This window comes from Ictalurus punctatus, chromosome 17, assembly GCF_001660625.3.
Source record: "Ictalurus punctatus breed USDA103 chromosome 17, Coco_2.0, whole genome shotgun sequence".
In the NCBI taxonomy this organism is placed as follows: Eukaryota; Metazoa; Chordata; class Actinopteri; order Siluriformes; family Ictaluridae; genus Ictalurus; species Ictalurus punctatus.
Window position 1 is genome coordinate 7,481,304 of NC_030432.2, and position 219,948 is coordinate 7,701,251.

At 38.8% G+C, this 219,948-nt stretch overlaps 2 protein-coding genes across 6 annotated transcripts; both read left to right on the forward strand.

Annotated features, from left to right (window-relative positions):
- Nucleotides 1-41,532: 41,532 nt before the first annotated feature.
- Nucleotides 41,533-154,189, forward strand: ncam1b (neural cell adhesion molecule 1b). 4 transcript variants are annotated; one of them, XM_017490150.3, is made up of 21 exons: nt 41,533-41,802; nt 94,388-94,462; nt 95,830-96,039; nt 96,572-96,715; nt 97,056-97,193; nt 98,953-99,070; nt 99,623-99,792; nt 99,882-100,024; nt 100,173-100,196; nt 105,357-105,386; nt 109,400-109,550; nt 117,693-117,880; nt 118,093-118,189; nt 118,409-118,579; nt 121,555-121,680; nt 136,889-137,013; nt 138,648-138,828; nt 144,796-144,991; nt 150,737-150,853; nt 152,041-152,580; nt 152,696-154,189. In XM_017490150.3, exons 1-21 carry the CDS (start codon nt 41,727-41,729, stop codon nt 152,817-152,819), a joined length of 3,144 nt encoding a protein of 1,047 aa, XP_017345639.1. In that variant the 5' UTR covers nt 41,533-41,726; the 3' UTR covers nt 152,820-154,189. The 4 variants fall into 4 exon arrangements, with proteins under 4 accessions (XP_017345639.1, XP_017345641.1, XP_017345643.1 ...); XM_017490152.3 differs by lacking the exon at nt 100,173-100,196; XM_017490154.3 differs by lacking the exons at nt 100,173-100,196; nt 105,357-105,386.
- Nucleotides 154,190-158,479: 4,290 nt separating this feature from the next.
- On the forward strand, nt 158,480-203,018 carry zbtb16b (zinc finger and BTB domain containing 16b). 2 transcript variants are annotated; one of them, XM_017491637.3, is made up of 7 exons: nt 158,480-158,599; nt 159,854-161,122; nt 173,725-173,822; nt 181,061-181,147; nt 197,570-197,740; nt 200,002-200,169; nt 201,232-203,018. In XM_017491637.3, exons 2-7 carry the CDS (start codon nt 159,912-159,914, stop codon nt 201,459-201,461), a joined length of 1,965 nt encoding a protein of 654 aa, XP_017347126.1. In that variant the 5' UTR covers nt 158,480-158,599; nt 159,854-159,911; the 3' UTR covers nt 201,462-203,018. The 2 variants fall into 2 exon arrangements, with proteins under 2 accessions (XP_017347126.1, XP_047017295.1); XM_047161339.2 differs by having other exon boundaries at nt 158,486-158,599; nt 159,859-161,122.
- The last annotated feature ends 16,930 nt before the right edge of the window (nt 203,019-219,948 follow it).

Consider the following 219,948-nt stretch of genomic DNA (forward strand, 5'->3'; position numbering starts at 1 on the left):
TTTTCACAGCACCTGAACCATTCGGACACTTATTAAATCAGCTGCGTGCCTACTTACTGAGATATATGCAGTCTGTCAAGATGGACACACTGTGTCAAATATTTTGCATCAGTTCAAGTTAATGGTGGGAAAAGAATATGAATAAAAAGTAAATATTACACTTCAAAGTAACTCACATGCAGAGTAAAACATTAGTGACTTGACTAAACATTCTAGTTACTTAAGTGATAGGTTTAATTTAACAATTGAAATTTAAATAAATGAAAGCTAGGGTTAGGGTTAGTGTAATATGTGTGTTTAACATATAAAACATAGTGAATATCACTGATGTTTACCTAAGACTATGCTAAAATGAACTGTTTGCATGGCATGGGTTTTGTTCCACATGGAATCATACCATGGGCAAAATTCAGATGAAATGTAACATGAAATGGCAATGTATCCTTACAGTCCTGAATTTACCATCCATATACAGGTGCATCTAAAAACAATTAGAATATCTTGGTGGAGTTAATTTTTTTCCGTAATTTAATTTTAAAAAGTGGAACTTTCCTATATTCTCGATTCATTACACATTAAGTAAAATATTTCAAGCTTCTTTTTTTTTAATCTCGATGGTTACAGTTTACAGCTCAAGGAAATCAAAAATCCAGTATCTCAAAATATTAAAATAAAGAATTTATAATACAGAAATGTTGACTTTCTGAAAAGTAATTTAATTTACTTGGTCAAGGCTCCTTTTGCACAAATTACTGCATCAGTACGGCGTGGCATTTAGGCGATCAGCCTGTGGCACTGCTGAGGTGTTCTGGAAGCCCAGGTTGCTTTGATAGCAGCCTTCAGCTCATCTGTATTGTTTAGTCTGGTGTCTCTCATTTTCCTATTGACAATACATGTCAATACAACAGTCAGGCAAGTTGGCAAGCACAGTAATACCAGGGTCAGTAAACCAGTTACTAGTAGTTTTGGCACTGTGGGTTCCTTTCCTGCTGGAAGAGGAAATCAGCATCTCCATAAAGCTCGTCAGCAGATGGAAGCATGAAGTGCTCTAAAATTTCCTGGTAGACGCTGCATTGACTCTCGAATTGAGAAAACACAATGGACCAACACCAGCAGATGACATGGCACCCCAAATCGTCACTGACTGTGGAAACTTCACACCGGACTTCAAGCAACTTGGATTCCTTGCCTCTCCACTCTTCCTCCAGACTTTGGGACCTTGATTTGGAAATGAAATGCAAATTTTCTGGTATTTTACTCGAAACCATTGCACTGTTCTAATTGACTACTCATCTATCCATCCGTCCATCCATCTTCTCTACTGCTTAATCCTTTTCAGGGTCACAGGGAAACCTGGAGCCTATCCCAGGGAGCATCGGGCACAAGGCGGTGTACACACTGGACAGGGTGCCAATCCATCGCAGGGCAAACTACTCATTTACATCACAATCCTGTAAGATAATTCAATTGTATTTGGCTGTAAAATAAATACTGTACATTTACAGCAGTTTTTACAGGCAAAATTGGTATACAGGTGCATCTCAAAAAATTAGAATATCATGGAATCGTTCATTTTTTTCCCATAATTTAATTCAAACGGTGAACTTTCATATATTATAGATTCATTACACATAAACTGAAATATTTCAAAGCGTTTTTGTTTAATCTTGATGATTATGGCTCACAGCTCATGGAAATCAAAAATCCAGTATCACAAATTATTAGAATAAAGAATTTATAATACAGAAATGTCGACTTGAGAAGAGCTCTAATCAGCAAATTAACTCAAAACATCTGGTTTTCAAAGGTTTCCTGAACCTTTAATCTCTCAGTCTGGTTCAGTACACACAACCACAATCAATTTTCATATGAAAGCAAATTGCAATGCATAGTGTGATATCTAGTGTTTTTGAGTTTAACTTTATCTGCTAGTAAAAACTTTGGTTTAGTAAAACACTGAAATTCATCTTTTAGTGCAAGTTAATTCAGTTGTAAGGATGGTTGAATCACTGATAGTTGTGTTAGTTGTGATCACTCTGTGGTTAAGGTCATGTATTCAAATCCCAGCACTGCCAAGCTGTCATGTTTGGGTCCTTTAAAAAGTAAAGCATCAGCCAAATATGCAAATGAATATGCAATATGCATATGCAAATGGTTGTGTGTTATTTTATACTATGTAAGATATTACAGTACATTATTGGCAACTGTGCTGAAGGTAAATTACAGTAAAGGTGTTTCTGTGTAAATTTAATACAATACAAAATGGCAAATGTCATTATTAACATTTCTTATATAGACATAAGATACATCAGATACACTGACATAAGATATTTCCAGTTTTTATTTTTCTTTAAATGGAAGTGGAAAATGAACTACAATGAACTACATGGCACCGTTCATTTAAGTATTTATTATGATAGTTAAAATGTGATTTACAGTGCATGCATTTCTGCTATGTAATACAGCATTTAACACTTTATTTGCCTGAAATGAAAGACAACACCATGTTAGATGTACCTAAACATAAATATATTATTTTGCAGTACATAACATTTTTTCATTGATGCATTTGATTTTATATAACTTTTTTGCTATTCATTGTGGGTTCTTTAGAGAACCCCTGCAGGCTTTTCTTTAAAAATTTATTAATCAGTGTTGAGCATTAAGCTTATGAGTGTGTTAAAGCTATCCCTGTGATCCATGCATATGAATCTGAAAACCGACAGTGCAAAAATCAACAAAATACATACTGACACTGCAACATTTCAACTCCATGTTAGTAAAATGGATAACGTGAAATGCTTATTTCAATACCCAGATACCAGTATTCTTATTAAACTGTGTCACATCACTGCCAACCTCACTTGACAACACAAACTCCATTCCACAATATTCCCAGCCAACTAAAACACTATAAAGCCTGATTTATCACATGACTTAAATCCCTGTTCACAGTCCACTAATTACTAATACACACCTGTACCCAATCATGCTAATCCCTTCAAATAATACAGACAGTCTCCAGTTCTGTGCAAAGTTTTTCCTGTGTTCTGACAGTTTAACATTCTAGTTTTGACTCGGGTTTATAGATGTATAATTTGAGATTACTGTAGAATCTCAAAATCTAGACTAGTGTTTAGTTCGCAGATCTCCCAACCCTGCCTGCTTTTCATTCTCAGTTTGCTTCACCCTTTGATTGTCTGCTTTGATCTTTTTAATAAACCTGCATTTGCACTCAAACCCTGGGAGATCTCCTGACTGTGCTGATTCTGTGGCAAAATGTATTTTATTTTATTTTTTAAAGTGTTCTTACTTACATCAAACTTACATCAGAAACATAGCTCTAAAAATGTTTCACAGACTGAGTGTCTTTGACACTTAGCACTTAGATTGGATGACAGCTGGAATGTTGTAAAAGTGAAAAAGCAATCGGGTCATGATGCATTTCAAATCCATATTGGCACCAAATCAGCAGTAGAGAGAATATGTAATGTAGTATGGCATTGGCTCTAATTTACATCTCAAATTTGCTGTCTTTCATGCATGGTGATGTATGTAATAATAAAATGTGAAATTCAGCATGGTGGCATAGCAGGTAGTGTTGCTGCCTCACAGCACCAGGGTCTATGGTTCAATCCTTACTGTTTGTGTGGAGTTTCACACGTTCTCGCCTTATCAGCATGGGTTTCCTCTGGGTTCTCCAGTTTCCTTCCACCTTCCAAACACTTGCCAGTTAGGTCGACCAGCTACATCAAATTGTCCCTACGTGTGCATGTGTGATGGACTGGCAGCCCATCCAGGACGTTTTTACACCTCACACTCAGTGTTCCTGGGATAGACTCCTGATCCACCACAATCCTGGCTAGGATAAAGTGGTTACTGAAGATGAATGAATGCAATAAAGTTCCTTATTAGAAAATGCATATAAGTTAAATACACATCGTCTACAAGAGATTCATGTAATAATATGCTTGCAGAATGACAGAATACATTGTATATTAGCATCTTTCTTTTTTTTTTTTTTTTTTGCAAAAGGTGAGTTGGAAGCACTGAAAAGCATTTGAGCTTGTGTATTGAGAATTTAGAGGATGACCACCTTTTCATCCAGATGAAAGCCACTTGAGTGCCTTTAAATAGGAGCTGAGGTAAATAATTCCCTTTGATATCCATGTCTCAGTGGCTCTTTGTTATGGATTTTACTTCATAGCATTTTGGATGCTGTCCAAAGTTTTACAATTTCCTTATTCCAAAGCACTGATTTTCTTTTAAAGTGAAACATGACCCTGAGGAGCAGTAGCTCTTTAGGATTCTGATAGTGAAATTGATACGGTTCCAATCACTGTTGAAGTGCGACAGTAGCATGCATCAACACTATAAACATTAAAGAGTACAGTTTTGAATCCCTTTATTTCCAAAAAAAAAAAGGCAAATATTACAACCCAGCAGGTTGCAATATAATTGAAAAAAGACATGTAACTGAGTTGATACATTTTAAAGTGATGCCACAGAAGAAAACATGTTTGGTTTCCATAAAAAAAACAAAAAAACAAAAACAAAAAAAAAACATCTCCATCTGCTCCAATCATGAACTCCACTTACCAGAATTCCATGCCATCACTGACTACTTTCACACCAAACCCCATTTTGCAGAATCTACAGCCACTGAATGAACTACAAACTCTGCCACATGACCAGTAGCTCCCTTAAAATAACCAAATTTTCATTAAAAAAAAAAAAGATAAGATAAGATAAGATAAGATAAGATAAGATAAGATAAGATAAGATCAACTTTATTGATCCCACATTGGGGAAATTCCCTCATTACAGCAGCTCAATTACACAAAAAACAGATAGGAAAGAATACACCATAAATAGGAATATAATTGAAAAAAATGTCTAAGAAAATATATACAATAGGAATAGAAAATTAAGAATAAAACTAGTAAAAAAAATTTTTTACTAAACATTGCAAAAAAAAAACAAAAAAACATTGCAAAGTCTCTCTCCTAGCATTGCTCTAGTGATTCCAAGCTTGGATCATTTCTCTGATTTGACATTTGTTTGTTTGATTACTTTTTTATTCTTGATTCTCGATTAGCTCAGTTTCTAGGACAATTTCCTGACATTTTTTGCATGACTGACTGGATTTGCCCTTTCAGTTAGTCTGTTGACGGTGTTTTAATAAAATCTTGCATTTGCATCTGAAACTGTGCAAGATTTGTGGCAAATACCTTTTGGCTCTTTAATTATTATAATTAATGTTTTGAATTGGTGCAATAGAGAGCTAAAATACATTTTCAGACCATAAATGTCAGAATCATTTGAAAGGAAATCTACCCCAAATCATTTGTTTGGGGTAGAAAATGGTTGTTCTGTTCAATGTGGCACCAACAAAAATGGCTAAAGGATAATGAAACTAAAGCAGGGGGAACCAGTGGTGTGTTCAGTCTTTGTGCAGGCTTTCATTCCTGGCTTTCCATTTTTCCTGTGTGCAGGCTTTCATTCCAACCAATCAGGACCTAAAGTTTCTTTAAAGAAGCAAAAACAGTTCTTCTATGGTATTGGTTTAAGGTTTGGTAAAATTATTGTTGTTGTTTTTCCAAGAGTGTACCCATAAGGAAATAGTATATATATATATATATATATATATATATATATATATATATATATATATATATATATATATATATATATATAAAATTATTTTATCAATATTATGATATTTGTTTTTATACAAAAGCTCTGAAAACAAGAAATTGATATCAATAAGTGACATTTCGGACATAATATGGCCAAATGTTCTGTTTAGATTTGGTCTGCTAGTGGAAATAGATCCCAAAGAAGCCACACTTACTTTATAGCATGTCGCCTAGCTGGCTACCTAGGTCACATTAATGTGTACATTCCTGTTAAAGGTGCTTCCAGTAAAAATTGGCATCTCATCCGATGAGCTTTCATATTTTAAACCAACAGTTATATTTCTGAAAAGTATTGTTTGTCATGACCACTGATGATGTTGCTAACACTACTGTAGTAACCGTTTTGAACTAGCAAGTGAAATTTTACTTGGCAAACACACACAAGCGAAGTGAAACATCCCAGAGTAGTTAAAGTAAATATAAGCACTCTTGGAAAGCAGCTCAACCAATCAGATTAGTAGACTGTAACTAACTGTTGTTAAATTGTCAATATATACCTAAATATAGATAAAGTGTATTGTAATGTAATCATTATATATATATATATATATATATATATATATATATATATATATATATATATATATATATATATATATATTTTTTTTTTTTTTTTTTTTGCATTGATACATGTGTCTTTGGATCATCCCTTTTTTGCCATTCATTGCTGGTTTTTCGCAGAGCTCCTGCAACTTTTGCTTTAAAAGTGTATTAACAAATGTTAAGCATAATGCTCATTGACTGCATGTGTCAAAGCTATCCCCATGATCCATACACAAGTATATGTATATGAATCTATAAAACAAAACAAAAAATCTATACTGACGTTGCAATATGTCTGCATTGAGTTTATTCATTTGGCAAGACATGTTTATTAAAATCACCCTACAAGTGAGGCAGAATTCAAACCAGTCCACCAGTATATATGAGGAGTTGAGGTGTTGAGGATATAGGACATGACTAAATGGCCCAAAATCTGTGGCAGAGCCAAAGTATCTGTGCCTCTTTATGTAAACGAGTCTCAAAATTTCAAATTCATAAGAATTCACAAAAGATCAGTTGTACAAAGATTCAAATTCTTAGCTTTATTCCAGGTGCAACATGTGATAGTGGTCCAACAAGGGTGCAAGATGCAAGTGTGGGTGCCCTGCGTTACATTTATGTAGGGTAATGCATGAATTGCCATCAGAATACGTAGCTGGTGCCAAAACACAGGCAGACAGCAACAAACTAGGATATTCTATATTCAGAGTCACTGAGAATGTCAACACCAAAAGTACAAACAAATCAGAACTTGGAAAATAAAGCTTGGCTTTAATGACACAAAATGCAAAATAAGAATATACAATCAGACAAAAAAAAAGGAGTAGGGTGTAAATAGTCAAACTAATTAGTGGCTAAACACAAAACAGGTGCAAACATTTGGGAAACAAACCAATGACAGGACCAGGGTAGAGACAGAACCAAAACAAAAGCACATGGCAAAACAAGCAAAAACAGATGGATGACAAAAAACAAGTGCAGACAGAGTTGCCATACTGGGAACCTCAGAAGGGGCAATTCGTGACACCAGGAATATGGTTTGGCTTGAATCTTAAGATATCCAGAAAACAATTATCATTAATTATGACTACTGACTGAATTTTAACCTCAGTCTCATAGCCATGGTTGTTTCTCCTTTCTTCGTGAAAGGTCATTTTCATAGAGGATTTAATGTCTACAAAATGAATCAACAACTTAACAAAATTTTAACTGGTGTAGCTTTAGTTCTTTTGTGATTGAGGAAGGGAAACATAAGCACATGGTGGACAACTGCTGTTCATGTTTTCTTCAGCAGAGGATGTCAACCCTTAAATGAGATTCTGCATTTCTAGCTGACCTTGGTATCTTTTCTTTTTCTGGTAAATACCAGCTGGCATAGTGCACATGCCTTCCATCTGTTATACACTTATTCTGTTGTAAAGGTTTGACTATGAAGGAAGATCAAAACTTCATAAACTTGCTAATCGGTCCATTTGTGAATTAGCTACACTAGGTAGCTTCATTGCATTAAGGTGTGTTATTTAGTTTTACGTGGGTTGTGCTTTGGCACTTCTCTGCAAGTATGAATCTGATGGTTTGAGGTATTTGTGTGCATTGTATATTTTCTTGGAGTAGAGGTGAGTTTCATAGCTCTCATAGCTAGCAGAAAATAAGTGCAATTTACCACATTGACCATCGCAAAACAACAACAACAAAAGAAACTCAATTCCTAGCTACAATGTTAGCTAGCTACCTTTTAAGCCACTGAAATGTCTTACCTGTTCAGCAGGGGAAAAAAAGCCTATCTGCGTCAGTCTTCAATCTCTTCAGATCTCAGAATTTTCACCACCTCTCAAAAGACATGCCAATATTGATTTTCATTTTAGCACATGTTTTGTCGCTTTCCCTTTTTGACTGCAGGCTCTGTGCAGTTCGAGGCTTATTGGTTTTCACACCAGGTGATTCCGCAGATGTCCCCCACACTCACAATATAGTAGCTCTTCTTCTTTCTGTTCATGGATGTGATGTAACCATGCAAGGGCGTGGTGATGTCCAATGCCACGCGAATGAATGCGTCAAACTGTTTCCCACGAAATCCGACCCGATAGCTCAAATTATAAATCATTATTATAAGCTTACCGTTTCGAATCGGGGTATTTTATGTACTTGATAATTCTTAATACCTTAATAATTGATTTTTGTTCATTTTTTAACCAAAAAAAGTTTGATACTGCAGCTTTAAATGACAGTATTTCAATCATGAAGAACTACATTTTATATATATATATATATATATATATATATATATATATATATATATATATATATATATATATAAAGAGGTTGCACACATGAATCCCTTTGACACACATTAACATGGGAAAAACCGAAGAACACAAAAGAGACAGGTGGACACAAAGGGATATATATATATATATATATATATATATATATATATATATATATATATATATATATATATATATATATATATATATAAAGATAAAGATAAAGGAATGAATAATATGTAATAATAAAATATTTTACCAGGAGTTGGACCCATGAGCGCACACACCCACATTGGGAGGAAGATGGTGTAAGAGAAACAAAAAAACCCAAAGGGCACAGATATGGAATTGCAACCTTAAGTTAGGTTGTAGTGATTGTCAAGTTTTGAAATCAACTGTTTCGACACTTTCATAACAACAGTGCAACAAGAAGCAAGATTCCATATTTATTGGTTCCGTTCCACCACACGAGATCCACACCGATGAGAATTCTCACAAGTGATCTGACACCTGGAGCCGAAGCTCCCATATTTATGCAGTTTTCTACACCCAAACTAACAGAGCTTTCCCATAACACCAATATGTTTAGAAAGAGCTTTCCCACAATACCAGTATGTTTTAGAAAGAGCCTTCCCAGAACACTATTAGGTTTTCGAAAGATCCTTCCCATAATACCAATAGGTACAAGACTCAACATTTCGGAGAGACCTCTGTTTTGTGTCTGGTGGTCCAGGGCTCTTATGAAGATTGATGGCATTGTGAATTTTGCCAAATACCAGGGTACTGCAACTCAAAACTTGATTTTTTCTGCCTGGAATTTCAACCTTGCTCATATCTAGAGCTTTCAACAAGATGATGAATGAAACAAAATTTGTGTTTTGCAATGACCATATCAGTCTCTGGATTTGAACCCTACAGAGAACCTTTGGTCTGAATTGAAGAAGTATATCCACCTGCACAAACCTATTAATATAAAGGAGAATCCCTCTAGATGTGGTTCCAACCTCGTTAGAGATTAGTTCCGTTTGGTTCTATTATTTCATGTTTCAAATGTTTCATTTGTGTGAGAAATTTGTGTGTGTGTGTGTGCACAAAGGTATGTATACTGTATATACTGAAACATTCTTGTTTATTCCTCTTCTGAACTGAGCATGTAAAGCACATCTGCCAAGTCCTACAGGAATTAATGGCCAATCGCTTCTACTTACACCTTCTGCCTTGCCTACTGTGATTGTTGGTATTTTGAGCATAGACTTGGTTGGTATTTCTAGCATAGCAATGACTGATATTTGGAATGTGGGCATATTGTGCTTATACAGAATGCTATTAACGCTTCTGCATATGGATTCTCACACTGCGTCTGAGTTTCCACCCTTACATTAGCCAAAGCGTATTACATTTAAGGAGTGGAACAGGCTGAAATGTAAATGCTCACACTGTACACATTTGCTCCTAAAGTAAGCTATCAACATGCATAGTGTTTGTGTGTGAAAAGAAGCCAAGCAGAGAAATGAAAATTGACAAGAAGCTAATGACAAAAGGAAACATGCATTATAAAAGGGTAGTGAATATAAATGAACCCCTCTTACTAAAACTGTATTCAAGTGGTATCACGAATCACATTGTGAAATGGATGAGGATGAGCTGTAGCAACAAGTACCCAGAGGCTCTTTATTCAAGCATTTCCAAATATCGATATTTCAGGCAAAATCAAAAACATAAGAATTCTAAGGACACAGTGTACAATGAAATCAACATCAGCATAATAAGCTAAATCAGAGTACATAGAGCTGACAATAATTATAGGAATGTTCAGACCAGCACTAGAGGAGAAGCTGAGAAAATGTAAGTAAACAAGAGGGTTCTTTGTCACCAGTATGACATGATCTTTGTGCAGTAATGGCTGATTGTTTTCATTCTTCTGAATGAGGCAGATTGATTTGTGTGTGATAGCAAAGGGGAACTCAGTCAGTGAAGGATGAATTGAAAGTCAACAACTCCACCAGTCTTTGATCGCTGTGGTTCCAGCTGCTGATCATAGATTATAAAGAAATAGAAACAGAAAACATCCACTGCAACCCTGACCAGGATAAACTAGTTACTGAAGATAAATGAATGAATGAATTAAATTTTAGCTCTAATGAAGGCTGTGCATGCCTAATTTTATAGATAACCATATGTATTCTAATCTCATTCTGCACACTAGGAATACAGCCATGAAATGAATTGTATTATAGACCCTTGAGGCATTTGTTCAATTAGGTTAATGAATTTTGAGTGATCGCTAGTATTAGACACCACTTTATAAAATGTTGACCTGTTGTTTTCCTTCAGAATTATAAACTGCTGCATTTACGGCAACATGCATTTGGAAGCCAGCCAAGATAAACATCAGTATAATTGTGTTATTAACTTTGAGCTATATGGAGGACTGCACACCAACTTAATTTTCTGACTGGCTCTTTAAGTCATAATAAACCTAAATCTTCTTTAGTGTGGTGGCTCACAGGCTGTCGGGAAACCTGCAAGGAAACCATTTGATTGATACATCAATCCAGAAAGCAGAGATATCAGGCTTCTGAAGTTGTTTGGAACACGCTAGCACCATCTGGCATCAGATACAGGTTGCCAAGAAGGAGGTAACTGACCTTCATGTGGTGTTCCTGGACCTCGCCAGTGCTTTTGGCTCAGTACCTCATAACCTCCTCTGGACAACTTTCAATTTCTTCAGTGTCCCAGTAGCCCTCACAAGCCTCGTCAAGGTTTACTTCCAGGACATCCCGCTATGCTTGATTAGACTACTACTTTGGACTATACCACAGCATGGCAACATCTGGAAGTGGGAATCATGGTGTCACGATCTCCCCTTCACGGAGAGACAGAGGGCGCGCACATGCATGAGCTACGTGCACAAGTGCTCAGCGAGCACATGCTCTTTGGATGTTGATAACTGTGACATTATTTACTGTGGATATGTGCATTTGTTTTGTTTCTGTTCTGTCTCCTCCCTGTTTTGTCATTGGTTGTTGTTCGAGGGTGTGGCTTCATTGTTTTCAGCTGCCAGCACTTAACACTGATTATGTTCAGGATATATACCGCTCGCTTCCCATTACATCTCGCGGAGTATTAGATAGAGTTCTATAGATTATATAGGTTAACGTTAGATTAGTTCACTTTGTCCACGCTGGTGTTTTCCACTCCCAGTTCCCAGTCTTAGTTTCTTGTTTCATGTTCCGTGTCCCATGTGTCCTTGCTTCTCGTTTCCTCATTGTGATTTCCGCTTTGCCCAGTTTTTGCCTGTTTGCTGATCGCCTGACCCTTTGCCTGTCTTGACTACGTTTTTGGATTACGATTTGGATTTGTCTGCCTTTGTCTCCTTTAATAAAACTGTTTAACGGTACTTGCACCCATATCCTACTCCCTTATGTCTCGCGACGTGACACATGGTCGGTTGTACCATCTCCCTGCTGGCCTTCACCATGGCAATGGAAGTGATCATTAAAGCATCTCAATGGGTGGTGGGCAATGTAATGATTCCAACGGTCTCTAAGAAGCCTGTGAAGAGCCTAGGTTGGTGGTACAGCACATCCCTCAAAGACACAGAGCAAGTAGATCAGCTCAGGAAGGATGTCATCAGTGGCCTGAAGAGCATCAACAGAACCACACTCCCTGGCAAGGGAATATGAAGCTCCAATCTCGAAAGTGGAAAATCAGGAGAAACTGATCAGCTCATACTTAAGGAAGTGGCTTGGGCTTCCTAGATGCCTCAGCAGCTTAGGGCTCTATGGCAAAGGCGTCCTAGAGCTACCTATTTCCAGTCTCTTAGAGGAGTACAAATGTGCCAAAATAAGACTGGAGATGATGCTAACAAAGTCGAGTGATCCGTTTGAAGACAAAGCTGCCCACATCCTGGATACTTGGAGGAAATGGACTCCAGCAGAAGCATCTGAGCAGGCAAAGGCAGCACTCAAGAGATATCATGGGCTGAGTGCAGCAAAGGAGGGGTGGTCTTGGCCTCGGGACCAGCACACCAACCTGGAACAAAGCAACTTGGTCTCAGAGACACAGGCTCGTGGTTCAGGAGATAGGTCAGTAGGGGGAGGCAGCAAGGTCCATAAAGACCATCGCTCAGGCAAGGCAAGAGCAATGGATGAGATGGGAGGGAGTGGAGAAGAGAAAAATCTCCTGGAAATATCTGTGGCAAATGGAGACATTCAGAATGAGCTTCATCATCAAGGCATAATGTCCTGGCATCTATGGAGAACACCACACATGCTCCTTCTGTTCGAGTCCAGCAACACTAAAGCACATCCTGGTGGGCTGCAAGACCAGCCTCACTCAAGGCCGATACACCTGGCAACACAACCAGGTGCTACAATGTCTTTCAGCAGTGCTGGACAATCAGCAGATGAGTGTCAATGCCCTTCCTCCCCCTTCATCCCACTGGCCATCAATAGCATTTGTCCAGTGAGGGTCAAGTCAGACCTGCATCATTAAGACCAGACACCATGTGATTGGAAGATGGTGGCAGACTTAGGCCAGAGGCTCTGCTTCCCAACTGAGATCACTTCAGCCAACCTCAGACCAGACCTTGTGCTATGGTTGGCCTCACTCCATCTCATGTACATCATCGAGTTTACAGTACCCTGGGAAGATGAGTGGACGAAGCCTACGAGCACAAGAAACTGAGGTACACTGAGCTGACAGACGATGTGCAACATCGGGGCTGGAAAGTAAAAGGTCTGGCCGGTTGAACTATGCTGCAGAGGGTTTGTGGCTACATCACTGTCAAGACTACTCTGAGAGTTGGGAGTATGAGGGAAGGGCCACTGGCAAGCAGTCAAAGACCTCTCCAGAACTGCAGAAAAGGGTAGTCATTGCATTTGGATGAAGAGAAAGGACTCCACCTGGGCCCTCAAATGAGTAGATGGCATTGAGGGAGTGAGCTTGAAATGCTGGGATTCACTGCTGAACCCTCTGGAGGTGCCATGGGCTTATCAGCGAAAAAGGAAAGAGTGATGGCAGAAGCTGCCATAAATTTGTAACATTAATATGTAAATACTCACTGTGGGAAGAAAAATCAGGGTGACTGTACTGTAGATAGATAGATAGATAGATAGATAGATAGATAGATAGATAGATAGATAGATAAACCCATGTCTACTAGCACAGCAGATGACCATCAATTTTGGTAAATGCAGCACTTAAAGAAAAATATTTAAAGGGCATTAAATGTAAATCAGTATTCATTACTCCCAATATCTCAAAATAAACAACACAATTATTTTGTTTTATATACACATTTTGGAGCTATTGACTGTGTTTTTTTTTTGTTTGTTTTTTTCAGGACTAATTTCTACCAGTGGACCATTTTATACTTATAAAGGAACAAAAACAAACATTGTATGTAGCTACTAATAGAGGTGGTTTTTCCTTTGCATGTCAAGTAGATTTACTGCTATTAGAATAACTATTGAGAATTATAATAGTTAACTATCAGTTAATAAACTGACCATTTATAAAATTGTATATACTAACCATAGCTTAAAGGAAGGTGAGAGGAGAATCACTCTTTACAAATGTGGTGAGCAGAAAAGTGTCTCAGAATGCCCAATACATCGAAGCTTGAGGCTGATGAGCTGTAACAGCAGAAAACCACACCAGGTTCTGCCGCTGTCAGCCAAAAAATACCAGGCAATGTTTTTATTTCTAAATTCAGATTTTTTTTTCTATCTTGTCCACTGTAGCCTCAGATTCCTCTTTTAGGCTGACAGAACTGGAACCCCATCTGGTCTGGTTATGGTATGACTGTAATACCAAAGGATGTTTTATATATATATATATATATATATATATATATATATATATATATATATATATATATATATATATATATATATATATAACCTATATCATATTGAAGATAAAAGCAAGAGGAATATTAACACAACTGTGGTCTCTTCTGCATTCTTGAGAGCACTGAGAACAGTTTGAAGAACAAACAGAAAAAACCGAAGATACTGGAATTATTTCAAATTCAAATAACAGGCAAGACTGAGTTACCGTCTGTACTGCATTTTAAAAGATTATTACAAAATTAGTGATACAGAACTAAGAGAAATTATTTGTTGGCTAAGTAACTTGTAGTTAAACTAGTAGCAGTCAGTGAGTGACAGTTAAAAAGTGACCATTGGAAAAACCAAACAAAACAAAGGAAGACATAGCAGGAGAGCCCCTCCCCCACAAGGTATTAAGAGTGCAAAGGACAAGAAAACCTACAGTATAAATACAGCCTGCTAAAGAAAAATCCAGAGACTTTAATGGCAGACCTTTCACAAAAAGGAAACAAGTCAATCATCACAAATCTGCTCCTCTACACAGAAGACTGTAATGCTTGGCACATGGTTATCTGTAAATATTACAAACATTAGAAAATACGGCATCTGTAATGGTAGACAAATTCTAATTCATGATGAAGACAACACGAACAAGGCATTTCTAACTGTAAATAGCTACCATAATGGAACTATAATGTTCCAGGGGACTGAAGCATGCCTCAGCTCTATCCAGACAAACTTTAACAGCCTCAAAGCATTTGCAGAGGCTGAAAAACAAACACAAGGAGCGAACAGTGACACTGTAAAAGGCAGTGAAGCACAGAACTCAGAGGAAGGGCTGGAGAGGGTAGAGATTTGCCTTAGTAACTGTGACTCACAGCTGGAGCAGTCTGTCACTCAAATCAGAGGTGGAGCTGATAGAAATCAGGGAATTAATGTTCTCACATGGAACATCCAGTAAGCACTTACAACACCTGGAGAACAAACTCAATTACCTCACACGTCAAAGAGGAGCTGCTCCTCAAAGAGGGAGAAGTACAAAGCCTGAGAGAAGAGACAGAGAGCCTCACACACCTGCAAGCAGCAGCCTAGCTCATCCAACACCCAGACCCCAGCAGCCAACACTCTGACACCTAAGTCCAATGCTCCAACAACATCACCACCACTGACAACACAGGCAGAGGCCCCCCGAGTGCCACCAAGAGCAAGAAAATATGCCCCAAAATGCAGAATTAGTCATCTTAATTGATTCAAATGGTAGGTTCATCAATGAAAAACAGCTCTTTCCTAACCATTAAAATTGTGCTGCTCAAAAACAGATTCATCAAATCATCATTCATGTGGGGACAAATGACCTGAGGGCACAACAAGTGCGAGTGGCAGAATCAGTGACACAGGTGGCCATTAAAGCGATACAAACATTCCCAAATTCAACAATAGTTATCTTCACCATCCTACCGTAAGAAATTACAGACTGCCTCTAAACAGATTCCAGTCCAAGGTAGTTGCTGGAAAAAGCTCATGCCTGAAAAAGGCTGAATTATCAAAGGGACAATTTATCTCAATCTCAGCAATATGTGTATACCACCCAATGTGACATTCACTCAGTTATAGCATGGGAGCGGCAGTGGGACAATATGTGTATACCACCTAAAGTGACATTCACTCAGTTATAGCATAGGAGTGGCAGTGGGACAATATGTGTATACCACCTAAAGTGACATTCACTCAGTTATAGCATGGGAGCGGCAGTGGGACAATATGTGTATACCACCAAAGTGACATTCACTCAGTTATAGCATGGGAGTGGCAGTGGGACAATATGTGTATACCACCTAAAGTGACATTCACTCAGTTATAGCATGGGAGCGGCAGTGGGACAATATGTGTATACCACCAAAGTGACATTCACTCAGTTATAGCATGGGAGTGGCAGTGGGACATCAAGAACCACCCCTGAGCATCACTGAACGTGACCGTAATTATCATTCAGAAAGACATCTGTCTAGAGAATCCTATCACCTCACCGTTTGGGGGTCACACCTGTAACGACATCAGTACTGTGAGAACGGAAAGTGATCATATGAAATGCTATCCTTAATTTACATTTAGAGTGAAACTTCATTTACATTATGAACAGAAAAACTGGTTTGAAATACAGAATAAAATGTCTGTGCTGATATTGTTTGCGGTTCACTTTGACTCCGATGAACCCAAAGTGATTTATGCACTTTGTCACTGCATGCTGCAATAAATTAAGTTATTCTTCTTTGAGATCTTTGACATTGGTCAAACCATTCTTACATTCATACCCAGAACAGACTTCCATCCTCCCAACATACCGTACAAAGAATGAACACAGACTCATGTGGATGTGCTGGAATTCCAAACGTACACCTGGCACATCATCCCACACTGGATCTTCACCACCTCCATGACCATGTCCACCTCTGTAAAGACAGTGTTCATGTGTTTGATAAAACTCTTAAAAATGTTTTAAAGATGTCGCCCTGGGCTGAACCCCTGGCAGCCCCCCAAAGAGTTTCAGTGTAACTGCCTCTCAGCCAGTGAGAAGCTTTCTCCCAACACCACTACAAAGTATCTTCTCTCCACACTCAGCTGAGCTCTACACCACAGCCCCCAACCAAAGGCCTGCATCCTATCGTCATGTAACTGTGCCCCCACACCCCCCACCATGCACTCCAAGTCCCTTTCCCTTGGTAACAACAGCAGCAAAATCACAGAAGACTCAGAGCAGCTTCAGCAAGGAGGAACAGCACCTCAACAGAGCCGGAGCCTGGTCCACACTCACATCCCCTCCAGCCTGAGAAGCAGGAGCAGCCTAGTTATGCTGCAGCAATGAAAGGACCAATCCACACAAACCTGGGAGAGATCAAGGACCTGCTCAGACTTATTTGCACACGGCTGGACCAGTGATTGTGAGTAAGAGATAAAAGAGATACAAACAGTGTTTAAAAAAAGTTTATGTATATATAGTTAGAGTTGGGTTTGTATTACTCTAGAGGGCTGTTAAGATTGTTGAATTTGTTAAACTTCTTGAGCAAATGAAATCATTATCCATCACAATGTGGAACATTGAAGGTATCAATTCATCCAGCTTTGGATGCAAAATCCAAACCATAGAATTAAAATAAATAAACAAATAAAAAATCACATATCTTGTAATATTACAAGAGACATGGCACAGAACCGATGAAGTCATTCTTTGTCCTTCAGGTTACCATGAAATAACTACATCCTCCAGAAAACGTAAAAGAATCACACATGGGAGAGATTCCAGGGGCATCATAATCTGGCGCAAACTAGAAATTGATAAATACATCCATACAATTAAAAAAAGAATCCCACATTTCACTCAAAATCAAAAAACACCTTAGCCAATCAACAAAATATGTTTTCATATGTGCTATTTATATTCCTCCCTCTGAATCTCCATACTATAATGAAGACATCTTTGAGACTCTCCATAGTCAAATTAGCCACTTCCAGGCCTAGGGAAGTATGTTGATTTGTGGGGATCTAAATGCTAGAACAGGACCTCTGCCTGACTACACCACTCATAATAGGAATAAATACATCTTTGGACAGAGCTTCCCAGAAAACATAGTAAACATTCCAAGGAATAACTCTGATGACCAAGTGAACAAAACAGGGAAGCTTCTGATTGAGCTCTGTCAAAGCCTTGGTCTGTATCTTGTCAATGGTAGGGTGAGAGGAGACTCTCTTGGAAGGTCCACCTATAGTTAATTTCATGGTTGTTCAACAGTTGATTACATGATTACAGACTTAGATCCATTCTCTTTCAGAACATTCACAGTCAAACCACTAACACCCCTATCAGATCACAGCCAAATTACTGTGTATCTCAAAAGGACAGAAAATACTAATATACATTCACAGGCTAGTAAGCTGTATAAAATCAGAGAAAATTACAGATGGGCCGCTATATTCTCTGCTGTAGAGAATATAAATTACATATTTGATTACATAAATTGCATAATTTGGCAAAATTATCTAACCTCGAAACCTCTAAAAATTTCATAAGACCAAATAAGAGAATGAAAATTGGTTTGATTTAGAATGTCAATTCTAACAGTTTCTGGGACAGTTGGAGTTTGTTGAGTTGATAAAAAGCAGTTGAGTTGAGTTGAGTTTATAAAAACAACATGAACAAATAGTCATACAAAATGGAGTCACTTTGAACAAATTTATATCAAAATAAAAATGAACCCGGAACAAACCCAAATATATGAAAAAAATGACCAATTTGGAACATACAATTGGTAAATATCAAAAACCATTAGACTACCACATTACAGAAAAAGAACTGATTGATAAAATAAGGCCCTGCTAACCAATAAATCAGATGGCATCCTCAATGAAATGTTCAAAAATACAGATCACAAATTAAGATTGGCCTTACTAAAACTGTTCAACTTCATTCTGAATGTTGGTCATTTCTCGGACACCTGGAACAGAGGACTCATAACGCCCATATTCAAAAGTGGAGACAAATTAGAGCCAAACAATTACAGAGGCAACTGTATAAGTAGTGATCTGGGGAAGTTGTTTTGCAGCATCATCAACACAAGACTCATACATATCCTTACCAAGCAATGTCTTAGGCAAAAGTCAGATTGAATTCTTATCAAATTATATAATATCAGACCATATCTTTACACAGCATACCCTGATTGACAAATATATCAACCAAAACAAAAACCAAAATATTTGCTTGCTTTATAGATTTCCAGAAGAACTTCAATTTGGCACCAAGGCCTACTGTCTAAACTTACAGAAACTGGTATAGGGGCAAAACATACAACATCATAAAAACAATGTACTCAAACAATAAATGTGCACTCAAAATTGAAAATAAACAAACTGAATTCTTCACTCAAGAGTGGGGTGTAAGGCAGGGCTGCCCACTATCACCAACCCTCTTCAATATATGTATTAATGAATTTACAAAACTACTAGAACAATCAGCAGCTCCTGGCCTCACACTATATGATGCCACTATAAAGTTTATCCTCTATACAGATGATCTGATCCTGCTCTCGCCAAAAGAGAAGGGTCTACAGCAGAACAGAAGTTCTGTCAGACCTGGGACTTGACTATAATCCCAACTAAAACAAAAGTTGTAACATTTCAGAAAAGACTGAGATGCCAATGAAAGTCAATGAAAGAGATGCAAATTCACCCTTGGTATGACCAAAATCAATCATGCAACAAACTATACATACCTCGTGTCACAATTTCCCCTCGCGCTAACATGGGAGCATGCAGCACGCTCCGAAACTCGAGTGCACACCTCCAGGTTCTTCAGTGACATTGACTTTGTTTACTTTTGGCACATGTGTTTTGTTACGGTTTATGTCCAGTCTCTGCCCATGTATTGTCATTGGTTGTTTCCCTTACCTAGCATCATTGTACTCTGCTATTTTATGTTTCACCCTTGATTTCATTTAGTATTTAAACCCCTCGTGTCTCATTGTTTGTGGCGAAGTATTATGTGAATGCATTCACTGTACCAAGCCGTTGTTCTCTGTTCACCTGTCTAGTTTCTCATTTTGTGTTTTGCCTTGCCTGGTTTATGCCCATTTGCCATTCACCTGATCCGTTGCCTGTTCTGACCTCGCCTGTTTTTCACGATTTGGATTTGTCTGCTTATCTCATCTGTAATAAAGCTCTTATCTGCACTTGCATCTGTCTCAATATCCAATACGTGACACCTCTTGCTGAAATTCATTGCAAATGGAAACCTCAACTTGGCTGTGAATGAAATGAAAGAGAAAGCAAAAAGGGCTTTCTATGCCATTAAAAAAATCTATCCAATTTCAAATGCAAATTAGAATCTGGTTCAAAGGATTCCAGGCAGAGTTTTGTAAAAGCATTCTCAGGGTACAGAGGAACACACCTAACAATCCATGCAGGGCAGAATTAGGCTATTACCCTCTATTAATCCACATTGAGAAAAGAGCCATCAAATTTTGAAAATACCTAAAATTGAGTGACCCCCAACTCTTATCATTTTAAAGCCCTATATAACCATGAAATGGGCAAAAAAGCCTCCTCATTCAGCTGGTCTTGAGGCTTCACAAACAGAGGTGGCCGAGAAGTGCAAAACAAATTTGTTTGTGCACGTGTTGATATATTTTGTCTGTACTGTGGTTTAAAATATGGCGTTCTGCCATGGAGTGATATGTACGTTGAACAAATCTACATCGTGCCCTCTGAGCTGTCCCCTGTGGGTTAAATTCTTTCAGCAACCGCATAAAATCATCACGTTTTACACACAACTTGTGTTTCTGCTGAAGCGCTAGCCACATTGTCCATTAGCCGAACAACTGTCCTGGTCCATGCAGCTCCGCTTTTATAGCATTCCTTACTTCATTTAATGGGGAATAGCTTTTTCTTCTAAATAGACCTGTGTCCTTTAGCTGTGTTTTTAGAGCGTGCAAGCAAATTTTTATGTCATGGTATGTTAACAGCATATCTGTCACGATCTCGCCTGCAGTTGGCGCTGCAGTGGCGACGTGCATGGAGAGCCAGAGGAGCGCGTGTGCACGAACCAGAGTTCAGACTGCGATACCTGTTTGTTAAGTTCTAGTTGTAAATAAAGACATTCATCTGCAATTGCTTTCGCATCGAGTCCGTTTCGTAACAATATCCCAATCACAGCAATACGAATGTCCTTCCTCAAAGTAGTGCTGAACAAATTCCATTTTCTTCTTTCTTTCCAATGTAAACTTTTATTTTCTAAGATTTAAAGTTTTGCTATGGACAAAAATGGTTTAAAGTAAACACAGAAGTCCACTAATGTACAAGAAACAAAGTTGTTTACAATTTCAATTTGTCGTTGTGTTTTCTGCCTTGTTATTTTGTTTTTAGATTTGCCATTGTGTTTATAATTTTTGTTTTGTTTTTGGATTTATATTGTTTTCGGATTTGTTATTTTGTTTTCATATTTGTGATTTGTTTAGCACTTCTCAGCCACTTTAGACAAATCTGACTAACACAATTAACACAACTAACAATAATCAGCCTCAGGACACCGACACCCTCATCCAAAGAATCCGAGCACAACCAAATGATTAATGCACAAAAAGAAAAGTATCTATCTTATTGGGTTGAGACAACACAAAAACAAAATAAACTACAATGTTATTTGGTCCTAAACAGAGATTATACAACAGCAGAATACCTGAGCACGTTCAGAGACAACAGACTGAGGAACAATATGACAAGGTACAGACTGAGCAGTCACAACCTGGCTTTAGAGAGAGGCAGGTACAGACAGAGATGGATGCCCAGAGAGAGCAGGTTGTGCCTGTACTGTAGCCAAGAAGTAATAAAGACAGAGCTACACTTCTTAACCTCCTGTCCTAACTATGACCAAATTTGAAAACAATTCTATCCTAAATTTGAAATTATTTGTCCTGACTACACAAAGCTGGAGAATGACAAGCAGCTTCAGTTTGCTTGGAGCAGCTTAATAAAGTTGAGAAATGTGTAAAGGACATTAGACATTGAATGCTTACTAACTTCCTTTTACTTAATTCTGACAGAAGTACTTGCGCTAGGACCATGTGCAGCAAGAAGTAAGCTTTCTGATTACATAGTTACTCTGGATGGTCTTTCCATTTCATCATGTGCAGCAGTAAAAGACCTTGCTGTGATTATTGACTCCAGTCTTTCATTTGAAGTTCATGTAGATAATATTTCTAGTATAACCTTCTTTCATCTCAGAAATATTGCTAAGATAAGAAATATAATGTCACTACATGATGCAGAAATATTAGTTCATGCTTTCGTCACCTCTAGGCTGTATTATTGTAATGCCTTACTGTCTGGATATTCCAGTAGAAGCATAAACAAACTCCAGCTAGTCCAGAATGCAGCTGCAAGAGTCCTTACTAGAACCAGAAAGTATGACATCACATCACCCTGATCTTATCAACACTGCATTGGCTCCCAGTGAAATTTCGTACTGATTATAAAATACTACTATTGACCTATAAAGCACTGAATGGTCTCACGCTACAGTACCTGAGTGAACTTTTGGCCTTCTATGATCCGCCACGCCTACTTGGATCAAAAGGTGCAGGCTAAAAGGTTGGTACCTCGAATAGTTAAGGCTACAGCAGGGGAAAGACCTTCTCTTATAAAGCCCCACAGTTATGGAACAGCCCTCCAATTCGTTTTCGGGACTCAGACACAGTCTCAGTGTTTAAGTCCATGCTGAAAACATATTTGTTTACTCAAGCTTACCCTGAATAGACTTTCTTTCATGCAAAGTACACAGTCTTATCCATTACGGGGTAGTAACCTCTCTCCTTCTGTCGAGCCACACATGATTTTATGGAGATGCCAGTGATCCTGACCCTTTCTACTCTCTGGACCTGCCTGATCCAGCCGGATGCCCTACCTCTGGATGGAGCTCTCATCAACTGGAGGCTATATTCTACCACTGCATATTACAGCTGCAGTGCAGCCTGGAGATTGCTGAGGATGGTACCACTTGAAGTACCTTGAGAATGGTTTTGGACCTCAATTTCACATGGACATTCTCACGGTGGTTGCTGGGACTACAGTTGCTGCTATGGCCTTGGGACTGCAATTCACACATGCAGTTTTGCACTCAGGTCTCCTTTAGTGAACAGTGGACTAGTTCAACAAACAGACTTCATGTTAAAACCATAATTAACTTTCTTTTACTTTCACACTATCCATTGCTACCCAGATGAGGATGGGTTCCCTTCTGAGTCTGGTTCCTCTCAATGTTTCTTCCTCACATCATCTTAGGGAGTTTTTCCTTGCCACCGGCTTGCTCAATAAATTCACACATTTAAAATCTGTATCCTGTGTTTATATATTTCTGTAAAGCTGCTTTGAGACAATTTCCATTGTTAAAAGTGCGATACAAATAAAATTGAATTGAATTGAATTGTACTGAATTGAGAAGTAAGAGACTAGCGGCATGGTTCATCGATGAATGCCACAAAAAGAGGGAAGAGTCAATCAAACAGTGATGCGCTCATGAACTCACGTGCACTTTTTGACTGTACTTTTTTGTTTTGACTTCACTTGTTCATCTTATATTTGTTCTCTGTTCAGATTTTATTCTTTGCCAATATCAATGCTTTGGCAATACATTGTATGCTTTGTCATGTCAATAAAGCTCATTTGAATATGAATTGAAAAATTGAGAGAGAGAGAGAGAGAGAGAGAGAGAGAGAGAGAGAGAGAGAGAGAGATTAAATTAAGTGTGTGTATTGTTGTGCACACTGATGGCCACTTCTTGTGGTTTCTTCTGTATTTTAACACACTGGTCATAAAGCTATTGATACAGTTCCTAGACAATACAACAATTTATAAGTCTAAGAGGAATCAACAGGTCAAAATACTGAGAATGTGAAAGGTTTAGATTGAGGAACAATTGCTGTGCTTTCTCGTAGGAGTGATTTTTACATTTTCAGGTAGACTATGTTCGCTGCTATTAGAATCACTCACAATTAAACTGATGTCATGTGAGTGATTGTACTTCTTCTGTTTATGTAAGTGCATTTGTAATAGCATAGGTATGGCAAACTGTAATTATTAGTTATCACGTAGTGTCCATTTGCAAATTAAAGAGGTGTACAATATTTCTAATAGCTCATGGTCAGTGGCCCATTTTTAATCTAATGTCTCAACACATAATAGTTATGGGAATATTTACTGATTTCATAGAACTGTTGAATTAATTGCAACATTTCATACATGCAGGGGAAAAGTCTTTTTATGCTACACAATGTAGTTAATGCTATAGCGATCTATGTGCATTTGAATATGGATAAGCCACTGTACTGCAGTGTGGAACTTGAGGATAAGCGCCCCTGTCCCTACCTCAGTAAAATATTTCAATATGTTGGTGTAAGCAAAGACTTAAAATGAGGCATTTTCCCCCCCTTAACAGCATGAAAAAGCATACCGAGGTAAGTTTACCGTGTCACGAATCGTGACGGAGCAGAGATAGGACAGATGCAAGTGCAGGATGAACAGTTGTTTATTTGAAAGACAGACAGGCAGGCAAATCCAAAACGTGATCCAAAACGTAATCCATAAACATGCAAGAGGTCAGGCGATTGGCAAACAGGCATACACGGGGCAAGGCAGAAATCTAGGTCATGTTCACGGAAAACAGGGTCGATAAACAAAACAAGAAACGAACTATGACGAGGGACTGGAAGCGGATAATCCAGCGCGAACTAACTCTAAACATGGACTATGACTATGACTCGCGCTAAACTAACTCTAAACATTTAATCTCCCGCGTTGTGTGCTGGGAGGCGCGCGGTATATATGCGGACATGATCAGCGTCTAAACCGCTAGCAGCTAAGAGCAATTCAGACCCACGTGAAATCCCAGCCAATGACAGAACAGGGAGGAGACAGAAACAAACAAAACACACGTGTCCAGATGTCGTTACAGTCAACAACGGAAAAGCAGATGCTCGCGCATTCGCGCTTAGAGCACGCTGCTTCAAGGGGGAATCGTGACATACTGTTTTTTTTAACCAGTTTCGACTAGCATCAGTTCCAGTAGCTAACATTGGCTAGGCAGTGAGTCAAATTCAACTAATTGTAAGAATTGCAAACAAAATAAAAACAGAGTTTTAGACAGTTTTAGTTGCATCAGGAGAAATGTAATAAAAGTACTGTTCAGGTGAAAACACGACATTCACTTATTAACTATAAACTTTTTTAATACTCGAGTAAAAGTATCAACTTCTTGATTACATTTTGGCTGGACACATCCTCTTTTAATTGAGTGAGATTTTAACACCTGGTCTATACTTTCACTTAACTAGAATTTATCTTTGTCCACCACTGCTTGTTACAGTGAGGGAAAAAAGTATTTGATCCCCTGCTGATTTTGTACGTTTGCCCACTGACAAAGAAATGATCAGTCTATAATTTTAATGGTAGATTTATTTGAACAGTGAGAGACAGAATAACAAGAAAATCCAGAAAAACGCATGTCAAAAATGTTATAAATTGATTTGCATTTTAATGAGGGAAATAAGTATTTGACCCCCTCTCAATCAGAAATATTTCTGGCTCCCAGGTGTCTTTTATACAGGTAACGAGCTGAGATTAGGAGCACACTCTTAAAGGGAGTGCTCCTAATCTCAACTTGTTAACGGTATAAAAGACACCTGTCCACAGAAGCAATCAATCAATCCGATTCCAAACTCTCCACCATGGCCAAGACCAAAGAGCTCTCCAAGGATGTCAAGGACAAGATTGTAGACCTACACAAGTCTGGAATGGGCTACAAGACCATTGCCAAGCAGCTTGGTGAGAAGGTGACAACAGTTGGTGCGATTATTCGCAAATGGAAGAAACACAAAAGAACTGTCAATCTCCCTCGGCCTGGGGCTCCATGCAAGATCTCACCTCGTGGAGTTGATCATGAGAACAGTGAGGAATCAGCCCAGAACTACACGGGAGGATCTTGTCAATGATCTCAAGGCAGCTGGGACCATAGTCACCAAGAAAACAATTGGTAACACACTACGCCGTGAAGGACTGAAATCCTGCAGCATCCGCAAGGTCCCCCTGCTCAAGAAAGCACATATACATGCCCGTCTGAAGTTTGCCAATGAACATCTGAATGATTCAGAGGACAACTGGATGAAAGTGTTGGGGTCAGATGAGACCAAAATGGAGCTCTTTGGAATTAACTCAACTCGCCGTGTTTGGAGGAGGAATGCTGCCTATGACCCCAAGAACACCATCCCCACCGTCAAACATGGAGGTGGAAACATTATGCTTTGAGGGTGTTTTTCTGCTAAGGGGACAGGACAACTTCACCACATCAAAGGGACGATGGACGGGGCCATGTACCGTCAAATCTTGGGTGAGAACCTCCTTCCCTCAGCCAGGGCATTGTAAATGGGTCGTGGATGGGTATTCCAGCATGACAATGACCCAAAACACACGGCCAAGGCAACAAAGGAGTGGCTCAAGAAGAAGCACATTAAGGTCCTGGAGTGGCCTAGCCAGTCTCCAGACCTTAATCCCATAGAAAATCTATGGAGGGAGCTGAAGGTTCGAGTTGCCAAATGTCAGCCTTGAAACCTTAATGACTTGGAGAAGATCTGCAAAGAGGAGTGGGACAAAATCCCTCCTGAGATGTGTGCAAACCTGGTGGCCAACTACAAGAAACGTCTGACCTCTGTGATTGCCAACAAGGGTTTTGCCATCAAGTACTAAGTCATGTTTTGCAGAGGGGTCAAATACATATTTCCCTCATTAAAATGCAAATCAATTTATAACATTTTTGACATGCGTTTTTCTGGATTTTTTTTGTTGTTGTTGTTATTCTGTCTCTCACTGTTCAAATAAATCTACCATTAAAATTATAGACTGATCATTTCTTTGTCAGTGGGCAAACGTACAAAATCAGCAGGGGATCAAATACTTTTTTCCCCTCACTGTATACTGACTTACTGTATCTATGAACTCTCTCAGCTTTTACTCATAAGAAAACATCACAGGATAATCTCTAACAAATTCTTTCATACAGTTGTTACACAATTATTACTATTACACAATCTAAACAGGACAATCTCCCCATCAATGAGAAATGCTCATTATGTTTGAAGATTGCCTTAATTTAGCTTTGCAAAGAGTCTAAAGAGGTTATAAATGAATCCAGCACAAAGTTTTGACCTGAATGAAGGCTATAATGTTTAGAATGTTTTGCATTTATGCCTCAAGAATAGCTAGAACATTCAACATAATATTATCCTTTGGTTGTAATTGCCTTCACAGGAAAGACTTTCAGTACCAATTCATGTCTCATCTTTTATACAGTTTTCGTGCCTTTTTATGATTTTGCTGTCGGTACTAGACTCAATTTAACTCCTTAGTGCTAATCAGTCTATTATGATACTGTCATATATCAAGGAAACGCTGGACTTCAGTTTCCATCAGCCACTGCACCGCACTACGTCACATAACCACCTGCACCTGATTCACGTTTGTTAATGAGCACACTTGTGTATATATAGCCATTGTCTGCACTGTTTCCCGGTCTTTCGTTTGTCTTAGATTTCCATGTTCCATGTTACCATGTTTCTTGATCTTGTTAGTTTATGTTTAGTTTTGTCACAGTATTATGCCAAGTTGTCTCAATGTCTTTGTTTTGTTGTTTGTTTAATAAACTATTTTGAAAATCTGCAATTGCTTCCGAACTCCAACCTTGAAACGTGACCGAATCAGTATGTTTATTAGATTAGAAAATGCTTATCTTCCATATCATATAGACCCAGTGACATTTCTTACAGGCACTGCATTTATTGACATTGTGATCACTATATGATTAATAATTATTACAGAGACACTCTGGCACTGGCACAGAGCACAGAATCTTAAGCGCTGAGTTACTGCTTCCCCCAAACTATGGCAAATGAGTCTAACACTGCTTTGACTAAAATTGCATAATGTGTAAAATCACCCAAATTTCGTGCACTCAGCAAATTCGAACTTTGGACAAATAAAGCTCATAAAGTATTAGTACTGGGAATATCTGAGTATTCCCCTAGATGTTTTCTTACTAGTGATTAGTGTTATTATTAACACCTTATGTGCTAATGTTAACCTTATTACTGATTTAAAATACTATAAACCTTTGAGTGATGTTATTGCTTATGCGATCTCCATGATGACATGGATACTGTTCATAGAAAACGAGCTGACCTAGGAAACTAAAAGATTGAATTTAACTCGACTAATTTTGTGCCGTTTTGCTCATGATGTCTTACTTGGTTTGACATGATAATGTTTGCAAAGGGGTGTTGATAGACAGAACACTCCTGTAACATTTTTTTAAAACATAACATTTCTGCCCTCTACAGAAGAGAAGACCAAATTGCAGATGACCTGGCACATTACACTACCCCTCAAACTATAATTATTCATATACAGTACATACTGTAGAGCAGTGTGCAAAAATCAAATGGGTATTCATTGCTTATTGTTAATTTGTTGGCCAACAATAATTGATAGAGAAATGCACAGTGCATTCATTTTTAGTCAAGCCATTCAGTACTTATTTATGATTTTAACAGATTTCCTGTTTTTGATGTTACAAATACATTTTCCCAACATTATTGTTCATTTTTGTTATTGTTCATAAAACACTCAAAGATCTTCAACAGTAAAAACAGTATGCAATCTGTAAATATTCTAGCTGTTATACTGAACTTGGATCTAGATTCTTGCCACTACAATTGCTGTATTGTATAGTATTGTTGATTCTGTAGTGTTGCTTGGAAGTGTTTGTCTATGCTAATTAGTTCTCTCAAGTGGTTAATCAGAGTAATTTCGGTCACCCTTAAGGTGCGAATTGTGGCAGGGCTTACTAAGATATATTGAAGGTTAGAAGCATAGATATAGATCATTTAGATGAAGTGTCACGTTTAGTAGCGTTTATTTCTTCTTGTTCAGTTAAGTGTTACCAGTTCCCTCTCAGCCCCTATTCACTAACATCATTCCTGACTAGACATGTTCCTAAAACCTATCTCTGTTGTCACCTCTCTCAGACCTACAAGCTCTCATCCACAAACCAGAGACCGAACTACCAGTAACCTCATCTACCCTCCTCTGCTGTCTCAGTCTTAAATAGCAGTGGTAGGTTGGCTCTGGAATTGCCCGTCTTCTGTAAAGAAAGTTGATTTCATCTCAGCTTTAGCTTCCCATTACTCTCTTGACTTTCTGGCATTAATTGAGACCTGGATATCTCCACAGAACTCAGCTACACCGGCTGCTCTATCCTCTGCCTATGCTTTCTCTCACACTCCACAAGAAACTGGTGGGGGTGGTGGTACAGGTCTGCTGTTTTCTCAGAGATGGTGTTTCACGCCTCTCTCTCTGTGTCATCTCAACATCTCATCCTTCGAATTCCATGCAGTTGCAATTACCTCCCCGATCAACCTTCTTATCATTGTCATCTACCGCCCTCCTGGTCCCCTATGAGACGTTCTTGAAGAAATGGACATGCTCCTCAGTCTTTTCCCTACCGACAGCACCCCTCCTACACTCCTTGGAGACTTCAACCTTCCTTCTGATAAGCTCAAGTAATCTTGCCATTTCCCTCTTCTGAATTCCTTCTTCTTGACATTCAACAACTGCCCACCAACTCACAAGGGAGGAAATGTCCTGGATCTGGTCTTCTGTCGCCCCTCTCCAGCTACAGACATTAATGCTACCCCATTCCACACCTCTGATCATCACTTGGTATCCTTCACCCTCACCCTCCCTATCCTGCCTAAAACCAGCTATCAATACTTCTCTACTACCTGCTAAAACCTCAATTTTATCTCTCCTTACTCCATAGCTTCCTGTACCCCATCATCCCTTCCAGACCCCAACTCCTTTTCCTCCCTACCATTGCAGTTAGCCACAGACACTTTCCTGTCCTCACTTTCCTCATCCATTGACCTCGTCTGCCCTCCATCCTCTAAACCTAGGAAGATTTCTCACCTTGGTCCTTAGCTGTCAGATGTGCTATGCAGCAATCGGAGAGAACTAAGAACAGCAGAGAGAAAGTGGACGAAGTCACAACTCGACACAAATCTTGCCTCTTACCACGCTTTCCTGTCCAAATTCGCATCTGAACTGACTTCTGCTAAGACTGCCTTCTACAAGGAAAAGCTGGAAATTTGTGCACAAGACCCTCGCAAGCTGCAAAACATCTTTTATTCACTACTCAACCCACCAGCTCCTCCTGCTCCATCCTCCCCGACTGCTGAAGACTTTGCCACCTTTTATGATGAGAAGATTGAAAAAAATCTGCCAGATTTTCACTTCTACCCCAACTCCCACACCACCCACTGAGGATTCCCCTTCTCCTTCACTGGCACATTTTTCTAAGCTAGTAACAGAAGAGGTCCTGCAGGTCATCTTGTCCTGCAGTCCTATCACCTGCCCACTAGATCCAATCCCTTCCACAATGCTCCAGACCATCTCACAAGACCTCTGCCCTTTCATCATGAGTATCATCAATGGCTCCATATCATCTTGTCATGTACGAACCACATTCAAGAGAGCAAGGGTTATTCTGATCCTGAAGAAACCCACTCTGGATCCCTCTGACATCTGCAACTAGTGACTGGTATCACTTCTCTCTTTTCTTTCTAAAATCCTTGAATGCACTGTCTACAATCAACTGTCTCTCTAACTCTCACATAGCAACCTCCAAGATCCTAACCAGCCTGACTTCAAAGCGGCAGATTCCACTGAAACTGCCCTTTTGGCTGTCACTCTGAAGCTACATGCTGCTAAATCAGCCAAACTGTCATCAGTCCTCAGCCTCCTTGACCTTTCAGCAAGACTCTCTTGTCCACCTTCTTGAGTCTCGGAATTCATGGTGCAGCATGGCAATGGTTTTCTTCCTATCTGGAAGGTTGCTCATACCAGGTGATGTGGAGGGGATCCACATGTACTCCTGCAGGCTCTCCACTGGTGTCCCACAAGGCTCAGTACTTGGTTCTCTTCTGTTCTCACTTTATACTCGATATCTTGGTGAGGACATATCATCATATCCTCACATGGGTTCTCATACCACTGTTATGTGTATGACACTCAACTCATCCTCCCCTTCCCTCCATCAGATCCTCTTATTTATGCTCAGATCTTAGTATGTCTGGCAAACATGTCATCATGGATGGCAGTTCATCGGCTGAAACTTGACTCCAGCAACTGGGGCGTCTGTGGCTCAGGTGGTAGAGCAGGTTGTCCACTAATTGTAGGGTTGGCGGTTCGATTCCTGGCCTGCATGACTCTATATGCCGAAGTGTACTTGGACAAGACGCTAACCCCGATGGCAAGTTAGCTCCTTGCATGGCAGCTCTGCTACCACTGGTGTGTGAGTGTGTGTGTGTGAATGGGTGAATGAGACACAGTATAAAGCGCTTTGGATAAATGTGCTATAAAAGTGTACTGTTTACCATTTAGCAACTACTGTTCATCCCAGGTGATTCATCACCATGTCATGATCTTGTGATCTCCCTGGACAGCTCTCTGATCCCACCTTTGGTTATTGCACGCAACCTTGGGGTAACCATAGACAATCAACTGTCCTTTTCCTCTCACTTTGCTAATCCGACACGCACATGTCGATTTCTCCTTTACAACATCAGAAGGATTTATCCATTTCTATCCATACAGGCCACTCAGGTTCTGGCTCTTCCTCTTGTCATTTCAAGACTGGATTACTGCGACCTCTGCAACTGATCCAGAATGCAGCTGCTCGACTTGCTTTCAACCTTCCTAAGTTCTCCCACACCACCCCATTGCCGAACTACCTCCACTGGCTTCCTGTAGCTGCCAGCATCAGATTTAAAACTGAGATACTTGCCTACAAAGCCAAAAATGGACCAGCACCCATTTACCTCAAATCACTTATCACACCCCGCACTGCACCATGCTCCCTCTAAACCTCTAGCTGTGCTAGACTGGTGCCACCATCTCTCAGGGTACAAGGAAGGCATGCATAAAGACTCTTCTTTGTTCTGGCACTAGGGGTGGGATGAACTTCCCCTAGATGTCCGAACAGTTGAGTCACTGGCGGTCTTCAAATGACATCGAAAGACCTACCTCTTCCTAAAGTACTTAAACTAGCACTTTTCACTAAAAAAATCTGTATTTTCTTACTATATTACCTCCCAACAGAGTTTTAAGACTGATGGTGTTCTTAACCTGTGACCTAGTGAACCAGTATCTGGACGCATTTATTGATAGATACTTAAGCACTTCTATAAGTCGCACTTGATAAGGACGTCTGCCATATGCCATAAATGTAAATGAACTTAAATATTGTCCTGCATAAATAAATATTGTATGGCTGTTTAACTGAAAGTAGAATTTACTTACTGTACATGGCCATTTGATTGAAAATAAAATTGTAGTCTCTGAATTTTGCACAGTTTTATAGACTATACTTGTTCATCAAATTTAAGAGTTATTCATTGACAAGGTAAATTACAAAGCATAAGTGGTTTACAAAAAAACAAACAAAAAAAAAAACAAAGCAGAATCCTTTTACAGAGTATGGTTTGCCAGTCTTGGTCCTCGAGTACCCCTGCACTAAAAAAGGCTGTTTCAGTGTTTTCCCAGCTCCTACACACGTGACTGAGGGGGGGGGGAAAGCACTTTCATATGTGTGATAAAGCAAGAGGAACATTACAGTGCATAGAACTCAGGGCTGATGCTGGTCAGGATGGACAAGGATATAATTTCTGATCCGATCCAATGTATTCAATGCTATGAATATGTGATATTGGCTTACTGACACATCTTGCATTAAACATAGGACACAACTTGTCTTAACCCTGATGTTGATATTTCACATAAACATGGCTGATGGAGGCTGCAGACAGCAGATAGTTATTAAGATCAGAATTGGTTATTAAGATTCAGTGGGTATTGTATCAGTATCAGATATTAGCGTGTACTCAGCACCATTATATAGTATCTTTTTGAAATATGGAAAAATGGAATGGAGTCCTACTGGCCAACAACAGATACTGGGTTGAAGTGATGAGACCTTGCCATTAGGTGGCAGCAAACACTTGCAAATAAAACAGTGAACCCAAGTCTTGCTTTTCTGTCATTGCTTTTTGCTAATTTTACCAGATGCTGGGTAATATATTAAAAAGTTAGAAATTAACCCAGCAAAATCAGCCAGCAGACTCAACCCAGCATTTGGGTAAAAAAAATAAATAAATAAATAAATAAATAAATAAAATGCTAAATGATGTATGGGAAAGATTCTTTTGCAGAGGGAAAACAATCACAGCAATGATAGAAGGTGAAATAATGTGCAGGCAGACATTGTTATGTGCAGAAAAGCTAAATCTTCATTGTATTGCTCCTACATTGATCAATCTCTTCAGTGAAAAAGCAGGAAAGTGATTGTAATTCCTTCTTACGGTGAATTTCTCTTAAATGAGTGTGTTGCAATTGTGGAATACTGAAGTGCAACAATCTCAACAAACAGGCCTAAGCCATAGTTAGGTGTGTGGTTACAATCAAAGAAGAGTCTTAAAGTGTTATTTTCCAGGAGGCTGTCCATGTTAAGGAATGTTCTTTATACAACGCCAATTCCAAAAAAGTTGTGACAGTATGGAGAATGCAAACAAACCAACAAACAAAAAGAGTCATTTGAAAATTCAATTAATTGAAAACATATTATTAACACATTATTTGATGTTTTACTTTGTGAATTTAATTTCTTTTTGAAAATATACACTCATTTCAAATCTGATGATCGCAACATACATCAAAAACACCAGTTGGTTAAGGAATTTTCCCCCATTCATCCATTATGTCAAAATTCTGGTGAAATTCCCCCACTGGCCCTTCTCTATAATGACCCCTTAATAATCCCCATCTCTGAATTGGCTACATCACTATCCTATCCTCTCCACTAATAGCTGGTGTGTGGTAGGCGTTCTGGTGGACTAAGGCTGCCATTGCAGCATCCAGGTGGATGCTACACACTAGTTGTAGTTGGGGATTGTCCTGACCCCCGATACTATGTAAAGCGCTTTGAGTGTCTAGAAAAGCGATATATAAATGTAACTGTATCTATTTTGCATTTCTTCAGCTACACAACTGTACAGGGCTATTGTTGCGTTATTTTGCACCTCATAATGTGCCACACATTCTCAATCGGAGACAGGTCAGGACTGCAGGCAGGCCATGCTAGCACCCACACTCTCTGCTTACACAACCATGCGCTTGTAATCTATTCAAAATGTGGTTTGGCATTGGCCTGCTCTGGATGGCAGCATATGTTACTCCAAAATGTTTACATATCTTTCTGCATTAATGGTACCCTCACAGATGTGCAAGTTACCCATGCCATGGGCACTGAAACACCCCCATACCATGACAGACGCTGGTTTTTGGATCTGACGCTGATAATAGCTTAGATGGTCCTTTTCCTCTTTGGCCCGGAGAACACGACAGCTGTTTTGTCCAAAAACTATTTGAAATGTTGACTCGTCAGACCACAAAACACGATTCCACTGTGCTACTGTCCATCTCAGATGAGACTGAGCCCAGAGAAGTTGGCGGTGCTTCTGGACAGTGTTGATGTATGGCTTCTGCTTTGCATAGTAAAGCCTTAACTTACACCTGTGCATGCAGCTGTGAATGGTGTTGACTGACTTAGATTTACCAAAGTATTCCCAAGCCCATGTCAGGATATCCATTACAGACCGTTGACGGTTTTTAAGACAGTGACGTCGGAGGTCACAGCTTCAATAAGAATATAGTTATGAATTTAAAATACAAAATATCTTTCATTTGTTTAACACTTTTCTTGGTTACTGTATAATGCCATGTGTGTTATCTGATACAAAAGAATAGAAAATAGAAAATAGTACAATTAAGAAAGCCCTTCTATGAGCAGGTGTGTCCAAACCTTTGATTAGTAATGTGAATTGTGTATCGGGTGTTGGTTTTTATATCTTGGTGCAGACCAAATGGCTCCATGAAGATAGGAATATCTGACAGTTTTGACCAAAAGCCTTGACATCTGTTTGGGTTCCCTGAGAAGGGAAAAAGATGTTCCGTGAGCTTCACATGCGACCGGTAACTGAAGTCTGTGTAAAATCACGCCTATTTATAGGCCTGCCATGGTCAGGTGATGTGGCATATCGCACGCCATCAGCTTCTCTTTGTCTGAAGCGCAGTCACAATATATATATAATATAATATAATATAATATAATATATATGTATAAGCCAATGTGTTAAAGCTACACAATGTCTTGTTCCCTTTTCTGGAAACAGGGTTACATGCGTAACCCAGACATTCCCTTTCAAAGGGAACTCAATGTTGTGTCAGCTTCACGCTGTGGGAACGAGTATACCCACTCCATCATACTGAGGGTATGGCCTGTCACAGAGGTTACATAAATAGGGGCGTGGCTAGCCAAAATGCCGGATATGTAGACCCTAATTGTAGAAGGAGCCAACCCTGCTGAGAAATGTTCCCGTAAGAACTCCAGGACTGTAGCTATTGTGCAGTTTATTGGGTTTCACTGGTGTTCCTCACACGATGATAAAAAAGTTGCCACTTGAATGTATACAATTTTCTCATGGATGGTGCACAACATTTAACATGGTCTCTACAACCTTGGTTAGTGGCCGGAACCTATGAGCTGGTGCCCCTCGGGGGCCAGACTCACAGTTTAAATAGTTCTGGGCATCGCTGCGTGACACTGATTATTCTCAGGGATTTCGTAATTGGATGAAACTCCTGACTTCCAGCCACCATTTAACGGTCTCATGTGCAATGGGCCCAACTGTATGATGTTGGCTGCTGCTGCCATAAGCCCCAACAATCCTCAAACTGAGTCTGTCGGACAATAAGTTTGAGTGTCAACATCCCAAACCTGTATGTCCAAAGAGTACGGTTCAAATGACGCAGATCTAAAATTGGCCACATTCCCGTCTTTTCTATGGACCAGGAAATAATGACTGTAAAACCTCCCTCCCTCAGAAAAAGAGGTACATGTTCTATGGCCCCTTTGTCCAAGAGAGATCTACTTCCTGGGCTAATATCGGCTCTGCATTGTGCTGACTACTGTGGTGAGCACGCCTCTGAAAAGGGGGGTGGTCGAGCTATGGACTGGACCCGGAACCCTTTTCTATGAAGGACAGAACCCCTGGAGACACATTTGGCAGTAGTTTACATGCTCTGAGATGGTCTCAGTGACGTTAACTTTATACATTTTGTTGGTGGGAAAACCAGATTTTCAGATTTTTGTTCCTCTGTGACAGCTCGCTGACCAGAGAAAACTGAAAAATTGGGATGAAATTGACTAGGGTAGCCCTACAGTAATACTGGGGGTTAACTGCCCTAGCAACCTCTCATCCCCTGATACCTCTCTCCGCCCACCTCACAATTCAGTAGGTCTTCCTGGTAGGTCTGCAACACTGCCATTGTATGTCGAGACCCACTGCCCCTTGGTAGGCTTCACCAACCAACACTGAGGTGGTCTTACATGGCCTGGACGGCAAAGCTGGCCCCCCTGAATTATATATATATATATATATATATATATATATATATATATATATAAACTCAGCTTTCCCAAGAAGCATGACACTTCATGGCGCACTTCCGGGAAAAGGGTAGTTTTCTGCAGTGTCTGCACTGGCTCACCCCTGGCTCACTGGTTTTCTGCACTGGCTCACCCCTTCTCACTGGCTCCTTCTAAATATACATATATATATACAGGACAAACTTTGTTATAGATTTTTTATTTTATGACTTCTACATTATCAAGTCGGTATAAAAAACATTTTAGATTCCCAAGAATTAGTTTTATAGCACAAAATTAAATATTATCAAAAAATGTTTACCATTAAAGAAAGCAGCGTATTGCATGAGACACTTTTCAGACAAAAAAACACAATGAAGGCTGCTGGGTTTTGCTGCAAAAATAAGAAGTCTCCAGAAGAACTGTTGCTGGTTCTGCCAGATGCTCAGTAAAATTGATCAGCTAATTTCCTTATAAAACTGCACAAATTGTACCGGAGACTACTAATTTTATTTTTAAGTCACACCAAATATTGACTTTGTTTCATTTACTACTGTCTACTGCTCTTTACGGTGTGTGTATATATATATATATATATATATATATATATATATATATATATATATATATATATATATATATATATATATAAAGTACAATCACTCCCATAAAAATGATGCACTGGCTTCCCCCTCTGGCTCCTTGTAGTGGGTTGACTTTCCGTACCGGAAGGAGAAGTCACTTCACGAGCTCCAAACCCAGAAATGGAGAGCCGGATCTGGAGGAACGAGAGATAGAGCAACGCTTGTCTCTGGTACCCCCTCCAGATCCATACAGGACCCCCAGGAGCTAACCCGACCGGCTGCCTTGACAGCGGCCGGCCGGGAGCCGCGCCACAGCAAGCTCCACTCCCACAGAAAAAATTTGTCCCTCCTCCTCTGTAATAAGGGAGCAGGGAGTAACACACTTTCTGATTTCTCTAAAGCTCATTCTGCACAGGATAGCGACAGAAGAGTGTATATATATATATATATATATATATATATATATATATATATATATATATATATATATATTCTTTTGAAAATAGAGAGCAGTGAAGAGTTATATGCATGTTCACACAGACAACCAACATGTGGCTTGTGCTGAAGACAAAAGAGCTGATGACGTGGCTTATAGGCGCTGTTTTATAGTCACGTGACACGCGATATGCCACGTCACCTGACGATGGTAAGTGTGATTTTACACAGACTTCAAATACTGGTCATGCGCAAGGGCGCTTCTCACAGAGTGAAGCTCACGCAACGTTGAGTTCTCTTTGAAAGGCAACATCTTTTTCTCTTTCCAATAATTGCATATCAATGGCTCAAGTCTCTCATGTTGTGGACTCATTACCACCTCGGGTGTGCATTATTTCTCCAATATTTAAATGGCCTGTCATGAATTATTCCTTCATTATTTCTGGAAAATCAAAACTGTCTGTCATTTTGTTTATTGTTAGCTCTGTGTGAGGTATTGGACTGTAGACTACCTTTTTTGTGAGTTCAGTTAACTTTTTGAAGTAATATGAAACTGTAATGTGGTCAAGACCTGCTTGGAACTACTTTACAAAATAATTGCCCACCTTAGAACGTCCGTCAGCCAATCAGAATCAAGAATTAAACAGCGCTGTGATATAAAGTGCAACCTTAAGCTATATCAAAGCCAGCATTGGATGCTTGAGGATGTGTCTTTGACATAAGGTTAATGCTGGACTATAGAACAAAATAAGGGCTCAAAATGTACAGTACATTCAAATCAACAAAGAAATGGGAACAGTTGTGTTAATAGAAAATCTATTTTGCAGTAGCCATCTCACTGCCTGGATTTGAATCTTATTGAGAACCAGCGGTCAGAATCATAGAGAGCAAGAGCAGTCTGCGTGAACAAAGCTAAGAGTATAAAGGAGCACTTCAACCAGGGGATGCTTGAGTACAATATCAAGCTGCATGAATGTTCAAGATTCCTTTACAAGTGCTTTTTAACCTTGGTAGGCTTTGGTATATGGAGGCAAGATGCCATAAGCCAGATATACTATTTGTGATCATTCAAAATTCAGTTTTTTGGTCTTATATGAGAACTTGACTGCAGTAGTTGGATTTGTTTGTCTGAGACAATAGCATGCACATTTTCTGACAAATGCTCACAACATACAAACAAGCTAAAGCTGTGGCTCAGATTGTATATGTACTATTCTAGACAGTTGAGTATTTACATTATGGTTGGCTATGTTAGAGTTTTATTCTTTTTTTTTTTTTTTTTAGAAAACCGTAGCGTTCAAAACTTCAGTCCCTATTTTCTCCCTGATTTCCACTCATCAACCATCTCTCCCCTATCATTCAACAGTATTCAACTTTTTTGAACTGCCACTCATGTTTTGTCAAAGGACAGTATAACACACTCAGAGGAAAGAGCTATCTACCCTCTTCTGCATACATGTGCTCACAGATGCGCATGATTGGACAGTGTTGCTGTGATTGATAGACAAGAGAGCGTATGCCATTTTCTTCAAAATCATGCCACTTGGGAACCAGAAATTCTCTGGTGGCGCATCGGGTTGTGTTGCTGCTTCACCACTCCAGAATTTAACCGACTGCCACCAAAGGCAATCGAGCAAAACTGGGTGTGACATTAAAAGCTAAATTACATTAAGCATTATTTCAATGTTAAATGTGTTCCCTCAGGGTTTATCCACTCCTGATATAATTTTGCTCTTTATTCTTAGTGTCAGAACTAAATAAATTAGGCTGAAGTAAGCATACTGTTTACTTAAACAACTACAATTGTCAATAGGAAACATGTACATCCTTTATTAGCACTGTTTTTTCTGTCTTCCTTACCAGTTCAGAAAAAAAAAACTGATAGAGGTCCAGCTGCTGTGAAGGCAGAAGTTCTGTGAATACAGATCAAGGAGAATAATCAAGTAAGCTTTCAAGACTTGGCAAAGGGTTTTGTCAGTTTCACGGTGTACCCACTGTAACTTCCAATAACATTATCACATCTATTTCAATAACTTGCTCATGAAAGAAGGGTGTGGCTAGGACAGACTTCCTTTACGGAACACACTTCTAAATGCGTGATCTAATCCTGTTTATGTTCAACAAGCCACTGCAACATTGCACAAGCTATTTTGTGATGGCAACAAGTTTAACAAGAGATTTTGAGGAACAAATGTACATGGATAACTGCGTTAGAGAATTGTATTGTGTATGATTAGACATAATCCTGTATTTGTCTGGTCTATTGAAGCTGTTGTCAGACTTGTTACTTATTTGACAAACAGTAAATAAGATTAGATCACACATTCTGCAGTACAGTATGTTTTTGTCTAAATCGGAAGTGCTCATGATTTGAAAAGTCAGCCTTCAACTTAGTTGGAATTCTATAGATAGACAATTTTAATTAAAGTGTTGTCATTGCCACCCATAGCATATTCAAAATATCAAAAATGTAAATTGAACACTGCTTACTTGAACTGTATGTGCATGTTTTCTTTAGACAAGTAAAAATATACTGTTTTTACCCAACTGTAGAACAGCATCTAGTTTCAGCAGGTAGTGCTGCTGCCTCACAGCTTCCATATCCATATGGGTTTCTTAAAGGTTCTCTGGTTTCCTTCTACCTCCAAAACCATAATATTGTCTGGTTAGTCTATACTGTGCCTTGGTGTGAATGTGTGTGGGCATGATGTTCTATGTTGGATCGTCGTCCCATTCAGGGTGTATTCCTGCCTCCGACCCAGTGTTCCTGGGATAGGCTCATGACCCTGACCAGGAAAGAAAGCTCCAGAAGCTAAAGTTCCAGAAGATGAATGAATGTATTAAATCAAGAATTGTGCACAAATAAAATAGAGAAACTTTTACGTAAACATGATTTCTTGACTTAGATTTAGTAACCAGTAGCCACATGATAATAATTTGCATATCATACATTGTGCACAAGAAGAAGCAAAAAAGAAGAAAACATTTAATAGCCCTTTCAGGGTATTATACAGTTTGATGCATGTTTTTTTTTAATATTTTTTTTTTATCTGAGATGGAGGCTATTACATTTTGCTGTGAATGAGTTTCAGATTTTCAAAGAAACAGGTAAATATACAGAAATCTTTATAACGTTTCCACATAAAAACAAAACAAAACAAAAAACAACCCAGGTTGTGCTTGGCATATTTTGAGACTTTGGCTCTGAGGGTAACATTGTTCTTTATTAGTCAGGCCACATGGAGGTTTTCTAAGGCCAGGGCCCTCTCAGGGTTCAGCTGAAGACAAAAGAGTGTATCAGTTCATTCATCCATGAGTGACATCATTATTTAGAGACTGAGAGATGAGATGAAAACAAAATCCTTCAACACAACCATTTCACTGTCTATTTCTTTGTCTACTGTAACCCTGCTAAAGTAACAGCTTAGACCAGCCGGAATTCGATTCTGGCCCAAACTGGTTTAGCTGGTCAGCCAACATGGCGGTGCTGGTTAACTAGCAGAACCTTGCTGGTGAAGCTCATCTTACATGGGTGTTTTCCCAAGCAGGTTACTTGAAGATGCTCCGTTTAGAAACACATTGACGATTAAAAACAACAACAACAACAACAACAACAACATTCTGACAAGCTGATATTAAATTCCTAAAATCATCCAATTGGCATTAAAAAAAATCCGTGTAGTAGCAGCCTACTGAATTCTAAACACAGAGCTCGAACATCCATCTTCCTCTGAAAACCGAGTCACACGACGCTAAGTCTGTTTTGGGATGGATACTCTTTCCCAAGCTTCCCGGCATAACCACAGTGCTTAGACATGAAGTGCACTATGTAGTGTCTAGCAGCCATTATTCCTTTCTGTATATAATGCAGTAGTGTAGGGAACAGGGAGGTGTTTTGGGATGGAGCCCCTCTAAGGAGGGGGATAGGGGGGGGGGGGGGGGGGGGGTGTTCGCGCACAGTTTCCCAAGCTTCCCAACGGATGAATGATTGGGCGGATGGACTGTGTGTATGTGTGTGTGTGTGTGTTGTGTGTGTGTGTGTGCGCGCGCGCGCGCTGTACGAAAGCAGCCTGTATGCAAGCGCGCCTACTTCTGCCTCGTTGACACACGGGCGTGCTATTTTAAAGTGCAACACTGACAAAACCGTTGCTATTTAGCAAAAATTTAATTCAGCAAACAGTAACTCCAAGTCCACGTTGAATTCACACGGACTATTTAGTTATAGCTGCATGAGGGAAAACCGAGTGATGGCAATGTTTCTGACCAAGGAGATAATCTTGATCTTTCTTTTCCTGGGCAGTGCAGGTAAGATTCGCTTTAAAAGCATTGCGCATTTCTCCTCTTCACTTTGTGCCGAGAAAAGATGGTGTGCAGCAATATATTCTTTTTGCGTTTGGTTAAAAATAAATAAATAAAGAAATAAAAATGATCTAACCTAGCTTGATGGATGGAGAGTCAAGTGGAAGGTGCACGAGCGGACCTGTTTGAACGGTGCGTTTATTTATCACACACAGGCTGCATTCAAATCGCACTGGCTAGTTCATCTAGCTAGCTAGGTCGCTTAATCTGATGCTGGAGGGTTAAACCGATTTCGTTGAAAAAACCCCATAAAGTCCTCATCGGTCTGACTTTTTAACATTTTATTATATTTATATATGGGCGACATAAGGTAGACATTATCTTAGTAGTTACCACCATAAATGTTTTCAGACAGATCTGACAATAACAGCCTCTTTATTTTAACTCTCCTTTTCTTGGAATAGTCATCTTAAAATTGTGCTTTTTAAAACTGGGTCGCAGCTTTAATAAATACTCTTACATATAGCCAGTTTCAGAATTATTAGTCAGTATATAAAAATATATATGTATCATTAAAAAAAAAATAAAATAAAATAAATGTATTTAAGATATCTTGAATTGAGCCTGCCAGAAGAGCATCTCCATTTTTTTAAACGGTATATCTGACAGGTTATTTAACCGCATGTGTGTGTGTATGAGAGAGAGAGAGAGATAGAGTGTATACTGTATGTGTTTAGATAGCTGGTTACTTAACCGTGAGTGTGTTTGTGTTTAAATTGCTAACTGGCTAACGCTTCTCGGATGTCGCGTGCACGAGATGGTTTAGGTGACAGTTTAGCTCATGTCCACTCGCGGCACGCGCGGTCAGTAGCCAATCACAGGTCGGGGAATTTGGGCGGGAACTGACCACTGCTAATCACGTAGCTACGTGGGGTTTCTAAAACACGACTCTATGTTGCATGATGTTAATAATAGAAACGTAGTCGTGACCATGTTGGGGATTTCCATTATTTTCTGACGCTACTAGTTCTGTGTTGGAAACACGTCTGTGGAAAATTGTGAGAAAAGAAGCTCTGGTTTTGTTTTGTTCTTAAGAGCCAACGATAAAACTAGACTGTTATCCCTTGCTTGAAATTTCCTCCTATGAAACCTCATGGTAACTGTGCTAGCAATGCCCCATGACATCATTGTGACAAACAACCATGAACTCCTCACATGAATACTGATATCACACCAACCTAAAAGTTACCACCAGGATGAATTCTTCCTTTAAGCATTATTAAGTTATAAACATGCAGTAGTTCATTATAGCAAACAGATTTACTCTGAACATTGTTGGACCATCAAACTGTTATCAATCTTGACGTAAGGATTCTTTAAGCTTATTGCTTTACAGTGCATGAATATATGCTGTGAATTTGTATATGATTGGGTTTTTTTTTTTCGCCAGCAAGCAAAAGTATTATACTGGTAGCGTGAGCATTTTACTGAACACCGTGTCTTCCTGTTAAGAAGATTTTACCTTTACAGCACTTTTGGGAACAGATAGGCAGATGTGTTCTGCTTGTTATATTGCACAGACTCTGTTATACCTGACTCCACATCCAGGAAGGCATACCATTTACACAGAGAATGACATTTGAATAGATCTGTATCTTAGTAACGAAGCTGTTTTATGACAGTAAAAGGAACTAACAATTATTTTCATAATCGGTTAATCGGCCAATTATTTTTTTGATTAATCGGGTAAAAAAAAAAAATCCCAATTTCGATACCATTTTTTCATTCATTAAAATTAAAATCCACAAACTGAGTGTTACAAATATAAACGTAAGACTAAAACGACATTGACACAACTGTTTGTCCAATTGCTACGCTTTGTAAAGTTTGCAGGTTACAGTCTTCTACACTATATTTAATATAGTTTTTTTTATAGCTTTTTCCCGCTGTCACTTAACGATTACACGACTCAGTCTGATGGTGACTGTGGTCATGTTGGGCATAACAGGTAACGGTGACTTTGGGTATTCTGCTAAAGGTAGTGGCGTCGCATTATGTGCGTTTGACATCATGTGCCATCATCTGGGAAACGGCTTATGCTTCCGGTTAGTAAAAAAACGCTCGTGTTCCATTTGAGACGATTATTACCCTTCTAAAATTCATACACCCGATGTCAGAGTGCATAGTACGTCATTTGGGACAAGACTTTAATATATACTCTCTCTGATGCGTGTTTTCGGAAGAGACGTAACGCAATGAGTAAACATGCCCCATGCCGTGAGCAGACCAACTAATCGATAATGAGATTAGATGAAAACGATTTAATCGATAAGTTGTTGCAGCTCTAAAACGAACTGTCATTTGAGTGTGAATAATGAATCAGCTTCAGCTGATCTTTAGCTTCATCAGATGCAAGCTCCCACCCACTAGTCCCTAATTTATGTTGTATGCATACAACATATGAGACATCATGCACTGTCCATCTAATTTACATGAATCTCCCCCTTGCGCCCCCCAATTTAAGCACCATTTATAATAGTGATCCAGTAAGCTACAGCTATTAAAGATCTGACAAAAGAAGTAAATGAAGAGGAGGAAAATGTGTTTCAGTGAAGCTGAGTTAAGAGGTGCTTATGTCCAGTGTTGGTAAAAATATAATTCAAGGTAAACACAACATAAAAACTTGAAATAAAATAATAGAGGAAAGGCTATTTGTTAACATTTTTCCTCCTTGTTCACAAAGGAACAAAGAGGGAAACATGTTTAACAATATTGCAATGTGTTTTGGGATTGGCAATCTTTTACTTTTACAGAAGTGAATGATATAGGTACTGATATTTATGGCAGTGTGGTCTGTTTTTGGGTGATTTTGGAGTGACATGTAAAGAACACTCTCCACTACCATCATCATTAAAACACCAATTGAGGGAATCTCTTTTGGAAGAATGGTGCTCCATTGTACAGTCCTAGAGACTTGTAGAATTGACACCACACTGCATGTAAGCTGTTCGGTGGCGTGTGGTGGTGCAACTTCTTACAAAGACAGTTTGTGTTGTTTTTTTCCATCTATATAATGCCCTACATAGGGTAGAGAATACAATATTTCATTGCATGCGTGGTGCATTAGTCATAGTTTTTTAATTATCTCTGCACTGTTTGAAAAGTGCCTAAGCTGATTGACATTGAGCCAAAGTTGATTGACATTAAGCTAGCCATTTAACCTTATCTAGCTAGCTAAACACTGTAGTGAGCAAAACTCACAGTGGGGTTTAGCAGACTGAAAAGGCTTGATTCTGTGATAAGTGAACCATTTTTTGTGTGGATTTGGATATCTTTTCCTGCTGGAAGATCCAAACACAACCCAGTTTTCGCTTCCTGCCTATAACCGATATTCACATATATAACACAATAATGAACCAAGAAACTGAGTTGTATTCATTGTTGTTAATAAATAGCATTAGATAAATGTGGTTTGTTCTAAAACACTTAAACACTGTTGGTTTATTGACGTGATTACCACTGATATCGATTTAGTGGACCCTTAATGTCATCTCTACCCAACTGATATACAGTATCTGCGGTGGTTTGGGAAAACATGTCAAATGTATCTGCGGCTGAATTCTGTCCAAAATTCTGCCTTTTGGCTAAAATCAGGTATTTCTGTATATATCATACTTTGACACCTTAAATTTAAGAAATTGTAAATATATTTCACCAAAATGATGTATATGATTTTTATACGACTTTGTAAGCCAGTTTAATAAACGTGGTAGTAAAAATCACAATCAGTCTATATAAAGATGTTCAAAACCTTGATAGCTAAGTGAGATTTCCTTACACAGTGAATGTCACACGTTGAACAAGTTCTTGGATAGCTTCTAGATAGGACTCCATGTTTGTTTTGGAACGGCAACTTTTCACAAGGCAAATCCTGATGGTTAGAATAAAGGTCCTACCCACCCAAATGTGGTGTTTCACTTGGAAATAGATCACTTTATGGAAGAAAAATTAGTTAGAATTTCCATTTCACTTTATCTTTTAGAAGTACTGTCTTCTGTAACAAATGGGAGGTGTAGACGACAGGGTCTTTATCTAGAATAATTCAGGAATCATCACCATTGTTACAGAGATCAAATAGGCAAGATCAATTATATCTGTAGTCAAAGGCATATCTATAATCAAAAGACTCCCAGAGAAAGACTCTGTGGTACTGATAAGGACGTATATGTTGTTCTAAGAACAAGAGTCACATGAAAATTATTTATTTTCCCGATGTCAGTGATTTTCCTGTAGTACAAGGAATGTGAGTGAGCCTTTCTGTGAACAAACAACATACTGTGCTTGTCCTAATCATTAAAGTCCCCTTGAAACTATCTCCAATGAAGTTTTGTGTCTTTTAGTATGAATATTTTCTCCATAAGGCTATCTATAAGCTAGTGTGCTCCAAACAATTAAACAATTCGCATTTAGAAGATATACACATTCAAAATTTACAGACTCTCTCTACCACCAATATGGATCAGCAGTTTTGATTACATCATTCTGCACTTCAGCTTCTCATCAGATTTTCTGTCCAATCAAATGCTCTCTAGAATATGAAGTTTCCCGCCCCCCAACATTATAAAAATCCATGGTACTAACCGTCAAAGTACGGCTTAGCCCAGTCTGTGAGTTAAGCAAAACACTGTTGTCTATTTAAAAAGTGGGAGGAGCCATTCAATATGTTCGGCCCTGACTTCCTGTTTCTGTGTAAATTACGGGTGTGTCTCAGTCAGCTCCCTAATTCAGTAGTCAGGGCACTGATCAGACAGTCTGCCATTTTAATGGCTGTCTCAATCGCAAAATCCTTCTAGTGTACTGGAACGTTGGCTCCCTAAAAAAATCCCACAGTGCACCACACAAGCCAGGGAGCATTGATGGTCATTATGTTTACTTGCTGGAAATTACATCATGTTTTCTGAAGCCTCTCAGCTCGATAAAAATGGCAGATGAACTCTGAGCCATCTTCTGCCTACAAATGTAAGTAACATGTTATAGTTGTTGTAGCTCTCTAGAGCTGCAACAACTAATCGATAAAATCGAGAATAATCAATTATTAAAATCGTTGTCAACTAATCTCATTATCAATTAGTTGGTCTGCACGCAGCACGGGGTGCGTTTACTCACTGTGTTACTTCTGTTCCTAAAACACGCTTTGAAGAGTAAATACTAAAGTTGTGTAATAAATGACGTACTATACACTTACACTACACACTATATACTCTACCGTCTAGTGTATAAATTTTAGAAAGGAAATAACATCTCAAAAGGAACACAAACATTTTTTTTTACTAATCGGAAGTATAAGCCGCTTCCCAGTCGATGGCACATGACGCTAGCTTTAACAGATACCCAGAGTCACCGACAATGACTTTCTTCAGTTTACTGTTTGTGAACTTTACCTTTTATAAAAAGTAATGCATAAATACAATTATATAATATAAACTTATATATAATATAAACTAATTTATACGTATTTATGCATTATTTTTAAGGATGCACAAAAAGCACAGAATTAAACTACGGTCCTAAATGAATAATATATATTCTGGTGTGTGTGTGTGTGTGTGTGTGTGTGTGTGTGTGTGTGTTGGGTTCTTTTCAGTCTTATATAATTGGACAAATAGTTGTGTAAAGTTTTAGTCTGAAGTTTATATTGCAACACTCAGTTTGAGGATTTTATTTTAAATATAGGGGAAAAAAATGGTACTGAAAGTTTGCCCTGCCCATCCAATTTATCGATTCATTGAAAATATAATCGGCCAACTAATTGATTATGAATTAGTTGCAGCCCTATAGCTCTCAAATGATTACTTACGCTTTTTACGCATATCTATATGCGGTTCGTTTAATGATTTTTAAAAAAAAATCCACTATATAGCTTGTGATTAAGCTAACACATCTATATGACATATAAAAAGTAAAAAAAAATTACATTTTTAATTTTTGGTAACGTTCTACAATGCAAGTACTGGAAATTGAGTTATCAGTGTCCCAATGTGTAGTGAGCCAGGGTCCTTACCTGTACCCAAACTCATGTACACGATACGATTCATGTATACTCCCTATGATTCACGATGCAGGGAACTGATCGAGACACACCAACTGTCAACACATCAAATAATGCTGCATGTTTCAAGGCACTTCATGACGACTTTAAATCAGTGGTAGAATTCACAGATTCACTCTATGATGACTGTTTTATTAGGAATCATGTATCTAATTCTTATCGTTATCACATGTAATTTACACAAGGAACACATTGTCAAGGTTTTGATAAAATCAATTAAATGAATAAAGTCACTTATGTTAACAAGACGGACAAATTTTGTCTCGCTGTAGACATGATTACATCATAACACGATTTTGTCACCCTGTCGACATCATAAGCATAGGACGAGCAGCAGAGCTCAGTGGTCATCCGCCATGAAATTGAGCAGGGAAGCAGTGAAGCTATAGGTTTCACCCTCAAACAGGGTGGCACTTAAATTTTCTTTGAGCTACCATAATCACTCTCTAAGATACACACAGTGTCAATTTATAATCTCACTCTGAATAACTGCACGTGAAGTGCACCGAAGGATCAGATCAGAGAAAAGGCTTTCTCATCCTTATTCTTGTGTTTAGCAAGCGCACTAGCATTATCTGACTAGCCTGCTATCTTGGCACCATGTTCTGATCTTGCACAATGACCACAATTAAAAAACTGTTGCATCAGGTGATTGGGTTAGCGTTTCACAAACACATTGTTTCTGGAAATAATTTGGAAAATTTGACATTTCACATGTCTCTGATTTATCACGTCACACATTATTAGCACATCGTCTTATAAGCTTATTGCGCATAACATTTTTCTCCATACTGTGCAGCCCTAGTAATGATATGAAAAAATGAGACACATGTAATGCAGCATGATATATTCATATAAATTATAACTAAAAGCTACAGCCTGCTGGAACATTGCCTAAATCATAATGCACTTTAAATTCTGAGCGCACATTAATAATTAGTTCATGGATAGATTTTGCTTTTATATGTATGGATGGATCACATCCATCTTCTCTATTTTTGAATAATTCATTTGACATCAGTAGTTTCAAACCTGAAAATATCTGTGTTGTGAACACCAGAAAATCTTCAACAGCAGTAATAGGTTACTAACTACATTTATTAACTGGTTTACTGAAAAAGCGATGGAACATGGGAGTGTGATTTTAATGGATATGGATGCACTTCACAGTGTACTTAGACACAAGTGAAAACAATAGACAGCACATAAAAAGTGTGAAACAAGCTATGTATCTCACCTCCTTAACTATGTCTGGTAGCCTGGGAAATGGTGAGGTTTTGATGTTTTCTACTCTATATAGCTGTGAAAACTACAGACTTAAATGTGTTTTCTCTTTCTCTTTTGCATGTGTCTCAGCCACAAATTCTAACGTTTTTAAAATCTGGTTAGCGCCAAAAGTGAGAAGTGAGGAAAATGCATTTAAATATTCGACTAGTGGTGTGGTGTGGTGCAGGAGCATCTGGGAGATTTTGAGAGTCAATATCAGATTACAAACTGAATTGATTATGCTAATGCCATTTCACTATATGGCACAGGGAAGGTATGTGAAACCTGACATGACACTATTGTTGGTTTTTTTTTTTTTTTTTCTCGTCCGTGATTCTCCGTGGACTGAGTCACAAATCAGAAGATGTTTAGAGGTTGCACTTTAGTTGAAAATTTAGTTTAATTGAGGATTTTAATTAAAAGACTTTTGTCTTTTTTTAAGTGATTAGTACAAATGAAACATGCTCAATATGACCAAAGGTTAAAAAGGTCAGTTTTGATTTCAGGCTGTCTTTAAGAACGCATTGAGCATGCTCAGATTGTGGGCACAGTAGCTGGAACAACTGCAGTGTGATCTTGCCCAGCGTAGGGACGCATTAATCAAGGTTAGTAGACAGCAATAGCAGCCACGGCTGACTCTGTGCAGGTTGCCAGCGAGGCTTCCCAGCACCACTCTCCTCCATAGCTGCTCGTTCCAGTAAATATTATTAGTGTCCTAGTGTATGGAGGTGGTATCTCCTACTGTGCTTACTGTATCTCACTCACCTGGACGAACCTTGCTGAAAAATTTAAGATCCAAACACAGGAATAAAGTGAATGAATGGGATACCTCTATTCTGAAGGCAAACAGATATGAAATAACGATCAAAGGGTTTACAGCTCTTCTTATGTCTGTCCACATAACAGCTTTCACATTACCAATTTTTCATGCAAATCGTGTTCTGTTTAAGACTAAACTGCCAGTATGAAAGCCCCCTTAGAGAAGACTTTTGTTCTTCAAAAGGTTCCAGATTTGGTGGAAATGTGCAAATAGAGGAGTAGCAAGTCTGTCTTCGTCCTATAGCCTTCTACTGAACCAGCATCAGTGACTGTTCCTGCTGGACAACATAGAAAGTGCTACGAAAGTGCATGTTGCCATGTCACACATCTTAGCTCCTGTTCCTGACTTATTCATAATGTCAAACTATCGCATCACCTCCAGCCTGGGTTCTACCAAACCTGACGTGAAAGTAGAAGGTTTGTGGAGGCCAATTTAATGAAATGGAGCCTGGTAATTAGCTAGCATCTCCTATATAGTATGATCCTTATGAATACAATTTTCTAACAATATTGCATCAGTTTACCTGTTTGTTTCCATATCACATGCAAGTTTTGCTGCGAGCAGATGATTTGCAAATTGTTATCGGAGGTAGTCTGAGCCCAGCTCTGACACGTGAATCCACAGAGTGCGTAGGAACACGAATTTTCCTGGCTTGACTGACTGTCCAGTTCAGCCCAGCCAAGCCTTGGCTGATACCATGATGATGCTGGGAATTCAGTTTTTTTTTCTTATATTCAACTAAGCACTGACAGTGTTGTTGGAGGAGTTTTTGTGCCTTGGACCGTCTTCTATGAGAAGTAAAAAAATATATGTGCTGACAGTAACAGTGAAAGCGCAGGATAGCCGTTGTTGTGCTGTCCCTATCTAAAACAGTAGCCTAAATTTATCACTGCCAAAGACTATTTATTGTCATTTATCAGCACACAAGTGTACAGAAGAACAAAATGTTATTTAGTGAAGCTCGGTGCTACAGTGTAAGAGATAGAAGAAGTATTGATATACAGATATTTTAATGCAATATATAGATATATAAAGATATATAAAATAAAATATAATACTTTATAAAATATAAAATAAATATAGAAAAACAAAATGGAATAGAGTTTCTCATTTCTGAGCTGGGTGGGTGGGGTCCTTCATGATACTCTTGATTCTTCTGACATATTTTTGTGTAAATGGCCTCCATGCTGGGAAGGCTTGTGTTGGTGATGTGCTGGGCAGTTTGCACTATCCAATGAGCTTGTATCTGCTACGTTGCTGCTGCCGTAGCACAGCGTGATGGGGCATGTCAGGATGATCTTCACTGCGCATCTGATGGAGGAGGAGTGGACTACTACACTCTCTAAATAAAATGCATAAACCTCAGTCAGCTGTCCCTACACGGTGATGATGACACTGTCCAGAATTCTCATGTTGAAACGTCGTACCTACTTGATGTAGAAAGCAGATTTTTTTTGTTTGTTTCTGTTTTGGATATGCAGGTTTTTCTCATGACACTAGCCTTTGTGATATGAATAGAGGGAACTGAGTGAGCTTAAATCCAGGCTTGTTTAATTATTTTTTTTCTGTGTACCCAAGGTATTGTTCCTGAATTTCCACACCTTGACGTTCTATAATATAGAACTCAGCGTCTCTACATCCTAAATTCAAGTTCAGTATTTTAAAATAAAGTGGACATATGAGTATAGTAATATATTATCAATAACAACATGTTCTCACGTTCTATCTTAACCAGTCCTGGAGTGGTGTGCCTTCTTGTTAGATTTTTTATTTTACTTGGTTTTTGTTTGCCATTGCTGTGCAACGACCACTGGGGCCATTAATCACATCAGTGAAAGTGATTTTAGATGCTACAAACCTGCAGTGGATGAAAAGCTGCATCATATATTTTTAGGATATAACCTAAATCGAATTAATTATTTGGATTGAACAGATAACATTCATATGAATATGAATATACAGTTGCAATCAAAATTCTTCAACCCCCATTGCAATTCAGGTTTATTGTCAAAATTGACAGACTTTCAGCTGTTTGCAATGAACAAATCAAACAAAAGCAATTGAAATAGTTCAACACATTGAATGCTTCAAGTGGTTTCCCCAAATTCAACTGAAAATGCAACTTACAATGATTTCTCCAGTTTCAAAATTATTCAACCCCCTGAATAGAATCTCTCACAACAGCACAAATATAATCAAGGGCTTTATTAGTTGCACCAGGTGTGCTTGAGCTGTAACAAATGAAATACCTGAACTGGCTAGGGGTTTGTTGAGTGCACACTACCTGGACGGGGCAGAAAAAGGAAGCTATCAACGGCTGCAACTAGATTTCTGTGAAAGCAGGTTGTGAAAAACCCTCTAGTGACAGCAAAAGACCTACAGCAAGACTTGGTGGCAACATGCACTGAGGTTTCAGTGAGCACAGTAATGCAAGAAAAGTCGACCCAAAATCATATAAATAAGCCACAGAAGTTTTGGGATTCTGTTCTGTGGAGCGATGAAACAAAACTGGGACTTTTTGGCACGATGGATCAGTTTTGTTTTGTTTTTTGGCAAAAGACGATAGCCTTGCTGAAGGGCCCAGCAGTGACTGCTTGGCAATAATGGGAATTGAACCCCTGACCTTCTGAGCCACCACTGCCTGCAGATTATGAGTTATAGGGATGCTCAGATCGATCGGATGCCGATCGGTATCGGCCGATAATCACATTCTATATCTTGATCGATAGTCCATAAATTTAGCCAATCTCACGAAACATGTGAGGACGTAAAACGCAAGATAACGTTAAACTTTAGCACTGCAGTCAAGTCATCACCAGTGTGGAATTATTATGAGGTCTCAAGAAACAATGAAATATTTGCCATTTGCAGTGTATTTAAAAATTTTCTTAATTTTTTCGTTGTAAAATTAATATTTGTTGTGCTTATTTATTTGATTCTCAATTAAAACAACAATCCACAACAATACTGTAAATAATATAACCAAGGCAACATCTGTGGTATTACTTTATCTGAAAAAAAAAAGAGTTAAACGTGACGGTCAAAAGAAAGCTTACATATCACTTATAAAAGACGGCATAATCTTTCCATCTAATAACTGACATTATAGATTTGGATAGGACAAAAAATCTCAGAGATACTCTGCTAATAATTGTATTATCCTAACACCTGTGTAAAATTATCCAGCCTGTATAGGGGTTTAGCTGCTTTTTCATTTTTAAAAAGCTTAAATAAACGTGCCATATCGTGTAAAAGCCCCTTGCAAACACAGGTTTCAAAAATTGTTATACTGTGCTATTATTATTATATATTATGTATTATTTCACAAAACTCAACCTTAACGTAAAGAACTCGTCGAAAGTGCCAGAGGAGAGCTTTCACCATGGTTTTACAAAAGTTTTTGTTACACAAATTGTGAGTCAGGAGTGTTGCGTGCTGTATTGTGTGCACGTTTCTAGTGGTATACAAAAAGCGGCAGAATAAGGTCAATTTGTGACTTTACTGCTACTTCCAACTGAACTGATGAATTACTGTTCTTATACTTAACTATCTTCAGTCACATAGCGGCAACTAGCTTCTTATTTACCCGTGAAGCTCAGCAAGTTGTGATTAACTTCTCATTTATACTATCATGAGATTTTGTCATCCAAATGTGGTTAATAGCACAGAAATACAGTTTGCCCACCTGTTCATAGTATTAGAGGTAGATCCTCAGTTGTAGTGCCACCACAATTTTCATTCCATTCATGTCGAAGTAGCCATTATAACACAAATTACTATGCTAAAAATGTATATTTAAAATGTTAAAAATACTGCTAGATGCAGTTTCACTTATAGTCAGATGAAAAGCTGATTGAGCAGGAAAGAACTCACTTTATTTCCTCCGGTTGGGGTAAAGGAGGTGCTGCCGTAGGCAGATGGTTAATTCTGATTGGTATTGGCTGCAAAATAAGAAATTCTGAAAATCTCTCAACTGAAAAAAGCAACAAGGTTTTCTTTTCGCAATTGATGGTAAATTAACCACAGAAGGCACAGCTAATAGAAATAGGTTGACAAGAGCTTTAACATTGCTCCAATCGCCTTGTTGCTCCCTGCCCTCGAATCCGCTCTGACTGTTCAGAGCTAATAATCTCAAGGGGTTTGGGGTTCGAGAGAGCAGTCAAATCCACACTGATGCAGGGATCTCCATTAATGTATATAGAGGGCACTTATGCGAACCGTTCATGCAAATGAGGACGGCAAGGCTGTAAGCGCATAACATGGGATGGTGAATTAACTCTGTCTTTCATAGCTGTTTTACATCTATTAATCTGTTGTTTCTATGCTAATAATTTGATTTTGATGTGCATGTACCCATTTGTAAATACTGGCAACTAAATCAAATTTGAATAAGTCATGTTGATTTATGTGGTTTTGTTCAGATATTTTTTTGATAAGGGTAATTTTATTTTATAGAATAAATTTATTCCAATGAAGCATTAGATTTCTTTCATATTTTCACCGTGAAAATACACTAATTCACAAGGGTGCCAATAATTCTGGAGTTAACCATGCAGAAATGTGTTAATAACTATTTATTAAGATACTTAACATGTTAGCATGTGTAATATATTATTTTATTAGTTTTTGTACTGATTTAGTTTCACCGGGTCAGTCCATATAACATCACAATGAAAATGGAAGATGTCCAGCTCTGTCCTCTTTTCCTCTTGATTCTCTGCACTCTTTTATTCTGTCTTTCATAGGGTGTAAAGTCCAGTATGACTCAGTGACCTCCACTGTCTGAAAGGCGTCACGCTTGCTTGGCCAACAGAAGCCGGATGTGTCATGAGTCCCACTGTGTTATCTTTGTACTTGCTCGGATGTTACATACGGAGAATGAGGCAAATCGCTACTGACCGCCAGGCCATTTCAGACATTTCAAATGATGTGTTCATTAGACAAGTAGTCATTAACTTTATCAGCGCGAAAGAAAAAAAAGTATTGATGGCAATTTTTCATAACATCATCCATTTAAGAAAGACACATCACCCTTTTAGCTAAATTAGTGGTTTGAGATGACAGCATGACATAAATGTTTAAATAATGTGATTCACTGAACCACATAGGATGATTAAATCCTGTTCAGACAGGGTAAGCTGTGCAGGCGCAATAAAACTTTAGTAGCAGGGTTTATTCTGTTTAAAATAGTAACATTTTAATATAAACTAAGATGCAATGAGGGATGTTTATTTATTCAGTATTGTGCCAGTGGCCATTGGGTTCAAGGGTAATGCCATTATAAGCTAATCTAACTGAAAAATATTCATAGGACAGGTGCTGGTAATCACTTAGTGTTGGTTTAAAATAAAATGCAGGGATGGACAAATCACCAGGCCGGAAAGAGGAGATTTTGTGTCCGGGCTCTTATTTATAATTTTTTATAATTATTATTTAATATTATTTTTTTCTGATGGACAAGTACAGTCAGTAGGCTAGCAGTAACTAGCATTTTTCCCCTTCACCTGTTCAACACCCAGAGAAAGAAACCCTCCTGACTTTTGACTCCCACGAAACAAAACTTTTATTTGGTGTGTATTATGAAACGCTTCACGTTGGTACAATGCACATCGATGTTGTAGCTATAGCTCACATTACTCACTCTGAATCCCACTGCCTGCTGCACTACACACGTCGGCTTTTACTCGTCGGATTAATTAGCACAGGTGACACGAACATGTGGAAATACTGAACAACTAGTCAAAATGAAACTCTGTAAAGCTATCATAGAAGTAAACACAAGCCTCGAAATTGCAACCATTTTGGGTGCATTTGGGATCAAAAGTTAATCTGTGTGACCTCAAAATATATTTGGGAGCATTTGTGCGAGTGAAAATAATTGTTATGGTGTGACCGGTTTTCATTTTTCTACTAAACGTTCGCTGAGTATGTACCTGCTGTGAGCCGATACAGTGACTGGTCCACCATTCTATCCAATGTTACACAACCAATTAAACTTCATCTTTATCATTCTTAACTTTAATGCAGATTTTAGATTGGTTAATATTAACCGTCAATCACTCCCAGGACTTGAATTTCAGCACGTGATTTTGGGGATTGTGCCTAATTTAAACCATTTCCGCAAAGTTTAAAATGTATTGTATTCGCTATCAAATTATTAAATTAATCCACAGACACACACAAATAAAATCAACAAGTCAAACACTCTGTCTTTCTTTTATAATTTAATTCCACAATCAGTGGTTGCACTGCCCTCCTGTCTCTCCCTGTATTATGATCCTGAGTGCAGCATAGGCCTGCTTCATATTGTCAATGCCGTGGGATGCGCACTAGCATTTAAAGTCGGAATTCATAATCAGCTGTTTGTGAAGAAAGTCTCAGCTTCCAAATTATGTATTTGTTAATCACGGAATTCGAACATTAAATGTTTTGATGCTCTTTATGGTGCATGAGTGTGCTAGAGCGCTTGCTGGCTCAAAGCGGCAGTAAGAAGCGCGATTAAATGGATCATCTCCTTGTCTTAAATACATGTTTTATTGAAAGATAAACATGAATGAACATCGAAGAAAAAAAAAGAAATGGAAAAAATGTGACTGAAATTGAACTGAACTGAAACACATGAAAGATACAAATGAAAGACATTAATATGTAGTTTAAACAGAGTTCTTAATGTCCATTTGGAGGAGAGAATGTAAAATTTTGTGTGAAGTTTTGACAAATCAAAGAAATAAAAATACACAGGTCATACATAAACATCCTGTAGAAATTAATAGTTGTGGTGATCCTTAATTTTCCTTTTTGCTGGTGCTCCTAATATTTTTATGTTGGCAGCACCAGTGCTACCAAGTGAAAAAGTTCATTTCAAATCTTTGCATCAAATTAGACTGGTCTTTAAAGTGCATCAACTCAAAGAAGCAAAATATAAATAAAATTGTACCCAAAATATAGGATAAGTAAAAATAAATATGCCATGAACCAAATGAAAATATGCAACAAATATAACAATATGCAACAAAATGAAAACTATTCAGGCCTCTGCAGAAAAAGAAATATAATGAGTCTTTATAGGTCACATACATTACAGCACAGTGAAATTTGAACAGCATGTTAGGAGGCTGGGGTCAGGGTGCAGGGTCAATCTGACCCTGGAGCAGAGAGGGTTAAGAGTTAAGGGCCTTGCTCAAGGACCCAACAGTGGCAGCTTGGCATTTCTGTGGCTTGAACCCCCAACCTTCCGATCAGCAACCCAGAGCCTTAACCGTCAAGCCACCACTGCCCCCATAACATAGCGTTTACAGGTTTTTGGCAAGAAACACCAGCCTGTCCACATTTTCTGGCTTGAGACACGAGCGAAGGGAGGTCACTACATTTCCCCCAGTGCTAAAAACCTCTCTGAAGTGTAATTTGTGGCTGGAATGCACAAGTAATTTTTTGCTAGTTTCGATAGTTGTGGATAGAGTCTCTGGTTTTCCCTCCACCAGTACGGCGGGTCCTCCTCAACGGCTATAGCTTGTTGTTTGTGGTGGGGTGGGGGTCTTAGTGAGGTTCCCTCAGTGGTCTTGAAGAAGTTCCCCAAGGTCTTCTTTTCCTTTGAAATGGGTGCATCCTCAGCAGTCTCAACATGGGGATCAGTTGGGCCCATCTCCTTGAAAAGAGTATGATAAATCTAAAGATATCAATATAAACATATTTAACATCCATTTCCAGAATGTAGATTACAGCACATTATATAATTTAATTTTGTAGCACATTTTAATCTACTTAATTTATTTCATTTATAATAAATTCTGTGTCTGACTGTATGTAATCACAATAATCACTTACTACAATCATGCCAGGTGCATCCTAGCCATCTCAGAAGTAAGTCTGGCTTGGATTGGTGCAACATTTTCCTTACTGACATATCTGATCTTGAAACGCGGGTCAAGAGAAGAGGCCATGTCAAGCAGTTCTTGTGTCAGAGGGTCCTTGTATTTTTCTTCCAGTTAGCTCAGGATTTTTGTCTTGATTTCGCATGTTAGGTCTGTATCATCATCCTTCACTTTCAGGATAGAGGAGCCGAAAAGGTGGAGGACTGGTTTACAAAGGACACATTGACATATTTTTCACTGGAAAATAAACTCAGCCAGAGGGCAGAGGGATTTGTTGATGGCCTCCAGGACATCAGTGTCCTGCCATGTGGGGATGAGGTGTCGGGCCTTTCTGTCAGTGGCCAAGACATGAGCATTGGCCCTCTGCTGATCCAGGACTCTTTCTATCATGGCCTGCCTCGATCCCCACTTTGTGGGACACTCGGTCTTCAGAGCATGCTCTAGAAGCTTCAGCTCCCTTTGTGCCTATGCTAGCTCCTTTTTATGCTTCCAGCTGTGGGAGAAACTGCTCACCAGCTTTATGCAGAGGCTTACTACACGGTCAATCCGAGGATCTCTCATTGCGTTCTCTAAAAAAATAAAAAATAAAATCAAAATGAGAGATTCATATGTCAAATTAAAGCAGAGAATAAAACCTTTTCTGTTTCTAAATATACATGATAAACAATCCCAATAATGTTATTGTTATATTACTAGTATATTACAAAGTCTTCATACACATATTAACACCATCTGCACAGATTACATACAATTACTCATCAGAGATTACACAATATTTAAATGAATTACAATGACACTTTTTGTTCCTTTTTAAAAAATATCCTGCTACTAGGGATGTCACGATACCAAAAATCTAGTAGTCGGTACCGATACCACCAAAAGTACATGATACTCGATACCAAATTCGATTCCACGGTGTAGTATAAAAATAAAATAATAAAAAAAATAAAATAAAAAATCGCATGAATGGCGATGCATGGTGGCCCATTAGGAGGTAGTTTATAACACTGCAATACTTTAGTGTCGTTATCAAATAGCTAGCTATCGCAAACTTTACATGGAGCATAACATTAGCTGGTTTCATGGCCACAATGCCAGCTGCCACAAACAAACATAATATAGGGACCGTCTTTCAGGTGTTTCCTTGCTTTGTTTGAAATGAACGATAGCATCGGTTGCACACCGGCTTCAGAGCATCGATTATATGTTTGTTGTCATCCTCCATTTCACTCCTACCACCGTTCCTCTCAACAAGTCGGGGCAGAGCTAAAATTGTCGCCATCTACTCTTGTTTTTCCCATGTGCTTGTAGGTTGTCTTCTTCTTCTTCACCACTTGTGGACCGACTAAAACACTTGCGTGTATTTGCTGCCCACATCAGTTCCGGAAGAATTGCAACCTCGGTAGCCTCATTACCAACGGTAATAAAGCTACTGCAGAATAACAAGTACCATCACATTTTAAGAATGTTGGTACCGACTTGGTACCGAAGTACCGGTTCTCGCGACATCCCTACCTGCTACTCACTTATTGCTAGGTGGAGCCTGTGGCCAAAGCACTGAATCCTCATCCATTTATTCAGAGAAGCTGCCTTCACAACATTTGATCCGTTGTCTGTTGTAATGTAGACAAGTCTCCCCTCCTGAAAGCTCCTGAAGAGGCCATCGCTTTTCTCAGTCCCTGGGCAATTGACCCTCCTGTGTGGTCTTGTGGGAAAAACTTTGCAAGTTGGATGGATACGGTGATGCGCTGTACAGCATCGCCATTATGGATGTCCGAGTTGACGCTGGCAAAGGACGGGGATTCAGTGAGCTAACGTTAGCGACGTTATTCTTCTTGCCCTTCATACATTCATCATCAGTTTGTGATGTTTTTTCAGGTGGTTGAACAAGTTAGTTGTGTTGCTGCCCGGGGCAGAAACAATTCTATGATTTGTTCTTGCTTAATATCACTTGCCCTAAATCCAAATTACTTCCAAACAACAGATGACGATCCGTTCAGAGGGACTAGCGCTTCGCCTTCTGTTCCAGACATTTGATTTTCGGTTTGTCTGTCTGCTCTCTGTTGAACACTCTTCTACTCTGGACTGCAGCCGCAACATCCGGGAAATTTTTGCACATGCTGTAGCTGGAGATTTCGTGTGCAGCTCACCCAATGGTGATTGGCTGTAAGTGTAGGAAGCGTGTAATTTGATCTGCAGGGGTTTTCTATGAGCGAAGGACGAACTTTAAACGTCAGTATCGCAGTCGATCATGTTCATATAATCGTGGGCAGTCAAAATCGTAATCACGATCGATATTCGATTAATTGTGCAGCACTAATGTGAAGTCAGCTTTTCAAACTTCTACTTTTAATGCAGCATCACAGGGCAGTGTATCACACTCGGAGGAAAGTGCTGTCTGCCCTTTTCCGCATACAGGAGCTCCCACAATTGGTTGGTGTCACACTCATTACCAGGTGAACAGAGAGTATGCCATCCCTTCCACCTCTCTAGGACTTCCTGCCAGTCGCGAGCTGCAGTTGCTGCCTTTTTGTTGAGGATACAAACACAATGTACTACCTCAGACACTTTTTTAGAAAAGGATAATGATTGGGCTGAGTTGCCCAATGTTTTTGAATGACCTGAATCTAATTGAAATTCTGTGGGGTGACCAGAAGTAGGCTGTGCACAGGAGATGCCCTTACAATTTGATGGATCTAGAATGTTTTTGCAAGAAAGAGTGGGAAAATATTACCAAGTCATGATGTGCTATGCTGATAGACTCTTATCAAAAAGACTAAGTGGTGTAATGAAATCAAAAAGGTGCTTCAACAAAGTATTAGTTTAGGGGTGTGCACACTGTCATGATATGGACAGGCGGAGATGGATGCATGTGCAGATGAAAAGTTTAATAAAGAACAAAACGAAAGACAAAGCAATACATAACGTGAGAGCATAACTTGACAACCGAGTACAAACAAAGCCAGACCAAGAGGGCGGTGCAAACACTGACTACACACACACACACACACACACACACACACACACACACACACACACACACACACACAGGTGCTCATTAACAGGAATAGGAATCAGGTGCAGGTGGTCATGTGACAGTGATGCAGAGGTGCAGTGGCTGCTGGGAACTGAAGTCCAGAGTTCCTTCCGGCAATTCATGACAGACCAAGATGTCCTCAGCAGAGCAGGATGGTGGAGTGACGTCCTTTGCCAAGCAGGAAGGTGGAGTGACATCATCTGCCAAGCAGGAAGGTGGAGCAATGTCCAGAGAGAAGCCTAGCGTAGTGATGTCCAAGGCGGAGAAGGGAGGCAAAGCTGAGCTCTCGACCAAACGGGAGGAGGAGCAACGTCCTGAGTCGAGCAGGGAGGCTGAGCGACATTCTCCGTTGACTCGGCAGCCTGAGCGAGATCCACAGTAGAGGAGGAAGGGTAGGGAAAGATCTTGTTCCTGACTTCTAGCCATTCTTCTGTGGCCCTGATCCAATCCTCCTTTCCCTCTGGTCTCGACCTCAGGGACTCCAGGATTCTCTCTTGGGTGGAAAAAAACCCTGCAACATTCATTGTATGGTCTGGCACGTGGAGATTTAAAGTTTAATAAAGAACAAAAGACAAAGCAATACATATGAGGCAGGAGAGCCTAATGTGACACCAGAGGACAAACAAAGCCAGATCAAGAGTGCAGTGCAAACTGTAACTATACACACACACACACACACACACAGGCAGATGCTCATTAACAGGAATAGGAATCAGGTGCAGGTGGTCATGTGACAGTGATGAAGAGGTGCAGTGGCTGCTGGGAACTGAAGTCCAGAGTTCCTTCTGGCAATTCATGACACACACTTATGCAACTAGGTTATTGTAAGTTGGTATGGGCCATATGGACTTAAAACCATATCACAATATTTTCTGGTATTTATTGTGATAACAATATCAATGACAATATAAATATAGTACCATGCACCACTGTTTTGAGCTACAAGTGACAGCTGCATGCAGTCTTGAGAGCCTCGGAAACACAAACATTGATTTAAAACAGAGGTTCTCAACCTTTTGTAACTAAAGCCTCCCCTATCATGTGGCATGCTCCCCTATTGGAGGAGACCAGGTATAATGATTATTCTATATAAAATCTATTTATATATAATTTAATCTATAATATGTTTTTGATTAATTGATAGATAGATTTTTTTGCGTTTGTGTGTTTGTACTTTTTTTAATTACTTTTCATAACTTTTAGGACTTTTAAAAAACTATATAACGGACAGGTATGGAACATGAATTATCAAAAATGATTCTGAACACTATAACTACTTTGAACAAGAGAACTAGGCTGTAATAATGTGGACTATTTTACTATGTAAAAAATGTTGCATGTCATTCGTCTTGCATTCTAAAAATATTCGCATACGAATTATGTAAATTGGGATGAAGGGTTCGTCTGGTTAGACATGACATTGTTAATCAATCAGTGGGACACCTGCGCTTGTTTATTTTTACATTGACATCTGTGTCAGCTGCCGTGCGATCACCGGGATGTGCTGCTCCGGCTCTCAGACCCTCACTGAACAGAGTAGACGCAGAGAGAGGTATGAGTGCAGCAGGAAAGCAAGACCTCATGCTTGCAGGACAGTACTGACTTGCGAAATTTGGAAAGTTGCTAAGGTTTGTCCAAAAAGTTGCTACATTGTTGCTAAGTGCTTCTTTTTTTTTTTGCAAAAAAAAAAAAGTTGCTAAAGGGGCCTGAAAGTCGAATATGATTAGAGTATAGTTTCTGGTGGAGTTTCACATGCCCCCCCCCCCCCCGACAGCTAGATAAAAGATACAACTCCGCCTCTCCCCTGCAAAAAGAAAATACAGAGGGAGAGAGAATGCAGACTTGTCCATTTATGCACATTCTATTTGAAAAGTGATAAAATACACAGAGTGCCCTGTCTGTGTTTTTTTCTTGGAACCAATTTGCCCCCTTCTGATCTCTCTGCGCCCCCTGTGTTCAGAACCACTGATCTAAAAGTAAAATGATTTTCTGTAACCAAACCAGATCCAGATGGTAGCGGTAGCTCCATGTTTAACGATAAACTCCTCAGCTTCCTGTCCGTCTTCCAACATATTTGTTTCCGCTTTGCACGTGAGCGTTGCACACCATCACACACAGAAATACGTCATCAACTAGGCCTTATCGTTATTATCGCAGGAAGACTAAGTCTCATTGTGAGGAGAATTTCTACCGGTATATTGCAATCAATAAGATATCACCCATCACTAATTGTACGTTTTTTTATTTACCCTTTTTTCACTAAAAAAGTTTTTGTTTGTATACTTTGCAATTTCACTTTAAAGGTGTGAAAAGATCTGACATGATTTATCATAGTTTGATTACTTCACAAAAACCTGCCATTTTAACAAGGGTAATCAGACTCTTTAAATACACTGTACTGTAGCTCTCTATGCTATAGAAAGCTACCAAATTCTAGTCTATAGCTACCGAATCATGGGAGTGGGCTGCACATTAAAACTTTAACTTGCTAAGAAATGATCTGTGACCCTGGTATGTAATAATATTGATAACATCCTTAATAGCGAATACCATTATGGTAAAAAGTTCTGACACTAATACTGAAATTCTTTCTGACTTTGTACACTTTGCCATCACTGATTTATCATTTGCTACTGGAAAGACTAGATATTGCACAGGATATGTTGTGAGTTAGGGAAAAAGCCAGTCAAATTCTGGACAAGGCTGCCAGTAGATATAGCTAACTTAAAGTGCACTTTTAGATAGTAAATGCATAAATTTGAATGTGCATTCTTTTCAGATTTGATTAAAAATTCATTGTATTGTTTCAAGCCTGAACAAGAAACTGAATAATTTGGAGTGATTGTACTACAGTTCCCTAATAATGAGAGTCCCATCAGAGCCCTGTCATCACAAAGTCTCCATTCCACTACACCATTCATTGAGTACAGTGTTGAAGAGAGATATTATAGACTAATTATATGTAATTAAAAAATCTCAACTGAAACACAATTTATGAAAAAGACAAAAGTGAATACCTTCATTATGATTATTAACCAGCCACTGAAATAACAGTGACAAGATTGCTATTAATTATGTATCTAACTGTCGATCTAATGGCATGATTGTAATTATCAGGTTTTTTTTTTTCATGTTATGTTTACGTAACTGTGAAACAGCACTGTATTATTTCACATTCAGTCAAGAAAGTTGCTACGTCATGCTGTAGTAAGTGCAAAGAGCACAGTTTGCATTTCTCTATACGCCCGGCTGCCCTCAGGATGCTGCTCTTTAAATATTCGGTGACGGAACAGGGTCACTTTGCCGCTTTTTTCATCCTCCCCAACATGATTGCGTGTGACTGCCTAGCACATCTACTGCCTCACTCATATTAATGGAGGAATGGGAGAGGTTATTCTTTATTACTCTGCTAGCTATTGGACAGGTTTTAATGATATGGCAAATTGTTATGACTAATGCTGTGTCTTTGAGAAGCTTAAAGCTCACCTTCATAGACTGGGGTTTTATGTCTTCGAACATTTTATATAAATACCAGCATGTCTATGTATTCAAGTATCATAAAGGGAGTGACTATACTGATGAATGATTCCCAAATCCAAGAACCCCAAGTAATGTTTTTTCAGTGAAGTATCTGTACAAACACTCAAACAGTTTTAGTATTACGGTGTACATACATATACAAGTTGGTTAATGTTTTTTAAACACACCCTCTAGAATAAAAATTTCATTGAACTATATCTGTAGCAGGTAATCCTGCCGCCTTATAGCTCCTGGGTTTGTCCTGAGTTTGTATTACTGTGTGGAGTTTCTGTGTTCCTGTGTCCTTGTGGGTTTCCTGCACATTCTCCACTTTCCTCCCACCTCTCCAAAATATGTAGGTAGGTAGGTTGGATCAGAGAAATTGCCTCTAGGTGTGAATAAAATGCGTACAGAAAGTGAGTGAGTGATTGAGTGAGTGTATCTGCAACCCGAGTATTTGTAGATATAATATTTGGTTCTCTATGATGTGCAAGTGGATTGCAGTCCATTAATAGTTGGCTTAGGAAAGTAGGCACCTAGTGCCATCCCAGTGCCAAATATAGAACCTGATTCATTTATTATTTAGTCATTTTGACCATGTTTGACCAGGTTTCAACTGTTTGCATCTCTTCAAATGTGTTTTATCTTTTAATTTGTCTAGTTGTATACAACTTTTTTCATCTAGTTTTGTACGAGTGTTAAATTATGTGTGACAGCCTGCAAATATCCTTCACATGGTAAAATTGTAATATTTTCCCCAATATATAGTTCTGAAAATTACAGGCTTAACTGAAATATGATTCTCTTTTGCATGTACCATAATCACAAGTTCTAGCATTTTAAAATCTACTAAAAGTATAAAAGGGATAAAATCACATTTAAAGATTCCATTTAAACTCAAGTATTTTGACATCCTGTATCTGATTACTAGGGCTGTAGTCCAGTCTGAGGACTTTTTCTGTATTTACTTGGACCTATCTTGGAATTATTAGCATTTTTACTTGGACTTGTCTTAGTCTTGGGCATTAGCCTCATAAGACCATAAATGTGGTCTTGGTCTTGACTGAGAGTTTGCAAAAATAATGTTTGTGTTGTCTTTCCCTTTTGCATGCAAAGTTTCACAAGAGGTAATTCGTTATTCTACAAAACCCAGCCCAATCTATGCAAACTATGTGAATGAAGTCTTAGCTTCAGAAAAGGTATTTATGGTATTCACTCTCACTTTCTTAGTCTTTGATCTTGACTTGTTCCCTTAAGACTTGATCTTTACTCGATCACGGCGAGTCCTGGTCTCTAACGTATGTTGACTTGACAGTGGAGGTGTTGACTAAAGCCCTACTAATTATAAACTGAATTGATCTGTTTCTATAAGCATGTAGCTTTACTACAACTTGATCGAAGTATGATATTCAGGTTATGTCCACATTAATCTGGATAAATTTGAAAACGCATCATTTTCTCTACGCTTTGGCATTCTGTCCAGCGTTTTTGTCCAGCAAAAATGGAACATTTTGAAAACGCTCTCCCAAGTAGATAAATTTGAAAACTGTTTTTGCGTTGTAGTGCGGACCAAGAAAATGTTGATATTAAAAAACGATGACGTATTTTAGTCATGTGATGCTATCATGTGACCCATTCAATTCCAAACAAACAAGATGGTGGATGTGGTTGTACTGCAGTTGTTGTGCCTGCTATCCAGCTTGATTAATGTCATTTTGTACTACCTTCAGATTGCATTTTTAAATAAAAATACTTAACTTTTAAAGTTGCTTTCAGGACTTAAAATGTGATTATTTTTTTTTAAATAAATGCACAATTGTTCCATTATGTGGGCTATTAGTAACATTTGACAGAAATTTGCTCTTCTTATACTGTGTGCCGTGGCAAATAAAATCTTGTATTTTGAGATTTGTGTTGGATAGAAAGCATCTTTTTAGATGTCAAGTGCCTGTTCCAAACAGCACACGATTACTTTCTTGCCTGGCTACATGGTAAATTGACTGGAAAATGAATAGCTGTGTTTACAGCATGAGCCAAACAAAAGACGTCCTCCCATCTATAATGTCATAGCCTAAATAGATGCTATTTTAACACTTTCAAATATTATAGCAGCAGAAATTATGAACTGACAGTTGCTTTTCTTTCCTTTAGTTTTATGAAATTATCACTACAAAATAATTTTGCCGTTCTGGCTTTCTGTGATGTGAAAGAACCTCAAAACTCATGTCTTTTCCAACTGATCAACTTGCCAGTGGTTTATGATTAGGAAAACGGAAGGACACCAACGCTGCCAAAAGAAAAGTTTATGCCAACACTTGTCTCCAAGCATGGCGCTGCATTCAGTCATGATTGCCACTTAATAATAATAAAAATGTTAGCGCTGTAGACACATTAATGAAACTTATGCTTCATTGCCAGCATGCAGAAAAGACATTGAGGACAGTGAAATCAAACATGGTCGGGCCTTGTAAGAGGCTTTATCAATGTTGGGACTTGCTTTCAGTTAAATGAATTCTAATGTGTGGACATTGGACAGTGCATTTAGCCTGGTAATCATATAGATTAGGTTTGGGAGACAGGCAGCTCAATGGTTATTCCACAAATATAATGGGTATGGTGTCCTTTCAGTTAAAATGGGCCTGTGATTATATATGAAAGGGTGGGATGGCTTTCCTCTCTCTACCTTTTGAATGAGCAGCCAAATTTTGGCAGGACTATTAATAATTAGCTGCCTCTAGCTGGCGTGCTGAGGAGAAGTGTCTCTCCACCATCTGCTGTCCTGTCAGATATGACACAAGCCTCTCTTGGAAGCTTTTCCCTGAACAGTCAATATTTTGCCAGCTTTGCTGCATTCTGCTATACGCTGATGTTCAAGACTAAAGTTCTACTGGAAGTATTTCAGGAAACAAAAAATTTTGACAATGTGTATTCAAACATGAGTTTTCTGCAAGTTCAGACCATGAGGTTCTTTCAGATCTGATGTCACCAGAGGCAATTTGTAACTGTATTTTACTGAGATTTGGTTCAGGCCATGATAACTTATGCACAGACAAAGACCAATTTCCTTCTTCTGAACACTGCAGATGTCGAAGAGGTACCGGGTTTCATGTAGCCTTGCTCTCAAGTGTCAGAGATGGCCATGGCCTTCTTCCAGTTCTTACATGGCCTTGCTTTCTGTGGTGTTAGTAGGTGAATTAGGGTGGGAAGGTAGCTGTGAGCAGGTCGATAGCACAGTTATAAGTTTTGAGGTAGGATACAGTGATTTACAGAAGATCTTCTTGAACTCAGCATAGCATTCACGGATCATAATTTCTAGCATAGTGGGTTATTTAGGGCTCCAAAAGAGATCTTCATGTGGGCAGCAGTGGCCCATTGAATGCCTTCATGCTGAGCAGTAAGGTGAGGTGGGATTCTTTTGTTTTAGTTGGACTTGATCTCTTGAGAAGTATAGTGAGCACTGTAGTACGGGCCCTTCACATTTGGAAGGATCTTTACCATACTTGTCAGGCTGGTTTATGTGAAGCCTGTTTGGTGACATGATATTACTGGAATTTTATTGTTTATTGTAGCTGGTTGGCACAGCTTTCTGGTGTTGCTTAAATTGCTGTTCATCTTTAGTAGAGAGGGCGTGGCAGAATTTTCTGAAACCTGCTACATCCATCTTTTATTTATTTATTTTCCTATTTTCTTCCTAATTTGATCTTGGTCAATTCCCACCCACCAGCCAGCTCTCCCTTATCATACAACGTCTACCTACCAGGGAGGGTAAAGGCTAACACATGCTTTCTCCGAGAGACATGGAGCCAGCTGCATCTTTTCAAACTGCTGTTCAGGTTGTGTCAAAGGGCAGCATAACACAGTCAGAGGAAAGGGCATGTATGCCCTCTTCCACATACATGAGCTCACAGATGCCCACGCATTGTCATGTGATCTTCAATGTCATCATAAACACAAAAATCTTAAAGGGACCACCAGATTAAAGCAACTGCTCTAACTGGAAAGTATCTAACATCAGGAAAGTTAACTGAATTAGTCATTTAATGTGGGCAGTGTTAACAGGCTGAGATAAATTCATTACTGTTAGCTTGGCCAGCTGAGGCATGATGGAGATCACAAAGTACTAAGTCCCGAAGACTTTTCCATCCCTTCAAATGCGGTATGTGTCTAATTTTTAACCATAACAGTTTTACATGCCTTTTGAGCTAATTAAACCGCTTAAAGCTCCACAGACGCAACAAGAGTCCACGTTGAAGTGAAGAGCCTTCACCTTTTTATTTGTGAAAAGCTCGAGCCTATTAGCTGGCTACCATTCCGACATTTCTCCCATCCTCTCTGCCTCCAGTTTTGTTTTGTTTTCCTCCATAGTCACACCAGGGACTAATGGTTCAAATAGATAGGGCAGAGGACCTGCACTGCTATCCATTGTGTCTCCATTTAGCCCTGAGGATTCACGATGAGAGATGTCCTCTACCTCATCAGAGCCCTGTATACTGCTGCCACTGCAAACCTTTTGTCACTATCCATCTTTATTGTGAGTGTTCTGAAGGCCCGCCCCCCCTTCCTCCCCTGCCTTTCCCTGCCCCACCCACTCCCCCTCCCTTCTTCGCACAGCCATCCATGCCCATTTAAGTTATCTTTTTCAAAAACATTGAGAGGTAGACTGAAAGAAGGAGGTTTCATGAGCCTTTAACTATTTATTCGGGTATTGTTAAAGCGCCCCTTTTATGCTTTTTCAGACATTACCTTTCATGCAGTGTGTTATATAGCTGTTTGTGAATGTAAAAAGTCTGCAAAATTTCAAACATCAAAGTGCACAACAAATGGCGTTATTGACTACCAAAAGAAAGAACAGCCGAAACGAGTCATCAGTATTTCCAGACTTACTTCCTGTACAAACCTATATAAGTTTCTAGCAAAACACCCCGCCTCTGGTCTTCATTGGCTGCTCACGATCAACGTGTACTTTGACCCACCCTCAAACACTCAGTTGTAGTTGTGTCCTGAAAGAGTTAGGTTCAAGTCTAGAAGACGTTGTTTATTGCACTGTAAATGCAAAACCATTTTGCATGGACTCCCAAAGGATGAGGATGTAAAGTGTCAGTGGTCACAATAAATTTTTTAAACGATTGATGAAACAGTTCCAAATGCAAAGTTTTGTATTGTATATGTGTACAGCCAGTGCACAGCTGTTAGCCTGTTTGCTTTTAGCCTCTGCAATTAACTCACGTTATTGTCAAACTACATACAAACTTACCACTGAGAAATGTCCTGTTTTTGTCGTCCTGTTCTTGTGGTGGTTCGGGTTGATTTTCCGATGTATCACTATCGGATTCAAGCTCAAATTGACAAGGTAAAACTGACGACCTGTAAGTGGTAGGCCAATGACAACAGACTGGGACATCTGACCGATCAGAGCAGAGTAAGGAGGAGGAAAGGAGGAGTTCAGAGTGAACGGATCCTTGAGCAAGTCATTTGTGTCACTGAGAAAAAGAGGTGATGCTGTGATGTAAATTATGAGAAAAGTAAAGTGTTTTTTGACCTTGGATGTATGTAAACCTATTGTATGAGACCTCTAAAACAAAATTAGGCACTTGTATATAGCATAATACGGGCGCTTTAAACAAGTCCTGTTTAACCAAGGTTTAATTCTTAAAAAGAGCCGATGCGCTGTCTTCCGCAATTTTTTTTCTGAGCTTGTCCTCACCAGTCCCGTTGCATTATGGGATTTTTTGACTTGTGTAATGTCCATCCGTTGCATACTGCAAAATCTCGTTGGAAGCAGTAAGCCATCAGGGTATATCTCTCCTACTGAGAATTCGGCGATACCGCCCCTCTGCATACTGCTTTTTGCCTGTTGTAGGATACTATGTGATTTTGGAGGCGGCCTAAGAGTTTGGCTTATTTAAAGGGAGTAGTGTGACTGCAAACAGGTGAGTTCCATTAGTAATCAAATGACTTTTAGCAAGGATAAGTGCTTGACTGGAGGTTGTGTGATTAGGTTGTGGGTTAAGGACCATGGTAGTGGTACACCGCAAATTGCAGTTGTTGGTTGCAAATTGGTTGCAGACATGGTGGTGACGAAGGAGCAATAAATCCTGCAGGATGTGTGACAAAGAATGCTGCTAAGGTGTGCTGGTGGAACACTGCTCAATTTAAAACTTGTGCTAACTACATGGAACATGTCAGGGTAGACTGCATTTCATGCTTTATGCATTCCTCACCGACTAATTAAAGAAGTCATGGATGAATGAAGTGCTGAACAGGCAGATGGGGAAAAACAGATGTTATTCTGGTTGCTGTGGTATGTAAAGGCGGCCAGTCTGAAAAGAAGTCGGATAATGGAATTAGCCTTAATGACAGTGATGTCATTACTGTATGCCTTTAATCAATAACTAACTATAATTTGAATTAATCAATGAAGAGGAGCTACAAAATCCAATAAAAATCATCTAGAATACTCTTCCAGCAAATCTCCCCATCAGACCAGTGTTTCTGCTAAAAACTATCTGCCAGTATTAAGCACAGCATGCAGGCGTGTGTGTGTGTGTGTGTGTATATATATATATATATATATATATATATATATATATAAAATATACACACTCACACATCGTGACAGGATGACTCAGTCTTTTTTCATGAAGGTAAACATGTTGTCTCATCAAGTTTTTATTAATTTATTTATGTCTTACTAAGATATCTTTCTGCAGATCTTTCTATTACTCCACCCTTGGGGACTGCAGGTGTCTGTGGCCTGTCCAGTATTTCACCATGTGGGTGGAGATGCAGTTCTTACTCATCGTGTTAGGGAAACATTGGCATGCTGTCCACCTTCGTATATGATGCAGCTTTATGAAAATAGTAATCACTGATGGATCTGCCAGATTAGATTTCTCTTTCAGATGTCTTATATCACTCCCGATGACCTTTATCTTGGCGCCTAGTATGATTTAACTCATATGAAATGCGTTTTCTAAAGGTCCTACAAACAGAAGAACTATTTCACAAATAGACTCACAAGTTATTTTGTCACTCTATTGACCATATTAGAGCTTATGAGCATATACACTCACTGTCCACTTTATTAGGAATTTACACCTGCGCATTCATACAGTTAATCTAATCAGCCAATCATGTGGTTCCAGCGAAGTGCAAAAGAATCATGCAGGTACAGGGCAAGAACTTCAGTTAATGTTCACATCAAACATTAAAAAGGAATAAAAGTGTGATCTTTGTGACTTTGATTGTGGCGTGGTTGTTGGTACCAGAAGAATAAACTCTAGAGACTTTTTTGTGTGAAATTTCAAGGAGATCGGCAATTGATGAAATACTCAAACCAGCTTATGGTACCAACATCCATGCCACAGTTAAAATCACAGAGATCACAACTGTTCTTCATTGTGGTGTTTCTCTTGACAACAAGATGCAACAGATAAGTGATCATTTTCTAAAACAATAGATATTACAATAAATTTTTGTGGATCCCAAACCTATCCCGGTAGCACGGGGCATGAGGTGGGAATACACCTTGGCTGGAATGCCAGTCCATCACAGGGCATCAAGCACACAGATATTTACACACTCATTCACACATAGGGACAATATTGTAGTGCCAGTCTGCTACCAGCATGTTTTTGGGAGGTGGGGAGAAACCCCCGGAAGCCTATGCGACCTTGGTGAGAACACCACAAAGACGAACCTAACACCCAAACACTACCCGTTGCACCACTGTGACATCATCTAGTAAGTAATAAACTTAAAAAAATAGAAACTTGCAATTCTTTCTATATATTTAATTAGCGCAAATTACATTAATTATTTGTAATTATAACATTCCTACCTTATTCAGTATGCCCTTGGACAAAGCCTGCCATTCCTTTAAAAATATGCACACAGTTAATCAGCAGCCTAATCATTTATTCCAATGTAGACTAATTTATTATGCAACTAAGGACCCAAAATGAACATGCTCATCACCCTGACTGAGAACAGTCAAACACTTCAGGCTCTGATTACACATGGAATCCTGAGGGGATGCTCCAGCAGTTCCAGCTGTTCCAGATGAGCTAGTTTCAGAGACGAACTCATGTCCACAGTAGCTGGTTTAACTTTAGCAGTTTGATAAACAATGTTTAAACCATATCAGCATATTATGACTAATCACGTTTCAGCCACATAACAAAATAAAACATATTTTATACAACATGTTACCATCACAGGGCAGCTGAACACACACAGAGGAAAGCGCTAACTGCCCTCTTTCACATATATGGGTTTAGAAATGTCCATGATTGGTTAGTGTTGGTCAGACAGGGGAGAGTGTGATACCATTCCTCCCACTCAGAGAGCACGGCTAATTTTGGTCTAATCTTCGGACTCCCATGACTTTAGCATCATCGGGATTCAAACTCGCAATCTACCAATGATGGGTGAATGTTTTTCTGTTGCACCAGTTGGGAGTCTGAAACAAACATATTTTTTGAGTTTTGAAATTTCTGTTAGCACAAAGTAATTTCTACATCCCATGTCTGCACTGAATATAACAATTAAACTGTGTGGAACAAATTGGATAAAAGGAAGTATAAAGTCACAGGCCTTTTGGGCTTTGTGGTTTTAATATGTCTATTAATGCCTAAGTAGCGGCTCAGTTAAACCTAATCCTCTCCCTGTCATGCATCTCTATGGATTTGCATCAGCAGTTTATCTACAGTTGATCTTTTTGCCTTCTCATGTGCTCTCTCAGTGTTCACTCCCTCTCTTCACACAGTTGAATGACTGCACTCAGAACTGGCATTCATGTGTTAAAGCTTTTGGTTATCTGCCGAAAGCTTAAAATGTATTTGCTTTTATCTTTTCTTTTTTATTTGATAAGAGCTTCATTTTCCACTGGTGCCAAGAAATTGCTTTTTGTTGTTCGTTTTTGCTTTGTTTGATTTTATGTTCCCTTCAATGGCCCACGGTCTTAATTTCAGCAGACACTGAATTTCACCTATCTATTTATTTTAACCTCGAGTGTGGCCCATAACACAGAAATATTCAGAGTTTTCAGAATGCAAATGCTGTGACATAAAAATTACATGGCCAAAGGTTAGCACTTCATACAGAATAAATAAGTAAAATGTGTCTCAGAGGTATATAGTAAGTAGGAAAGAATAGAAAAGAAGTGAGAACTGAGTTAGTTGAAAGAGGTGGTAGTGACATGTTCAAATAAGGCACTAATGATTGTCTCTTTGACCACAGCAAGTGGGGAACATCCTGTGGCAAGTAGTTTGAATTGTAGTGCAAATAAAATCTGATGGGGAAAAAACAGGCTGTTTATAAAAGTATTCTCCATCTTGATTCATTAATCTAGGCCTTAGAAAAAAATGACAAAAAGTTACACAAGTGTATGTGGTCTTTGCACTTTGCACATTCATTTTCCCACTTTATTTCTCACTCTCCTGCATGCTCACTTATTAACAGAACACCTACACACACATGGCACAGACCAATATGAGTAAAGCACAACGTTATGACTATGCTGATATTAACCAAAGAAAAGTATTATTAAAGTAAACAATCTGTCAAATGTTTGTTTTTTATTTTATATTTTCATTTTTATTTTTATTTTAATCTTTGTGGCCCAGCAGGTAGCATTGCCACCTCAGTTACAGGATCTTCAGTTCAAGCCTCAACTTGGGTTAGTGTCTGTTTGGAATTTCCTCTGAGGTCTATGGTTTCCTCCCACCTCCTAAAAATGTACAGATTGGTTATGCTAAATTAAACCAAGGTGTGAATGAGAGAGAGAGTGAGAGTGTGTGTGTTTGTGTGTGTGTGTGTGTGGTGCCCTGTGATGGACTGGTGTCCCATCCACGGTGTATTCCCTAATTGTATATGAATAGGAGATGCACATTTTTTTTAATAAAAAAGATTGCCAGAAAGGTTTGCATCTGATTAAGACTAGAGCTGTGCGTCAGTATAGGGAACATGTGGGATGCAACAAAAAAGTCAAGTGAGCAGGAGGTTTTTACTTTCATGCAGGTGCGATCGAGCAGTCGGATATGAAGCTTGCGGGATAAACAAAGATGCGGTGGGATGCATTTACAGCATCCTTAGTAACTGTCTGGTCAGAATTTAAATTAGGCTGCTGGTTTGTTCATATTTTTGGAACTTAATGCATTGCACAATATCACAGGCAAGTACAAACAACAATAATAACTGCATGAGCAGGATTAACAAAACAGTCCCTTGCACTTATGAACTAAAATGTAGAACTGTCAGAGCCAGAATCCACAAACCATGTGAATAGTGTTGTCAATTTTACTAGTGTCCCCCCCCCCCCCAGCGTTTTCCAGCATTTCTGGGGCCATAGTGGTTGAGTTCCATCCATACATACATTTTCTGTGCTGCTTATACTTATACAGGGTCACGGGGAAGCCTATCCCAGGGAACTCGGGGCACGAAACGGGGGTCACCCTGGATGGGGGGCCAGCCCATTGCAGGGCACAATCGTACACACATTCACACACCCATTCACACACTATGGACAATTTGGAAATGCCAGTCAGTCTACAACACATGTATTTGAACTGGCAGAGGAAACCGGAGTACATAGAGGAAACCCCCAAAGCTCAGGTAGAACATATAAACTCTGCGCACACAAGGTGAAGGTGAAACCTCGGAGGTGCGAGACAAACATGATAATCACTAAGCCACCGTGCCTCGATGATTGAATTCCTGTTTAATTAAAAACAAAGAAACAGGCACACAAAAACATTCTGGTTTAGGCCATATCCCCATTCAGGTTGAAATCTGAGTACAGATACAGATATTTGGACTCTAAACAGTATGTGGCATACATGCCCTAATACACTATATGGCCAAAAGTTTGTGGACACCTGACCATAACCTTTATATGCGTTATATTAACACCCCGTTTCATTTTTATCAACCCTTTGCTGTTATAATAACCTTCACTCTTCTGAGAATGCTTTTCTTAGATTTTGGCGTGTGGCTGTGGGGATTTGCCCATTCAGCTACAAGAGCACTAGTGAGGTCAGCCACTGATGTCGGGTGAGGAGGTCTGGTATGCAGTCAGTGTTCCAGTTCATTCCAAAGATGTTCAGTGGGGTTGAGGTCAAGGCTTTGTGCAGGCCAGTCAAGTTCTTCCACTCCAACCTTGGCAAACCATGTTTTTATGGACCTCACCTTGTGCACAGGGGGAGTGTCATGCTGAAACATGTTTGTTCCAGTAATGGGAAATTGTAATTCTAAAGCATAAAAAGGCATTCGGTACAATTGTGTGTGGCAACAGATAGGGTTAGACCCACATATGGGTGTGATGGTCAAGTGGTCACAAACTTTTGGCCATACAGGTGTACATAGATATATACATATAAGCTCACTGCATGTATTTCTTGATCAGCATTATGTGGTAAACCCTTAAGGAACCTATTATTATTATTATTATTATTATTATTATTATTAGTGACAAATGTATGGAAATTTGGGAGCTGAAACCATATATTTCAAATTTCTGGTTTTAAAATGGTTTCGAGCATGGTTTTGATTGATAACTTTATTCTCAGGGATGTTTGAGAGAATAGTTTCCTCACTGAGGAGAATAGCACTATTATATCCAGGATGAGTCATAAAAGGACACAGATCTAATAGACAAGGAGGATTGCTATAAAAGATGTTAGGACAGAAAGGTGATATCCTGTAGATGGAATGCTTTCACTAATGCTTCCTGAGAGTTTCTTCAGCACATCAAAGTTTCATTGTTCATACACATCTTTAGGCTTCCTAGAAGTGGTCTCATATTGTCAATTATCAGCAGTGGTACCTAATTCTTTAGTTCTTTGCAACAAGGAGAAATCTTTTGAGAGTAGTACTTATTAACATTGTTGCATGAATGATGGATTTGGTTTTTACATTTTTGTTAGAGCACAGTCAAGGGGACACAATTAATTCCTTATTGTCTCCAGAGCGACTTTTATCTCAGTTGGCGAGACTAAGGAGACTGACTTTTATTCAGTTTAATTGAAAGAAAAGCAATGTTGCTTAATAAATGACTTCCAGTTATATAAAACATAAAACAAATGGCAGTTAGTTATATTTTGTGGGTCTATAGTTAGTATAGTATTGTAACATTATTTTGTTCATACACATGCATAATATATGTTGAAGCCTTCTCTGGGGATTATAACAGCATCAAGCCTATTTGTATAATCTCTAACAAGTTTGGAGACAGTAGTAGAGGGATCTTGGTAATGGTCCATGCAGAATATTTCAAGCTTTTTATGTTTGGGCGTGTACACTGTCAAATTCACACCACAGGTTTTCAGTAGGTTCAGAAATGCTTTCCCAGTGCGAAGAATTGATTTTATGTACCATTTCTGTTTTGATTTGGGTGCCTGTTTGTCAAGTCTTAACCTCCTGGCAGAGGCAACCAGGTTTTATGCTGGTATTTAGCAGAATTCATCAGAATTACTGGATCACCAGCAGCAAAGCAGCTTTAAAGCCACAATGATCCACCACCATATTTTACAATGTGTACACATGCTTCTTCTTGTATGATGATGTGCATGGCCAATTATATCTGGTTCTGGTCTCATTTGACACAAGTCCCTGAAGACTGAGATCATTTCAGAATAATTAGATGTTTTTTTTTTTAAGGGCAATTTTGTTCTAAATTGGGTTTTGGGGCCTTTGTGGTAGCACAGTCGGTAGTTTTGCCATTTAACCGCTCCAGGGGCCCCAGTTTGATCCTGAGCTCAGGTTACTGTCGGTGTTTGAGTTTCTGGGTATGTTCTACATGTGTCCATGTGGGTTTCCTCCAGTTTCCTCCCGCCTCTGAAAATCATGCAGGTAGGCATAGATTATGCTAAAATTCTCCTGTGATTGAATGTGTGTGTACATTGTGCTATGCAATGGACTGGTGTCCCATCCTGACTTGCACACAGTGGTCCTGGGATACTGTAGGTTCTGAATCTACAGCAACGCTAAGCAAGATAAAGTGCTTACTGAAGATGCATGAATGAATGATTTCTAAGGGTACCAGCAGCTTAGTCACAAAAAAAAAATACTATAATTATAAGAAAGTACTATGATCTTATGATTTTGGTAGCATCTTCTACTTTATGAGTGTATAATTTCGATTATTGTCTAATGTTTATAATGTAAACATATTAATATTTAATGTTTGTACAATCTTTATATAGTGATTTCTGTCTGTTTTTTTTTTTTTTTTTTAAATTTTTTTGAAGGGTGTGAGTAATTCTGGAGTTGACTGTACATGCACTTCACTTAACTAATGTGCTTATGCTGGTATAAATTTTATTATAAAAATGCAACCTGAGCTCCATTAAATAGAGTGTTGAGTGCAGATGAAGCCTAACTAGTGAAAAATGTGGGATTGTGTTTTCTTATTGAATCTTTCTAAGTGCTTCATTCTATCTGCCCGTGCTGTTCTCTGCTACCTGCTCCTTAAATAGTCTCATTAGAGTGAGGAAAGTGAATTACTGTCTGAACACTTCAGGTCAGAGAGCTTTTTCTAAGCAATGTGAAGTGCAGGCAGATGTTGATGGGTTCTCTGTGTAAATTGCCTGTATATGGTCAGTGCTCTGCAGCTTACTGAGGAGCTGAGTATTCTGAGCATTATATTAGGGAAACATATCTGGAGTCGTATCTGCTCAGTGTGGTTTTATTTTGTCAGCGGTGGAAAAATCAGTAGCTCAGGCATCCAGGACAAGCAGATTTAGTGTCTGAGATGTTTAGGTTTTAATTTGTAGTTGAAAGAAAATAAACTCTACTTTGTATTGACTTTTGCAAAATGAAACTTTTCGTTTGTTGTTTATATTTATTTTTAATGTGCTTCACGTTGGTGTGATACACCTCAATGCTATAACTATAGCACCCACTTCTGAATCCCAAAAGCGGTTGTGCTACACACATCAGTCAATATGTGATCTGAATGATTTATCTAGGTGGGTTAATTAGCATGCACGGTTGATAGGCAATCTTTTCAGAATCAGGAACATGCAGGTTTGTGGAGACACTGACAAAACCTTAGCAAACTAAAGTGCAGCGCAAAGCTGTTATATAACTCTCCTGCCTACTACATGCAGTCACCTGTTGGTTAAACATATTGAGATAAAATTAAAACCATAGCCAGATTCAAGCCAGATCTTTTACTTGCTATGTGAGGACCAGGCTTGTTCCCAGTTGATTTTGCCTTGCTTGCTTGATTTACCAATCCATCCATCCATCTTCCATACCACTTATCCTACAAAGGGTTGCGGGGGAGCCTGGAACTCATCCCAGGGAACGGGGTACAAGGCGGGGGACACCCTGGACGGGGTGCCAATCCATTGCAGGGCACAATCGCACACACATTCACACACTACAGACAATTTGGAAATGCCAATCAGCCTACAAAGTATGTCTTTGAACTGGGGGAGTACGCAGAGGAAATCCCTGGAGCACGGGGAGAACATGCAAACTCCACGCACACAGGGTGGACATGGGATTCAACCCCCCAACTCTGGAGTTGCGAGGCAAACATGCTAAGCTACAGTGCCCCCCTTGATTTACCAATAAAAAAAAAAATTAATAGAAAAATTATTAGCTGTGGAGTCAGGAGCTGCTTTCTGGCAGTGGCAATTGAGATCTCAGCAGTGATTCCACATTAATGCACAGTTAAAAAAAACCCAACATAACATTTCCTGTATAATCCTTTTATAAATATCTAATGTCCACATGGCTGACAGTTGCAGTGTTGATGTGCTGCGCAAAGTGTTTGAATGTGTAAAAAAATAAAAATAAAAGCAATTATTTACTCACCTTCAAAATTATCATTACCCATTAACGTTATTTGTAAAGTGATAGATTTGAAACTTCATTGTAGGCCTGTTTTAAAAAATGTTTTAGATCAACATCAGCCAAAAATGAATATTAATTTTTTCTTTTGGGTTGTAACCCTAATAAATGTAGTTAATTCAGGTGAACTATATTGCACATGTCTAATATTAGCTAACTCAGTTTCATAATTTACCATTTCGGTTAATATGAGAGTTCAAAACACTGCACAGATCATTCAAGATTAATGTCAATTGGCTCATCTAATGGTTATATTGGCTAGATAAAGTGTTAACTTGGGTAAATTAAGTGATAGATTAGCATACTCCATTGTTAAATTGCAAAGGTTGGCAGGTTAGGCACTGTAATATCATGTAGGGGTGATTAAGAGACAGAACGCCACATCTCATAGTCTAAATGTTCACCATCAACTTGCTGGCTTTCTGCTGATGTTGCAAACACAATGTGCTACATTAGAAACTTTTTCAGGAGAGGATAAAGACTATTGCTACTCACTTCCCTACTTACTTGCAAGTCATATACTTCTTTGTTTCCCCCGAGTCGATATTAATCAAATTAGATGTGTTATGACATGAGAAATCAAATTTTCCTTGATCTTTTGACATACAGTGGGGGAAATAAATATTGGACACATCAACATTTCTTTCAGTAAATATATTTCCAATGAGGCTATTCACATGAAATTTTCACAGACATCAGTATTAACTAAAGAAATCTGGAAAAATAAAGAATTCACAACATTAAAGTCCATAAATCAAAGAAATTATTATTATGTGTAATAAATTGGAATGATACAGGAAAAAAGTATTGAATACACTATGAAAAAGCAGTTCTCCAAGGCAAGGTAAGACAAGGAACCAGCTGAATTTCATAAGTAATTATACCCCCTATCTCTGCAAATTAATATCAGCTGGGTTAGTAAATTGATGGTCTATAAAAAGGCTTTTTGTTACCAAGGTGTCACAGAAGAAACATCTCATGATGGTTAAAAGCAATGAGCTCTCCCAAGACCTTAGAAACCTTTTTGTTGCAAAACATATTGATGGAATTGGATACAGACGTATTTCAAATCTTCTGAATCCTCCAGTAAGCACCATTGAGGCCATTATCCGCAAGCCTCCATCATCAACCAGCCACGCACAGGAGCTCCTCGCAAAATTTCTGATCAGGGAGTCAGAAGAATAGTCAGAACAGTAGCCCAAGAGCCAAGGACCATTCGGAAAGAGCTCCAGAAACACATGGAGGCAGCAGGTGTCATTGTCACAGAGAAAACAATAGGCAATGCACTACACTGCTCACGCTCACCCTGCAACACTCCATTACTAAAAAAAAAGGCATGTCGAAGCTCATTTAAAGTTTGCTACAACTCATTTGGACAAGCCTATGAAACATGGTGAGAATGTAGTCTGGTCAGATGAGAGCAAAATGGAACTTTTTGGCTGTCATACTACACACCTTGTTTGGATAAGAAATGGCACTGCACATCACCCTTAAAAACACTATACCAACAGTGAAGTTTGGAGGTGGAAGTATCATGGTGTGGGGCGGTTCTTCATCTCATGATACTGGCAGACTTTGAAGGAACAATGAATGAAGCCCTTTACCGGGAGATTCTTGAGAAGAATCTGCTGCCATCCACCAGGATAATGAGGATGAGACGCAGGTTGACCTTCCAGCAGGACGATGATCCAAAGCATACAGCAAAGGAAACTCTCAATTGGTTTCAGAGAAAAAAATCAAGCTGTTAGAATGACCCAGTCAGTCACCTGACTTGAATCCAATTGAACAACATTTAAAGACAACATGTTTAGAAGAATGGGCCAAAATCACACCTGAATACTGCAGCCCATTAATTTCTTCATACAGGAAGCCTCTTGAAGCTGTCATTACAAACAAAGGCGCTTCTCCACTAAGTATTAAATACATTTCAGTTAGCATGTTCAATACTTTTTTCCTGTGTCATTCCACTTTCTTAAACATAACTTTATTTATGGACTTTAATGTTGTGAATTCTTTATATAATATTGATGTCTGGTGAAAATTTGACGTAAATAGCCTCATTGGAACTGTATTTACTGAAAAAAAATGTTGACGTGTCCAATACTTAATTTCCCCACTGTATAAGAGGTCATTTTACCATTAAAACATCCTTCAGGTTTCATAGCATAATATGTCCTCAATACAAAAAGAGCATTTATTTAACCAAGCTCCAAAAACAGCTTGTTTGAATGTGGCAGGATTTGTGACATCACAAGGGCAAATACATTTGTATATGACTGCCCCTGTAGCAAGACATTGACACCTACTTTTACATCAGCAGACCATTGGCCCCACCCACTGGAACTCAGTCGCTGAAAACAGTTCCACAGGTGGCAGGGGGTGTTGATAATTAATTCATAGGCAATGATGTTAGCCAATCATAGCAGTGGGCGGTTACATAGAAGTTTTAAAGGTAAAGGACACAACAAACGGTCATTTCAGTCAGAGGGTCAGGGACAGGGTGTGAAAAGGTAATAAATTACTAAATTGTGCAAAAAAATTTACTAATATTTTAATTACACCTCAGGGAAGATAATAATAATTTAAAAAAAACCCATCATGACCCCTTTGACTAGTTCATCATATGTTATTACATTACTTGAGCTGCTACTTTTTATGGGAAAATTGGACTGGGCAGCACATTCCAACTTTTATTTGCTTGGTGGCATAGCTAAGGAATTTATCATTTTTTCACCCCTGCTGTGATGTTATACTATTTGGCCATGTGACATTCACAACCATATATGCTTTTTAAACATACCATTCCAGATTTAGTTCCTCCTTTGCGGTTATAATAACCTCCACTCTTATCTACTGGTTTTACCACAAGACATGGAGCGTGGCTGTTGGGATTCCTTTCAGCCACAAGAGCATTTGTGAGGTCGGGCACTGATGTCAGAAAAGAAGGCTTGGGACACAGTCGCTGTTCCAATTCCTCTTTCTTTCTTTCTTTCTCTCTTACTTTCTTTCTTTCTGTCTGGTTAAATATTCATGCTGAGCTCAATTCATTAAGCGTAATTGAGCATATCTACATAGGAGTGTTCTTGTTGTCTGGATGTCACACTCAGGTCCTTTTCGTAAACTCGCTGCTCCCATCTGCGGTGGGCTCTTCTAGCCTTATTTCCTATTCACACACACTTTTACGAGCGGAGAGGAACCAAGGGAAAAGGGAGGGAGGTTTCCATGGCAACGGGCAGCAGAACCCGTCACTGTGGTCTGCGGCACGTGATCTGCAAACAAATGCGAGCCTGAGTTAAAAACTGCTGGCAGATTAACCACGCACATCAGTCTCATACACAGCTGGCCTGCTCAGTTATATAACCGCATGCTGTTAGATTTACTCTGTGTGAAATGTGGAGGATGAGTAGTTAAGTGTGGTATATAGTTATAGCTGTAGGAAGAAAAGAGAGAACTATAGTTAAACAGGAAGTTTTGGGTTTGTGTTAGTACTCAAGAGTGCAGTAAACTAGGGCTGCAACTAATGATTATTTTGATAATTGATTAAGCTGCCAATTATTTCTTCCATTAATCGATTAGTTGAATTAAAAGGCCAGTTTTTATTTTTTTGTATTTTTTCGTTAAAAAAAAAAAATCATTCTGCCCAATGTTGTCCTTCAAACATTGTGCAAATTGAAGGATATGAAAAAAGTATTAAATGTATCTATGTGGGCTATGCCATACATTGTGCAAAGGATGTTTTAAAATATTAACATTATATTTTGATAATCAAAAACAATTGATTGTTCAAAAGCTTTAAAGCAGATGTTAAATCACTATATTAAAAATGCTTAAAAAAAAAAAAGCACAAACTAAGTGATAACTGGTAAGAGGTCGAATGTTCTGCAGTAACACACACATTCACTCATCTGAACACAGTAACGTTACTTTATTCTGTAAATATATGACACTTCTCGCATTTAGATACAATTACATGTTATAACTTCATTACAGTTACTGCTCTCATAAAAAAACACATTTACTTTTGTTTCTGCATGTCCAAAGTATCCATAGTGTATGAATGGGTGTGTGAATGTGTATGTGAGTGTGCCCTGTGATGGATTGGCACCCTGTCCAGGGTGTACCCCACCTTGTGCCCGATGCTCCCTTGGATAGGGTCTAGGTTTCCCGTGACCCTGAAAAGGATAAAGAGGTATCGAAGAAGGATGGATGGACTTTTGTTTCTAAATATCGCTAAATACAGCATCAAACAACATATTTCATCAAAATGAATATTTTACTCAGAGTTATTCCGCTTCCTTTCTGTTGCGCTGTTTGATTGAGGCGCATGCGTGGACTCGCGCTCATTCAGTGGAGTTTAATGGACACTCACTCGCTGTCAGAACGAGTCTTTATGTAAAATGGAAATACTGGTGTGAATTTCTAACATTTACAGATGAGGATATAAAGGTATAAATGTCATTTCTGCGCTGAAGAAAACATGTCTGGAACACATTAAACAGCACACCCATCTGTCGCAGCATCCGACACGACAAGCCACGTTAATACACTCACGAGTTTGTTTGAAGCACTTAATATAAAACATTCTCATGTTTTGGACAACCTGGATCGTGCACTTTTCCCGCAGCAGCAGCTCACTTGGTGATCTCCGCTGTTTTCCAGATGTGTTTTATTCATAGAAATGCGTTTCTCACCATTGTGAAGTGACGTCACTGATGGGGGTTATCTACAGTGATATCACATACCCAACTAATTGATAATGAAATTCACTGTTGATTATTTTAATTATTGATTATTATTGATTTTGTCGATTAGTTGTTGCAGCCCTACAAAAACACTAGTCTCGAAGCACACACTACTATTCCAATCATGTTAAAAGATAAAAAGGTTGAGTTTACACTATATGCACAAAAAGCTTCAGAAAAAGCTTTAGTCAGCAAAAGCTCAGCAGAGCTGGTTTAATTATCTTTTTGAGAAACAGACCATACTCTCCCCAGGCTTCTGTTAAGCTGCTCATTATATCCTTTATGCAGTGGCACCACTTCTGGAGCAGTGAAGTCTGTAAACACACACAGACACACACAGATAATCAGCTTAGGCAAGACCAGGAGCTAGCATAATGTGACAGGTGTCTTACAGATTCAGCAACAACAAAAAAAAACCCAACCTGGATTCGATAGCTGGAGCGGATGGAAGACACCTGATGTCAAATTTCATTCAAACACAATGCTGTCAAACCTCTATTAATCTTGTACATTAACACTCTTAACCGCAGAGACAATAGCACTAAAAAATAATGACATGAGGAGCAACAATAGTACAGAACTTGTCTCAGGAAAGAAAGCTACTTAATTATTAGAAGTGTTCAAACTGTCAGTGTGGTTGTACAGTGATCACATACGTGAGGCTATGTGAATTTTCTGAACAGGTATGTTTCCTTCCTAAATACTGTCTATAGCTGTAAGATATAGTTCTTGTGGTTTCTTACAGATGTAGCAGTGTGCATTAACAAAGCTTTTGGCTAATAATGTTAAAAATTAATTCATAACAAAATACAGAAGATTTAATAGCTGACCAACTTTGCTTGCAAATCAATCTAAGATTAAAAAGCTTGCTGTCTGAGCTCATTATAGGTTGAGCAAAAGATTAGACCTTATTTGCATTGCAAAATGAACATATAACGACAGGGAGCAGCGACATTGTCTGAGAGAAACATAATGAAATTATGAGGATAATGCAGCCGAGACCATGTTGTCCTCTGTATGAACTATTGACCTTTTCCCATATTCCAGATGCAGGCTAAAATGAGTCAGCATGTACCATTTGTTCATGTGAAGTATAATTGGAGGGCTGTTGCCCTGTTATTTTGAGTAGGTTTTGAAAAATGTCACTATGCAATAGCCTGGAAGCTGGAAGGAAAACAAAACAGCAACAGAGCAAGCTCTGTTTGCAAAATCTGCCCCCTATGCACTGCTTTGGAAGCTTGATGACCTTTGACCCCCCAATGGGGGAGTGCTGGACACGTCATCCTGAGCATTAACATACACTGCACACCATTGAGACTGCAACACTCAATTTCATGTTGCCAAGCAACAGGCACATCGTAGCGGGAATGCGGCAAATTGAGTTTTAAGCAAGCCTTTGCTTTCACAGGAAGGTAACATACCTTCATGATTGTGAGGAACATCTTGTTGTCAAGGAGGAAACGTGGCTAATTGCTCGACTTAACCTGCTTAACGTGCTCACATGTTTGTTCATAGGAATAAATCTCATATTTATCCCTCTTCCACATAGAATGGAATGAATGTTTACATTTCAGAAAACATAATCCAAGTTACTGAGTGTTGAGATCTTAGCACTTTTTTTTAGTTATTACAATTTTGTTTGCATTTGAATAATAGTGCTTATTTGTCTTATTTGTGTTCATATATAGATCACTGGGAATGATAGATGTTGTTTTTCAGTCCATTGATCAGAAACATGGGCTCTGTGTTTCCTATTGAACTTCCTTGACACACTTTAAGGACCTTGATCTTTTCACTACTTCACAATGGATTTCCTATTGACCTAAGCTACATTTTTTTCATTTAAAATAGTACAGTTGTAATGATAGAACAGAATGATCGTAATCTAACATTTCACTGGTGATATTGAGCCAAGCAAATTTTATACTGGTAAAATAGTTTGTAGTACTGTTTCACTTTTAACATATTTAATTTTAGCGTAAATTATTTTGGCAGCATGATTTGTACGAATGAGTCTTTGCAAGCTCCATGGGCTGAATAATGATAATTTCCTTTCAAAAGGAACTCAATGTTGCGTGTGGGAAACGCCCTTGCGCATGACCGGTATCTGAAGTCTGTGTGAAATCAGGCCTATTTATATTGCTGCTGTGGTCAGGTGATGTTGCATTTTGTGTGTCGCGTGATTATAAAACGGCACCTGTAGACCACGTCATCAGCCTTATTATCTTCAGCAAAAGAGTGCATGTCAGTTATTTGTGCAAATGTTAATAAAAATGTTACAAAACGGCATTCAATCAGTTCCTTCCCCATCGTGTCAGGTTTGCCTGCATCCACGAGTGGAGCACAAGCCAGCACTAATGCAAGGGAGGCACAGAAGGCGAGTGTGGTGGCCCACCTCCCCCCACAAAAGCCAGGGGGACTGGGCGGCCACAGTCGCAGCCTGCTAGTAAGCCCGATCTAAGAATGATCACTAATGCAAAGCAGGCAAAGAAGGAGTGGTCCTGCGGATGTGATGGGCCACGGAGGGGAGGTATCAGGGACATGATACCCTAACCGATATCGTCCCAAGTTTTCAGTCCCCTCTGGTCAGCAAGCTGTCACAGGGCAATGAAAATCTGATGTTTTCCCTCCGATAGAATGTGGAAAAGTTTACGGCACTAAAAGACAGTCTGGCAGCGTGGAAACTACTACCACGTGTGTCTTCATGGGTTTTGTCCACCATAGAAAAGGATTACTGGGTCCAGTTCAGAGCTTGACTCCCCAGTTCAGCGGTAAGCTCACCACAGTAGTCAGCGCAGAGCCCGACGTTAGCGCAGGAAGTAAGATCCCTCTTGGACAAAGGGGCCATAGAACATGTACCCCTTTCTATGAGGGAGGGAGGTTTTTACAGCCCTTATATCCTGGTCAGCAAAAAAAGATGGGAGTATGTGGCCAATTTAAGATCTGCGTCATCTGAACCGTACTCTTCAGACATACAGGTTCAAGATGTTGATGCTCAAATGTGGGCCATATTCCTAGCACTGAAATTCTTTCTTCCTCTGTTGAGAGGTCACCATGTGTTAGTTGTGCCAGACAATACAGCGGTGGTGTCATATCAACCACCAGGAAGGCTTAAATTTGCACCCCCTATTCAGGCAACTACTTCTTCTCTGGGTGGAGGGACAGTTTTTGTCAGTGAACCAGAATGTGAGAGCCAACCCTCTCTGACTCCAAGGAGCCAGAGGCGGGAGCCAGTGCACCAAAAACAGAGAGCAGCTCTCAATCATATAAACAGATACTTGAAGTGATCATTTGGGCTGTTGAAAAGTTCACTTTAGGCTGGCCCAAGGAAGAGGAAGGGGTTCGTAGCAGGCTGGCCTAGCGTTTTCTCCCCAGTGAAATTAAAACTCCCTCATGCCACACAGAAAACTCCACTTTTATCCAGAAGTGCATGATGAAGTGCATGACGCGCTTCTGGGGAAAACCATATACCAGCCATATTTATAACCCCGCAACGGCCGATTATTTGGCCATCATGGGGAGTGAACAGTACAGGTATTTGGCTATGCCAAAGGTGGAGGACATGCTTGCGAGCTACCTCTCTCCATCGACAGCAGGGAATTTAAGGGGGCCAGCTTTGTTATTCAAGCCATGTAAGGCTACCTCGCACTGGTTGGCAAAGCCTGTGCTGTGGCAGGTCTCGCTTGTGGGTCACTGCATACAATGGCAGTGTTACAGGCCTACCAAGCAGATCTGTTGAATGAGCTTGACAGCGGGGAGGAAATTGGGCCTGAGGCAGTGGCGGAGCTTCGCCATGCCATGGATTTGTCTCTTCGGGCGACCAAGCCAACGGCTTGTCATATCGTGCCGTTCTCACAGCGGAGAGGCACCTATAGGACAACACACTGCCTGCTGTGGTTCGACCTCACTCCTCCAGTACCAGTGGGGCTGGACGCCATGGTACACACGTGGCCAAGGTCACGTCTGTACACCTTTCCCCCGATCACTCTACTCCCACAAGTTCTAACGGGAGTTCGCCAAGACCATCTACATCTCCTGCTAATGGCACCTCATTGGCCAGCTCGAATATGGTTCTCTGAGATAATATCCATGCTAGACGGCTCTCCAGTAGTACATTCTCAGGGATCTACTGTCTCGAGCCAGAGGGTTGATTTATCTCCCTCGGCCGGAACTATGGAAACTGTGGGTTTGGCCCCTGAGGGGCACCAGCTCATAGATTCCGGTCTCTCAATCGAGGTTGTAGAGACCATGTTGAACGCTAGAGCACCATCCACAAGAAAATTGTATGCTCTCAAGTGGTGACTTTTTGTCTCGTGGTATGAGGATCATCAGTAACCCTAGCTACAGTCCTGGAGTCCAGTCTAGCTACAGTCCTGGAGTTCTTACAGGAACGTTTCTCAGCAGGGTTCAGCAGCTACAATTGGTAATGTACACTATAGCCTGCGTTATGTGGATTGATCATTTTAGACTCTCAAATATTACTGCTTTTACCACATTAGACACATGAACTTTATCAATTAAACAATGTAAGTGAGCTAGTGCTAAAAGTAGTTCCATTTGTCCTGTTGTCTTTCTTTCTTTCTTTTTTTCATTCTGAGGTTAAAATTTTAACATTATTTATGTATCTTTCAACTCAAAAGTCTTCGCTGTTACTTTTCTAATCTTTAAATCTGATCTATTATGTCTTATGGACCCAAATGGAAATATGGTTTTATGTTTCCAGTAGAGCTGCAACAAGTAATCAATAAAATCTATAATAATCGATTATGAAAATCGCTGTCATCGAATGTTATTATCAATTAGTTGGTCTGCGCACGGCACGGGGTACATTTACTCATTGCATTACTTTTGTTCCAAAAACACGCATTGGAGTGTAAATATAAAAGTTGTGTCCCAAATGACATACTATACACTTACACTATGCACGATGTACTCTACCATCTAGTATATCAATATTAGAAGAGGTAGTGTCATCTCAAATGGAACACTAACAGTTTTTACTAACTGGAAGAATAAGCTGTTTTCCAGTCCATGGCACATGACCTATAACCATCAGATGGAGGTGTAATCATCAAGTGACAGTGGAGAAAAGGAAGGGGAGCATTTTATATTAAATTCCGCGAAGAAGATCAGAATTTACTAAGCGGAGCTTGTGTTGCATGGACACACGACAGCAGTGATGCACGAGCACAAACTTATGTTTATATCCAAAATGCTACATGGTCTGCAAGATGTTGTGGAAATTGGTGCAAGTTGATTAAAAGGTTTAGTTTAATTCAAGTTTATTGCCATTATATGCTATTTGCGTGATACATTGATCTATTAGTAACGAGGCTGAGTTGCTCCTCACGCGGTGATAAACAGTATAGTGCAAGTAAGATCTGTAATGTTAAATTAAAATGTTACGATCAAAGTAAACATAAGCAAAACAATATGACTAAAGGCAGTTAGTAACAGAAACCATAAGGTGCAGTGACAGTGATATTTTATTATTAATTTAGGACTGTAGATTCATTATCAGTGCTTTTTTGTGCATGGGGCATTCATGTGTAATCAAAAACATTATCAGCCAATTAATCAATTATGAAAATATTCGTTAGTTGCAGCCCTAGTTTCCAGTATATTTCTAAATAGAGGATATTGTAATATATGCATTCAGTATGTTAAGATTTTTAATGGTTTATCTGACCTATGTTGAAGACTCAGAAGCAGCAGTAAACAATCAACAAATGGCATGGCATCGGCCAATTATGGGAGATTTCAAATAAAACTGAAATTCCTTCAGTATGTATTATAAAGTATTAATCATCAAGGAAATACAATGAGTATGTACTGATTAATTCCCAGAAGTCCTTCAGTCACCTGTGGTGACAGTCTGATGAGTTGATTCTGTATTCTGCAGTCTCCCAAGCCTATTTCGACGAGGACATAATTGGGATTAATATACATAATTAATGTTTTTAGTATTATGGAATTTTGCATGATTTTGGCTCAAGGGAGGTCTGGCAAACTAGATTGTTTCTACAATATGTGTTAGCAATTCAGTTTTCTTTTTAATATGTTTGCAGTAAACTCCAGAGACACTTTCCTTAAAAGAAACTTTTTTTTTAACCTTTTATTTCCATGAGCACAAGTGAACCAGAAATGGTCTTTGGTTTATATCCTGGTGTTTAAAACACAACATTTAACAGTTTTGTTTTCTAATAAATATAACTCATGTTACACACTGACAGCATTTGCTGAATAACAAGGACACAGTGCTGATGATGCAAAGTACTACTCATCTCCACAGGTCTGAACTGCATATTGGGGAGGCTGAGTATGTCTGGATGAGATAAATGAGGCCAGGCTTTGCTCAAATTGCAACAGCATCCTTGTGATAAGAGTGAAACAATTAAAATATCTAAAACTGGTATATCTTTCTGCTTATATGACTGCTTTTGAATTCTCAAATCTGATTGGACAGAAAGCCCACATTTCTATAACTGCAGCTCTGACAGGAGTGCCAGCAAATCACAGCTTTATATTAATGTGTTCGTTCTAAAATATTCTTTCGATAGAGATAACTTGTAAGGCAGTTTCTCCATAATTTAACAATAAAGAGATTTCCCCCCCACAGACATTCTACAGCATTAATTGTAATTATAAATGGATAAAAATGATGACATTCTATAATAAATTTGAAATTCTAATTGTTGGAAAATTTCTGTGGTATAAGAGGAATAAAATACTTCTGAAAATGTTGTTATTAGAAAATAGTCATCTCTGGGGTGGTAACTTAATCCTATAGCAGCATGGTCCCATCATGTTTTATTCCTTCTGTATACTGTATATAAATGACAGCTCGATTATCTATAATACCAATTTGGTCTTGTTTAGTTACTGAGAGTCAATGACTGTTGTCACTTAAATCGAAAAATCTGTTTTATATTCAAAAGTTATTTAAGCCCATATGTTTGTAGCTATTCAAAAGCTTTTACCCTTACTACTCAGACTGAGTGAATGTTGTTGATATTAGTAAATAATAGATGCAATATAAAGTGAGTAAATTAGGCAGTGCGTGATTGGGTGAGTGAGTCAGTCTGTGAGTCAGTCAGTAATTCATTTTGTCAGTAAGTGAGTGATTCAATGAATTGGTGAGTCACCAAATCAGAGTGAATTGAGTGGGTGAGACAGTGAGTGAGGTGAGTGGGTGAGTGAATGAGTAAGTGAATGAGTGAGACAGTGAGTGGGTGAGGCACCGAGTCGGAGAGTAAATTGAGTGGGTGAGTCAGTGAGTGGGTGACCCAGTATATCAATAAGTGAGTGATTGAGTAGGTGAGTGGATGGGTCACTGAATCACTGAGTGAGTTGAGAGGGTGAGTCACCGAACTAGTGAGTAAATGAGACAGTGAGTGGGTAAGTGAGCGAGTTGGCAAAAACTTTAGGCCCACCCCTTAGCAATCAAAACACATTACAATTCTGGTGAATGGAAAACTTGAATGTTGACTTTGATGAACCAACTCATTATAGACCTTCCAGTTTCATTGCTAACGAAAGCAGTTGCATGACAGCGAACACCTTTTAAAATAATAATAATAATTATAATTTATACACATACACACACACACACACACACACATATATATATATATATATATATGTGTGTGTGTGTGTGTGTGTGTATATATATATATATATATATATATATATATATATATATATATATATATATATATATAAATTCATACCCTCAGCAATAATAAGTTCCATAAAAAATATATATATATTGACAATTATCTACATGTCATGTTGTGGCATTTACAACAAAATTGAACAGAGATATGTTTAGTTTATGAGGGTCTGACTTCTCAGTCACTCAAAGTCAGGGCTGTAGACCAGTGCTGTCATTTCCATATTCTCTATCCAATAAAATGTCCAGATTTAAATGAAGAAGGCTCACAGAAATAATTAATGACAATCTAATATGATAGTGTTTTTCCAAAAGCCTTCGTATATTCATTTGTACAGGCAGTACTATGTGTCTGACTAATAACTGTTGTGTCAAGGCACAATAAATGGCTTTTCCATAAAAACAGCACATTAGCAGAAGTATTGACCGAATGTGCTGATTTAATTGTAGTTGGCCCAGCCTCCCCTTCATATGCTTTATTAAATTACTCTCAAAGTCTAAAAGCCACTGAGCACCCACCTGGGCACAGATCATGTTCCCCCACTGTTCCCCTTTACTTATTTCACAAATGTCTCTTTGGGTCAAACCAAGAAATGAAAAATGTTACACTGTCTGCACAGGTCTGAGCCAGGCCTGACCGGATTTTATTTAGCTTTGATTGAAATATTGATCTGAATTTGCTCTTGCCTGGCTTTATATTTCTCGGCAGTGTGTCTTTCACTGGATAGCCTGCAGGCTTCTACTATAAGTCAGTGCATATCATTCATCATTTTAAAATGAATTCTGCTTTTTTCCCCCCTTGTTTTCAGATTTATTTAGCCAATTTAGATTTTTTTTAATGAAGTAGTCATATATTTTGAACTTTTGTAAATGCAGCATGGTGGTAAAGCGGGTAGTGTTGCTGCCGCCAAAGCCCCCAGTTCAATCTAGATCTGGGGCTACTGTTTGTTCAGAGTTTTGCATGTTTTCCCTGTGTGTGGGTTTCATCTGGGTTTTAAAGCTTCCTCCCACCTCCTGAAAACATCCCAGTAGGTGAATTGGCTATGCTAAATTGCCCCTAGGTATGATTGAGTGTGGGAATGTGTGTGCGTGCATTGTGCCCTGTAATGGACAATCTAGGGCGTCTCCCCACCTCATCCAAAATGTTCCCAGAATAGACTCCAAATCAACCTTGACCTGGATAAAGTGCTTACTGAAGATGAATGAATGCAATAATATTCCATAAATGTTGTAAAAATGTGTTAATTGTGCTTTGACAAACAGTATTCAGTGTGATTTTTTTTGTGATTGGTTTGACATTTTCATTGATGCTTCTCACAAGTTTTCTAGAATAACAAAAAAAGCTACATTTGTGCAACATTATTTGTGGCTTAATTTAAAAGAAACAAAACATAGTTATGCAGCTTTCATTATTCAGAACTCTTGACTGGGAAAAGTGATTAAAGATTTATGACACAGTGACTTGATTATATCAACAAACGCTTGTCATGTTTGCTGATGTGTCTGCATGACCGACTTCATTCATCTGACCGATGAATGCAATCAGGTCTAATTAGACAATTGTGTGGTGGTCTGTGAAAAAAAACCAACATGGCTGATGTCTCTGTTTCTGAATTCTGGAAAACAGCCAAAATTTTTGGAAAAATCAGGTTTTGACCAAATGTTTTTCTGGCAATAATACAGTCTCAAGTATATTTTACCAAAATGATATGGAAATGTTTTTATTAATCTACTTTCTAACATTGGGCTTCATTTGTCAATCTTTCTGATTATTTCTTACTTAAGCTGTGTTAATGTTTGCATAAGTCAAACTGAGCCAAAAATTTCGGCTTGATTTACAAAAGTTTCAGAAAATACAAATTTTCTTTGTATTCATGTGTGTATGTTGTTGAATGCCAATCACCAGTAAACAATTGGATTTGACACCCAACTGGGTTTCACAAAAGTTTTATTAAATCTGTGTAACACACGTATATAAGCAATTAAAACTTCATAGAGTAATCCACATATAAAGGTGCAGTAACTCATTGTGTTTTATATGATTTGAAGCCGATTAGTTGAGGTTTACATTAGTTAGCCTTCTTATGCATAAATTTACACACACTCAGGAGCACGAGTAGGAATTGAATAAATCTGTTTGTATCCAGCTTGATTAAAGGCCCATTTCCTTGGTTGTCTGCCTGCAAAGGTTTTGTTTGGTAAAAAGCCAGTTTAACAAATGCAGTCAGTATGCTTAACCTCTGATTTGTGTAGTTTTTGTATAGAAAAATAAACATATGCCTAATTAATTCAGTTTGTAATCAGATGCACCATCACATCATCCTCAAAACAGAGAAGAGTGCTTACACATTCTGTACAGATGACAGACAATTTTTTAAAATGTTTTAATTGCCCAATAAAGACTTTAATTACAAGAAATGTATTCTGTTTAACAAATGATGGTGTAAACTCATTATTTTTTTCGTAAATAGAGTAGGTTTTAATCGTAGAATTGGTTGGAATTGGAATGAAATCTTGAAATGTAATTTTCTCCATTTTCAATTTTGGAGGTAAATGCTGGAACTTTACTTCTGATTGAAATACATACAGAAACATGTTTCAGTTCAGGAAAGTTGACCACTTGAAAGGTTTTCCCAGACCACCACACAGTTATGTAAAAATCACAACTTATGTAGAATCTGTTCTTCTTTCTACAGCCTCTCTACAAGTGAGCATTATGCCTGCACAAGGAGAAGTAAGCGTCGGAGAGTCCAAGTTTTTCTTGTGTGAAGGTACGTTTGCACATTTTTCCCCTGACAAGACATTAGTTTTTTCTCTCTCTCTAAAAGCACTATTATATATAATATAAGATTTCTCAAGGGCGCGTGGTGGCTTAGTGGTAAGCACGTTCGCCTCACACCTCCAGGGTTGGGGGTTCGATTTCCGCCATATGCGGAGTTTGCATGTTCTCCCCATGCTGCGGGGGTTTCCTCCGGGTACTCTGGTTTCCAGTCCAAAGACATGGCATGTCCAAAAGTGTCCATAGTGTATGAATGGGTGTGTGAATGTGCATGTGATTGTGCCCTGTGATGGATTGGCACCCCGTTTAGGCTACCTGGGATAGGCTCCACGTTCCCCGTTGCCCTGTAGATTAAGCAGTATAGAAAATGTATGGATGGAAGATTTCTTGATGTACAGTTTGTATATTAAGTAGCTGATGTTGCTGGAGGACATCTCTAGTAGGTGTGATCAGTTTAAACAGGATAAGTTATAAATAACAGAGATGTGAGTGTCTTCACAATGTACACAGTGTCATGCTAAAAACTCCATGTGCATTATATACAATATACAACTTACTACAAACTGATAGTGTTGGCGGTCATGATAAACACATGATAGTGTTGGCGGATATGATCAAATGACCATAACATGTCTGTAGGCCTGTGCTAGGAACTCAATTACTTACCTAAAACCCCAGGATGTGTCACTTCAAGTCAAGTAAAGTTCATTTAAACTTGGTCAGTACTTTCGTTTTGGTTGTTTTATCTTAGTTTTGGCGGGAGATGATAGAAAAGCGTGCACAGTTCCTTGAGTGTCTTTATAGTGAAGTAAAACCTAATTTCTGAAAGAATATAATCTTTACCGACATCTCAATTCAAATGGGATATACAGAGTATATTACCTAGGGTTATTTTTCCTAGTCAATTTATAGCTGGTAAAATATGGTGAATTTGAATCCAAAGATTCTCCGGTAATAATTACATTGTCCCACATCTCCATGTAAAACTATTTAGATTTTGGCTTAGAACTTTGTGCTGCACGTTGTCTCTCAGTGGTTTGCTACAGTCCATGTCTTGAGTTTCGAAATGTGTCTGGTAATTGCTCTCGTTAACTGAACCATTATCAAAACGTTTGTCTTCTGGTTCAGTGATTTGGTGCTGTTGAAACTACCAATTTAAAATATTATTTGCCACCAGGCGTGATTTACTCCCATTTCATGCTTTTCTGACATATGGACAGTCTGGCAACATTTGTTTTAGAGGAACGATGTTTATCACAGTTCATTGAGTTTAATATAGGATATATGCATATGTTAATATATGCATGTGTTGTGTTAATTGTGTTGGGTTTTAACATCATGCCTTTTGCTGTGGTGCAGTTGTCGGTGCAGTGAAGAGAATCGACTGGTTCTCACCGAGCGGCGAGAAGATTGAATCCAGTAGGCAGGACATCACAGTGATCCGCAATGACGAGACATCCTCTACGCTCACTATCTACAATGCTATCATTGACAATGCCGGCACGTACAAGTGTGTAGCCACCAGCGGAGACCAGCAGGCTGAGGCCACAGTGAACGTGAAAATATACCGTACGGCCACTTCAGCTCTCCTAGATCCAAGATTTAAGCCTTTCTCTCTACTCACTCTGTCTTCAAGGACCCTTTTGTAAAATTTATTATATGATCTTCACTATAAATCATCCTAATCCCTAGTTATAAACAATATCAACAATATTAATAGAAATAGACACACAAATACGCTTAACTGGGTTGGGATCCTCCTGATAGCAGATGTGTGTGTACAGGTGGGAATTCAAATATGGGATAAATGCTAGGAAAATTACTTTTTCACTTCTTATTTATATAGTCCATAGATTTTCATCATTTAATCTTTTCGAATATTATCTCTATAATGCAAAAGTAGCCATACTGTAAAAGTAGTGTTCTTCCCTGTAAAACTAAAACTAAATTGTCCATACAGTGCATGATTAAATTTGATGATATAGCCCAGTATTCACATTGGTGAGGTACAAATCTTGTTTTTTATTTGAAAACATTTTTATCTGAACATTTATTTAAAGCTGTTAGTGTCATATAATTGTGTGTATTTGTGCTCCTGCAGAAAAGATTACCTTCAAAAATGTTACATCACCCCAGGAGTTTACTGAGGGGGACGACGCCATCATCGTATGTGATGTGATTAGCTCCCCACCACCCACTATCATGTGGAAACACAAAAGGGCAAAAATCCAGTTTGACAAAGATGGTATGACCTGCTTTTTGTTATTTCCAATAACTGCAATAATTTCTTTTGATTTTTAATGTCACATTTAATGCCTTACATGCTATTTTTTTCTCCAGTCCTCCAAGTCTTTAATGCTATTGTTTGTACTATTATTTCGCTGTTTTATTCTAAACCAGAAAAGATAACTAAGCCGATAATGAATTATTGACAGAGACCGTAATTCATTGCATGACTGGTATTCTCTTAAGATAAGCTGTTACTACAATTAAGTTTAATTACCTGAAAATCAAATAGGAGTATTTTGACTCAGTGTTTGGTTGGTCCATGTTTTTTTTTGTGTGTGTAAAATCTGCTTTTTCAGTTCGGTTCAAGAATTTGGACAATAACCACCTGCAGATCAGAGGGATCAGAAAGGCAGATGAAGGAGTGTACACCTGTGAGGCCCGCATTATGGCTCGAGGAGAGATTGATTTCCGTGATATCAGAGTTGTAGTAAACGGTGAGCTCTCAGTGCTTTTATTTGCACTTTAAAAGGTTTGCGGTTTTGTGCTAAATTGCTGTTTGTCACATCCCAGTGCCACGCTGTTCAACCCAGACTCTCATTATAATGATTTGGTCTGAATGGAGGAATTTACTGCTGAGTCTTCAATATAAAAAAAAAGTCTACAATAAACGTTGACCTCACATAACAGAACACACAGACAAAGCAAAGCAAATACAAAAAAGAGGAGAGATTTCTGTTTAGCAATAAGTGCTGTGTGCTCCATATATTATATGTTTACAGAGGATGTTTTGTTTCAGTTTGATATTCTATTTCATAAAGATGCAGAAGGAAGTCGGGCTCTTCTTTTTTTCACATTATATCTCAACAGTGAAAGACTATTACTCTAACTTCCATTTCCAGTTGAACTCTTCAGCACTAAAAATACACAATAATATTTATGGGCCGCATTAGAATGGAAGCATTTTGTAAGTGCAGCATTTTAAGAGGTGTCACTGAACACACATCACACAAGAAGACATTTATAGTGCAAGCTTAAAGCATACAGTATATCTACACACCCTATGCCCTGCAGATTTCCATTGTAGCTCTGTGAAGAGAGTCACGATTGCTGTAAATTGCTCTACAAATTCTTAAAATGAAGCTCTGTTTCTTAAGTAGAAACGTCTGAGCTGGGGTTTTTCGAAAACTTCTATACCACTGCCACTTGCATTTAAGCCTGAAAAAAATGAGGGCTAGAAAATACAGACTGCTAAAGAAGTGTCGTTTTCTACTGTCAAATGTAATATAAGCAAATATAAAAGTAAGAGACAATTTAAAAATGTAAAAATAAAAATGATACAACAGACAAATATGATATGTGATATATTTACAGAGGCGGATGCACTTGTGGATTCAAAGTTTAAAAAGCATTCAAACCAAACACAAAAGACACTAAGCAAACGTGAGCAAGAAAACTAAACATAAACTAATACATAGGACAAGCGAGAGCATAACATGACAACCAGGGACAAGCAAAGCCAGACCCCAAGTGTGCTACAAACCCTGAATAAATACGCACAGGTGCTTGTTAACTGGGATGAGAGTCAGGTGTGGGTGATCATGTGACTGTGATGCAGCGGTGCAGAGGCTGCTGGGCAATGAAGTCCATGGTTCCTTCCGGCAATTCATAACGATATAAATGACAAGAAAGTATACTGGCAATATACAGTATTGCTGCAAAAATAGCCCTAGTTATAATTATCATGTTAATCACTGCAAACATTGTTTATAATTATATGCGTTAAATATTCAGTCCTCCTGATAATCAGTGTCTCTGATTAAAATGCTGTCCTATCCCTATGTGGGCAATTTGTTTTTGTTGACTATTATTTTACATGGTCACATTTTCATATTTACTTATTTAATAATAGGTTATATTTTTATATATGCTTCTGATTGTATTCTGTAGTGTTTTTTTTTTTTTTTGGGGGGGGGGGGGGGGGGTTACGTCAAATTTTCAGACAGTGCTGGACCTCTGGCTCAAGCCAAAATTGTGCAAGAAAAAGTCCAAGGTCCAAGAATCATGAGTAATAGAGACATGGGTGTGTTTTAAAGTGTGTAATTTGTATGCAACCTCCACATATTGACTAAACATGTAGTTATGTCTGATGTCTGCAAGCGCAACTCAACTTTGAATACAGCTCTGAAAGAACATAATAATAAGTGGATTATCACTATATTCTGCGTTTATCATTTTTTTCCCCATTTCCCTCAGTTGTTCCCACTATCAGAGTGCGACAAGCTGAGGTGAACGCCACCGCAGACATAAGCCACTCTGCCATGCTGGCCTGTGATGCAGACGGCTTCCCTGAACCTACAATCACATGGATGCGGTAAGCTCATCTTCACTATCTCCCAGAATCCTCCTGATGAAAGAGGGCTATTCATAAATCCCCCATCCAGCTTCCAGCCACTTCTCGCCATGGCGGGCGTGTGTTCTGATTAAGAGATCAAAGGCAAGCCGAGAAATCCTCTGAATAAAAGTAAAGAACATTTGTGCACAACATGGTAGGGGACAAGCAGGGGCACATCATTAGTAGTTTTGAAGCATGCTTATTCTCTTGGCAGCTTTCGTCTCCTGAGTGGAGCTCCCTGGGGAGGTTGCAAGGGAAGTGTAAAAATCTGGTCCACAGTTTTCTGATGGGGGTTGTATTGTGTTTATTGCTTATTTGATGATGCGTGGTGGGTGTGTTTCTATTGCCAAGAAAGTGCCGCCCAATCTCAAAGCCCTTGTTTCCTCCTTTCCACCATATTGGGGGGGAATTTCAAGTGACTTAACGACTAGGAAACAAATGTTTATTTATTTATTTTTTTAAATAAAAATTCTTTAGGTATTTTCAGCTGTTTTTTCTTTTGGCTACATATTGAGATATTATATTCAATAGCTCTCTCCGGCGTGAGGTTCTTCTGGAGAGCGGGGATAAGTACAGCTTCAATGAAGATGGCTCAGAGATCACAATAATGGATGTGAAGAAGCTAGATGAAGGAGATTACACCTGCATTGCCAGAAACAAAGCTGGGATGAGTGAAGAAGAAGTCGGACTCAGAGTTTTTGGTAACTATTTGCGCTCCTCAGGGTTAGTCAAGGCCAGGTAGTTTATCTTCAATAAAAGTGATTCTAACCCTAAAATTGCATGTTGTTAGTGAAACCCAAAATCACATACTTGGAAAACCAAACCACTACGGAGATGGAGGAGCAGATCAGGTTGACGTGTGAAGCCACAGGAGACCCGACACCCAGCATCACGTGGAGCTTCGGTACGCACGTATTTGCCGAGGGAGAACAGGTATTCACGCTTTCTTCTGCTGATCTTTGATGAATTCCCAGTAAGACCCAGATCTAGTGTAGTCATCTCTAACTTAAAATGCACGCTGGATACTGAGGTTGGAGCTGCCTTTGGCTGTTTTACACATAAGATTTGTTTCTGTCTACAGGAGCATCTAAAGAGGATTTATCAGGTATGAGATCAGAGCAGCAGGTACAGTAACTCGAATCTCTAGAAAGCCGACCGAAATCATCCGAGCTGTTTTATTAATCCCAGTTTTTATCCAGAGCACTGATAACTATCAGTCAAGGCGTCTGCTAAAGTTAGTGCATGCTGCTGAAATTCATTTTTCTTGCACAGTCCTAAAGCCACGATCTTATCAGGGATTATGGACGGAAAATTAAAAAGATATCTATGTAAAGGTCTTGTCATAGCAGCAGCCTCCACAATAGAACAGTGCTGATTGAAACTGCTGTTGAACTTGGACTCGGTTTTAAATCTGAAGCGACTCACTTGCATGGCACTTGAAGTCTTTTTCCACCATCATCACAGGGTCAATATGAGTTACCAAGTGCTTTTTTTTCCATTTCCCACCCCGTCGTCATTCCCATCATGCAGTTATGTGTTTGTAGGATGTCATTTAGACAAGTGGCTGAATGTGCACCATTTTTATCAGCCTGTTTGGACACACAGGGCACATTGTGCTCATAGGGAAAAGAAAAATAATTAGCAGTGGTTTATTTATTTATTTGTTTATCTATTTGCTGGTTAGATTTTACTTATTTTTTTTGGCCACAAATGTGTCTGGTTTTGCAATAAAAAAGCTAACTGCAAAAGGCAAGTGGCCATCTCGCTGCTAATTATTTTGCTGAACGTGTCACTCCTCTGTGGTCTCTAAAGCTCGCCATCCAATCTACGCACAACACCTACACAGTTGGTTAAAGTGGTGCTGCTCACTGAAGCACTCATCATCAGCCGGGTTGGTAGAAAATTAAGCATTATTCTCTCAGCATGATTTCAATGGCTCAGCTCATGTCAAACCCTGTGCACAGTAACACAGCTTCCTTCCCAAGTTTCTCATAAGTAATATGACGTGCATATGAAATGGATTTTTATAATGGTGTTTTAAAACTGTCTGAAAGCTCTGCATGATGCATGTGATTGCCCGTTCACTTAGCTTTTAAAATAAATAAATAAATAAATCACATGCCTGGGTACACTTTTGCACAAAAATGACCTATCAGATGTGTCTGTTTTTTTCTTTCGTCCACCTTTTTAAAATGCATATTCTTCTCTCCCTCTAGGAGCTAGCTCGTATCTCATCAGCTGTATTTGTGCTATTTGGTGCAATAAATGAGATGGTTTATAACTATGTCGTATTTCTCCAGCCCTAGCCCAGTTAACAAGGGTGCCTGACAAATGAGAAGGCTGTAAAGGCAGTAGGGATGAAGAATTCTGGGGCAATAAAGCCTTGAGTATATGCATCAAGAGGCAGAGGAAACTGGGTTTCTGTGTGTGAACAAGAGCTAATACATGAGCCACTTTCTCCTTGGGCATTTTTTTTCCTCCTATCTCTGCTGTGCTCCTCTGAGTCAACTTTTCCATGACTCACCTGTAAAACAGATTAGTGCCCGAAGTCAGACACATGGCATTAAATATTAAATCTAGCCAGAGATGGAGATAGCTCTGAAAAGATAGAGACATGTCTAAATTATACTTTTGAAAAGAGCAAGACACCCAGAAATGATATTTCCAAGGTGCTGTAGTTCCTATGGGCTTTTATTTTTTTGCCAACAATTATCTTCTTGGGTAAGTGGCTCACACAGTGAAGGTTCAGATGATTCTTGTTCGCTGTTGTGAATCACTCGGTCTGTCTGTTTACACAAGTGATGTAACACTCAGAACAATCCAGAAGGGAGAAGGGATCCTCTTACTCTCTCTCTGTCTCTCGGTCTGTCTGATGAAATAAACTTATTGATCCAGTTCTTCCTCTGCTTCTGACATCCACTCTGCTGTGTGCAATATTCCCTGCACCTCAGAAGCAACCCCCACATCACTGGCAATGCATGACTGCATCTCTCCCCTCATACAAGATGAGTGATGATGGTATCCACATCTGCATGCAAGCTTCCTGAACATTCTTGATTTCTTCCTCACCTTGTTAAATATCACATAGATTTTCTTCCTTGCTGTGCTCGTGTATTGATTTCATATTTCATGCTTGTTTACAGATGTCTTTGTGATGCCCAGACGGTGCTGTCTGTTCCTCTAATTAATTCAGATTTTCTGTAAATTATTGAACAACTCCTACCCATATCCCAGCCAAATTTGCCAAATACCCTCGTAAGGAGTGCGCTGGGGTCATATGTACACACATGGATCCTCTAACATGCTGTAATATGTCATTTTACATTTTACATGACAAAGGCCTCATGCGGGGACTGAAATGCATGTTTATTCATTCATCAGCTTTAACTGCTTTATCCTGCTCAGGGTTGTGGTGGATACGTTGCCTATCCCAGGAAGGCAGAAATACACACTAGATGGGATTCCACACACTTTGAAACAAATAGTCAATACTAAGGGCAAACCATTTTGTGCAAGTATAAACAAAAACTATAAACAAGTCATAAACGTCAAACAGGATAGAAACCTCAAAATGATATGCCTCGAAAATAGAAAATGCACAACAAAACAAATGAAAAACAAATGGGCAGAAACAGGAGTCAATGTTTGTGACAGAACTCTAAGAAATCAGGTGAATTAAATGGGATTTATGTAAAGAAAATCCAGTGGAAAACCAGCACTAACACCTAAACAGAAGAAAACAAGGCTAGAGTGGGCTAAAGAGAATAATCGTGAAGTGTGGATGATTAGATGAAAGTGATATTCTGTGATGACTCACGAATTTGCACTCGCCAAGGAGATGATGTGGGAATTGTTGTCTGGTGCCGTTCTAATGAAACATGTAAAGGTGACTGCCTGAAGAAAACAATCCCATTTCCCCACTAATTTATGATATGGGGTTGCATGTCAGGTAAAGGACTAGGAGAGACCTCAACAGTCAGTCCGCAGGTATACACTGAAATTTTGGACACTTTTCGTATTCCATTGATAGAAAATAGGTTTGGTAATGATAAAGTCATTTTTCAGGATGATGATGCATCTTGCCACAGAAGTGTTTACTTGCCAAAGAGTGTTAAAGCTTTTCTTCAGGAAAAGCGTATCAAGTCAATGACATGGCCAGCAAACAGTCCGGATCTCAATCACATTGAAAATTTATGGTGGAAATTTAAAAAATTGGTCCATGAAAAGGTTCCATCCTGCAAAGCTGAAACTGCTAATCGAGAAAGTTTCTAACTAGCTTGATGGAGAATATAGTTTTTCATTAGTGAAGTCCATGTCAGATGCATCAAATGTTCGGCAACTGAAATTAGCAAAAAAAAAAAAAAAATTTTACAGCAAATTTTACCGAGCAATGATGTTTTTGATGATGCGATCAAATAGCAACCAGCATAGAGTGAGAGGTACGCATGCTTTATGCATGCAGCAAACACGTCGGCAGTATGGAAGCATTTTGTGGAAGTGGAAGTGTCCAAGAAAGACGCAAAAATGGCTGTTTGCAGACTGTCTAGAGGGGGTGCATCTGCAATAACTTATAGCACTACAAGTTTCATTTAGCGTTTAAAATCAAGACAGCATGCAGAGTACGAGAAAGACAGCAGTGAAAAGGGAAGTTCCTCCTCCCAGTCCCAGCACACCCAGTCCATCTGTGGCTGACTTAAGTAGGCTTACGTCTAGGACAATTATTCATTTGTTATGGGTTCATCCAATTTTTTGCACTCTTTTCTATGCACTTTTTAATGCACCTTTTTGTTGTAGGTGTACAAAGTACATTACATTCTTTCAGCAGTCAATAATAGGCCTAATATAGGCTGTTCAAGAAGAGGGGCTCAAAGATGGCCAAATAAAAAGATTTTTTATTGTACTAATTTATTTAGAAATTTATTTTGTCTGCTGGAATGTTAAAAAAATTTCAGTGTTAAGTATTTTTAATTTGATGTTTTGTAATTGATTTTTTCTTTGAAAAGTAAGACAAAATAATAAAAAAGCACATTTTGAGTATTTAATGTATGCAGTGAAATAATTGGCAAAATAAATGGGGAAAAATGCGAAAAACCATGTTCGGTATTCGGTGCATCCCTAAAAAAATGTTTTGTGAAAAAAGAGGCTGGTGAGTTTTATGTTATCATGTAAAATGTCCTCTTCTAATGTTACAGCACACATAACAATTTGTCATTTTTTAATGAATAAAAATGTTACCATTGGCAAATTACCACGGTATAAGAGAAATACAACAATTTGGTGTAAGAAAATTACACATTTTGGAGTGGTGATGCAATACATTATCATACGTCATTGATTATTGTTCTATAACATGCCTGGAACACATAATTAAAATGTGTGTAGCATAAACGTACCCACCCTACTGGTTTACCTTCTGTTTCCATGTCAACTTTAAAAAAATATCTGTAGGCCTTAGCTTTAGTATATATCCTGTCTGCAGTACCTTCAGACTTATATTGGAGATCTTTTTAGGTCTATTCAGAGGCTCAGTTAACGGCTGTGAATGGTTTACCCGATAAACAGCGCTAGATACTATATGTGGCCGTCAGCTCTCTTGGGATGTAGTTTGCAACATGAAAGCCACACGAGTACCAGCCTCAGATTTCCATTATCATAACAAGTTTTCTTTTTTTGTTGAGCATGTCATCATTTTTGTGAACATTATTTAGATTGCGTAGATCTTCATCTACACACATGAAACCCAGACTATTTGCAATGGCAGTAATTGGAATGCAGCACTGCTTGAGTATCAATTTTCATTACACTTGCTAGCAACCTTGGCTGTTCATCACATTCCCATGCTTTTAACCCATATTATAATATTAGCATGCCTTTGTTTCTTTGTATTTGTATCTGAAGTGAAAAAAATACATTGACAAAAATAAGAAAAGCAGTGAAAAATTTTGCCGTTTTTTTTTTTAATCGAACTTTTCAACCTCAAGAACACTTGACCTTTTCTGTAGACTGTTAATTGTTCATGCGCTTTGCTCCAAATATTAATAAGGCAAAGTAGAGCAGAAAAGCACGAAATGATACAGTATAATTTGCCTTGCCTAATATTTTCCTTTCTTTTTTGGCACCCTTTTTCTTTTTTTATCATGAGCACATCTTGCTGGACTAATTTAGTGGTCTGTTTTTTTCCTGGGTTGCATGCTGTAACGATGACTGAGGATCCATTTTAAAAGCCTGTTTTTGTTGTCATTTTGTCTGTCTCTGTTCTCTGCAGGCATCTTGGACTCGACCTGAACAACACAAGGTATAGCTTCTATACCCTCAACTCCACATATAAACTAGGCACGGGTTCTGTATAAGACATTTCTATTTACTTTTTTCCTTTTTTTAAATTTTTTTTTAGATATTTGGAACAGATTGAGTTTACTTGGTTTTATACTGGATGCTGTTTGTAAGAAATAAATTGATTGTGAAAGTGTGTGCTATTGTTTTCTATGTGAATGTGATAAAGCAACACGCAAAAAAACTTTCAGTTTCGTACAAGTATACCTCTTTACTTGACTTATTTCTTCAAAAATTTGACAAGTGCCGTTTTATCTGAATATTTTATGCTTTTTTTGTGGTTCCCCTTGCAAAATACTTCATTTTATAGAACATTTCTTCCAGCAAAGCAAGGAAATTGTGGAACAACCAACAGCATGTGCAATGGCTAATGGCTGGTCTGCATTATTAACAAGGCTTCTCGGCTAAAAACTATGACCATGAAACATTAATATGCCACTGTTCTCACATTGCAAATGAATAACTAGAGCTTTATGTCTGAGAAGAATGGGAGATACAGCTGACTGAGTACAGTGGCTAGACTCCCTTGCTGCCTTGTGTGGTCCAGCAACATTCTAGACCATTGGCTTGAGGGTCAGCGGTCACGGCCCGGCCACTCCGGGAACAGTAAGCAGACTGGGCAGTGCTCAGCTTTCTCATTAGGGAGTAGATTGAATTATGTTGCATATAGCAGATGGGTAAGCTGCTGATCTCTGGCTAAAAAGAGACTGTGTATTATGTAAGTGCGACTCTAGAGACAGCAGTGAAATAATGAAAGTCCCAGACACACCTCTTCGACTGGAATTGTTCACAAATAGAGTTGTCACAGTCGACCGTTGCAGCATACAGCCCAGTAATAGAGAGAGAAAGCTGGCTTAGATGCATATATAATGTGAAATATCAATGTACTACTTGAGGAGCTACAATGATTTTAGAACTTTCAACACTTTACAGCCTGAGATTTCTGTTCATTTGTTTGTGCTTGCTGAATGCCTGTATGAGAGACTGTGTCATCTTGTAGAAAACATATTCACCTAGTGCACTTCTGTTTCTGCCCTGTGAATAACTGCACCAAATCTCTTCTCTATCCCATTTTATCCTCTCCAATTTAGAACTCTTTCTGATTTCTGCCTTATTTGTAATTGTTATACTACAGGAGTGTCCAAACCTTTTGACCAGATTAGACTGCATCAAAAAGGGCCCGTCACCAAAATATCATTTTAGAGTGCTAATATAGTGAATTGAATTTTAGGGGGATAACTGCAGCAGGTTATCACCTGACAGCTGTAGTGACACACAAGTTGATGTTCAAAAATGTGCCCTTTTTTTTTTTTCGAGACAAATAACATTGACCAGTGACTCTTTCAAGAATTCACGAAAGGTTTTCCATGTTTAGTGGTTGGAAGCATCGTCATTTATTAGCTCTAGCAATGTTCTGATAAAAAGTTGCTTCTGCCTGGATAGCTTCTAGCTGTTAGGTTTTCTGCCCTTTCATCCTCTGAATATTTTTTTTTGCATTGCCCATAATGTGTTTCACAATCTCTCATGATAATGAGATTTGATAATGATAATTACCACAACAATCTCTTGTGATATGAGACATATGCATTTGCTATGGCTCTCGAAGAAAAAGTATGCTTGTTTGGAGCTCCTTTGAAATCGCTCCTTCTAACTGTTAACTTTGCGCTTTTTGTATGTAGCCATGACTAAATATGGTTCATTAAATTAATTTGAAGGTGTAGTTGGAGAAAAAAAGGCTCTAGCTTTGTTAATTTAGCTGTGTTAACACAGTCTGCTGCCACTGTCAGGTAAAAAGAAAAATTGCATCGTGTTGGCTGTTGGGTCACCTATCATGTGTTCTAAGAGAGAAGGATTAGGCCAGTTAACATCTCTCCACGGGCCGCATTTGGCACTGGGGACAGACTTTGGACACCCCGTTATACTAATATACTAAGTATGCTTGTTACGGTGTCATGGTTTTATGGTTAGCCATGGTGTATGATTTATCTCACTGTCAATAAAGTACAAATTAAATACAGATTAAAATACATTTGTGTGTATATTACCATCTACCTTTTTTGTTTGTTTGTTTGTGGGGTTTTTTTTACCCAATACTTTCTAACTCCAGTGGTTGTGTAACTTCCCAAAGATTTTGCAACCCTCTCTCTGGACTAAATCGTACCACATCATCCTTTGTTTCTAGCTGCAGGGGACGTGGACTGCACCGAAAACCCTTCTGCTATTGTTATAAACATGTTACATTGCTGCTTCTGCTGCCACTCCTATCATGTTTATAGCTTTATCATACAAAACAGCTATCAAATGCCCAGAGGAGCATGGCAGTGCTGACCACAACTACACAAAACAACCACCTATTCTGGCTAAGCACACTTTTTTAATTTTTTATATTTTGGTTCAGCCTTTCCTCACAGCCACTCTCTCTTTCAGCTTGTAATGTGATAATAAAGACTGACAATATAAGAGATTATTAATAATACTTAATAATAATAATAATAATAATAATAATAATGATAATAATAATAATACTTATTATTATTATTATTATTATTATTATTATTATTATTATTAAGTAACCATTCTCAGAAACACTTCCTAATAAAGAACTATTATGAGAACTAGTTTTTTTTTCTCTTTTGATTTTTGTTATATACAAGGATCTGCAAAAAAAACTTTTTACAAAGGCTTCAAAATAATGTTTCCCCTTTTAATTTTCACCATCAGCTTGTATGTTTGCGAATGATTAATTAATACTGTGAAACTGTGATATTTTTATGCTAGGTTATTAAGATTTGAAACTGCAACTCCCCTAGTCATAACGCCTGCACAATTTTTGGAGGCTGGTTTTACTTTCCAAGTGTGTTAGAGTCAGGAATTTAAATGGTGACTATATCTCATTGAGATTCATGAAAAAAATCTCCATTATAAAAGAAATCACAAGTGTGGGATGTTTGGTTGTGTGTGTACGCATGTCGTGACGCACCACAGCGAGCCCTAAGTGGATTGGGTCTGCTGAATTCGCACAACTCTAAAACGGTTCCCTAAGTTACAGACTGCATTATTGATGGATCCTGCTTGCACCCCTCAACTACTTTTATTTATATCTGCTTCTTGCACCCTGTCACTGCTTATGTCTTTTCAGGGTGCCTTACCTTGACACTTAGGGCTTTTCAAGCAATAACAAAGCAACTCTGGTTTCTGTCATACAAAAGAATCCTTGTAAAGCACAGAAGTTTGTTGTTCAGCTGCTGACAAGCGACTGTGAAAACTCACCGGTCACATTAATAGGAACACCTGTACCTGAACACTCACTGGCCACATTAATAGGAACACCTGTACCCCTGCTCATTCATGCACTTATCAGCCAATCATGTGTCATCTGCACAGTGCAAAAAATCATGCAGCTTCACACATCAGAAAGGGTGATTTTGACTCTGGCATGTTGTTGGTGTCAGATGGGTTGGCTTGAGTTTATTTAGACAAAATCACTGATGTCTTGGGATTTCATGCACAACAGTATCTAGAGTTTACAGAGAAAGGTGTGAAAAACAATAGTTTTGATCATGTAAATACTAGGTTGATGAGCAAAGTCAGAGGAAAATTGCTAGTCTTGTTTGAGCCGACAGGAAGTCTAACTTAAACAAGCACTCTTTACAACCACAGTGAGCAGAAAAGCATCAGAAGTCACAACACGTTGAATGTAGAGACGAATTGACTAGCAGAAGCCCACATCAGATTCCAATGCTGCCAGCCAAAAATAGGAATCTGAGGTAAAACTGGGCATAGCTGACCAAAACTGGGCAGTTGAAGATTGGAGAAATGCATTTTGCTCATTGGCTGATTGGACAATTGCATTAGTAAGCGGATATACAGGTTTTCTGATTAAAGTGGCCAGTGAGTGTACACGGAATATGGTTGTGTTAGTTTGAAAGTACATAGAGTGAATTTGACCCTGTGCTTGTCTATGTGTCTCTGTAGAGTGAAGACGGGAGTGTGGTGGTGCGCAGTGACGCCCGTGTCTCTTCTCTGACACTAAAGTACGTACAGTACACCGACGCTGGACAGTATCTCTGCACGGCTAGCAACGCTGTAGGCCAGACCTCCCAGTCCACGTTCCTTGAAGTGCGCTGTAAGATCTCATTTCCTTAATATTTTTATTTCCACACTGCTGTGTCACTTCAGTGATGTCCTACTGTGCGGTTTAAGGGTCTGTAAGAGCTGTTTGTTCTCTGCTCTATCTGATGAGGCCAAAATCCTCCTCACACACCACCACCACCAGTATACAAGCATTCGCAGCAGCATTTTATTGCACAATAACATTTTACCACTCAGCATTTCTTATGTAAATACTGTAGACATGGATATGGTGTAGTATAAATGTGACGTGCTTCAATCTTATGCAGTTTGGATTGTTATAGGGTTCTCAAATTTTTGTAGTCCATTAACTGTGAAATACCCGCCTCAGTATTTATGTCACGAACATTATTTAAATGTGTATAATATATAAGCTATTTATCGGAGCCATAGAGCTTTCTAATCCTGAACCTTCCACCGACAAAACACATAAAGTTCAAGTTGACATTATTTATTGGCTGACTTGTTTTGGAGTTATTGAGGTTTGGATTAAAACCAATTCATTTCAACGGCCTAGCCAAATAAACGAATAACTATAAGACTTTAATTATGAATATAACTTTAATAAGTGTGGGCTGTGATTTCCACAGCTGCAACTAAATTAAAATATCACAGACCCCCTGGCTATGCTTCAGAGACCCCACTTTAAGAACCATGGTCTTGATTATCTTGAGCTGCTTGTATTTTTCTCTGTGTCTGTAATGGATAGGCTAAAACAAAAAAGGTTAACTTTTTCACCGTTTCATTCTCTGACTGATTTTATTTTATTTTTGAGATTTTAAATCTATAATATGTTATGGCAGGCAATTAACTTTTTAATATTACTTCAGTATTGCTCCACAAAAAATACTCTAATGAGACTATTTAAATGCATTCATCATGCAGAGAAAGGAAACTACAGTGCTAGAAGAACTCAACACTAACACCAATGCCACTATTTAGGCTAATATTCAAATTGAGTCTAGGTGCAAATATTCTCACAATGTAATTAAATATTACAATTCCATTTTCCAATATTTGACAACAGCCACAAATAGATATATCTAACAATAAATAAGGCTCTCATATACATTTCTTTATATGGACCTAATCAGGGACACTTACAAGTGAAAATATGAATATAAAAGCTCTTGGAGGCATCAGGACAAGTATTTTTAAAGCATCTTGACATGTTTCAAAAGTAAAGCTCACAAAAATTTGGTTGGAAAGGTAAAAGTCAAATGTCTGGGCATTTTCTGATTTACCACATTCTGTGAATTTCACTGTAAGTTGTACGGTTTGTCTTTTCATGAACACATTTCTGTCACATTTGTTTTATATGTTGCTGCCAAGAATTTTCTAAAAATATCTGCACAGGAGACATTTTAATACTTACATTGTCAAAACATTAAGACTGCATTAACTAAAAAAGTGGTTATAATTCATTGTGCTATAATCTACTATTCATAACCTATAATATTCACTTATCTACCACTTTAATAGGAACACCTGTACACCTGCTCATTCATGCAATAATTAGCCATTCAATGGCAATACATCAATACAGCACAATATATAAAATCCTGCAGATACAGGTCAGAATGGGAGGAAATGTAATCTCAGTGAGTCTGACTGCTGTCATGGGTAAACTGTATATTTTATAAAGTGTCATTTTATCCATTACATGATGTTTAGTACTGTAATCCAGATTACACTCTGTGGTTTATTTTTAGCACCAAAACAAGTTTTCAAACATATTTTTTAAACTAGCATTTAAAAAGGCCTTTGAAAAAGTACCAAACATATTATGTTTTTGGACAGAAACTGTCAGTCTTTATGTAGAATGCTTTTATGCTAGCTACCTTATGGGGGTCATTTCTATAATCCCAGGGTCCTATGTTTCCCAGTTCAATATTCTGTTAACACACATTAAGTAAACTTTTCCAAAGCTTTTATATAGTCAGGACTGATTTTCCCAGGGCCCTATTAACTTTATTACTGTTTAACACCAAAGACACATTTAAAGGAATAACAACATACATTAGTTTAAAATCCATTCTTCATCCACATTTTTAAACTTGTTATATGAAAGTTATAAACTTGAAAAATGAACTAAGTTGCACACGCTGAACCCTCATTTATGCTGACCTAAAAATAGCTGTTAGTCTACATTCATACAGTTCAACTCCGTGCATGAACACTAGTGAAATGTATACACTAAACTGAAGAAATGCCACACTGTATCCTATCCTATAAAACACAGTAAACGGTCATAAAAAGAACAAAATGTTAAACATGAACATGTCTCAGCTCTCACTTATGCTGAAGCCTGACTACAGTTTTAAATCACCATGTGTTCATTATGCGCCATACAAACCCGAGGAACATACATATGCTTCCACCTTATGCTAACTACTTCACAACATTTATCCAGTCATAAAGAATTAGCTAACTAACTCTATGACTTGTCAATTTAGCTACATAGTTAACTAGCCAATAATTGAACATTTATTGAACTTACTACAATAAAAATGTTCAAAGATATTTACAATGTTATCTAGCTACGGTAAATTTTCTGTTACAAAACACTGTGTTTGCTAGCTAGTTATTGCTGAAATTTACTGAACCACTTAAAATATTGTTAGTGAGTCATTTATTTAAATACCATATAAACATTTTATTTATGAAGTTTAGAGCGTTGGGAGTTCAATTCCCGCCATGGCCCTGTGTATGTGGAGTTTTCATGTTCACCCCGTTCTGCAGGGGTTTCCTCATGGTTCTCCAGTCACAAAACATGCATGGTAAGCTGATTGGCATGTCCAAATGAATGGATGTGTGAATGTATATGTGATTGTGCCCTGCTATGGATTGGCACCCTGTCCAGGGTGTACCCTCTGGTATAGGCTCCAGGTTGCCCTGTAGGATAAGCGGTATAGAAAATGGATGGATTTATGAAGTTTATTACTTTGAATATATTTCTACTATCAGAGACAAATTCTTGCCTGTGAGACTAACACAGTTTAGTGTTGATAACGTTAACGTGTGTGATATGACACACTGTATGCACTGGCAGTAGGTGTGTAATGCATGGTGAATACCGCATTTAACACCTTCACTTTAAAGATTTTAACACCAGGATTTCAACAGTTTTTAATTTGCTATTGTGAATAGTTTATTTTTGTCACTGGCTAATTTGACCCAGATGTCATTTAGTACATTTACCCAAACTATGCTGTGTTTATTGGCTTGTGCTACATGTTATTTTACTTAAAGTGCACTTCCCGTATAGCACATCACTAATCATCACACACTATAAGCCCCTGTATTGTTTTGCATGTTGCTTCATGATCCCTAACAGGGTTCCATAGTTTGAGTATTTTGCTTGCATTTGTGAGGAAAGATGAGTAGAATTTTGGCTTAGGAGCACATGTGAGAGATTTTGACCTGTGGAGCTTACCACACTGTATTAAAATGATAAGTTTTTGATAAACAAACGCCTCTATTGTAAAAAAATATTTTCACATGGCAGATGGCTCGCCGCTCTGCATATATCTCTCTGCTTAATGGATAAAAGGTCTGAATTCTTGAATAAACTCTAAGTACAGCTAGGGCTTTATACATATTTATAAATGTATGACTATGAGTTATAGGTATTAACTTACAGCTGTATGCATTACCTCAGCAAAATATAAACATAGCTGGGAATTAAGCAATTTGGACATGCGAGTAGACAGGTTTATAAATCAGTTAATCCTGCAATTTAGCTTGCTAGTTAGAACATTTTATTGACTTTTTTAATCTTTTGCAGATTTTGCATGTATACAGAAGTAAGAGCATGTTAGGTAATGGTTCTAGTGGTTGTTAATAACTATTGGAATAAATTAATCACAATTTCAAGTATGCATGCAGTAGTTTTTTTGCTGATGGGCCAGATCCAATCGTGTTTCCGTGCCTGCCAGAAAATGAATAGGCAAAGGACTCCCATGTGAAAATCCCTTAACATAGGAGCATATTTCAAGTGGCACCTTTACAACTTCAGTCAGCTGTCAGCTCTACTTATACTACTGGGGAAGCGTACTATCACCTTATATTTAAACAATGTGCCGACCAAAAATGCCATTCTAACCAAACAATACAGCTAACAGCCAAACTCATGTGAACTTTTCAGGGTTCCTGTGGATCATTAAAAAGTCAGAAATTAAAAGTCTGAAATTTGAGTTTCATGAATTTAAGGCCAGTAAAATGTCTTGAATATGTGTATTTTTCTGCTAGGCATAAATTTTTTGATGATTTTTAGATAATCAAAAAATATAGCTGTTTAGACTGAGTTGCAACTCGATGTTGTTACGTAGTCTTGTTTACGTACAAGACATTTTGCGTGCTTCACCAGAGGTGAGTGAGGAAGGGTTTGTCGCTTAGCTTAGAGTTTGCAAGCGAATTTGCCATAATGAAGAAGTACAAGTTCAACTCTCAGTGGCTCGAAGATGAGTGGTTTCGGAGATAGTTTGCATCAAGTGCAATTCATGCCGCAAGACTTGAATCTCATAGTAAATCTGAGAAGCACCAGCGCAACGCTGCTAGTCAGCATAGCGTACTGGCAGTGGATTCCTATTTTCCCACTAGTCACAGCTTTTTTCATCAGGTAAACACTAAGGCAAACACAACTGCAAAACAGACTTTTTCGCTTGTTAGATTTGCACCCTCATTAAAACTGAAAGCTGTAGTGCTGTGGGTTCTTCACATTATAAATCAAATGATGCGATCCATGCAGTCTTAAAGGAATGTTCCCAGATTCTGAGTATGCAGTCATTTACTTGCGCTGTAGACAAAACGACATATATAGCCAAATTTGGTATCGTTCCATTTATTCAGAGAGCTTGTGTCTGAAGTAAACAAGAACTGGCTTGTTGTTATGTTCGACGAAAGCATGAGTAAGACAACCAAAAGAAAACAACTAGACCTCCAATTGAGATACTGGACCACTGATGAATCTGACACTTACGTTAACTCACGCGGCATTGAGATGGCGTGAGCTTATTCTTTTTGTGCGTACAGTATTAATTTTTATTTCTTCAGGTCTTAAAAAGGTCATAAAAAGCCTTAAATTTGACTTTTTTAAAAAAGTGCAGCAACCCTGCTTTTGTTTAGGGTGAAACCTCATATACTGCATAAAGTGGTTCCAAATTTTTAGCCAGACATATTTTGCATTATTGTAAGAGCAGGACTTCATGAAAATGTTAATTAACAGATTAATACTTTTCCTACAGAAAAATCCAGCTTGGTACGTGCTAGTAGACAGAAATGATTTACAGTTGCAATCAAAATTATTCAACCCCCATTGCAAATCAGGTTTACTGTCAAAATTTACAGACTTTCAGCTGTTTGCAATGAACAAATCAAACAAAAGCAATTGAAATAATTCAACACAACAAATGCTTCAAGTGGTTTCACCAAATTCAACTGAAAATACAACTTATAATGACATTTGAAATGTCATTGGAAATCTCAAACATTTATTAATCACTTCAGTTAATAGATAATGAAGCTGAGAAATAACAGCTGGCCAAGTCACCAACTTGACCAGCTCCATCTTTGTTTTGGCAGCAGGCAGCTGGTCAGATCGATCAAAAAAAAGATTTGCAGCTAGTGTTTAATGACTTTTCCGCCTGTCAATAACGAATAATCAGTTCTGCGCTCTTGTTTTTCAGATTCGGATATGCTTACACATGTTTTACATATCTTACACACATATTTTATCCCACTGTATATGGATGTAGTAAAAATAAAAGCTATCATTATCTTATATATTGACAAATTTCATCTGCTTAAACCTGTGGTATTGAGTCATACTCCAGGTTGATGACTTTGGATAAATAGATAAGCTGATCAAAGAGCAAATCAAAATATGGCAAGGATAAAAATCTGCTGCTTTTGTAGAATCTGATTAAAGAGATTTCATGCATGAATGCTTAATGTAAACCTTATTCATATTTAAAATGAGATATAATCTTGTCTGAATTATAATGCAACAAGCCTCAGCTTGTTTGTCATGCTGTGTAAACTGTTATTATTCGAAGCGTTAATTTAACAAGATTTCAAAATGAACAATACAAGCAGCACCACTGATACCCCTTAAAGAGTGTTGCAACACGTGTGCGAACATATGTTGATTCCCCCATTGTGCATATTGTTATTTTTGTATTTTATGCTAATAAGTGCACATGCTGCACAAATAATTGCCAGCATTTGTTTGCAGATTTTTCTTGACATCCTATTGTGCATTAATGCCGTGCAACTGATATGATTGCAGGACTGAGACACAGTGACAGTTTTATGGGACAGAGCGAGGAACGGCAGCATGTCATATTTGCAAATAACATGTAGCTTGATCTGTGCCTGTGATATCCTGCCAGCCTCTGCATACTCCTCAAGAGGATAAGGAGGTGGAGGTGGAGGAGGAGAGAGGCTTTAAGAGCTATTCAAGTGTGATCTGCTTTTATGTATACGAATGGCCAGATGTGTTCAGCCGCATGATCTCCCTGCTCTCCCGCCTACCATTCACTTTAGGCTGCCCTGATAGTCATCTGCTATTTACTTCATGAAGGTTTCACTGACATTTTCTTTTGATTTCAGTACCAGAATGAGCTTTTATTGCCAAGTATGTTTACACACAATTTGTCTTGGTGACAGGAGCTTCCTGTGCAGAAAAAAATGGAATATCACACACTATATATAAATATAAAGCATTAAAAAATTTTATATAATGCAGTACAATACAGTATTAAAGACAAAGCAAAAATAGACAGGATTATGTATATACAGATATGGTATTTACAGATGTACAGTGTGCAATTGGAAGTATAGAATGTGCTATCTATGTTATATACAGTTTGTGTAATGAAAGTGGAATGAATGTACAGAGGTATATAATGTAATAATTATTTAAAAGGATTAAATTATGAAATGCACAATGAAGAGACCCTGTTGGCAGTTTTAATTGTTCAGGTGGGAGATTGCCTGAGGCAGTTTCTGCCCTGCTGCTCAATGCTCTGTAGCGCCGACCAGAGGGCAGTAGTTCACAGAGAAATTGGGCTGGGTGAGAGTGGTCCAAAGTGATGTTCTTAGCCCTTTTTCTCACTCTTTAGGGGTAAAGTTCTTAGTCTGGAGGTGTAAAGTTCTTCATAGCAATGTTATTCATAGCGATAACATTGTATGCTTTATTTCAAAATGACGTATGTCTTATCTTAGCAACATCATCAACTTGTATGTGTAGCAGTTTAGGAAAACTTTCTGTGAATTCTGCCAAAAAAAAGGTAGTTTTGGGTTTAGGCCAAAATCAACATTTTCTGCCTGTAACATACCGTATTTTGACACCTCAACTTTAAGAAGCCATAAAAATATTTCACGAAAATGATTTCTGCATAGATCATGTCGGATAAGGAGACAGTCTGCCAAAACATGTCTGAAACCTTGCTAGACAGGTGTGATTTCCTCACACAGTAAATGTCAGGCTTTGATCAAGTTGTTGGATCGCTATATGTTGTGGCAAAACAGACAGACATAAGCTTAATCAGTTCAGTTTGTGATCAGATACTAGCTGTGAAAATATCTGAGTTGGAATGTAATTTTTAAATGTGACTTTCTGTTTTTTCCTTTTACTTCTAGATGTAACCAGACTAGAATTTTACTTGTGGTTGAGATACATGCAAAAAAAAGAAGAAAAAAAAGAAGAAGCATATTTCAGTCCAGGAAAATGTGTAGTTTTTAAAACTATGTGTAATAGCCACAGATTTATTGTGGAATCATATTGTAGGTGGGATTTGGGATGGGATTTATTACTTTCATTACTTGGAATCTCTTCACTTGTCTTCCTGATGGCAAGTGTTTTTTTTTCTTATTTACTAAGGCTAGTAAACATGATGTTTAACAATCACTTCTTACGCTTTTAGTATTGTTAAATTTTTTTTTCAAATATTTTAAACAGGTTATCTGAATGTGATAAATAACAACATGAGGGCTAAGTTTCTAAGCACTCACGAAGCATCCATATCTCAAAGGATTTGCCATGGTTCTTTTACCATCAGTTTGATGTAAATGGATCCTTTCTCCAGCTTCGTTATTTTCACTGTCTTTTCTTTTTCACTGACTTTTCTGCCAGACGCACCAAAGATCCTGGGCTCAGTAGCAGTCTACACGTGGGAGGGGAATCCTGCCAACATCAGCTGCGAGATCCTGGCTCACCCGAGTGATGTGTCTATCATATGGCTGCGAGATGGACTCCAGCTACCCAACGCCAACTCCACCAACGTCAAAATCTATACAACCCCCACTGCCAGCTACCTGCAGGTAAAAGGGCCATCACTACTTCAGCAAGCTGTTTCCTCTGCACATAAACATTTAATAAATGCACTAATCAGTGGATGTATTGTGTTTTCTCTGAGATGGTGTTGCAGATTAATTATTGAACAGAGAAAGCACATAGTGAGGGGTAAATATAGGTAATGGAACGGCTGATTAGGATCCCTAAGGTTAATGCATGCACTCTTATTTCACCACAGGTTAACCCGGACTCCCAGAATGACTTTGGCAGCTATAACTGCACCGCTTCTAATGAGATCGGGACCGAGTCCAAAGAGTTCATCCTGATTCAGGCTGGTCCGTCTGTTCTCTGTGACATGACCTTTACGTACAACTTCTGTGTTTTCCCCAGGGGGTCTTTAAGTAGTTACAAATTGTTCCATCATCTGTTTCAATCAATACTTTTGTTCTGGCATCTCTCAGCAAGTGTTGTATCTTTTGAGTAATAAGTAATAGACAGAAGAATATTAGGATGTTCTTGAATGTAGGCAGTTGTTATTTGCTTTTGGCTTGTAGATGTTCCCTCGGCTCCGACCATCACTCAGGTGAATCCCTACTCAAGCACGGCTGAGGTACTGTTTGATGAACCTGAAGCTTCTGGAGGAGTTCCCGTGCTCAAGTACCATGCCGAGTGGAGGGTAGGGAACAAAAACAAATGGGTCCAGCGCATCTATGAAGTCCGAGAGGGTATGTGCAGTGCTCAGCATATTTACACTACTTTCTACCAGCAGCATCATCAGCAGTAAAAACTGTGGAGCCAGTATGGCTTGCAATAACTAGTCTGACTTAGGACTTGTAATTGCTCTTTGATGCATTCCTCAGCTGGGATTGTGTGTTACCTGGAGAAGATCTGTGCCACACAAATAAGAGCTACGAGTATTTAGTAAAAACACTTATTACCACAGCCCTGACAATAGTTCCAACTGCAATTTAAATCACAGGTTTAATTTCATTGTATGCGTTTTTTCTAATAAATTTCCATATTAACAACTCATTTACTGGGATTTAGTATGGGTCTGGTGGATGCTTCCGATAATTGTAAATGGATTTTAAAAAATGTATTGTTAGTTAACAAAGAAAAACATGTAATCATTGATATGTTGAAGCTTTCAGAAACATTTAATTATTTAATTAATTTAAGGTAGGAACTGTGGGTGTCAGTGCTTTCTTGCGGACATATATAGTAATGGCATCTTATCCTAAACACTTTCAGCCACAGGAGAGTCTTCGGGAGGGAGGTCATCCAGTGCCGATAAAGTCAGTAAACACTGCCAATTTGTTCCACCGTTTGAAAAAATACCACCAAGTTGAATACAAAGGGAGTCTAAAAGTACATTCAAGTGTTTTTAGCCAGCCATCAAGAAGTGGAGTTTCTTTTAAACAACAGTCAATTTTTGCGACCATTACCCTGTACAGAAAAAAAAAGGCACCAGGAGATAACAAAAGATGTAATCTGTTTCATGGCTAAATATATGATGCCACTTAGTACAGTGGAGAAAGAAGGGTTCAAAAACCTCATGAAACCACTTGACTCAAGTATCAACTACCAGGCAGAAAATATTTCAGACATACTGCACTTCTACTTCTTTATGAGGAATGTTGAGCAAAGTTGGAAGTTGAGTTAAATTGTTTAATTTATTGTGCTAGGTTTTCTACCTATTTAAATGTTTCTGATGTTTGTGTCCAAAGAATACATGACACAGGTCACAGCTCTGTAATTTACTTTATTTTTTAGCTTTTGTTGAAGAGAATTGTGTTACAGGTCAGTCTTCCATTACTTTACTTTTATGGCATTTGGCAGATGCCCTTATCCAGAGGGGCTTACATTTATCTCATTTATACAACTGAGCAGTTGAGGCTTAAGGGGCTGGGGCTTGAACTCCTGATGTTCTGATCCATAACCCAGAGCCTTTAACCACTGAACCACCACTACATTACTGAGGGAGAGCAATCAAAATGTAGATCTGCATAGGTCTACATATTAATAAATTAATAAATTGCAATCATTGCCCAAGCACTTTTAATATAAATTTTCATCTGGCTGTGTCACCTCGCCCTGTCATTGATTATTTTCCTATAACTTCACACATCATGCTTTATTCTTATGTAAATTTTTGAATAGGACAAAATAAAGCTCTACACTGGGGAACTATTGGTGGCTCATGGCAACTAAAACGATTTGACTTCCTACTGTTACTATAATAATAGTATAGAAATTGTACTGCCTACCCCTCATAATACAGACAATGTTTAAATCGTTATTTTTCTCTTTCTGAACAGAGAAGCTACAACTGAGTACTGATAATCTGCAAAGCTTTGATTTCCTCATTTTCTTTATTGGCTAACAATCCATGAGTTGTTATACTCCATCCTAGACCTGCAGCTATCCATTATTTAAGTTATTCTGTCAATCATTCTGGCGATCTTAATGAGAACAACTTACAGAATGCTTACTTTAAAACGCTCAGATTTTTAAAATGCTGAATGACCAACACCCTATCAATCAATATCTATATTCTGACACACCAGATCCATGAAAGTGTTTTAATTTACTTTATATATATATATATATATATATATATATATACAATTTATGAATTACATAAAAGTAGAGGCACTTCTGCCCACTAAATCAGATGAAAATCTAATTTATGCTTTATTGGTGCTACTGGTGTGTATTATTGGTCTCCAAACTAGAAAGCAGTTTATAGCATTACCATCGATTTATCATTTGTCCAGATTGTCTCAAACATTTTTCTAGTGCATCTCATATTGGTGACGTGAAGCTGTGCTGTTATGGTTGAATAGCTCAGTTTTCCAATGTGTGCAGGCAACTAGATTCTTCTTCACTGTTGGCCTAATATTAGATTGATCCTAAACCCTGTTTTCTTTCTTTTTCTCCTTTTTTTTATAAACCTGTCTGTGACCAACACTTTGGTAGGCAGCAGTGCAGGCTGGTGATAAAATAAAGTAGGGAAGCACAGGTGTCTATTATTGAAGTATATACTGTACTGTATCTGTGTGCTTCGTTTTGTCTGTTTCATCTGTTGGTCTGGCCTCCTGTTTAATACTCAGTCTCTCCTTATATGTAAGAGTATCAAAAGCCTTCTCCAACACTAGTTCAGTTCACTGAAGAGGTCATGACAGGTAGATATTTATAAATAAACAAAAAAAAAAATCATACAAATACATAAAATTTATTTACAATATCTACTGATTACAATGATAAAATAACAAGCTATTCTAGGATTTGGTTACTGATCAACTGCTGCAGTTCCAAGTACTGTGACACTGACTAGCATGGATATGTTTAATTTTGAGATGTCAGTCATGTGCATTACAGTTTCAGTGATTGGCAGTTGGTTACAAGGTTCAGCCCCTTTGAGAGGACTCCCTATCCTCATATGGGGAAGCTGTTCGAGAATCTCGACAAAGGCGCTCACAGCATGGTAGATAGAATATGATAAATGCTATACGATGTTTCTAAGAAGAGGATTATTGATTGTTGAGGCTGTATTTGTATTCTAATATCTCTGTTTCAAGCAGGTATAGTAGTATGTGCTGTAACTGTTATACTTTGTGAGGTAACTCTTATCTCAATGCTCAATTACTTCATCTGTGCTTGATGTTTTGTTAACTCAAAATCCAATTTGAACCTGCAGGGCTGAGTGCGGTCACAATCACGGGCTTAAAACCAGACACGAAGTATGAAGTCAAGATGTCTGCTATCAACGGCAAGGGAGAAGGCGAGAGCAGCTCTATAGTTGCCTTCAAGACAGAACCTGTTCGTGAGTAGTGCTGCTTTCCATGCGATTTCCTGCTTTCCATTAAGCTCAATATGTTCCATCAACACTTTAAAATGGACGCTGGCAGCGTGAAGCAGCAAGTCAATGTTGAGTCTTAGTGGGACTGCTTTCAGAGCAGCAAGTTTCTCACACTAATTAGAATACTCGAGCATGAGATCTATACTACTAGACTGTGCTTTAGATGTAGAAGTGCCTGACATAATGATATGAACCAGTTCTTTATTGTTCATGTGAGAAATTTGTCTAGCAGCATGGTTCAGGATCAGATATATCAGAAAATGAAGATTGGGGCAAACACCAAAACCAATTACTTAACAATACAAAGATTAAGTACAATAGATAGTACATCTTTAGTAGATAGTTATCTTTAATACGCTCGGAGTCTTGGTGGATCTGTACCTTATCCCAGGAAGACTAGGCGTAGGGCAGAAACATTGGAACCTTGAAGCAGGGTCCATACACACACATTCACACATTTACATTTAAATCAATTTAGCATCGCTAGTCCATCTACTACATTTGGGGAGGTGGGAGGAGCCCGAAAATTCATAGAAAACCCACACAGAGGAAAATATGAACATCCTCACAAACTGGGACCTAAAGTACAGTGCACACAGTTATGAAACAATAAAAACAATAAAAATCTTCATGTAATAGATTATGTGTATTGCTTACACTTTTTCTTGCCTTGTTATAGCTCTACCGTTAGAAAGTCTGGCTTGTTGTTCACTAACAATTGACCTTAATAACAATTTATTAATATTTTAGTAAGGTTGAATGTAAATGAAAACAAAAACAAACAAAAAAGTTAGGGGAAACTCTGATTTTCATTGTATTTATGTACATATGTTAATGAATGAATTACCCATTAATTACCAGGCATGTACACGGCACAACTGATTTACATTGGTTGATTCCCCCAAATCTCCATGAAAGGCAAAGCTCACAGTACTGAAATGACAAGTAAATGCCAAAAAGACTTTCTCAGAGGAAGAAGTGGAAGTTTTTTTGAGTCAAATCTATGCCAATATATATACCTTAACAGCACCATAGTACAATAACAGCCAAAATCTGGACCCAAATTACAGAAAATGTTAATTAGATAACATTAATAAATAAAATTAAAATGGGGAAAAATATCTACTGTACCCAGGTGATCATTGACAGCACGATCAAACAGGGAAACTGCTATACACACACACACACACATACACACACACACACATATATATATATAAATATATAAATATATATATATATATATATATATATATATATATATATATATATATATATATATATATATTTATTTATTTAATTTTTTAATTTTTTTTTTAATTATTGCTATTCAAAGCATCTCAGTGTCTGTAGCCCACTAATGCACCTTCTCTTATGCCGTGTTGGAAAATCAGGGTGGTGTGGGTAGCTGATAAAGGGACGCAGCAGAATAGTGATTATAGTTACGTCACACCAAGTGATTTTTATTGTCATTCCACTATATAACCTGTACACACTGGATGGAAATGTTTCCCCAGGAACATGCTGTAACACCTCACAGTGGCACAATGCACAAGACTACATGAAGTGCAAATACACAACAGTGTAAGAACAAGGCACTTTATACTGTAAGACACACTGCAGCTTGGGACATACCAGATCAGTCACTTATGGCTCACTTAGTGTTTGCTCTAAAGTCTTGCACAGCATTACTGGAAAGTACAAATATGCAATGTGCAAACTCCACACACAAAGGGTGAAAGCAGTATTTGAGCCCCCAACCCCAGAGGTGTGAGACAAATGTGCCAACCCCTAAGCCACCATGATCCCAAAAGTGTAATCCATTCTTTACGCTTAAAACCGTGTACTTGCGTTAAAATAGCGTATTGGTTCTTTTACAGATTGCAGCTGTATTTGTATCAAAACTCAAGTCTGTATGAATTATTATTTCTAAATATTTAAAGTTCTCAGTATAACTTGATAAATTTAAGTCACTTCTGTGCAGCTTTTGCTGCTTCCAGTGCATCTGCAAAAAGTATAGCAGTCATGGATAATCATTTTTCGACACATCTAAATGTCTGCATTGGATATCAGGGCTGAATGAATTCACAGATGAATAATACATAGATGTTCATGCAAGTGCGAATGTGCAGCTGTTCTCCACACGAGTTTCGCACATTTTGCTGATGAACCCATCACAACAAAAGATCATGATGTCTCATTTTTGAAAAATAGTCGGGTGATATGTTGTTGGTAATGTCGGCCGATGGAGTCATGTGCCCTGAAGGTTATGGCCTGCTTCCGCCCCCTGGTGGCTGTGTGTGTGGCATGTGTTTTATGATAAACGGCTTCTGCATACTGTCCCTGTATCTAAAGGTAAAGTGTTGGTGATACTTGAAAGGTACATGGTCACTAAATGCATTTTATGTTTTTAAGCTTTTTATTCCTTTCATCATTTTTTAATCATCCATTTTATTTGTTCCTCATCCTCTTTCCTTTCTCATTGGGATCATTCAGGTTACTCTTACACAAGTAAGTGACTCATAGACCTGTGAATCTGAAACTGTTTTTTGTTAAAGTGACTGCATTGATGTATTCAAATAAAATGTTCTGTATCTTCCTGTTAAACTTGCCCTCCGCTGCAGTAGGTTATTATTATTTTTTGTTCGTCTTGTTTAGATTTATGTTTACACCACCGGCTTCTCAGAGTCAACTGTTCCTACATTAACTGAGTTTATGAAATGTCTCATGTTTATACTCTCAGTTGTTGTTGTTTTTTTTTCTTCTTTCATTTTTTCCCCTGACAAGACAGGTTTGTTTAATCATCATATAAAGTTTAAAAAAAGTATATATATATATATATATATATATATATATATATATATATATATATATATATATATATATATATATATAATGCAACAAATACATTAATTACTGAAAAATAAACAATCATATATGGGTGTTATGGACGTTTATAAAAATGAGAGGTGAATCAGCATTAACGAATAAATGAATCAATGGTCTTAACATTTTTTACACTCAGGTTACAGAAAGCTGCTCTATGGGTAACATTACAGAGCAAAAATTGTTTTCTGTACATAAGTATCATACTGTGTATGAATTATTCAACGTGTAGGTCTTTGAATATTTCTCAGGCAGCTCAGTTCCCCTGTTGTGACAAGCTAATCATATGTGCAGAAACTCATGCATGTGGCTTCCCTGTGCTAAGCATTGTGTGAATATGTGCTAAGTACAACATGGAGTTTCCTCTGTTCTTTGCATTAATCTTATATAACAGTGACTCAAATTATTCACTTAATTCAGGGGTATTCAAAAAAAATTCTAGAGATCCAGGTAAATCAAATTCCTTTAACGGCAACAGCTGTTACCTTTTAATATGTAACCATTAATAAATAGTTTATGGCTGCATATTAGACAATTCAAAGTGGTTATGTTTTGTTTTGTATTGGCACTTAATGTTACCACTTTTGACTAGTGCTATTGACTCGAGTGAATGAACGAGCCACATGGAGAATAAACCCAAATATCTTTGTCCATTCATCTTTCAACTCTATTTGCCTTGTTTTTTAAAGAAGCTATGTTGTCAGATCAGAGAGGGTAAATAGAATGAAAAAACTATCAAAGTTTGTGAAGATTCTCCCATTGCTGACTTTAATGTCTCTTGTAGAAACAGCTTCCTTCAGCTAAACAAAGAACAAAAATGCTCGTGATTGGATAAGCCACAATTGATAATCTTCTATAGAAGCTGCCCTGGTTCAAAGATACAAAACTGCAGCCAGTTTTTTTTTTTCATACATGCATTGCCTCCAGTATAGTCATTTTTCAATTATTCAGTTTGGTCTGCTGAAATATTTTGCTGGGTCTGTAGTTGGATTCAGTCCAGCAGTTGAACAACCCAGACTTATTTAATTAATCTCTAAGACCTTCTAATATTTTGTCTTTTACTCAGTAATATTTCATCTTGGTTCAAGCAGAGGAAGCTCTCCTTGCTTTCAGTGTTTTGATTGATATACCCTTAGAATTCCTTTTTTTATGTGATTCATGTCTTTGTGTAATTGTGTTAACTGGCTCTAACACCTTGAACTGTGTTTCCTGTCCATAATCACATCATCTGTTTGTTTTGTTTTTTTCCATGTGACTTCTTCCAATTTCCTTTCAACCAATCATGTGCGTGCGTACGGTCTGCCTTTTGTCATGTGGCTTGCATGGTGCCACGGATGTCGTCCACTCTGATGAACAGAAGGTAAATGCTCTACTCTCGCTCTGCAGCTCTCACAAGTAGGATTAGTCAAGGCGGATCATTGAATTCGCCCCAGCCATGCCCTCCCCCTCCCCCAGTTCCTCACAGCCAAACTAAAACTCCTCAATCAACTTCAGAAAATTCATCCAGCCCCCAGTTTTTTTTGACACACTTCCCTTGAGCGACCACTGTCTTCTGACTGCTTTGAATATTATCTGAGGAGAATATGGGGGCTGAGATAAAAAGATTTAACGTTGTCTTTCCAACCATAAAAAACTACTTCAAAAGCTCTGGAGCTGAAAACAATTTCCCAGAGGCAGTGTTGGGTAGATGACCTAGGAACATCCGCTTTCCTTTTTACTGCTGCTATAAACATTTTGGCAGCCGGAGTGATGATACATATTGGTATCTATTCATTCTGCGCTGCTTTGCAGGCCTGCAGAATATATTTTTTGTTAATCGTTATTTAAATTTTGGTCTTTACACTACTGATATCTCACAAGGCTTCAACATGCAAATGGGCCCTCTAGCAAATCAATAATACAGTACATTCTGTTGTGGCTTGCCGTGTAAAGAAAAGGCCAGTATGTTTCAATATTTTGCAAGACACCTCATTTCAAACTTAGCTCATCTCAAGTATATAATGTCACATTTTACCCATATGTTGCAGTTCTCCTACTTTATGGCCTTGATTTACTAAAGGTTTACATGTATAACTTGATTAATAGCATGTGCAAATTAATAACTATTGGGACAAAATACTATGGACGATTTTGTCTGTCACATTAATAAAATATCACATCTAGTCTGTTTTGCACATCTGCCTTAATGAATATGCAATTTGAGGCATTTCTTCATATACAGGTGCATCTGAAAAAAATTGAATATTGCGGAAAAGTTCATTTTTTTCCGTAATTTAATTTAAAAAGTGGAACTTTCATATATTCTAGATTCATTACACATAAAGTGAAATATTTAAACCTTTTTTGTTTTAATCTTAATGAGTATGGCTTATAGCTCATGGAAATCAAAAATCCAGTATCTAAAAATATTAGAATAAAGTATTTATGATACAGAAATGTCAATCTTCTGAAAAGTATGTTAATTTATGCACTCAATACTCGGTCAGGGTTCCTTTTGCACAAATTACTGTATCAATGCAGCGTGGCTTGGAGGCAATCAGCCTGTGGCACTGCTGAGGTTTTATGGAAGCCCAGGTTACTTTGATAGCATCCTTCAGCTCGTCTGTATTGTTGGGTCTGGTGTCTCTCATTTTCCTTTTGACAATACACATGTCAATACAAATCAGGCGATTTGGCTGGCTAGTCAAGCACAGTAATACCATGGTCAGCAAACCAGTTACTAGTAGTTTTGGCTGGAAAAGGAAATCAGCATCTCCATAAAGCTTGTCAGCAGATGGAAGCATGAAGTGCTCTAAAATCTCCGGGTAGACGGCTGCATTGACTCTTGACTTGAGAAAACACAGTGGACCAACACCAGCAGATGACATGGCACCCCAAATCATCACTGACTGTGGAAACTTCACACTGGACTTCAAGAAACTTGGATTCTGTGCCTCTCCTCTCTTCCTCCAGACTCTGGGACCTTGATTTCCAAATGAAATGCAAAATTTACTTTCATCTTCTTGTGGTTGTACTGAACCAGACTGTGAGCTTAAAGGCTCAGGAAATTATAATTACTAATGATCTGATTAGAGCTTTTCTCAGGTCGACATTTCTGTATTATAAATTATTTATTCAAATATTTTGAGATACTGGATTTTTGATTTCCATGGGCTTTAAGCCATAATCATCAAGATTAGAACAAAAAAAAGGCTTGAAATATTTCACTTTATGTGTAATGAATCTAGAATATATGAAAGTTCAAATTTTTTATTAAATTGCAGAAAAAAATGTACTTGTATTATTCAAATTTTTTGTAACCTGTAACTGCTAAATACCCGCTGGTGCCAATACAAATTTTGCACCCACAGTGTGATTTACTAAACCTGAACGTCACTTCATGAATGATGAAATGTGCAAATAAAATATTTAACTATTAGAATTCATCAAAATAATGTAGAATATAACTTAAAGTGTCATGAAACACTGAACTACATTTTCTGAGATTTTAACAGAGGTGTCTGTATGGCACATCATAAAAGACAACCTTAGCATCTGTTAATTTTAATTGTAGGAGAAAACTGGTTAATTTTGAGCTTTTTTCCACTATTTTCGTCTTCTGGGTTTAAAATCTCCTCCTGTCACACGTCACTATACTATAGTACTTCGATGACGTGTCATTGTCTCATAATTATTCATGAGCCTGCGTATTCTTATCCTATGAGAAGATGCTGTCTCTTAATTATTCATGACAGCACGTGGTGCTTTCCTACAGATGTAGTAGATGAGAGAGGCATTCAAATGGGTCGCATGTGTTTGTTTCAGTGGTGTAAGAGTTTGAGTGTGTTTATTTGGGAGAGCTATGAGAATTGGAGAAAGGTGGACTTCAGACTTGCTCATGAAAGCAGTTTGTGTCTACACAATGATGCTGTACTAAGTTCCGAGGTCTTTTCCATCCCTTCAAATCAAGTATGTGTCTAATTATAACCATGACTGTTTTACTTGCCTTTTGAGCTAATTAAACCAATTAAAGCTCCGCAGGCCGTCGCTTGCAAAACTATGCAACGAGAGTCCGCATGGAAGGGAAGAGCTTCACCTTTTAATCGTGAAAAGCTTGTGCCTATTAGCTAACTACCATTCTGACACTCCTCCCATCCACGCTGCCTCCAGCTCGAGGAAAACAATATAAAAAAATATAAAAACTGTACATAAAATATATATAATATAATATCATATATATAATATTAAAGCTCTTTGGGCCATCGTGTACAAAACTATACAACGAGAGTCCATTTTGATGGGAAGAACCTTCGCCTTTTTATTCGTGAAAAGCTCGAGCCTATTAGCCAGCTACCATTCTGACATTTCTCCCAGCCACGGTGCCTCCGGTTTTGTTTTATGTTTTCCTCCATAATCACGCCAGGGGCTAATGGTTTAAATAGATAGGACAGAGGACCTGCACTGCTATCTATTGTGTCTCCATTTAGCCCTGGGGATTCACGAGGAGAGAAGTCCGCTGCCTCATCTGCAAACTTTGTCACTATCCATCTTTTTTTTGTGTGTTCTGAAGGCTCGCCCCCTCTTCCTCTCCTGCCTTTCCCTGCCACGCCCACACCCAATCCTTTCTTTGCACAGCCATCCACACCCATTTAAGCTGCATTTTTCAAAAACATTGCGAGGTAGACTTGAGCTGAAAGAGGGAAGTTTCATGACCCTTTAAGATCATGTTTTTGTTACAGTTGTCAAGAAATGCACTGGAATCGTTCTTGAAAAGTAGGAATTATCAAAATCAAAACAGTCAAAACTTTCTTAAATTATAACTGGTTTCAGTTTAGATATTCCTTTGCATCTATGATACCATCAGCATTTAAATAGATCATTTGAAAAGGTTTTCATTCACATGGACTTTATTAACATATTACATACGCTCGTCTAGATTTATTTTGTTAGGCTTGTACTGGCACATCTCACAACTTTAAGTTAGCATTATGGTTGAATATTAGTTTCAGATTTACTTTTCTGGCCATCTCTTAGAGGTTAGAACTTGCCAGCACTATAAATAAAAATCAGTCCCTCCAGGATTTTGCGATCGCAGAAATGAGGAGCTTCAATTTTTCAAACCACAGCAGATTTTCCGCAGATTTGGGCCAAGACGTATCATGTGACGTCATCACAGTGTGCATTCAACCAAAACCCTCTTCAATTCAACTGTGTCGAACATGAGTACAGCTAAAAGGTCTCATTTACCAACAAATATTACTGTGAAAGACCATGCAAAACAATTTTGTGCAATTGTAATTTCGCCAATTCAAGTATTTTTCTGCAAAAAAAAAGCCCAAAAAACTCCAGTTGCATCGAAAAATTTTGAAAAAAAGCCACAGCAAAATCAAGCATTTTTGGCTGCAACAATCACAAATATACTTCACGAAATTATGTACAGACTGAACAATAGCACATTCAAATACCTCATATGATTCCTGCCTATACTTTGGACGTGACATCATTCATGGAGTTTTTCTTTGTAAATCTCCTGCAGCATGTCTACTATCTGCATGAGTCATTTATTAGGTTGCACATGCATTAACACTAATTAACACTAGATATTTAATCTTATTAAATCAGGGCCTGTATACACAATTAGAGTTGAAAGACAAAGGTATTTCATTAAAGCGTAATTTAACATTAAATGTTTGGCTACAATGGTTCATTTACTGTACGTCCTAGCTATAGAATTAATTGTTCATTTCACCATTAATTTCGTTTGATGTTATTAGCTGTGATAAATGTTCATTATGAGCCTCCCAGCCTGTTTCTTCATTGGTTATTGTTTTTGCCCATACAGTAGTGTATGTCTTTAAATTTTAAGTAGAGAGAAATTACAAATGTGGCACAGATTGTGATTTGACTGTTATATATTTTGAGTGCATTAACCCACAAAATGAGCTTTAATGAAGGACCCAACAGTTACTGTACATTTGTGACACAGATGGGTAGGATTGTGATGTCTTTTTCGTCTCAAAGTCTTGAAAGAACAGCTAAGTCTTGTATAAACACATAATTAATTTTCAGAAGTCTTTCATTTGCACAGCGAAACCCCAAGTGTTAAATTAACAGCCACAGAATTTAACTAATGGATGCAGTGTTTATGTAAGTGTGACGGCGAGCATGCAGCCTACGCACACAAAAGCCGTTATGCTCCTTGCACGACTGCCACTCGGGTGCTGAACGGACAGCGCCGCTTCAGCAACTCGAGTGTTTTGGACAGCTTGGAAGCACATGGCTGCAAGGAGGGGCAGCAGAAACACACACGGCTGGCGGCCAATGAGTGGAGTGCCAGCTACTCACCATCCAGCAGACGTTGGGAGGATATAAAAGGGCAGCACAGAGAGGTGAGACACGTCTCTGTGCATATTTGTACTGACTCTTCTGTCCGTCTGCATTCCAGACGCTGATGGAGAAGACACCAGCGCCAAAGAAGACACCCTCTGGCCCTGCTGCACCCTTGGCCGTTACCCAGCGCCACACTCCCTCGGTCCCGCCTCAATCCAGCTAAACCCAGATCCATGCTCCCCATGCCGGAAAGACAGCACTCACTTCACCTTCACCCAAAGCCATCACGGCCGCACCATTCCACGTCCCTTACGTATTAAAAATGAAACATCACTCTTTTTGCACCTTATCTGCCTCCTGCGTGTCTTTGTTCATCCCACAGCAGCCTTGAGTAGCCAGTAGCCACAGTGGTGGAGAATGCTGGCATGAACACAGCACAAAACCCCAGTGCAGAACTGATGGCCATGGAACCCGCTCAGGTCATCGGCATGGGTCCTATGCTGTAGCATCTGCTAGACACCAACATCCAGCAGCGGCCGCTGGCCCAGAGTCTGAGGATCGCCACAAAGGAGCTCCTCCAACTAAAACAATCCCGAACCTCTGCCACCATCCCTCTCCCAGACCCCTGCCGAGAAGCCTAGCGCCTGCTCAGCAGTAAGGATGATGCCAAGGCCTTCCTGGAGACCTTCAAGCTTGTCGCCCTCCAAGAAGAGTAGGAAGAGCACACCCGGGCCGACATCCTTGCACCATTTCTCTCCAGGGAGTCGCAACTGGCCTATTACTCTCTCTCTCCAGCCATGGCCGCGGATTATGTGGCCCTTAAGGGCAAAATCCTAGTCCGCTGTGGCCTGCCCCCCACCAACGCAGCGGCTGAGTTCCACAAATGGTCCTACCACCCCGGAGTCGCCCTGCAGGCCCAGATGGACTCCGTGCTGTGCACCTCCATGGAACCGGAACCCTCCCTGTCTCCTGTGTCTGATCTGGTTGGTTCGACACACAACCTCCAAGGTAATGGACCGGTTCCTATGAGCTCTGCCGACCGAAGAGCATAAGGCCATTGGGATGTGAGCCGCCGCCTCCCCCCGAGAGTTGCTGGAGGCGCTGGAGTGTGCCTAGCCACCCTGGAGATCAGCCAGGGAGAATGAAGGGAGGTTCCCCCAGGGCCGCGCCGTGGTACACCACCCTGTAGAATGGATGTGGAGCACCAAAGAGAGAGGAGACAACTGGACAGCCACCCTAGCTATGGAACATCCCGGGACGAGTCCATGCCCACCGAGCCGGATCTGCCCATGATCCAGCGGCCCTTCAAACCCTGGATAACTGGGTGTGCGCTGCATGTGCTCAAGCCCCTGGATGCGCCCACCATCACCATCAGGGTGAATGGCAAGCCAGCCTCCGCCTTCCATGATTCTGAGAGCACTGTGATCCTGGCACGGCCCACCGTCCTAGGCTGAGCCCTCCAGGGGACCGGAACCCTGCCTGTCTCCTGTGTCCATTGGGATACCCAAGAAGTTCCCGCGGCTGAAGTCAGGGTCTCGGCCCCCGCCGAGGATTGGCCCTTCCTCGTCGAGCTTATCCCAGAGCTCCTTGTCCCACTGTTCCTCAGTCAAGACTGGCTATGGTTCCCCACAGCCACCCTCCAGCTGCTCCTCAGTTGAGACTGGCTGGGATTCCCCACAGCCACCTTCCCTCTGGCCACCAGGAGCCAACGTCATCGGAAGCCACCAGCTCCACAACTGTTGGTCCGGCGGACTGCTGGGTGTGGCCCGGGAGGCCTGGTAGGAGCAGCCTCCCCCCTTCCACTCCCTGGTGGAATATGTGCAAGACATGCAAGAATGGATTAACCAAGTGACATCGATTGTACGAGAGCATATGGAGGCCACCCAAAGAGACAAAAAAAGGGCCTACAACCGACCTGCACAGCCCAGGGAGTTCCAGCTGGGTGACCAGGTCCTCCTCTTGCTCCCAAATGCTTCCTGCAAGTTCCTAGCATGCTGGCAGGGCCTGTACACAGTCCTCGAGAAGGTGGGCCCAGTCAACTACCGACTGCAACCGCTTGGTAAGCGTGCAGACACCCAGTTATATCATGTCAATCTCCTAAAAAAAGTAGGTTGGACCTGCCCCCGTGGTGTCTGCCTCTGCCACACTCCCCACAGATTTCCACAAGCATATCTTGGTCCGCTGCAGCGAGGACCTCACTCCCACACAGTGCCAAGAGCTGACAGAGCTGGTGGACCAGTTTGCAGACATCTTTGCACCCTCCCCAGGACACCATGACATTAGGACCCCACCAGGAGTAGTGGTGACGCAGCAGCTCTATAGCGTTCCAGAGGTGCGCTGTCAGGCTATAGAGGAGGAGATCAGCCAGATGCTTCATGACGGCATCATTCGGGAGTCCGCCAGCCCCTGGTCCAGGCCCATTGTTGTAGTTCTGAAGCCCGACGGAAGTAGCCGGCTCTGTAATGACTTCCGGAAGCTGAACCAGGTCTCCGACTTTGAGCTACCCCCTCCCCTGAGTGGACAATCTGGTGGAGAGGCTGGGGAGAGCCTGGTTCATCGCCACCCTTGATCTGACCAAAGGATATTGGCAGGTGGCCTTGGCACCCAAGGCTATATCCAAGACCGCCAGTGGTCACTGGAAGTACTGGGTTCTCCCTTTTGGTCTCCATGGAGCTCCAGCAATGTTCCAGCGATTGATGGACATTGTCCTAAGACCACACCGGCCATCCGCAGCCGCATACCTGGATGATGTCGTCATCCACTCTTCCACCTGGTCGGACCATCTCTACCATCTGGGAGAAGTCTTGGGGATCCTCCAAAATGTGAGGCTGATGGCTAACCAAGGAAATGTCATCTGGAGCTGACCGAGGAACAATGCCTGGGATATCACATTGGCTGGGGCCTGCTAAAACCTCAGAAAAACAAGATGGAGGCAGTGAAGGAATACCTGCGGCCCACGTCGAAGAAACAGGTGCGTGCCTTTCTGGAATTGGCAGGGTACTACAGGAGATTTGTGCCTAACATCTCCCCTCTAGCCTCCCCTTCTCAGACCTCACAAAAAAGGACAACCGGAATGAGTGCAGTGGACCGGGGAAATAGAGTGGGCATGCCAAACCCTCTAGCAGGCCCTCACCAGCTCCCCCATCCTGTGGAACCCAGACTTCAAACGGCCCTTCACGGTCCACACAGATGCCTCCAAGACAGGGCTAGGAGCCATACTGTCTCAGACCTTTGATGGGGAAGAGCACCCGGTCCTATAGTGAGCCGAAAGCTGAAACCTGCTGAGACGAAGTATGCAGCCATGGAGAGAGAAGCCCTGGCGTTAAAATGAGCCATAGAAGAGCTACAATATTATCTGGCAGGTCTGCATTTCACCCTTGTGACCAACCACACTCCTTTCAACGGATGGCCAGCGCAAAGGACACCAATGCCAGATTAACCAGGTGGTTTTTGTCATTGCAGAACTTCTCTTTTCAGGTGCAGCACCAAGCAGGGGCCCACCATGGGAACACGGATGGCCTCTCCCACCAATACACCTTACGGGCCCAGCTTCCACTGGCAGTAGGCTCCGAGCTGGGGGGTGGGGACGGTACTGTGACGGCGAGCACCCTGGGCACACAAAAACCTACCGACGTGCTCCTCTCACGAATGCCGCTTCGGTTTCTGAACGGACAGCGCTGCTTCAGCACCTAGAGTGTTTTGGACAGTTTAGATGCACATGGCTGTAAGGCGAGGCGGCAGAAACACACATGGCTGGTGGCCAATGACTGGAGCAGCACCATCCAGCAGACATCGGGAGGATATAAAAGGGCTACGGAAGCACAGAGAAGTGAGGCACTCCCTGGCCTAGCTGCACCCTCAACCACTACCCACTGCCAACGCCACTCTCCGTAGTTCCCGCGGGTACACACCGGGAAGACAGCGCCTCTCTTCACTTACACCCAAAGCCATCATGCTCACACCATTCCCCTTTCCTCAGGTATTAAAAATAAAACATCACTCTTTTTGCACCTAATCTGCCTCCTGCATGTCTTTGTTCATCACGCTGCAGCCTTGAGTAGCCACAGTAAGTCCAGCTGGAGACGTATAAATAGTGCAGGCATTCATTCACACTGCGAGTGATAATGCTGTAATAATTAATTTTGCACTACATGTATTTGCTCAACACCAGGGATTCTCTGGTAAACAGGAAATTCTTCCAAAGGTACATAAGGCATCAGAAAAGCTTCACCTGGAGCAGAATGATTTAACTGTGCTAAGTGAGATGTTCTGTTCTGTTTTTTTGTTTGGGGTTTTTTTTTTTTTTTTTTTTTTTTTACAAGTGTAGCTAATGACTGTGCTAATGTGACTTAAAGGCCTTCATTTTTCAATGCTGTCTGTTCACGCATAGTCTTTACACATGAAGCCCCCGCTAATGTTGTTGAATGTCATTTTATAATGTCCAACCAATGTAGGGAATCAAATTAGCATCCATGGCTCATTAATCTATAATGGATTATGAATGATGGTCCGTGAAGGAGAGGTTACGCTGCTTTTTCACCATTACACACAACGCAACATTTCTCCTTGACATCTACAGGAGTCTAGCTGAAACAAGTGGTTACGTGGAAGTCTTTTTTCAGTGCTTACTTTTAACTGGTCAATATATTTAGCTTAAAATAATTACACATTTGTACTTGTATATTCTATTTCTTTGTATTCACTTGTTCTTTACAGGATGTATAATACAGTGTATGTGGTGGTTTGGGAAAACCTGTTGTATGTTGGTATTAATGAATTCTCACAAACAGCAAAAAAAAAAAAAAATTGGGCTTGAGCAGAATGTAGTGAAACAGACATTAACCTAATCTATTCAGTTTGTAATCACATACTGTCTGTCAACATATCTGAGTCAGAACGTAATCTTTAAATGCAATTTTTCACTTTTGGGTGTAACCAGAATTGGTTTACTTGTCCTTGAGATACATGCAAAAGAGAAGCAAATTTAACTTCAAGAAAGTTTTGATTTTACTGACCTATATACAGTGGGCTTCAAAAGTCTGAGAACACATTGGAAATCTGGGATTTTCTTTTTTAATTTAAAATAGGAAATAAACCAGCGGTTTTAGAATTCTGAAATATTTAAAATAAAGAAAGTAATGGTTCAATATTTTTTATATTTAATATTCAAGTTCCTGCACTATTTCTAGGACCCCATTTAAATGTAAGCAAATGTGTGATATTGACCATGTTAACTACTTTGTACAAAAGGTCAGGTTTTTCTCATGATTAATCTCTTCTATTGAAGCATGTGTTCACATGACACTTCAATTGATTTTATCTAAAATGGATCGTAAAGTTTTGCACAATCTTGTAGAGTCATGAAAGGGTTGAGTGCACACTGTCCTTAAAGCGAAAAGGGGGCATACCAAATACTAAGAAACTAATATTTAAATCATCTAAATATTTCAAAGATTCTACTTTTCACTCAAGTTGTAGTCAGTAATATAATTTGTAATGAAAATTGCTGTATTAAGACTTCTGGGCCCCACTGTATATAATAGAAAATGTAAAAAAAAATCCTTGTGTGAAGGGTTATCCCCAGGCTGCCACATATAAACTAAAGTTCTCTGGATGCTTGTAAATAGTAATCAATTTATTATTTGTATTTCTTACAGCAGTGCTCTCAGCCAAGTGCACTTTATAGCTTAGCTTGTATTGAGCACAATAAAAGTTAATACACTGAAGTACACATTAGTGATTCAGAAATAAAAGTCATCTCCAAATAATCAACAGAAACATAAAGCTTAGAAAATAATATCAATGTCAATCATTTAGTACACTACTTTTTTCTGAAATACACAATAACGTACATAAAAGAGCAATTACAAAAATAAGGTCTTCTCACATATGGAAAGACTCAAGACAGAAATATGTATGCTCCTTGAAAAACCTGGTAGTGTGTGTGCTCACTACTATTATTGGTGTGTGTTTCCAGGGGAGCCCAGTCCCCCTAAACTGGAGGGAGCCATACAGTCAAAAGGCAATGTACTTAAAGTCAAGTGGATCAAGCAGGATGACGGAGGCTCGCCCATCACACACTACCTCATCCGGTACAAAGCTGTAAGTATTCAGTTAAGAATATGATGCTTATCGGATAGACTGAGCTGAGAAGCTAGTGAGAGACTGCACGGAACCCATTTTTCTAAATATACATTTTAAATGTAGAGGTGTAAAATGGATTAGATTACTTTTACGTTTTGCTAGTTGGACAGTCAGAACATTGTTGCCACAAATCTCCAATTAATTCTTTACCCAGTTAAAGCTTAATAATACAATGATCACAAAATGTTACATGTGCAGAGTGCACAAAGTAATGACCTATGATGCTGATAAAGGCTGTCCCAAATGTTGATTATTTTCCAATAACAGTGCATCCTGAATTTTTGTCCTATACCACAGCAATTTGCCAGTGATTCCAATTTTTACTAATAGAAGGCCGACACCTCATACTTTTTTTTTTATATGTTTGTAGCTATGTTTAATGTTGTTGAACATCCACTTAACAATTTAGTTCCCTCGACATTCACTCAACAGTTTCTCCATTTTTCTTTCTCTCGAAATTAGTGAAACAACAATTGCAGGTTGTCATAGTACTGAGAAACCACAAAGTCCTCTGTCTTGAAAACGTTCCCCATGTCAGAAAACTTTGTTACAGCTTGACTCTTTTCAAAAATGCTAAATGAACATCTCATCACAGAAAACTTATCTAACACATATTAACAATTAAATGCATTTTTAAATCTGTTTATGTAGAGCATCCTCCATACATCCCCCTGTGTAACTTGTTAATATAGAAAGGCTGGTGTCTAGAAACCTTAATAATTAAGGTTACATTAAGGATTCTAATATAAACCTTGTAGTTGAAACTACCGTCCAAACTGTGCTGTTATAGAAAATTAATCAAAACTTCTGACCAATCAGAATTTTCAGCATTGCATAAAAATTTATGAAAGTTTAGATATTAACGAAAATCTGATATGCACTAATATATACAATTGAGGTCATAAGTTCACCATTCACCTTGCAGGATATTCAAAATGTTAATAAATTAAAAAGGGGTGTGGGGGGTCATAACAATTGCATTTTGTTGTTTATTTAGTATTGCCCTGAATAAGCTATGTCACATAACAGATGTTAACATATAGTCCACAAGACACAGTAAAAACTGAATTTACCCAAATGAACCAGTTCAAAAGTTTACATATTCTTGATTCTTAAATTGTTGGAAAAGGGTCAAATGCTGGAAAAGCAAAGAATGTGCAGGACCTGGAGGATTTTTCTGAAGAAACAAGGAACTTATGAACAACTATCACAAAACATAAAAACATTTGTTGATCATCCAGGTGAGACTATACAGTAATAACAATCAATAGTATATAAACTTTTGAACTGGTTAGTTCATTCAACATAGATTTAGTTATTGTGCCTTGTGGACTATATGTAGATATCTGTTATTTGAAATAGCTTATTCAAGGCAGAGTTAAATTAAAAAAAAAATGCAATTTTTATTATCCTTTAAAAAAAATTTTTTTTTTACCATTTGCAAGGCATATGTAAATTTATGTCCTCAACTGTATAATATTAACATGCCAAGTTTCAAGCAAACAGCTTTGATGTGGTTCAAGCCAATGTTAGGAAATTATCTGAAAGACCTTTGGGTCTGTAAGTTCCCTCACTGATTGTGCTTAATATAGAGAGAGGACTTGGCCTGGAAAGACGAGGTCCGTGTCCCGAGCACAAGTGGACACATCCTCCTAAGCGGCCTGGACTGGAACACTGAGTATGACGTGACGGTGGTGGCCGAGAACCAGCAGGGCAAGTCACAACCTGGCTTGTTGAACTTTCGCACGTCCTCTGAGCCCTCCACCACTCCAGGTGAGTTCCTCCACCTCTTGCACCCCAATTCCTCCCCTACATCCATCAGTCCATCCATCCCTTGCTCTGACGCATACTGACGCACAACATTAACAGCTGACTCAGAACGGTTATAGCACCAAGTATGAATGCAGTGAGAAATCGCCTTTTTTTCCTCACTCACCCTTTGGCCACTTACACTATGATGCATGCTGAGTCATGGCAAGCAACTGTTCATCTGTTAGTTCGGTGTTTAGACATTACTTATACTTTTAATAAAGCAGTGAACGTCTGCAGAGAGAATATATTCTAAGGAGAGAAAATAATATTTTCTCTATCTTTTGAGAGTTCTTCAAACTCAAGAGGGGAATCAAGCTATTGTAGGAGTCTCACAGTGGTGTCCTTACATTACTGACCTTGCTCATGATGTCCAGAAGATCTGGCACTATTATAGCTGTCTGAGTCACTGTCCCTGTTGCACCATTTGGCCACTCTTTCATTTCTCACCAGCCACATTAGGGAAGTAGATCAATGAATCCCTGCCCCGCTTTGAGAGAAGGTCATTACTGACAGTCATTTTTGTGTCAAATCTGAGCTTCAAAGCACCATAAAGTGAGTAGTGTTCAGTGAGTTCAGCCTGGTCAGATGAGCAGAGGTCACAGTTGGACTCGCTTGACTCATTTCAACCTAATGAGCATCTGGTGCAGCATAGTCCTGAGAGCTTTTCTTATTAACACTCTAGGATAGCTCTGTAGATATAGGAAACTTGGATTCACGCATTTTGTGGCCCGGCAGGAAGAAAGTGGATGGGATCCAAAGCCTGTTTGTTTCGTTCTTACACCCCTCATGATTTTGCTGCTGCTTCTTGAACAGCATGCCAATAAGGGATTCTCACAGCCAAATATCTGTAGGTACCTCCACAGGGGTGTCTATGGAAATGAGATTTCTGAAGCTTAACTGAAACTGTTGTCTGGTCCCATTGGTAGTATATTTCTTGGAAGGTTTGTCATTAAAAGAAGTTTAGAATAAGATTGAGAGTGCTTATGTAACGTATTAAGACATTTTCATTTAACACCAGATCACACTATTTACTATTATCCTCCTGCGCTACTGTACCGTATATGTGTGTGGCAGCCTGGGAAAACCCTTAACATCATGAGCATTATTTTATACTATATTAAAGTTAAGAATACTATAGATTTTCCTGAACAGATGCGTTTCCTTCTAACATTTCTCTCTCACAGTTCTTTAAATTCTAGTTATCCCAAAAGTGAAAAGGGAGAAAAGAACATATCAGACTAGAGTAGATTAAAGTAGATTAGATTTTTCCCCTTGCTGCTGAAACCTCTGACTTGCTAATAAGAGATTTAAAGCTATATCTGTACAGCTGCATGCATATATATATATATATATATATATATATATATATATATATATATATATATATATATATATATAATTTAACACGTAATACATAAAATATTAAAATAATAAATATGACCATGAGATGTCATATATCATGTTTTTCTTTTTACTCACCTTTATTCACAGACTTCAACTGTTTTTGCATCCACATTTGTTAAATTGGTTTCTTATTTACCTAATGTAATCTTCACAGAAAACGCATGTTTAGAATATTTTTAAAATGTCCATGTCATTATGGTGAAATACACTATATGGCCAAAAGTCTGTGGACACCTGACCATCACACCCATTTGTGATTCTTCCTCAAATTGTTGCCACAAAGGTGGAAGCACACACTTGTATAGGATGTCTTTGTATGCTGTAGCATTACAATTCCCCTTCACTGGAACTAATAGGCCCAAACATGTTCCAGCATGACAATGCCCCTATGCACAAAGTGAGTTCCATGAAGACATGGTTTGCCAAGTTTGGATTGAAAGAACTTGAGTGGCCTGCACAGAGCCCTGACCTCAACCCAACTGAACACCTTTTGAATTAACTGAAACACCGACTGCACCCCAGGCCTCCTCACCCAACATAAGTGCCCGATTTCACTAATGCTCTTGTGGCTGTATGAACACAAATCCCCACAGCCATGCTCCAAAATCTAGTCGAAAGCCTTCCCAGAAGAGTGGAAGTTATTATAACAGTAAATCTGGAATAGGATGTTCAAAAGTACATGAGTGTTATGGTTAGGTATCCATAAATACTGTATGTAAAAGGAAGAAAAACACAAGGTTACATATGTAATCATGTTCCATGAACTCCATAGAGAATGGCAGCCATTACTGATGCCATTTTATAGTGTCATATGAAAAGTCACCATGTAACTTTATGTTAAAGGTCTCGAGATGTGCAACACAAGAAGGTATCCAGTCCACTGGCAGATATGAGGGGTGAAGTAGAAACCAATTTGGCCTAAACCTGATTTTGGCCAATTTTAGCTGTTTTTATTTAGAATTTAGCCATAGCAACATTCAGTGGTTTTTTTCCAGACCACCAAACTTAAATACTTAAAGCAAAGGCTTCGCAACCACATTATCATGAACCTCTAGCCATTTCATATATTTCTGTTACTTACCTTATTTTAACTAGCAATCCTGGTCTATATTAACTGGTTACAGATTATCTCTAAAAAGTGACCATAGCCTGAGCACCTTATTATATTTTTAATGCATTATTACCTATATACTGTACATTTCATACATGAACCAATAATTCAGTCCAGTAATAAGAGGCACAAAGGGGCAAATAAAAAGCTGAGTCTTCATTTCTGCCTGTAGTGTAAGCCCTGTTTCACACAGGAAGCAGAAGAGAACAAACACACATTGGATTTATTCAAATCAAATATAATATATCACATTGTATTAAACAAAAAAACAAACCCATCCCCACAGACCCTGATAACCTATTGAAGACTTGGGTTTAAAACATAGAAATGTTATGAACATAATATTGATATGAATTCCATAAAACAGCATGTCTATTAAACATCTTTGATTTTATATATTACAGATTACTATTAATATGAATAATGATGCAAATAATTAATTCAAGATGAAAATGTAATTCAGAAATGCTATTGGCTTTAAACTATTGCAATCGTTTAATTGAACAAATATGAATAATTTTACACATTTTCAATTATAAAATAGGTGATGGGTGTGTATTGTGTGTCCTGGGTGAAACATGCAGTAACATGCATTACATTGTCATTTTTTAATTTAAAATCACAAATTAATATTTAGGTAAATTTAATCTTAAATCCATGTAATTATTCTGCTTCTGAGTTCTGTTTTATGAGCAACACTTCATTTAGAACTTTGGTGGAACAGGGCCCAGGTGCCGCAGTCATCCGTCATGTCCAGCCCTCTGCTTCCTCTCTAGAGCTTTATTCGTCACTTGCAGGCCTGGTTGAGTTCAGCACTGCTGAGTTCAGTGTTTTTTTTCCCCTTCTAATCCAGATTTAGCTTATAAAGGTCTTGATTCTCATATTTTCTGCCTTTGCCATTTGCCTTTCTCCCTTTTTTTGTGTTATGCCTAGTCTTGCATAGTGTGTTTTTTCTGTACTCACCCAGAATCAGGTCAGATTGGTTTTATGAAGGACTTGAATTTATTCTTTGTTTTGCTTTGTTTTTACATTTTTCCTCTTTCCTTTTCCTCACTTTTTCTCTTACCCTGCTTCACTGGGCGTTTAGGCTTTGTGATTTCCATTTTCTTTAAGATATAATTAGTTTTATGAATGATTTTGCCTGTTTTTTAGATGATGATTTGAATAACTTATTCAAAATCTAGGTCTGTACGTGATGAACACTGCTCTAAAGCAATGCAGCCTGATATCAGAGCATTAACCACTTTATTCACCACCCTCCCATGCATCAGCTTTAAACTTGGATGCTTTTTTTTCATCCTGCTTTCCTCCCAAACATCAGTTCAAATTTTGGTTAATTCCCAAGCTTTATTTCTGTGGTTTTGACTGTTATTTCTCTTGTTTCTTCTCTCTTTTCCCTCCCATTTCCCTCTTCCTTTCTCTGTTTGTCGTGTGTCATTGTGCCTGGTCTTGGATATGGATGGATCATCACATTCCCACACATGCAATATATTTTTCTACAATATCCTCGTACCTTTTCTGTTTTTTTTTTCTCCTGTGCAATCTCAATGTATATACATTTCTGTATTTCTGACACGTTGTTTGTGTGTGTGTGTGTGTGTGTGTGTTCGTGTTCTTCAGTCACACTCGGCAGCTCCTCAGTGATGTGCACCTTCTTGCCGATGGTGCTCTCGCTGTTCCTGCTGTCATTGCTTTGATATTATTATGCGTGAGAGGTGTTTTTGTGTTCAGAGCATCCTGGCTGGATCTTTTGCTAATGATTTGATCTTTTTGCTGATACAACTGAGCCTGAAGTGTGGATTAACACAATTAACAAAACAGACAGCTCAGTTTCCCTTGATCGTATCTATATTATAGAGCACAGTTTTTCTTTTTCAGCCAAGTGCACTGTACAGGAAAGAGGGGATGGAAAGCACTACACTAGGTTTACATGCGACACGTTTGGTTCTGCTATTTGTACATATTTAACTAATTTTCTAACTGCTGAAATACTGTATAAAATTGTACATTATATGATCTTTAAGGAAAGACTTTGTAACGTCATTGAAAGATTTTCTGAGATCTGCAACTCAGACTGTTATTCTGTGAATCTATGGGAATAACGGCATAAACATCGGCATGTACCCTCTATTCATGTGCATATTTGGATTTATTAAATACTTTTTTAAATATAAATCAGTTTCCTACTTTATCATTTCATAATCAGTTAGTATCATCTATATAATTTCAGTACAACAGCTTGTTCACTTTTACAGACTTGTTGCAGTTTTTTAAAAAAAATTTTCAAACCTGCAAATGTATTTATGACAGCTGACATCATCGTCATATTATTTGTTGCTGATGTTTGCTGGTGAGTACAATGTTTTGTGCTACTAAATGAAATAGAATTCTACACCTTAAATCAATATATGTGCAATATATGTGACAGATTTAAATTTTTCTAATTAAACTATAATATGGCCTGTCTGCTGCTTCTCTCCTCCAAAATCCTTTTTTCTTAACATGATTGCAAATGTTTTTGTAAAGAAAGGGGCCTAGAATTTAGAGTGTCTTTATGTGAATAAACATATATCAAAACATTAGAAAAATAGAAGGTAGAAGTTTCCATATGGATTCCAAAGGAATTCTGTTTTTCGGACCTGTGGGTAATGTTTCTAGAAAAGCAAAATTAGAGATAAAGAACAGATGAACTGATATTGACATTTGTTTTTATGTAGGAAGTAAACTAACACAGCCATCTGCCTTAATGCAGAATTAGAATTAACTTTCATGAGTGTTCGAAATTCAGCAACGATGAGTCAGAAGACAGTAGACTGGTTTGATCTTCAGATTCTTGTTTGTTTATTCGTGTGGTTGGAGAATTTTCAGAGCAGCTTGTTCACCAACAGATGTATAACTTCAGAAAGGCTATACCAGCTCAGTTGTCCAATTGAAAGAGCCAGCTGAGTCAGGAAATGTTATTACCTCTGACTTTGGTGTGTTTTCTCAGTGACACACTGTAGCAAAATGTAATGAATAAGAAATACAGCATCTTCTGAGACAACCTATGCATAAACCTGTCATAGGTACTATGAAATATAATACATAATTAAAAATAAAACATTAGCAAATGGTTAAAGAATCAGAGGCAAATAATTAAAGGAAATATTTATTTTGTGAGCCTTACCTCTTTGTCAAAAAGTGTAATTTCCTAGTGTGTTTGAATCTGGTTTGAATAGGTTGCTCATGAGATAAATTCTACAAGTTTTTTTTTTTTAATTCATGGCTTCCTAGTAATTGCTTTTTTTCTTTTGCTAAATCTTGAGCCAGTCTTCTTAGCTCTCTCTCTCTCTCTCTCTCTCTCTCTCTCTCTCTCTCTCTCTCTCTCTCTCTCTCTCAATCTATATATCTTTATATCTCCTGTCACTCCTCAGACTACGTGGAGGATGGCCCAGGCCTAAGTACAGGGCTGATTGTTGGGATCCTCATCCTGGTGTGTGTGGTCCTGTTGTTGGCCGTGGACGCCACCTGCTGCTTCGTCAACAAGTGTGGCTTGCTAATGTGTCTCTGTGCCAAATCCGGGACCAGTCCAAAGGGCAAGGATGTAGAGGCAGGAAAGGCTGCATTTGTGTAAGTAGATGGAGTATTTATTAATTTTTTTCTTCACTTGTAACTGTGTTTATTTTTAACTGAAAATGATAAAATACAAAGGGCAGAGCCGCGTTTGTGCCAAAAGTATCATGCAAAATGGTAAAAATTTTAAGCAAAAAATCCACTTTATTAGGAACACATGCACTTTCATGTAGTTATTTAATCAGTCAATCATGTTGCAGCATTGTGATGCATACAGTCATGTAGATATAGGACAAGAGCTTCAGTTAATGTTCACTTCAAACATCAGAATGAGGGAAAAATATGATCTCAGTGGCTTTGACCATTGCATAGTTGTTGGTGCCACACTGGGTTGAGTATTTCAGAAGTGGCTGATTTCCTCTAGTGATTTATACCCTTGAGTTTACACACAATAGTGTGAAAAACTAAAAACACCCAGTTCTGTTGATGAGAGAGGTCAGAAGAGAATTGCCATATTGGTTTGAGTTGACAGGAAGGCAATTGTAACTCAATTAACAACTTTTTACAACTTATGTTGAGCAGAACAGGATCTCAGAACGCACAACACGCCGAACCTTTAGAAGGATATGCCACAACAACAGAAGTCTACAACGACTTCCACTTCTGTCAGCCAAGAACATGAATCTAAGGCTATAGTGGGGACAGGCTCAGCAAAATTGTCCAGTTTTGGTGAATGTTGCCTAATACACTGAGATCACATTTTTTTTCCATTCTGATGTCAGATGTGAGTGTTAACAGAAGCTGTTGACCTGTATTTTAAGCATTCTGCTGCTGCCACATGATTGGTTGACTGGTTAATTGCAGGCATAGAGGTTTTCCTAATAAAATGGATGGTAAGTCTTGCAACCACTGTCGTGGAAATTAGACAACACTGGCAGACTCGTCCTCTGAGGTGAAAAAGGTTTATTACAGAAAGATGGTTAATACAGGATAGAAGAAGCAGGATAGAATGATGAGAGCGCTCTGAGGCACTTGTGCTGAACAATTCCTATGTATATATGAAACGCAGAGTGTGATACACTTCTGTGTACCGATAAGAAGCAGTTTGAGGCAGTCCAAACAGGCTTTGTTTCAGGGTCAAATTACTCTTTAGAGTAAGAAAGTAATTAGTAACAGAGAAAGAAAGAGGCTGTTAAAGATACAGTTTTTAAAATTTGAAAGTGTTTCTAGATTGAATACTCATATGACGAGTATGTTTCCTTAGGAAAAAAATCCTACAATTCTCAGTGTTTACATGGAAAGGATCTGGCCTGTTTTTTATTGCAGATTTGCCATTGGGACCTTCGGGAATTTCTGGTGGGCCACTCTAATCCCTTTTCTCTCACAGGCACTTTCTGACATTTTGTATACACAAACACCATGTAGCAGGCCACTATTAGGAACACTCAGAGACCCTGCTTTTTGTTTGTGCTAGCATTGCAGAGTTTTTGTTGTTTTGTCTCTCAGAAAAAATTGTCGTCTACTTAAATGGAAGCAGCTGGTGAGAGCTAGTGAAATTAGTTCTGATGTGATGGTCATTTGATTCTACAGTGAACAATCAACAACAAAAAATGTTAATAAAATAAACAATATTTTTAATAAACAAAAACAAGCTTAATATTAGCTTGTTAGTGGCATTATTTTATACCACTTCACTTCAGTAGCTTCAATCTCTGGCACACATATTAGTACCCCAAGCACAAACTTCTAGCTTTATAAAATGGCAGCCCCAGTGGTACCTGATGCAATCTGACTAAGCCCTGCATTAAAACCATTTAGCTGCAGAAAATTACCTATCAGTCAAGCCAGCATTTTATTAAAGACCATTATTAAGTATACCGCACAGCAGTCTTTTAAAAAATAATTAAAGCACTGTTAACTCTTATGAATTACTATTTGGGTAAAATTTAAAAGGCTTGTCAATGTTAAATTGTAACGCAGACTTAGAGCACAGAAAATGACACCCGTTGGCTACAGAGACATAGAGACAGCTGAGGGGAAAAACAGAAGAGAGGAGATATGAGACATTGACAGGCTGTGAAACGAAGAAAGAACATGCATTCAATTTCAACAATTTCACACCCCCTGTCTTTTTTTCGTTTCCCATTACCACCCCAAAGAGAAAGCAAATGATTTCCATCTTCACACAACACTTTGTTTATGACTACGTTTTTCATATGTGGTTTTATATGTTGGCAGTCCTATGCTATAATATTAGCAGATGCACTTTCATTTATCTTATTTCAGACAAATGTCATGGCCACTACAAAACAAATTTGTAGGTTGATTTTAGGTCCCACTCTGCTGCTGGCTAAATTACAGTTCAGCTTGGGAGGTTTGTAATCACATCATTATATTCTATATATAATGTTACTCAACTAACAGTTAACTAAACATTAGAGTTTAGTTAATCTTAGTTAGCTAGGAGGCTACAGCATTAGTGCAGTGACTACTATTAAAATTGGCATCAGTGATTTTTTTAAAGTCTGCCAATTCTGCCATATACAGTGAGGGAAAAAAGTATTTGATCCCCTGCTGATTTTGTACGTTTGCCCACTGACAAAGAAATGATCAGTCTATAATTTTAATGGTAGTTGTATTTGAACAGTGAGAGACAGAATAACAACAAAAAAATCCAGAAAAACGCATGTCAAAAATGTTATAAATTGATTTGCATTTTAATGAGGGAAATAAGTATTTGACCCCCTCTGCAAAACATGACTTAGTACTTGGTTTAAAAACCCTTGTTGGCAATCACAGAGGTCAGACGTTTCTTGTAGTTGGCCACCAGGTTTGCACACATCTCAGGAGGGATTTTGTCCCACTCCTCTATGCAGATCTTCTCCAAATCATTAAGGTTTCAAGGCTGAAGTTTGGCAACTCGAACCTTCAGCTCTCTCCACTGATTTTCTATGGGATTAAGGTCTGGAGACTGGCTAGGCCACTCCAGGACCTTAATGTGCTTCTTCTTGAGCCACTCCTTTGTTGCCTTGGCCGTGTGTTTTGGGTCATTGTCATGCTGGAATATCCATCCACGACCCATTTTCAATGCCCTGTCTGAGGGAAGGAGGTTTTCACCCAAGATTTGACGGTACATGGCCCCGTCCATCGTCCCTTTGATGCGGTGAAGTTGTCCTGTCCCCTTAGCAGAAAAAAACCCCCAAAGCATAATGTTTCCACCTCCATGTTTGATGGTGAGGATGGTGTTCCAGGGGTCATAGGCAGCATTCATCCTCCTCCAAACACGGCGAGTGGAGTTGATGCCAAAGAGCTCCATTTTGGTCTCATCTGACCACAACACTTTCACCCAGTTGTCCTCTGAATCATTCAGATGTTCAGTGGCAAACTTCAGACGGGCATGTATATGTGCTTTCTTGAGCAGCGGACCTTGCGCGTGCTGCAGGATTTCAGTCCTTCACAGCGTAGTGTGTTACCAATTGTTTTCTTGGTGACTATGGTCCCAGCTGCCTTGAGATCATTGACAAGATCCTACCGCGTAGTTCTGGGCTGATTCCTCACTGTTCTCATGATCACTGCAACTCCACGAGGTGAGATCTTGCATGGAGCCCCAGGCCGAGGGAGATTGACATTTCTTTTGTGCTTCTTCCATTTGCGAATAATCGCACCAACTGTTGTCACCTTCTCACCAAGCTGCTTGGCAATGGTCTTGTAGCCCATTCCAGACTTGTGTAGGTCTACAATCTTGTCCTTGACATCCTTGGAGAGCTCTTTGCTCTTGGCCATGGTGGAGAGTTTGGAATTTGATTGATTGATTGCTTCTGTGGACAGGTGTCTTTTATACAGGTAACAAACTGATATTAGGAGCACTCCCTTTAAGAGTGTGCTCCTAATCTCAGCTCGTTACCTGTATAAAAGACACCTGGGAGCCAGAAATCTTTCTGATTGAGAGGGGGTCAAATACTTTTTTCCCTCATTAAACTGCAAATTAATTTATAAAATTTTTGACGTGCGTTTTTCTGGATTTTTTTGTTGTTATTCTGTCTCTCACTGTTCAAATACAACTACCATTAAAATTATAGACTGATCATTTCTTTGTCAGTGGGCAAACGTACAAAATCAGCAGGGGATCAAATACTTTTTTCCCTCACTGTGTATATATATATATATATATATATATATATATATATATATATATATATATATATATATATATATTCTTTTTTCTTTCTTTTTTTTTGCCACAGGAAAGGTGGAAATATCTCAGTCTAGTGTGAATCATGTTATACATGCAACAGTACTTGCCTTCTCCAGACCGCACACTGTCTGACAGACCTGAATCTGGCCGCATCAAGTTGTCTTCTCAACATGTTTAAATTAGTTACCTTTATACCACAGCACCATTTGTTGATTGTTTCTCATTGGTCAGAAGGTATTAATTAATTTCTTACAACAGCTGCTCAGAAAGCAGTGCCTGCTGTAATTCATGTTCACAGGTTTATATTAATGCACTCTTTCGACTATGTTATCATTCCTATTATAACAACTTATTCACAGAGACTTGAATAGCGGACAATGTACATAACATAAGTCTATTAATAAACATATTAAAACATGCTGTTATTTATCAAAGTGTAATTGTTTATGTTGTTCAACTGTTGCTCATGTAATGGTCAGAGGTAAAGCTGTAACTTTAGGTTTTCTGACATGGAAAATTAAGGATTTATTATTATTATTATTATTATTATTATTATTGCTGTAATATAAGAGAAATAAAACACTTCAGGGGTGCTGTTATTGGTAAAGTATCAACTTGAGGGTAGTAACAGTAACTGTGCATTACACTGAGCCACATCACACCACTGTGGCCACTCACACCACTTATTTTCCTACAACAGCATGTCCTATTGTCTTTTATTCCTTACTTATGTACTGCAGTGGACAAACAAATACAGAACTCATCTACTCACTACTCATGCTCTGTAACACCACCTCTCAAAAAAATTATTTTAGCTGTTTACTGCAGGTAAGGGCGTTGTTACTCTTAGGTATAGTTTGTTTAACTATTCAAATCAGTACTCCAGTTAAACATGAATTAAATATTATATGAGTAGACTGACAATTGGCACGACATGATGGTTTCAATCTTTGTTTTCAAATTTGCCAATGTGAAATGTGTTTTTTCTATTAGTGTCCTTTAAAAGCTACTACCATATCAGTCAATGACTGCTAAAATGTATTCATGAGCCATGCTGTCACCCATAGCAGAGGGGTCGACCCTGTTCTTCCTCTTACTAATTCCCTAGTAAAGGTTCCTCTAAGATGTTTCACTAATTAATTTTAAAAGGAAATGCTCAGCCAGGAACTTGTAGTGCCACTTATTAGAACTCTTAGCAGTAAAGTAATACTAATACAGACTGTCCAGCCATGTTAATTGAAACACCATTGTTTATAGAACATGTGTTGCTAAGGGTTAGAAGATTTATCGCTCCAAATTCCACTTAATTAATACACATTCACAGTGTAGACCTTCTTATAAAAACCACTGAAGAGTTATGAATATGTCACAAGACAGAATTAAAAGAATAATTGCAAAAGAAAAAAAAATGTTCCAGTAAAATATGCAGCAACAAAATGAAAAAGGAATTAAGTAAATTAATAATTTTGGGGGGAAATGACTTTTTTCTCATTCCTATTACTTCTGTTAAGTTGTAAAATTGTAAAAAGAAATCTGCATCCAAATCTGCAGAAATCTGCATGAAAAGATTTGCTGCTATAAATTATCCTGCGACTCTCTCCTCACAGGAAGGACGATTCCAAAGAGCCCATTGTAGAAACGAGGAAAAAGGATGGGCTCACAGCCAACCATGATGTAGGGGGACACACCGAGCCAAATGAGACCACGCCCCTTACTGAGCCAGAGTAAGTGTGTCCTTTTTGGTGTGATGCACACTGTAGGGATATAACTGAATCTGAATACATTGGGATTAAACGGATGATGTGTCCTAAACAAATATGAATACAGATACTAACAATAGGCAGAGTATTTGTTTTTTTTGTTGTTGGTTTTTGTTTTTGTTTTGTTTTTTTGACAAAAAGCTTCAGATTAGGTGTGTGCAACTAGAACGAACCAAAACAGTTATGTGTGTGCAAACTAAAGATTTTTTATTTAATGTAGAGGGCAGCTCACAGAAGCACAAAATGACATGAAATGTTCAGACATAGGGAATGCGTGTTATGCATGCAAATTCCTTTCCTGAATCTTTTTGTAGGAAGCGGTATGTAAATACTGGTGTGCATTTCTGATTTGTACTATATTTCTGCAATACATAATCATTATACATAGAACCTGGTAACCCTGCTCTTTTGGTTCTTCTACTGTCTCTTTTTTTGTGGTGTGTGTGTGTATATACAAGAAGACAAAGTAAGCGTGATCAAGTCAGGTAGTAGTTACAATAACTATAGTATTTAAATTAAAATGGCTGGGGTTCAAGCCTCAACTCAGTTGAATGTTCTGATTTAATACGCATATCTTTTCAGTGTAGAAAGTCGATTCATGTGTGCATGTGTAAATATGAATGTCCTTCTTCAAAGTACTAAAATGGAAACTTTTGTTCTTTAATTGAATCTTGTCATTAGAAACTTGTTCAAGTTAGGTTTAGCATAAGTTTTGAGGAGAAACATAATATTTGTGTATAAACCATACATAATATTTTTTTTCTTAAATCTAACCGACCACACATTCCATTTTTTCAGTGTACTAGGTGTTCAGATACAGTATGTTGTTCCATGCGCCACCTGGTGGTTACTGTGTGAAGCACATCAAATTAATTGAAATTCTAAGAAGCTTGCCTGCAGTGTGCCGTGTGATCACACATGACGAATCGCATGAAACCTTGTGAAACAACATGCATTCTTAAAAGCCACATCTGTACTTACTTTTTCCATGTGACCGATCTGTTTTTTTGTTAAGCAATAGATCCACCTCTTGTTAATAGCTGCTTCACCAAACTCGCATTACAGTCATTATTATATTTAATTTCATCATGCTTGAAGTGACTAGCATTTCTCTTTCTCTCTCTCTCTCTCTCTCTCTCTCTGCTCTACAGGCGACAAACAGAAGTCGCGTCTACTGTGGTGGATTTGCCCCTGTCCTTGGCCACCAACTCAGACACAGTCACTGACACATTTGACCTCAGTCAGAGCAGCCCTGTTAGTGAGAGCACCACTCTCACCTCCAGCCTCACAGCTCCTCCTTCTGAGCCCAAATCCACCCCTAAAACGTCCTCCCAGCCCTTAGACACTTCACTCCTCTCATCTGAGCCTCCCTTAGTCGATCTGGCTGATTCTCAGACCAGTATCCAATCAGCTGGTCAAATTAAATCTGCAGAAATCGACACTCAGGCTCCACCTTCTCTTGCTCATAGCACAGAGAAGGAAGCCCGAGATCTGGACGCAGAGCCAATGCTTTTAGGAAGTCCACAGCCCAGAACGATTGTCACTAATCCACAGATCAGTGGTGTTCATCCCTCCTCAGAGGATCTTGAGCTCCAAATAGATGGAGATGCCTCACTAACACATTTCCCACAGGATGGCTTACACTCTCTGGCTACAGCTGCCTCTACTGACCCATCGACTCCACAAAACGAGTATGGCTCTCTCTAAATGTCCACTGTCATCCTAGTATATTAGTCCATGTTGTGTTAGTTGTGTCCATTTGCCTCGCTTTCATGCTTATTTGTAATGAGTAATTCTCTATAACAGAAAAGTCCTAGAGGAGGAGGAGGAGATTAGAGATGAGGAAGACGAGCTGAAGAAGGTCCAGCAGGAAGAACTGGCAGAACCAAATGCGATATGGCAAGCAAACGCCTCTGAGATTAAGGCATGATCCGGCAAGCCCAAAGACGAAAGCGGCAACGTCACGATGAACACGCAAATGTTCTTTCTACAGTGCCCTTAATGATCTTTTGTTTCTGAAACAACAAAGCGTATCAGAAGCTTGTTCATTTTTAAGACTGAAATCTGGTGTACATAATGTATGTATGCCTTTTTCCATTTTGTGTTCGTTTCTGTTAAATGAAGTAAAACCTCAAAGCATCTTTGTTGCTCTTTTCCTTGAGTTGGCTGCAAATTCCAAGTTTGATATTTTTAATAGAGGGTGTTTATGAAAAACAGGCATCTTGCATTCAGGTGAATCACAGCACATATTTGCTAATAGTCCAGATTATATTTTTATTTTATTTGCATATTACTTTGTTTAAATGGAAATGATTACTCCTATTTTTTAATCTACGTCTTCTGAGGGCTAGTCTTGTTTAATAGTTTGATTGCAAATCTTGTTTACATTCTGGTTTTGTTTCTTGTTTGTATTTGTTTGTTAACCATTGTGTTTGAAGATGTAATGTAAAACCCACTGTACTACATATAATGCAGTGAAACGCTATGAATGAGTGGTCTTCTAATCACCAGATTCATTTATATTGTTATTTCACAGCTACATGTTTATTATTGTTATTCTTAATACTTCTCTGACAAGTGGGATTTTATTTATTTATTTTTTTTCCAAAACATACTAGCGCAAATTCTAATTTAAGTGAAATCTGACCATTTTTATACCGTGTACCTCTGGGTGAAACATTTGTATTACACAGCTGACTGCAAGCTTGTGCACTGTGTTTGTGTATTCTGTAAGTTTTTGAGAATATCTGCATAGCTTAATGGCTAAAGGTGGCTGATTTTACTTTGGTATAGCATTATGTAAACTGACATCTGTCTGTGTAAAAGAGGATCAATATGACACTCCTATCATTTAAAGTGTTCTTGATTCTCCACTACCAATTGCATGAGTGTCTGCTAGCCCATCACCAATGTTCCAAGAAAAGTGTAGGGCACAGATGGCAGATTTGATCTATATGTGCATGCCCAGAGCTGTGTGTAGGTTGACTTTTGGTGTTCAGCGTGCTATATATTTCCATCCAACAGCAGATATTCAGTCTCTGGGGTACAAATAAGAAAAGTGTAACTATCCGTGCTCAAGGTATATATTTATTATTAATTTCCCCACTTTCAATATACTCAAAGCCAGTCTAACCAAACAGTGTACCTTGTGTTTCTGAGATGGAGTCTAATGGGGAAGTAATGTGGGACAGTGAGTAAAACTGTGCTTTAATCTGTTATGCTTAAGAAAAAAAAAAAAAAAAAAAAAACATGTTATAAGTTGTGTTCTTCTAACACATTTTGATTAAACTAATCAAAATGCAAGTCTACTTTCTCTGAATTGTCTGTATTGTCTTCTGTTGGGTTTTTTTTATTTTGTGATCCAGGAGACATGTAGGCTCCTGATACCTACAAGGGTTTAAAAATCTAGTGCTGGAAGGGAAGCATGTCTGATAATCTGTAAATCTGTTCAGACTGTAGTCCTGATCTTGATTCTTCAACTTCATTCACCTCAACCAAAATTTCTCCATCAACCTGGAGGAGAAAGTTAGTGAACTGTTCCAGTGATGACCAGCAGATGTCACTGTTGTGCTTTATGAAACCAAAATTGTGTCTCCAGGAGGAGCACTGTCTTCTGAGACCTTTTGATAAACTACACATGGTGTGAAAGCAGGGGTTCACAACCTTTTCCCAACCACTTTAACTGTAAAATAAATTCCAGGTACCCACTTAGTACAGATTTACAAATTTTAGGCCCATTATTTAAATGTTTTTAATAATATTATTATTTTAATAGAGCCATGGAGCTTTTCATTCCTCAATGTTCTTACAGAACACATTAGGTTCAAGTTGGCATTATTTATAGGCCTACTTGTTTTTTCAGTTCTTGAGGTTTGGATTAAACCCATTGAATACAACTGACCAGGCTAATAACTAAAGGAACTCAAAAATAAATATAATAATTTTGATGATAGAGGGATGTGATTTCTTCTGCTGTGGCATATATCACAGACCTTTGACATGCTTCCTAGATCCCACATTGAGAGCCACTGGTGTTAAACAACAGGTTTGTTAACAGGTGGTGTTAAAAAAAACACTACCAAAACTACATGGCAAATGAATCTACTTAATTCTTTAATTCTTCTCTCAACTCATACTCACCAAATATTTTACAAAATTGTAAATGAATTGCACCAGGTTGCCACCATCACTGACAAACAGATCAGTGAGACTTCTGTAGCTATGACAGAAAAAGCCTTTAGAGCTTTAAATTCACTGTCTTTGCATAAGTCATAAGATCTTCTCATATAATCTATTTCTCATGAGCTATGTAGCATGATTGCTGTTTGAGATCAGTGAACTGGGGCGTGGGATTGTCTTCTCCGAAACGAACAAAATTAAAATAGGTCTGCTGCTTGTTTTCTTCTGTATCAGAGATTTCGGGCTGAGAGGGTTGAAGAGGCCATTGCTGTACGCTGACTAGGATACACACACACACACATATACACAGGATCAACACACAGGATCACACTGTGACCACTAACACACTGCTTCCCTTTGGTGGACCTTAAGGAACCACCGAATCCACTGTAGCATACAGGATATTTTCAAAAGTTAGAAGGCATTTTATCAGAGTTTCATCAAGTATGCAGACAGCAGAAAGGCATTGAGCTCCGTTGTGCATTGAGCTACTTTGTCTGAAAATATGTGTCAAGCTATATGTATACTCCTGCTGTCTGATGTAATGCCAGTACCTGATCCTGACACACTTCTACTTCTGTGGCATGTCTACTTTTTCTGATTGAAGCTTCTGCACTTGTGACTCAATTTCTGCTTCTGTAGATGCTCCTACATGGATACTCTTAAAATTTCCCTTCCCAAACACAGTTTATGCCCAATACTCAATATCACCCTTTCTTCAGTGGATAATTTCACCTGGGAATTGTAGACACATACCTACGGAACTGATACTCATACAGAACATGCTTTCAACATCACACATAGATGGTTGACTTCAGAGTATATAATTATGGACGAGTAATGATTTATTTTCTCACTATCTGGTGTCACCCAGAAGAGGTTTTGTTCCCTATTGAGTCTGGTTCTTTTCAAGGTTTCTTCTGAAGTCATCTCAGAGAGTTTTTCCTTGCCACTGTTACCTTTGGCTTGCTCATTAGGGATCTAAATGTACATCCAGATTTCAGTAAAGCTGCTTTGTGACATGATTAACAAAGTGACATAAAAATGTAATTGAATTGAATTAAATAAATTGGCTAAAGTGTTGTGAAGGTTTTCAGTCATCTAAGTTATTTAAAAGTCATGTAATAAGTCTTGTCTTATAGAGTAGCACTGATAAAAACCACTCAGAGGAGTGATGAAATATTTTCAGTATTGTAAAACGCCTCATTTACACCTGGTGGTAATTTAGTGTATCCACTCCACTAACTGGCATGTTTTTGGAAGGTGGGAGGAAACTGAAGAGCCCAGAAGAAACCCAGATGGACACAGGGTCAATATATGAAACTCCACACAGTGTGTAACCCGAGCCAATGATCAGACTGGGGATTCTGGACACTACTCACTGCAACACTGTGCCACCTGGAGAGAACAGGATTTTGTTCTGCCTATTTCAGTTTGTAAGGAATAGGGGGCAGGGCACCATCGCACAAGGCCATAAAGTTATGCACGTTCACATGGACTATACCCAAAATTCTTACCTTAGAAACACAGAGATTCCAAATACAAGACCCCTATATTTATTACTAAAATTTAACAATATGTAAGTTTGTATGGTTGATACATCTATAGTTGTTGTGTGTGATCGTGGTCCCACAAATTGTTTTAACAAAAAATAATAACATATATTAGAAATTTGCCCTAACACTGTGTTATTTTGACCTCGGGTTAACGAAACTCTGGCCGGTTTGTAATCATATTCAGTGTAGGTATACAAATACAATAGATATAAAAAGTTTACACACCCCTGTTAATATGGCAGGTTTTTGTGATATACAAAAATTAAACCAAGATAAATGTCAGAATTTTTTCCAGCCTCAATGAAAAAATAAAACGTATAAAAATTAAGTGAAAACAATCAGAAAAAGTGAAACCAATAATTTTATGGAAAAAAAGGAAAAATTAAAAAGTTATAATAACATGCATAAGTGTGCACACCCTTTTATAATTGGGTATGTGGCTGTGTTAAGAATGAACCATTCACATTATTAAATTATTCTGATTAAAAAATTAAGATCAGCTGTTTCTGTAGGATTTTCTTCACATATTCTTGGTTTCACCTGACAAAAAGCTTATAAAGCATGCATGGTATCTCACTTGTTGAAAGGTATTGATCAGGAGAGGGGTATAAAAGAATTTCCAAAATATTAGATATACTATTCAATACCATAAAGGCCATCATCAACAAATAGAGAAAATGGATCACCACAGTAACATTACCAAGAACAGGAAGTCCCTCCAAAATTTATAAAAGGACAAGACAAAAACCTATCAGGGACGCTGCCAAGAGACCTACGGCAATATTAAAGAAGCTGCAGGAATATCTGACAAGTACTGATTACTCTCTGCATGTGACAACAATTCTTCACATGGGCTATGAGGTAGGGGGCTCTACAGAAGCCCATTTCTCACAAAAAAAAAAAGAAAAAAAAAAGAAAAAGAAAACATCAAGCTCAACTAAATCACCCCAAACCATGTGGCAAAATGTCTTATGGTCTGATGAGACCAATTACAAAAGGTATAATAATTCCATAATTGCAAAAGGTATGTTTGGAGCAAAAAAAGCAGATCACCAAAAGAACACCATACCCACGGAGAAGCATAGTCATGGCAACATCATGCTTTAGGGTTGCTTTTCTTCAGCCAGAAATGGGGCTTTTATCAAAGAATATCAAAGAATCATGAATAGCTACAAATACCAGCTGATTTTAGTGCAAAACATTCAGGTGTCTGCTAACAACACAACAATGTCAGCACAACAATGACCCAAAACATACAACCAAATCAACAAAGGAATGGCTTCACCAAAAGAAGATCAAAGTTTTTTAATGACCTAACCTGAACCCAGACCTGAATACAACAAAAATTCTGTGGGGTGACCTGAAGCAGGCTGTGCACAGGAGATGCCCTTACAATTTGATGGCTCTAGAATGTTTTTGCAAGAAAGAGTGGGAAGATATTATCAAGTTAAAGATGTGCCACGCTGATAGACGCTTACCTAAAAAGACTGAGTGGTGTAATAAAATCAAAAGGTGCTTAAGCAAAGTATTAGTTTAGGGTTATAGGTTAGGTTATGGTAAGTTATTTAATTTTCCTATTTTTCCCTAAAATGTTTCTGATTGCTTTGACTTAAGTTGTATTATACCTTGTAATTTCACACTGAGAGTGGAAATAGTTATGGCATGATTTATCTTGGTTTTTTTTTTTTTTTTTTTAAATCGCAAAAACCTGCCATTTTAACATGGGTGTGTAGACTTTTTATATCCGTTATAACTTGAAATGTCCATGTTAATGACCCATCAGTTCCGCACAACCACTCCGACCCGCGTTTTAAACGCATAGTGACTCAATGTCCTGACGTCACTCATCGTCGCTGGTTGGCTGGCCGAGAACTGACTCTGTGCGCGTGAAGCGGGTTCTGTGAATCTAGCTGGCTCGCGCGCTGAGCTCATAACGCCTTAATAAACAGCTGTTGAATCACGCGCGGACATCGGGGTAAGCCAGAGTTACGCTCCTTCTTTATTGTCTACTTTTACGTATTTGTTTGTTTGTTTACCGCGATCAGCAGTTGGAGATTATAATAACAATGCGCGATCAAATTAAAGTCACGAAACACTTCAGACATTTCCGCTCGGCATTTGTGAAACATCCAGCGAGTGTAATTAATTACTTTTACAAAATGTACAAGCACTGAATTAAATCAGATAAAGTAGCCAATGCTGCAACAGTTTATTATTATTATTATTATTATTATTATTATTATTATTATTATTATTGATGTTGCTGTTATTTTTGCAACTTGTCAGTTATGTGCCATCACTGGGCTCGTGCGTGCTCGTGCAGGCAGGTGATCTTGTTGATTCAGTGTTGCTGCTGATATAATCTGGTGTCGTTTATCAGATTACGACCCTCATTATTATCTCTGATCTCTTTTGGTGTTCTGTGCCTGATGAATGAGGAGTAAGACCCATGCAGTAGGATCAGTAGGATGGGATGGGAACAGTGCAGCATGAATGGCACGTTTCTGCCTGTGGCATGGCATGCGAAGTGTTGCTTCCTCATGCATATCTCTGGACACGAGATGTTATTTCTGAGATGAGATCGGATACTTTTACAGCGTTCTGCTCGACCCCGAGAGCTTGGTTAAAAACATGTTTACGGTTCCTCTTTGCACGTGCACAGCTAGATACATTTGAGAGTTAGGCTGTGATGGTCAGTGTCTCATAGCTGTCTTCGCTTCTCATAAGGACATCAATTATGAGACGTGTTTTAGGAAATTATAGCACTTAAAATCAGATGTAGATAACGAAGCCGGTCAGCGTGTCAGACATCTGTTGATTTGCGTCTTTCAGAGTTACGTTTGTCTTAATTTAAAACGCCTCTTCATGCAACCTCAGTGTTTAAAAAAAAATAAAAAAATATATTATCATATAATGGCTGCAATCATATGCGTCCCTTTCAAGTACGTCCTGTTCCTTCAGTTTAGTGTGTAATTGTTCATTAACTTGTGTAATTGTTCATTAACTTGTGCAATTGTTCATAAACGTTGAAATTCTTCATAATTGCAACTGTCTTGAGAGCTCTATTTACTCCTTTTCAAGATGTCATTCATGCCATTAAAATATTTACCCTAGCACTACAGGTAGCTAAAATCAATTTTAAACATGGGCTGTTTGTTTACTTTAGTCTTTTTTAACCTTGACTGAGAATGTTTGACAGTGATTAACAGAGCTTTCCCTTTGCTCTCAGATTAGAAGACGTAAGAAGCAAGAGGACAAAGCTGTGACATGGTTTGGTTAATGCTGCTATGATGGATTTGACTAAAATGGGTGTGATCCATCTCCAAAACCCTGGGCACCCCACAACTCTCCTGCAGAAGGCTAACCAGATGCGTCTGTCGGGGACATTGTGTGATGTAGTCATTATGGTGGACAACCAGGAGTTCCATGCCCACAGAACTGTGCTGGCATGTGTCAGCAAGATGTTTGAGATTCTGTTCCATCGAAACAGCCAACACTACACTCTGGATTTCCTCTCACCAAAGACCTTCCAGCAGATCCTGGAATATGCCTATACTGCCACACTCCAGGCTAAACTTGAAGATTTAGATGACCTACTATATGCTGCAGAGATTCTGGAGATTGAGTACTTAGAGGAGCAGTGTCTGAAGATCTTGGAGACCATTCAGTCTTCTGAAGAGAACGACATGGACATAAACACGAACGAGAATGGCACAGAAGATGATGATGAGCGTCGGATGAAATATTTAAAGAGCACTTTCATCTCCAAAAAACATTCCATACAGGAGGGCAACTACAGCTCTGCTGGCCGCCATCGACTGGGCCCGGGCAACATGGTTGACAAGAAGCCGCTAGTGTCAGCACCAGTGGGCCTTAATACCATCAGCCCCACAAGGGCTGCTGTAGAGAGTCTGATGAGCATTGGCCAGTCTCTCCTGACAGGGACTGTGCAACAAGGTTTCACTTTCCCCCAAGAAAACTCTTCTCCATTGCTGGAAAAGATTAAGACTGAAAGGATGCATGTAGATGAGGAGGGTGCCCACGAGGGTAGCTCTTCCAGAAATGGTGATGGGATCAGTGAGTCCAAACAGCATAGAGGCACTCCGGGAACCCCCACAAGAGGCACCGTCATCACTAGTGCTCGGGAGCTCCATTCCAGTGACGGTGTTCCTGAATCATATGGAGATACCAGCCAAGTGGGACCAGCAAATGTTGCCAGTCTGGCTGAGAGACATTTTGCAGCATTGTACAACCATAAGAATGAAAGCATGCTGCCCATATCTGTATCTATGGCTTCATCTCTGCACATGCCACCCACCCTTGCTATGTCTGCAGACTTTGGCACCTATGGTGGGCTCTTCCACCAGAGCTTCATTCAGCGGGAGTTTTTCAGCAAACTGAGCAATTGCACAGCAGGTGCAAAGCATGAGGGCCAGAGGGAACGCTGCAGTGTGTGTGACATGGAGATGCTGGACAATGAGACTGCAGAGCAACACAGGTATGGCAAAATCTGTATTAGATCTATCTATCTATCTATCTATCTATCTATCTACTGGTTGCACCTCTGACAGCCACAGAAACACTTTGCTTGCTTAGCTGAAGAAGGGCCTCTGTCTGAAACATACTGCTTTTTTGGAAGCTTTTTGTACTATACTTAACTTTTACTACATCCAGCATCTGTACCGAAGTACATCGCAGTTACTTCCTGTATACCTATCCAACCATCCACATACCCACTTGTCCTTCTGTCAGTCGGTCTATCCATCCATCCATTTTTCCATCCACACTGATAAAAGGCTTTCAGAATGGATAATTATTTTTCAGCATTATAAACCCACTGTTTACCTACTAATCCAGTTTTAATGATTTATTATTGATTAGAAGTCTGAGATCTTGGGAGATTATGGGTCTGCATTAAAATAAGTGACAGTATCTGTCATTAGCACATAAAAGCCTTTAATTCCCATCTCAAGGTAACTCCTCTTCTGCATAAAACACAGGATGTTTATTGCAGCTACCCCTAACCACAGCGCTCTTAAAACATCCCTCTTTAGAGACCTGGGTGACAGAGAATCTGTTTGTTCTTAGCTGAAATTTGTGATGAAAGCTATGGCAGTCATTAAAATATGTTTTGAGACAAAATTATGAGACAAAGCTAATTTTTGTAACTTGACTCACAACAGAGCTGAGTATTTGAGAATTTAAATGGCCTTTGCACATATCAAGGTGTTGACAGTAGCAACATCACAGAAGGACAGAGTGAGTCTTATTAGGTTTTTTTGTGTGTGTCCTTTTTAAGGCAAGATATTACAGCTGAATACAGTATTAAAAAACAACTTTAAAAAAAACAATAGATTTCATAGTCAGTCTTTGCCAGGTGGTTGCTGTTATTCTTACAAGTATTTTTTTGTATTGAATTTTAAAAAATCCTGTTTATGTTTGTTTGTGCAAATGAGGCTTCATTTGACTGTGAAGACACTTTGAAGAGAAAGCCTTTTGCAGAAACATTTGTCGAAATCTCAGTTATTTAATCAGGAAAATACCATGCACTGTTATTAAAATTAGTTTATGCCATTTACAGTATAAAATCTAACAATAATCAACAATTTGGGAAATTTATTTCAATTGATCAAAAAACTGAAATAAAAAAAAAAAAAACTGTTTAAACTGACCAGATTTGTTGCTTTTAACCTGTAGTGTCTTTCCTTAAATGTTGTTTATTTTTAACGATTGGTAAATAAAAACAGCATTAATCAGTATAATGAATTATATTGCCTAGCAGTCATCTGTCTTAATTGCTGAGCTGTAACCTGATAGAAGTATTGCATTTTATAGCTTTACAGTTTATGGAAGGCACTCATAAATGACATTATGGGATGGGCAGAAATTGAGTTTGACACCACTGGTTAGAACAACTAATTTTTACCTGAATAAACACCATTTTAAATTTGCTGTAACTTGTTACTAATGAAAACTCCATTTCGGAAAAAAATCCTTCATTGAAAAATGAATACATGAATTCAAATTTCTTAATCCAAAACATAATATTATGTCACTCTAAAAAATTACTTTTGATGATTATTGAAATAGTTGCTGTGTGTCTTCTTTGGTACTCATTACACCAAAAATGGATAATATTCAAAGGCTTTTGTGCTTTGGATTTGGATAATGTGTTTTGGATTTGGGAGATAGTCATGTAGCTTAACCCATGTCTGTCAAACAGAAGACATTGTGCCTATCACTATTCATCAGCAAGCTTGATAACCCTACATAGCTCTGTGATACAGATAGGCTGTATTGTGTGTGTGTGTGTGTGTGTGTGTGTGTGTGTGTGTGTGTGTGGATTGCACCACACCTGATACTCCTTTTTATTTATTACTACAAACAAACTGAACCCAATGACACCTGCCCAGGTTTCTGGACTCCTGTTATCAAAACACAAAGGCAAGAGAATAGGACAGAAATATATGCTTTATGTATTTACCATTGTGAAAATATTCATCTAGGAGAAACTAAAAGCAAACACCCCTTATGAACTTTTGCTTTGATGGATGGTTACCTTGAAATGCCATTTGATATGCATACAGTCGTAAAAGCATATGAGGTACAAGAGGACCACTGTAAAAGAGTTAAGTCTGACGATCTGGGCTAGAAAGAAATCAGCCCCAACCTTGCTTCTCCATACTAAGAAAAAAAAACATGTGCTTTTTCTTATGACCATTGTTGGTGCAGTTGTGCTTGGTTGCACAAAAAGAATCAGCTTTGTTAACAGCAAATATTCTGATGTAAATGCTAAACAGGAAAACTTATATTGATGTCTTTTTATGTTTAAAAGCTTACCCCTGCTAGCCCATTTACAGTATGGGAAATAAGTATTGGACGAGTCAACATTTTTTGCAGTAAATATATTTCCACTGAGGCTAGTCACATAAAAATTTTCACCAGACATCTGTATGAACTCAAGAAAACTGGAAATATAAAGAATTCACAACCTTAAATTCCATAAATAAAGTTATGTGTAAGAAAGTGTAATGACTCAGGAAAAAAGTATTGAACACATTAACTGAAATTTATTTAATATGTGTAGAAACCTTGTTTGCAATGACAGCTGTAAGAAGAAATTAATCACCCACAGAATTCAGGTGTGATTTTGGCCCATTCTTCTAAACATATTGTCTTTAATTGTCTTTAACTTTTTCAATTAGATTCATGTCAGATGATTGACTGGGCCATTCTAACGCCTTGATTTTTTTTCTCTGAAACCAATTGAGAGTTTCCTTTGCTGTATACTTTGGACCGTTGTCCTGCTGGACAGTCCACCTGCATCTCATCTTCATCATCCTGGTGGATGTCAGCAGATCCTTCTCAAGAATCTCCCATTAAAGGGCTCCATTCATCGTTCCTTCAATTAGATAAAGTGTACCAGTACCATGCGATGAAGAACAGCCCCACACCATGATGCTTCCACCTCCAAACTTCACTGTTGGTATAGTGTTTTAAGGGTGATGTGCAGTGCCATTTCTTCTCCCAACATGGTGTGTAATATGAGAGGCAAAAAGTTAAATTTTGCTCTCGTCTGACCAGACTACACTTTCCCAGTATTTCATCGGCTTGTCCAAATGAGTTGTAGAAAACTTTAAACGAGCTTTGACATGCCTTTTCTTTAGTAATGGAGTCTTGCGGGGTGAACACATTGAGAAGTGGAGCACATTACCTATTGTTTTCTCTGTGATGATGGCACCTGCTGCCTCCAAGTGTTTCTGGAGCTCTTTCCAAGTGGTCCTTGGCTCTTGGGCTACTGTTCTGACTTTTCTTCTGACTCCCTGGTCAGAAATCTTGCGAGGAGCTCCTGTTCATGGCCAGCTGATGACGGAGTGATGTTGTTTCCACTTGTGGATAATGGCCCCAATGGTGCTTACTGGAGGATTCAGAAGTTTTGAAATACATCTATATCTGATTCCATCAATTTGTTTTGCAACACTAAGGTTGCAAAGGTCTTGGGAGAGCTGTTTACATTTACCCATCAATTTACTAACCCAGCTGATATTAATTTGCACAGATAAGGGGTGTAATTAATTATGGATTCCAGCTGGTTCCTTGCCTTACCTTGCCGTGGAGAACTGCTTTTCCTTAGCATGTTCAATACTTTTTTCCTGTGTCATTCAACTGTATTACACATAAATGTTTTTATATTTATGGACTTTAATGTTGTGAATTCTTTATATTTCCATATTTCTTTAGTTAATACTAAAGTATATCTGGTGAACATTTTACATGAATAGCCTCATTGGAAATATATTTACTAAAAGAAGTGTTGACGCGTCCAATACTTATTTGCCCCACGGTATACAAGTTGAACCTGCAATATTTAAATTTATTCTTATAAAATGGCATTGACCTCTTCAAATTCTGAAGCCTGATTTTGCAAGGTTGTAAGATATGTACAAATATTTGGAGGCACACATTATTCAGCAAGCAGTCTCGGCAACCTTACTATTCATTCATTTATTCTGTATTGTATCTATAGAGAAAACTGCTTTGCAGACAGGATACAGTGCATAAGAAATAAAACAATTTATACCCCTTTACACATTTAAAATATAGTGAAGAAAATGCAGGTCCACATCTAAGTAGTTTGTCCTTGTATCTCAGTATTAAGGAGCAACATTATTTTTTCAAACAATATTTGGCCTCATATAGGATTTGCTGGTGAATCAATTTTGGCATCCGGTCAACTGAAGTGATGATATTTCAAGGTTAAATCTTGGTAGAACAATGTCAGGTTTTAAAAAGTCTTATAGAAAAACTTCTGACAAAATAAAAACTATTGAAAAGCATATATGATTACAATGATTACAATATATGATTACTAAGGCTCAACATTTCTTTCTCTGCTGAATTTATTACCAACTATTTCCTATATTATGTTGATTATTAAGGAGTTAATAATTGTTAGAACCTTATAAAACAGTATTTGATCCTATGGAATAATAAGGTTTTATTTGTATTTGGTCATTGTTCAAAATAAATTTTCTAAATGTCTCAGAATTTGAATAATGAATTAGGTTTAGACCTTGTTGTGCTGTAAATATTAATTTCAGTATTTTAGAGTATTGCCCAAATATCTCAAAACAACTCTTCATCCATATAAAATCATAAAATTCTAAGGTCACAAAATCAATAACACAGGTCCAACATGTAGAAAAAGTGATGTACCAATAAAATGCTTTATCACGACCAACACAAATCCCTGTTAAATTACATGAAAAAAGATAAGGTTGCAGTTAATGCTCTTATTCTTGATGTATATATTTGTGCTTTGTAGTAGAGCTGCTTTTTCACTGAGTGGGTTTAATGTGGTTGAGATGTAAACTCACAATACAATCCTGGAAGCCAAACAGATGAGTTCATTGTGTTTGCAGGGGATTCTGCAACTCAACTCAACACAACTCAAGAGCTATGGAATCTCTTTTGCCTTGCAGATGATTGGTGAGGGTCAGAAAGAGAGAGCAGCTAATGATCAGTGCACATATTTACTATAGTCATTTGTGTATTTACAGTAAAATGGAATTAGGCTTAGTTTGGCCAGTTTGATTAATCAGTAATCATGTAAAGTAAGGAACCACAAGACTGAAGCTCTGTTCTGTTCTCGCTGCTGGTTTTTGTTAATGCTGGGAAACATACCGTGGTTCTCGGACCCCCTCGGGGCATGAGAGATGCTTCATTGTCCTCTTAACTGTGGCTTTTCTTTTCATTCTTTTGTTTACTCAACTTATCCATCTGTGCTCTAGAATCACAACTCTAAGCCAAAAGCATACATGCTATTTCAAGTAGATAGACGATTGTGTCAGTTTTTGCACAGACTATAGGTGTGGCAAAGAGGATACCTTGAGGATACACTGCTTGACTCATACACACACAAATCATAATGCTCAGGTATGAGTATAAGTACAGTAGACAGTCTTGTCACATGGAGAACTAATCAATAACCTTTTAGTCATTAGTGGATGGCCTTAGAAACCTGTAAGGAGATGTACCTACAAAAAAAAAAAAAACCTGTAAAGGGGGAGGGTTTGCTTTGTCATGCTTCATTAGTAGCAACCCTTTGCCTGTCCAGAGACTATGGCTATTGAATGATCTTTAAATCTGTGTCATCTATATGAACCTCTGGAATCCTGTTGGTCAAGATTTAAGTCCTCCTGTATCGCATTGTCTCCCCTGAGCATATTATCAGTCACACACAGGATGCTTTCAGGCCTTATCTCAACTGAAAAGCATTACAGGTCAACTCCTATGGGGTCAGGTCAAACCACTGACCTCTGGCCCCCCTATGGTGGTTTTTATCCCTTTTCTAAAATTGTTTCTTGTGCTCAAACCCTCTTTTCTCTCTCTCTCTCTCTCTCTCTCTCTCTCTCTCTCTCTCTCTCTCTCTCTCTCTCTCTCTCTCTCTCTCTCTCTCTCTCTCTCTGTGTGTGTGTGTGTGTGTGTGGTGAAGGTAGATGTGGGGGATACAGTTACTGTTAATTCAGTTCATGGATTGTTCTCAATAAAATTTTAATTCATCAATTTAATTTGAAAGCCATGGTATACATATGCCTCATCATAGTAATAGTGTTTTTTAGGTACATGTATCCATGTATGCATTTACAAGGCAAATTATTCAAATAATCAAAGGGAAAATAGAAGGAAGCTTGTCATGTTACTGAGAAACAGGACAGCAAAACTTCTAATGGTCTTAGATTAAAATAAATTAGCTGTTACTATGGAAACATATCATTGGAATTATAGATGGCACTATTGTCAGAGCTGCTGCTATAAAAAAAAAAATCCACACTTTCGAACAATCAGAGAATTCAACAGTGTTAATAAAATGTAAATGAAAATGAAGGAAAATAAAAGTAAAACATAAAGTGCCCTCCACTAATATTGGTACCCTTGGTAAATATGAGCAAAGAAAGCTGTGAAAATTTGTCTTTATTATTTACCAAGGGTGCCAATATTAGTGGAGGGCACTGTATGCACCTTATATGATAAAAATGATAGAATGCTGAATGATAAGCAAACATTTCAAAGATTTCATGTTAATTTGGTTGAAGTGTCTATGAGTTAGGTTCATATCTGGTTAGTTTTTTTTGTTTTGTTTCTAGCATCCCATCTTCTAGCATCCCATCTACCTCATCCCCCAATGTAGCTACTATATGTCTGTTGTGTTTAAGTGCATTTACTATTCGTCAGCTTATTAAAAGACTCTACTGTGTTATTTCAGCAGTCTAATTTGTGAATTAATGCAGCAACTCATATTATCATTTAAAGTAATTGCCTGTAATAAGATTTACTTTGAACAGTTATTTGATTTTACTGACATATTATGTAGAACTCTTTTTCAGGTGAAATTCTTCATTAGGAGCTAATGGATGTCTTTATGAAGAGCATCTTACAGCCTTATATCTTATATCTAAGCTGAATGTGATAGTTTTAATACTGAATGCTCAGTATTAATTATCGGCCAGAAAACATAAACGTGGCAAAATCACAGAAGTATTGAGTTTATTTTTAAATCAATCAGGTGGTAGTTGGGATTGTTTTCTATAGAAGCAGACATTCTCAAGGGCTTCAACACCCTGTCTGTATTAAGTTTTTGTGAGGCTTTACATCTACTGTGATTGGTCTGACGCTGCTACTATGGACTGTTATATTGTTGGGAATTTATATATGTGTGTATCTCCTCATCTCTAGGTTTTGAGAAACATTTCAAGCAACCACATAAGAATATACATATAACATGAAAATTTTGGACTCAGTGGTGAGACATAGGGTATCTTTTCAGCTAATCACTTGCTGTTTTTTTTTAATTGTGAGAACCTTGTCCAGTCTCAACCAATCCAGATGACTGTAGGTTTATTAAAAAGATTAATGTAATGTAATTTAATGTAATGCAATGTAAGTATAGTGTGCTAATTGCCTAAGTGCATTAATACAGACTCAAATTCTTGTTTAGGGAAATGACTCATTATACATTTCTAAGAAGGTGTCTGAGGTAGTACCCATTAACAAAAAGTCAGCAAGTCACTGGCCACTTTTGGGCTGTGGTGCTTTCTCTTTACATTACATGAAGAAGACATTATTCAAGTATGGCTAACATCCTTATATTTTCTCGACATGTTTAACTGCGTTGTGACTGCATGTAGTATACAGTTATATGATTATGTCTTTGTGCTGAATGTATTTTGTTTAGTTTGGTCAGTGTTTCCACATACCTGTGTGTTCCTTATTTTTGATAACGGTCATCGATGAATGCTAATTAATGTAGTTGGGTTTTTTCTTTCTTGTTGTTTAATGAGAGAAGAAAAAAACACTAGTGGCCACTAACCCGCCGAATCAACTTGTCTGATAGGCAACTAAGAATAAAAACATCTCATAACCTTCCTTGTAAAAATAGCATTTTCTACTAAGACTGAGGAACTTGTATGGTTTGATGACTCACTAGACATTATAGTCACCTGTTCATCCATCTTTATTAATCCAGTATTGCGTAACTGTTCTGTTAAGGGCTATGGATAGCACAAAGCCACTGATTTGAAACATAATGGAAAGTGATGTCTCAAAGTAAAATAAATAAATAAATAAATAAATAAACATGCATTGTGGCTTTTGTTCACACTCTCAAATACTGACGGTTAGGAAAACATAAAAGAATAAGACACACTTCTGTTGTTTCACACGAACATAGCATTTAAGGCCTTGGGAAGGCCATTCTAAGAAATCGCAAATGAACACCTACAATCGAACCTGAAGTTTGCTCTGAGGCTCAGCAGACCCATTCCTCTGTGGGAGAGTTATTATGAAACTCTCACTCTGACAATGCCTTCAGGTAACTGTGCTCCTAGAACAAAGATAATCTGCAGACAATTTTTGTACTGGTTATCAGGTCTCTCTTACAAGAGAAACCCATTCACAAATCTCCCACTGTAAACACAGGGCAAAGGAGTTATCCAGAAAATCTTTTTCAATTCATTTAATTTACTATAAGACCACAGTCTTTCTAACTGTTCAGTTGTGTGTGTTGGATTTTGTGCTATTGATCTTACAGGAATTGCATAAAATTTGTGTTGATAGTGATGATAGACTAGTATTCTACCGTGATGCAAGAAATCAAAAATTGTTGTAGCATTTTATGTTATAGCATGTTATGCTACACCAAAAAAAAAAAAGAATATTAAATACAAATATTTAGTCAATTGTAAACTTGTTTAAAATATATCTTAGCTGTTCTTGCAAATATTTGCACTGCGATGACAGTGGCATTTAATGTCATTTAAAAAAAAAAAATTATTCTAAGCTGTAAGTTGTTATCATGATTCACCAAAGTCTGACCATGTGAAGGGTTTTCAGTATTTAAACTTTTATTACTGATGAAAGAAAAACATCAAATAAATAATACAACCATTCAGCTTCACATCAACCTGACATGTCTTACGAAGGCCATTGTCAGAAATCACAAATGAACACCCACAATCATGAAGGGCTTTCCTAGGCCACCCCATATATACAATAGTCCAGGGTGATGGGGATAGTTTATTTTATATTTCCTTCATGTATATGGCATCAACAAGGTCAGTGGCTTTATTTTGAGTCTCCAAGTTTTTGCTGCAGTTTTTGGAAATGCCTCTCTTACAGCACTCTCATTGGTAATTCAGCAGAGCTGTAGTATCCCTCAGCACACATCACTTCTGGAATTGCTCTCTCAGTGGGAAAGGTGCTCCAGCAGGGCCCGGCCTGCCATTAATCAAAGCCACTTCTAGTGGCCCACTCCAGAAGCACAAGCTCTCACCCCTGTCTCAAACAGACAGTTCAACGATTTGTCTCCTTAGAGAAAGTAGACATTTTAATGTCTGAATTTTAATGGGAATGTGTAACAACGGCCTGTAGAGACTAATGGACCATTATCTTTTCACATTTGTTTTTCTCAGTCCAGCTGGAATTGTTTTTCCTCCGAGTGATTGAACGAACAGTCAGTGCCATGTGTATTCATAAGCTTTGTGTTCTCCCTCTTACATTCATCCTTGGATTGTTTTTATCTACATAATATTTCAGCAGTGTTTGCAGATCTCCATTCCAGGTAACTGAACCTTCATTGTAGTTTTTTTTTTTTTTTTTAATGGCCAGTGCTGAGTGAAAAATATGCAGAAATAATATTGGTTTCTGCCCAGGATGTTGTTTAACAGGTAGTTCTCTGTGTTTTTGAGCGTCAATGCTCTTGCTTTGATTATCTTTTGCTTAAGTGGACCCTTGCAGAGTTTTTAAAGCTTTTATACTGCTGTGCTCTCTGTGGCTGAGTAAAAATTGTTTATAAGTGGAAGTGTCAGACAAAGTAGAAGTGACAAACTACTTAAGACTCTTGTGCTGTGGCACAATCACTGCCAATCAAAGTTTTTAAACACTATATTTGACCATCTTTGTTTAAATTACCTCATTTTAAATACTCTAAAATTAGAAAATCTAACAAAGATAGCAGAAGTGGACTGAGATGTGCCAGAGCAATAAACCGCAATGTCTGTAATGTAAGACACGTAAGCTAAGGAGACAGGAAGGACAGCTGATCATCTCTGCAGTGGAAAATTACATGTAACCATGTGTCTCCCCAGACATGATCGAGAACTTGCAAATGCATATAATATATATATATATATGTATATATGTAAAAATGAGGTATATATGTACAGTGACCATTATGTGACTAATCAGATGACATCATGTAGTGTTTGCTATGTTTTTATGTTTTGTATCATCTAATGTTTTTTATTACATGTTGTAACAATGTTTGTTATTAAATGTTTAGTATATTGTGAAAAGTTCTACATGACAATATAAATATATAAATGATCAAATCAGAAAAGGCCAAAATCTATCAATTAATAGGTGTTTTTTATTTGCACCACATATGTATTCATTGTTTATTAATGTTAATACTCATCTTACTGTCTGTGAGTCTTTTATATGTATGTTTAATGGGTTTGCCATCAAAGTGGGTCTGCCTTTAAAATGCACTCATTTTGAGTCTCATGAGTCCCATCAGGATGTGAGAACAACCAATTTAACAATTTTTTTATTTTACTATCTTGTATTATTTTGGTCTGGCAATATTAGTGATTAAAACATAATAAAACACAAAAGAACTCTAGGTGTTTGACTTAAGTGCATATAAGTGTACATAAGAAGCACATATAGTACGTGGTATCTGTAGCCATTTGTCTTTCTGCTTTTCAGAGGATGTAATAATGGTGATATATCAAAAACTAAATATTACTTTGTTAATGCATGCGATTGGATTCTACTAATTCCTTCAAGTCATTGTCTCCCTGGGCCGACAGCCAATAAGTTTTTTCAGAAACAGAGGGAATTCTGTCACATTATTGCATGCTGTGCATGTCTGTCAGTGGTCTGGAGATACTGATTATATGGCACTAATAATCTACCAGGAATAAAGGTTACGGCCACAGCCTGCTGCTCGGATATGTGGCGCACGCGCCTGCAGTGTGTCTGGGTGTGTGGCTGGAATTCATATGAAAGGGCTGCAGTGGGGGGGGGGGGGGGGGGGGGGGTATGGGGTTGGCGTAGTGGAGGCAAGTCATTGATATGTATAGCATCACTCAGATAAACAGACCATGCTACCCAGTATTTCAGCAGCATTACACATATTCAATTTGAAACAAATATTAGGAACAAATGAGACAGATTAGAAATGGTCTGACATGGATAGGGACCTGATGTTGTTTTCTTAACAAGCTTTCCAGAGCTGTAACTACTCTATTAAAATTGACTGTACATATTTGTCCAGGCTGACTCTAAAGCATTTGTTTTAATTTTGATAAATCTTGCCATTTCTATCAAACCATCAAGTCACTCTGTTTGGATGGTTAATACTTTATTAGGCAGTTACAAAGATAGTCCGGTAGTAGCTCCATCAAGTCGCATTTCAAATTCTGCTGTTGTGCAGTTAAATATGCATGTATAACGGAAACAACTTCATAGGAACACTGTAAACCATTTATGGGTTTTTGGTAGTGCTTAATGCTACATAGCTGCTGTTAAGTTTTCAAGACAAAATAAAAAAAGTGGGGGGAGGGGGCACATGCAAACCCAATCAACAATTAGTGAACTATTAGAGTATATTTTAGCACAGCGATGTTGATTTCTGTATTCTGATTGGTCAGAAGGTGTTGATTAATATTCTATAACAGAAGCTCTGATAGCACTGTTGGCTGCAAGACAAATCACATATGTTAATTTTTAAAATATTAATATACATATGTGCAAGCATATTAATGTATGCGTATATTAATGTGCTTTTTGAAATATGTTATCTTTTCTATGGTAACAGCTAATTCACTGGGACCTATATGGCAGATGCTCCACATAATCTCAGCTTAATATTAAATAAAACAGATATAACTAAATGTTATATTTAGTTTTAGTCCTGTATTTTGTAGATGCATTGTATTTACTAGCTAGTACATTGTATATATCATTTCATACACTGTAATAAAGGTTATGTAAATAAAAGTTATTATGTTATTAAGCACTGCTATCCTTTACAGAGCAACTTTCTTAGGAGAATGTGATATTGGTGCTTTTTTGTTTTAAACATTCTTAATTCGCCTAGACATTTACTTGTTTCATCAACTTGAGACATACATTTTGCTCTGCAATTCTCCATCTGCAAGAAAACAATTAACAAAAGATCTACTGTAAACATGTTAAATTGCAAGGACGTAACAATTTGTTGTTCCACTGATTATGGCAAACCTTGACACTCCATTTTCTACAGTTAAAAAAGCTCATTCCGAATGTGATTCATAGACAAGTCATTTGTAAATGATGAGGTTTAGCGTGAACTCATTAGCTGCAATGCACTTTCATTCAGTTTTACTTTCCAGTTACCTGGTACATTTCTTTTACGAAGTCTCAGTGTGATCAAATATATTCAGGCAAAATGTATCCTTATGAGACTACTAATGGCTTTAATAAACTATCCCACTATCCCAGTAATATTACTCCAGTGACTGTAATGCAGTACATCTTGCTTTGTTCTCTCCTCAGGAAACTGCATAGTGACATGAAAACCTTTGGCTGTGAGTTCTGTGGAAAACACTTTTTGGATAGCTTACGGTTGAGGATGCACATGCTGTCACACTCAGGTACTTCACACTATAACACACCATTACTGTACTCAGGATTTCACTAATAGATTGGGATAACTGTCAGTTTAAAAGATGATAATGAGCAGTAATTCATTATGAGACTGATAACATTGAATCAACTGGTTAACATTAACATTCTTATTCCCCAGCATCAGATGAACACGGGGTCTGTCATGTAGCGTTCAGTTTTCTGTGGTATTCAGTTACGTAAAATATTTACACAAGATAGAACATTGCACTTTGGTCAAGCTGGTAGCATGTATTAGTGTGTCACTGGTCAGTCCCATCCGTCTTAATTTCTGGTAAACATCCATTGGTTTATACATTGGGAAATTGGGAGACGTCCATTTAAGGCAACTGGAGATGTTACTATGTACAGTGTACACAGTGAAGGTGTGTATGTTAAAACTTTACGTCATGAGAAACTTGCACAAATACAAACAAACAAGGGTGGTTTAAATTTTTTAAATTAAATTATTAGAATTAATAATAAAAGGTACAAACTTCAAACTCAGACCTAACCTGAAGTATGAAGCCATATTGGTATGTCAGGGAAACCCAGTGGCATGGATTTCATGGTGTTTTTCATGCTAATTGGTTCATTTGTGCTTTTAAATACAGCTTCATTATGCAGGAGGCAGTCAGGTGAGAGAGGAATGAGGACACCATTAATACTGTAATACAGAGTTCCAAAGGGACAACATAAGATATTACCATAGCAGTAAAGAGAAACTTTATGATTTAGGGTTTTTGATTGTTCATTTGTTTGTTTGTTTGTTTGTTTGTTTTATTTAAAAACAATATTAAGCTGTGTGCAATATGAATTATATCAGTAGGTCTCTTTCTGTTCTGGACTTAACTATAACATAATAGTTAACTATAACAGTATGGTTTGTATATAATAGTATATAATAGTTAACTTAACTTAACTATAATAGTGATATACATTATATTTTTCTACAGGACAAGCTGAAATCATAATTCATGATTCTTAGTGAAGAGCTACCAAAATTGTGTAAAATGCCATTATTTGGAAAAATAATGTTTTTTATTTTTTATTATACTTATTATAATCTCATTAAAGGATCTTATATGACATCATCAAAGATTGAAGTAAATGTACTCTCCCTTTTCACTTGGCAACTTTCTATTTCATGTCATCTTATCAGCTCCCATAGTAACTTATGTTTCTAGCCTTCCATCACATTTTCTAATGAAGTTTGTTCTGTTTCTCTAAAATATAAAGGAATAACTCATTTAAATACCAGTGACCCTAAGTAGAATAAAGCATTTACAGAATAATAATATGTTTAATTTATATAGTGCATTTCCAGAGCTTATGGATGCTTTACAATACAATGATACATAAACAGTGAAAAATCCTGGACAAACACACAATGTGAAACAATGAGCAACCAGACACAGAAAAGAAATACACAGTAGAGTCACTGAGAAAATACATTATAACAGATTAGGACAGATAAAACTGAGAAAACAGATACGTTTTACGTCAGAGGCTGAATGAATGATTGAGATTCCTCTTGCACCTGTTCATGTACACCATGAGTGCAAAAGAGAGAAGAATCAGAAATATGTGAAGAATTTGTTGTCAGAACTCCAGACTAAGCTCTCTCTGAGTTTCCACATTCCCTCTCTCTCTCTCTCTCTCTCTCTCTCTCTCTCTCTCGCTATCTGTCTGGCTGTCTGAGAGAGCACTGTTGCTTTGAGATCACTGGCGGTGCGCCAGCTCTTCCCTCGCTCTGATGACATCATCAGCAGCCTGCAGGTCTGGATGTTCTGCCAGCATTCCGCCGCGTTTATGATTGCTCGCAGATGTGTGTCCAGGAACATACTGTACCCAAATCCCTAAATTAATCAAACTTGAGTGCTCTCCAAGCCACTGCTCTCTGAAACGACATAAGCACTGAAGCGGGAGGAAGGTGGAGGAGGGTGGAGGAGGAGGCCTAAGTACACAAAAACAAAAACAGAATGCGGGAGGGAAAACAGAAAGACAGAAAAGGGGACAGCAGGCCTTCTGAGAATTGGTTCACTTGATAACAGTGGTATTGGCTGAATGCTGTTACTGCATGATGCAGTGGATCAGTGTATGTGTATGTGTCTAGAATTTTAAATGGATATGTTAAAAGATGTGTCACTGTGTGTCTCCATGCCAGTCTCCATCTGAATAAATTTTTTATTAATTGACCATTGTCACAAAAGTAGGACTGCAATGATATGCAGTTTTGAAATACCTATAAATTATGGATATGGAGTCACATGTATTCACTAAGGAGAAAAAAGCCTCAGTCACAATAACTAAACATTCAGCTAAAACAGAAGGTGGAAAAATATGCTTGACAGTAAGCAGTAGGTATTGGAGCTTCAAAGATAACTAATTTCTTCTGGAACTTATTTGGTCATAAATATGTGTGATAAATGATATTCAAACCTGGCTCAATTATATCATACATTTTGCCTCAAATAGGTTATATGAGTGAATAGCTTTGTTTATTTAACTTATTAAAAATTATTTAACTTTAAAATCCGTTCATTTTACATTGCAGCTGCTTGCCTCAGGCTACTCACATTAAAGTTCTATAAATGTTCAAAATACAGTCAAACTTTCGCTTACTTGACCTACTCATTTGCACCCTGGCAACTCCTTGCTGTGTGTGTCAAAATGAAAACAGGATAGAAGTTTGTGGATAATGAGACAATGCGGTCGATGTTTATGAGTATTTCAGAGCCAACAGGTACTCATGCTATTTTAGCACAACGCAATTATTATCCACTGAAGTATTCAGCATGTATATAAATGTAGAATGAATACACAAGAAGGATATTTTAATACTATATAATACTTTTTATTTGTTAAGAGCAGCTAATTTTTATTTATTTTTTAATGTTTTGATTATTTTCGTATAAGAGCACGCCTTGTCTTGCCATGTTGTATTCCTAACTTAATTCTGTGTGTAGATCTTAATGATAATCTTAACCCCACAAACTATTCTGTTCTTGGTCCACTATTCATATTTGCCATCTATAAATCCTTATGATTTCCAAGTAGCTGAAGCAGCTTTCTCCAGTGGCCTGATTTGGCATTCAGCACATGCCAGGCTGCTATTTTTTCACACCGCACAAAGTGTTTTGATGGAAGGTAATTGCACCAAAGTCTGGAGGCTGCTTTGGGGAATGTTTGTGTTTTTATGGACAATATAGTGCACTGTGTGTTGTTTACAGAAGACCATTTGATTTTGGAATTGCTTCATCACTTCAGGGAACAGGGTGGGGCAGAAGCATGTGAGAATGCATATGAGTCCAAACAGGATTATTGCATGCCACGTGTATGCAGATATGTGCTTCCTTCTTTTGTTATAAAAATTGCAGCATGTTCCATCTCACACAGCTGCATTTTTGACCATTTAAATTATTAATAAGATGGTGAAAAGGCAACATCCAGAGTTCATGCTGAGTATGGTTTGCTTGTTGTTTGTGATGAGTTGAAAAGCACACATGCAGCTGTGGTTTGCTTTTTCTGGAGGCAGCTTTAAAAGAATGAAATGTAGAAGGGAATATGGAGGAGAGGCTAAATTTAGGCACTAGCTGGCTGGCTTCCTCAAGTTTGTGGGCGTTTTAATGACTCATAATAAAGCTATTTAGAAGCAGCTCACTGAAATTAGATACTTGACAAGCTTTGGGTCATTATAGATTTAGATTTTATTTATTCACTTATTTTTGCTGAAAGTTAGTGGGATGCTCCTGGGTGGGATTGGAGATGGTGGAAGTCCCCATTTGAATTCCTGTGTGCTGTGTCTCACCACTGATGGAGTAGAGTAGCTAGACAGAATCTCAGAATCAGTTAAAACATTTTCCTGGAAATGAAACGTTTTCTAAACCCTAAAGATGCCACATTAATCTAAGATGATGAAGAGTCATTAGTATTGATTCACACAGTGAAGCAGAAGCAAATCCCCTTCTGCAAGATTTCCAATCTTAATTCTTTGGAATACTAGAATTATTATTATTATTATTATTATTATTATTATTATTATTATTATTATTATTATTATTATTATTATTATTTTACAGTTGGCTATATGAGACTTTCTTGCCAAAAGTGCCAAAGTCTCACACTGCAACCAAAACACTGGTTAAATAAGCATTCATTTGGTAGGAAAAAAAGGTAACATGGTCTTTTTGTGTTTAAATGGTGTTCATGCAGAAACACACAGCCTGATAAAGAACACTTTTTAAAGAGTGTGGTGTGCTTGATTCAACAGAGCAGACCACATTCTCAAAATTAGGGATATATCATGGCCTACTTCACTGTTTGTGTGGTAGACTAGGCCAACCCTACAGGTGTCTGGGACATCTTTTAATAGACCCCACTATAGCACATGCAGGTTTGAGGGAATGAGACACATCATTATTAGATTGCACCAGATTTCTTCCACCTCATATAAATCCAATCCTCACATGGCTTTGACTCAAATGAATCGCAGTCTACATCGCACTGTATGTGGAGTAAGTATGTGGAGCTTTGCATTATATTATGAGCATTATAATGACTATACTGTATGACATGATGTGATGCCTCTAGTGCGTTTACATTTACAGTTTTTTGCAGATGTCCTTATACAGTGCATCTGGAAAGTATTCACTTTTTCCACATTTTGTTATGTTACAGCCTTATTCCAAAATAGATTAAATTCATTATTTTCCTCAAAATTCTACAAACAATACCCCATAATGACAACGTGAAAAAAGTTTGTTTGAAATCTTTGCAAATTTATTTAAAATAAAAAACAAAAAAAGCAACATTTCTGCAGCATTGAAGGTCCCAATGAGCACAGTGGCCTCCATCATCCGTAAATGGAAGAAGTTTGGAACCACCAGGACTCTTCCTAGAGCTGGCCACCCAGCCAAATAGCGATTGGGGGAAAAGGGCCTTAGTCAGGGAGGTGACCAATAACCCGTCATGTCTGGAGGAAACCAGGCACCACTCATCACCTGGCCAATACCCTCCTACAGTGAAGCATGGTGGTGGAAGCATCATGCTGTGGGGATGTTTTTCAGCGCCAGGAACTAGGAGACTAGTCTGGATCGAGGGAAAGATGAATGCGGCAATGTACAGAGACATCCTTGATGAAAACCTGCTCCAGAGTGCTCTGGACCTCAGACTGGGGCGACGGTTCATCTTCCAACAGGACAACAACCCTAAGCACACAGCCAAGATAACAAAGGAGTGGCTACAGGACAACTCTGTGAATGTCCTTGAGTGGCCCAGCCGGAGCCCAGACTTGAACCCGATTGATCATCTCTGGAGCGATCTGAAAATGGCTGTGCACCGACACTCCCCTTCCAATCTGATGGAGCTTGAGAGGTCCTGCAAAGAAGAATGGGAGAAACTGCCCAAAAGTAGGTGTGCCCAGCTTGTAGCATCATACTCAAAAAGACTTGAGGCTGTAATTGGTGCCAAAGGTGCTTCAACAAAGTATAGAGCAAAGGCTGTGAATACTTATGTACATGTGCTTTTTTGGTTTTTTATTTTTAATAAATTTGCAAAGATTTCAAACAAACTTCCTTCACGTTGTCATTATGGGGTATTATTTGTAGAATTTTGAGGAAAATAATGAATTTAATCCATTTTGGAATAAGGCTATAACATAACAAAATGTGGAAAAAGTGAAGTGCTGTGAATACTTTCCAGATGCACTGTATGTGAGGCAGTCAACAAAAATCCACTGGAAGTCAATAGAGCTGAAAAAAAGAAAAAAATCGTGACCAAAATTGAGTTTTTCTTAATATACTTTGATGTGGAAATGGTTTTATTTAGGTTAATTTCTAACCTTGCCTTTTATCTTCCTGATAATTCAGTGTTAAATGCAGTCAGTCTGCATAAAGATGTCTAAAACCTCATTAGCTAAGTGTGCTTTTCTCATGATTTTATCAGGTTTTTGAATAGTTACACACCATAATGATACAAAATCAATTCAGATTGTAATCAGATGCCGGCTGTCAAAATGTCTGTGATGCACCTGCTCCATCAAATCATTATTAAAACAGAGGAAAACACTGTACACATGACACTATGACAGTGGACAATGTTTAAATAACCTAGTAAAAAAGACATTAATAACAAGAAAATTAATCCAACAAAATAAAACTGACTGTATTAATAAACAGTTATTTCCCTATTGATGTGAGAATGAACTGTTGAGGCAAGAGATGAGGAAACTGGTGAGTGGAACAGGAACAGGAGACTTGTGTGGATGTGGATCAATACAAAATCAGCATGTCCTATTGTAAACTTATAATTCTGTAATTTTTAATGTTTAATTTTTTTTTTTTTTTTTTAAGTTTAGGTTATAAATGTAGAGGTAGGCAGGGAATCTTTCACTTTTGAGGGTAACCAGAAAATGCTAGAACTTTAATTCTGGTTGAGATATGTACAAAAAACATATTTCAGTTCAGGAAAACCTTTTCAGATCTATATATATAGCAGAAATTTTATAATAAATGAAATGTTTCTTATCAAAGAATTCACTGCAAATATAGTTCTGTTCTGACATTTTTAGAACCCTTTGCACTGAAACAGTTTAAGAATGAGAACCTGCAGCTGTCATAAATCAGAGCAGAGATACAAGCAGATGCAGCTTCATACAGTATTCCTGAGGATGTACATCTGTCTGATAAATTTCAGCTACTTTGTAGGCTTTAATTTCCATAAAGTCAGAGAGAGCTGACAAGTTCTCTGGTTCTGTCAAGAGCCTTTTTGTTACTGATTTTTCTTGGTGTGTGTGTGTATGTGTGTGTGTGTGAGAGAGTGTGTGTGTTATCACAAACAATTTCCTCTGAAAGAAGTGATCATAAAACTTTAAAGAACACTGACATCTTGGTGAATAAGCTCATGTTTCATTTGTTTGATTTGCGGTAAACACATGCAGGCATCTTTAAAGTGAGCTATTGTTTTAGGTGGTTGAGAAATGATGCAAATTATATTTGCAGGTGTAAGGTATAGAAGTTCATGGAGTGTATACACACAGTTATTCATCTTAAATATGCAGTTTTTCCTGGTCCTTTGATGTCTTGATTCCATAACTGTTAATAATAGCAGTTATAAATAGTTGTATATGTGGAAAATTATGTGAAATTGTCACACAGTGAAAGTACTACACAGCTATATCCAAGTATTTGTAAATCTTACTAAAGTCCTCTGCTGCTCTGTGTTGTAGATGGACCAAAAGCACTGGTGTGTGATCAGTGTGGAGCTCAGTTCTCTAAAGAAGATGCCTTGGAGACCCATCGACAGACACACACAGGTAGTGTTTTTCCTTCTGCTGCCACACCCGAGCATTTACCAGCCTGTCTATGATATTTACATATTAAGGAGAAAATGAAGAGGAAAGCATGTTAAATATTGCCGGAATTAAAGATGGGGCAGTACGTCAGGGCTTTGGAAGGCTGCATTTCATCATTCCAGGGGAATAAAGAGGGTCAAAATGTTACTGTGGTCCACATTGCAAAAATGTGACCTACTTCTTATTTATTATCCCACAATGTCTAATGTGTGCTGCATCTATTGCTAATTTCTAATCTCTGTTACATTATACTTCCTTTCTTATACAAACTGCTCTAATTCAAATTAGACTGTTTAATTTTATTGCGTTTACAGTTCTCTCTCCTTGAGCATGAGGCCATCCTCCTTTTCTATCTTGTTTCTCCTCCTGATATCTGAAAAAGCATGCATTAAAAATGCCATGTACTTGCAGCTAACATGGGGTATATTAACTATCAGTACTGTAACTAGCAAGTTGATTTGGCTAGTATCATTATGACATCATTAGTATGCATTTTACAAACCACAGTTGCCCTTATAAGCACTAACATGTATATCACATGTTCTCACATAAACTAAAACAATTTTATCATAGTAATGTCAGATGTTAGACTTTAATGTGTATGTTGCATACCTCTCTACAAGAATTTAAAGTCTGGTGACGTGTCTCTTGAGAGCTAAGTATAAAATGTGATTATGTCTATGGCAAATTCTCCTTAGTTGCTCTGAGGTCAGTTGAGAACCAGTCATCACTGCTGAATGAGTAGTCTTGGACATATTATATTATCAGACATTATAACATTATCAGTATTGCTGTTTGCATATTGGATTTGACAAGGGAAGATGCTAAGTGGGAGATAAAGAAAAAAAAACATCAAAAACAAAAAACCTTCAGAAACTATTGAGGTCTGGGCCTCAGTGTCATCCTAACTAGTTATGGCCATGCATTCCATCACTGCTCATCATTAACCTGACTAAGCACAGCTGACAGTTACATGCTTCTGCTCTTAATGGACCAATGTGATTATTTAGGGTAGAATGGGCAAATTAGGTATTAACATTAGGATTTCGGCTATGCTGTTAAAATAAGATTGCTAAAATGCCGTGATCATTTTTTTTCTTTTCTTTTTTATATAGCTCTTTTAGTGCTTGTTTTTTGCTTTTTAAGTAAATAAATCCCAGGTCATTCTGGGTCATGCTTGTGTGTGGTGCAGTGACATGCTGTCCTTCTTATGTAAATAGGTTATTAGCTTTGTCATCTTTGTGGACAGCACATCAGAGCACACACACACCCACACCCACCCACACACCCACACAGTGAAACATGCACAAATCACTACAATAATCCTTGAATCTAAAGGTCTGACCTCTAGTTATCTGTGTTATGTGAGAAGCATCACTCACTCAGTCTGCTGCTACTGAGAGACAGACAGTAGACTGTTACAGGTGTTCCAGACTGCACTAATTAATATGCTCTCTGGGTATAAAAGTGCTCAATCGGGCTAATGATCCACATGTTGAGGCTATATAAAGGGTGAGTCCTAATTAAAGCAAGCTGCCATCATTTTATGAGCTTGAAATTGAGGAGACAATCATCTTTACTATTAACTCTTTGGAGCAGATTTTAATTTGTAATAAGCTCACTTTTAAGTTGGACATTTATGCCCAAACACTTGCCTGTGTGTTTGTGTACAGTGAGATCAGGGTGCAATATCTGTCACCTGTGTTCCATGGGGAGAAACACGATAACCCTTTTAAAAACTTTGCCGTGTAACTGTAACTCTTGTGACACACACTGTATCAATAGTTAATGCCTGTGGACATAAGGTGGTGCCCAGAAGTTTCTATCTGCTGTCCCAAACATCATGCATCATGGAACACCACGGAAAACTCAAGTGCTCTGTTTTACCTTGGCTTCAGATCCAGTGAAGTGTACACCAGGCCATAATAAAAAAAAATCCTCTTTAGTTTTGGGACACAAAAATGTTGCCATTAATGGATGTGGTTTTGGCTGCTGCAGTTATTCAGTGAGATTTTTCTGCTTCAACATGTTGTTAGAATGTGGCATTGAACTTGAAGACAAGCCAAGGATCCACATTTTTTTTCTTTCTTCTGAAGAGCCTGCAGAGCTCTCTAAATAAAACACTCATATATCCACCTCCATCAGGAGTGATGCAAGAAAGCCGGAGGTGAATATCACACTAAAGCTTTGAAAGTTTAGTCTATAAAACACAGTGAAGGAGTGAAAATGGTGGCAGGAGAGCTGATTTTGGTGCTAGAACAGACAGAGAAAAACAACATCATGTGCCGATGTTTACACTCTGCCAGAGCACTGTCACAAACTCAGAGCTGACCTACTTACAGGCTGTCTTAAAATAAAACTACAGCTAACATCTCAGGACCGGGCACTCTTGAAAGCAGGCCAGGACATCACTGTCTCTTGTTTTACTTATCTACATAACAACGTGTGCTGTATCACGTCACCCACGTCTAAATCTAAAAACATTTAGGGCAGCATGACTTAACTTCATTGAATTGGGCCACTGAATAAACAGTGGTTAAACATGAGCAATGTATCTTGTTGTGTTAATTATTAAGCAAGCTGTTCACTCGGGTAGATTAGCCCAACAGCTTCTCTCACTCACAGAGATGTGGGGTCAAATGAGGTATCTGTCAGTGCCCATATCAAAGCATACAGTCTCAGTGAATGCCCTGGAAACAACAAATTCTTAAAGCGTACATTCAAGTTGTGCACAAGGGTTTAAAGAATCTCTGGATATATCACAATTCTGTGATTTCAGGATATTGAGTCATATCCTGAAGCAGATACTTTTTATCATTATGTATAATTTTGTTAGGGTTGTGGCAGATTGTTGGGCAATGGGCAATACACCCTGGATGGGATGTCAGTCCATCACAGGACACCATTCACACACACATTCCCACACTCATTAATACACTAGAGATAATTTATTGTAGCCTATCCACCTACCAGCATTTTTTTTTTTTTTAGATGTTTTTGAGATGTGGATGGAAACCAGAAACCCTGGAATAAACCCACATAGACATAAGAACATATATTATTTTATTATTTATCTAGTTTTTGTAATAAACATTGTACAGATTTAGTCTAATGGCTCACTTTTATCTGCTGTCCCTTTTTGTGTCTTGCTGTACCTGCCGGCAGATTAATGTTTAGAGAGAGAGAAAAAAGAAATAATAGGAAAATTAGGCCAAAGGTTCCACAGTTTATTAGCATAATTAAAAGGACATGCTTTGATAAACAAGTACAGAAAACACCAAGCACACTAAAAATACATCACACAAACTCATCATACAACCCCAACACTAATTTATGTGGGCATGCTGCAGAATTAAACACCATGTTGGCACTGGTGGCTCTGTTATGCTGTAAGAGGCATTTTGCTGCCATGGTTTGGGTTTGGATGGTTTTGGGATGGTTTTTCCCTCTGAAGTTTTTCTTCATCCTATGATGAATCATTTGTCTCCTGATGAGAGTAGTGTCTTGACTCCTCCCCATTCAAAGGGAACTATGGCAACTGAATGGTTTGATGAAGATGTAAATGATCAAATGCTAATGCCTTTGTAACCTTTTGCAGATCTCAATCGAGTTGAACAGTGATGTGTAAGATATTACTCTCAACTACCATAATTTAAACACCGATTGAGGGATTATCTTTTAGTAGAATGGTGTTCATCTCTACACTACCAGAGAATCTGTGCCGAGGTGCATTGATGCTGTTTTTCCTCTAATTTGTCAATCATCTGTAGCGTTCATGCACCAAGGGACTAAAATCTTGAGCTGTTTTTCCTATATGTGTGAGGTTTAAAACCATATATACAGTGTATATTTCATAACAAATGATATTTTATCTGCTTACTTTTCACACCGCCATGATACTCAAGACCTGTCTGTCCATCTGTAGCTGAGCAAAGCAGCATGTAATTACGTTCCTGAGTTGTTGGAAACAGCCTGTTATAAGGTCTTTATTGAATAAATATTGATTGCTTTTGTTTATTTCACAGTGTAAATAAGGCTCCAACTGGCAGGATGAGAATAATTTTGTTTATACTGGGAGAACTTGCTAACTTGCTGGTGAATGCAGGGATTAATTATCACACTTAAACTGCAAACAGAGACATAAATACACCCAGCTGCTTATCAGAACAGCTTGAGAAATTTGAAGAAATATTTTTGAAAGAAAAAGCACCAGGATATTTTTGGTGTCTGTTAAAGAAAAGCCTATTCTCCCTTACCTATCATATTTAACTTTTATCCAGTGTATTATCCTAAAAAAGAAGGAGTTTTGAGTTTCATAATTTTGCCTATGTTCTGGAATTAACTTTCTGCAGATGAGTAAGACCTCTAATGTCCCAGCTGAAACAGCTGCAAGCAGGTGAGGCACCCCCAGCTATGTCACGACTGTGTGTCCGGTGACATTCACAGATGGAGTTTTGTGGCCTGTGTGTCAAAGCTTATTTATGCAACCTTTATGTCTGCTTGCTCTTCAACCAAATATGGCCAAACATTTTTTTTCATGTCAGCATGTTGACCCTTTTGTGCTTCTTCAATCTAGTATGCCTGCTAGGTTTAACTGCTTTAAATTTTATACTTTACTTTCTAACTTGCTGTGTTCCGAAACCATTTATATGATGTAAGTTTCTCTATTTCTACAACTGCAGTGGAAATGGTTTCTGTACACTGTTCACTTGTGGAAATATTTACTTATTCTTAACTGATTACTAAATGTCAGTAATTCAAAAAGGACAGTAGCTTTCATTTTGGATATAATGTCATGCAAACTATCCTAAGTTGCTCATACATTTATCCCCTGCCTTCCAAAAGTGTGGGAACAGGATTAGGTCTATAACTTCTGCACCAGTTCAGGCCTTTTGTGTCCTTGCTCTCCATGGGTCATGGGGTCATCTGACCAGTGTGAAAAGCAAATTCTCTTCCTTTTGTCCAGCAAGGCAGGCAGTGAGAACAGCTTGCTACAGCTGCTTTTTCAGCTTAGCCTGGAGAAAATAGAAAAAAACAGTTTATATTGGTTAAGAATTACCTTTAGCCCCTTAGGATTCCTCACACTTTAAGTAAAGCCTGATCAAATCAAATCTCAAACAAACTAACATCTAAATGATGGTCATTTGGGTATTTGAATAAAATCACCTAATAGGATTGATGCCTTGGGCATTTGATAGATTTTTATTAGAATAATTCTAACATATTTAAATATAGATTAAACCAAGGTTGGTGTTGTTCTGTCCCACTGCTTATGATGTATTTTACATTGCATAAACTTAATTCAATTTAATTCAGTTCAATTCAGTGTTATTTGTAAAGTGCTTTTAACAGTATTTATTGTCACAGAGCAGCTTTTCAGCTGATTAGATCCTTAACGGTGAAGCCAGAGGCTATGGTGGCAAAAGAAAAACTCCCTGAGATGACATAGTATCTGTATCAACTTAAGATGCTGTAGGATGGTAAGACCAGTGACTGCTGGCCATAAGATTGTAAACATATATTTAAAAAAGAAAACCATTAAGAGCAGTAATAAATAGAAACTCACACTGAAGTTAATGAACATTTTTTTATATTCCCTGAAAAGACATATTTCAGATATTGCACAGAAACAAACATGACACTGAAATAATCTCATGGTTACTTTAAATAATCACAGGATGACTCAGTATGTTTTGTATTATGTGTGTGTGTGTTGGGGGATGCGGGGTATGTACGTGTTACTGATGCTGTGTGATAGGGTCATGTGGGGTCTGTGGTCTGCCAAAGAGTTTTCACACAACGCACAACACTCCCCCTGCTGGTCTGCATGCAATTTTTCTGCATTCTCTAGAGCCAGTGCATGACCAAAATAGTTACTTATACAAATAGTTATTAATAATTCATATTAACATGCATGTCTTGAGAGTACTCACTGAATATAGCACAGGTGGAGTTTAAGTGTCAGTAATTGTTTCATGTCATAGAACATTTTCTGATTTACATTTCTTTTTGAGTGAGACAGCTTTTTAATCTGTTTTTGCACTCAGACTTTGATTCCAATAAATAATTATTCTTACAGAATATAATGAATACATAAAAGGTGAAGATTCTCACTGACGTGCTTGTGTGTTTTTGATAATCTACCAAGCACCTGTTTCCTGTGACCTAGGGCTCATTACGAGCTGTGAAAGGCAGCTTGTTATGCTGGAATACTGATGTCCTGCAGAGAAACTCTCTCTCTCTGCCTCTCTCCTTTTATTTCTCATTTGTTCTCTACCTCAGCTTTCTCTCTATGTTTCCCCTATTCTTTAACTGTTCTGAGGTATTTAATGTGCCTACAAGAACGCATCAGGTGATACAGGTTGTAAAATCTACATTTTCCATTTCCATTGCACTGATAATATATTTTAATTAATGATGATACTATGAATTCTAGCTTCTGTATTGTGAGATTTTCTCTTTAATCCCTCATTGACATTCTCCACATTTTTCTGATTATCTGCAATTGTCCACAATTGTGCATGTTCCAGTGCTTGTCTTAAAGAAAACAAAACACCCCGTGACAGAAGTCTCATTGTCTTGTCTGATGAGATGCTGCTGAGAGTTCTTTTGTGGGACAGAAAAGCTTTCTCAGCAGATCCATGTTAGAAAAAGGACCCTGAGAGTGTGAAAGAGTTGGACCTATGACTCGGGGAATAATAGAATGGGTCATTCGGACATTCAGGCTGATGGTTCCCCCACTGTCCAGATGGCCTCTCGTATAAATCATAGCCAGAGGTACAATGCATTCTTGCAAGAGGGCTTTAGCCACAATCATTTGAGCTCAGGAATGACTCTTAACTCTTTGAATTATTAATAGGGTAAAGTGATCAACATTTGGCCTGTTATGAATGGGCTCTAAGGAGGTTGTGAGAGCATTCAGAAAATCTAGTACTTTGTGTGTCTAAAACTCCCATAGCCTTTAAATAAAAAAGTAATTAAACTCAAAATGACCTATGAAGCAGTAGCTGCAGTGGCTCTGTTTCCATTTAACTGTGTTTTAAATACAGAATTCACACATCCTTGATAAATCATGCTCTTTCTTGACACATATTGTTTTTGAACTGTAGAGGGAATAAATCAGTCAGGTTAGATAAGGCACCACAGTGATTGCATGGCATGCGATGAAGTTAAGCAGCTAGCTGTGTGTTTACTCTAAATGTATCCATCCTGGTTACGTTAATAGAATTCCAGAACATCTCTCTGACAGCTCTCGCTCTCCATATGAATCATCTGTATCTCATTCCCCACACTAATTCCAATTTAATTGCCTATTGCCCACAGGCACTTCAATGGCAGTAACAAATGGTTTGATTTTGGAGTCCTCATCAGACGGCATTTTAAATGCAACATGCTAACCCCACTTGAATGTCAATGAAGCTGTGGCACAGGCTCCTGTATACTAATCACTCCCTCTCTTATACTCAGCCTTGCTCCTTTCCTCATATCTGATTAAAATGGATTTGTAGAATTGGGAAAGAGCAGGCAGGCTGTCTCCACTGTTTTAACTAATGATCAACCAAAGAGAAGAGCAGTTTGTTCCCATATTTGTTTTTGATCTCTCTCTCTCTCTCTCTCTCTCTCTCTCTCTCTCTCTCTCTCTCTCTCTCTCAAGTTTAATATAATAATTTGATGCTGATACTACATTTCACTAACACTGGAAAAAGCTTAGTATAAGAATTACTAGGCATTATTGAAAGATTAAATGAGATTGAACAGAAACGAAACCCAGAAGAAGAATGAAAACAATAATGCATTCCAGATTATATCCTAGATATAATTTGAGTTTCTTAGTTGTCTCCTGTGCTAATCACACAGCCAATGGTAGCCCATGTCATTTTGCGTTGTGCAGTGGTATTTGAGTAAAGCCAGGAGCAGGGCTCCAATGTGTACTCTTCAGTTCAGTCACACTCCACTCCTTATTGTCCATGCTCAGCAGGGGCAACCAGGTCCTTCACATACACATTCCGCTCATCTGCCTCCTGTTTCCCCTGACCTTACACCCCACTGCAGCTCATGGCTTAAAATCTCCAACCTTCTAGCAGCAGCCCTTCTTTCCATCCATTCTTTTTCATCATATGAACCTTCCCTTCCAAACTGGTTATGATATTATGGTATTATGCATATCAAACATTACATGATTATTTGCTTTTGATGTAGAAGTTTATTACATTTTATTCCTGTTGTACAGGGTGTCACCAAAGTAATAGGGAAGTTAACAGAATGATCAGCAGTAACAATTATTCTTTCAAATAAGTAAGGAACAAAGATTGATTGGGTGTGCTTTATATATCTTGCCAGCGATTACACTTTTTTTTCTCTTTTTTCTCTCGCTCATACATAAAAGGTCTCCTTAAGTAAACAAATATAATTTGGTCAATGTCTATATTTTTCTTTGTTAAAGCTACAGGATGTATGATTTTGGAATTTTGCCCTCTCTGGTTGAAAAATGCTATTGCAAGCTACTTGCCACTGAGCATTTCGTAATGTGGGTTGTGTTGTGATAATCTCCACTGCATGGATTAATCTCATGGCTAAAAGTGTTAAATAATACACATTCAGAAAGAATTTATGACTTTGTCCCAAACCACGTAATGTGCACTACGTTGCATGCTTAGAAACCTATAATATCAGTGGTGTAATGACTAGCATGTTAGTATGCAGTTTGAAATACAGCCTTTGTAGTATTTGCAACTTGTATTACTCAGTATTACAGAAGTGTAAAATAACTTTATTGTTCACATCAGTGGCTGTGACAGTTACTGAGTACAAGATGGAAGAGCAAGAACATCTGAATAGAGCTTGTCTTTTCATTTCAATTACCTAGTTAGCTCTTACTGTGACTGCCTGATCAAACAGCAGTGCTCATGCAATTGCCAAAGCTGTGGTCTCACTTTGCCTAGCCAGCTAAAATAGAAGATTTTGTTAAAGGGAAAAGGAGATTACCCTGAGGACCTGTGCATTTCAAGTTCTGTTATATGCAGCTAGTCTGCTAACGAAAGTTAGCTACAAAACTATAATGCCTGATCATTTAGATTTTTTTTTTACCCGATATGTACCTGATAATCTCTGTATATTTTGTCAGAAAGGTTTGCCATGACCCCAATTGTATTAACATGCTAGCTAAAATCCAGACCACGGGCAAAAGAGATATAGATCAGATGAGCAGTGGGCTTGAATCACTTACTCGCATCTGATATTACTGAGCTTGAAATACAAAAATACAGAAAAATAAATAAATCTCCCTCAAATAAAATGATAAAATAAATCTCCCTCACACTGCAGAAAACTCCCCTTTTTTTCCAGAAGTGCATGACAAAATATCACACTTCTGGGTAAAAACCACACATAAGCCGTATTTATAACCCCGCCATGTCGGATTATTTGGCCTTTTTGGGGAATGAACGGCACGGCTATTTAGCTATGCCGAAGGTGGATGAGGCGCTTGCGAGCTACCTCTCTCCATCAATGGTAGGTGATTTAGGGGGCCGGTTTTGTCAACCAAGCCATGTAAGGCCACCGCGGCATTGGTGGGCAAGGCCTATGCGGTTCTGGGTCTTGCTTGTGGGTCACTGCATACAATGGCAGTGTTGCAGGCCTACCAAGCAGACCTGCTGAGTGAGCTCGACATATGGTGACATTCAGTCAGTTACTTCTCTGTTGTGTTGAGTTCACCCAGGCACCCACGAGTAGAGCCTGGACCAACGCTAGTGCGAGGGAGGCACAGAAGGTGCAAATAGCCAGAGGAACCGGGTGGCTACAGTCACAGCCTGCTACTAGGCTTGATCTGAGAATGGTCATAAAGGCCAGCCAGACAAAGGAGAAGCAGTCCTGAGGGGCTGTGGAGGACATATCAAGGGACATGAGGTTGTTAGGGCAGTTAGGCCCAGTACTACTGTAGGGCCTCCCCTAGCCAAAGCTGTCCCAAGTTTTCAGTGTTCTCTGGTCAGCGAGCTGTCACAGGGCAATGAAAATCTTATGTTTTCCCTTCAATAGAATGTGGAAAAGTTAATGTCACTAAAAGACCATCTGGCAGCGTGGAAACTACTGCCAAATGTGGGGAAAGTGGGGGTTTCGTCCAAGGATGAGACTTCTGAGAGTAATTGGTGTCACGTGGTGATGACTGAGTGCTCTGAGAATTTGGAGGTGCCCCCAGTTTCTAGCCTTGGGTCACACTCTTGGGGTGTCTCCTTATCGTAAGATGGTAATGACAGACACCTCCCTCATGGAGCCGTCTTAGACGGCTGTCCAGCTCACGGCCTCTGGCGTGGCCCTCATCTGGAGTGGCATATAAATCACCTATAAACCTGGGGCTGGATGCCTTGGTGCACATGTGGCCAGGGTCACATCTATACATTTTTCCCATGATTGCTTCCGCAACTTCTATCGAGAGTTCGCCAAGACTGTCTATGTCTGCTGCTAGTAGCACTGTTTTGGCCAGCTTGAATATGGTTCTCAGAGATAATATCCCTGCTGAATGGCACTCCTTGGGAGATTCCCATCCGCAGGGATCTACTGTCTCAAGCCAGAGGGCTGATTTTTCACCCTCAGCCGGAACTATGGATACTGTGGGTCTGCTCCCTGAGGGGCACCAGCTCATAGATTCTGGTCTCAAAACTGAGTTTGTAGAGACCATGTTGAATGCTGGAGCACCATCCTTGAGGAAATTGTATGCACTCAAGTGGCTCAACTTTTTGTCTTGTGGTGTGAGGAACGCCAGTTCACAGACATAGTGAACTGCGCAACAGCTACAGTCCTGGAGTTCTTACAAGGACGTTTCGCATCAGGGATGGTTTGTTCTACATGAGGGTCTATGTGGCCACCATTTTGGCCAGCCACGCCTCTATTGATGAAGCCAATCATCAGTTGGCTGTGGGGCAACATCCGCTAACTTCGAGGTTTATGCATGGTGTCAGGTGGCTAAGGCCCATCTGCAGACCACACATACCTTCCTGGGACCTTTCTGTGGTCCTGGAAGGTCTGTCAGGTGCCCCATTTGAGCCCTTAGAGTCAGTCTTAGAGAAGCTTCTGACTCTAAAGGTAGCTCTTCTGCTGGCCCTGGCATCTCTCAAGCGAGTAGGAGATCTACAAGCTCTCTCTGTTGCCTCTTCCTGCCTTGACTTTGCCCCTGGATTAGCCAAGGACTTCCAATATCCTAGGCTGGATTATATTTCTAAAGTGCCTATGTCTGCTGCCCAGCCAGTAGTGTTGCAGGCTTTCTGTCCTCCTCCGTCTACGCCACACACATTAATTCGATATTACAGCCTGGATATACATTCCAACTTGTGTCTTGCAGTGACCCTTGGGCTCGGATCTTTTTATACAGGCCATACCCTCAGTGTGACGAAGTGGGTATTATCGTTCCCACAGCATGGAGCTCACGCAGTTCCCTTTGAAAGGGAAAGTCTGGGTTACGCATGTAACCCTGTTCCCTGAGAAGGGAACGAGATGTTGCGTAGCTTTGTCATACTGGGGCATGCCTATGAATTGTGTCTTCGCTTCAGATTATAGAGGATGATGGCACGGTTCACAGGTGCCGTTTTTATATCACGCAACATACTTAATTGCCATGTCACCTGATTATGGCAGGCCTATAAATAGGCATGATGTTGCACAAGCTTCAGATTCCGGTCATGCGCGAGGGCACTTCCCACAGCATGGAGCTCATTCAATGTCTCGTTCCTTTCTCAGGGAACAGGGTTACATGCGTAACCCAGATGTTTTATTGAGCATCTTTCAGAACCAGCGGCAGTTCTTCTGGAGACTTTGACTGTAGCACTAGCTTCTTATTTTTGCAGCAAAACCCAGCAGACATAATTGTGTTTTTTGTCTGAAAAGTGGTCTCTTAAGTAATATGCTGATTTCTTTAATGACATGCAAACATTTTTCTGTAACATTACATTTTTTGCTAAAAAACTAACGTTTGGTACATTTTGGTACATAGATTTTGGTACAAAATCTATAACAAAGTTTGTACTAAAAAAACTGAGTGCCGAAAACTTTTGCACATTACTGTACATTTGCTGTACACCACAAATAAACAGGGAAAACTTTAGGGTGGACCAAGGCCAAAACAACAAAGAAAACTGCTGTTTAAGGGGAACTAACTTACCTAAAAAGAAAAACAAAAGACAATTAGCTTCCCTACACTCCCTTACCAATAACAGAGAGAAAAACCCACACCTGACATAAATGGCAGTTGCAACCCTACTACTGGTGAATATATACAATGTTTGATATATACAGAAATACTGCAATGTGACTATATACAAATCTAGGCAGCAAACAGACATCAAAGGGCAGATCATGCTTGAAGTTGGGACAGGCACAGTTCAAAAACTAGAAATATCACAATAGAAATATGGAGCGGACGAACGAGCACAACCACAAATGCAAATGAGTGAGCATTGTAAAAATGAAGCCGGTAGAACTGGTTTCCATCACCATTAAATACTGTCAGCCATTGATTACATCATCTTTGGGATGGCTGTGGCTCAGGTGGTAGAGCAGGTTGTCCACTAATCGAAGGGTTGTCGGTTCGATTCCTGGCTCACATGACTCCACATGCCGAAGTGTCCTTGGGCAACACACTGAACCCCAAGTTGCTCCTGATAGCAAGTTAGCACCTTGCATGGCAGCTCTGCTACTCTTGGTGTATAAGTGTGTGTGAATGGGTGAATGAAACACAGTGTAAAGCGCTTTGGATAAAAGCGCAATATAAGTGCGCCCTTTACCATTTAGCTTTGGGGTGGAAGCAGCACACAAAGCTGATAAAGCAGCATCCAAGGCAGAGCAGGAAGGCCTGGACTGGAGTTTGGAATGGTCCGACCTGCACAGATTTAACACACAAAACAACGGAATAATGTGGGTTGTGACAGTATATTTATACATTTATATTGCCAAAAGAAACATCATGCGTCTGTGGGACCTCCACTGTTGGGTAGTGAGCAGAACAAGATGCTTAGAGTGTAGGTATGGGAAAAAGGAAGCTGTCTAAAGCAGAGGGAAGAGCTACTGTATCTCCTGATAGTGTGGAGGGCTGACACTTATCTTGTGAGAGTGGCCAGCTCCATTAACAGGCCCATTCACCTCAGCTTAAGCAACCCTGTCAGCTACTTCAGAACCATTAAACCTCTGCTGGGAGTGTGCTGAGTGGAGAGAGAAACAGAGATATATAAAGAGTACGAGAAACACATTGTGTTCTCTCAGGAGCCAAAGAAATAGTATAAATAGATAGAGTTGTAGAGGTAAATTATTCCTAAAAACACATGCAAGTTGGGATAGCTTTGTACTTGTCTTTCTTTTTTCTTCTTCTGGTTACAAGTAACATGTAATGTATCATTGCACTGTTTGTTCTGTAAAAGGTTGACTTTTTTAATAGCAGCAAAGACACATTAGAAATGATATGTAAGCTTTTATATACGTATAACTTAATTGTAGTATTTCTAGTAAGATAATACATAAGGTGTAGAATAGCTACTGTATGGCAGTTGTGCAAGAACTAATTATTATTTCTTCCTTTCTTTCTTTCTTTGTTTCTTTCTGTGCTTTTGGTTTTCAAAATTTTCTACCTCTGTTCTCCTATTCTGCTTTCTGATGAGCCTTAAACTGGGCAATAATAGAAATACAGGAGAAAATGCATAGGGTGAGAGAGTGCTTCTCAGCCATTTTTGCACAAAACTCCTATTGCTGGGAGGCTGTCTGTGATAGAAGCTGATTTTTATGTGTCTCAGGTGCTACTGTGGCTTTTCCCCCCTTGTTTCTCTGAGCTCTGAGGCAAATGCTGATTGATTGACTTGGAAGTCAATCCTGGCCTACTGTTTATAAGCCTACCTCTGGGAATTCACATAGATTTTAAATTAGAGACAGCTTTACTTTAAGCAGGAGATGCTAGACTGCACAGTTTATAAGAATGAAAGGGAGACACGTAGTGCTTTTCCACAGGCAAGTACCAGACCTGATGCTGATGCCTAAGGTAGAACAATTCTGTGTTTTTCCTCTGTGAAAGAGCCAGTTCTTGGTTCTGTTCCAGCACAAAAATATTGATAGCAAGGTGATATCAGGATGTTTTATTACGTCACAGAACAATCACAGCAATCAAGGTTATTTTCATATAGCCCCTAAACCAATATGTGAACATTGCAGGGCTTTTTGATATTGAATATTGCACCTGTGAAACACTGTTCAGAGGAGGTTTACTACTAATTTAAACAAAATATAGTTGCAATCAAAAAAATTCAACCCCCATTGCAAATCAGGTTTATTGTCCAAATGTTCAGACTTTCAGCTGTTTGCAATGAACAAATCAAACAAAAGCAATTGAAATAGTTCAACACACGAGTGCTTCAAGTGATTTCCCCAAATTCAACTGAAATTGCAACTTATAATGACTTCTCCAGTTTCAAAATTATTCAACCCCCTGAACAGAATCCCTCACAACAGCACAAATATGCAAAACAGGTGTTGTCATAATCAAGTGCTTCATTAGTTGCACCAGGTGTGCTTGAGCTGTAACACATAAAATACCTGAACTGGCTAGGGGTTTGTTGAGTGTACACTAACTGGACGGGGCAGAAAAAGGAAGCTATCAATGGCTGCAACCAGATTTCTAAGAAGGCAGGTTGTAAAAAACCCTTGAGTGACTGCAAAAGACCTGCAGCAAGGCTTGGTGGCAACAGACACTGAGGTTTCAGTGAGCACAGTAAGGCGCATACTAAACACAGAAGGTTTCCATTCCAGAGCTCCAAGACCTACACCAGTACTGACCCAAAAGCACAAGACAAGTCGGCTGAAAATCTTATTTAAAAAAAGCCACAGAAATTTTGGGATTCTGTTCTGTGACTCAATGAAACAAAACTGGAACTTTTTGGCATGATGGATCAGTGGTATGTCTGGTGAAAGAAGAATGAAGAAAGAACACTCTGTCCACAGTCCAGCATGGTGGTGGCTTGGTGATGCTCTAGGGCTGCTTTTCATCCTCTGGCACTAGAAACTTGCAGCATGTGAAAAGTACGATAGATTCATTGAAGTAAAATCTTAGGAGAAAACATCATGCCATCTGTGAGGAAGCTGAAGATTGGGCATCATTGTGCCTTCCAACAGGACAATTCTGGAAGATTCTTCAGGGCCAACACAGTCATCTGACTTGAACCCCATAGAACATCTCTGGTGGGATTTAAAGAAGGCAGTTGCAGCATGCAAACCCCATAATATTACTGAACAGGAGGCCATTGCTCATGAAGAATGGGCTAAGATTCCTCAGGAATGCTGCCAGAATCTGGTGTCTGGCTATGCATCTCGTTTGCAGCTTGCCATAAAGGGGTTGAATAATTTTGAGACTGGAGAAGTCATTATAAGTTGCATTTTCAGTTGAATTTGGGGAAACCACTTGAAGCATTCATTGTGTCGAACTATTTCAATTGCTTTTGTTTAATTTGTTCATTGCAAACAGCTGAAAGTCTGAAAATTTTGACACTAAACCTGATTTGCAATGGGAGTTGAATAATTTTCATTGCAATTGTAAATAGGATCTATACTGCTTAGGCTAATGCTAAGGTTAATGCCATGAATTTAAAAAAAAAAAAAGCAGCTTCATACTCAGAATAAACAACTAAAAGCAACAAAACATGTATATTTCATCACGGGTGCTATTCTGAAGGACTTTAATTTGGATGGTAAAATCAGGCAGCACCATGGTGCAGCAGGTAGCATTGCAGTCTCATGGCCCCAAGGTCCCTGGTTTTATCCTAAACCCAGCTTACTGTTTATGTGGAGTTTCTCTGCATGTTTTCCCATCTGTGTGCATAGGTTTCCTCTGGGTTTTCTGGTTTCTTCCCACCTGAGAAATAAATGCAGTGTTGGCTGCTCTAAATTACAACAGTATAGAAATACGTGTAAAAGTATGTGTATGGTGCCCTGCACTCCATTGGTATCTCAGGGTATAGTTCCAACTCGCACCCAGTGTTCCCAATGCTCCAGAGCCACCATGACCCTGAGCAGGATAAAGCACTTCTTGAACATGAGTAAATGTATGAGTGGTAAAATCAAACCTGGGTCTCAATCAGACCTTAAACTTAAAACCCTCCATAGTTGTTACTACATCTGATTATTTTGTTGTTTGGCTCTTAACCTTGGAAATGTTATTTAAAATGTCTGTAGGTGCTCTTAACACTGGCTCCAACATCGGAAAGAATCAGAATATATGGTGGTGTATTTAGTTTGTAGTCACTGTATTTATAACTAATTATACAGTTGCTTGAAATGAATTGTCATAACGTTTCATGTATTTATAATAATTGAGCATTAATATCTCTCTTTCTCTCTCTCTCTTTCTCTCTGATCTAGGCTCAGACATGGCTGTGTTTTGTCTGCTGTGTGGGAAACGCTTCCAGACTCAGAAGGCACTGCAAGGCCACATGGAGGTCCATGCTGGTGTGCGCAGCTACATCTGCAGCGAGTGTGATCGAACTTTCCCCAGCCACACGGCTCTTAAACGTCACCTTCGCTCCCACACAGGTAAGCCACTATCTGCCTGTTTATGGGAGCCTGGGGCAAGTGGATTTAATTGCTGAGTTTTTTCATACTGATTTTCCTAAAACTTTTTAGTCATCTCAGGCAAAAATCACCTCATTTTCACACTTGCAGTTATTTCTGGACTCTGGACTGTTGGAACCAGATTTCAAGTGGCCAGTGGTCCATAGAACGGATCCCTGGTCCTCTTGAAAAGTGTGGTCTGGGTTTCGCTTCAACCAAACAGCAGCACAGTCCACATCTGTATGGAAGCATCCTGAGTAATGTGATTGGTTCAATGTTTCTGAGGACTTGAATACTGTAATTAGTTCACTTTTGTGGCATGAGTACTTCCACTGAGAACATCGTAACAAATACACGTCTTATGCCAGCCTACATGGCTACAATTAATCTTTTATTCAAGCTCAGCTCTTCTTTTGTAGGTATTCCTGCACAATAATTTGCTATTTATCCAAAAAGCACTGTTCTTCACAGCTTGAGTGTTGGTACCAGAGGAAAATAATACAAAAAAACTAATGGATAAACCTAGTGCCTACCATTTTGCAAACAAAAGTGCACAAAGGTGACATATGGAATTGTGCAAATCAGCCACAATTCAGAAGTAGTTCTTTTACCCAAGCCCCACACCACACAATCCCAGATTGGTCCCTGAGTGCTGACTTCAGAATTTAGACCAAGTGTGAATGTATGTGTGCATGGTGTCCTGTACACATTTTAGGGTGTATTCCCACCTTGTGTACTGTGCTTCTTTTATAGGCTCTGGATTGACTGTAGCCCTGACCAGCATAAAGCAGTTACTGAAGATAAATGAATGCACATGAAAAAAGCGAACAGCTTGTTGGATTAAACACAGTCATAAACCCCATGTTAGATTATATTATTTTAGAATGTAGGGAATTTGTTGGTGTTGGTATTGTGCTGATGGCAATACATATGGGTCAAAGAGCACATCTGGCCATATCATTTTGCTAAGCCATGTGTGTCTGTCTGATTCTGAAGCCTCTCTCCTTTCTACATTCAGCACATGTAGTGTCTTCTCATTAATATGCCATTCCTGTTCCCTCTCCATTTCACTGGCAGGCCATTTGCAGACAGTGGCGGCTGTCTAATGTTCACAGCTGTGTTTGATAGGGCAGACAGAGACAAGCGAGCTGGATTGTTTATGGCACAGAAAGCTCTCTGAAGCTCCTTTTAGCTCGTCTTTCAAGCCATTTAATACCATTTTGTCAGACCATTTGGATGATTTTTTTTTTTAAATAATGGAAGCCTGTTTTACTTTGAATTTTACAGACTGTTATGTGGTTATGTATTACTAACTTAAACACAGACAGTGATGTCTTTACAGCTTGTGCCACAGCAGTCTTCTGATTGGCTACCTATCCAACAAAAGATCAATACAGTAAATGTAAAATCTAATACACTAGAGTATTAGTGTTAGAGTAAGAGTTCTCTGTATGTGCTGGGTAATTGACATTACCAGTGTGTGTCGAATCTTCCCAGGGCTGAGCATTAGCACATTAGCATGCCTGCGGCGATGTGAGTCTGGCCGACCGGCTGCTCGCCTCAGCTCCATTAACTTTAATGACAGACAGGCTGCAGGGCTTTCTGTAAGGTGCATCTGATCAGTTGATGCAGGTACCTAAAGACTGCTGCTCTATATATCATCATATATCTGGTCTTGCAGGACTTCAACCTGCCCTTCCTCTCCACTCTAATAAAAACCCCATTCATTTCAGACTGCTGCTATTACTAAGAGTGGAATTGAATGTGAATAGTATGCCATGATGTGCTTTGGGATTTTTTTTTTGCATGGTCTCATAAGATGGGGTTTTACACCGAAGCATGACAGTACATAACAAGAAATACAATTTATTTCAAGGCATGGTTACCACTTGGACAGGGAGATAATGAAAAGCATGGGTCACTGCTGATGGCTTAAAGTGTGGCCGGCTGTGCTGAGATGCATTAAATATTGGGAGTTTTATACGCCTGATCACATCCCATGCTGCTGCCTGAGAAAATGATATAAGAAGCTGTTAGTCAGCTCATAAAAGCAATTAGCAGCCAGCCAGATCCAGTCAACACATATTGTAGCCAACTATCACAGATTATTGGCATTTTAAAAGCTATTGCTCAACAGCATATTGAGATTGGAGTTCAAATGGGTGTTTTGGTTAAATGAAACCATCTTAACTGCTTTATTGTATAGTATGAGTATGAGTGAGTATGATGTCTCTTTGGAGCAGGTGACCACCCATATGAGTGCGAGTTCTGTGGCAGCTGCTTTCGGGATGAGAGCACTCTGAAGGGCCACAAGCGCATCCACACTGGAGAGAAACCCTACGAATGCAACAGCTGTGGCAAAAAGTTCAGTCTTAAACATCAGCTGGAGACACACTACCGCGTACACACAGGTCAGAGCTCCAAATCCTCACACAACCCTGTGCAAAAGTTAAATACTTTAATTCCCACTAAATGTCCCCCTAATGCATGAAATGTTTAGGGAACTATATTGAACTGGTTTTGAGAACCATGAAAGTTATTTAAAAAATATATAGGCACAGAAATTAGAAATAATATAATAAAGAATGAACAGATATTATCAGTATCTTGTATCATCTCACACCTCTGCTGATTGCACAGCATGTTTGTTGGAATAATGGGTTTTACAAAACTTTTAGAAGTGTTCAAGTTTGGGATGCTATAACTTAAATCTGTTGGCTCTGTGATGGCTCTGTGATCTTGGGTGTCATATACAACTGTGGTTGAGGTGGAATTACAGGCTGATTGCTGCTTCTCTTCGCTCTTCAATAAGGCAGGTACTAAGCCACCCTATCAGGTAGCCTGTCAAATGATTGACTTCTTTTTGTCAAACAAGGCCACAGCTTTGCACTCAGTGCATGTAGATAATGAGAGCAGAGAGGAGCTCCCAGCAAAAGGCCAGTAGTCCAGTAGACAGCCAACAATGGAATCAGTGACATTTACACCCACTGTCAATGATGGATCAATAATCAGTTTGCTGCTGACACTGATAGGCTGTTAGCTTACCTTTTTACCCATTTGTGATTTTCACTGCACATTTACAGGGACAATTTTCCCCTCAGGGGTTTGTTGAAGATTTTGTGTGTAATACAAAATGTAAGACATACCGGAAACCACTTGTTATACTAATAAATACACAGTATTTTGCACACTATTTTGTTCTTTCTACTTATATCTTATAAGTGAAGTATTGAATATTTAGCCAACCCAGCTATACAAATCTTTGAACAATGTTTATTACAGCCACATTCAGAAAGCAAAGCAAATAATTCAATTCATTACATAAATAAATAAATAAACAGCACGCGCGCACACACTCACACACACACACACACACACACCATTTCGGTGTTGATATCCCCCAAATTGTTACGTGATATTGTGTTTGAATTTAAATCTTTATTATTGTTATAGCTTTTCCATATGATCCTCAGGTGAGAAGCCATTTGAGTGTAAGCTGTGCCACCAACGCTCGCGTGACTACTCAGCCATGATCAAACACCTACGCACCCACAATGGAGCTTCGCCCTACCAGTGTACCATCTGCCAGGAGTATTGCCCCAGCCTCTCGGCCATGCAGAAACACATGAAAAGCCACAAGCCTGAGGATGTTCCCCCAGACTGGAGGATTGAGAAGACCTATCTGTACCTATGCTATGTGTAAGAAAGCTGAAGAAAGGAAAGAAGAAAGAAGAAACTGGAGGCTCATTCACTCGTTTTGCTCTAAGTCTGGGCCAAAGAAGGAAAGGAAAAGTGATCAAAGCTGTTGTATAGAATTTTCTTTCTATTTTCCAGCAATTTTCATGACATTACAGTGTGCTTGCTTTGGTAAATAGAACGTATTGTTAAAATTACTTTTGAGAAAAGTAGAAGAACCCAATTAAATGGATAAAATATTTCATAGTATTCTAGCCCAGCACGCTTCTCCCTAACAAAATCCAAGATTGCAATTTGCTTCATTCCACCTGTTACACTGAAAATCTTCAGCCTTTTAGCACTGTATTTTATTCTTATTAGTAATAACATCCTTTTTTTATTCACAGCACCCATAAATGTTAAATATTTATCCAAACCATAAAATATATAAAAAATGATAAAAATGAGCAAAGGTAGAGGCCACGTATACAGAAAAAGCAGCTAATAAAAAAAATTCAAAATATAATCAAAATGACATCTGTTCAGCAGTACAGGCCCATCACACAGCTCATTTTGAGTGTCAGAAGCACTCAGTGGTGGACATTTGATCATAGGTAAATTCAACTTATGCTATATTATGATTACAAAATATTAAGGATGTTCAGGGACGTGTTCATAGAGTATCTCCACTGTGCACTTTCACAACCAAGTTGATGTCATAACTACGATGTACAGCATAGTCATGAATACAGACATGGGATTTGGTTTGCTTTTCATTAGCTGCCCACCATTCTCTTACCATTAAAACTAGTGTAGCAGGTCTAATTTTAGTATTTTCAAGTGCATATGTTGTGTTGTGATAAAGTGATGCAGTATTAATGGATTAAGACTCACATTTAGGGCTCCTCACATTACAATTTTTTTGTGTGTTTTTGTCATATTTAGATACTTGGACTGCTGTACATTGCAGTGGGGTGTCATGTTCAGGCATCTTAACATACAGCAGACTGAATAAAAATGAGATCTTTTAAATACATATAAAATGTAAAGATCAAAGTAAATTAACTAGAAGAGATTAAAGAAGAATATGCAGTAATCAGTGCTACAAATGTTAACTTTTCATGGCTTATTTTTTACTTTTTTCAAAAGGTTACTTGAATTACTTGTTTTGTGCTTGATTTATTTTTATATTATACCACAGCACTGGTGCATGCACTGTTGATTGGTCAGAAGGTGTTGATGAATTTTCTATAACAGCATCCCAGACAGAAGTGTTTGCTGCAAGGCAAATCACAGGTTTATATTAATGAGTTTGCTCTAATGCATTATTGTTTCTATAGTAACAATTTATACAGCAACTCATATGGCAGATGCTCCACATAGACAGACAAAAATGTTGTTGATATGGTAAGGTTTTCTGTGAGGAGACATCAGATTAACATTTTTGGACTCCAGTGTCAGTGCTTGTAACATTCTGAGCTAAACCTGTAACTTTAAACTTTCCGACATGCTGCATTTCTTGTCATATTAACTGAGAGAGAGAGAGAGAGAGAGAGAGAGAGAGAGAGAGAGAGAGAGAGAGAGAGAGAGAAAAAATAATGAGGGAGTGACTTTTTATAGCTGCTATAGGTGATAACAGGAACAAACTTGTTTCATGGATGTACTACAGCATTTAATGTAAATATACATGGATTAAAAAGTATGATGTGTCATTCTTTACTAAATAAAAAATAATAATTGACAACTTGCTGTGGTATAAGAGTAACAAAACATCAGGACATGCTGTTTTTGGAAAAGAATTTAAAAAATCCTTTCCTATAACAGCGCACCCCTTTTGTGCATGTCTTGTGTTTTACTGAACTTCATTTAGGACAATGTATTATAATACCATACAATGGTTCAGTTAGCCATAACAAAATCATTACCTGCACTCAGTGAGAGCTGCACAAAGATGCTCTTTGCATTAATGTCAGGTTTAACACTGCTCAAATGTATGCTTTTCAGCCCCCTGTGTGCTACCTCTTCATGGCGCTTTGTTTTGCACAAAAGCAAAAGCACATCTGATTGTGTTTATAATTTGCATTTTAATCTTATCTTTTGCTTAATTCTCAGAGATCTTGATTGACTTGACTGTCATCATATTTACACTCCGTATCCGATATACCATTTTAAAATGAAACAGACCGTAACCTGATGTTTTATTTCATAAAATTTTTATAAAATGTTTATGAGCTATGGTATAAGGGTGAAGCTTAAGAATAGAAATGTTGTCTTTTTATTTGAAAATTATTTTAAAGTGGAATTGTCAAATGACAAAGTGCATAAATTGTGTGTTACTCATGGTAGGGGGTGGTCATTTACATGAGAAAGAAAAAAGACAAGAGCCAAATGTGGCACTTTGATAAGAAAAAAAAGTTGTATTTTTGTATTCTGTAATGTGCAAAATCTGTCCACTTGTTTATAGTTGAGTGAGTCAAGTACTTTTACAGTAACTTTTGCATTGTGATTGTTTTTGGTGATACTTTTTGTGCCTCTTTTACAATGTTGACGATGTTCAGTAGTAGATGTTTGTAAAGCTCGTACCGTGGTCACTGCTGCTGGGTATCAGTTTTTCATTAACAATTATCTGCCAAGATCTACAGGCCTACTAATATCACAAAGCACAAAATACCTAACAGAAAAGGCAGAAATGTTTTTTTCCCTGTTTGCTTGCATTGTGGTCATAGCATATTCACTGTGAGATCCAAAACACGTTATATGCCATTATATGCAGGTTTGTGTGTGTGTGCAGTGTGAGTCAAAAGAATTATTGTAGTTAACTTGTTCAGTGTGTAAATGCACTACTTATGAGGAAAGAAAATAATCTTCCATGAATACACAAAATATTTAATTTTAATATTGTTCTAAAAACATTTTATATTCATTTGTATTCATACTGCATATGCAAAGAAATACTGAACGAAATTCACCACTGAAATGAACTGTGACAAACAGGAATGTCATCCATTTCCTTACTGCACATCCAGATCACAACCATAAAACAAATTCTGACAATGCAGTCAATATTAATTGTTATTGAACATTGAGTTTATTTACTTCCTTTGTCTACAATGAACTTCTTTAGGCAAGGGGTAATAAAGTACACTGTGAAAACATTTTTAAACATAGCCTTTAGAGAAAAAACACTTTGATTTCACACATGTAACAGTGTGAGTAATACTGCACTAAAACTGCATACATGAACTCAAGGTTATGTGACATAATTTGAATAACATGATCACATGAAAAATTAACATATTAAATAAATGAATCATAGAGAAAATCATGCATGAAAAATAAAGACATGCACTGCATGTTAAAAAAAAATCCACATGTTAAAAATGTGTAAAATATGAAGTGCATAATAACAGTTTGTGTGGCTTTTCTCTAAGGGAGGACCTTTGTTGTAGGGTTTGCAATAAAATCATATGCACAGCATTGAATTGACAAAGTGGCATCCTTGTTTCACTGTGTTTCATTTTGACTCAACCTAGAAGCAGCCATTTCCTTCAGTTCTCCCTGATCTGTGCCATTCACATAAAATTTGATACATAATCATAAGGTTTGATAAAGCACTGAGAATCTATGTTGGACCAAATGAAATCTGTTTTTCAAATATAGATTTTTTTTGCAGTAACATTGTACTTTTATGTTAAAATGATTTACATTTAATTGTCTTTTAGTTTATTGTATTGTCTACCTCAGCACCAATTCTTTATATAAACCTAAAAGGTGCCCAATTACAGCTGATCTGTTTTTGTTAATTTTCTCAACTGTGCATATATGTCTTTTTTATTTTAGCATTTGGAGGTTATTTCTATTTTGGATTGTTATATTATTTTTCTGTATTTTCAGCATAAGGTTGATACACCGTCTTTGGAACTGTGTGATGGCATTGATGCAGATCAAGGTGTATTCCTTTCTCTCCTCTCTGTGTGTGAGCTCGAACACAGCTCTGTGTTACTATTAATGTTGTCTGGGGTGTGGAAAAATAATAAAGATCTAAAAGAGATTGTATGCAGCCTGTGTGAAGAGGTGTTGTGCATTTGAAATATATTGATATTATTAATACTACAGTATACTGATATTACAGTTGATCAAATCAGGTAGAAAAGATTTAGTATTAGGGCCCTCTAGTGGTATAAATATTAAAACCTGGTAATAATAGTAATAATATTGGGTAACTATATAGTGTCGAAAATATGGCATAATTTATGCAATAAGATTACACTGTGCTTTTGACATTTATATATATAAAAAAAAATAGCTACAGTTGTTACTATTAAGTACTGGCTGTAATAATGTTATAGGCTATTGTTAAGCCCCCTTTTTATGGTGATATCAGTGTTAAAAAATAGTAATTTTTTAAGATACCTTAGAGACCAGGATTTAATATTGCTTTTAGATTTTGCTGTGAGTATGAGTGATCTGTTAAGTTGAACTAAGGATACATGGATATTTGTGTCTTTTTTCCCCAATTGAGCAGTATTTTTGCTCATGGTTATTTGATACAAAATGTTACTACAAAGGACTTATACAGTGAGGGAAAAAAGTATTTGATCCCCTGCCGATTTTGTACGTTTGCCCACTGACAAAGAAATGATCAGTCTATAATTTTAATGGTAGATTTATTTGAACAGTGAGAGACAGAATAACAACAAGAAAATCCAGAAAAACGCATGTCAAAAATGTTATAAATTGATTTGCATTTTAATGAGGGAAATAAGGGAGTGCTCTTAATCTCAGCTTGTTAACTGTATAAAAGACACCTGCCCACATAAGCAATCAATCAATCAGATTCCAAACTCTCCACCATGGCCAAGACCAAAGAGCTCTCCAAGGATGTCAGGGACAAGATTGTAGATCTACACAAGTCTGGAATGGGCTACAAGACCACTGCCAAGCAGTTTGGTGAGAAGGTGACAACAGTTGGTGCGATTATTCGCAAATGGAAGAAACACAAAAGAACTGTTAATCTCCCTCGGCCTGGAGCTCCATGCAAGATCTCACCTCGTGCAGTTGCACTGTTCATGAGAACAGTGAGGAATCAGCCCAGAACTACACGGGAGGACCTTGTCAATGATCTCAAGGCAGCTGGGACCATAGTCACCAAGAAAACAATTGGTAACACACTATGCCGTGAAGGACTGAAATCCTGCAGTGCCCGCAAGGTCCCCCTGCTCAAGAAAGCACATATACATGCCCGTCTGAAGTTTGCCAATGAACATCTGAATGATTCAGAGGACAACTGGGTGAAAGTGTTGTGGTCAGATGAGACCAAAATGGAGCTCTTTGGCATCAACTCAACTCGCCGTGTTTGGAGGAGGAGGAATGCTGCCTATGACCCCAAGAACACCATCCCCACCGTCAAACATGGAGGTGGAAACATTATGCTTTGGGGGTGTTTTTCTGCTAAGGGGACAGGACAACTTCACCGCATCAAAGGGACGATGGACGGGGCCATGTACCGTCAAATCTTGGGTGAGAACCTCCTTCCCTCAGCCAGGGCATTGAAAATGGGTCGTGGATGGGTATTCCAGCATGACAATGACCCAAAACACACGGCCAAGGCAACAAAGGAGTGGCTCAAGAAGAAGCACATTAAGGTCCTGGAGTGGCCTAGCCAGTCTCCAGACCTTAATCCCATAGAAAATCTGTGGAGGGAGCTGAAGGTTCGAGTTGCCAAACGTCAGCCTCGAAACCTTAATGACTTGGAGAAGATCTGCAAAGAGGAGTGGGACAAAATCCCTCCTGAGATGTGTGCAAACCTGGTGGCCAACTACAAGAAACATCTGACCTCTGTGATTGCCAACAAGGGTTTTGCCACCAAGTACTAAATCATGTTTTGCAGAGGGGTCAAATACTTATTTCCATCATTAAAATGCAAATCAATTTATAACATTTTTGACATGCACTTTTCTGGATTTTCTTGTTGTTATTCTGCCTCTCACTGTTCAAATAAATCTACCATTAAAATTATAGAATGATCATTTCTTTGTCGGTGGGCAAACATACAAAATCAGCAGGGGATCAAAAAATTTTTTCCCTTACTGTTATAGACTATTTGGAAATTGGTAATGAGATCTTTGCTAATGCTATACTGAATTAAAGGACTGACTAGACATTGTGCACCTACAGGCATATACAGAATTATAGGTTCCCTTCTATGATAATTTAATAAATACCTAAAAGAAATATATGTATATATTTGAATACAAATATATTTGTTAATATTTTAATACAAAATAAATACATAAAGATTACATACAAATGCAAATATTTATTGAAAAGCTTAAACGTATTCGGGTGTTTTAAATTATTTTTTCACAAACATAAACTTTACTTAGAAATATTAACACAATAGAGCATTACATTTTTTTTTTTTTTTAAAGGAGTCATATAATTTTTTAATGTTTTCCTTTTGTTTGGACATGTAATGTATCTGTTTGTGCATGTATAAGAGCTGCAAAGTCACAAAGCTCATAGTCTTTCTGAAAGGGATTTATTTTACCTAACAGAGAACACTGCTCCAGACCTACCCAAAACGCATAGTTTGAAGTCCAGATATTACTTCCATAACACCTCTACGTCACAACATGCACTGTTAGCCTAATCCCTTCAGTGAATTTAGGCGCCATGTCACGGAGACACTGTGTGTTTCAGTGTGAAAAACCCCTTTGTTTAGCCTTCCAAAAACAGATGAAATTAGTAATCAGTGATTGCTCTTTATTTATAACACTGTTCCTGAGCAGTACCTTCCAAACTTGCACAGTGCACAGTGCATTTTATGGAGGAAAGCTTCCTGAAACTGGGCGAGTACAAGGCAGGCTACACACAACGGCTGCTCCTGAAAAGTGGGGCGATTCCCACTTTGCTCAGACAATCTTGTGCTTATGAATCAGAACCTGTAAGTATGTTTGAATATTTTATGAAGTATCTGCTATTCACTGTTCAAATGCGGAGTTTTGTGTTGTGGCCCAGGGCTCAGTTGTAGACCTCTGCTAACATGCTAGCTAAAGTTTGCTTCAAGTGTTTCTTTGTTGGTGGTCTGACAGAGACATTGATTGTAGCTGCTGTTATGATTGTTTCTTGAAACGGTTTAGCTCAATCGAATCACAGGTATCTTAACTTTCCAAAGATATATCACATGATTACCAGTGTACACACAGAAGCTGTGTACATAGCATAGTTTTGCACTTAACAACACAACGGCCCGCCATCGGAATTTACATCGTATCTGAAAGGTAAGAGAGTTACAAAATAAAAACTTACCACTGTGAAACGTTCTGCTCAAGTCTGTTTGCAAAGTTGGTTTCGCTTGATCATCTGCATTTTCTGAATATGACTCAGGCTCAAACTGATACTGTAAAACCAACGACATGTTGCTTAGGGGCTTAGAATTGCTTTAGAATCCTTGGAGGCTGAAGCTAACCCAAGGGGCATTACATTTCTAACAAACAAGGTTTTTCACAAGTTCACTTCACGTTCATATAGTGTACTTAAATAATGTAGCTCACTTAACTTGACGCTCATATAGTGTACTTTATAGTTTACTGAATGGGAATCAAACTCAGGTTGTGGTAGTGAGAGCACCACATGCTAATCAAGTTAATCAGGTCATCTAACTTTGTGTTCTGTTCTTGTACTTAAATGTACTTACAGTGAGGGAAAAAAGTATTTGATCCCCTGCTGATTTTGTACGTTTGCCCACTGACAAAGAAATGATCAGTCTATAATTTTAATGGTAGTTGTATTTGAACAGTGAGAGACAGAATAACAACAAAAAAATCAGAAAAACGGATGTCAAAAATTTTATAAATTAATTTGCATTTTAATGAGGGAAAAAAGTATTTGACCCCCTCTCAATCAGAAAGATTTCTGGCTCCCAGGTGTCTTTTATACAGGTAACGAGCTGAGATTAGGAGCACACTCTTAAAGGGAGTGCTCCTAATATCAGTTTGTTACCTGTATAAAAGACACCTGTCCACAGAAGCAATCAATCAATCAGATTCCAAACTCTCCACCATGGCCAAGACCAAAGAGCTCTCCAAGGATGTCAGGGACAGGATTGTAGACCTACACAAGTCTGGAATGGGCTACAAGACCATTGCCAAGCAGCTTGGTGAGAAGGGGACAACAGTTGTTGCGATTATTCGCAAATGGAAGAAGCACAAAAGAACTGTCAATCTCCCTCGGCCTGGGGCTCCATGCAAGATCTCACCTCATGGAGTTGCATTGATCATGAGAACAGTGAGGAATCAGCCCAGAACTACACGGGAGGACCTTGTCAATGATCTCAAGGCAGCTGGGACCATAGTCACCAAGAAAACAATTGGTAACACACTACGCCGTGAAGGACTGAAATCCTGCAGCGCGCGCAAGGTCCGCTTCTCAAGAAAGCACATATACATGCCCGTCTGAAGTTTGCCAATGAACATCTGAATGATTCAGAGGACAACTGGGTGAAAGTGTTGAGGTCAGATGAGACCAAAATGGAGCTCTTTGGCATCAACTCAACTCGCTGTGTTTGGAGGAGGAGGAATGCTGCCTATGACCCCTGGAACACCATCCCCACCGTCAAACATGGAGGTGGAAACATTATGCTTTGGGGGTGTTTCTCTGCTAAGGGGACAGGACAACTTCACCGCATCAAAGGGACGATGGACGGGGCCATGTACCGTCAAATCTTGGGTGAGAACCTCCTTCCCTCAGACAGGGCATTGAAAATGGGTCGTGGATGGATATTCCAGCATGACAATGACCCAAAACACACGGCCAAGGCAACAAAGGAGTGGCTCAAGAAGAAGCACATTAAGGTCCTGGAGTGACCTAGGCAGTCTCCAGACCTAAATCCCATAGAAAATCTGTGGAGAGAGCTGAAGGTTCGAGTTGCCAAACGTCAGCCTCGAAACCTTAATGACTTGGAGAAGATCTGCAAAGAGGAGTGGGACAAAATCCCTCCTGAGATGTGAGCAAACCTGGTGGCCAACTACAGGAAACGTCTGACCTCTGTGATTGCCAACAAGGGTTTTGCCGCCAAGTATTAAGTCATGTTTTGCAGAGGGGTCAAATACTTATTTCCCTCATTAAAATGCAAATCAATTTATAACATTTTTGACGTGCGTTTTTCTGGATTTTTTTGTTGTTATTCTGTCTCTCACTGTTCAAATAAATCTACCATTAAAATTATAGACTGATCATATCTTTGTCAGTGGGCAAACATACAAAATCAGCAGGGGATCAAATACTTTTTTCCCTCACTGTAAATACAGGTGTCCCAAAAGTCTCCATGCATAGGGGAAATGATCACTTTTTAACAAAAAGTAACTTTATTTACAAAAAATTCTCTACATGATTGTCATTTCTTTGTAAACACACACAGAGTGATGTCTCCTACTCATGATGAACTCTTGAAATTCACTACACTGGTACCAGCAACAGATGAGGAGGACTGCCTTTTGCAATTATTTTCCAATCAGTGTATTAGTTCTCTTGTTGGCAGGTGGAATTCCTTGCATGGCCAATCACAGAGCAGGGCCGTATCTAGACATAGGTGAACTGTGTGGTCGTCTAGGGTGGCACCAGCTTGGGGGCGTTGATGAGTGCCCCACCGGCCCCGCCCCTGCCTGACTCACCCACCCACAAGAAAAAGAGTACCAGGGGTGTAAACTGGCCTGGGAATTTGGGACTATAGCCCCAAAGATTTTTTCCTTTAGTCCGGAATGATTCTCCACTTGGAGCAGTTTGTCACTAAGAAACAGAAGTAAAAAAAGACGGCAGTGTTGTAATTTTTGTATCTTCAGTGAATGGAGTGTTGTATTTTATCTTCAGTGAACAGAGGCAAGACCAATCCTACAGGGTTTACAGGAAAATACACGTGTCTTATTGGCTGACAGGTCTCAATTCTGCCAAATGCTAGCTTCCAGTTAGTAGTGTGAGGGAAAAATGGATATACATCGATTCATTTATTTAATTTACCAGTAAAATGGTTGAGAAATGGAAACACTAACATCCTCTCATGCTGAGCAGGAAAACAAGGTGTGTAAATGTCTATATGCGTTCCAAGTTACATGAACATGATATGAGAAGAGCATAAGGACACCTAACGTACTTTGCATGGAACTGTAGCCAGCTAAACCCATACAATAACAGCTGTGCCTCCCTTTGGCTAGCGACACCAATCTAGCCTAGTCTTGTGTTAAAAAAGTTTACCAATGGGAAATGTAGCCTACACATTTGAAATATCTCAAATAACCCTAACGTCATGGACAAGTATTTGGGTTTCAGTAAACAGCAATAGAAACTGTGCTCTATATAATATTGCTGCTGCATGGACAATTGGAAATGTACAGTAATGTGCTTGGTCACACATTGTAATTTTTTGCATGGAATTACATTGTCTCATTTTCCTCACATTTACGAGCAAACGTGAGAAAAATGGCTATCATTAGTGGTTTAACACCTCCATCTAGCGGTATAACTGTTTTACTGCATTTTTTAAACACAGTTGTGAAACTGTACCAGTGATGATTATTTTTATGTCATCTTGTGGTGCTGACCACTTTCTTTATTGAAACTATATTGTTACATAGTATTTAAAAAATAAATAAATTAGCAGCCTCCACAAAGCTCTTCACAGCTCCATGGTCCCTAATTCGTTCTTAAGATCAGGTTACTGTCTGTGCAGAATATCACATTAAGGCATTAACAAGTTGTTGTTTTTTTGTTTGCTTTCATCTTTTTTTCCTAAGCCTACTACATCAGCTGGTAAACTGATAAACAACTGTCAAGTACCTGGTACCAGAGTCGCATGCACTCACAAAAGATTATTGCAGATTGAAGAAGAACAACAAATGTAGTATAATCTGAATTGAGTAGTTCATGGAGGGTAGAGGGAAAAAGATATTGTAATTATATACACTGCCCTCCACTAATATTGGCACCCTTGGTAAATGTGAGCAATGAAGGCTGTAAAAAATTGTCTTTATTGTTTAACCTTTTGTTCTTTTGATCAAAATAGAGCTTTTTGTCTTAAAGTAAATTAAAGTAAATAACACTTTATATTTGGTTGCATCCCTTGCTTGCAATAACTGCAATAAGCCTGCAATACATTGACATCAACAAATTATTGGTTTCTTCTTTTGTGCTACTGGTGCTCACCATTAGTAATATGTCTGCAGTTGTATTTGTGCCCAGTGTGGTACCTTTTACTCTATAGTACCCCAGTTAACATACATTTTAGTCAAATAACAAATTTGAGTGAAGAAGACTGACATTCTACAGAATAACATGATAAATGCAACATTTAGATCTGGTTTATGTTAAAAAAAAAAAAAAAAAAAAAAAAAAAGATCGACATGTGCAACCACACAGATGTAACCTTGGCCAAGTGTGCACCACGGTGCCCAGCCCCAATGGTGCAGGAGGAGTGAAGGCGAACCACACCGGGCAGTGCGTTGTCTCCTCGGAGGTGAACACATCCACTGCCGCTTGGCCGTGCATCCGCCATATGCACTCCACCTCTGTGGATGGAGCCTCCAACCCCTGGGGCTCAGCCCCTGCTTTGACTAGGATGTCTGCCCACACATTCCTGTTGCCTGGAATGTACATTGCACTCACTGACTTGCCCTCCACCCGGAGAAGAATTAGTTGTGCCTTCCTGAACAGGGGGTGTAGACATAACTCTCACTGGTGGTTGATATATGAGACCACTGCTGTGTTGTCTGTCAACTAACACATGGTGACCTCTCGATTGAGGAAGAAAAATTTCAGTACTAGAAATATGGCCCACATCTCTAGGCAAGTTATATGCCATTCCAGATGAGGTAGAGAAGAATCCAATATTGGTATGCATTGCCTCAAATGGGAAGCATGGGAACTTCCTGTGACAGGGTGATATTTCTATATGGAAATATGTGTCTTTTAGATCTAGCATCAGAAACCAGTCCTTGAACTGAAACTGTGAAATGATAAGTTTGACTGTCAACATCTTGAACCTGTATGTCTGAAGAGTATGGTTCAGATGACGCAGATCTAAAATTGGCCGCATATTCTCATCTTTTTTTGCAGACCAGGAAATAACAGCTGTAAAACCTACATCTCTCATGAAATGGGGTACATGTTCTATGGCCCTTTTGTCCAAGAGGGATCTTACTTCCTGTACTAAACTTGGGCTCTGCTGTGTGCTGACTACTGTGGTGAGCACACCTCTGAACCGGGGGATTGAACTCTGAACTGGACCCGGTAGCCCTTCAGTGGTTGACAGATCCCATTGCACATTTGGCAGTAGTTTCCCATACTGCCAGATGGTCTTTTAGAGATGTTAACTTTTCCACATTCTAGTGGAGGGAAAGCATCAGATTTGCATTGCCCTGTGACAGCTTACTGACCAGAGAACACTGAAAACTTGGGACAGCATTGGCTAGGGGAGACCCTGCAGTAGTCCTGTTATATGTCCCTCCGTGGTCCCTCAGGACCGCTCCTTCTTCTTCCTGTCTGCTTGGCCTATATAATCATTCCCAGATCAGGCCTATTAGCAGGCTGCGACTGTGGCCGACTGGTCCCCCTGGCTCTCCACAGGGGGAGGCGGGCCGCCACACTCGCCTTCTGTGTATCCCTCACACTAGCACTGACCCGGGCTCCATTCGTGGATGCCCAGGCGAACTTGACATGACAGGGAAGGAACTGGTTGAATGCCGCCTTATGTCGAGCTCACTCAGCAGATGTGCTTGGTAGGCCTGCAACACTGCCATTGTATGCAGTGACCCAAAAGTAAGACCCGCTGCCACATAGACCTTGCCCACCAATGCCGCGGTGGCCTTACATGGCTTGGATGGCAAAGCTGCCCCCCCCAAAAAAAAAAAAAAACCTGCCATTGATGGAGAGAGGTAGTTCGCAAGCGAGATATGATATTTCATCATGCACTTCTGGAAAAAAGGGGAGTTTTCTGCACTGTGAGAGAGATTTATTTTCACTGGGGAGAAAGCACTCATCCAGCCTGCTACGAGTCACTTCCTCTTCCCCGGCCAGGCTAGATTTAGTTTTTCAACTGCCTCAGTAATCACTTCAAGCAGCTCTTTATATGCTTGAGAGTAGCTCTCTGTTTTTGGTGCAATGGCACCCACTTCTGGCACCTTGGAGTCAGAGAGGATATTTTTTTGGCTTTTCATAGTGGAAGGAGTTAGTCACGATGTACGCTCCAAAATCCAGTGGAGAGCCGGACTCGGAAGACAGAGCAAGAGTCTCCGGCTCCTCTTCCAGATCCGTACGAGATCCCAAGGCCCTGAGCCAGCTGGCTGCCAGCAGTGGCCAGCCCAGATCCGCAAGGCTCTGAAACCCAACTCCCTTTGGCCTAGAAGAGAGTTGTTGACATTCACAATGTGCACAGTCAGACCTTATGCCCTGGCATGCTCCACCCTTAGACATTTCACACAGAAAGTGTGTCCGTCCCCCCATGATGAAATGGGAGCAAAGCGTAACACACTTCCTGAATTGTCTCTCACTAATACTTTCCTCTCTTTTTTTAAAGGGACAGAAAATAAAGATATTCCTTTATCTTTTTTGAAAAGCTAGAGAGAAAATGAAGAGACATTTTGTGAGTGTTACACAAACGACTGACATGCAGTCTCACTGAAGATAATAAGGCTGACCGCGCGGATCACAGGTGCTGTTTTGATATCACGTGACATGCTTAATTGCCACATCACATGATCATGGCAGGCATGATGTTACACAAACTTACACGAGGGTGTTTCCCACAGCGTATAGCTCATGCAACATTGAGTTCCCTTTAAAAGGGAACATCTGGGTTACAGTTGCCATCAAAATTATTCAACCCCCAATGAAAATCGTCTAGGTTACATAGCATATAGCTCACGCAACGTCTCGTTCTCAGGGAACAGGGTTACATGCGTAACCTAGACCATTTGCATTGGGGGTTGAATAATTTTGATGGCAACTGTGTGTGTATATATATATATATATATATATATATATATATATATATATATATATATATATAATATCATGAAAAAGATTTTTGCGTAATTTGATTAAAAAAGTGGAACATTCATATATCCTAGATTCATTACATATAAAGTTAAATATTTCAAGCATTTTTTGTTTCAATGTTGATGATTACAGCTGTCATGATCTCGCTGCAGATGCCACAGCGGCGTTGATGTGAACGGGTGGCTGCAGAGCTCCCACGTGCACGAAATTATGGAATGAACTGTTTCCTATGGACACGTGCCTTTGTTTTGGTTTTGTTCTCTTCCTGTTTAAGCATTGATTGATGTTCGAGGGTGTGTCATTATTGGTCCCAACTGTCTATGTTCAAGAGTGATTATGTTTGTTATTTAAAGCCCTCGTGTTGCTCTGCACTTTGCGCAGTATTAATTGAATAAGTGACTGTAGTGGTGAATGCGTTAAGTATGCTAAGCGGTCTTGTTTTCGCGTCCTGTTTCTGTTCCATGCCTTGCATCCAGTTTTGGGTTTAAACTTTGATGATCTATTCCTGTCTAGACCGCGCTTCCTGTTTATTGACTTCATTTTGCGAATAAAGACTTTGATCTGTGATTGCTTCTGCTTCTACTCCTGTTTTGTGACAGAATACTGTGCTGTCCTCTCATCTATGAAATTCTTGGCTGCTCCTGAGTCGATGAGCGCTGAAAAGGCCTGTCGTGGCATCCTATGAGGACACTGGCGAATGATGTCGGTGCCCTCGCCACAATAGAAGCACTGTGACTCACGACATCACCTCTCCCTCTCCTCCTCATGGGTCCAGGCATGACTGAGCTGCATGGGTTCCGCTGGTGGAGCTGGCTCTGGTGGAAGGAGGCTCCACAGCGCGGGACGGTTCGTATGGCGTAGACGGTCCAGCCATATTGCCAGGTTGATGAGGTCATCGAGGGTTAGTTGCTTGCCTCGGCATGTCAACTCTCGAACCAACTCCTGGTTCAGCCCCTGACAGAAACGCAGTCTTCAGTGCTAGCTCATTCCACCCACTCCTGGCAGCAATGGTGCGGAACTCCAGAGCATATTTTACCGCATCACATGAGCCCTGCATGATCTTCAGGTCTCCCAGCTGTAAGGGGAATGATCGAAAGCGCATTAGAATCGTGAGAAGAGATCCGTTAAAGAGGGTCTGACACCACCTCCTCGCTCCCACTCCGCCGTAGCCCATGCTAGGGCGTGTCCGGTGAGTAACTCCATGAAGTGAGTAAGCTTTCGGGCCTCCGACATCTCTGAGTGGCTCTTGAAGAACAGCGTGCACTAAAGCATGAAGCTCTTACATCGGTCCGACTCTCCAGCGTAGCGCTCCGGTAACGATACCTGTTGGAGACAAGCGCGGACAGGCAGGGTAGTGTGCGTAGAATCGTCGGATGAGTAAACATGAAAGACAGATGGAAGTCAGGCGATCAGTCAAACAATTCAAACAGGGCAAGGCAGGGAATCGTAAACGATAAACAGGCAGAGATATCCGAAAACCAGGAAATTCAAGAATGAAGATAAAGGCTTGGTCAAACAGCTGAGTTGCGATAACTGAGCATTTACTTTGCACCACGCTGACGTTAACAGGGCCTTTTATAACTTAGGGTGAATCACAGGTGTTCACACTCAGTACTCTGGCGAACTCGAGCGCGGGCATGGCTGGGAAGTGTAGTTCCGCCATGTTTGTAGGTGACGCTGCATTCTGAACACTGCAGCTGCGAGTTTCCGCGACGTGACAACAGCTTACAGCTCATGGACTCAAAATCCAGTATGTCAAAATATTAGCATAAAGAATTGAAGTTGAGGGAAACCCATATGATGGAACTTATGTAATGAATTTATATAATGGAATTTATATTCTCCACCCAGGGAAAATAACCCCAGCAAGGGCACAGGTAAGTTGCCACAGGATGGATAAGTAAAACGTGGGTACTCATTCAAAAATAGTTCCTTTATTGAAAATAAATAATAAAATCATAAAATACAGTAAACTTGCTCTATTGCTGCTGCCTTATCCACCAACCAAAACAAAAACAACCAAGAAACAATAACAACACAGAGCTGCGGCTTACCAGAAGCCGGGTAGGTTAGCTGACTACTAAAGGGGTCTCTGAACACCACCCCACTCCACACAACCACACTCACACATGCAAAGCAAGAGAGTTGATGCAGCAGCAAGGACACAACACTCAGTGAGGGAACTCCCACCACCAAAGAACGGGGACAGCTAGCCTCCCTACCCTGGTGCATACGCACACACATTAATCACAGTCAACAAAAAAACATTTTTACCTCAAACATAAAATTAAAAAAAAGAAACTGGCCAATGTCAATAACTTATGCCAGCAAAACAAACAAATCATTTCACAATCAATGGCCATATGGACGGAAGTCGGAAGTAACTCAGCAGTCAATAACAGCCCAAATCAACCACTGCACCAAACTCTATACCCCACCCCAATACTCAGTTACCGGTTAGCCGAACGATTAACAAACATACCTCAGGCAGAAGTGGACGTACTAAGGGGATGTACCAAGAGGAATGAAATAGGGGCCCACCATGATATGTATTTAGTCGACCAAACACAGGGTCTTTAAATAGTGCAGATTTAACGACAATCAATAACTGACATCACCCCAATACTAGCACGGGAAATTCTCATCCTGCTACATACATATTAATTTATTATATAAACAAAAAACTTTACTGGGAGCCAGTGAAGTGTGGACAACGTCTCACCTCAAATCAATCACAGACCCTCTCCCGGACCCCCTGAAGTTTGCCTACAGAGACAGGTCTGTAGATGACACAGTTAACATGGCCCTCCACTTCAACCTCCAGCACCTAGACTCCTCAGGAACCCACACCAGGATCCTGTTTGTGGATTTCAGCTCTGCTTTTAACACAATCATCCCGGCTCTGCTACAGGACAAGCTATCCCAACTGAGTGTGCTTGATTCCACCTGCAGGTGTATCATAGACTTCCTGTCTGACAGGAGGCAGCACATGAAACCGGGAAAACACGTTACTCTTTACTCTTCTCCCTTTACACCAACAGCTGCACCTCCAGTCACCAATTCGTCAAACTACTGAAGTTTGCGGACAATACCGCATTGGCTCATCTCTGAGGGGGATGAGTCTGCCTACAGGCGGGAGATTGACCATCTGGTGACCTGGTGCAGTCAGAACAACCTGGAGCTCAACGCTGTGAAAACAGTGAAGTGGTAGACTTAAGGAAGAACCCAGCCACACCCACTCCCATCATCCTGTGTGACTCCCTGGTTGATACATTTACATTTACATTTTATGGCATTTGGCAGATGCCCTTATCCAGAGTGACTTACATTCAGCTCACTTATACAACTGAGCAATTGCAGGTTAAGGGCCTTGCTCAAGGGCCCAATAGTGCTAGCTTGGCAGTGCTGGCTTGAACTCCTGAACTTCTGATCAGTAACCCTGACTCTTTTAACCCCTACTCCACCACTGCGGATAGTGTGGACTCCTTCTGCTTCCTGGGAACCATTATCACATAGGACCTCAGGTTGCAGCTGAACATCAGCTCTCTGATTAAAAAAGAGCACCAGAAGATGTCCTTCCTGCGACAGCTGAAGAAGTTCAACCAACCAAAGACAATGATGGTGTGCTTTTACACCTATATTATTGAGTCCACAATCAATATCTGGTATGCTGTTGCTACTGCCAAGGACAAGGGCAGAATGCAGCATGTCATTCGCTCTGCTGAGAAGGTGATTGGCTGCAATTTGCCACCCCTTTATGACCTATACATTTCCAGAACCCTGAAGTGGGCAGTTAAGATTGTGGCTGACCTCTCTTACCCTGGACACAAACTTTTAGAGGCACTCCACTCACCCCACAAAAATAGTTTATTTCCATCCACAACTGGCCTCATTAATAATACCCAGGACAGACCATGGTCTCTTATCCACCTCCATTACACATTACATTAATGAAAAATTCCATATGTTTGTTTCATATACATTACATTAATGTACACAACTCAGACTGCTATACTGTACATTCTTAATTCAATCTCTGAGCATTTTATAACTTTCTCTCTTTTACTTTCTTATTTTACCTTGCAAATGTTTATTTTATTAATATTTTTATTTCTTGTATTTTACTGTTATTGTTAAGTACCGGTACACCAAGACAAATTCCTTGTACATGTAAACCCATGGTACTTGGCAATAAAGGTGATTTTGATTCTTCTGATACTGATTCTGATTAAAGGTCATTAAAATACTAATATTTTTATTAAAGTATTAATTTTTAAAAATAAAAGTAAAAAGTATTTTATCCAATTATGCAGTCAAATATCAAACAGTCACATATCCAGCAGCGTGTTTTCCAAACAAGGCAAGTTAACAACAATTAGGATCCAAATGCATGGACCAATTTAATAATTAATGATTGTGTTAATATTTTCATAAACCGTAATTGGCCACAGTGGTTTACCTAAGAG

What these genes read in the sequence shown, in the direction of transcription:
- ncam1b (XM_017490150.3), top strand. Translation starts at nt 41,727, where the DNA reads ATGAGGGAAAACCGAGTGATGGCAATGTTTCTGACCAAGGAGATAATC. An exon ending in CACGTTCCTTGAAGTGCGCT is followed by an intron (nt 109,551 to 117,692) that starts GTAAGATCTCAT and finishes CTTTTCTGCCAG; the next exon opens with ACGCACCAAAGATCCTGGGC. An exon ending in CCATCGACTCCACAAAACGA is followed by an intron (nt 152,581 to 152,695) that starts GTATGGCTCTCT and finishes TCTCTATAACAG; the next exon opens with AAAAGTCCTAGAGGAGGAGG.
- zbtb16b (XM_017491637.3), top strand. Translation starts at nt 159,912, where the DNA reads ATGATGGATTTGACTAAAATGGGTGTGATCCATCTCCAAAACCCTGGG. An exon ending in GCACATGCTGTCACACTCAG is followed by an intron (nt 173,823 to 181,060) that starts GTACTTCACACT and finishes TCTGTGTTGTAG; the next exon opens with ATGGACCAAAAGCACTGGTG. An exon ending in ACACTACCGCGTACACACAG is followed by an intron (nt 200,170 to 201,231) that starts GTCAGAGCTCCA and finishes TATGATCCTCAG; the next exon opens with GTGAGAAGCCATTTGAGTGT.